Raw genomic sequence first — 288358 nt, forward strand, 5'->3', positions numbered from 1 at the left:
GAATCAAGGTTGCAGGAAAATGTTGCAATGCAACATGGACAAGTGCTTCCAGAAACACCTCAGATTCATTCTGTATTTGATTTTTAATTAATTTTTGATCATTACTCATTCAGAAACCTTTTATTGTTGCCAAATTTTTTGTGACCCCCTATGTGGTCATGACTCACAATTTAAGAAGCACTGGTAGGGATTATAGAGCCATAAGAAATGATGGGCAAGATAGATTCATAGAAATTTGGAAAGAAAATGCATGAAACAGAAAAATGACATAGCCAATAACTACAATAGCCATCCAGAGCTTATCACAGTGCTTAATAAATGTTTAGTGATTGATTTAATTGATTGACTTCAATAATGCAAATGAAAAGAATACTAAAAGGAATGCAGAGTCATTGCAACAGATGAGACATGCCTTCCTTGCTTAAACAGAGAAGCAGGGGATCATAAGGCAAAATATTGACCGTGTTGTCAGACTCAGTCCCTAGATTAGTTGCGTTTGATTAACTGATTTTCTTTGCTACAAGTGAGTGCTAAATTCTGCTGGGTGGGAGCAGGAGGAAGGCTGTATATCCAGAAATGACCGATTTAGAGCCCAAAGGCATTAAATCGTTTGTTATCGTTTGTTTGGGGTTTTTTTTAAGACACATAAACTCCTCCACTACAGGCTCTCTCTGATGCTTTGTGGCAAGATGGTGTGGGCAGAGACCTTGAAGACTAGACCAGCACAGTCCAAGTTCTGCTAGGTCCTACCACGCTGGGAAGGCTTTGATTATGGGTCTAGCAATGTACTCTAAATGTAGTTGACAAGTTATTTATAACAATGCAATGTTCTGGGGTTTTTTTCTGGTCTTCAGAGATGAATGAAAAAATTCAGAGCAACAAATTTCCCTAGAAAAGCAAGTACATTTACTCCACAAAGGCTGACCCAGACAGCGTCACTGCACCAAGCTCCATCTTGATCACTTGTGTACTCCTCCTCCACCCAGGGTCTTTAGAAAATGCCTGAAAAATAAGAATATGGAACAGAGAAAACACTGGGAAAAGAAGACTTTTAGGTGGCTTTGTTTTGCTTCAGAATACTAATAATAGAATTTACATAGGACTTTAAGGTTTTCAAAGTACTTTACAAATCCCTCCCTTAAGCTAACCTCCCTCTAATTCCTCCTTTTTCACTTCTCCTTCCTATTTAGTGAAATGTATTTCTGTACCCAACTCTGCCTCTGTGTGTGTGTGTGTATGTGTGTGTGTGTGTGTGTGTGTGTGTGTGTGTGTGTGTGTTCTTCCTTCCTTTCACCAGTTCAAATGAGAGTAAGGTTCAGGGTACAGTCATTCACCCCAGCCTTTCTTGTTTGTATAAACTTCACGTCTACTTGTGTACCCTGATTATGAGAGACAATTTCCCCTAAACTTCCTTCCCCACCCACCCATCCAATGTATTCCTCATTCCTCTCTCCATTTTTTATTTTAAGACCAATTCCCAACAGAGTCACTCCTAGGCCTTCTGTCTAATGAAACTCCCTCTGTGATACCTGATGATGATAGGGTTCAAAGGGGACACATGTATCATCTCCCCATATATGAACGCAAACTATTATCATCTTTACTACTGTTACTGTTACATAGGGAAGGAGAGAGGAATGACAATCTGAATTTTAAAGTTAATTTCTAAGAAACAAATTCATTCTTCTACTTAACAAGAAAGGTCACTCCTATTCAATTAACAGCTTTGTTATTCATACTTCAAATAGCTCCCAGGCTTTCTTCTCAGATTAATACATTCCTTCCTTTCCTAAACTATCTTAACCATAACTCTGCTCCCTTTCATATCTGGAGATTCTCTGGGTTTGGATCTCTGGCAAGTTAAATATTTGGGTCATTTTGATAAATGGCAGTTTGGAGCTGTCAGGCAAATTGGAGCATCGATGACCTCCTTTAAAAGCCACAGGGCTCCCATTTTGTGTACTCCAGTACCATCAAATAGTTCTTTCAATTCAGCTCAATGCTTTACATTTACTTTCAGGTAACCTTCTTCTCCCTGGGAAGATCTGGAGACCACTGAGTACAATCATACCCTGAAATAAAGAAAAATAATACAATTACACATTTCTTCTGATGAGACAGGATTTAAAAAACCACATAATATTCATATTTCAAAGTGATCTATAATTTTCAGAGGCCCTGGTCTATATTTAAAAGAGGAATGGATAGGTTTCAATTTGAACTTCCCAACAATAGGGAATGACTTTAATTAAAAGGGTCATTTTCAAGTCACAGTTTTCAAGTTATTATTGATAGAACTTTAAAGAAGGCATAAAGACAGTCAGAATTTGTAAATGCTACAGTGACATGTCTACAACCCCCCAGTAGCAACTGACTCCCTGAAAGGAAGACCATTTCTCAGTTAGTAACAGGGAAGATAATAAACAACTTATAATAAGCACCTACTATGTGCTAAGCACTAAAGCACTGTGCTAAGTACTTTACAAATATGATCTCACTTGATCTGCACAACAACACTGCAAGGTAGATGTCATTATTCTGGCTTTATAGTTGAGGAAACTGAGGCAAATAGAGCTTAAATGACTTACCCACAACTAGTAAGTAGCCGAGGCTGGATTTGAACTCAGTTCTTTCTGACTCCACACTCAGCTGCTCTGTCCACTATACCACCAAGCACCACCAAGCGCCACCTACGTTAACTGCAAAGTAAAGAAGAAATCAGGCAACACCTTTTGTTCAGTTGTTTTTCAGTTGTGTGACTGTTCTTGATCTCATTTGGGGTTTTCTTGGCAGAGATATGGGAGAAGTTTGCCATTTTCCTCTGCAACTCATTTTACAGATGAGGAAACTAAGGCAACAGGGTTAAGTGTCTTGCCTGGGTTTATACAACTCGTAAGTGTCTGAAGCCAGATTTGAACTCAGGAATATGAATGTTCTTGACTTCAGGCCTGGCTAGGCAGTCTATTCACTTCATCACCTATGGTTGCCCTAGGCAACCATACATACAACTAAGCAAAGAGGAAAGGAAATGTCCAAGCCATTATAGAGACTAAACAGAGAGTTCAAGGCTGTCAGAAACAGCCAGACCACGTCCTGATGTAGCCAGGCAAACACTTTACCAAAGGACCAAGAACACTGCTCATAGTCTTTTAAATAGCCAGTGCAAATAGTAACTCAATTGGGGTAGCCATGGCAATACTGGTGATGGTAGCTGACATGTTTATTGCTACTGGGAGGGTCACCAACTACTTCCCCTATAAGAAAAATACTGCTATGAATAATAGCTCACATTTATGAACCTCTTTATGGTTCAACTCAAAAAGGCATTCATTAGGTACTTACTATGTGCAGCATCTTATGTTAGGGATGGAGGAAATACAAAGTCTAGCTAAGACTGTATAATTCTGTATCATTTACAACCTTTCCAAATCCCTTTCCTAAACTCCAACACTTCAATGGTTCTCATCAACGTAGGCATTTCCTTCAGCAATGCAAACTGAGACCTATCATGTCTGCCTGTCCTGCACTACTTTTGCCCATGTCTTCCCCTGCATTCACTTCAAGGGATCCATCAACCTGATGGGGTCTTTCTCCATTCTGTTGATATTGGGAAGATACCAAAAGAGCACACTGGTTGGCGAGCTTCAGTTTTAACGACATGACCAGCCTATCTTTTTCCATCAAACATTTTTTTATAGTATGCTGGTACTTTTTTTTTCTTGAGAATGGGTCTCCCTATCTCACCCAGGCTGAAAATGCAGTTGCCCCTCTTGATGTCATCCCCAAACTGATCAGCATGGAAGCTTTAACATGCTCCATTTTTTGGACCTGAGTTGGATTTGCCTCTCCTTGGGTAGTACTAGTGACCCTCAGCTCCTGGAAACTCACAATATTGGTGCCAGATTTATTGTGAACACCTGATTGACTTTTACCCTAATGTAGCTCCAAATTCCCAAACTCAAGCAATCATCAGCCTCCTCAGTAGCAGAGACTAAAGTTATGTACAACCATGCCTGACCTTTAATAACATCCTTTGTGTTGATACACAATTGTTTATATGATCCACATAACAATCCTATAAGGAAGGTGGTGAAATTAACACCTCTTGAACCCCCATTTTATGGAGAAGGAAACCAGAACTTCAGCAGGTAAGTGATCAAGTGTAATGAAATGGAAAGAACATTTCATTTGGACGTAGATTTCAAGGTTCAAATACCAACTCCGGTATTTACTAACAGTGTGACAATAGGGTGAGTCACTTAACTTCTCAACTTCAGTTTCATCTGTGAAATGGGAAGGTAGGCATGACCTACCTCAAAAGGATGTTGTGAGGAGAAGACTTAAAAATCACAAAATGCTATATCAGCATCTGAGTCAAATTGTTACCTAAGATTGTAACCATGATTCCAGAGGACTGAGGATGATAATGCATGCTACCCAACTCCTGATGGAGATGTCATCTAGAATGAGGCAGACATTTTTGGACATGAGTGATGTGGGAATTTGTTTTGCTTGACTTTGCATATCTATTGCAAAGGGTTTGTTGTCCAAGTTCACACACCCAATGGATGGCAGCTCTGGGCCTCAAACCATGGTTTTCTGATTCCAAATTGAGTATAGTATTCCTTTTACATTGGAAAGGAAATCAGGGTGTCTCCTTGCTGGCAACTGTAGGAATTTATCATTTTTTGCTTTTGTACTGGTTTACACAATAAACTGATCTTTAGACTTAAATCTCTACAAAACACTGCCACAGCTGTAATAGGTATCTAATTTACTTGGTTTCGAGAGGAACCTTAAAGATAAAAGTGAATAACCCTCAGTGGAAGGCATAGTATAGGTTATAGGGCTGAAAATTGAGGAGGTAATGAAATGTGTACTTTGGTCATTAACTCCAACAAAACAGCAACATGGGCAAAAGCTGAACCAGGACGTAGAAGACCACACAGACACACTGGAGCATCAAAGAAGATGCCTATTAAAGTAAGGGCAGAAACGTTTAACTTCCCTGTCAGATTCCTGGGAAGTGACAGAAATGTGCCCGAGATAACAGATAGTACCATAAGGTTCTGCAAAGGGTACATCTGTCACTGACTTTGGGCTGCAGCTTCATTACCAGATCTTTCCATTTCCTCTGTCCTTAAGACCTCCAGCATCACTCTTTACAGATGACATAACTTATTTATAAAACTCTGAAGAGTCAACCAAAAAAATTAAATCCAGCTGTTTCAGGATAGAAAACAAATCCATATAAATCATCAGAATTCCTTTACATCATGAACAAAACCCAGAAGTAGGATCTAAAAAGAGACATTCCATTCAAAACAGCTATAGATGCTATAAAATACTTGTAAGCATACCTGCCAATACACACACAGGAACTACAGTTATCCCTTCCACATTGCAGGGGATTTAAAGGTATGGTGTCCCTGTCATCCGAAAATTCATGTAAAATGTTTTAGCTCTCCCTTTGTGCCAGAGAAGAAGTCTGAATTATTATAGTATTAAAAGAGAAAATATGTTGATATTATACAATACTATACATACATTTATGCATTTCTGAGTTTCTCAACTTCTGTGTTGTCTGCTGGCCTTCGCATGTTGTCCTACAGCTTTTGCAAAACTCTCCCAAAATTCCCATTTAATTTCTTATGCCAACCTGTGATAGAGCAGAAGAGTGATGGGGAAAGTCACAATGTGGAAGATAGCTGTATATTAATCCAATTACAAAATATTCTTTATAGAAATTAAAATAGTTCTAAATAATTTGAGAAATATTAATTACCCGTAAGCATCCTGAGCCAATGTAATAGAAATGATAATGTGACTGAAATTAATTTACTTATTCAGTGCCATGCCAATCAAACTACCAAAGGATTATTTTATAGAGCTAGAAAAATAATGAAATTAATCTGGAAAAACAAAAGGTCAAGGGAAAGGAATTTTTTTCAAAAATAGGAAGGGAATCTAGCAACAACCAATCTCAAACTATTCCCCAAAGGAGTAATCATGAAAATAATTTGCTAATGGTTAAGAAAAAGAGAGTTTGATCAATAAGACAGATAAAATATACAACATATAGAAGTAAATAAACACAGTAGTGTAGGGTTTGATATACCCAAAGACTCCATTTACTAGGGAAAGGACATGCTATTTGAGAAAAATGGCTGGGGAAACTGGACAACAGACTGACAGAAATTAGACATAGACCAATACCTAACACTGAATACCAAGAGAAGCTCCCAATGGATATGTGACCTAGATATAACTGGTTACATAATGAACAAACAAGCAAAAAAGAAATTATCTTTCTGATGTATGGATAAAGAGTTCACAAATGAGCAAGCTGGACATTATCACAAATGATGATAAATGATTTTGATTATATAATATTTAAAAAGTTTTTTAAAAAACAACCCAATTGTAATTAAAATGAGAAGGGAAGTAGGTAATAGGGGGAAATCTTTGCATTGAGTTTTTCTAATAAAAATCTTATATATAAGGAACAGATTCAAATTTATAAAATTATGACTCATCTTCTAATAGATAGTGAAAGGACATGAAGAGGCAATTTCCAGGAGGGAAGGGGACTATCTATACTCCGACAGAGTATAAAATGCTCTAAATCACTAATAATAAGAGAAATGCAAATAAAAGTTACTCTGAGATTCCACCTCACCTCCAGCAGAACTGCAGCTGGCAAAAAAGGAAAGTGACAAATGTTGGAGGGGCTTTGAGAAAACAGGCACACTGATACACTTGGGGAATTGGTCCAGTCAATTGAAAAATGCATGATATTGTGAAGAGTGCATGTGATATCATTTCAAGCATTTACAGGCAGCTATCATTACTTCAGCTAGGTAAAAGAGTGGATAGAGTTCCAGGTCAAGAGTCAGAAAGACTCATTTTCCTGAGTTCATATCTAGCTTCAGAAACTAGATTTGTGACCCTGAGCAAATCATTTAGCTTTATTAGTCTCAGTTTCCTCATCTGTAAAATGAACTGAAGTATCTTTGCCAAGAAAATCCCAAATGGGGTCACAAAGAGTCAGACGTGATGGGTATAACTGAACAACATATCAACATGTCACCCGTTCTCTTTTCCTATCCAGATGAAGCATCCTCAGTGCTTTTAACTAATCCTCATATGGCACATTCATCATTCTCCTACCATCCTGGTTCCCTTCAAGGGATACTCTTTGCCATGTCAATATCATTTCTAAAATATGATGCCCAGACATGATAATACTGCAAGTGTGATCTGAGTATAATGGAATTAGAGCATAAAGGGATTTAGAGTATAGTGGAATTCTTATTCTCTCATTCTGAACACTACCGAAATTGTGGCTGATTAACACTCTCCTCTGCTCACAAGTGGTTAATGCTTACTTACTCTCTCCTTGAATTATGACATATGTACTTGCTCACTTACCTGGTGTATCTCTCTCCCAAGTAATCTTTCATATGCATTCATCACTCACTTCTCAAGTCCTCTCAATGTATAGGACATTCTAACCAAACCTGAGTATTGCTTTGTCCCCATCCATGCTCAGTACATACTTCTCTACCCCTGTGCCTTATTCATTGTGTTTTTAATGCCCAAAGTGTCTCTTCTACCTATTGAATTTCTGTTTATCTTTTAAAATATAATTCAAATGTCAATGCCCCTCTGATTCCCCCAAGTCATTAAGGGCCTTTCTCACTTAGAACATATATTCCTGGCACCTTGCAGGTACTTAATAAACACTTTCTGGAAAGTTGTATGCCCCTACTCTTTTACTCCCCAATTCAACCTAGAAAAACATTAATTTCATTGGATTACTATGTTCTGTTTTTTGTTTTGGGGCTTACTGAATATGTATGTGACCTTGGGCATTGTCACTTAATCTCTGAGATCAATTCCCTTATCTTCAAGTAGGGATAATGGAGATATTTTGCCAAATAAGATCTTGTCTATATTCTTAAATTTCTATATAAACATGAAATATAGGAATGATAACTCACATTTCTATATCATTAGGAGACACACAAAACACTTGCCCCCACAATAACCCTATGAAGCAAGTAGTAGAAATATTCATATACCCATTTTCTAATTTAGGAAACTGAGGTTTAGGGAAGTTACCCTGCTGAATACAGTAACTAAGCATTAAAATCAGAAATAACAACAATCAATATGTATTTAACATTTTAAGATTTGCAAAGCACTCTTTACAAGTAACACATTTTACCTTCGTAACAATCCTGTGGAGTAGGTATTATTATCCCCATTTACAGATTAGAAAACTGAGTCAAGCAGAAGTTAAGCAACATGTACAGGATCATACTGCTGTTGAGTGTCTGAGGCAGGATTTGAACTCAGGTCTTCTTGACTCTGTGTTCATAATCCCTGAGACAACTAGGTACTCAGACCAGATTCCTTCTACTTAACCATGCTGCCATTCAATAACAACCACTTACATCTGTGAGAAAAGACTGTAGGAAAACATTCATTTTTCTCTTCCTCTCCGTTTTGACAGAATCAGCAACTTTTCAGGAAATCACAATGCCAAACATAATCAAGCAGTTCATTAAGATATAGACTGAATGTTATGATGAAATATTCTTTTTAAACAATATTTACCCAGACATTGATAACAGCATTCTGTAGCAATATGGCATGAAGAATCAATGTGCTAGAGTATCCATCCATCAGTATCTGCCTCAAGTCTCTAAATCTCTGTGAGTCACAGACTAAGCAGGAATATAAATAGACCTGCAGTGTAATTCATCTGGATGGCTGGTGCTGCTATCTCAGCAAGGGCCTGAAGTAAATCATTATACTCATCCTAAGAGTGACTGTTTACATTTCAAATCTAATGTCTGATGGCCTTATTAAAGTTAGTGTAGTTCACAGTTTCATGATTTAGGGAAAGATCATTTAAAAAAAAAACAAAACTAACACTTCTGTTCAAATGCCCAAATGGAATCTAGTTTGTCATGAGGAAAACATAATAAAAAATTTATTTTCTTTTTTTAAAAATTAATTTATTTGCTTTTAGTTTACAACATTCAGGTCCACAAGCTTTTGAATTTTACATTTTCTCTCCCTCCCCAAGGGGTGTGCAATCTGATATAGGCTCTACATATACATTCTCAGTAAACATAAAAATATATTTGAAAAACTAAATCCACATAGCCACATGTGACCCCCCTCCATGTGCAGAGTACACTGATTTGGGAAGAACCTGCTGAGCTATATGCATTTCAATGTTTGAATTCTTGACTTTGTTCTTATCTGGAATCATGTTGACACAGGCATGAATGCTCTGAATTTTTGAGGGACTTTGTCTCTCTCTGTGTTATTGTTGTATTTGCTAGCAAGCATTTCTTTTACCCAATTACCATTTTACTGATTTTCCTTAGCACATAAAATACTTTATAAGTAGAGTATGCTTCCTTCTGGAAAAGTCATGGACAAGCTGGTGACTCAAAACACTCGATACTGACATGTCATAGATTGAGTAAATCTACTATGAGAGAAATCTACTATGTGTGTTTCAGTCAATTTACATAAAGATTAGGAAATCCTGAAACAATAATTATTTATATCATTTGTTGTGGATACTGTTCCAGATATGAATCAATAATCCGGTATGATATTTGTTCTGGAGGAAAAGCTATCAAGGTCTGCATTCTACCATACTTTCATATGGAACCTTGCATGCTGGTCATCACATATTCTGGCTACCTGACTCCTTCTTCATACTCCTTTGGTACCTAGCACAGTACCTGTCACATAGTGATGAAATACTTGGTGGATAACAGTTCTACTGGTTAAAGGCTAGGACTGAGAAAATTAATGTTGATGTCTAGGCTTAAAAAGAGGCTCAGGAAAGTCCCCCAAATTAAAAACAAAAGACTCCCTGCCATTCTCCTGAATTACTGCTTTCAATTCATACCTAATTTCCAGCAATGTCTAAAATACCTCCTATGAAGATCTTTCAGAATCTTTTACCTTTCTCATCTTCCCTTTCAGTGGCAACCATAAACTCAACAGATCTTGATTAAGTGTGTGTTGTATACAGAACTCTGTGCTAAGTGCTAGGGGAGACTCTGAGCTTAGATAAGACATAGGTCCCTGCCCTCATGGAACTTAGTTTAGTATGGGCGGCATGACACATATACAAGTGATTATAGGGCAAAACAATACATGATAACAGCATCAAAGAGGCTGTGAGCATAGAGGAATATGTGGTCTAACTGGGGAGTCATTAATAATTTGAGGAAATAAGGGGAAGTTTCTTGGAGGAGTTGGCATTTGAGTTGGATTTTAAAAGATAAAAAGGAATTCAATAGGAGAAGAGGGACTTTGGGTATAAAAAAGAGCACAAATAAAGGCAGAGAGAAGTACATACAAGGCATGTACAAAAAAATACTCAGGTTTAGAGTGTCCTTTACATTGAGAGGAGGAATCTGACATCAGGCTGGAGAGGCAGGGTCAGATCTAACCGTGGAGAGATTTAAATCTAGACAAATCTAGATTAGGTAATAGGGAGTCATGGATAGGTTTTCAGTTGAGGAGGAAATAATCTATGCATAGAGATCATTTTTGTCAGTGGTGTGAATGACACACTTAAAAGAAGAGATGGAGAAGAGAGAAGACAAGTTAGGACACTACTCAGGTGGTCATGGGAAGGCAGCCATAAGAGCTTATTATACTATTATTGCTGCTGCTACAAAATGAGCTTGAAGTTCTGGTGGAACATGTAGGTAGAGAGGTGGGCCTAACAGTAGAGAGAGAATTCAGAGCTAAAGATGATTCTCTGGGAATTATGAACACCACTGAAGCTTTTGGCATTTCCTCCTTTGAATAACAAGAGAAACTGAGTCGTGCTGGGGATTAGCTAGGGATTAAGATGGGGAAAAAGTCAACCAGCCTTAGGAAAATGGTGTGTGGCATGAGCAAGTGGCTTACTTAGATATTTACACACAACCAACCAGTTCAGAAGTCAAAAGCCAGAAATCCACAATGGAACCTGACCCTTCTACCCTAACCCAACCTTCCTTCCCCATGCCTAACCCTGAGCACCTCAACTATTTTGCTCAAGATGAAAAATAGATCTCATTGTCTTCTACAAATATTATCTGATTTGATCATCACAACAGCTTTGGGAGGTAGGTGCTCCAAATATTATCCAAATTTTATGGTTGAGTAAGTGAGGTAAGCAGAGGTCAAGTGACTTGCCCAAGGTCACCCAGCTAGTAAGGGTCAGAGGCTGAATTTGAACTTGGACCTTCATGACTTTATCCACTCTGCCACCTGGCTGCAGGAGAATGTGGTGTCTCAGAAACCATTCAAGGGCTGGAGTATTCAAAAGGGTGGGGTGGTAAATAGTGCCAAATATGCCAGAAAGGTAAAGGAAAAAGAAAATTGTAGGGGGTAGGGGAAGAGTCCATCTGACTTGGTGATTAAGAGGTTATTGGTGACCTTTGAGGCAGAAGTCTCAGAACTAGCGTAAGCTTCAGAGAACTATAGAACTTGCTTTTGGTATTTATTTTGTGAACCAATTATTCTTATGCTTTGGTAAACTACAATATCATAGAATTTAGAGCTGGAAGGGACTTGAGAGTTTATCTAGTCTAACATCCATTTTAAAGACAAGAAGACTGAAACACAAAAACATAAAAGGACTTGCCCAAAGTCACACAATTAGTAAAGCCAGGATATGAACCTGATTCTAAAGACAGCATCCCTTCCACTGCACCATTCCATGTCTAGGATTGCTTCTTCCTGTGCTTGTACCCCACATCTAGGTCATATATGTAGCCCCATTCCTAGAAAGGAGACATTTAGAAAACTACAAATCCCATGGCCCAAGAATCTTGGGATCCATATGTCTGATGTTCCAAGCATTCCTGCATTGTGCCCTTTACCTAAATAAACACCTTGGTTTGACCTCCCAATGGAAGAGAACAGGAGAAGAACAGCGAGCAGTCTATTCTCAACAGACCCAACAGATCCTAGACTATCTATAGGGAATTAGTATGAGATAAGGTTGAAAAGACAGTTTGGAGATATATTGTGGAGGGCCTTGCCTGTAAAGAGGAGTAATTATTTTATCTGGTGTTCAATCAGGAGTCACTGAAGGTTTTTGAATGATGCATAGTATAATCAGAATGGTATATTAGGAAGCTTATTTTGGCAGCGATATGACGGATAGATTACAGGGGTGAGAGATTGAAGACAGAAAGATCAGTTAAGAGGCTCTGGAAATATTCCAGGTGTGAGGTGATGAGGTCTTGAATTCAGATGATTGCCACAGGAATGGAAAGGAGGAGATAGAATCCACAGGACTTGGCAATTGACTGGATGTAGAAAGTGAAGGAAAGAAAACAGTACTGGATAGATCTGAATTTAGTGCCTGTTCATGGAGTCTCTAATACCCTATAAAGATTTTGGTGGTGGTGATTATGGTGTTTTACAATGGGTATACTTGTAGTATTTAGCTTTGGGGAAGGAAAGGACTTTCCATTTAAAGTACAACTAACCAAATTAATCATCTCTTTTACTTTGCTTTTAATATTATAGAAACTACCACAAGTGAAGCTTTCCAGTGTGAAGTGAAGCCAGATGTGAGGAACCACAAAAGCTAAGAACAGTGAAAGACCAGCAGGAAAGAAAGACTTGGGCAGACTTTGGTTCAGGTCTAACAATGGGTCCTTCATGGTATTTAGAAATAACCTTGCTACCATCTTATCTTTAGGGATAATTATGGTCCACAAGTATTTATCTCAAGGAAAATAAGAAGAGACAAGACAAGACTTAGAAGTGGCAGCTCAGTAGGATTTGTTGGACACCAAAAGGAAAAGAAAATTTCAAACTGCACAAGTCAGAGGTGGGGACAACCAGAGGGTGACTTGAGTCACCAACAGGAAAGCACCAGAAGCCTTAATTATGATAACTGGGGAAGGGGCAGGGGAGGGAGAGAAGAGTCAAGATGGTGGAGTAAAAGCAGGGATTTGCTAGCAATGGGCAAATCATTCCCAGTTGATCATTATACAATATCACAGTTACAATATACAATGATCTTCTGGTTCTGCTCCCATCACTTTGCATCAATTCATCTAAGTCTTCCCAGGTTTTTCTGAAAACATCCTGCTTATCATTTCTCCTAGCACAATAGTATGCCATCACAATCACATACCACACTTGTTCAATCATTCCCCAGTTGATGGGCATGTCCTCAATTTTCAATTCTTTGCCACTACAAAAAGAGCTATTACAAATATTTTTGTACATATAAAATCTTTTCCTTTTATCTCTTTGGAACTCAGACCTAGTAGTGGTGTTGCTATGTCAAAAGGTATGCACAGTTTTATAAGCCCTTTCTGCATAATTCCAAATTGCTCTCCAAAATGGTTGGATCAATTCACAACTCCACCGACAGTGCAATAGTGCCCCAATTTTTCCCTATCCTCTTCAACATTTGTTGTTTTCTCTTTTCTATCATTGTTATCTGTTAGGAAAATAGGAGAAAACTAATAATATCCTAGCCCTAAGCTGTAATTAGTGAAATTTTTCTAGTTGAGGTAAGATCTCTTGGGACTATAATAAGATGCTGTTCTAAGTTTTTATTTCAGGTATCATGATTAAGCCACTAGTCCTCTGTCCAAGGGGAGTGACACATGAAGCCCAAAGGGAGCATGGTCTGAGAACTAGTACAGGTAGATGTCTGTCCCTGGGAAAAATTAAGGGGATGACCTTGTCCAGGCCAAGCTAAGACCCTCTTGGTCCAGTTTCCCATTTCCTGTTTCCTTTCTGAACAGGAAATTTTCCCACCTGGTTACTACTGAGTCCTACTATTATACCCTGTGAATAATATGGAACTTGGGTACACAATTGCCTGTTAAATATCACTCATACCTAGTATCAAACAGAGCTAAGAGAGTTTTTCCCCTATTATGGCTGTCAGATCAGTCTGTGCCCTTGCTACTGTCATAACCATGTCCCTCCTTTTTCCTTTCATAGCAAATTTATATAATCAGGGCAAGTGAACAGGGGAAGTTTTTCATTACAATACTAAATCTATTAATAAATAGATTGATAACAAAAAAATTTGAGTTACTATAATAGGATTCAAGTAGGAAAGCTCTTACTATTGTTAATTTGTATTTGTGGTCAACTCCATATCCTATGTAACTAGGTAAATGAGTTCTTAGGTTTGCCATCTAATAGTTATATAGTCATGTATATGTATATGTATGTGTATGTGTATGTGTATATGTATATAAACCCAAGACTCGTTTGATGAAAATTCAGAAGATGCTAAATAAAAAATGAGAACTCCACAGGATTTACCAGCAGGATAGTTCATCCACCTCTAAGAAGGTAGCATTTAATTCCATCAAAAGCAAAGTATAAGCAAAGCTTAGAGAGGTGCAGGACTCGTGGCTCAGTGAAAAGGCAGATGAAATTCAATTTTATGCAGATAGTAACAATCCAAAGCACTTTTATGATTCCCTGAAAGCTATTTATGGACCAAAAACCTATGGTGCATCACAACTACTCAGTGCTGATGGAGCCACATTGATTAATGACAAGGACATGATCCTAGACAGATGGGTTGAACACTTCCATTGTGTTTTCAACAGACCATCATCTATCACTGACCATTTACCTCAAGTTGAAGTCAATCCCTCCGAAGCTGAACTTCCAACTGAAGAAGTGGTTTTGAGGGCCATTAGGCTCCTTTTATGTGGCAAAGCACCTGGTGCTGATTCTACTCCAGCTGAGATTTACAAGGTAGGGGGACCATTGCTCATACAAAAGCTGACTGAAATTTTCCAGGTTATATGGCAAGAGGAGGTTATCCCCCAGGAGTTCAAGGATGCTTCCATTGTCCATCTCTATAAAGGTAAAGGAAATAGATTGTCCTGAGGCAATCACAGTGGGGGTCTCTCTCTTAGTCATTCCTGACAAAATTCTTTCTAGAGTCCTCCTTAATAGGCTGATCCTTCACCTGGAAGATGCTCGTATACCTGAAAGCCAGTGTGGCTTCAGAAAAGGTCAAAAAACAGTTGATATGGTGTTTGCTGCCCAACAACTCCAGGAGAAATGCCAGGAGCAGAGACAGAGGTCTGTACACAATGTTTGTAGATCTAAGGCCTTTGACACTGTTAGTCATGAGGGTTTATGGAAAATTATGTCAAAATTTGGTTGCCCAGAGTTCATCAATATTGTAAGTCAATTTCATGATGACATGTTTGCCCAGGTTTTGAAGTATCTGTGTGATAATTTAATTAAGAGACAGGAGATTTCATTTTCCAAGTTAGGACCTCATGGATCCTTTGAAGATTCTTCCTTCATCTTATTGATGGCACTGTCCATATACAAAGTTTGGGTGAAGGTAGAAAATCCAAGTGCTATGTAAAAAGTGAAATTCTCTGAATTTTCAAGTGAATTATGGGTCCTAATTTGGTGCTCTTATAGTTCTGTCATTAATAGGGCTAGATCCATATGGTTTTAGCACATGAATGAATTACTGAAAAGCCAATCTGATTAGATTTGGTCACAGTTTACTAAATTATGCAAAGTCTTATCACTAACAGGACTTAACAGCATTATCTGCAGAAACTCTTCAAGTGGCCTTGACTCTGGAGATAATCAAGGAAATGCTTCCATACACCTGTCTTGATCCATACATATCTGAGAGAGGCAGGGGAAGTGCTTGCCAGGCCTCTGAAGATCATGAACATTGCAGAAGGACTTGATAACCCTACAGTTATTGTTATTTTGGGTTTCTTTGTTCACTTATAGTAAATTAGCTTGTCACTCTAGTTGTATACATATTATGGACCCGTGACCTATTTTGTAAGCTGTTTACAATTTCTATTTGGACTGATGCCACCGTAAGAACCAAGATCCTTGCAGTACACATTTGTCAATCATGATATATCCATGGTGTTTTATGCAGAAGCTCTTCATGCAGTTCCTAGCCTCCTTTTCTATCAAGAGTCTAATTCTTGTGAAAGGAAACTGTGATAACGGGGGTGGAGAGGGTGAAATTGGAAGAGTGTATGTGTCTATGTGTGTATGTGTGTCTGTGTGTGTGTGTGTGTGTGTGTGTGTGAAAGTGGGCACCCTACCATTTGAACACCCACAGAGCAACAATATTGAATTACCCATCTGTGGGCTACAGATATGTTTTGGGGTACAGAACTTTTTATTGGTTAAATTATCATTTTGTGGTTTTTATCTTGTATGTCCTCATGCAGATTATGTGCTTTTATGTTTGCAGTGCTTCCCATGGTGCAAAGAACTGATTTCCAGGGCAATTTCCTCATTTATGGGCAACAGAGATTGGGATGTTGCCGCTAAGAAAAGAGGATCAATTTAGGTCTGATTGTGGTGCTGGACCATGTGTGCGATTAGCTCCACAGGAGGAAATTATTGAAATTTGTGTAAGTGACCCCACTGTTTCCAGGCTTGCTTGTTTTCTAGATACTCAGTCTGTTGGGAGAAGCATCAGCCAGTCTTTGCTAAGTACTTTGATCCCATGCTCTTGTTGCTTTCACTTGAGAATCATCATGTAGTCAGTCACATGGACTCTCATTCCATCCCCCTTACCTCTTTTAAAATTTTATTTATTTATTTTATTTTTAATTTGTGGGATAAGACAAGCATTTCCATAACATAGTACAATTTAAAAAAAAAAGATGATTGCATGTGAAACTGCAAATCTGTTATGTACAACTCACTATTCCCTTTAAATATATAATAAAGTTACTGTGTAATTTTTTTTCTTCCCTTCCCCCCACCCCCACCCTAGAGATGGCTACCATTAGACACAAATATGTATGTGCATATTACATATATATATGCAAAATCATTTTATACATCCTATTTATCAGTTCTATCTCTAGATGCAAATAGCATCTTCCTTTATATGTTCTTTGCAGTTAATTTGGTATTTATAATAGTCAAAATGACTTATTCGCTTGAAGTTGTTCTTAAAACAATATTGCTGTTGCTGTATACAATGTTCTCTCGGTTCTGTTCACTTCATTCCTTATCCCCTTTACCTCTAACCTCATTTCCCTACGATGGGGCAACGGTGGAGGGGGGGAGCTGAGACACAACGGCCCATCCCCATTTGGAAACATGTACCTATCAGGATTATATTGTTCTTATTATAAAAAGTTGTCTGTAAGAGAACTGGGCAGTTTGAATTTCATCACCTGGACACATTCAATGCACCTTTGCCTTAGATATTACAACAGACTCCTTCAAATTTTCTTTCACTGAATTTGCTTCATTACTAAGGGCAAGGCTTGAACAAAAATTTTCTTTTAAATTTCTCATTTATATAGCACTTTAAGCTTTATGAAGTCATTTCTTCACAACAACCTTGTAATGCGGATAAGTAGCATGAATATTATTATACTTATTTTACACACAAACTGAGGTCCAAAGAGATGCAGCATTGGAATCTAGGTCTCTTAACTCCAACTCCCCTTTTCTTTCCATTCCACCATGGTCTCATCTTTTTTTAAAATTTGACTTAATAGGTGAGCTTCCTGTATAGATGTCTCCTTAAAAAGTTCCTCTTTCTTCCATAATCATGGTCATTTGTGTTGCCATGATTCCATTCTAAAAGCATCCCACCTCTTTTGAGTTGACTTGTAATAGAATTTAAAACCATGGGATCATCCCCTATCTTTTCTCCATTTGGTTCAGTCATTTTTCAGTCATGTCCTATTCTCTATGACCCCATTTGGGGTATTCTTGGCAAAGATACTGAAGTGGTTTGCCATTTCTTTTTCCAGATTATTTTACAGATGAGGAAATTGAGGCAAACAGGGTTAAATGACTTGCCAAGTGTCACACAACTAATAAGTATCTGAGGCCAGATTTGAACTCAGAAAGATGAGTCTCCAGGCCAGGCACTATATATCCACTCTGCCATCTAGCTGCCCCATCTCTTTTTCCTAACTCTCTCAAATCCTTTCTCCCCAAATCTAGAGTATTTTTCAGACTATAACTCTGATCTCTTAGCCAGATATAGAGGCCGTTAGGTGGTACAATGGATAAAGCATAAGATTTAGTGTCAGGAAGACTCTAGTTTTAATCCAAGCCCGGGTACTTACTAGCTCTTTGAACTAGAACAAGTCACTTAACCTCTATCTGCCCCAGTTTTCTCACCTGTAAAATAAGGATGGTAATAACTACCTACCTCACAGGATCAAATGAGTCAAAATAGGCAAAGCATTTCCCAAATTTTAAAGTGCTAGCTTCAATTATCATAATAATAAATGTTACGTATCATAATCATTATATATACAACTCTCCTGAATTTGTTTGTGTCATGGACCCCTTTGGTAGTCTGATGAAGGCTTTGGACCTCTTCTCAGAATATAGTTTTTAAACGCACAAAATAGAATACTTGGGATTACCAAGGAAACTGATTATTTTGAAATGCAATGATCAATTTTTAAAAACCCATAGAGCACCAGTTAAAAAAACTTGCTCTAGACAAACAGATCTTTTCAGCTCTTTTTAAATGTATTGCCGTCCCTGGCCACGGAGCACATCATTTTTGAATTAAAAACCTTGGTTTAGAAGCCAATTTCCCTTCTCTCTAATACCAACTTCTAAGCAGTTTGCATAACCTCCTTTCTCCTCTACAAACATTGCAGTCAATCAGCAATGACAAAGCATCACATATGTTCCTAAGGTCTTCAACTTCTTGCCAAGAATTTCTTCATCCCTAGACAAGTGCTCTAGTTTTTTTTTTTTTTATATCACCTATCCTCTGATAAATCCCTGGAAGTGGTTCCTGGTCATCCAAGGTCATAGGTATCAGGAGGCTCTCTATCATATCACAGAATTCATGCAGCACATCATAGGTATATTCCAGGACACGCTGGAAGACAGTAAACTCCCCACTTGATAATTTCAAGTTGCCATTTGGGTTTCTTAATATTGCTTACTAGGGAGTCACCAACAACCTCAAATCTCCTTTTTACTGGTGCTGGAGGTCTTTTCTGCTGTTAGTAGCAGTTAATCATTTCATCATTCTTAAGAGTGGAGCATGGGAAGCACTTTTCTCCAAATAAGGTTCAGTTTCATCCTGTATGCCAGAGGTTTCCAAACTTTATGTAGTGATTCCTGCTCCCTCTTTCTACCAAAGGAAAAAAAAATTGTCACATATATCTACTTTTTTGGGGGGGAGGGGGGAAGGCAATCAGGGTTAAGTGATTTACCCAGCGTCACACAGTTAGTGTCTGAAGCTGGATTTGAATGCAGGTCCTCCTGACTTCAAGGACAGTGCTCTACCCAATATAGCACCTAGTTGCTCCTATATCCGCTTTTTAGAAAATTATCTATGCAAATAATTCAGTAAGCTTGTACTTTATTCAAATAAATTTAAGGATTAGGATTAAACCTATGATTTCATTGATCTAGGAAACTGGATCACTGCAAGTTGACTCCCCTATATTCTCTTTGAGAGTTGCATAGGGTATTGAGAAGTTAAATGACTTAGCCAGTGTGTGTCAACAATAGTGATCACTGAACCCATGTCTTCCTGACTACAAAACCAGCTTTCTATCTATCATGCTACTATGCTACCATTCAAATAAAATTTAAAATTTATTATAATTTTATAACACAGAAACAAAGCTTAAATACCATTAAAAGAAAGTAACATACGTAGATATTTAGTAGCAAAATCCCTCATAACTTTTGTAATTTACAATTCATGATAATGGTAATATAATCGGTTGACTTTCTTTTCAGAACAAAGATTCTCAAATTTAATTGTTGAAAAATTCTTGTGTTTTTCCATTTTTAACTTTTTTTTAAAAGTTTAAAGGTTCTTTTGGAAACCAGTTTATTATATTGTTCTTACCAAAATAAATGACATTGAGAAATGTAATAGATATTATGGCACTAACTTCCACAAAGAAATTGCTTAATTTCAGGATAATTCAATGCAACAATTAGCATGAGGCCAGCATTCATGTGCGTCATGAGTCTACGCTAAATGACAGTGGTGACAACTAGTCCTACATCTGGAGGGGGTCTTGTATCTTGAGACTTAAAAGGATCTATGTCCTATATGGAATTTGGATTTGACCATATAAAATAAGTACTATTTTCACCATCAATTAGAGTGGATTTTGGACGAGCATTTACTGAGGTTGGTTGGGACTTTTTCTTTACTGGAAAAAAAGTGCATGGATTTATGTGGGAGTTGTAGTCATAAATACCCAACAATGTGAACCATTGCTTCATCACCCCTCTCTACCCTCTAAATCCCCAGGGGCCTCATTTGTTTGGAAATTCAAGGAAGAGCCTCAGACTTTTTCACATAACTCCAGTAATTAGTCCTTTCCCTTCCTTCCTGGGTCTCATTCTCCCACCCTGCAACCCCTGGGCACAACCTTGAATACCATTCTCACCCTTCCAATTCCTTTTCCTCTGGCTTCTCCTTGTGAAGCCTATCTCCCATTCCTGAAGTAACACAACTTATTTATGAGTTATAGACGTCAGCAGTGAAAGCAGCAGAGAATTCAACATTAGCAAGAGACCTAAGTTTGCTTGAATCCATAGCAGCGTTAGAACAACTTTTTACCAGAAAGATAAACTGTGGCAAAAGGCAAATATTTATCAGTAATACTGGATAGTTTCACCACAAACAAGCAGCTTAAATATGTAAAGGAACATGTTTGAAGGGAGAGAAAGCCTTCCTTGTTCATGCTTTACAGAGTAAAAATGTGAGAAGGAAATACTCTTCAGGAAAGAGACCAAATGTCTAGGGAAGCCTTATCCTCACTTCCCAAGGGAGACCAAAAGTTTGACCAGGTTCAACTGAGTAAGCTGATAGGACTCACTTGCCAAAGCAGGGAAAAGGCAGTCATTGAGGGTTTTTTTAATTACTGATTTCTTTTGTTTCTGCATCACTTTCATTTCCGAATATATCCACACCTCCCACTCCTACTCAGAGAATCATTCCTTATAGCAAAGAATGAAAAAGAAAAGGGTGTGTAGTAGGTGGGGAAAGCAGTTTGGCAAAATAAATCATCAACCTAGTCTGACAAGATATTCAGTTTTCCACTCCTGTAGTATCCCATCTCTGCAAAGAATTAGAGGTATTTTCTCCTGTCGTCTTCAAGGTCAAGCTTAGTCACTATAATTATAAAGCATTCAGTTTCAGGACTGTTTGTTGATCTTTCCATCTACACTGTTTTAGTCATCGTGTATCTTGTTTTCTTGGGTCTATTTACTTCACTTTGCACCATATAAGTCTTCAGGTACTTCTCTGTATTCCTTCCATTCATTGCTTCTTGTGGCCCAGTGACACACAATTATATTTGTATACATGATTGCATTAACTATTCTCCAATCAATGAGCATCTGCTTTGTGTCCAATTCTTTGCTATTATAGCTTTACTATGAATATTTTTATACACCTGGAATTTTTCTTTTTATCTTTGACTTCCTTGGAGAACAGGCTTTTCACTGAGATCTCTGGATCAAAGGGAGATGATAGTTAAATGAAAAAATGAAAAAACCAGCTGTAATGTAAAGCTCAGAGTGAAGGGTGGCACAGAGTTACTAAGACATGGAATGGATAGCTGGTCATATAATTGCAAAGTGAAGTTATCCTTAGGAAGGTGCCCCAGAGTAGGTTTGGCATTGTGATAGAGAAAACCAAGGCCAAACTCTTCACTAAAGTAGTCAAGTCAAATTAGTGGTAGGAGAAGCAGGTTGAAATACAATCAATTAATCAAATCAGGATCAGGGAAAACCAAAAAAATGGTGAGATGAGTCCAGATGAGATTGGGAATAAGACCTGTTATCTCAGTTGGGAAAGAAAGATGTACCCATACAAGGGATGTTTGGACAACCTTCAAGGCCTTTTGTGCAGTTCCATACCTGGAGTTTTTTTGTTCTGGGACTTAAATGAACTTCTTTTTGCCTCCCTCCCTTTCCTCTTTTTTGTATCCTTAGCACAGAGCCTCCCACATAGTAGATTGATCATTTGATTGAACCTGTCTCCTATAATGGATTTAAATTCAAGTCAGGTTCAGGAGCTCCCTATAGGGCTTTCAGGTGAAATATTCTTCCAACAGGGTCTTCTTGATCTATTGGAACATCTTCAAAGATGTGTAAGCCTTTGGCTCTAACATGAACATCCTGATAGGAGAGATAGGGATAGATAGATATGGGAGACAGCGTGGGTCTAGCAGAAAGAGACCTACTAACGTCAGGAGAGATCTGGATTTGGATGCCACACTGATGATATTTGCTGTGTGACCATAGACAAGGCACTTGAACTTTTTGATTCTTGGTTTCCTCATGGATAAAATTAGGGTATTTTATTATACCACCTACTTGTGACAATGCAAGGAGATAATCTATGTTTAGCACTTCACAGATCTTAAGAGGCTGGATAATCTTAGCTGCCATTGTGAATCATAGAATCTCAAAGTAGAAAGGACCTCAGAAGTCATCTAGACCTACCCAGAAACAAACAAGAAGCCCTTCTATGGTACACCCAACAAGAGGTTATCTAGCCTTTGCCAAAGTTGCTTTGGAATAACTCTAATAAATAGGACTTTTTCCCCAACATCAAGGTAAAATCCAATTTTATACCTTTTCTCTTTTGTTCCTATTGCTTTTTGGAATCAAGTAAAACACATCTAATCTCTATTACTCATAACAGCCCTTTGAATATTTGAACACTGTTACCATGTCCCCCTGCTCATCTCCTGATGAAACATCCCTAGTTTCTTCAGCTGATCCTTGTATGCCATGAACTCTCCTCCTCTGGGACTTTCCCCATCCTCACTGCCCTCGTCTGGATGCTCTACAATCATCAATGTTCTTCCTCCACAGAGCAGAACCCAGAACTGAAAATGTTACTCCAGTTACTCCAGAAAGGGTCTGACCTAAGCTCTCCAAGAGTGAAAACTGTCTTATTTTATTTCTTTTTATCCCTAGCATTTAGCACGGTGCCTGGCATATAGCAAATGCTTAACAGATGCTGTATCTTTTATCTATCTATCCACCCATCTATCTTTCTATCTATCTACAGCAGGGCTCTCACTTCATTATTCCAAGATATTCTGTCTTTTTGCTCCCCTTGTAACAAATATGTATAACCAAGCAAAACAAATTCCCTCACTGGCCATGTTCAAAAAATATATATGTTTTATTCTGTGCCCTGAATCCATCACCTCTCAAATCAATCAATCAACTTTATTAAACACCTGCTATGTGCTAGACACTGCTCTTATGGCTTTCAAAATCTGCTCATCTTTATAGGGCTGTTGTTATTGTATAAATTGTTCACCTGCTTCAACTCCTTTCATTTGCAAAAGTCCTCAAATTTGCTCATTTTTGACATCTTTATGTTAATAGAGTCTAAGATCGCATTAGATTTCTTGGCTGTCATATTACTCTGATGACTCATACTGAACTTGGAGTTCAGTGAATCTGCCAGATTTTTCTCAGACTAATTGCTGTCTAACCTAGGTTCCCAGTTTTGCACTTATAAGGATGATTATTTGAATTTGACTGTGAGACTTTTTATTCAACCCTATTAAATTTCAACAATAGATGCCACTCTATTTTTTGACTTGTCAAGAGATTTGTGAATCCTGACTCTGTCCTGCCCTGTTAGAGATGCCTCCAGGATGTCTGTACTTTTATCCAAGTCACTGATGGGGCCCTCTGCTGGTGACCTTCTTCCAAACTGAGATTGAAACATTGATGATATATACTTTGGACCCAACCATTCAACCAGCTCTGAGTCTTCCTCAGCTACATTACTGGCTAGTCCATACCTCTCCATCTTATCGATAGAGAAAAGTATGAGAAACTTTGTCAACAACCTTGCTAAAACCTAGATATACCTACACCTATAGAATTATCTTCATGCCCCAGTCTAGTAACTGTCAGAAATCTATTCTGGCTTTCCATGAGCTGTTCTTATGGAGGTCACATTGGGTCTTTGGGATCACATCTTCCTTTTCTAGTAGTTCATTAATCATTCTTTTATTAACACAACCTAGAATGTTGCCAGGACTAAGATCAAGTTCTCTGAACTCCAGTTTTCAGACAATAGATTTCCTCTTTTGGACACCAGATCATTTGATCTTCTTTCATCCTGAAGTAGTTCTCCAATTCTCCACAATCTTTCAAAGATCTCTGATTGTAGCTTGGCAATTATTTTTGCCAGTTCTTTCAATATTGGAGAATTCATCTGGATCAGATCACTTGATTTCAGAACGGACAGCTAGGCATTCTCCTGCTCTCTCCTTACTCTTTCTTCCCTTCAGTTCACTCTCTGATTTGTCTCCTAGTTGCCTTGCCCCCCCACCACTCCCACTCCCAGGACAGCTCCACTCAGAGGCCTACTAGATGATTGATGGGGCCCAGCCCTACCCAATGTACCATCAGAAGTTTCAGATAAGCTGCTCATTTCCTTCCAGTTCATTTTCTGATCTGCCCCACTTACACAATGGCTGTCTTCCCTCCACACAGGTAGTCTCCCTTCCATTCCCCATCTCTTTCCACCTCCATTTTACATGTTATCTTCCCCATTAGAATATAAACTCTCTGAGAGTAAAAGCTGTCTTGTTTTATTTTTTTTTTTTTATCCCTAGCATTTAGCACAGTTCCTGGCACATAGTAAATGCTTAACAGATGCTCTTTTATCTGTCTATCCATCTAGTCATCTATCTATCCATCTATCTATCTATCTATCTATCTATCTATCCATTCACCTATCTATCTATCTTTCTATCTATCTCAGTTCCTGATTAATCATTTTGTTTCGGTCTTTCTAGTCCAAAGATTATTCCCCTTTGGCGGGAAAAAAAAATGCAAAACTAATGCAACTCTATACAAATTAAGTAAAATATAAATTAAACAGATTTGCCTTTTCTCCTTCACTGACTATCATTGCTTGATATATCCCAAACACAGTTCTATCCCCTTCTTTGCAGATCTTCTTCTCCCCAATATAACCAAAGCAAACTCGTTTTATCATCCTCAGCCACCCTTGCTACCTTCAATGACATTATTCTTATATAATTGTATCATGTTTTTTATTCACCTTCTGTCACCTGCCCTTGCTTCCCATCTTATATACACCTTTTAAAAAGCCAAGTGGATTGGTGAGTTTCCTGTGCATCCACATCAGTTTATTTTCTTCCCTTTTCTCCTCCTTTTCAATCAGTTCCTACTATGTGCTAGGCTACAAAGACAAAAGTAAAATATTTCCTCCCCTTAAGGCATTTACATTCTATCAGGGAAGATAACACAAAGATAGCTGAGTTTCACGAGGTCAAAGAAAGTCTGGTCCTTTGGAACATGTTTATTAATGTAGGGCACTAATAGCTGGGGTTTGGGGAATTGGGAAAGACTATATCAGTGCTGGAGCACAGACTTTAAAGAAAGGAAGGATTCTAAGAAAGGTTGGGATGATGCATTCCAGGTGTAGGGCACATCTGATACAAAGGCACAGAGATAAGAGATGAATATCACTCCCATGTGTGAAAAATAGCAAGACTAGTTTCACTGGTGTGCAGAAGGAGGAGTAAGATGTAAAAAAATTGGAAAGGCAGGTTGGGGCTGAGATATAAAGAATTTTTAAAAGCAGGAGAAGTTATATTTGATTCTAGAAGCAATTGAATTTATTGAGTAGGATAGTAACATGGTCAGTTCTCAAGTTTAGAAAAAATCATTTTTGCAGCTCTTCAAAGAATAGATTAGAATGGGGAAAGACTTCAGACAGCAAAACTGAGGCTATTATAACAGACTAGGCAAGAGGTGATGAGATGCCAAACCTGGGTTTTGGGTGGGCAAGGAAGGACTGATTTGAGAGATGCTATGGAGGAAGAAATGCCATGATTTGGCAACAACCTACTGGAGCAGCCAGGTGGAAAAGAGTGAGGAGCCAAGGGGTCTCTGAGACCACCTCCATGAAAATCGGAGTTGTTTTTTCTCTTGTCCAGAGTTTCATTTTTCAGAGAGTATGGGGCTGACTTTCCTTGTACAATTTTAGGTCATGGGATCCTACCTCCTTTCTCTGAAGCCTCTGAAATCTGATCTCCCCAAATCTGAAGTGTCTGTCAACTATGCCTGACTTTGATTTCCTTCTCTATTGTAAATTCTAAGATATAACTTCTCAAAGTTCCTATTATTTCTACCCAGCAAGGTACTCCCCCCTTGTTGGAGAGAGGCCCAGAAATAGAAATTCCCCTCAATGGTTATTCATCAATCGGAGGATATAACTATTTATTATTGACAGAGGCAAGGGTGTCCATAAAAATTCTTTTGACAAGGTTGACTGCTTGTCAAGGTAACCTTCTTGTTAACATGGCTAACAAGGTTTTTGTTATGACATTGATGGTATCTCCTTAATGAGGTGTGAACTTGCTCTAGCTAAGCATTCTTTGGCTGATTGATACCAAGTTAAGAAAAGCTTACAGAGTTGCATCTAGTCACATCCCTGAGCTATGCCCTTGGCTTTGACCTTTAAAAGGAATACTGGAAGGCAGAGCTGGAAGACTTGGAGAAAACTAAGGTTATTGCTGTCAGAGAAAGGTCTTTTGGACGATTTTTTCTGGGGTGGGGTGCTGGAAAGCAAGGCAATTGGGGCTAAGTGACTTGCCCAAGGTCACACAATAATTGTCAAGTGTTTGAGACCAAATTTGAATTCAGGTCCTTCTGACTCCAGGGACAGTGCTTGGACACTCTTCTGGACACACAGAGATTCGAATTTACCAGAGGAAACCATCCACAATGCAGAAAGTCTATGATCTCACTAGAGAATCATGTGGCACCATGGAGGACAACATAGTCCCAGACATGGTAACCCCATGAGGTTGGGATAGGGCAGTGAAAAGCCCCTGCTCCAAGTCAAAAGCAGGAGAAATGTGAGATAACATTATTGCAGAACCTTGGAGAAGTTCTTGGACCAAGCAGAAGCTAGAACTCAGTAGAAGCAAGGTACAACGCCACAAAGTAGAGGAGCGAACAGGACTATATCTTCTTGCCCCCTCACTCCCTCGGTAATACTGTAAACAGTAACACTGTCAACTATGTGAACTGTACATAGGATGGGGTGGTGGGGGTGGGAGAAAAGAGGTGAAAAAGAGTCTCTGCTGCTATCTTTCCACTTTTATATCTCAACTGTATCTCTCTTGTTGAATATGCAGTGGTAGTTTCCTCAGTCTCCTTTCTTTTTCCACATAAAGCCCTCTCCCCCTTTTTTATTAGATCTATAAGACTCCAGAAAAATACATTCTTACAACCCCAGAGAGGAGCTTGTCATTACTATATTTTCAGCCCTGGTCCTCAGACATCATCTTCTTCATAAGCTGCTTACTACACAAATCTGCCTTTCTCTTCTTGAAGCCTTACCTTCAATCACCTGTCCTCCTAGAATCTTCTGTTTCCTCCCCAAGACTCCATAATCTTTAAACGATGCTTTCGAGATTCTTTTTGACAGTATCATTTGTGCCCACATGCATCATCAGAAGCTTTTCCATAATTATATCTGATGGGCACCTTTTGTGTAGTAGACAGTTACCTAATGGATATAATATTACATATGGGGACTGGAAAATATATTCGTTTGTAAAGAACCTGGAGTTCAGCTTCTTTTGGTGAATGACAGGAAATGAAACTGTGAGGACACCAACATTTTGTTGCCAAGATAGAGGTATTATAAGGAAGGAAGAAAATAACTGACCAAGAAACTGTGAAAAATAATATTAAATGAAATAGGAAAGCTGAAAGAGCTGTTTACAAATTTGATTTTTAGATAAGGGAACCTAAAAGAAATATAATAGTGGTTCAAAAGGTCCTGGGTTGTTGCTGTGGGTATGTTCTGGGTTGAAAGTGTCATGTGAATATGAAGAGTATGTCCTTCTAAGACCTAACTAGTAATTGAAGAAAAAAAAAGTCCTCCATCTTCCCAGTTAAATGAAGAAAAGTGACTTCAACTGTATCCTTTCAGTCTCTGGGACACCAAAAACACACTTCGTGGGGTCAGTAAATCATTTATTTGTTTTTCAGACTGCCAATACTCCTTCCAATTTTCCAAATATTCAATTTGTCATTACATCTATAAAGTACTCTGACTCCACTAGTCTATATAAAACAAAAACAAATCCTTCATTAAAGCAAGAAGTGATATGTTAGAGAGCATTAAAATCCTGAAAAGGCCCAGAACTGGTTTGGGTACAAGTGATATAAATCACATTTTTAAATTTTTATTAAAATTCTTCCCTGAACACTTTTCCTGTCCCTTCTGTGCAGAGATGAGAGTTCATGGGTGTGATCACTACACATAACATCAGATTTTCCTGATATGTTGATTAATTTTCCTGAATTTTTTTTATTATTTCTTATAAGGAATGGCACTCTGGGAGAAGATGGGAGAAGGATCCAATGAATAATGTAGGTGATATAAAAAAGATATCAATAAAATATATTTTTAAAAAGTCTTCCCTACCCATAGATTCATTTGTGAGCTGTACTAACGTATCTTTATTGTAAACACAAAAAAACCCCTACGGGTCTAAAGAGTCTGGAAAGGCTAAGATACTGACCTCCCTACTTTGTTTAAATCCAACTAAAATCCCACCTTAGTCTTTCCCAACTCCTCTTCATTCTAATGCCTTTCCTCTTTGAATTATTTCCTGTTTATCCTGAATGTAGCTTGCTTTGTATATATTTGCTTCCACATGTTGTTCCCCCTATCAGATTGTAAGTCCCTAAGGGCAAGGGCTATCTTTTTCCTCTTTTCTAATCTCCAGAATTTAGCACTGTGTCTGGCACTTAGCTCAATACATGCTGATGGACTAATTGAGACTAATTGATCGATAATGGTCAGTAATGTTATGCTGTTTTTCTCAAATAAGCCATTATTTGAATGTAACCTGAATGGAAATGCTTTCAGACTGAAAGATGAAAGAGTTGTAAACTTTTTAATCTATTCTCTCCCCCTATCTACTCCATTAGAGTTATTCCTATAGTTTGGGAGCTGGAATTAAGTATGGATCAATTAGTTTTTTGAGTTTGGGTTTGTTTGGTTGGGTTTGTTTTCTGTTTCATTGATTGAAATCTCTAAAAATATTTCTAGTTGAAATGGGTCACCTGGAATAGAATGACCAGAGTTTGCAGACCTTCATTTAGTCATTGCTTAGAAAGCAGATTTTTTCCCCTTCTTCTGCTGGCTAAGTGTTAATTTGTGGTATTTGTCCCAGTTGCAGGGGATTTAGAAAGAAGGCTCTGTCAGTCTTATTGGATACAAGACTGGTCTTTAAGCTTTAGGAAAGCTCCATAGCTTGGGTGTGTAATCCCCACATATCTCCGGGGTGGTTCTCACTTCATTCCTCTCTATTGCTAATATCTAATGATAATATAAGGGTGCTTGGTGTATAGATTACTGTCCTCTGTAGTCATTTATTGTCGGAGAAAATCCTTCTCATGTAACCAAATGTGAAACTCTCCTCCTTGGAGGAAATCTCGAACCCCCAACTTCACATCACCAAATGAACACATAGTAGGGCCTCATAGACTTTTACTAAAATAATGTCACCTTTTACTTTGTTTGAATTAAGCCATAATTTCTGATGGAAAAAGACATTTCCTGGAACAGTAATTAATGTCTTGCTGGAGTTGCTAAGGGCCTGAAGGAAAGCCAAAGGCACTTAACCCAGTCAGTCATTAACTGCCAGGAAATATTGGACCCAGAGGGTAGTAATGGTTATTATAAACTCTGGAAGTGAAGTGGTGAGGGGAGAAAGAAAGAATATCTAATGTAATTAATTTGTATGCAATGCAAAGTTTAAAAATAGAAGCTTCTGTTGCCATGGTCACCCAGCACTCTGACTAAAGTCTTTTAGGCCCACTATAATAACTGCCCATGTCCAGCACTCACGGACGACAGAATGAGCTGACCTGGCTTTCAAGAGAGGCAGAGCATAGGACGTATAGCCAATAACCGCACAACCCAAATACCTCCATCCCTGTAACGCATTTATGTTGTTTATTACCTCACAAGGAAAATCTGAGCTTTCAACTGTCACTACCATTTCTTTGAGAAATGTTTCTAAGGACCCTCACCAGCCCCTCCAGGCTGAGGCTTCTGTACATGTAGATCCTAGAGTGAGAGCTAGAAGGGACCTCAGACCATCTAGTTCAAGTATCTCATTTTACAGTTGAGGAAACCATTTGGGAGGTTAAGTGACTTGCTCAGTGTCATACCAGGTAGTAAAGAATCTGAGGTAGGATATGAACCCAGGTCCTTTGGCTCCTGAGACACTTCTCTTTCCATTGTAATGGATGCATGATGTAGATATCAAGCGAAACTACAAAAGAACAACAAGGCTCAGAGGTGGTACTACTTGAGGTCTCCTGCTTTACCCACCTGGATGCTGACAACGGAGTAGCACTTACATAAGCAGAAGTAAAGGAGTACAGGCAGTGTGAGTACAGTGGGGGAAGGTCCTGGCTCTGGTGCTGGAGGACCTGCGTCCAAATACCATCTCTGATGCTTTTATCTTATGTCACCATGGGCAAGCCACTGAGTTCCCCTAGGGTTCAAATTCCTCATATCTAAAATAATGGAGTTGACTAGATTAAAAACAGTAGCAATAGCTAACATCTATATAGCACTTTAAGGTTTCCAGACATATGTGCACATATATACATATATATATACATATATACACACACATATAAAAATGCATGTGTGTGTGCATGAGTATGTATGCATATGTGTATATATATACATATACACACACACATATATATGCATATATATTTGATCTGCACAACAACTTTGTGAAGTAAGTGCTATTATCCTTATCTTACACATGGGAAAGCTAAGACTGATAGAAATTAAGGAACCCTCCTAGGGTCACACAGCTACTGTCTAAGGAGATATTCAAACTGATGTCTTCTTGAATCTAAGGCTAATGCTCTAGCTGCAAAATATGGGGTTGCAAAGACTGAAAAACAAGAAGTTGCAAAATAATGTTTGTGCTCTTGTCTACTCTAGGTCTAGGATCAATTAATCAATCAATAAGTATTTAATAAATACTACGTACAAGCACTCAGGCCTTGGAGATACACGAATGAAATGGTTCTTATCATGGAGGTTACAATCTTGTCAGAGAACACATGTCCATTCAGGTATGCCCAAAGTTATTTTTGCTTGTTGTCACATTATGTCCAACTCTTCATGACTCCATTTTGGGTTTTCTTTGCAAAGATACTGGAGTGGTTTGCCATTTCCTTCTCCAGTTCATTTTACAGATGAGGAAACTGAGGCAAACAGAGGGTAAATGACTTGCCTGGGGCCACACAGCTAATAAGTCTGAGGCCAGATTTGAACTCAGGTCTTCCTGACTCTAAGCCTGGTGCTCTATCCACTGTGCCACCTAACTTCCCTATATAGGAAATAGTTAGAAGATAATCTGGGTGGGATGCATGAGAAGCAGAGGAGATCAAGAATGTCACTTGAGCTGAGCCCTGAAAGATACTAAAGAGGGAGGTGAGAAAAAAGTGCATTCTATCATGGCAGATAGCCAAAGCAAAGATTGTTAGTTCGACTAGGCTGTGCTTTTCATGAAGGGAAATGAAAAGGCGGCTTTAGAGGGGCTAGATTCTGAAGGGTTTCAAACAGAAGAGGTTATATTTGATCCTAGAGGAAATCACAAGCCATTGAAGTAGTTTATGTAAGGGATTGACAGGGTCAGACCTGGGCTTTAGGAATTCACTTTGGCAGTTCTATAGAGCTTGGATTGGAGATGGGGGAATCATGAGGGAGAAAGGGAAATAATCAAAGTTACATGATAACTTTATTACATATTTGAAAAGGATAGTAATTTTTACATAATAGATTTGCAGTTTCATGTGCAATCATCTCTTTTTTTCTATTCTACTATGTTATGGCAATACTTATTTTATTTCTTAAGTTCAGAATAAAATAAAATTTTAAAAATTTTTTGAAAATGCTATTTAATTAAAAAATAAAAATTTCCAAAAAGAGGTGATGAAGGATGGTGGTACCTGTGTGAATAGAGAAAGGGGGACATATAGGAGAGGTATTGTGAAGGCAGAGACAAGATCTGGCTACTTGAAGTGAGTAAGAGAGATGAGTCCAGGATAAGGGAAACTGGGTGAGTGGAAAGATGCTGGTACCCTCAACAGAAAAAGAGGAATCAGAAGAGGGGTAGATTTTATGTTGAAAAAGATAATGAGTTCAATTTTGGATATGCTGAGTTTGAGATGCCAATGGGATGTCTAGTTTGTAATGTCTAATAGGGAGTTGGTGATGTGGGACTGGAGCTCAGAAGGAAGACTGAGGCCAGATATATAAATCTGGTGGTCTTCACAGAGGGATGATCATTGAATCCATGGGATCCAATGGCATCACCAAGTGAGAGAGAAAACAAAAGAGGGCTCAGGATAGAGCCTTGGATTATATCCAATATGAATGAAAAGGAATAGGGGCTGGGATTTCATGGGCATTGGAAACTCCCAGCTGAGGAAACTCTACCAATGTATACTGGCTCCTAGACTAGCTCTCTCCTCACTGCTCAGTGCTTCCTCTCTTAAAAATCTTTGTTTTCTAGTCAGTTCAGATTTGTTGATAACTCTAAAATGAGATAAAAGCATGAAAGATTTAGAGCTGGAAAGGACGTTGGAGGTCATCTCGTCAGTCAGTCATTAAGCATTTATTAAATGAAAATGTTTTGCATGACTGCACATGTATAACCTTTATCAAGTTGCTTGCCTTCTCAATGAGAGGAGAGGGGAGGGAGGATGGGAGAGAACTGGAAACTCGAAATTGTAAAAAATGAAGATTAAAAATTGTTTTTACATGTAATTGGGAAAAAAAACTTAAAAAACATTTTTAAGCACTTACTAGGGGCAACTAAGTGGTACAGTGGATAGAGTACCAGGCCTGGAGTGAGAAAGACTTGAGTTCAAATCTGGCTTCAGACGCTTACTAAGCTGTATGACTCTGGGCAAGTCGCTTAACCCTGTTTGCCTCAGTTTCCTCATCTGTAGAATGAGTTGGAGAAGGAAATGGTAAACCACTCCATTATCTTTACCAAGAAAACCCCAAATGGGGTCAGACACAACTGAACAACAAAAATGTGCCATATAGTGCTCTAAGTGCTGGAAAAACCAAGAAAGAAATAACCAAACAAACAAAAAACCAGTCCCTGCTCTAGAGGTGCTCACCATCAAATAAGGGAAACAACATGAAAACAACTCTGTACAAACAAAACGCAGACAGTGTACATTGGAGATAAGCAATGGAGGGAAAGCAGTGGCTTTGAGGGGAATCAGGAAAGATGAGAGATTAGCTGAAATTAAACATAGAGATGAGCAGGGAGAGAACGATAAGCATGAGACAGCCAGAAAAAAATGTAGAGTCAAGTCAAATCTTTTCAATTACATCTGTGGAGACTGAAGGACACAGAAGTTAAATGACTTGCTCAAGGTCACATAGCTAGGAAGTAAGAGGGTTGGGATTAAAACCTGGCATCTCTGACTCTAGATCTAGCAGTCTCTCCATGGAAATATCCTGCCTTTTTTTATTTATATGTGTTTATAGTATAAATAAAGTCTTGAAAAATACAAAATTTTAATTTTAATAAACTGAACAATTATTTGCCAAATAGATTTACATTCTGGTTTTAGAAATATTTAAGTGTTTATTTCTGATTTGTCTTTATTTAACAGAGAATCAATCCTAATAGCTTAACTTTAAATTTCTCTAACTCTTCTTCCTTGCCTGTCTTCTCTTTCAAGAATGGATGGATCATGGAATTTAGAATTAGAAGGAACCTTGGAAATCATTCCAGTTTAAGCTTCTCATTAAGGATGAGGAGTCTTTAGAAAGGAAAAAGAAAAGTAATAATATGCTGAAAAATAACGAAAGTTACCATGTAAAATATTTAGAGTGAATTTTTAGGATTTTTCCATGCCAATAAAGTTCCAGGAACACAGCAGGTGCTTAATAAGTTCTTGTTGATTTTATGTATTCATTTTTATCATCAATGTTCTCTGTCTTCATAGTTTTCTTTGTTCTTTTACTTGAGGTCTTCCCACAATTTGTTTAATTATAGGCAGCCTCAGGTTTTATGTAAGTTGGGGGGAACTTTTATGTAAGTTCTTTTTATATAGTTATATAGTTTCTTTTATATGTGTCCTTTATTAGGACCAATATACATCTAGAGCTCACAGTGTGTCTGAGTTTGGGCTAGTGGTGGAAATTGTCCTGCTCTTTTGATTCCTCCCCCCTTGCCCCACTTTTCAGCAGGTACATGCTCCTTTGGAATAGCATTCCTGTCTTCCCAATTCCTTGTATCTTTCCTTCTGTATTTCCCCCTCAAGTGCAAAAGAGCAGGTGAAGGGAATATGACCAAATTTGGGGGTAAAAACCAACCTAGTTCCTTTTCTCCCCCATTTTTAAGTCCAGAGTTCTTCCAAATTTAAATATAACAAAAATGATGTAATACCCAATTGCTGCCACAAAGTCAGATAGCTAACTCTACTAACTAGTCACTTACCTGCCTGCTCACAGACAATAACAATTCTTCTCTCTCTCTCCCTCCCTCTCTCTCGCTCTCTCTCTCTCTCTCTCTCCTCTCTCTCTCTCTCTCTCACACACACACACACACACACACACACACACACACACACATATTCTGAACTAGTAAATTTGTTGTTTAAATGTGTCCAATTCTGAATATATTTATTTGGTTTTTTGTTGTTTGTTGGTTTTTTTTTTATTTTGCAAAGATACCGGAGTGGTTTGCCATTACCTTCTCCAGCTCATTTTACCAATGAAGAAACTGAGGTAACGGGTTAAGTGACTTGCCCAGGATCACACAGCTAGTAAGTGTCTGAGACCAGCTTTGAACTCAGGTCTTTCTGACTCCAGGCCCAGTGTGCTATCCATTGCGCTACCTAGCTGCTCAGACCGGTAAGTTATTTAGTCCTACACTATCAAGTTCAGAACAGAATACTAGGTTTTCCTTTCCAAGGAAAAGGAGGAAAGAGAAGTAGTTTGTATATGCATCAACATACTCATCTCATTTAGAGACAGTTGTCCCCATTTCTTCACTAGTCTTTAATCTTTCCTTGCCTGTTTCCCTGCTATCTACAAACATTCTCATCCTGTCTCCTCCACTCTCCAAAGACCCTCATCTGACCTGTCAATCCCTACTAGCTATTGTCCTAGTATTTTACTTCTTTGTTCTCCCTTTTTTCTTAACTCTCTATGACCTGGCTTTGGACCTCCTCATTCAACTGAAATGGCTCTCTACAAACTGACAAATGATTTCTTATGTATATTGCAAAATGTAATGGTTTCAAGTCTCTAGCCTCCTCAGTAGACCATCCTCCTCTCAGACGTCAAAAAGTGCAGGTTTAACCACGTCAGTCCCTACTCCCATGCCCATCCCCAACCTTTCTCCCATATGGTAAACTCTGGTGGCTTTTTACCTTCAAGATCAAATACAAAATCCTCTGCTTGGTTTTTAAAGCCCTTCATAACCTAGCCCATCCTACCTTTCCAGTTTTCCTTCATCTTCTGTATTCTACAATCAGGTGACACTGGGCTCCTTGGACACACAACACTCCATCTGTCCACTCAGGGCATTTTCACTGACTGTCCCCCATTCCTAGAAGGCTCTGCCTCCTCATTTCCACCACTGGCTTCCCTGACTTCCTTCAGATCCCAACTAAAATCTCACCTTTTATAGGAAGCCTTTTCCAGTCCTCAATGTCAAAGCCTTCCTCTCAATTTATCTCCCATTCTCCTGTCTATATTTCGTTTGTACATAGTTGCTTGCATGCTGTCTCTCCAATCAGCTCCTTGAAAGCAGGACATTAGACAGTCTTTTTGCGTTTCTTTGTATTCTGAGTACTTCTCAGAGTGCCTGCCACCTAATCCTGTAAAAATGCTAGCTCACTCAATTCAGAGTCAATATACATTTATTAAGGTCCTACTATGTACAAAGCATTGTAGATTTGAAAAAAAAATGACAGCTCCTGCCCTCAAGTAGCTCACAATCTAATGGGGAAGACTATAAATAGAAAAAACTGAAAGGGGCATCGGGAACAATACAAATCTGGGGCATGATGAAATCCCGCAGCCAGGGAGGGAGATGATGTGAGGAGGTATGTTTCAGAGTCAATTTCATCTTGCAGAATGATAAAGTTTCTGGAGATCATAAAGTCCAGGAAAGCATCCAGGTGGTAAATGACAAGGTGAGGTGAATTCTCAGACAGTCCTCCTTGTGGATTGACTTGTTAATCTGCTCCTTCTTTGGCAACTCTGACCTACCTATCAGTGGAAGCACACATTAGAGCGAGTATACCAGTCGAGGAGGTAAATATATAGTGTTATAGTGTAGGGATCAACACCAGAGACATGCCACATATCTCTTACATAAGCAAAGATTTCCTAACACTTAAGCCGTCCAAAAACTAAATGAGCTACCTTGAGAGATAATGAGTTACTTATCAATGGCTGGCATTGTTTAGAGAGAAGATGGATGCATACTTCCTGGGAATGCTGTAGCTTTTTCTTCAGGTTAAGTGGTTAAGTTAGGTCATCTTCGAAGTCCTTTCCAAATCCAGGATTGTATAATTCCACTTTCTATTTCTAACACCATCAGAAGTCCTTTTAGTTTTGTGGGTATCATGTAATTTATACGCTTTGTTTTCTCTAAGCACCATTAACATTTTATTCAGATATGCCATTGTAACCTGGAAGTTTATCTGGGTTTTCAAAGGTCAGGTCAGTGAAGTCCAAGTGCTGGGAGCTTTGTGATCACAGATTTAGAGGTGGAAACATCCTTAGAGGTCATGTAAGCCAAGACTTGAATCAGTGACCCAGGGATGATGGACTGTGTTTATGACCTGAAGACTAGCCCAGGTACATTTTGAAGAGGTTCATCACTATAAGGTTGGCCACCAAGTAATGGTTTGTTTTTCTGCCACAGCAGCAATTCACATACACGCAAAAAGACATCACATAATAAGGCTCAGACTGATTGTGATCTGTGTTGATGAAGATGGTATCCAAACCTAGGAAACTGCAGATTACCAGACAGTGAGGAGACAACCAAGGCATATGCTAGCCAGAATGATACAAAAAGGATCCATCCTCTTGTTGCTGGAATATAGGTATATGAAGAGTAGGAATATATGGACCCACCACCACCACCATTATGACCTAACTTCACTTGCATGCCAAAGTACAATGATTTGGGGAATGAGGTTCACTTTAAAATCCTTCAGGGTCCCACCAGCCTTGGCATTCCATCTCATCACCAACCTCTATCCCTCAGATTGAAGTGGAACCATGAGTTCCCCAACCTCCATTTTAGGAGGGAGCTCAGCTCAGGACATCCCCTTATTTCTCCTAAGGCTGCACTTCTCTGAAACATTTCTCACCTCCTCCACCATGCTGCTGCGTTGGGTATCTTTGATTCACGCCCTCACCCCAAACTTCCTCCTTTGGTGTGTTCTCTGCCCCCATTAGATTATAAGTTTTTTAAGTGTAGGGATCATCCTTCTTTTTCCTTATTTATGTATCTAATGTTTAGCACACTGGCTGGCACACAGTAGACACTTAATAAATGTTTATTTAGAATTGATTAACCTCTGTAAGGGTTTTGTGGAAACAGTACATGAAATGAGTTTTGTGGGTCAAGGATTGAACAGTGATCACAAATAATTTTCTAATCCAAATTTAGGTAGTTATCTAGGTCGGTGTACCCCCCAAATCAGTGCAATCAATTGAACAGCCTAAATCCTAGCCTGAAATACTGTCTTTTTTAAAAAGTTTCTTGCATGGTTATGGTCACACCTAGCTAAGTCTTGTGGGTATGCACTGAAAGTTTTCATATGCCTTTGATGGGGAGAGGTCTTCTAGTCATCCTACCTTAGTAGAGCACAGGTAGATAGAAAATGCAATAGGTAGGTAGATAGATAATGCTCTCTGTTCTCAGCAGATGGCCCTGAAATAGGTGAAACCCAGCCAATAATAACATAGTGTGACTGAGAGAAAAGATGCTATGTCTAGCAGAGGGCAGTGGGATGAGACCACCAGAACACCCTGACAACTCTGCACCAGCTGTCCTTCACAGATGTCATCTGGTCACACAGGTTACTAATGTGCACCCTACACATGCATGCGTGCCTTTTCCCTCTGGATTCTTGTTACGTCTCTTCACAAATGGTTCCTTCATGTGTTTCCAACATGCATGTTCTCATATCAATGTGTTCTCTGGCTGGGACAAATAATCATCTTGGTCAGAGCTCTTGAGCCATTGTTTAAGCCAGGTACTGACTCAGAGAGTGCTTCAAAGCTGGGGGAGCTTTTCTAAGCTTTTGAAAAGGAGGGAGCATTCAAGGTGCTATATGACCCAAAGTCAGTTTTCTAGCCAGTTTCCGGTAATAATATCACTTGTTAGTGTTCTTGGAAGGATCAAAATGAAATAATATATGCAATACAGAAAATAATTAATATATATTATACATGTAATTATATATTATAATTACTTATATATAATATGTACAATACATATTATAAACTTCATGTTAATTATCATTATCATTTACATTTTTCCATATGACTAACGTAGAAAACATGGTCCTATTACTTTACTACCCAGGGCAACATATGGAAGTTAGTGAGGTATATTTTAAAGCATTTTTCAGGCAAAAGACAGTTGGATGTGATAAAACAAGTAGAAGGAGACAGTTAGGTGGTACTGGTGCCAGGAACTCCCAAGTTCAAATTCAGCCAAAGACAGTTACTAGCTGGGTGACCCTGGGCAAATCATTTCACCTCTGTTTGCCTAAGTTTCCTCACCTGTAAAATGGGGATAATAATAGCACTCAGCTCCCTGAGTTGCTTTGAGGATTCAGATGAGATAATATTGTGAGGCTCAAATGAGATAGTACTTGTAAAATAATGTCTATATATGAAGTTTTACACATGTATAGTAATTTGTAAAGCAATCTCTACGTATGCTAGGCTATTATTGTTAAATGGTTTTAAGATCAGCCCAAACTCTTTCCTATTGTCTTCAGTTCTAAGGTTTATGAGAAGACTTGATTATCTGGGCTCTTACGGATGTGGCTACCCTGGACCCATACAGTTCTCATTATCCCTACACCTCTGGAGGTAGTCTCAATAAGTTGCTGTGGCTAAAAAAGAAAAGTATCGCCTCATGGCTAGTTTGTTAAACCATAGACATAGGGTAAACATTCAACCTTTATGAAGTTTTTTGCTTGTATTACCATATAAAACTCCCCATAAACCTGCCCCACTGCTCTCTCTGGGTCATTAAAATCAGTGAACCTTAAGGCCCAGAAGTTATAGGCCACCAAAAAGGGAGGGATTCTATGAAAAGTTGTGTGTGTGCAACTGTAGCCATCACTAACCAGATTTCCCCATTCCTAAATTGAGAATCTCATCTGCCACACAGATTTAATACAAGGTTGTTGGGGGTTTTTTAAACTTTAACTCAACTGCAAGATGTGCTTTTACATTTTTTTTAAAGTTTTATTATTTGACATGACTCAAAAGATCAGGAAACATGATTTTAAAATGCATGAGGGGTTTAGTCAACTTTTCATAAGGCTTCCTTTGGCTTCACTTGGCTCTTAATGGTACAAATGTGCTCCATAAAATCTGTTTTTATGTGAATGTGTTGTGATGGTTGCCCTCCCATATCCTCTCTGGCCAGAGCTGCTGACAAAGAGGCCAAGCATTCCTCCGGTGAGAATGTTGTCATTCTGGGGGCCCCTCTCATTCTTCTCCCCGCTGAATCTTGACGTTAGCACCGCCACCAGAGGGCACACAAGGGCCAAAAGAGCAGATGAAACCACTTAAAAATCATCTCTGGACAGCGCCCAGGGTTCAACCTGTCCAACTTCTTCATTTCACAGATTAGGAAACACCAAGTGACTATTCCAGCACACACAGCTAATAAGTGGCCTATTCAGGACTCAGACCTAGATCTCCTGACCATCATTACACCTTTTCCCTGGCTTTTCATCAGTTCATGCTGCACTCCTATGCAGTTATCGTATATTGTTCCCAAATGGTTAAATAGATATGAAATATTATTTAGAGGAAAACATTTAGGAAGGGGGAAATATGATATGGTGTAAAGAGGGCTGGATTAAGACAGAACTTGGTCTCTGACTTCCCACCACCTTGACTTTGAGCAAATTAACTTCTTGGGGTCTCAGTTTTCTCATTTGTAAAAAAAAAAAAAATAAAAGGGGGGTGGGAGGGTGGGCTAGATGACTTCTACTGAAGACCCTTCTAGGTCAAAAGCTATGGCCCTGTGACACTTAACAGATTCCCTCTCAAAATTCTCTTTTCATGAAATAAATGAATTCTGAACATTTCTTTGAAGGCAAACATTTTTCTGGAGGTCATTAAAATTTAAGTTAAATATACCATGACAAATAAATTCATTTCATTTTTCTCTAAAATTTCAGTTTGCTTAAAAATTCAACAGATGGACTCCAGGTGGATCTGGGGAAGCATAGCTAGGTGGTGTGACGGATAGAGCACTGGCCCCTAGAATGAGGAGGACTTGAGTTCAAGTTCAGCCTCAGACACCAGACACCTAAGAGCTGTGTGATCCTGGGCAAGTCACTTAACCCTGTTTGCCTCCGTTTCCTCATCTGTAAAAATGAGCTGGAGAAGGAAACGGCAAACCACTCTCGTATCTTTGCCAGGAAAACTCCAAATGGGGTCACACAGAGTTGGACACAACTGAAATGATTAAACAACCACACAAAGGAACTGCTGATACTTCATGGAAGGCTTTGAAATAGATTAAGTACAAGTCTGACATAACAGTTCTTCCCTGGGTATTTAATATCATAAGTGGTGAAAGAGGACACTTGTCCTTCCTGAGTTCCTCTGGAGCGTCTTGGTTCTTTAGGACTTAAACAAATAATGGCCAGACTGTAACACTCTCCCCACTTTCTCATACCAGGTATCCAAAAGATAATGTGAGCCCGAAGTCATCATCATTCACTTGCATTGTTTCCTCTGGCAATCTACTCTGCTCAGAATGAAAGCCCAGGGGGAAGCAGACATTTAAACCCACCCCCCACCCCCCACTGGTAAACAAAACTAGTACAGTTATCCCTTCCACATCATGATTTTTCCCATCTCAGTTTTGATATATTGCAGGTCAGCATAAGAAATTAAATGGGAATCTGGGGGGAGTTTTGTGGAAGCCACAGATGACACAGAAAAAGTTTAAGAAACTCAGAAACACATAAAATATATGTATAGTATTGTATAATATCCACACAGTTTATCTTTTAACACCATAATAATTTAGACTTCTCTGGTACGAAGGGATGGCCAAAAAATTTTATGTCCAGATGCCCCTAACCTCCAAGATGTGGAAGGGATAGCTGTATCAGGTATCTCCTTATTTATTTAGCTTGAAGCATTTTAAGATTGGACAGCTAACTTCCTCTTTCATTTTGTGATAATCAACCAAAGTACTGCTTAGTCATCAAAATGTGTTCTCTTGTTTTCTTTTCTCAATCAAACTTAGAAACCTGAAGGAATTAGGTCTACTTAAATGAGGTGAGTGATGGGAGACAGTATATATGAACTAGAAAGCAGATTGAGTGGAAATCTGGAGGGGTAGTCTCTAATTCTGGTTTTTCCTACTCATCAGCCCAGTGACTTCATATCAACACACAGGACCTTGTCATCCGTAAACTGAGGGGATTGACCAGATGCCTTCCAGTTTTACCATTCCATGACTAGGTTGATCTAGGCTAACCTTTCCACTCCCTACTTTTTTGAACTGATATAAACACTTCTGACCTACCAACAGCAACCAAAGAACCAGTTTAATGTAACCCAACTTAAAATTATCTGCTAATTTGGACCAACACTGACAGTTCATATTCTTAGTGCCTCTAAAATAAGCCTTTCCCAATCTTCCTCAATGCTAGAGCTTGCTTTCTGCGGATTACCTCCAATTTAGCCTATCTCTCCTAGAGAAGAAAATGGCAAATCACTCCAATATCTTTGCTGAGAAAACCTAAATGGGGTCATGAAGAGTTGGACGCTATTGCAATGAACAAAATATCTTATATGCATGAAGTTCTCTGCATACTGTTTTCCCCATTAGAATGTGAGTTCTTTGAGATCTTTTGCCTTCTTTTGCCTTTCTTTCTACACCCAGTGATTAACACAGTCCCTGGCATATTAGTAAGCATTATTAATATTTATTGTTGTCTTAAGTTTAAGTTTTTCTTACTCTTCATGACCTCTTTTGGGGTTTTCTTGGCAAAGATATTGGAGTGGTTTGCCATTTCCTTCTCCAGCTCATTTTACAGATGAGGAAACTGAGTAAACTAGATTAAGTGACTTGCCTAAGGTCACACAGCTAGTAAGTGTCTATGGCTGGATTCCCGACTCCAGGACACTCTATCTACTGTGCCATGACTGACTAGTTGTCGTTCATCTAAAGTATAATTTTTGTGCATTTTAGGGTTGGCTTTTTTTTTTTAAAGCTGCCTTTGAATGGGTGTTAGCCTCTTGCCTCCAAAAGTTTCCTTAGGCTTTCTGAACTTGATTTTTCTTGACTATCTGGTCTTCAAGTCAGTTATTAGTCAAAAAAGAAAGCCAATCAGTTCTGTACTCCCCTTCTTCCCCCTCCCCCATTTTGCCAGTCAAGTGAGTCAAAATCATCAAAATGTTTTCTTTGGATGGACACAAGGCATGACACAGTACAGAAAACAAGTTTGTTTAAAAAAAAAAAAAGCAGCCCAAAAGGTTTATAGAAGTTATATTCAAGTTACATTTCTCCCTGCAAATGACCCACCAGGACTATGCTGTTCCACCATGCTAAAATGTCTTTTCCTGTCCTTTGAACCAGAAGCTCTTGACCTGGAGTCTGCCAACCTGTTTTCTAAAATATTTTGATAACTTTATTTAATTTAAAATGTAACTAATTTCCTTTATAATCCTCCATATTTTATGCATTTCAGAATATTATTTTGAGGTATCCATAGACTTCATCAGACTACCTAAGGGATCCATGACCCCCCAAAAGAGGTTAAGAGCCCTTGATCTATATATATTCAAATCCCAATTATCCTTCTGAACACAAGCCCCACTATACCTTCCTACTGCCTTTTCCTACCCAAAGTTTCTCTTTTCTGAACTCCTCATACTTATCATCTATATCAATCATTTGAGCACCTAATCAGATATTGTTTAAGCTTCCAGGGTCTACCCTCTTATACATTTAAAAAATGACCCTATAGCCTGGGACAATGATATGGCACATTTACTATATGTCATATAATAGATACTTATTACTTGTTGACTGAATCAATATGAAACCAAACTGAGATTTTAAATAAGTCAAACTGAGATACAAATGAAGAATTTAACTTAGGACAAATACAGTGGTGTATTTAATATTTTCCCCAACTATATTTTTTTAACTAAAAGAACTTTTTCCCTGCTGTCCTGTTACCCCCCAGGAACATCCTTCAGCATCTACCAGTGTAGACAAATGAGATAGATGTTCAAATAAAAATGGAAATTGGCAAGCTGGAGAGTTAAACTCATTCACTTAGTAACTTTGTGACCTTGCATTTGATGACCAGTGGTCATGTAAATTACGTTAGCTGTAATAAGCACCTAGAAATTTTCAAGGTAGTTCCTTAAGCAGAGTAATTGAATTCCTAACTAAACCGCACAGATCATGGTCACCAGTGCATGGGATCAGGCTGCTAAATCAGTCAATTTAAGGGAAAAAAACTCCACTTTCCATATTTTGGGTATTTTTTAAAAAAAACATTAAAAGTTGGCAAAATTTGTCAAGAAAAAAAAAGCATTGTCTTTTATTTCTCTGCAACCTGTGACCCTGAATGTGCCATGTGGAATGTACTGTTTGTCTTTGGCAAATGTAATGTGAAGCCACACTCCTTGGCTGCCAGTTTCAGGACTGGTGGTGTGTTCCTTCTTCATTACTCAGTTTACTTTCCTGAACCTGAAATGGAGTGGAATTTCAATGTAAAGTGACCGATTAGCTGCAGGGCTCAATTTAAGCCTTTCATTAAATTTAATCCTTGAACTCAAAACACTTTATTTCTAAGAAGATAGTATAGTGAGGTTTCTTGGATGTCACAAAGTTCAACCCAGTGAGCCTGAGCAGCCTGTCAGCTGACAGTCTTTTTTTGTAAGTCATCCACATCATACCAAAGTATGACTATATATCTTCAGGTGACTAACTTCTGAATGATGTTCCTGGCAGGTGGAGTTTGTTAGCTTTAGACAGAGCACTCAAGACTCATCAAGAAAACTCCAAGAGGCCATGAACTGGATTCTATGCTACTTGTATTCCTCCACTGTGTTTATCACTAGCAAAGGACTTTACAATCAGGAAATACAAAATAATGAACTGAATGGATGAATGAATTTCAGGGGCAAAAAGTAGCCTTATTGCCTCCACCTCTGATACCAGGACTGTGACCCTGATCCACTCCATCTTTAAATCAGTTTCTTCTTCTGTAAACTGGAGATTATAATATTTAAGCTACCTATCTATCTCAGAATTCTATGAGAAGAGCAACTATGTAAAAGAAAGGGAAAAAGAAACAGCATGATTTGGTGGTGAGGGAATCTAGATTTGGTGCTATGAGACACCAACTCAAGCCCCAGCTCCAGTACATATTTCCATAACCACAGTCATTTAACTTGAGGCAGGTGACAGTTTCCAGAAAGGATGGGAGAGTATTTTACGTCAATCCTTAAAGAAGGGAGAAAAGTACATTAGCAGGCTGTAAAAAGCCCCCAAGGAGTATTCTGTCCTAAGGCCTTGGCTCCAAAGATATGAAAAAATACTAATTTTTCATTCAGTGGGAATTTGCAAATGAATTCAGCCTTTGGTTTGAGTATTATGCATCTCTAAGATATGCACTTATCTAATAGCTCCATCCACCAAGGTCTTGATGAATCTATTATCCAACCTTCCATAAACAGGGAAAACATCACAAGATAAAAAAGGAGGTGGGGGTGGGGTGGGGGGGAGTGTGATTCCATTGTCTAAAATGGGGTCTGCCAGGGGTAGTTGCCACATGGAAATTACTGACTCACAATTTTTAGAGGTGGAAGAGATTTTAGGGACCAAGCCCTTAATTTTATAGATGAAGAAGACTAAGGACTTAAGGAAATGACTTTCCCAAGGCCACACAGATACATCCAACAGCACAGGCAGGATTTGGACTCTGACTCCAAATGCAGTGCTCTTTCTACCATTATCTGTCAAAGTTGAGAGACTGAACTGCTAAAAACGTTTATGTTTTTCCCCCTTGGAGAACTGTAGCAAAGTGGAGCATAAATGAATCTTTGACAGTTAATTCTATCAGTTAACAATTCTCTTAACCTAATAACTATCCTCTCCTACCACCGAGAGCGATTCTTACTTCTGTGCACACTTTCTCATGCTCCCCATCACTCTAATGAAGATATATGCTTAGTCAAACCCACCTGGATCACCTTGAGCAGCGACCTCATGCTCTTTCTCACCTAGGGGAGAGGGATACAGGGAGAAGAGAGGAAGAGGGAGATAGATAGGGGGGGATAAAAGAGAGAGAGAGACAGAGAGAGAGAAAGAGAGACAGAGACAGAGAGACAGACAGAGAGACAGAGAGACAGACAGAGAGACAGAGACAGAGACAGAGAGAGGGACAGCTAGCCGAGGGAGGAGAGAGGAGCCTGTCCAAACTTCCCGCCCCCTGCTCAGACCAGCCGCCCCGTCCCTCCTCCTCCTCTTCCTCCTCCTTCCCGTACCCCCCCCCCCCCCAGCCGGCCGCTGGCTGCAGCTTTGTTTCCTTCCCAGGTTTCATTTCCCACACGTGATACTGTGTTATTGCGAAGAGCGCTTCGTAGCGTTAGCGCAGGGCGAGTGCACCTATAAATACTAATAACATCGGCCAAGGAGACGAGAGCAGCGGGGCGAGGCGAGGCGGCAGCGGGAGGACCGAGGCAGAGGACGAGGAGGGCTGGGGCAGACGGAACGAGCGCCCCGCCAGCGGCCCGGAGGAGGGCCCCCCACCCGCCCCTCGGTGCACCCAGGGCCAGCGCGGGGCAGAGGGAGGCTCGCATGCCATGCCACGCGGGGGGCCGGAGCGCGGTAGCTGCGGCCGCGCACGCTGCTGCTGCCGCCACCGCTGCCACCGCCGCCGCGGCTGCCGCCGGCCCCGCTCGTCCTGCCCTCGCTTAGCCCTCCCGCGCCTCCTCGTTATATCGGGGCATCGCTGAAAACGGAGACAATGGCGGCGGCGGCGGCGGCGGCCACCACCGCCACCCCCACCGCCGGCAGCGGCAGCGGCAGCGGCAGCAGGAGCACCGGCGGCGGCGGCGGAGGAGGAGGCGCTCCCGCCGACGCCAGCCCCCGGGGCAGCGGCGCGGACGCGGGGCAGCCGCAGCGGCAGCCCGAGCCCCCCAGGAAGCAGCGCATGGACCCGAGGCGCCGGCAGGCTGCCCTCTCCTTCCTCACCAACATCTCTCTGGACGGGCGGCCCCCGCTGCAGAGCGAGGACTGGGGCAGCGGCGAGGACGGCGGGGCGGCCAGGTCCGGGACGGGCGGCGTCCGGGCTCGGCTCAGCCTGCTCCCGGCGGCCGACAAGGGCGGCTCGCACCCGCCCGCGGCCGGAGGGACCGGCTGCGCGCCGCAGCAGCAGCAGCTGCTGGGCTGCCATCCCGCTGCGGCGGCGCCCCACTGCGGGGGTGCGGACCGGGCATCGGGGGAGCAGCCGCCGCCCCCCGCGCTCCCGCAGCCCCCGCTGCAGCCGCAGCGTGACGGGCCGGGGCAGGGCGGGGAGGAGGAGCTGGAGGAGGACGACGCCTTTGCCCCGGTGCAGGTGCCGGCGGCCACTTTCTTGGGCTCCGGGACACCGGGGGGCGGGAGCGGCAGCCGGAGCCGCCTCAACTCCTTCACTCAGGGAATCCTGCCCATCTCCTTCTCCAGACAGACCTCGCAGAACTACTGCTGCCTTGAGCAGTCGGGGCAGGTGGGCGCCTTCGAGCAGCTGCAGAGGTCCCGGTGAGTACCGGGGGCGTCGCTCACTCCGCGCCTTCCTCCATCCCCTGCCCACTCTCCGGGCCGGAGTCCTGGGTCTCCTCCCCATTCCCTGTGGGAGCACTGCACACTTTTACATCCTCCTGTGTCCCGCACCCAGGGCACAGAGTCCATGCCGACCCTGGGATGGAGACCTCGGTCTCCTCCCGGTTCCCTGTGGGAGCCTTACTTTTTTTGTTTCGTTTGGTCGAGGTGCTAAAACTGCACGTGGAAAAACAAGGGGGGGGAGGGAGTGTGCATAAAACATGCATATAACAGGAGAACCAAATACATAGAACATGAGCACTCATGCAACATGGATGGAATGGTGGGATGATCTCATTTTAAAAAAAAGTTTACACCAAAATCTTCCATCACAAGAGGGAGATCACTAACTTCCTGAAATCCCATCCAGAATGTGAGAGGCACCCTCCCCGCTTTCTCAGACTTGGCAGGGCTGGAAGTGGAACAGACAAAAGTTGGCTTCCTAAAACCTCCCTGCCTTCACCCCCGCCCTCCTGGCTTTGTGCATGTGTATGAGGAAATTTAAAACTTGTTGCAGAAATACTTTGAAATTCTCCCAAGAGTTCCCTGCTTATGAAGCTTTCGCATGTCACGTTCAAACTCTTTAGTCTCTCCCATCTATTTGCCCATCTTTGTTTTTGCTTTTTCTCAGTTGTCTTTAATAAGTCCCTGGGTAAGTGGGAAAACCCTTCAGGGCTTTACCTAGAAATTTCGCTGTAGAAGTAGTTGGGCAAGTATAGGTTCAGGTGGAAACGTATTCCTAGAAGCCCATTAGGATTTACAGTGAAAACATAAAGTGGTGGGCATGGCAATGCCTTTGTTTATTACTTAGGTAACAACTGAAGCATGTCAGAGGCATGTAGAGCCTTGCGCATCTTCTTTTTTGGCACGTGGTGGTGGAAGTGAGGAGATGAGATGGGAAGGGAATACTGGTAGAAGACAAGCATCTGGAAGGAGCTGCCACCTTTTATGATCAAGGAGTTGGCTGGGCTGCCAATCATATCTGAATACTCTTCTAACCTGTCTCTGTAGAGTAATGGGTCTTCTGTACCAACCATTGCCACTTATAGAATCCCAAGCCACGGGAAGAAGAGGTGTTACTTTGCCAAAACTCTGCTTGAGTTGAATGGACACAGACACAGCCTTTTGTCCCAGCTACCCAACTTGAAAGCCACTTCTTTTACAGTACCATTCTGACCCAGGTAGGATGGCAGCCTACCAAAAAATTAACCCAGGAGTCCCAGCCTGCAAAATGGGAAAATAACAAAAATGGACTTGCACAGAATTATTTTTCGTATTATAGTTTATTTTCAGATGGATGGAATCAGTTAGTTAAGAAAAATCATTCTAATACTACAAGGCTCAGCATTTGACCTCAGAGAGAACTCAGCGTGTAATTGAAGTATCTATTTTACCTGAAAACTAAAGAGTAAAAGCAGGCAGCCTTGCCAATGCAGTCATGAGTTAGTAAGGGAGAGATTCCTCTTAGAAATCCCTTCTGCAAGCACGAATCTCCCCATTAGCTGGATGAGTGCAAACTAAGTTGAACATGTTCATTTATGGGAGAGAAGTGCACACTCAGCGGTTTCTTGGCAGCTCAGACGTCACCACTTGACCTGATAATGACTACAAACTATGTGAGGCGATAGGGTTATGACAGGCATTCTAAAGACCCAGCTGTCCCAAACTACTGTGTCAGGCTAGAGAAGTTATCTTGTTTCTCCTGATAAAAGCGGGTCAATTTCAAGTGCTTAAAGCTACAGGGAGAAGAAAGAAGTCACATGTCTTTAAAAGAAACTATTTGCCTCATGGTTTTTACTCTTGCAAATTTTAGTCTGGAAGTAATAATGATCTTTCTGCATATTTATCCTTGTAACCCAAAGTAAGTTTTCCTTAGCACCAAGTGACTGGTCTTATATGTTTTATATGTGTATGTATGGATATGTATGTGTATGTCCACATGTATGGATATGGATATGTATGCATATGTAGATATGAATGTGTGTGTGTGTATATATGTATGTGTGTGTTTGTATATGCTCTTTTATTGGGTTTTTCTCCGGAATTTTTCAAGTTAAGATGAGCAAGTGAACAGAGGTGACTTTTTTATCTCAGAAGTCACATAAAGCTGCCTTCTTATGCTCTTACACAATCCATATCTAGCATGTTGTTCTAAAATCTCATTCTAATAACTAAAAGGCATCAGGATTGGACCCAGGTAGAGACAGGACCGGTAGTTTCTCTTGGTGTGAGAAATTCATTGGTGATAAACTTCCTTGGACATTACACCAGAGCATTTCCTCTGCGTAATCTTAGAAAGAGATGCCTAGTGTACTAAGAAGTTAATTGACTTTGCTGGAGTGAGTGTCAATATAGTTCCTATCCACCCAGTTAGTCTGTCTGGCTGTCTTTGGCAGAATTCAATGGAATTGAATGGGGCAAAGGACTTTGATTGGATAAAATCCTATGATTCTAGGTTGTTGTGGGGTTTTGTTTTGTTTTGTTTTGTTTTTTCAGAACTAGATTAGCAGAGTTCCTTGACCTCAAGTTGTAGAACCTAATAAACTTGAATTGCCCCGAGAGGTTTACATGGGTCTCTTTTGGGTGGAGTATGGGGAGACTGTGCCAATAGAGAAACACCCTAACATAGAACTTTGTTAGACTTTTGTCTCTTATGAACAGCCTATTGATTACACTTGTCATCAACTTGGATAAAGAAAGGAAGGGCAGGTAAATCCACTTGCCCCAGATTCCAAGACTGGTAATCTGTCAGATTTTTAAAATATTGATCCCCTCCCCCCACATTTTAAGAAAAACATACGCTTTGTTCTTCTTAATAGTTATAATTTTGAAAAGTTGTGTATAAAATTTTTAAAAAGAACTGTAGTATTTTTAAAGAGTAAGAGAAATTCCTGTTAAGCAGGGGAGGAAGCATTTACTAAGTGCTTGCTATGCACTGGGGATACAAATACAACCAAAAAAGAAAGACAGTCCCTGTCCTCAAGGAGTTTAGTCTAATAGGGGAAGATGACATGCCAGAGACTGCTGAAGGGGGTGGGAAGGAGAGGTTCCCTTATAGGGACAAGGTATTGAAGTCCAGAAAGTCAGAAGCAGAGCCATCAGGGGAAGGAAGCTTGGCTAGCCTGGCTCCCTCCCCCACATGAAGGCCTGTGTTGAAACTAGACAATAGGAGAAGGAGGCCAGCAGGGTGGGTGGATGAGGAGGGGGCAGATGAATGTTCCAGGTTATCTATCTATACTTTTGCTGACTGGCGTTTCTTGATCTTCTAACACTCATCATAATCATTGTCAGGCTTACTACACTGGGATATATTATGGGAAGATGGAATAGATAGCAGAAGGCCCATGCTAGAGATGGTACATTAGCATCACTCCCACTGTTTTTCAGGGTGAACCTTTAGAGCAGCAAGGCCAAGAAGACCAGTTGGGAAAAATATTATTTTCTTCCTACTGGCCTTGCAAGAATCTTTTCAATTTTTTTTACCCACATACAAAATGAAATCAGGAATTTGGGCAATTATAGTCATTTTTGATGCTCCTAGTACACATTTTACTCTTATTTTTGATATGATTAGGAAATCTAAAATGAAAGCATTCCCTGCCCTCCTTTTTGGGATAATGTTTTCACCCTTCTATTTATGAAGATTTATTGTCTCAATGGGGAGCAGGGGGATAGGCAGCCAGACTTTGTGCAAGCCTTATTTTTTTTCCCTCTCAACTCAAGTGATTCTGTTCGATTTAGATTTTCTATATCAGTACTGTCAGAAAATAGAAATAGGGCCACTAAATCTTACACAAGAATTCTTACAGCCTCATAATGACTTAGAAAACCACATATTAGCATTATCTGTATTCTGTTATATTTTTATTTATTTGGTTAAGTGCCTCCCAATTATATTTTTATCCCGTTGCCAGTCATGTATTTGACACCTCTGAAGGTACCACTGCACATTTGCTATTAGCACTGGGCCATTCTCAGAGCTGGTGGTATCCCAAGCACCATTTTGTACACATCCTTTATCTTCCCTTGGCAAGGCCATGGACCTAGACATGCTCTTGGACACCAGACATGCTCAATAAATATTTTTTGATGGTTGGCAAATGCTTCTTCATCATTCTGTCTGTGTTAAGGTCAGCTGTCTACCATGTGATACAGTTACTATTCTTCTGTCTTCCTTTGCTGTGTTCTGTTTTTTAAACCTCTGTTTTCAAAGGCTCTTTTGGAAAAAACTTGGTTTTTTAATTCCTGTAGAATTTTTTGCATTCATGTGTGGTGGAGGAGAGGGGCCTGGGAGGGAGAGGGACAGGGCATTTAGCAAATTTCTCCAACATCACTCCCTTTGCCTGTCTCCACTTTGTTCTAGCTTATTTGCAAGTCTCCATGGTATCCAGAGTTAGAATTTTGGTGGTCTGGAAGCCTGGCACTGGCTAGGTTTTAAGGACCAGGAAGGCTTAGATTTTGTGATTCGCTTTATAGACTAGAACACTGGAGGTGTTCTTTGGACATGTAATGACTAGGATGTGCATAGGTGCCTATCATATTTGGAGGATTGTTAGGAGACAGTGAGAGAGTAAATTGGTCAGGTGATTTTCAGAGGTGTTAGGAGAGTATATGTGTGTTTGTGTTTTAAATATGATTACTAGCAATAGCTGGTGGGAAGTTTCAGTGGCTCAGTGGATAGGGCATCAGGCCTGGAGTCAGGAAGACCTGACTTCAGATATGATCTCAGATACAGCTAGTAAAGCTGTGTGACCCAGGGCAAGTCTTTAACCCTGTTTGCTTCATTTTCCTCATTTGTAAAATGAGCTGGAGAAGGAAATGGCAAACCATTCTGGTGTCTTTGCCAGGAATGCCCTGAAAGGGGCCATGAAGAGTAGGACATGACTGAAATGACTGAACGACAAAGCATGGGCTGCTCCCCTACCTACAGCTTGCATGGGACCCACTGCCTCTGTTCAAGCCAGTGCAGTTTAGTACAGGTCACTGTCTGGCCAGATCAGGGCAGAGTCTGCATTCAGTTCTAGCCGACTCCTTCCATGCCAGGAAAGACAGTGCAAAGACACTGTTTTGGAAATGTTCCCAGTGTTTTAAATATAAAAATACTGCCTTCTAGTTTGCCTTTACTGTTTCAGCTAATTTTGCTCCAGTTGAGGATCTGCCCATTAGGTGGGTTGCCAGCCAGTTATAATGAAAGGACATTGAATTAGGAATCAGAAGACTCAGATTCTCATCCTGGCTTTGCTGTGTGACCTTGGGCAAGAAAACTAAACCAGGGGTGGGGAACCTGCAGTCTTGAGGCCACATGTGGCCCTCTAGGTCCTCAAGTGTGGCTCTTTGACTGAATCCAGACTTCACAGAACAAATCCCCTTAATAAAAGGATTTGTTCTGTTAAACTTGAAGTCAGTCAAAAGGCCGAACCCAAGGACCTAGAACAGCAGGTTCCTCACCCTTGGTTTACTAAACTCTGAGTGTTAATTTACTCATCTAATAATGAGGGGGTTGTGCCATACACTTCTATCTCTAGAATTTGATATTTTTCATTTTGGATTCTCTGGATGGAAATGCTGGGGACATCTTACAGGTGGATTTTGTTGTGTCTTTACGGTATATTAAATTATGGGTTGTGGGTGGGGCAGAATTTATGAAAGAAAATGAGTTGTAAGAATTGGCCTTCTTTTCTAACTATGCTGTTTCCTTAATGTTTGACAATGACTAAGAAGCCAAATCTCTCTGAGTATCTGTTATAAATATAAACAGTTGACTGTAGAGTAGCACTTAATCTACAGGGACAGTGGAAAGAGGGCTGTCTCTGGAGTCAGAGGGTGTGAGTTCAGTTGCTGCTTATGATGTGATACTGGTTGAGTCAACACCTCTCTGGTTCACAGGTTCCTTAGCCGTAAAATGAGGACCTTGGACTGTATGAGATCTCAGGCCCCGTCTGACTTTAGACCAATGATTCTCAAAACAAACCTGTCAGGTTGGTAGTACCGGTGTTATCCCCATTTTACAGATGAGGAAACTGAGACTTGGAGAAGATAAAATTTTTTAGGCCAGGATTTAGACCCAAGGTTTCTTCTGAGTTCCCCCTCTCATTCTACCTACCCTTAAGGGCCCTTAAGGGACTTTGAGCTCCTCAGACCTCAAGTAAACATCATCTCTTGCTTAGCCACTTAAGTCACTTTGAACTAGAGGAGCCAGAGTAGTAATTCTGCTTTCAAAGAGTGGAGTAAAACAAAAGAAAACCTTTTCAGGGTATTCGATAACTAGTTTTCCTCCCTCTTCCCCATAAATACTCATATTTACCATTTTACCCTTTCATTCACAGAGCCCCCCCACCCCCAGGCCCTAATCTCATAAGAGCACCCAAGGGGAAATCCATCAGAAGCTTAGATATTACTGGCTAATGCCCAGTACCTGCCAGTTCAGGTGTGACCTTTTGCCCTCATCTTCCTAGGGAAGAGAGGGCCAGCTGTGCTGATTTCTTATTGCTCCTGTTCCATCTGAAGGTACCAACACAATTCCTGAAGGAGAGATATTTATGTCCTACCCCCTCAGAAAACTGTTATGTCTAGAGAGGGCTTCAGAATAGGAGACCATCAGAGCAGATTGGCGGGTCAGATCATTTCATGTGCCTTTTGAGTTAACTTTGGTGGGAGAACCCTAAACTGGGAATTGTGGCATCTAAGATGCAGGGCTGGCTCCATCACTACCTACCCTGCTGAGTGACGCTGAGCAATCCGCTTGAATCTCAGTGGCCCCCCCAGTTTCCAGGGCTGTATAAATGGGAATCATTCTTCACGCTGTTGTGTCTCTTCTTTACACGTAGCTGTTAGACTGGATGAAGTTACCCATTCCATAAGGAAGCTACTTGGCTCCTTGGGGGCTTGTGGCCAAGTAGGGGGCCAGATTTGTGAGGGAGGAGATGGTACAGTTACAGAGATGACAGAGAAGTATTTTGTGACTACCCTGGCCTGCCTTTGTATATGTGACCCTTAGCATGCACTCCTCTGTTATAAGTGTAGGTCTTGTCTTCCTAGTTATGTAAATTCTTTAAGGATTATTTTATTCAGCTTCTTATACCCTGCATTTCCTACCACAATATACATACTAGGTGCCCAATAAGTATTTATTACTTTTAAGTCTGATTTATTGTACTCAAATGAGAATAGATATATTTAGGTCCCATGACCTGGAGTCAGGAAAACCTGAGTTTGGATCCAGCTTAATGCATACACTAGCTGTGTGACCCTGGGCAAGTCACTTAAGCACTGCTCAACTTAGTTTCCTCATCTGTAAAATGGGGATAATAATTCACAGGGGTGCTGCAAGGATCAAAGGAGAGAGCATTTGTAAAGCATATTGGAAACCTTAAAATGCTATGCAAATGCTAGCTGTTAGTACATTTTATGTGTAAGCTGAGCCTCAAATATAGCACTGAATAATGACTGTCCCCCAAGGAGAATCCTATGTAAAAAATCAGACTTGAGCCCTGGCTTACATTTATAAAGTGATTTGCAAACCTTAAAGCAGTATATAATAACAATGGGGGTAGAGTGTCTTCCTGATTGATCTCCTTGTAATGGGGAGGATGTTTCCCAAGTGTCTCCCCTGTGACCCTCACACCTAGCTCACAACAAGCAGCTCACCCTCTCTTAGACACACACACACACACACACACACACACACACACACACACACACACACACATATATTATTCCAGGACTTCCCTAGCTCACGGCCTGTTGCCAGCTCCACGCTTCTCCCTCGGGACCCTACTCTGTGCTTCATGACAGTAGGTAATTATGGGTTCATCAGATAAAATCCGCCCTCTGCAGCAGGTTGCTTAGCCAGCTCCTCCATTTGTTCTCCCGGGCTGCTTGAAGGACCTCACCTTCCCTTCTTCACAGTTGTTGGGAGTAAACCTAATTCCAAGAATGTCAGTCCCTGGGATCTGCCTAGCAGTATCAGCATAGCTGGCTCTGGAAGCTGTACAAAGAGCAGACGGGCGCACTTTGGCCACAGGAGGCAGCTTGGATAGGGCTGGTCCAGGCTTACAAAGGATATTGTAGCTCAAGGGATTTGGAGAATAGAAATTGGCCCTCTGCTAGTCTGGACTCAGGCCTGCCCCTTTCCAGTTTTACAAATAAGGAAACTGAGGCTCAGAAGATGGGACATAACTTGAATAAGTCCATGCAGGTAGTAAGGAGCAGATTCTCTGACTCATTTCCTCTAGACCAGTCTGCACTGTCTGGGAATCTCACTGGATTGAATGTTTATTGTTGTTGAGCAATTCTTTGTGACCCCTTTTTGGGGTTTTCTTGGCAAAGATACTGAAGTGGTTTGCCATTTCCTTCTCCAGCTCATTTTACAAATGAGGAAACTGAGGTGAACCGGGTTAAGTGACTTGCCTGGGGTCACACAGCTAGTAGGTGTCTGAGCCTGGTCTTCCTGAGTCTGGGCCTGGCACTTTATCGGGTGCACCACCCAGCTGCCCCTGGCCTACAGGTTTGCTTTGATGCATATTTTATTGTGATTTGTTTAAAATATAAACTCCTTGAGGGCATGGACCTGTTTTCATTTTGCTTTTCTATACTCAGCCCTTGGCACTATACCTTGCACATATTAAGTTCCTAGTGGATTAGGGCTACCATGTGGGTCTGGGATCCATATAGAATCATAAATTTAGAGCTGGAAGGGACATTTAGAGGTAGCACATAGTAGAGCCTGGATTCTAATGCTCCCTTTCCCTCTTTCCTATCCAGGGTTCTTTCTGTTGCCTCTCACTTTGCCTCCAAATCCGGAGTTCTTTCCACTGCATCAGGGACAGGCAATTTGCACAGTAAGGCTGCAGCAGGAGAGGTGGGAAGCCAGCAGAGGTTCCTCTCAGTATAGCATCCTTTGCTAGGCAATCTTGGGAGCCAGAGGGACTTCTCTCAAACTCTGGCAGCCATGTAAAATCAGACATAACCAGAAGATTTAATTTAAACTTGTTGTTTGCCTTCCAGATGTCCAAGTGAGACCTGGGACTGCTGGCTTATCAATCAGAGGACTTTAGGGCTAGAAGGTACCATCTGGGGTCCTCTTTCTGAGCTGTGGAGACTTGAGGCTAACCAGATCTTTTGGTTGCCTCCTAACTTATCACAGGCATGGTGACACTTATGTGACAGTGGATTTAACCTTGGACCTGGAGTCAGGAAGACCTGACTTTACCTGCCTCAAACTTTATTGAATAGTTGGGCAAGTTCCTTAACTTATTTCAGCATCAGTTTCCTCATCTGTAAAACAGCCATAATCACCTGTTTCATAGGGTTGTTGTGAGATAACACATGCAGAGTACTGTGTGAATTGTAAAAATACATGCTGCCTGTCATTATTACCTGTTGGCATAGATCTGAACAGAGTTTGGAATTTAGAAAGGGAACTTCTTAAGATCTTCCTTCCCCTTTTTCTCCCTGTTAGCTCCTTATTTATCATAGGGATACCCCATTCATTTTACCACTGACCCCTCTTGTTTATTTCAAACCTGGGGTTCAGAAATCATCAGCTTAATACTGTGCCTGGCACACAATAGGTGTTTAATAAATTGGTTCTGTATGCAGTAGGGCTCTTAACATAAAATCCTTTCTAAAATCTGTCGCCTCCCTGCCCGCCTCCCCCAACTCTGCATAGAATTCTATTTCTGTTTTGTTGGTTTTTTTAAAGCCTCCTCAAACTTGGGGGTTTCCTAGTTTTCCGTGTTTGCAACTAGAGTAATTGCATGCTAGTTTATATTTAACAAGGTTGTTATTAGTGTGGCTTGGGGTTGACTGCTGCTCATTTAGGCACCAAGAGACAAGAACATGCAAAGCCCCATGTGCAAAAGGCAGCAGTTTAGGATTTAAGACATAATTATGTGAGCACATGGAAAGGCTCAGCTCTACCCCTCATTTAAAGGCTAGGGGATACTTAGAACAAAGTTCAGTTTTACATTACATCAACAGAAAAGGTTTAATAAAATTCACCAGGACACAGAGGAGCTCAAGAACTGGACAAGGCAATGAAGTGCCCATTATTTATTCAGCATAATGAGCATCTTGGTAGAGGAAAGGAAAAGTGGTGGGGAGAAAGAAAAGATTCTAGTAAATGCTTGTTTTTAATATGGGTTTTAAGTGGAATTTTTAAAGCATTACAAAAGGCAAAGTCTCAAAAAGCCACTTTTCTTAGAAACAAAGATATTCATGTTTCAGGCCAAGAGATTGATTTGTAATTGAAGTATAATTCTCCTAATTTTCCTGGCCTCCTCGCCTTAGGAGCCTTTTGAGTAAGGTAGGCAGGATGAAGAAATGGGCAACATCAGCTGCCCATGGATGTCAGACAGCTCTTCTAACTCTCTGGCTTCCTCAGCCTTCTGCCATCTGAAGTGAAGCTGCCCTCTCCCCCCAAAAAAGAAGTGGGGAGGGGAGAGACAAGGTTCAGCAAAATAAAGCGGTGGGCACCATTTCTCCTCATAACCTCAGTCAGCCACACCTGGATAGAAGATCACAGAATATTAGATCCAGAAAAGAGCTTAGGAATCTTTCCCTCCACCACCACCCCCAGACTTGTTCTCCCCCTCCCCCTGCTCTCTCTCTCTCTCTCTCTCTCTCTCTCTCTCTCTCTCTCTCTCTCTCTCTCACTCACACTCTCTCTCTCTCACACACACACTCACACACACAGACATGCACACACACATACTGAGTTAAAGTGAGACAAATGCAAAAGAAGCCAAGAAGAGTTTGAATGGGGGCCCCCAATGCCTTCTGTCTGCATTCTCCGTTACATCCTTGTTGGAAACTGTGTGTCTGTGATTGTTGAAATGTATGCTCGTCTTGGCGGTGGGTCATCAACCTGTTTGTGCCTGTACATCTTTGTGTACGTCCTGATCCTTGTAAGCCATGGATCCCCTGCAGTGTTTGCCATGCTATGAATTCATACTGTTTCCATTGGGCTGGAACCAATTACCCTATTTTACATATAATTATAACTTCAAATGGTACAAATTGGAATATGCCAGACCACTTCAGGGGATTAATTATTCTCATTCATTGTTCTCGTTAATGAGGACACAGCTGTAGCCTTAGTTAAATGTATGTGAACAGAGAAGTGACCACCTCTAAGTGATGACTGGTGGGTCTCCACTATCTAATGCGCCAATTGAAACTTTATTTATATATTAGGGGGCCTGCCCTCTCACCCCTCCTCAGGTTTTGACGATTGCCATCTTTTATGGCCTTCGCAAAAATTCGTGGATGTGAAGCCAGACCACCAAGTGCATTTCTTTGATTAGTGATTCAGAGCACTTTTTTTCAGAGTTGTGTTGATAGCTTACAATTCATTTGAAAACTTTTCATGGCCTTTGATGATAACCTATGTCAAATGTTTTACAAACCTTAAAGCAAGTTCTGTATGTTTGGCTATTACTATTTATTAGGTAATAGACTTTGATCTTGTGTATCAATTCCATATGTATACTTATATATCTGAGAAAAAGAGAGAGATTGAGATATATATCCTCTACATCGATACAGCTTATATATCAGATTTCTATCAGAGATATTTGGTGCAAAGGTTTTTTTTCCGTTTTCAGTCATTTATCAAGCACTTATTAAGTACCACTTGTGTGGCAGGTATCATGCTTGCCTGCTAGGTTTTGAGAACAGACTCAAACCTCCATTGAGGTACAATTTTAAAATGTTCCCAATCAGTACAAATGCTTTATCCTGGTTTTGCTCAAACTTGGGTCCTCTGACTCGCCATTCAGTATACTGTCTACTCCACTCCAGGCAGACATGAGTATTCTGTGAATGGAGAACGAGATGATCAAATGTGAAAAAGGCAAGAAAACTTTGGACATGTGAGGGTGATATATGTCCAGGGGACAGGTGTCATAGACTTTCTGGAGGGGAGTCATGTGAAATAAGGTTGAAAAAGTAGAGTGTTATGAGATTGTGAGAGACCTTGAATACTACGCTAAAAAATTTAGATTTTATTGGCTAAGAAGTTAAAAGTTTTTTGAGCAGAGAATAATATTTACATTTTTTTTAAAAAATTAAGGATTGCATTTATTCAAAAAAACACTCAGAGGCAATATTAGTTGGCTTTATAGTTTTCCATCTTTAGGAGAAGTAGTCTAATGAGGGAGGCAGCTAGATGCCTCAGTGGATAGAACACTGGGCCTGGAGGCAGAAAGACCTGAGTTTAAATCCAGCTTCAGATACTTAATGTCCATATGACCTTGAGCAAGTAACTTAACCTCTGTTCAGTGGATAGAGCATTGGGTCTGGAGTCAGAAAGATCTGATTTTAGGTCCAGCCTCAGGCAGTTACTAGCTGTGAGACCTTGGGCAAGTCACTTAACCTATTTACCTTTATCCACCAAAAAAGGAAATGGCAAATCATTACAGTATCTTTGCCAAGAAAATCCCATGCATGGATAGCATTGGTGTGCTAGGATTGGCAAGAGTCGGACATGACTGACTAGGAAGTCTAATGAGAAGATTTGTGGTAATTATATTATTTTAAATGCCTCATTCTCAGAAACAATTGAATTCAAGAAGCATTTACAGAATCTGAGAATCTCAGAGTTGGACTTACTGTTTGCAAGACATGAAGCATAAAACAGTCCTTGTCCTCAAGGAACTTAAGTTCTTCTGGCACAAGGGAGTCGTGGAAGGAGATACAACATTTATCCAGATAAGTAAAGACAGTAAGTGGAGGAGGGAGGATTGAGCGTTAGCAGTGGAGGGGAGCTATGAATGAAGTTCCCTGGGAAGAATTAGCTAACGGTGGATGATATTTTTATATACTCTTGTCATCTCTGTAAATAAAAAACTGTTTTGTGTCAGTTTTACAAAGTTGGTTGGGCTATGCCTTCCCTTTCTTATAACCCTTGTTCTCTGCGGTCCATCCGGAAACTTGGAAGGCTGGCTGAGCCAGACCCTCCACCCTAAATCATGCCATGCCCTACTGCTATAGAATAAAGAAACATCTGTGAGACCTGGATGTTTGGATGTGTTGTAATCACAGCAAATAGAACTATTTACTTTAGTGCAGTGGCTGCTAGGGAACACAGAATAGATAATACTGTCACACTTTCATTTTCCTAAATGGTAATAAAATAAAACTTTTGCAGCAGAGAAATTATCATATGCCCTATCAGGAGGGCTCCATTCTCACTCTTTGGTGTTTTATGGCACTTGGTAAATTTCTGTTTCAAATGACAAAATTCAAGAATAGAAATATCTAGAAAGATCCATTCTTGGTCAATAAATCATTAAGAGAAAAGTCACATTTTTGTTATTTTATATTTTAACTGGATGGCATATAGTAAGTACCAAGAGCAAAGTAGAGTAGTCTACCTGGGGAGGTGATGAATACCCCTCCCCTGGAGGTCTTTGAGCTGAATCAGGGTGGTCAGGAATATTGTAGAGGGATTCTAGCCTAGGTATGGAAGACCTCTGTTGTTGTTCAGTTGTGTCTCTTTGTGACCCCATTTGGGGTTTTCTTGGCAAAGATACTGCCCTGGTTTACCTTTTCCTTCTGTAGCTCATTTTACAGATGAGGAAACTGAGGCAAAAAGGGTTAAGTGACTTGTGCAGGATCACCCAGCTAGTAAGTATCTGAAGCTAGATTTGAACTCAGAAAGATGAATCTTCCTGACTCTAGGCCCAGCACTTAATCCACTGTGGCACCTAGCTTCCTCTGATGGTGTCTGAGCCTTCTCCAACTCTAAGCATCTAAGATGGTTCAGTGACTGGAGCAATGGATCTATAGTTCAAATCCAGCTTTAGATACTTCCTGGCCACACGACCATAGGCAAGCCATTTAATCGTTGTCTGTATCATTTTCCTTATTGTAAAATGGGGATAATAATGGCACCTGCCTCCTAGAATTGTTGTGAGGATCAAATGAGATGACATTGATAAAGGGCTCTATATAAATATTAGCTATTTTAGGTAAGCCAGTGATGGTTAACTCTTCAAGGATAACCCTTTGACTGTAGACCCTAATTAATTTAACCCTTTCATCACCCAGAGCTTTTTAGAAAAGAAAGAAAGGACAAAGATCTCTAAGAATCATTCCTCTGAATTCACAACCTTTCTCCATTTTTTCGTCATGTGCCCTAATATACATTGATTAGCGCCTCAGTTAGGTTAAATAGACAATATAACTCATCTTTATAATAGTTGATAGGAATTTTGTGAAGTAGTGCAAAGAGAAGGATGGTACAGGGGAAAGGACATGGCTTTTTTGGAATCAGAGAACATAGTTTTAAAACCTACCTCTGCAGTTTATTACCTGTGTGACTTTGGGCAAGTGGCCTAACTTCTTTAGGCCTCAGTTTCCCCATCTTGTACAATGAGAGAGGTGAGAACCTCCAAGATCCCTTCTCTCTGTTGGAACTCTCTGGTTCTAGTTCTGACTGCCGATTCTTAGCTTATATGATCTCAAATAAGCAGCTTAACCTGTGTGGCCCTCATCTATAAAATGGGGGAAAGGAAAAGAAATAAACATTTCTACTGTAACCACAGTATGTGCCCAGCACCTTTACAAATATTATTTCATTTAATCCTTAGAACGGTCTTGGGAGACTGGTGCTGTTTTTCATCTCTGAAGAAAGTGAGGCAAATAGAAGTTAAGTGACTTGCTCAGGGTCACATAGCTAGCAGTACAAGAACTAGAATGGTGGGAGGGAAAGGATGGTGGAGGGTACTCAGCAGAGCAGCTATTGAGAGATTAGAGAGTGAAGTGAATCAAAAATAGGGTCCCTTGATATAGCAGGTCAAATGAAGCCCCTACTAATACTAAGCCCCAGTGGTGGGAGTTCTGAAGCTGAAAGGGCAGGATCCCTGATCTGAGGGTCTGCTCAGTGACTGGTCAAATCACCAGGATACAAGCTAAGAGTATGGGTCAAGTGATTTCTAAGCCCTGACCTTTGGGGTCGTTCATCTTCCTTGCAATCTCATTTACTCTCCTCCCTCCTTCTTAGCTCTATTTTTCACTCCCCTAATGTGAATGGGCAGCTAGGTGGCTCAGTGGGTAGAGTGCCAGGCCTGAAGTCCGGAGGACCTGAATTCAAATGCAGTCTCAGATACTTACTAGCTGTGTGACCCTGGGCAAGTCACTTAACCTTGTTTGCTTCAGTTTCCTCATCTGTAAAATTAATTCCCCCTCTTTTTTCTCATTTACTAGAACACCATTAGTTAGAGAAGGACTGAAAAGGAACTCAAGTGTCCAATGGAAGAGTATGTTTGGGTACCCAGGTGCGATGCACACAGAGAAGTTTTTGCAAAGCGAATAATACTCTGCCATAATAAAAAAGTCAAACTTGAGCTAGCATAAAGAGTGACTTGTAGAGGGGATAGCTTGGAGGTTGGAAAGACTAACCAAGACACTTTTGTGGTTGCCTGGACAAAAGGGGAGGACGGCCTAAACTAGGGAAGTGGCAGTAAAACTAGAAGAAAATTAATTTTAATAGAATTCATTAATTTGATAGAATTAATAAATTCACCTAATTTATCAGTAAAGCTACACTTCAGGGCTATTTAATTTTCACTTATCTCCAACTGAAATTTAGCATTTCCTTCCTTTAGGAATGGAGGTAATAAACATTATTCTGTGAACGGGTCCATAGGTTTCCCCAGAAAATCAAAGGAGTCTATGACACACAAAAATAGCTCCAGGATATGACAAGTACGATAATGTTACATACTACAACACAAGGTTCAATGTATAGGTATTTTAAGGAAAGGTTTTTAAAAATACTATTGAGGTAAAGTATTGGGCCATAGGGAGTTCAGAGGAGGGGAGGTGTGGGCAGATTAGAGATGGCACTGGAGTGGGGCCTTAATGGATAAATGGGAATCTGAGAGCTGCAAATGAGAAAAGGACTTAGCAGGTAAGAGTGAACAACATGGGGCTTAGACATTTAAATGGGGAGTTGTGTAACTTCACTTTTCTTTTTTCTCCTTCCTTATCTCCCCTCTCCGTTCTTCCTCTCCCGTGTCTTGGGAATATTAATGGCTAAATCTTTCTCCCTAATTGCTTAATGGAAATTTTGTGGTAATTACAAAGAAAACATCTAGAAAACGCTCTTCTTTTGTTTGAAAAAAAGAAGGTCATATTATTAACTTATAAAAAAGCTCATAAGTCATACCTTATGAGCTATAGCTTAGAGCATGCTGATAACCCAAGACTTCTTTTCTCTGTTGTCTTTTTTTAGTTCCACTTGAGGGCAAAATTCCTTTTAGATCTCGACAGTATAGGGTAGTTCTAAGAGTACCTGGACTTCAAGTCAGAATATAGATTCTTGTCTTGCCTTCCCCACTCACTGGTTTTCTGTCTGTCAAAAAGTCAGTTAACCTTACCAAGACTCAGTTTCCTTATGTGTAAAATGGAACTGTTTACTGCTCATCTCATTAGGGTGTTGCATGGAGAGTACTTTGTAAACAGTAAATCCCTGTGGACATCTGAGCTGTCATCATTTTAGGTCCTCCATCTCAAGAGATGCCCATAATCTTAGTGGCAGAGATGCGTTATTTCTCTTCTTTTTGAATTATGATGTTTGTCATTTGGGATCTTGGATGGACTGATCATTAAACATATCAGCACAAACTGCCTTACCTGCCTTCGTAACAGAAAGTTCCTTCTTCCAAAGACAGTGAAATTCCAATGCTATGCTCTAGAAAAGGCTATGTATAAGGAAGTTAGGGGCAGCTAGGTGGTGCAGTGCATAGAGAACGAGTGCAGGAGACAGGAGGACCTGAGTTCAAATTTCACCTCAGATGCTTGACACTCACTAGCTGTGTGACCTTGGGCAAGTCACTTAACCCCAATTGCCTCATCCTGGATCATCTCCAGTCATCCTAATGAATATCTGGTCACTGGATCCAGATGGCTCTGGAAGAGGAGTGAGGCTGGTGACCTGCACAGCCCTCCCTCACTCAAAACAAAGTCAAGTGCAAGTTATGTCATTATTTCTCTGATGGCATGGTCTTTTTCAGCAACGAAGGATGAACACACACATCTATAAGGAAGTGGTTTCACTGAGTAATACCATGTATTAGTTTAGTTTTGGAATAACTCAGCCTTACCTTGTTCTCTTCATGGCATGGAGGATGACCCAATGGTCTTGAAGGCTCCAGGACATCCTTCTGTTGTAATAGCATCCCTGTTGTTCAAGTTGTATCATGCCACCTTCCTAGACTGCACCATGAAAGCAAGAACTGTGTTTTATCTAAACTTTGGATATATTCCAGTGCAAAGTACCTTGCACAAGGAAGGCATCTAATAAATACTCATCATTTCTGTATAGATAGCCTATGACTTGCTCCTTAGAGAAACTGAGAAAAGAGTTTGAGGGGTTGGGTTCATTGTGCAGTTCCAAGGCCATGAGAGACAAACATCCTTCCCGGGAAATTCACAGTGAGTATAAGCAGACACCATCGTGAAGATAAATGACAATTTAGGCAGCAATCTCACTGCAGAAATTTAAGCAACAGAGAAACTCTGTGAAGAACTCGACAAGGTTCCAAAAATGAAGGCAGGGTGCAGCTTGAAACTCGTTGACTTCAGTGCTAAGTTGGGGCTAGCAAAGGACAATGAAATTTATGTTGGAAAATATGGTGGAAGGTCACGAAATGACTTGTGGCTAACATTTACATAGCACCATAAGGTGTGCAGAGTGTTTTGCAAACATCGCCTCTTATTTTGCCTCCACAGCCCATTTTATAGAAACTGAAGTAGGCTGAGGTTAATGACTTGCCCATCCTGTTTTACAGATGAGGAAATGGAGGCCCAGAGCAATGTAATGACTTGCCCAGAGTCACACAGAGAGTAGGTTTCTGAGGCTGGATTTGAACTTGGGTCTTCTGGATTCCCAAATCTAGCTCTTCCATCCTTTGTGCTTGCGAAATGAAAGAAGTCCAAGATTTATAGGTCCTCTGAGCTTTGTGACTGAATATCTTAAATACTCTGTTCTAACACTAGGATCTCACTAAATATCACCAAAAACTCAAAATATTAACTATATTTTAAAAAGAGAAACCACTAGTTACCAATCAGCTAGTTGGCATAATGGATAGAGAGTGATGCACCTCGAGTCAGGAAAACCTGGGCTTCAAATCTAGCTTTAGGTACGTAGTAGTTGTGTGACCCTAGACAAGTGACTTAATCCCTGTCTCCCTCAGTTCCTCATCTGTAAAATGGGGAAAATAATGTTATCTACCTCCCAGGCTTGTTATGGGGATAAAGTGTGATAGTATTTATAAAGAACATTTTGCAAACCTTAAAGCATGAGAAAAAATGCTAGCTATTATTTCAGAATCACATGTCTGTGCAGCTAAATCATGAGCTTGTTAGAATGAAAGTCAAAATTGCAATTAAATTAGAAGAAAGGATAAAGATGAGATGATACCCTGTGCAGTTAGGGCAGCTCCTTTTTCATATAAGCCTCTGGCTTTTTAAAAAAGGGAGGGGGGAAATGGGTAAAAGCAAAATTATTGACTCTGACTATCAAATTTGATCACTGCAAAACATTTGCCACCACAAGAAACTGGAGAAATTCCACAAACCACCTTAGCAGGAGAACACTTAACCTCCTTGCCAAGTAGAGAAGCATGGTAGCAGCCAAGACAATGCCATTTTAGAGACCAAGCTCATTTTCAAAATGTAGGAGGTTCCTAATGGAGATCCTTCACAAAATAGGAAGAAAAGTAGTTGAAGAAAAAACTCTGCTGCAGAGAACTTGGGTTTGAAACCCAATGAAGCCAAAGGTTAGTGTTGATGAATACCAATTGTAATGGCTAGCGTTTATATGGTGCTTCAACGTTAGCAAAGTGTTTTGTATGTTACTGTCGTCTGATTCTCACAAGAATGCTTTGAGATAGGTGCTGTTACTGTCCTCATCTCACAGATAAGGAAAATGAAGCTGAAAAATTAGGTTACTTGACCAGAGACGCATAGATGGTAGACATCTGAGGAAGGTGTTGAAGTTTTGTCTTCCTCACTCCAGGTGCAACATTCCATTCACTGCACCACCTGTCTGTCTCAAGGAGATGAGAATAGCAAACAGATAGAATATAGATTCAATTTATCATCATTTCTATGGAGATAAAGTCTCCTTAGCATCAGTGATGGAGTCACTCCAGTTGTACGCTATCACCTTAGTGTCTGTCATGTGAGGAAACAGCAATGTTACCTAAGGAGATAAAGTTAGAAAAAAGAGCTGTCCATCCAAATATCTCCTTCCATCTAGAGAGACAATATAGTTTTTTGTGTTGTTTTTGGAGGGGGGAGGCAAGGCAATCGGGGTTAAGAAGTGACTTGCCCAAGGTCACACAAGTGTCTGAAGCCAGATTTGAACTCAGGTCCTCCTGACTCCAGGGCTTGTGCTCTATTTACTGCACCACCTAGCTGCCCCAGGCAATGTAGCTTTTAAAGCTGTCAAGGATCGATTTTCATGATAGCTCAAAGTAGAGAAGATTTATATCCTGCCTCTTGACTATATTTAGGTAGGATGATGGTATTGGCGAGAGTTCCCCAAATCTAGGCACTCCAGGATCCACCATGATGGACTGTTGCTGTCATCGTGCAGTTTGGGCTTGGGCAATCCCTGACTCTTTGCTGTTTTGCTTTGGGAATAAGAATCAGATTAACAATGCATTCATAGAAAGGGCTTGTTCATTGTTCTGTCACTCCACTAACCATCTCTGTGTCTTTCCAGGCCATAAGACCCCTCTTTGGCCACTGAATTTCTGTTAGAATGTAAGTTTCTTGAGGACAGAGACTTTTAATTTTTGTATTTGTGTCTCCAAGGCTTACTTAGCACAGTGTATGGCACTTAGTAAGCAATTTGTTAAATGCCTACAACTTTCGTAATACTTTGATTTTTTTTCAGTTTTACAGAGTACTTTTTCTGCTATACGTGTATGTATGTTGTTAGGCAGCTCAGTGGATAGAGCACTGGGCCTGGAGTCAGGAAGGACCTGAATTTAAACCTAGCCTCAAACATTCACTAGCTGTGTGAGCCTGGGCAAGTCACTTAACCTCTGTTTGCTTTAATCCACTGGAGAAGAAAATGGCAAACTACCCCAGTATCTCTGCCAAAACAAAAAAAAAAAACATCCCAGGAGGACTTTATAAAGCATTATGATGTTTGTTACAGAAAAGTTTAGCTTTATTTCTCCATATATTGATAGAAGGAGAAAAAACACTTTTCTATTTGACTCTTGGATTATATTTTACAAATTTCTTTATAAGGGAAAGTAGGGCGTGTTAAACACTTGAAAAACATAACTTTTATAAATAGCAATTAAAAGAAGGTACCCAACAGAGGAAATCTCCTGTTTCTTTTTATAGCCCTGGCAAAGGTAATGGAGATGCTATTTTATTAGCATTGGCATCTTCGATTTTCACTGCAAGTATGTGTAGCCTTTTATACCCAAGTTAGGAGCAAGTGGCTTGGTTTCCATTTCCTTTTTAAACTTCAAGTCTGAACAGACCTACAAGGTGTGTTTGTGTGTGGTGGCTGTACATGACATAGGCTACAGGTGGCTGAAACAGTCATGATATTAGTTTACGTAAGTTGTTATGTGGACTTCAGCAAATAGGTCTTCTAGTCTTGAGCCTTAGGTTTGGTCCCTTGGTGATGCCCAGTTATGCCCCTACCACAAAGTCTTTTTTTTCACATTGACCCTTTTGTGGCTCAAAATGAGATCCTGTAGATTCACAGCTATTGAGAATTCCTTCCAAAATGATGTTGCTACAGGAAAAAATGTATTCAGTTTCAGGAAGCTGTTTTCTTACAATGTCACCTGGACGGTATAGTACACTCTGAATTTCACCTTAAGTGTACTGGGGGTGTGAAGTTCTATCATAGAATGCTGATGGTGATGATGAGGCCTAATCAATGCTTAGAAAAAGTTGTAGATTCTGAGCATCTAAATAGAGTAGCTTGTAAAATTGAACTCAGATGCTTCCTAATAATGTTTAGAATGTTTTCCGTGGCCTCAGTCCATGTGTGGTTATATCTACATAGCACTGAGCTAAGTAAAGGCATGACAGTTGTGTGATGTATTTCATCACCATAGACTCCATAAGTGGTTATCAAACTTTTGAGTCTCAGGAATTTTTTACATTCTTAAATATTATTGAGCACCTCAAAGAACTTTTGTTTATGTGTAGAGCGGTTTACTGTATTAGGAATTCAAATGCCTTAGCATATTACAAAAATAATTTTGACCTTGAAGACTTCCTCCCCCTCCAAAAGGGTTTGGGGACCACTAGGTATCCTCCTATAATATTTTGAGAATCACTGGACTAGATAATTCATGTTCCTGCCTCCCCAATTCACGTTAAGGCCTAAATTATTCATTCAGCTGTTTTGAGTTTACCAGATTAAACAAATGCCACCTCATTTTTCATTTTTACCAAATTTACTTTTTTGCTGTTGTGGAGCAGATCCCATTATTCTATCATATCAAGAAATAGTTATTGATTATATGCAGAACACCATGGTAGGCACCAAGGGAGGGGACAGAGAAAGTTAGGACATAAAATCCCTGCGCTTCAGAGAGTTGGGGTTCAGGTTGGGGGCAGGCAAAAAAGAATGATAAGTAACCCAGAATGAGAATATCCCATAATGCAGAGTGTGATCAATCTGTCATCCTCCTCCATAGGTGAGTGACTTTCTTTTTACCCCAGGGGAGAAAGCCTTCTTTACTAAGACTGCCCAAAATTTGATTAAGTGGTTGGAGTTTCTCACCTCTTCCTACTTATTCCTGATCATTATCTGTGAAAAGTTTGAAAAAAAAATGTATGTATATGTTAGTAAGCAGCTATTAATATACTATATTGGCTACTGTGTTTCATAAAAGTAAGCAGCCTATTTATTCCATTGATTATTTAAATGTCATCAGCAGAAAATAATAACTGGCATTTGTTGAGGTCTTTGATATTTGCCAAGTACTTCTACTTTCATTTCAGTCATACAACAACCCTTTGAAGTAATATCTTCAAGTATTCTTATTTCCATTTTATGGATGAGAAAACTGAACCTCAGAAAGCTTAAGGTCACATAGCTCTTAATAGTCAAATGCAGAATTTGAACTCAGTTCATCCTGACTCCATGTCTAACATTCTGTCTGCTACGATCAGCTGCTTCTTTTGTTTAAAAAAACAAATTAGGAAGTATTTTTAGATAACTTTCTAAACTGTGAAGTATCAGCCAATTTTGGAACGGATGTAAAGTTATTGGTTCACAGTATTCTTTCCCCATGTTTTTTACTCTCCTATCACTTATCTCTACCATCACTGAGTAGCACAGAGTTTATTTTACTAGGATGCTCAGGCTCCTTAAAGGAAGGAAAAGGTTGGTTTGGGTGCAAGTCCGTAGTACCATTGACTCTAAAAGCAGTAGAAGAGCTGTATACGTAGTCTGCATATGTTTTTGCTATGCATGTATTTAATTGCTTTTTTGATGTCCTACTTCTACATCATTAGTCTTTAGTAAGACTTTTTTGAACTATATGGAACCATCCATTATTTGTTTACACCAAATGGTATTAATTGGTGCTTGGGTAAAACCCAAATTTATATTTGCTTTAGTGACCCAGTATTAAACACTGCTATCCTTGAACTGTCTGAATTCATCAGATAATCCTGTTAAGCTCTTTTACTTCCTTAAGAAGAAAGCTCTCCTGTCTGTGTTGAATGCTCTTGTGTCTGTGGGGAAGTGTTTTGTGACACATTTTAAATAGACCTTTGGCCCCTATACAGTTTTTTTTAATCATGCATTAAAGTTCACCAGTGAACAAGTGTCTCTTTCTTCTGGGTCTGTGTTTATTCAGCTTGTGACTGGGGTGCCCCATACACTGCTAAATAGATTCATGTCCTGGCTGCATGATGTTATAAAAGACATCTGATGAAGTTTAAACAGAAATAATTAAAATACACACAGACATACACTCCTTTCCCCCAAGAATTGTTGATTATGTGGGGCATGAGGACATTAGCATACATTAAAAATTCTTCAGGCTGTTCCAAAAAAATCAAATAATTAAGATCTGGCATAATTTGCCTTATTTGACCAGTTAGCAGCTCACTACTTCAATTACCTTTATAATATTTTCGTTGTTCATTTGTTTTTAGTCCTGTCTTGACTCTTCATGAGCCCATTTGGTGTTTTCTTGGCAAAGATACTGGAGTGGTTTGCCGTTTCCTTCTCCAGCTCATTTTACAGATGAGGAAACTGAGGCAAACAAGATGGATTGACTTGCCCAGGGTCACACAGCTAGTAAGCGTCTGAAGCCAGATTTGAGTTTAGGAAGATGAGTCTTCCTGACTCCAGACTATCTATCTACAGCACCACCTACAAAGTGTTCTCATAAAGAAGCCTTTAAACCAGGGGGTCTAGACTTGGGATCTGTGAAATTGGTTTTCTTTTGAAAAATTTTTTTGCCTCTTTATAGTATTTCAATATTGTCAGTTTCCTTCGTAATCCTATTCATTTTATTTTGCACATTTTAAAAGCATTCTGAGAAGGGGTCCAAAGACTTCACTGGGCTGCCAGAGGGGTCCATGACACCAAAAATTTCAAGAATCTTTGAACAGTGACAGTAAGAATTATCTTTTTGGCTACTTGTAAATCATTTAAGTTAAGTCAAAGTCTTCTACATAAGAGTCTATAAAACAATATATTTAGGCTAAGATATAAATCAACAAGCAGCAAGCTAAATTAAAAGTTACCAGATAAGTAAGGTTATTTGTTTTAGATAAGAACGAAGAAGAAACAATCAACCATAACAGCTGTCTTGACTGACTTTTACATTCCGTAGACACCTAGAATAGGACCCTACATCCCATAGACCAGAAGTGACAAACGGAGCCTACGTTACTCCCAAGTTCATCACATGAAAATGTAATGGGGAAATATTTAATGAAATAAAGTAAAAAATACAATAAAACAAAGGTGACATTACATTTTAAAACTAAGTCAATATTGCTTGCCATTTCTGTTTGAATTTGACGCTACTGCTATGGACTATTTAAAGCTTTTTTCCTTCATTGAATTGGCATTTCAGTTACTTTCAAAAGACAGGTGCATATTTTCATGATGGCTTTCTTGGAATATTGTTTTTCTATTTGTGCCTAAATGTTAGGGTTGAGAAAGATGTTAGCTGTAACATAGTCTAACTCTAGGGCAACTAGGTGGTGCAGCGGATAAAGCACTGAGCCTGGAGTTAGGAAGACCTGAGTTCACATTTGCCCTCAGACACTTAACCGTGGCAAGTCACTTAACCCTGATTGCCTCAGTTTCCTCATGTAAAAATAAGCTGGACAAGGAAATGGAAAACCACTTCAATATCTTTACTAAGAAAACCCCCAAATAGGGTCATATTGAGTCGGACAAGACTGAAATGACTCAACAACAGTCCAACCTTGTTAGCAACTAGAATCTTTTCTCTTTGACTTATAACCCAGTGGTTTTTTCCATTACACAAGACTTTGATGTCTTCCTCTAAGAGTGTACTTCACTGCCACGGCTTTTTAAAGTCAGCGCTTACACATAACTGCTATAGAATACCTTTGAAGTAGGAAAAGATTTTGTAATAGCAATTCAGAGAGATTATCACCTAAATAATAAGACTATTCTAGTCTGTTCATCCTTTAATGGATTCCTTCTTAGGAGAAAACCCCTTTCAAATCAAGACGCCACTGAAAACCATGGTGACTCTTACATAATGCATTTGGAAACGCTTGCATAATGCATTCTACCTTGGATAGATGTGGAGATTGGATTTAGTGATATTTCAAGTCTTCCTATTTGAAAAATTTGACCCTGCCTCATTTTCATGCCTTATTTTTATACTTTTCCGTGCCACCTCCCTCCAACCCCAATTCAGAAGTCTTAATGTTTCCCTGTTTCCTGTAGGATAAAACACTTAATCTGGAAAATTAAGGTGCTATGTAATCTGTCCCCTACCTATCTTATTTCATATTTCTTCCCCTTCACATATACTCTGTCCCATTTAAGCTGACCTTCTGGCTGTTCCCCAGATACAGCCTTCCATTTCCCATCTCAATGTCTTTGCACAGGTGGTTGCCCTACATCTTTATTGTACTCCCTCCTCACCTCTGTTTTATAGAATCCCTAGCTTCCTTCAAAGCCTAGCTACTACCTCTTATAGATGGCCTTTTCCAAACCCCCACTCCACAGGTTATTCAAGCTTTTTTCCCCTTGCAATTACTTTATATTATTTTGTAAATTCTTTGTATTTTGTTACCTGCAAACATGTATATCTTCTCCAATAGAATGGAAGCTTATGACTTCACACCATGTGGGTGAGTAGAAAGTCACCCATGTAATATCCTTGAGAACAGGGATTATTTCATTTTTTTCCCACCACTTTCAGCTATAACTTGAATTTTTTAATTCAATCGAATTTCATGCCATAGGCTTGTTTCTGAAAAGTTATATGTAAAATAGATTCCTACAAAAATGAATTCTTGTCCCAGTTAGCTGTCAGACCAATTTATATTCTATTTTAAATGTTCTGAGAGCTAAATAAAGGAGTACAGCTTTAGTAAAAGGAAGATTCCTCGGAAAGTTTAGCCAATTCTTCAAGTTGCAGCATTTTATATGGAGGATTATCTTAAGAGAAAGTAAAAACAGTCCCACTGTTTTAGAGAGTTAGACGCATTCTTCTCTAGGAAACAGTCAACCAAAGATCCAAAGAACCAAATCTAAATTGGCTTAGCTGGTCAGTTGGCCTCAGATCATGCCTTCAAGTAAGATGGAGTTATAAGGAATTCAGGTGATTCGAGAAACATTTGGGGCTCCAGCCAGAGAAGTCTTGGGCTTGAAATATGAATTAGGAGGATTTTGGGGCTGGAATTACTTGGGTAAATTACCCATCATTTCACATTCAGACCCTCTTCAGTACTCTATTTGCCAAAAAAAAAAAGGCTACTAATGCTGCCACACGGTTTGGTTAACCCTTGTGCAAGGAGTCTTCCTTCATGATGACAACAGTTCTACACCCACTGATGATCGTTAAAGGCCAGCATAACAAACTTTCCATAAGGATGGACCCCTGTTAGCCTTTCACTGCTCATTCTGGATGAGTCAGGAAAGCAGCAAAGAAAGAATCTGGCAAATGGAACCCACTGATTTTCCAAAAAAGCTTCTGAAACAATTTGACTACAGGTAGAGTATATGGAGCTTTCTAAGGGGAGTCCACAGGGAAATTGAAACGTTCCAGAAAGAGACATTTCTGCTTGTCTTCCTGGGCAAAACCAAGGAAGGATTCTTGTTTTTTAGTACTTTTGCTCCTTTACTTTGGTCTCACCAAAACATCCATTGTACAAATGTTTTGAACTGCCCTTGATGAATTACCAATAATGCCCACAAGTAGAACATAAATGTTGTGACATAACACAAACCAACTTAAATTTTTCTGGTCTTATTTTTTTTTTCAAATGTATCAGCCCATATGGACAATTTTAGGCATAGGGGATAAAATTGCCCTTTCTGGTGCCAGTATCAACCAAAGGTCTGGCTCGTGCAAAATGAGAGTCATGGCGTGAGGAAAATGAAAATCTCTGTGTTGCCAGAAATTGTTTGTGCCGAGAGAGTTAGCAAATCAAATTGAGCACATGATGCCTGCCAACCCACGTCAGGCCAAATAATTCACTCCTTTTGGACTGCTTCTTTTGAAGCCCTCTCTAATAAAAGGCTAGGAGGAAGGTGAGAAAGGGAGGATTTTACAATGGAAAAGGAAAAACTGGCTTGAATGGATCAACTCTTTCATCCAGTTTTAGTGCCTGAAAATTCACATAAATTCAAGGGAAATGAGTGATTTCCTGTCTGTTAGAAAGAAGCAACTGAGGATTTGGGGGGGGGGATGGAGAAGGGGAAGCACGTAGTCACCTAGATAACAAGTTATCTGACCCCCAAAAGAGGTATTATTTGTAGTTTACTCTATTTCTTTTTTTTCCATTCATGCTCAGACTGTCAGATCCTTAAATTATAACCCAGATAGGATGAGTCCATCCTTTTTTATTTATCTGAGTATCCCCATAGGTCCTGTACTATCTGTGTATTTCCAGACTGCATAGGATAAGGCCACATTAGCTCCAGTTTTTGAGAGAAACAGGCCTGAAGCCAAAATGGGTGGAGTTAGAAATAGAAATGAGATCTCTTTCTATATCTATCTATCTATCTATATATATGTATACATCTAATATACTTTCAGGGGATTCAGTTCATTTGACAAGAACAATCTCAAGATCATAAACTTTGGAACTCTATCCCCTAATCTCCTCCCTGTGTGTTCTAATATTTTCATGCCCACTTTTGATCATCATAATTTTTTTTCTTATTTTTAATGGTCCATATATCATGAAGAATCCTTCCTTGGTTTTGCCTAGGAAGACAAACAAAAATGTCCCTTTCTGGAAGGTTTCAATTCCCCTGTGCACTCTCATTAGAAAGCTTCATATACTCTACCTGTAGTCAAATTGTTTCAGAAGCTTTTTTGGAAAATCAGTGGGTTCCATTTGCCAGATTCTTTCTTTGCTGCTTTCCTGACTCATCCAGAATGAGCAGTGAAAGGCTAATAGGAGCCCATCCTTATGGAAAGTTGTGTTGGTTAGATTTCCAACCACAAATGTTTCTTGTTGATTGTGGTGAATGAACCTTCTTAATTATAGGGGTTGGTTATTTCATTTCACTCAGTCTGTGGTGAAGAGCCACAGTCAAAGATAGGGTCAAAGATACAAGTGAATACTTTTTGAAACCGGCTTCACCTCTTTCATGTAAATGGCAGGTAAGTACGTGTCTTGGCACCTCAAAAGCTAAGTCACTCCTAAGCTCCTTGGGCCTCTTAATTCAAGAAATATTTATTAAGCATCTACTGTTTTCAAGGGCATTATGTTAGATACTCTGGGAGAAATCAATTTAAATATGATTCCGTCCCTGCCTACATGGAGCTTATAGTCTAATACACTCTTTGGAAGGCTTGTTTTCTGCACAAAAGGAAGGGATTGGGACCAAAGAAAGCCAATGTGTGTTCCCAGTCTGTGGGATACTGATCTTCATGCACTGGCAGCCTCTGAATCACAAACCATGGAGTGATGCAAGACCTTAGAACTTGGACCTTCAGTCCTATACTTAATTTTATCTCCAGATTCAATTAAGTGATTTTGCTCTGGCCACAAGTGCTGAAGGTTAGAATGATCTCCCTCCTGGTGGATACTATAACTATGGAACAGTCTGGTCCAAACAGAGGTGCTTTTTATGATAAGAATGTTTGAAGAGCTGTATATAGTTGAAGACTTTTTTTTTCCCTGACAGGTGTTTTTCCAGGAGTGGGGGGTGAACGAGGGGTGGATGAAGGGACATCCTCAATACTATTATGCCTATTAGGATCCAAATACAAACAAAAACATTCCAAAGAAACCTGGGTTTTTGATTAAACTGATGTTGTTTGTGAACTCAATCTTCAGGCACTATGTAAAAGAACTCTGATCTGGCAAAAAACAAAGATGACACAATTAGATATTACTTGCTGGTCTGTACTAGCTGGAAAATGGACTCATGACAAAAACCTAAGTTGTTTCAGTTATAGACAGCCTTTAGAGTCCCAGTGGACTTTAAATTTGCTTAAAGATAGAAGCGTTTTCTTTGAGGTGTTGTAGAGACATCAAGGAGGGGAGGACTACTATCCTAAAACAAGGTTTTGGAGAGTTCTTCATAATTTGGAAGCCCTGTGATTGGAGGGACAAGACATAGAGCTTGATCAGCTTCTCTGAAATTAACAAGGGCTCTCATTAGAGCGAGATTTCTTGACTTTCTTTATGTCATGGATCCCTTTAATAGTATTAATCCTAATGGTAGCTAGCATTTATGTAGAGCTTACTATGTGCCAGACATTATGCTAAGCACTTTACAAACATTATCTCATTTTATCATAACAACCCTGGATGTAGGTGCTATATTATTTCCATTTTATAGATGAGGAAGCTGAGGCAAACAGTTGATAAATGACTTGCCCAGGGTCACCCGGCTATTAAGTGTGAGGCCAGATTTGAACTCAGGAAAACAAGTCTTTCTGACTCTTGGTCCCACTGCACTACCTATCTGCCGTTAGACATTCTTTATCCACTTGGTTTTTCCCTGTTGTCACTAGTTAGGTCAGGATCTTTGGAGTGATGATATCCTTTCTTTAGGATGCTCTGCAAATTGATGCAAAATGCCATCCACAAATAAGAGTATTTGGAGGATCTCATCCGCAATAAAGGAATTTCCTTTTTTTCTGGACCATATCCATGAATGTAACAAATATCATTAGTGAGCTTATTTTTTCCTAATCTCTTTCACATTAAGTAGTAGTAATGAGACGATCATCAATGTTGCCTGTTAAATCTTTCAAGGAATCTTGAAAGGAAATAGATCTTAAGAGTTTAAATATAGGTATTTTGAAATCATTGATGATAAAAAACTCAAACTTTAGTTGTATCTCTGGGCAAAGCTTTCTTTTATTCTATTTTTTCTTCCACTACTCATCGTTTTGTGAGTTATTACTCATATCATCATAATCATACTCATAACAGCATAATCATTTATCATCTTTCTTTGTCAGATCGTAAAATCAGTTTACATACTAAATCAATATTGACTCTTGTCTGCCTGGCAAGAAAAACAAGTGGTTTGCTTGCTGAAGCAGTTTCTGGGCTTCTGTGGTATCTGTGGTAGCTACTGATTTATATTGAGATTTCCTTAGGATGTGGCCATTGTCTATATCAAAATCTGTTGTTTTATCCTTTTCCCTCTTTTGGTACCAGCAGATTATCTAAATAGGTCGGGTTGAAGTTTCCACATTTACATGGAATGTATCTTCTCATTTTTGTTTTTTCTAGTTTGAGATTGATTTCAGTCTTTGCTCTAACAAGTTACTACTTTGACTTCATACACACTGCCAACAGAAATGTTTCACATTTTTAACTCCAAAGAATGGGGCTTATAATACTACTAATGTAATGGTCAATAAAGAGCCAGAATGAATCATATATGCATGTGTGTATGTGTATGTGTATGTGTATATATGCATACATAAATATATACACACATATTTTAATAGCTTCTGCTTCATGAAAAGACCAGAACCTCAGAGAGATTGTAATTAATTACTATTAGCATATAGGAAGAGTACCTTAAATAATCTTTGGATTGAGCCAGGAACTGAGATTCATTGACTTAGGGATAAGAAGCCAATATCATCTTTTCCCAAACTCACTGCTTTGTCATAGCTGTTAAGGGATGAATTACCAAAACATTGTGGTATGGTGGAAAGCATTAAGGAGCATCGATTCAAATTTCTCCTCTGATGCTTGCTACCCAAGGAACTATGGACAAGGCACAAGTAACTTCGACCTCAGTCTGCTCATCTGAAAAAGGAGGAGATTAGACTAGATCGGAATGGGGAACCTGCAGCCTCAAGGCCATCTGCTAGGTCTTTGGGTGCATCCTTTGAGTTCATGTTTTACAGAGCAAATCCTTTTAGTAAGGGGATTTGTTCTATGAAGTTTGGATTCAGTCAAAGGGCTGCACTTGAGGACCTAGAGGGCCCCATGTTTTCAGGCCACAGGTTCCCCTCCCCTGAACTAGATGATCTCTAAGAACATTTTTAACACTTATCTAGGAATTTGTAAACTCTTTAAAGGAAGGTGAAAAACTAGCACTTCTCCTTTCTGAAAGTGTAGCAGAATGTTGGTGGTGGTGCTAATGTGTGACCTAACCACTCTAGGCCCAGTTCTTTTACTTCTTAAGAAAGGAGTTAGATGATTTTAAACGTGCCTTACTCTTCTAAAATCCTGTATCTCTCTGACATGCTAGAGCATTATCCCAAGAAGAATGCCTCTTTAGCCTTCCTTAATACACATAGATCTAGTTAAATCAACCAGTTTCAACACTGCTACTTCTTTGGACTAAAAACCTTCATGGCCCAGGTTCCTGAAGGATGTTCTTTGATATAGTTGTTGTTCTTTGAATAGTTGTTGTCACGTGGTTCTTATGTAACTTAGGTTATTTTTTAAAATTTTTGGCTTTTTTTCCCTCTCATAAATCAGAACAACTCAGACTTTATTTTCTTTGTATTTCGTAAATTTTCTCCCTCCTCACCTTCACCTCTCAGAATCCCTAGCTCAGATGTCACTTCCTAGAGAGTATCTAGAACCATTAGAGTATTGGACTTAGTCAGGAAAACTTGAGTTCAAATCCTGTCCCAGAGACTATGGGAGAACATGATATGTGCAACAATAAAGATGATGCCAAGTAGAGTGTCCTAGAAGCTAGATAAAGTACTCTTGGAAAAATTGGGAAAGAATTACTTTTAGCTTGATGGGCTCAAAGAGACTTCCTGGAAAAGATGGTACCCTCTTTCTAATAGAGAGGTGATGGATTCAGAGTACAAATTAAAACCTTTTAAAAAATTTTTTGAACCTGGACAATGCAATGCTTGACTATGCATGTTTATAACAGGTTTTTCTTTTCTTGCTTTTCCAGAAGGGGGGACCAAGGGTAGAGGAAAGATGGGGGAGACAGAGAGAAAGATGGATATTTGTTTGAAAATAAAGTAAAATTTAATTCTGAAATGTTTTTAAGAAAAACAAAAAAAGAGAAGATTAAAAAAAATGCCAATCTCAGGAATTTGTCTTTTATCCTTCAGGGAGTTAGGGAGGCAACGTGCTTTAGGAATGATTATTTTGGCAGCTGTCTTGGAGTTTGAGTTGTAGAGGAAAGAAATGGGAGAAGCGGGAGAATCAATTAAGAGGTTATTGTAATAGTCCAGGCCAAAAGGTCATAAAGGCCTCCTATTTGAGTAGAAAGAAGGGGGACAGAGTGGGGAGACATTACAGGGCTAGAATCTCCAAACTGGCTACTGATTGGATGTCGTAGAGTAAAGACTTGAGGGTGTAGACCTAGGTGTTGTTGTCGTCATTGTTGTGTTCGTCCTTCATTGCCATCAGAGACATGATGACATGACTTGCACTTGACTTTGTTTTTGAGTGAGGGAAGGCTGTGTAGGTCACCAGTACCATCTGAATCCAGTGACCAGATATTCATCAGGATGCACTGGGAGACCTTGGCCTAAAGGGGCCAAGGTCTATTCAGATACTCACTTAGGATGAGGTAAGGCCCATGTGACCAGAATTAGAATAGATGATGGAATAGAATTAGATAGATGATGGAAGGGGGTGTTTAGGGAGGAAGATAATGAGAATGAACATTCTGAGAGGCATTAGTGGCTAATCACTGACGGGTATTCCAACTGCCTGAGTCCCCTAACGTAGAGCACATGATTAAGCTGCAGCCTCCCCTAAACCCAAACCAGAAAGCATTGAGAAGCAAGAGAGTTTGACCAGATATTTAAAATGTGCACTTTTAAAGCTACCTTAGCATGTTTGAGACAAATTGAAGTTGCTTAGAGGACGGGAATGGGGATTGTTGCTTGAGTCTGGAAAGAGGTCGTTTCACTCTTTTCTCATATGTGCTATGTTTCAGGCCCCATCATCGTCTTAAGAGGAAAATGGTTTGCTAGGTACAACAAGCACTGATGCTAATGTAAATGTCTGAGAAAATTGTAGTGGTTTATTTTTTCTAAAATCAAGCCAAAATTTGGCAGCAAATAATCGTAGGCTGTGTCTGAGCTATCAAAATGTATTTCAATTACGGTCCTTCAAAATAAGGAAAGGTCAAAACAAATGGAGGGAGACTCTCTGGGGAACATTTGTGCTGGTGCCATTACTAGAAAAGCAGCCTCCTAAAGTCACAGTTAAATAAGGACTTTGAAGTTAACTAACCTCACCTGACTCCCTGCTGCTCCTAATTAAATTAGCTTTCATTGGCATCCCAATTCTTCAGGAGTCCCCCTAGAGCCAGCCTTTAGCCTTGTTCTTCCGACATGGATTGGCCTTCTCCAGTTTATTATCCTGCAAGTCCCTCACTCCACACTAATAACCCTTTTCCTTTTAACCAGACCTTGTGTATTTGGCCTTTTTTGTTGTGGTTGTCACTGTTGTTCAGGTCACCAACTTTTTGTGATCCTTTTTGGGGTTTCCTCGTTAAAGATTCTGGAGTGGTTTGCCATTTCCTTTCCAGCTTATTTTACAGATGAGGAAATTGAGGCAAACAGAGTAAAGTGACTTGCCCAGGGTCATACAGCTAGTAAGTGTCTGAAGCCCCCTTTGAATTTAGCTGCTTCTGACTCCAGGTCTGGCATTCTGTCCACTGGGCCTACCCACAGCTTCCTGACACATAGTAAACGCTTACTATAAATGCTAGTTGGCAGACTTAAAAGTTTTAAGGGTGAAAACAGGGATGGAGATTTAAGGGGTTAATCTAAGTGGATTCTGTTCTGGGTGGGGACAGGTTTAGTAATAAAGGACACAGGTAGGGCAATGAATTAGTCTTGTAGTTCTTCAGTTTGAGTCATGACTGACTCTTTGTGGACCCTATTTGGGTTTTTTTTGGCAAAGGTAATGGAGTGGTTTGCCATTTCCTTCTCCAGCTCATTTTGTAGATAAGGAAATTGAGGCAAACAGGGTTAAGTGATTTGCCCAGGGTCTCACAGCTATCTGAGGCCAAATTTGAACTCAGGGAGAGGAGTTTTCCTTATTCCAAACCCAGTGCTCTCTCCACTATACCACCTCGTTGCCCCACATTCTTCTCCCAGACCTACTGCTACTGGGGATACAGTACCTGTGACTGAAGCAGATATGCATCCAATTAGCTTCACACGGAGGAAGAAACACCTGTTCTGTGGATGCAGACTGTACACACACCTAATTCTAGGCTGTTCATTCAATAAAAACTGTGAGCAGCCTTGACAGGCAAGGTAATGTCCCAGTGATCTGAGGAGCTAAACTATATATGCAGATAAGCAGAGTCCAAGGAAAAAATGTGAAAAGTGTCTCAGGCAAGTACACAAATACTCATTTCACTATTTGCAAGGAAGACTAAATCAGAGAATTTGGATAGTTAATGCAAGTCAACAGCACTGTAAGAAGGGAGGGGAAGGGGCTGAGACTTTAAGGTTAAGGGAATCGCTACTGTCTTCTCTGGGTACAAAGGGAAACATGAATAATTTAGGAGAAAAAAACATTATGGATGCTTTGGAACAAGAGAGGAAAGACAGTGTGCTGTCTGCCCACAAGGAGCTTAAAGTCTTTTGGTGAAAACAATATTCACAAATATCAAAGTACATAGTAGGATATGATAAAATAGCAAGGCATAGGGAGAAATGACCATGATGGAATAGGAAGTATTAAGAAATAGAATACCAGAAATGAATGGAACCTTAGAGATCATCTATTTCAACACTTTCATGAAATTAGAAGATTGAAACCTAGAGAAATATATAGAAAAAAATAGTGAGAAATTAGGTCGAATGGGTGAAGCCGGGCCAAAATAAGGAAAACCCTGAATACTAGATAGAAGGGAAAGAACTCTTTCCAGCCAGGAGCCCATTAAATATTTTTGAAAAGAGTAGTAGCTTTGTGTTCTAGGAACATTATTTCAGAAATACCGTTTATGATGAATTAAAGGCTGTGAGGTGATCAGACTGTAGAGTACTTAAGCCCCGATAACAGACCTGTTTGTTCTAACTAACCTGGCCTTAAGGTAACCTTTGAAAGGATGCTTATACCATTAGTTAGAATTTCTGAAATTAATAGAAACAAAAAGCACAACAAACTCCTTATGTGACTATAAAGATTTAGAAGGCCACTTAACAAGTATATGAGAATGTAGAAACAGACTCTCTGTGCAAATTGGTAGAAATATCTCACCATATTGATGAGCTACTTTGATCTCATTCATTGACTGAGGCCTTTTATGAGTGTAAAATGGAACCTTAAATTTATAGTATTTCATTCCTCTCTTGTTCCAAAGCATCCATAGTGGTTTTTTCTCACATAGTTTTTATTGAATGAACAGCCTGGAATTAAGTGTGTGTACAGTCTGCATCCATAGAACAGGGCTTTTTCCTCCCTGTGAAGCTAATTGGATGCACATCTGCTTCAGTCCCAAGTACTCTCTGCCCCTTTGGAGCCTCAAGGCTTTCTCTTAAGCTCCCTGTCCCTCAGCTTCCTGTATGTTAAAGATAAGGATGCTTGCGCTACCTGTCACAGATGTTTGTGAGGAAAGCACACTGCAAAGCTTAAGGGTGTTGGAGAGCAGTGAGCTAAATCAGATGCTGTTTAAATTTCCCCAGCCTGGCAGTCTTGTCTGGCCCATACATCTGATGTCATACAGTAGTCTACAGCCTTCCTCTGAAGTCCCTCCCAGCCTTTAACAAGGAGTTTTTGTGTAGGTAAACAAATAAATGAAATTTCACCACTTCTCTCCCTGTCCGACGAAAACCCTTAGCTAAGGAGATCTCAGGCTAAAGAAAAACTGTTTTATTTGTATTTTGATTTTTTAAGAATAGATCTTTTTGTTTATACAAAGCTGTTATTAACAGGGGCATAGCATATTGGAAAGAATGCTGGCTTTGGAGTAATAGGATCTGGATTTGAATTCTGGCCTGTCTGTTAGTGGAATGTGACTGTGGGTGAGTCACTTAAACTATCTGGACCTCATCTTTAAAAAGAGAGGGTTGAACCAGAGAAGAGGTAAGGTCTCTTCTAGCTCTTTATCTGTGACCCTTTGAATTATGTCTTGTTATGTAAACAAATTTTACTGTTTGCACTGTACAAGGTGATATGGTTTAGCTCTCCATTTGAAATTTATACACATAGGAAGCTGACTGGCTCACTGAGAGATCTAATGATTTGCCCTCTGGCATTCAGTTTGTGTCTTGTCAGAGGCAAGAATTAAACTTAGAAATGATAGGTGGGGTACTGGGTTTGCAGTCAGAAAACTGATATTCAGAGAATTCAGATATTCCTTGTGACTCTTACAAGCTGTATGACCCTTGGCAAATCACTTAACCTTGGTTTCCTCATCTATAAAATGGGGCGAGTGGTAGCACCTACTTCCCAGGGTTGTTACAAGGATCTCACATAAAATTTTATATTACATATACATATATATGAACTCATATGTGTGTGTAAATTTGTTTAAGAATTCCTGCTATAGATGATTAACTTGGTGAATGGACCATTGACTAGTTTAGACTGGTGCCCAGTCCAAAGTTGCACCCAGAAGCAAGAAAAAAAAGAAAATAACAATTATATAGTGCTTACTGTGTGCCAGGCACTATACTAAGCGCTAAATAATAATAATATTAATACCATATTATTTATATAATAATTATAAAAAAGTAATAATAAAGAACATTTATACAGTATATACTATGTGCCAGGCACTGTCTTAAGTGATTATATTTACAATGCTATCACTACAGCCATTATCTCATTTGATTCTCACAACAATACTAAGAGATAGAGGCTATTATGATCTTCATTTTACATTTGAGGAAACTGAGGCAATCAGAGATTAAGTGACTTACCCAGGGTCACACAGCAAAGTGTCTGAAGCCATATTTGAACTCAGGTCTTGCTGACTCCAGTCCCCAAGATCTATCCACCATACTACTTAGTTACTCCTACAACAAAATGGTACTTCTTTTGTTCACCCCTCAACTTTGATTTTTTTTTTTAAAAAAGTTGTTTGCATGTTATTTTCCCCATTATCCGATTATGACCTCCATGGTATCAGGGGCTGAGTTTTGTTTGTTTTGTTTTGGTTTGGGTTTTGTTTCTGTCCCCAGCACCTAGGTTTTAAATAAATTCTAGTTGACTTGATCTGACTTCAGTGAACACAACCTCATTTGGCCTACACTAATGGATTATGCTATGGCATTGGGTTTAGAATTTAGCAGATTAATATCAATGGTGTTATTCATAGTTGACATTTATTAAGTTTCTACAGTGTATAAAGTGCTTTTTATGGTTTTATGGTTTGCTCAAGCTAGCAATTGCATAGGGATTGATTTGACTACAACTAGAAGGTCAAAATGTGATAATTCAATAGAGCTGTGATGTCACTGGTGTGAATGCCCTCTCCAGTGGGACAGATGAGTCCGACCCATGCTGCTTATCCTGTGCCAGTGAAGGATCTCTCCAGCACATCAGAGGGCTTCCTTCATCTGTTTCTTTTCATATTTTGTGGATTCCAGTGCAGCCCTGGGGCTATCCATGCAACCATGTACCCTCCATCTTACCACATGCCTGGTCCATCTCTCTTTACAACAATTTTTGGTCACAAGTTTTCATTGGCACTATGAGATATATGCATATACATGTTTATGCATGTATACACATACATGTACACACACATTTATACACATACATATATGTATACATACACACATGCATGTATAGCTTGTTCATAATGTGTTTTCCCATCATGCTTTGAGTCACCTACAGTGCTGGCCTCATAAATCATGCCCGTCACAGACATAACATTGGTACCAAAATCATGAGCATTTAGAAATTCTGGAAAGCATTGTGCAGTTTCCTAAATGTGATTCTACAAGGGCTGTTCCTCCAGATTTAGACCTGGAACATACTTTAGAAGCCACCAAGTTTAACTCTCAGCCCTTAGAAATTGAGGTTGATTAGTGCCAGGCCTAGAGGCCTGTATTGGGCTACCCGAGTCTTTCTTACCTCACCTCCGAGGTCTTCGGCTGGCCAAAACCGGATGCACATATGAGAGAAAGGATGTTCCAGAGTCGAACAAGGGTTGAGCTTTATTTCAGGGTCTAGTTACAAGTGCAGGGGGGTCTTCCTTAGGAGGAAGAGGGGGAGATTTCCTAAGGAGGCTAGGATCTTAAGGGCTTGGAAATAGAAGTACAAGCGGGGAGAGAGGGGGAGGGGAGAGAGGAAAGAAAAGAAGCGGAGCCTACTGTCCTCTTGGCTCCTCACGTGCTAAGAGAGCTTTCAGGCTTCCTCAATCCTACTTAACCTTCAGCCACACAGTTTGCATCTCAATACCGTGCTGTTAGGTAACTAGGTGTGCTCCAATCCGGGACCATCTCGAGGGCGGGGAGATCTCTCTCCCATCACGTTTCTCACGGGAAGAGGCGGAATTACTCTAGATAGCTCGGTTCACCTCGATTCCCTGCCGTTCCTGGGAGGGTCTCGTGAGAGCTCTAAGATTTAGAAGCTCCCACCTTTACCCGCCCGAGACTGTCCACACGGAATTGAGCTTCCAATCCCAACAGATTAGCTTGCCCAAGACCTCAGAAGTAGTGGTAGGAGAACTGGGATTTGACCATGAGACCTGACGCCAACTCCAGAATTCTTTCTATTGTACTCCAGTTCAAACAAAAGAAAAGAGATATTAGAACCTGGGTTATGTCCCAGCCTTGCCACTTCTTGGTTTAATGACCTGGAACAAATTCACCTACAGATTTTGTGCTTCAAGCCCTCATTTGTATAAAATGGAGATAATCCATCTACTTCTCCCAGTCACATTGTAAGAATCAGCTGATATAATGTATGGAAATTACTTTGTAAACTAAAAATCCCATTTAAAACTGTCAGCTCTGATTTATGCATGTTGACCTTTAGGGCTGGGCACTGTACTTGCCATCAGTTATGCACTGCTCTCACCTGGTAGCTAGCCGATTGTGATTTCATACCAGTCGACTGTAGTGGGATTAACTTTGGATAATAACTGGACACCAGAATGCATTCTTCCCCTGCCTCATCCAGGAATGAAAAAGGGATGGGGCAGCCAATCTACTAAATAGAAACAATTTTCAGTGGTGCCAACTTCATAGAACAAGCACCCTGAACATCTTGTTATCATACTTAATGGCTGTTCTGAGTGCCCTCTGTCACTTAGCTCTACTTTTCTTTCTGGCAAAAAGATAGCTTTCTTTCTCAGACATGGGCTCTGTGTGCCAGCCCAAGCAAGAGCAGATTGGGCACCTCCCCAGGAGAGCTCAGGGGAGATGCTTGGCACTGTCCCAGATACCTCTGGTTAACTGATCGCAGCTGCTGCCCCCTGGTCTCTTCAGATACAGTAGCTTTCATCTTCTTAGAATGGAGAGTACCAATCCTCTGGTGGGGAAAGAGGGCCTTTAAGGCAATTCTTCCACCTATCTACCTTTACTTACCAGGTAAGGTGACTTGGCAAACTGTGGGCTACATTTTCTTCTCCCAAATTCTGGAAAATTGTTTTTCACACACACAAAAAATAAGCATTTACTATGCGCCAGACATTTTACACATAATCTCATTTGGTCCTCACAACAACCACATGAAGTAGGTACTGTTAGGATCCTCATTTTAGATTTGGAGAAACTGAGGTAAATGAAAGTTAAGTGACTTGCCTGTGGTCACACAGCTAGTAGGTGTCTCAGGATTTGAACTGGATTTGAACTCAGACCCAACAATCTATCCACTGCACCACCTGGCTGCCTCATTTTTGTGTGTATAAAGAGATATTCAGAAAGGCTGACTCTAAATGTTATCTCTCCATTCTTTATCATCCCAGTACAGTTTTATCTCTCTCCTTGATTTTCCCTTTCCCTTCCCCTAACTCCTTTATATGATGATAGCACCTACCTACAACGATTGGAAAGCTTGTCTGATGAAACATGCGTGTCATTGATGAGAATGGAGAGGGCCCGAATACTAAAAGAATATTTGCTGTTGTCCCACATCTTTCCACTTACCTTGGGTCCACTTCCACCTACTTCACAGGGTCATCGTGAGGACTAGAGAAGATAATATATGTAATGTGATTTACAAACCTTAAAGGATTGTAGAAGAATGTCAGCTGTTATTATCATCATCACTTTTTTGCTTGAATGGGATTATATTCTAAATCATTGTAATTAGGTTTGGATTCCAGGAGCGTTAAATGATTTGTCACTTCAAGTAGAGGACTGGATCCTAACAGTAACTCTCATAGAGTGCTTGACAAAGTGCTTTGCTCACATAGACCTGGTGAGAGTCTGTAGTTCAAATAACCCTATTTTATAGCTGGGGAAACTGCTGCTCAGTGAGGTTGTGAGTTGCCCTTGCAAGTCTCACACTGCCTCTGAAACTTGGGTCCACTTACACGTAGATATGCTGTCCATCAGTCTTAAAACCAAAAGTTTTTAGTGGAATGATTTAGTCTAAAAATCCTTGGTATCTCAAGGACAAGGAGACCAGAGAGACCAAAAATGATCCTGCTCTCTGTTTCACCAGCTTTCTTTAGGAAGAAACTGGGCAACAGAATCCTCCTTCAGAAATGTGTACATTTTCACATACTGACTGACTACAATGACGCTGTAGGTCCCAGACATGCTGGCTCATTTGGGATTTGATTGTGAGACATGCTTCACTCTTCACAGTCTGTGGATCCTTTGTGGGAAAGCCCAGAATGTAGCAGCCACATGACTCAGGGAATGCTGGGAGTACATCCAGTTGAGGAATTGGCACAGTAAGGACTCCTATTCCTTCATGTCAGCACAGAATGGATCTGCTGACCTTTGCTGAAGGTCAGCTTGGTGAAAAAGTCAATAAGCTGATTAGGCCAAAGATTTCCATTTTTTTTTAGGTTAGACATAGAGAAGTTCCTGGAATAAGGCAGCATCTTGTTAATTTGCAAACTATCTGTTTGCTTGAGTAGCAAGACATGGAGATTATTGGGCAAGATGCAGGATAACACAAGTGTCCTTTTAGGATTTGAGGCTTCTCCATTCTCATCAGTGAATTACATGTTTCACCAGAGAAGCTTTCCCTCCCTTGCAGACTTTCTGAATATGGAGAGAGATGGGAGTAAGGGATACAGACCATCTGTGAATAGTGACTAACATTTCTAAAATGCATTAGAATTTGTAAAACACTTTTCATGTTATGTCATTTGATCCTCAGAACAACCTGATGAGGTACGTGCTGTTTTTATCCCCATTTTTACAGATGAGGAAACTGAGGCTGACACAGGTTAATTGATTTGCCTGGGGTCACAAAGATGCCACATGTAATTGTAACAATAGCTGTAAAATTGTTTGAGATGGGCTTTGAATTCATGACTCCCAAGGCCAACACTGTCCACTATGCCACCCACTTCACACATCTCAAATGAGATCTGGCAAGACAGTGAGGATGAATTAGAATCCATTTCTTATTGCTGGGGGAAATAGTCAAAAGGACATACCTGGTATATTTGAGCCAGGAATATAATTTTCCTTTGGGAAGCAGCAACAAGGGGCACACTTTTATTTTAATGGGACCTATTGATTTGATGACACTCTGGGGCTTTCTCCTGTGCTTTGCACTTGTTAGTCTCTTAATAAATATTTGTTGAATTGAATTGAATTAGACTAGATGATCTCTAAGGTTTCATTCAACTCTGGCTCCTAGGATCTTATGAATGTTGTTCAGTTGTTTGGACAATCCATAAAGCTGGTCCAGAGCTCAGAATTCACTAGGGAAGAGATCAGTCTGGATTGCATTGGATTGGACAAACCATTTAATGACCTCCAAGCTTTTCCCTGAAGCAGAGACCCATCTTTTGAACTCCAATTTGATTTCATTAGTACTATAGGTTTGCAAATCTCATCATATCAGAGACTCTGAAGAAACTAGTTTGTGGGTTGAGATGTATTTAGGTATAAATGTTGTTTTTCAGTCATATGCAAGTCATTATCACCCCATTTGGGATTTTCTTGGCAAAGATACTGGAGTGACTTGCCATTTCCTTCTCCAGTTCATTTTACTGATGAGTAAACTGAGACAAACAGGTGAAGTGACTTGCCTAGGGTCACAAGTTAGTATCGTAGGCCGAATTTGAACTCATCTTCCTGACTCCAGGTCTAGTTCTCTATGCACTGTGCCACCTAGCTGCCCTAGGTATAGTCTATGGTAGATTACCAAGAACTGTGTACCCTAAGTCATGTCAAAGTTATGAGAAAGACATTTGAATGGAAAAGGAACAACTCGTCATGTAGTGAGAACCAAGGAGATGATGGAGTCAGTGTGTTCTGCAGGTATCTGCAGAATGCCAGACTATCCAGAGGAAGGCTCCCTGCATGGTATGTGGACCTCCCCACTTCATCCCCATGGAGGACTCATGGGTGGACATGAGTGTGAGTTACATTGTTTAAGAAGGCATGGACAAGAAGGCACAGTTTTAGAGGGAGTGTTACAGATCCGGCGAGGCTGAGAGCTGTCATCTAGTCCTTTGTCTTTAACTCAGAAAGGAAAGTACTCCCAGATTACCTTCGTGAAAGAAAGTATGAGCATCTCTTTCCTGGACAAGGAACATTGTCTTTAAAAAAAAAAAAAAAGGATCTTGACTTTAGGCTCTAGGTTTATGACATCCCCTGCCCCCCCACTCACCAGGTTTTGGTCCTGACCTGTGAATACATCAGTGTGAGGAATTCCTGTTGTGGAAATGCCTTCCACTGATAGGCATCTTTTCTGTAACTTAGATACTTACTAGGAGGTTAAGTGATTTGCTCATGGCCACAAAGCTAGTGTGTGTCAGAGGTGGGATATGAACTTAGGTCTTCCTGACTGCGTGGCCAGCCTGTACCACCCACTGCCTCTCATGATTTCCTCTTGATCCTATGTAAAATCAACATCTTGTTTGCCAGTTTCATAAAACGTTACTTTTCCAGCACAGAAACAAATGAATACCATTTGAGGATGGGAGGATTGTCAAATTTGGGGCTACTGCTTATTTTTGTAAACTTATTTTTCTAAGCTGAGCTTCCTGAGCAGTGGCAGCAATGGCGTCTGCCAGACTCCTCACTACCCATCAGGACCTGCTGACTTCATCCTGGGATTCTTCTGACCTTTTAAGTTAGTGTGCTCTAAAAGTCGCTCTTCTTTCTAGTTTGGGAAGGCTGTCCAAAACATCTGAATTCACTGAAAAGACTTCTGGGTTATTTGTGGAACTCCAGTCTTCTTCCCATGTTTTGTCCTTTCGCACTAAGCAGAACACAGGAGGTGTTGAGACCTGCTGGCCTTGGACAGGTCGACTCAGATGTTGGGTTTCTGCTGTGACTTTGGAGAGGCTACTGGGAATAACAATAGGACCTGTGGTTTCACTGATGTAGGGAACCTCCTAGGTGAGGAAATTCCCTGTACCAATGCAAGTCAGCACTTTCTCTGCAATTTGTGTTACATTATATTATGTTATGTTCTAAATGTAATGTAATATACTGTTACATTAAATTATGTCACCTTACTATAGTATATTATGTTATATTCGAATTTATTATTAATTAACACAACATGATTTAGTCTTAATTAACATATGTCCTAATATTACGTTATACATAATATAATATAAAATATGATGTATATCGTATTGTATCATATCATATTACGTATCATATCATATTATAATCAGGGGCAGCTAGGTGTCACAGTGGATAGAGTCTGGACCTAGAGTCACAAAGACTCATATTCCTGAGTTCAAATCTGGCCTCAGATACTTACTAGCTCTGTGACCCTGGACAAGTCGCTGAACCCTGTTTGCCTCAGTTTCTTCATCGGAGAAATGAGCTGCAGAAGGAAATGGCAAACCATTCTACTATCTTTGCCAAGAAAACCCCAAATGGGGTTACAAAGTCAGACACAACTGAATAATTACTGATACTATATCATAGTATTTCCTAGAACATGGGTGGGGAACCTGCAGCCTTGAGGCCATGTGTGACCCTCTAGATTCCCAAGTAGGGCCCTTTGAATCCAAACTTCCCAGAAAAAAATCCCCTTAATAAAAGAATTTGTTCTGTAAAACTTGGACTCGGTCAAAAGGCCGCACCCAACAACCTAGAAGGCCACATGTAGCCTTCCTTCTAGGTCCCTCGATGCAGCCTTTTTTTGTTTGTTTTTCTCCAGATTTATTGATTTGTTTTCAGTTTTCAACAATCACTTCCATAAATTCTCAATTTTCTCCCCTTCCCTCCCTCCGATGGCATACAATCTTATATGGGTTCTACACATGCATTCCTATTAAATATATTTTCACATTAGTCATGTTGCATAGAAGAATTAAAACAAATGGGAGAAATCATGAGAAAAGCAGAACAAAACTTAACAAAAGAGAAAAGAGTCTGTTTCATTCTGTGTTCTGACTCCATACTTCTTTCTCTGGATGTGGATGGCATTTTACATCTTGAGTCCTTTGGAAATGTTTTAGGTCCTTGCATTGCTGAGAAGGGCTAAGTCTGTCAAAAACAGTCCTCGAACAATGTTGCTATTACTGTGTACAATGCTCTCCTGGTTGTGCTCCCTTCACTCAGCATCAGTTCATAGATGTCTTTCCAGGTTTTTCTGAAACCCACCTGCTCACCATTTCTTATGGAATAGTAGTATTCCATTCCATGAATATACCCCACCTTGTTCAGGCATTCCCCAGTTGATGGGCATCCCCTTGATTTTCAGTTCTTGGCCACCACAAAAAGAGCTGCTTGGGTAGACCCTTTTGACTGAGTCTAAGTTTTACAGAACAAATCCTTTTATTAAGAGGATTTGTTCTGTGAAGTTTGGATTCAGTCAAAGGGCCACAATTGAGGACATAGAGGGGCTGCGTATGGCCTCAGGGCCACAGCTTCCCCACCCCTGTCTTAAAACGTGGAAAGGTTAAGGCAATTGCCCAGGGCCCCACATTCAGCAAGTATCTGAGGCAAGACTTGATCTCACATTTTTTTAGCTTCAGGGATGATTCTCTGTATTCACTATGCCATAATGTCTCTCATAGACAAGGGGGAAATGTTTATAAAACTTTGCCACCCAACTAGGTTACCATTAAACTTTGAAGAGACTGTACCATTAAAAGAAGGTGGCACTTATCTCTCCATATTAGTAATTTAGGGAGACTAGTTATAGTTTTGTGGACAAGTACACATCAATTTTTTCTTCAGCCTAAAAAGTCTCAATTAGACAGGCAGGCTCAGAGTTTGAAGAAACTTGTTGAAATTCCTGGGATCTAAAACCCACAAATTTTTGTAATCAGTGTTCTCTGATTATAGGTTAAGTGTATATGCTCTCAGTTTGGTTATTTTACTTTAAACATGAAGTTTATAAAGCACTTAGAATTTCTTAGCAATGACCCTATAACACAAAGTAAGCAGCATTCTAAACAGATCCTTCTAGCTGTGTGGTATTCCACTCTCACCTTTGCAAAACACACACATGTATGTGTGTGTGTATGTGTGTGTGTGTGTGTGAGTCATTATAGTTGTGCAAGGAATTGCAATCACTATCTCTACATGAGAAAAAATGAGTATATTTACCCTTTTACCTTTTGAAGTAAAAAACAAGCCGCCGGGTCCAAGAATACAAAGCATAAAGACTTTTCCCATACTTAGAAGAATTAATTTAAGAGCAGAGATTCACTTTTTTTTTTTTTTTGGTCATGGAACCTTTTTGTAGTCTGGTGGAACTTATAGATTGTGTCTGAGAATAAGGTTTTCAAATACACAAAATAAAATACATAGAATTACAAAGGAAACCAATTATATTGAAATGCAATTATAAAAATATTTTTAAAACCAGGTTCATGGACCCAGCATTAAGAATTCCTGATTTACATGCAAATCGGAAAAGGACCTGTATGTACCAAAATATTTGTAGCAGCTCTTTTTGTGGTGGCCAAGAACTGGAAATCAAGGGGATGCCCATCAGCTGGGGAATGGCTGAACAAGTTGTGATATATATGAATGTAATGGAATACTATTGTGCTATAAAAAATGATGAGCTGTTGGACTTCAGAAAAACCTGGGAAGACTGATATGAACTGATGCTAAGTGAGGGGAGCAGAACCAGGAGAATATTGTACACAGTTACAGCCACATTGTGTGATAACTAACTTTGATAGACTTGGCTTTTCTCAGCAATGCAAGGTTCTAATTCAAGTCCAAAAGGCTCATTATGGAAAATGCTATCCACATTCAGAGAAAGAACTGCAGAGTCTGAATGCAGATTGAAGCATTACTGTTTGCTCTCTTTTTTGTTTTGTTCTTTCTTGTGGTTTATTCCATTTGCATTATATTCCAATTATAATTCTTCCTTTACAAGATGACTAATGTGAAGATATGTTTAATATGAATATATGTGTAGAGCCCATATCAGATTGCATGCTGTCTTGGGGAAGGGGGGTAGATAGGGAGGGGGAGAAAATCTAGAACTCATGGAACTGAACGTTGTAAACTAAAAATAAATAAATAAAAAATAATTCCCAATCTAGAGTTAGAACAGACCTCAGAGGCTACCCTCTCATTTTACAGATGAGGAAATTTGAGGCTCAGGGAGGTTACATGATTTACCGAAAGCCATATAGGTAGGAATATGAATGAATGAATGAATGATCATATATTAAATGCTTACGTGCCAAATACTGCACTGAGCAGTGAAGATAAAAATGCAAAACAACATATTTAGGGGAGTGGTATCCAAGAAAGTGTGTTTCGGTCTGGGAAGTCATTGGCACAGTCAGCGGAAGTCTAGAGCAGTTTAGTGAAATACCCTTTCCAGAGGCAACTCAGTTTTTATCAGGACTAGACTTGGACAGTGGGGTGGAGGCTGAGAGGAGAAGTGTAAATACCTGTCCTCTGGTGGGACAGCAGAAAATGACCAGGCTGAAGATGAAGATGCATGTGCCCAGAGAATGTCCTACTGAGTAGTTTAACTTTTGCCAAGTGATGTCTGGGTCTGGAAAAGCACAGGGATGATGATTAGAACAAGAAGGCAGCAGATGGAAATATCCTTTCCAGAGTCAGGGGTAGTGTTGATTTGATGTAGGTTCTCAAGGCAAGATGTAGAGAGGAGTAAAGATGAGAAAATTCAGAGCCCAAGTTCAGGGTGCTGGAGTAGAACTCGAATCCTTTGACTCCCAAACCAGAGCGCTGTCCACTGTACCATGCTGTTGCCTCCTAGTCATGTGTGATTACAATCTATCTATGCCCCTGCAATCTGGGCAAGTTTTGTTCATGTCAGTTTTTGTTCACTTACGTTCATTCCCACAGAGAATTTATCCAGTACACACATTGGAAACTTTCCTTGCATTCTTTAATATTTCAGAGAAATTGCGCTTGGAAGGAACCTAGAGATTCTACAAGGTATAGATAAGGAGGAGATTTTTCTAGACATAGTAGAGCATTGTGCTGAGGAATGGGGAGGAGGGGAGAGATGAATTATTATATATGAGGAAGAGCTAGCATCCTAGTGTTACGGGAGTGGAGAAAATATGAAGGAGAGAAATATGCAAGGAAACTTTGGAGAAAGCAGATGGAAGACAGACTGTGGAGGTCTTTAAATGCCAGGAAAATAATATACGCAGTGACTACAGCAATGTAAATACAAAAAACAAAAAACTGAAACTGAACATTGAGTCAATGCATTGTGCAGTCATGCCTGACTCTTCATGACCCCATTTGGGGTTTCCTTGGCAAGGGTACTGGAGTGGTGTCAGCCATGTCCTTCTCTAGATGAGGAAACTGAGGGAGAAACAGGGGTAAGTGACTTACCTAGGGTCACATAGCTATGAAGTGTCTGAGGCAAGATTTGAACTCAGGAACATGATGCACTATGGCACCACCTAGCTGCCCACTCAATAAATTCAGTCACCAAAAAAGCTGGTCCCAGTAAAGAATTAATAAAATATGCCTCCCTCCTTTCTTTGCAGAGGAGGGAATGTGTGGGTGTGAAATATCATACCAATTGACAGAATCAATTAATGTGTTGGGTTTTTCTTAACTAGTTTTTTTCCTTCTTTTTATTCTTTGTTACAAGATTGGCATGCTGAGGAGGGGATATTCAGAAATGAGAGTGGTGTTAAAAAAAAAAGATATCAGTATAAATAAGGTATGAATTTAAACATTTCACAGAGATCCATTTATCCCTCAGTCATGTCCTTCTTTTCTCTTTTGCTTGCTGCATTCCCGGTCCTCCATTTTGATAGACAGTATCTTTTACGCACGTTATAGATTTCCATTGCCCTTTGGTTCAGCTACAGTTTTGATTCTTCTGGGCTTATGATACTATGTAGGTATATCTAATTATAAAGTATTGAAATTTTTCACTTCTTTTCTCCCTATGCTCAAATAAAACCAAGCTGTTGAACTATGTATGAGCTCTGAAGTCCATCCCAGGTTTAAACCCTGCGTTTCTGTTTCGTAAGAACAGAAGGGGTTTATGTCAGAGAAGAGATCTAGGCAAAATGGCAGGGAGGCAGAGTTGGCCTACAGCTGCCTTCTTCACCTAATCAATCAGCAAGCATTATTTATTTGGTGCTTGTTTTGTGCCATGCACTGAGGATTCAGAGACAAAAATGAACCAGTTCCTGCCCTCAAGGAACTTGTATTCCATAAGGAGACATAGCAATACAACATGTACATAAGATGTACACACACACTCACATGCATATACATATATATGTGAATATACAAGGTAATTGAGGAGGATGTAGGACTAGAAGCTGGAGGTTCAGCAAATGCCTCATGTAAAATATGGCATTTTAAGTGGCCCTTGAAGGAAACTAAGGAATCCAAAAGGCACAGGTGAGGGAAGAGTCCATTCCAGGCATGTAAGTGACCTTGTACAAAGGCAGAGAATCAGAGATGAGGTATTTCATTGGAGGAACATGAAGAGGTCCAGTTTGGCTTGTCCATAGAATGCATAAAGCTGGGTAGTATATTATATGATATAGCTGGAAAGTTAAGTTGGAGCCAAATGGTGGAGGGCTTTAAATGCCAAACAGAGGAGCTTTTAAAACTGTTGTGACGGAGGCAGAGATTTCACACAGAGAAAAGAGGGCTCAGGACAGGGCCTTGTGTTCCACCCACAGTTAGGGACTGAGATTTGGAAAATGAACAGAGGCCAGACAAGTAGGAGGAGGACCAAGAGAAATCTGAGTCATGAAAACCCAGAGGGGAGAGATCATCCAGGAAGAAAGCGGTGGTTAACATCATCAGATGCATCAAGAAAGATAAAGGCTGATTAAAAGGCCATTGACGTTTGCAATTAAGAGCTAATTGGGAACTTTGGAGAGAGCTTTTCAGTTCAGTGATGAGATTGGAAACCAGATTGCAAGGGACTGGAAAATGAGTGGAGAGACTGTGGAGGCAACCGATGTTGTTAACTTTCTCTAGATTTGGCTATAAAAGGGGAGAGAGATATTAAGGAAGAGCCTGAGGGAGTAGTAGGGTCAAATGAAGGATTTTTTAAGGAGGAGAGATAGACCTGGGCGTGTTTAGAGGCAGCCAATTAGAAAGATTAGAAATGGGATGTTGGTTGTGGAGGCAGTCTACAAAACTAAACAAAGGGGATAGGATCCAGTGGGGCTAGAGGCCTTGTCAAAGAAGACATCTTTTCATTAGTAAATGGAGTAAAGGAGAAGTGGTAGACCATGTCAAGGTTTTGAGATGCAGAATAGGGGAGAAGAGGGATCTTGCAGTAAGTGACCTCTTTTCTTAACCAAGTTTGAGATAAGATCTGCGAGCATTTGGGGTAGAGTGGTATAGGAGATTTGAAACAACTACTATGTAGAATATGATAGAGAATCAGTTATGGAGGAATAAAGGTGCAATAAGGGTCCAGTTGAGATCTGATAAGCAGAAATTTGTAATGGACTCAGTCAGCAAGGTTGCACAATTCCTTTGGCTTTGCTCAGTAGCATGGAAGGAATGGAAATGGTGCATAGTGAGGAACAGGAATCAGAAGGAATGGAAAAGGTGCATAGTGAGTACTCTAGGTTGAGGTTTGGCAAGATAGTTAGCTAAGAGTAGAAGACAGTGTAACATCAAGATTGTTAACTGTGAAGTCAAGATTTGGGAGGCGAGAAAGTGAAGCCAGAATGGTAGAGGTCATGGTGAGGTAGAAGAATAGGTAGAAAAATAGAAAAAAAGGAAAGGAAAAAACATTTATTAAGGACATACTCTGTGCCTGGCAGAGGCAGCTAGGTGGCTCAGTGGATAGAGTGCTGGGCTTGGAGTCAGGAAGACCTGAGTGCAGATCTGGACTCAGACATTTGAGATGCTGGACAAGTCACTTCTCCTCTGTTTGCCTAAATCCCCTGGAGAAGGAAATGGCAAGCCATTTTAGTATCTTTACCAAAAAAAACTCCATGGACAGCAATGGTCCATGGGGTCACAAAGAGTTAGATATGACTGAACAGCATGTGCCAGGCACTGTACTAAATGCTTTTAAAATATTTCATTTGATTCTTACAGCAACCCTGGGAAGTAGGTACTATAATCATCCCATTTTACAGATGAGGAAACTGGGACACAGAGATTGTGACTCACCCAGAGTCATACAGCCAGTAAGTGTCTGAAGTAAGATTTGAACTCAGGTCTTCTGAACTGCTGTCCCAGTATGCTATCCAGCGCACCTGCTAGTTGCCTCTAAGTAGTAGTAGTAAGAAATAGGGAGAGATGTAAAGAAAGGACCTAACCATCAGTAACTGTCTCTTTGTGTGCGGTGGATGGAGTGAAACAGTGGTCATGGGAACTGAAGAGACTGAATAATTGAGAGATCCAACTATTTGAGAAAACATGACCATGGTTATTAAAGAAGTGCCGTTAAAGGAGAGCAAGACTTAGGAGGAAGAGAAAGACTAGGGAGCAGGTGCTGAATTCTCTAAGAAGTCAGGAGAATGACTCCAGGACAGTCCTTCCTCTCTCCTTCCCCATCCCTGTTTTAAGGCCTAAGTTCCTATCCGCTTTGTTCTCAACATTATCTGGTATCTGTGGCCTAGCATCCGCCATAGTTTGTGGGCCAGGATCCTTGTTCCTCTTCTTAGTCTCCCCATGCGTTCTCCATTAGCTTCTTTTCTCTTCCCTGCCTCCCATCTTACAGATTATAAGGAAGCTCAGCTCTCACAGGTGGGTGCTAATACGTTTCAAGTCTCTTAGGCACACAGAGTTGGGTAGCTGAGGAAGTCGGAAAGACCCCAGCAACCTGAGGAATTTCTTCCTTTTGTTGTTCATACCACAAGGATCTGGACCCTAAGAATCTTGCTTAAACTTGCTCAGTTGTCAGGGACTCATACTCAGGAAATTCAGTTCAATTTAATAGATGGTAAGTTTATGTGCAAAGACAAAGAACCAAGCTGAGTCTTGGTATGGATAACAAAAATGACTAAGGTATAGTCCCTGCCTTCATGGAGGTTTCCAGTCTAGTGGGGGAGGTGGGAATGCAACACATACACCCAACCCCCAAGTTACTATAAAAACAAAATAGCATATAAGTGTATACGGGGTCGAATTAACGTAATTGCAAAATCCAAAGAGGAAAAAAATGATGCCTGAGGGGAAACAGGGAAGGCCAGAGGTGACCATTAAAGTCTGTCTTGAAATCTGAGTAGGATTTCAACTGATAGTTATGAAGGATGGTATTCCAGGTGTGCAGAACAATGGTGGGCAAAGGTACAGAGATGGGAAAGCATGGGATGTGTATGGGAGCCCTGAGTGGTCTTATTGATTTATGGAGTAGTACAGAATGGGGGAGGGGAGGGGAGCTAAGGCTGGTAACATGAGGTAATACTAACTGTTTGTCAGCAGCCACACTTCATAACTTGATGAGCACATATCATGTTATAGGAACCACAGTTTTATTTCTGTGTTTTAATTAGTTTATATACACATAGAGACAGCATCTCATATATACATGTATATGTATGTGTATACATGCATGCATGCATATGCATGTATGTACTTACGGAAATATATTGTTATATACGTACATATATCTATATGTGTATAAACTTTTGTTTTGGTATGCATATATGTTATATATGTGTATATGTACATATGTATGTGTGTGTGTATATATATAGTTTAGTCATTTTAAGTCATGTCTGACTTTTCATGACTCCATTTGGCGTTTTCTTGGCAAGGATACAGGAGTGGTTTGCCATTTCCTTCTCCAGCTTATTTTACAGATGAGGAAACTGAGGCAAATAGGGTTAAGTGACTTGCCCAGGGTCACACAGCTAGTAAGTGGCTGAGGCCAGATTTGAACTCTAGGGCTGGCATTCTATCCACCACTCCCTATAGCTGCCCAGTGTGAGTATATACAAATACATATACATGTGTGTGTATCTGTAATCTACATATATGTTGATCATATTTGTTTTATATAATTCCCATGCAGGAAGAAGCTGAGTCCCCCTAGTCCTGTGCTTCTCAGCCTTCATACCCCCTCTACCCCATTTCCCTCTCCCCCAGGAGGCATCCTACTTGCCCAGCTTAGTGATGTTCTAAAGAAGATTCTTGTTCCAATGTAATTTGGACTGGTGACCTCTGAGGTTCCTTCCCGCATGGAGATTCTATGGCTCTTTAGTGGCAGGGCATTGTCAGCAGACAGAGCAAGCTGTCTGTCAACCTCAGATACACTTCCATTCACATCTTGGGAGAGGAGGCAGTACCGAGAGAGCAGTGGATACATGCCCTGTGGCAGTGGATGCCTGGGAGCCTGCTGCCATCCTCATGGCTCTAATGTCTATTTTAGTCAAAGCTGCTGCTGAGCCCTGGGAGATGCTCCAGTTTCAGGAGTGAGCAGAGCTTCCCAGCCCAGGCCTGACTGGGGCATCAGCACCTGGGACATCAGTAGGAACAGCAGCACTGAGGCTCCTGTCTGTCACTTTGTCCTTCAGCCCCTGCTTTGTCCTGATATTTTTGCAGGTACAACCCCAGAGATTCTGTAAAGGGGAAAAAAGTGGGAGTAGAAGAGTAGCTACCCTCACTTTCTCCTTTTCCATCTGTTCATGCCTTTTATTAAATTATGAAAGGAAAGTCGGAGACACAGTCAGGAGCACACTGACATTGGAGCAACTTTAATAATAAAAATAAGTTATTATTATAGTTAGCATTTATGTAATTCCTACTGTGTACAAGGCACTGTGCTAAGTGCTTTACAGATATCCCATTTGAGTCTCACAACAACCTAAAAGGTAGGTGTTATTATTATCCTAATTGGGTAGCTGAGGAAACTGAGTCAAATACAAGTTAAGTGATTTGCCCAGGGTTACCCAGCTGGTAAGTGTCTGCGGCCACATTTGCACTTAGGTCTTCTTGACTCCAGACCCAGTACTCTCTCCACTGCATCCCCTAGCTGTACAAGCATCCCAAGCGCATTGAAATAAGAGGGGTTGTATGGCTCATCCTTATTCAAGGTCCTTGGACCCTTTTAAGAAAACTAGGAAGAGAATTATGAAAGAAAAGAATCTTCTTAGATTAGTTGACAGCTGTACTATTTTTGGTTGTTAGTCTCTCCGGTGGACACCTGGGCAAACAGGAAGCTTTGGTGTTTCTTCCTCACAATTGTACAGTAACTTAGAGTATACGTAGCCTCATTTCTCCTCTTCCTCTGGTCCCACCAAACAGAGAGTCTAATTGTTGAGATCTGACTCAGAAAATACCTTTTGTATGTGCTACTCAGTGAGTTTGAATATTTAAATCAGAATTCAGAAAAGGTAAAAGAAGCTCTTTTTTTTTTTGTACAGGTCAAAGGAGCTGTAGTATTCAGTAGTTCTATCTTTTAAAAGAATTATTCCATACCTGGAAAGACTTACATGAACTGATGCAAAGTGAAATAAGCAGAACCAGGAGAATATTGTACACAGTAGCAGCAGTATTGTACAGTGATCAACTGTGAATGACTTAGCTGTTCTTAGCAATACAATGATCTAAGACAATTCCAAAGGGCACATGTTGAAAAATGCTATCCATCTCCAGAGAAAGAACTGATAGCGTCTGAATGCATATGTATATCAAAGCATACTTTTTTTAACTTTATTATTCTCGGGGGATTTTTTTGGTCTATGTTTCCTTTTGCAACATGGCTAATGTGGAAATATATTTTTCATGACTGCACATGTATAATCTATATCAATTGCATGGTTTTTCAAGGATGGGGAGGGGAAGGAGGAAAGAAGAGAATTTGGAACTTAAAAATGTTAAAGGTTGTTTTTACATGTAATTAGGAAAAATGAAATAAAAAATGAAACATAAAATGTGTTATTTCATAACATTATTACTAGGTATTTAAAAAGAATTGAAAATTTTTTTTCAAGGGTTTCACCTAAGTTTTCCTTGAAGTTTTAAGTTCTGCTGCTGGGAATTTAGAATACTTTGGGACTTTAATTAAGTCTTTCAAGGCACTTAATTGGAAATGTCTTCATTAGAAAAGGGCTTAGAGATCGTGTTGACCATCTCCATTATTTTAAACTTGAAGATCATAAGATCTCAGATTTGACATAAAAAGACATCTTTAATGGTCAGCTAATCCAAGTCCTACATTTTCCATATGAAGAAAGAGAGTTGTCTTCCCAGGGTCAGACAGATAGTAAGTCAGGGCTGAGATTTAAACCCAGGTCCTCTGATTCCAAATTTGGTGCTCTTTCCATTACAACATGCTGATAATGTGGGTCCTTTGATATGATCTATGATCCTAGGATCATAACGTAAGAGCAAGAAGAAACAGATGCCCTTTGGAGATTAGTAAATATTTGATAGAATAAATTTTTTATTTATTTGTTTGTAAATATTAATCTCTACTTGTGTAGACCAAAACTTATTATAACCTTTTTCAACTAAAAAAATCTTTCAACTTTCTCTTAGTCAAACAATGACATGTGGTCAACCTTGTCTTTTCACTTGAAAACTGCTATTGATCCTAATACAACCAAAGGAAACTAGACTTTGTGAGATATGAGCTGTAGGAGCCAGTGTTCTGATGACCCAAAAGAGTTATTGTAGCTTTTTGCTTTAGAATCACTTGTTGGTACTCCCCAGTCATGGGAACTCTGATTCAAGAAACAAGGGAACTGGGGAGCTATGTGGTCCAGTGGATAGAGAACTGGTCCTAAAATCAAGAGGACCTGAGGTCAAATCTGGCCTCAGACTCTTGACATGTACTGTCTGTGTGACCCTGGCCAAGTCACTTAACCCTGATTGCCTCCCAAAATAAAGAAAGAAGAGGAAAGAGAATTGATGACTGAATTAGTGCCTACCCCCAGTTTTTATCCAACCTAAAAGGAAAAGCTCTTAAATATATTCCCTATGTGATCAACAGAGAGCTAGGACTCATGTGCAAGCAAGGTAGCATCTAGCTCTGTGAATAGGTTTCCATTTGTTTCTTCTTCCTCCAGACTAGTGAAGGAGATTAGAAGAAGGATGAAGATGCATTGATTACAAAAAATTACCAGAATTTTAATTGAATTCCCCTGGTTCTTGTTGTACTTATAGAAGGTTTCTTGTCCCTACCATTCTGTTGCTGGTAAAATTGAGACAAAGGGTCTCCGTGACTTGCCAGTTATCGTTAAAATTATTGTTCAGTCATATATAATCATGTCTGACTCTTCATGATCCCATTTTGGGTTTTCTTGGCAAAGATACTGGAGTGGTTTGCCATTTCCTTCTCCAGCTCCTTTTACAGATGAGGAAACTGAGTGCAGATGAGGTTAAGTGATTTGCCCCAGGGTCACAAGCTAGTAAGTGTCTGAGGCTGCACAGTGAATCTTCCTGATTCCAGGTCTAACATACTATCCACCACTCCGTCTGGATGCCCTATCATAAAAATAAATATCATAGGGGAAAAAAGATATCAAATCATCCGATAAAATACTCAAGATATGATCAAACAAGATATCAGTGCAGTATCAGAACCTCAGGATCATTTGTCTAATGCAAAATATTTTCAAGTAACTCCTCTCAGATCTGTTTTTAGTAGAAATTTTAACATTATATCATTTTTCTCTATATAGGCGTCGTCTGATCTCCCAGAGATCTTCCTTGGAGACCTTGGAGGATATCGAAGAGAATGCTCCATTACGGAGGTAACTTGTCCTTTGCTCCATTCATTGCTAATTTGCATGACAATTTTGTGGTGCTAGATAGAAGTTGAAGTCCTCTTTCTTTTAAAAACTTGAAGTGGAAGAATATCAGTGCAAGTTAGGAAACTGAAAAAACGTAGCCTGCCAACTCAGGAGCCTATTAAAAATGGAAAATAATTAAATTCTAATTATTTATGATACACCTGCATTTTGTTCAATTTGTGGTTTCTTTCTTGTTTCCTCTTTTTTGAAAGCAACTACTTAAGGAAATGAAAGCGTAGGATTCTCCAGTGTCCTGCCCTCTCAGCTAGCTCAGCACACTAGCTTTCCTGGGCTCATTTTGAGCAGTCATCACGGCTGCAGCTACAGCTCCTACTAAGACAATTGAAATGTCACTCGCTTGGTGACTAGTCCTGGAACCCTCAGTAAGAATGAGTGTCTGAGAGGAATTCCAGTTTTCTCACTTCAAGATCAGGGGGTACTAATTTGGACCATAGAGAGCTACAATAAAAAGAGTAGTAGAGCTGTGGTAGTGATAGTGGCAGTAGTAGTAGTAGTAGTAGTAGTAGTAGTAGTAGTAGTAGTAGTAGTAGTAGTAGTAGTAGTAGTAGTAGTAACAACAACTAGCCTCTCTATTATGGGTAAAATAAAAATGAACCAAATAAAATCACAGTTTTCAGGAGATCCAGCTGCATGAATAATAAGGTATATTCGGTATACTGACCAGGACAAACTGCTTCTCACTTTTCTGACCCTAAAGTCATTAAGGTCTGCAGAACACTTTAAAAATATTATCTCATTTTATTTTCACTGTAACCCTAGGAGGTATTATTTTTACCCCTATTTTACAGTTGAGGAAACTGAGGCAAGTTACTAACTTTTTTGGACTCATTTGTATGTGATGCCAGATCTGAACTCAGGTCTTCCTGGCTCCAGGTCCAGGATTCTCCCTTCCCCAGTCTGCTAGCCATCAATGTGGATAGAGAGACAAATACTTAGAGCACTGCCAGAGTGGTATTATGGAGTGCCCCCATATGAAGTACAGCTGTTTTCCAGGCAGTGTCTCTGGGAGGGGAGAGACAAGCAAAGCAGGAGAAAGGAGAGAGAGGGAGGAGAGGAGAGGAGAGGATGGGAGGGGAAGAGAGAGAAAGGGAAAGAAAAGGAGGGGAGAGGAATGGCTTGCCCAAGGTCACATAGCCAGCTATGAACGGTGCCAAGTCTAGCTCTGACTCTTAGCCAGTCAGATCTCTTTCCACCATGCCAGCTTGGAGCTACCCTCCAAAATTAGGAGGCTGTTTGAGAAACCAATTCACCCAAGCCAACAGGTACAGTGGACTGAAAAGATGACTTTGTTCATAAAATCTTATGCCCTGCATCGATTCTAATACAGCCTAATTGCCAAAAGATTCAGCTTCCGCTTAGGAAGTCTAAATACTTCATAAATCATCAAGTTGGTTTTCTTGTATCCTTTGGGACCATCTGAAGGTGAACTTGGTGGTTTTAAATGGCATTGAAGATGCATGATCATATTTGGCTTTGCTACAGTTATTCCTGTATCATTCCTCATTCAGTGTAGGAACAGGGGGCTTTTTCTCTGCTTTTACAGAGCTCACACAAAAAGCTACATTCAGAATAAAACTAGGGAGCCAGCATCAGTCCAAATGAGTCAGTTGGCATATCGGCTGTGGCTGCCTTCTGGGCTTACCCTGTTTTGCCCAATTTGAGAGCACTTAGGAGAACCCAATGGGAACGGACCATTAAAATCTGCCTCCCCATTCCCATCTGACCAAGGAGGAAATAGGTCCAGAGAAGTGGAGTGACATGCGTGATCACACAAGTAATAAGTAGCACAATTCAGCTTTAAACCCAGTTCCTCTAAGATCAACGTCAGGCTAATTTTGCCTCGCTACTATGGTAAAATAAAAGTGAACCAAATAAAGTCACAGTTTTCAGGGGATCCAACAGCATGAATAATAAGGTATATTCGGTATACTGACCAGGACAAACTACTTCCCACTTCCCTGACCCTGAAGTATTTCTTTCATTGGTTTTTAAGGAGAGTCTTCCACCAAATCCACATCAAGAGTAGACAGAGTGAAAGAGGGGTGTGGGGTTAACCATGCATGTCTGATGGACATGTTCAGTGCCAGAGTTGAGCCCCCACTTTTGTTCCTAGCCCTAACCATGCAGAAAGAGCCAGTCCTTCATAGACCTGGATCATAGTACCCATTTCTCAGCTTCTTGCTATCAGTCCTTGAGTGATGCCTTTCTCGAAGGTACTCTTCACATCCAGCTTCTCTGGTCGGTATCCAGGTGTGAGATGTGTATGTGTCTATGACTAGGTCTGACTTTGAGGTAACTTTGCCTTAAATCCTGTGGAATCTGATCATTTACTCATCAGTTCCTGGGGGGAACTCTGACTAGAGAGGGCAGACTGCCCTGTGGCTCTAGTGTTCCTACCTAGTGATCTTTTCCAGCATCTTTGTATGCATTCAGACCTGTCTTCTCTATTTTGAGACCTATGAGAGTGTGGTTAGATGGAATAAAAATGAAGCATTTACTTTCAGAGATACAGGTAGTAAATAAAACACGTGCTGTCTATTTGGATACTGATTATGTTACTAAATGTTATTTAATATGTAATATTTTATAATGTATGATGGACAATATTGGTTGTATATAATTTTATGTTATACATTAAATATAATTTTATACTATATGATGTACACATCACAATTATGTAATATTTTATTATATTGTGTGATGTATATTAAATGTAATTTATATGTGATATAGCATTAAATATATTTTATATGATAATACTTAATGTAATATCTTATAAATTTATTATATATGGTATTTAATATATTTTATAATCTTGACTATATCTAATGTTTTATGATATATTATGATATGCTATTTAATATATTTAAATATCTCTCATATAAGATGCATAATGTTATATATCTGTATAATATATTTTAAATTTTACATCTATTTTTAGTTAGATATAAAGACTGGTCTTATAATATCACTGGTGAGGAAACTTCTTCACCTCCCAGATGAGGAAACTCTGTCTACCCATGTAGATTGGCACCTTCTTTGAAACTTAGTCTTAGAGTTGCCTAGGGAACTGAGAGGTTCAGATACTTGCCCAGTGTCACTGGTCTTCCTTGGCTTCAAGGACTGCTTGATGTCCTCTATGCATTTTTACTTGTCCAATTCAAAATATGAAACAAAAACAAAAATGGCAGAAAAACATTAGAATGTTAGAAAGGGTAAGAAACTTATCCTTTGCCAAAATGTCCTTTTTTTTCTCCTCCAACACTCCTTCAGGAAATGGTACGCACTAATAACTCAAACACTTCAGGCCCCAAGCTGCTTTGGGAACTGTGGGGGTGTAGGAATATTGGCCAAACCATATATTTTTTTTAACTTAGTACGTTTCTTTAATGACTCAAAGGGAGCTATTAAAAACCTTTTGTATAATTAAGTGCATCATATAATCAGTGCTAACAAGGAATAGCTGATCTGTCATTAAATTAGTTTTAATTTAATTTATTCCTAATTTAATTGTAGATTGCTTGCAGTGTTTATTTTTAAGAGAGAAGCTTCCACCGTAAAGCCAGTAGCTTTAAAATTTGCTCATCCATCACTTAACCTGCCATAACCTGGGCTAACCAGAATTCCAGTTTCCTTGGTGATGGTTGCTAACACCATAATTCCCTTGAAGCATTTCTCCAAATCCCTAGCGATCTCCTTTGAATTTTTTTTTTTTAACAAACAAATGGTATACTTATTTGAAAGCTGGGTCTGTATCTTATGGATTTAGATATTAGCAAAGAAATAATGACCTCTCCCTGGACATCCACAAGTAAAAGGTCTTCTTTCATCCTTTTCATTTCTTGCATTCCTCTTGGATACCGTTTTTTCCCTGTGCGTCACTCAGAGCTGCTACAAGAAGGGAACTTCTCCATCAGTAATTCTCCACAGTTTGGGTACTGATCAGAATGGAAGTGAGAGTATCCAGGAAATATCCAGGGAGCTAGCCCAGGAAGCCTGAGAACACAGCAGCCCCAGCTTTCTGAGGTTTCTGAGTGTGTCTGGGTGTTTCCAGCAGCAGCTGTTAAACGGATTGCCACCTCCATGTTCTGCTCCTGCTGGCCTCATAGCCATCTGGTTTTACCAGAAGGTAGAAAAAAACTGGTGTTTGTTGCCAGAGGGTCAGGGAGAGGAGGGGAGGTGTGTGGAGGAGGAACGGCCCAAGGGGCTTAATGATCCATCCCCTCCATCTCCATTAAGTAGGTATTCATTCTAAGTGTTTGCCAAGGGTGGCAACCTGTTCCAGCTTCATGTGAAGGGATAGCATCTGTGGAAATATGCAAGTTAAGAGCCTGAGAACAGGGACCAGATACCCTGTACATTTTGATTTCATCAGTATTCTTCTGGAAATGTCACCCTATATGTTTGGGGATCTTGACCACTTAGTTTCTCTTGAATTGCTAGAGCCTCCTGGCCTATGACAGTTAATCCTAAGTAGACTGAGCTTGTAGAAACTGTGGTCACCCAACTTACTGCATTCCATTGACTCACAACTGTAAACTCCAGAGGCATTTTTTTATATAGAGGTAGGCCTGTGGAGCTAAACTGATTTAGGTAGAACTGCAAAGAATTAAGAGTGGGAAGGAGCTGATGAAACTCCTCCTTAGAACTGCCTCATCTATCATGAACAGACACATGTCTGTAGTAGAACCTGAACTGTCATAAACGCAGCACTGCGTTCTTCATCATAGGGTCGTAGATCAGAGGCCTGGGGAATAACCTTAGAGGTCACTGACTCCAACTCCTTCCTCTTACAAATTGAGGAAGCTAAAGCCTAGATTGGTTAAGTAGTTTGCCCAAGGACATATAACTAGCAAATATCCAAGTCCAAATTTGAACTCCAGACTGATTGATTCCAAATCCAATATTCTATGTGCTGTATCACAGTGCCATAGGGACTTTCAATTTTTCTTTGAACATCATAAAAGTTTTAGGAAAAAATTTTAAGAATTCTGGAACTTTGACCATGTAGTAAAGGTTTAAATAGTGTTTGTCTTTTATTATATATAATTATAATATATTAATCATATCATTATATGTCATATTATGTTTTATAATATGATATTGTATTGTTTTAGCATATTATATCATATTATATTACATAACATATAATTCAGTTCATTAAATACTTAAGTGCCTACTATGTGCCAGGCTGTATGCTAAGAGCTAGGATACAAATTAAAATAAAGGTAGTTCCTGCCTTCGAAGCATTTGTTCAGTAGAGTTGAAATTAGGGAAAGGTGCAGATGCAAAGTGGAGTGCACTTGAAGTCCAATTTCTGCCCTCTATAAAGGAAGGCATTGGGAGGAGTTTGGTGCTCCACCCTCCAATCAAAGGAGACTGGAAGCTGAGGAAGGTGGTGTCAGTCAGGGCTTGAGTTAACAGCATGGTGATGAGATTAAAAGTGATGAGCTTATCCTGGAAGGGGCATATTATGATATATTGAGATGTTGTAATATGTAGGGATATATTATAATCCCATTTGTTATAACTGTGCATGAGAGCCATCATGGCATAATATGTCCCTAGGACAAGAATTTTATCTCTAAACACTCATATGTTAGCTTGATTTACTTGGTACAGTTTAAGAAATCAAATTACCAAAGCTTTGGTGAACACTATAGTGTTTTCAGTGCTTTTCCAGATGTTATTTCTGTCTCTTTTAATGCTAATAGCCTGTCAACTGGGAAATGAGAAAGCATAATATAGAATCCCGGACTGAAAATCAAGAGGCTTGAGTTTTATTTCTGGCCCTCCTGGAAAAGTTACTTCTGATCCTAAATGTTCTTTGTCTCTGTTTTTACAACTATATTTTGAAAAAGTCGGAAGGAAACAGTATGGTATATGTGAAAGATCCCTGGATTTGGCATCCCAGGACCTCGGTACGAGTCTTAGATCTGCTGCTTGTTAATTTTGTGACCTTGGGTATATCGTTAGCCTCAGTGTCCTTAGGGAGTGAAGTAGATCAGAGGTGTCAGACATGTAACAAGCAAGGTGCAGCAGAACAGCTGAGTGAGACCCAAACCAGATTCAAATGTAATTGGGAAATATTTACCATAATAAATAAAACTACAGTACAACATTTGTTGTTCAAAGTCATTTTTAGATTTACAAATGCCTTTTCAGCATTTTTTATGCCCACACCTCTCTTAGTGCCCCAAGCAACTCTCTAAGACATGTCCCATTGAGTCATTTCAGTCACGTCCTACTCTTTGTGACCCCTTTAGGGGTTTCTTGGCAAAGACATTGGAGTGGTTTGCCATTTCCTTCCCCAGCTCATTTTACAGATGAGGAAATTCAGGCTAACAGGGTTAAGTGACTTTCCCAGGGTCACACAATTAGTGTCTGAGGCCAAGTTTGAACTCAGGGAGATGAATCTTCCTGCTCTCTATTCACAGTACCACCCAGCTGCCCATACAGTACAACACAGATAATGTTAATTTGTGGTTTTCTAAGGCAATATGCACCAACAGGGATCCCTTTTTATTTGAGTTTGACACTACTGGACTAGACGAGGACCTCTAAGGTCCTTTCCAGCCCTGTCTTTATGGTCCTGGAGTCTTCATATTGCTACAGTCCATTTCTAGCTCTATCTCTATGTAGCTTGCTTTGATCCCAGAACCTCAGGGCCAGGCCATCTACAACTGGCCCTCATGGCTCCAGTGAATAATTTTAAGGTGTTTTACTGATAACCCTGAACTGGCTGTTACCCTCCTTGTTAGGGGTTGGTGACTAGCACACCAGTTCACTTCACATCTGATTAACTTTTACAAAGAGATATTTACTTAGAAAATGTAGCAAGAAGAAATTTGTCAGTATTACCTTCAATATTTCTGGTATAGTAGATTCAAACCTTAGCTCGGTTCTTGCATAGCCCTGGTCTTGCCAGACTCCCTTAGAAAGGCAGCAGCCCTGCCAGATAAATCCGCTTTGTTTCAGCTGCTATTAGGCTGAGTTCCCAAAGGTTGCCCCTTACTCCTTGGTATATCAGAGTTGGATATGGCACTGGCTAGAAAGCCAGGCCTGGATTCCAACTCCCAGATTCCTGTTATTCACTCTCCCAGCCAAGGTCAGAAACCCCCACTCCCTTCACTTAGAAGGGGAAAGACCAAATGAAAGAGCCAAGTCCAAGGCTTGTTTCTCAGGGGCCATATGGCATCAAAAAAGTCCCAAAGGACTTTCCCCTTACTCTTGTAGTCTCTTATTGGACACAGTGAACAAAGGAGAAGAGTCAGAAGCCAGCCACAGTCTTTTAAATGCCACTGTAGCCAACCCCAGAGAGGCAGCCAGGTGGTACAGTGGATGCAGTGTTCAGCTTGGAGTGAAGAAGATGTGAATTCAGATCCGGCCTTGGACCCTTACCAGCTTTGTGGCCCTGGGCAAGTCACTTCACACTCTTTGCCTCAGTTTCCTCATCTATAAAATGAGCTGGAAAAGGAAATGGCAAACCACTCCAGTATCTTTGCCAAAAAAAAAAAACAAAACCAAATAGGGAGACAGAGTCAGACACAACTGAAACAACTGAACATCAAACCAATTCAGACCAGTCGCAGAATGTCTATGCGCGCTCCACAGTTTCTTTAGGACACTCCTTTTAATATATCATCACAAGTCCTCCTGAAGGCAACCCCCTAGCAGCCTCCATGTAGAGAGGTTACCTTAGCCCAGCTGATGGGGGCTGGGCATGTATCAGAACCCCATTGCAATGATATCCTGTTCCTTGTCTCTCTGTCTTTCTCCTCGTTTCCCTCCATATATGTAGTCAGAGAGAAAAGTATATAAATATATACTCAATGATAATGTCATATATACATATATATCTATATATATACATATACATATACACATACACATACATACACACACATATATATGTGTGTGTGTATATATAACAAATGGTAATAAAATGACACTTGTCCTTGTGTATGACTGATGACCTGCAATTTCTGTCCCCTATTTAGGGAGGCATGAGAAAGAGAGAAAGGTGTCACTGAAATGTTCAGCAAGCATTTACTAAGTGCTTATTGTATACCAGGTATTGTGCTGACAGCCAGAGGTGCAGAGAAAGGCAGAATCAAAGGCCAGGAGTTCACATTCTAGCGGAGGAGACAATATGCAAACAATGAGGCACATCAGACAGTTGTACAGTATGAACAGGAGAGCATAAATATACAGTACAAATATAAATGTATGTTTATATACAGCATAAATTTCAGGGGACTGGAACTACCCATCAGGTGGACTGAGACCATTTGCAGAAGGTGGGATTTGAACTGAGTGTTGAAGGAAGCTGGGGATGCTTCAGTATTTTAAGAATTAATGAGTTCCAAAAAAATTTTTATTAAAAAAAAAGAATGAATGATTTCCCTCTACTGTTGCAGATACCTCCACATCCTAGTAAATGGTTTCAAGCTTTGGTCAAAACTGTGGATCACTTGGTGATTAGTAAGCTTTCTGCCAAACAGCATCACTCTGTACCTTAGTAGTTAGGTGGTGGACTGTGGCTGACGAATTCATCACTTGGCAGGTGACCTGGTAATAAACCTTTCCAAACATGACTACTATGGTCATCTGATAGCAATTCAAAATCCATCACTAGGACCTCTTCTAGAAGCTTTTTTCCAATTTGGAAGGATCTGCTTCCTTCACTGAGTTGGGTTCCCAGAGATAGGCTGCCTATATCTCCTCATTAGGATAGTAGGAGAACCTTTGAAAGGTGGGGGTGATTCTCTAATGCCATAGGCTGAAGATTCTCCAGTATGCTTTCTCTTTCTTTCCACCCCCAACAAGTTGGTCAGTTTAAAATAAATGTAGTCATCCAGCTTCCCCGCTTTAAAAAATCTGTGATATACTCTCCTATAAATGTACAGGAATCCCACAAATGTACTGGGCTCAAGTTTAGAAGGCTCATGTTGCAAAGCATAAAGCACCCTTCCTAATTACTAGAAGCACTTAGCTCCTTTTTATAATATACTCGATTGTCATCCCGTTCATAATACACTCAGTTTCCTTTAAGCATGGTGGATCTGTGTCTAGTTTGTACTTGGTTCCTTATGTAGGCAGGCTTGCCAGTTAGCTCTTGGAACACTATTCCCTGATGGGAAGATGAAAAGTCCAGCATCCTCCCAGCCTCTTTCTAACCAACAAGGTCAACATTTTTCACACTTGAGTCCAAGATCCTTTGATTGGTTGAGTTGTATTCTTACCTAACTGAAACAGCAGAGCTAAAGTGGGAAAAAGTAGTTTAGATCATATGTGTGTATGCATATAAAATGTGCATGTGTATATAATATATATATACTCTGCCATATACACATATATTACCTATTATATGCATATATTATAGAGGTATTATGTATATAAACATGTATACACACAGTCAAGTCATATGACCATATACGCACACACCATTTGTGGTCATATAACATTCATACAATCGTTTAGGTAGTGGAATCTGTGATCTTTGTTCCCATCCAAGAAAAATGGCAAGGGGGTAGGGAGAGTCTCCTAGAACAATATTAAAATATGATAATAACAGCAGTCAGTGCTGCAAAATCATAAAGATCAAAGAAGGCTTGAAAGAAGAGATACAAGAGGACACCCCCCACACCTTAGAAGAGGTGAGAGGTCCGCAGGTGTGGCATATTGCACACCTTTTCGGGTGTTTTCAGAGCATGGCTGGCTGCCCTGATCTTTTTCCTCTTGCTTTTCTTTTGTCTTAAAAAGTACTATTTGTTAAATGGGATGGCTCTCTGGAGAAAGGAGGGGGAGAGATATGGAGGAAAACTGCGATGATGGGAAAACAAATTATATAAGTAAAAACTTAATTTAAAAATGATAATAATTGCAGGGTCACAGGACACAAAATAGCTCCACACACAACCCCCTCTCCACATCCAGATGATGATATAGGGCTGGGGGAGGGAGGTGCAGAAAGGAAGCACAAAAGTTTGACTTCATTGCCTTCAACTTTCATTTTCCTCCCAGTTGTACTTCCTCACCCCTTGCACAAGAGGCAGGAGCCAGGGAGGAGCTGGACGCATGAAGTTCTGAGGTGTGAAGGGCAGGCCTGGGAGGCAGAGCGGGAGCGGTCATGGGATGGGCACTTCGTGCCTGGGATGTGGTGGACAGGGCCAAAGGGCCATGGACAAGAGCTGACTATCACATTATAGAGACTGGTTCTCAGTCACATTCTTCCTTTTTTAATTTTTAATTGTATTTTAAATTTATAGAATAAAACAAGCATTTTCATCATACAATATTATTTTTAAAAATATGATTGCAAATGAAACTGCAAATCTATTATGTCCAATTTTCTATACCTTTAAAATATATACTAAAGTTAAAGTTATCATGTACATTTCTTTTTTCTTCTTCCTTCCCCTTCCCCCCTTACTGTTTCATAGTCTGACCACATATAAGGTCAATCTTCAGAGTTCCTTATCCAGGAATCATAATTTTTTTTTTTTACTCACAGCTTGAAAAAATTTGAGTATTTTACCCCTTTTCCTGGAATTCTCCACTGAGATCAGATAGATCAGAGGCACCAAACTCAGAACCTGAAAATTTCTCAAATGCAGCCCAAACCATATTAAAACGCATTTAGGGAATGTTAACCAAATAAAAATACAGTACAACCTAGGTGATGTTAATTTGAGGTTTTCCAAGTCAATAGGCAGCCCACAAGGATCCTTTCTATTTGAGTTTGGCATCACTGAGGCAGATTACTGTAAAAGGGTGAGAGGGCAGGGAACAGCACTTTCACCATCTCTTCCAGGATCCTCAGTGATATTTAGGAATGAATGCATCATCACAAGGAGAAGATGAATATAATTTGGAGACAGGAAAAGAGAGAGGCCTGGATTTAAAAATATTATCTTCATGCAAACTTAGTTCATGATAATTCAATAATTTCACAGAAACTCCCAAACCTAATTCTACTTGGGAACATACCTCCAAACCCTTCTATGACTCCCTGTTGCCTTCTTGAATTAAGTTCAAGTTCTTTATGCTAGCATTCAAAGCCTTCCAAAATCCATACACTGTCATTTTCAATACTATTCCAGGCCACGTATCTGGTGTTTATTTCTGTGGTCTATGCCCCACAATATGTCCCAGTTCTGTCCCTTATACATAGCTACAGTTCTTTTCCTTCTCTCCTGTCCCCTTTCCCAGACTCAGAATACTGAATTCCCACCTGCACTTTAAAGTTTAATGCAAATACCACCCCCTCCAGAAAGCCTTCCCTGATTCCTCCCACAGTCAACATGACCTTTCCTATGTCAGCCCCCATAGGCCATTTTCTTCACACTGCTCTTTGGCATCGATGCATAGTTTTTCACTATATTTCCTTTTGTGTGAGGGAGACATGAATGATGTAGCTGAAAAAGCTCCAGATTTGGAATCAGAAGAGCAGGGTTTGAGTTCCAACCCTACTACTAAGTAACTTGAACAGTGAATTTTTCTTTTCTGTCCCTCAAGTTTCTTCTAATATAATTAGAAATACTGTAATTGAATTAGATGAGCTCTTAAGATTTCTTCTGATTTCAACTCCTGGGATTTTTTTATCCCCTTAAAACTCAGTGAAGACTGTGTCTTTAATAAATTTTTTATTTCCCTTAGCACAGTGCTGTGTAGCATTAGGTACTTAATAACTGTCTGTTGAATCGAATTGCAGCTCTAGCATGTTTTTGTAGGTTTCATGGAATAGTTCGACCTTGCTCCCTGAGGTGTTTCAAAGCCTCCCTTCATTTGGAGTATGGTGTTCACTTGCACTTGGTGCGAGTGATACTGTATTTTAGTGTTCCGTGTAGTTAAGGTTTAGGGTTAGGAGGAAAGAAGAAAGGAAGAAAAAAAAGAAGGAAAAGAAAGAAAAAAGGAAAATGAAGGAAAGAAAAGAGATAAAGGAAAAAAGAAAAGAGGAAAGAAGGAAAAGGGAAGGAAGGTAGAAGGAATAAAAAAAGGAAAAGAAAGAAAGAAAGGGAAGGAAGGAAAGGAAGGCAGGAAACAAGCCTTTATTCAGTGCCTGCTGTATGCTCGGTACTGTGCTATGATAAGCACTTTACAAATGTTATCTTATTTGATTCTCACAACAACCCTGGGAGGGTAGGTGCTATTATTTTTTTTCCCCTTCTTTCTTGCCAACCCCCCTCCCCAAGATGACGAGCAATTCTGATATAGGCTATACCTGTATAATCGTATTAAACACATTAGTCATGTTGTGAAAGAAGAATCAGAACAAAAGGGAGAATCCATGAGAAAGAAAAAGCAACAAGAACAAAGAGTGAAAATAGTAGGTTTCCATCTGCGTTCAGGCTGCAGGCTACTATCCACATCTCTGTGGATAGTACAAAATAATAATTCTGATAAAAATTATGAGTTGGGCTCACTGCTGTCACATTTCCTAGGATCACATTTAGGACTGAAGGGGGGACTTTAGGACTCATCAAGCCCAGCCCCCCTCTCCTTTTCTGCATGAGGAAAGTGAGACCAAGATAGGGTACTTGCCATTGTAAGTGTGGCCTGGGTCACACCTAATGAGGTAGGATTTATTAGAATCCTATCTTTCTGAATTCTTTCTGAATCCAGATCCTATTCAGATCTATCCAAAACTATTCACTTGGCCGTGGAGCTATCTTAATGAATTCACCTGTTTTTCAAGGCATATTTATATTATTAGAGGCCCCCTTCCCTCCCCCCCCAAAAAACAACCATCACATACCTCTCAATCCTGAAGACAGGACTGACCCTTTAAGACATATGTTCAGAAATGTCCAGTACCCTTCTAAATAAAATGCTCCAGCAACATAAACCAAAATTGGAAACACAGCACCATTCCACAAGAGAAGGGCAGACACCTCATTCTCTTTGAGGAGTTGTTAGCTTTGGGGGATAATTTTGTCATGTCAGGCTTACCAGATGGCATTAGAAGAAATCTGAGCACAGGATCATAGAAATAAGCTGCTCTTAGGACTGAGATCTGACATGCTAGATGAAAGGGAATGATAGATATTTCAGAAAAGCAAGATTTATTCCTTGGAAGCATGTCTGCTATGTCTCTGATTTTTATTCATAAAATGATACATCCAGTCCATCTTTCTTAACTTTCAGATGAAGTGTAGGGAGGAAAAAGGGTTTCTCCCAAGATCACATAGGCAGTAGGTATCAGAGTCGGGACTTAAACCTCGGTCCTTGAATCCAAGAAGTCTAGGTCAATTCTGTTTTGGTCAAAGGAGCCTTCCTCTAGCATGACAAGCACCTACCCTCTGCTCAAGGATCTGCAGTTGCCTTGAGCTGGAGAATTAATTACTTCCTGAGTCGGGAGCCCATTTCAGGTGTATATTAATTTAATTCTTAGTTTTTCCTCCTATTCATGCCAAAATCTACCACTCTAGACAAGTAGTTGCCATTCCTCTGCTTCTAAATTCTTCCTTCTGGAGCCAAACAAAACAAGTTTAATCTTTCTTCCACATGGACAGCCTTTCACTTGTTTGATCACAGTGATGCTGTCTGGTGTGCCCTGTAATGGGCAGAGTTTGGAGAGTTATAGAGCTAACTATTATGTGAGAAAACAGCATTAGGCGATTTGGATCTCATCTGAATTATCCAGTTTGTGCACTACAAATACACTGAATGAATAATTCAACCAACAAGTATTTATTAAGGTCCTGTGGTGTGTTAGGCACTGTGCAAAGGATAAAAATACAGAGTGAACAGCCCTCCCCTCAAAGATCTTACATTTTAAGAGAGAGGTGATATATGAATATGCAAAATGCAAATACAAAACCCAGGGAGGAAAAGTTTTAGCAGTTGAAGCAGGTCAGGAAAGAAGGTGGTCCTTAAACTGCGTCTTGAAGCAAGAGAGGGATTGCGTGGACACAGCCAGTTCAGAGGCGCAGAAATGAGAGGCCGAGTATTCTTTCTAAGGAACAGAGAAAAGGCTTTTCTGTTTGGCTAGCTGTCAGATTGCTGTAGAGGAAAAAGGGCTAGCAGCAGCTTGTCAGGGGCTTTAAAAGCTATAAAAGGGAGTTTGTTTCTTGTCCTAGAGGCAGTGCATAGAGTGCTAGGCCTGGAGTGAGGAAGACTTGAGTTCAAATGTGACCTCTGACATTTACCAACTGTATGATCCCTGGGCAAGTCACTTAACCCTGTTTGCCTCGGTTTCCTCATCTGCAAAATGAGCTGGAGAAGGAAATGGAAAAGCCATTCTGGTATCTTTGCCAAGAAGACCTCAAATCGGGTCACAAAGAGTCAGACACAACTGAAAATAACTGAACAGAGACGAGTTTATTGAGTACTTCAGCTCTGTACTTCCTCCTGACTCTGCTGGCCCTTTATTTCTTCCACTAAAGCTGTTTTCCATTGCCTTGCAGCCTGCAGAGTTTTTGAAAGCTCTGCCTGACATGTTAGTCTGACAGGTCTTAGGCCTGCCCCAGCTGGAAAGGTTTTGAGGAAAGCAGCCTCAAGATGGACTCTGCCTGTCATCCCAGAAGTAGCCTAGCTGAATTGAAAGAGGCTCATCGTAGACCGTTATCCACCAGATGATTTTCTTTTTGGCCTCCACAATTCACAAAGGCCATCTGCTGAGAGAAATGGAGGGCATTCCATCTGTATGGGTGGTAGGACTATCCGTACCATTGAAATCACTGATCTTTTGAAGGATTCTGTCCCATAGTTTTTAACTCGCACATATTGCTAGAATTGAGTAATTAGAAAGCACAGGATGCGTGTGTCAGAGGTTCCCAGGCACATCTCAAGGGTGTCTCCCGCCAAAATTGTTATTCTGTGTCTTACTTTTTAAACTCTTTCTAAAGTTTAGTTGCCCTTTTTACAGTTAATTTTTTATTATTTTCAGTTTGCCTTTAAAAAAATTAAAATTTCATTCTAATTCTTCTGTTCAACATGATACGACTAATGTGAAAATATGTTTAATAAGTTTGTCTATGCAGAGCCTATGTCAGATTGCATACCGTCTTGGGGAGGGGAAAGGAGAGGGAGGTGGAGAAAATTTAAAACTTATGGAAGTGAATGTTGGAAACTAAAAATAAATTAATTTTTAAAAAAATAAAATAAAATTCCCTGGGCATACACCTGAATGAAGTGTGCTGCCCATACCTCTCCTAGAGACCTTAGAATTGTTTTTTAACTTTTAAAGAAAGCCTTCTTGCCCCTGAACTCATTGTCTTCATTATTCCTGCTCTGATTCCTGCTTTAGGGTAACTCAGATCATTTGTCTGGTCTTTCCTTCCTGTCTTTTGTGTAATGACTGCCCGGTTGTTGAGCAAGGAACTAACTGTCTTTTTTTTATAATTGCTTTATTTTTCAGATGTCGGACCCTGTCGGGTTCACCCAGACCAAAGAACTTTAAGAAGGTTCATTTTATCAAGAATATGAGGCAGCACGATACCAGGAATGGCAGGTACTACACAAACAAAAGCCTCCAGGTTCACTTTCCTGTTTGGACAAGATGGGGTGGTGTGGTCTGGCCTGACCTGGGGAGGTTGTGAAGGAGGGCAACATTTCAGTTGCCAGGACTTACCAAAGTGAAACCCTCCCCTTTTAGAAAAACGAGAGCCTGCCCAGCCTATCCAAGCAAAACAAAAAAGCCCCTACGAGGCCAGAAATTCTAAAAACCCATTCCTCTTAAACAAAGGGCCCTATCTGTATCAGAAACTTGGCAGGCATTTGGATCAATAACCTGCATTTTTACTAAGACTCAGCTATTTTTGTTTTGTTTTGTTTTGTTTAGAAATCCTTTTCTGAATAAAAAAAAACCAGTAATTAAAAATTTTTTTCCACCTTTGAAGCCCCCACCAAGCAAATAGCCCCTAGACAGATTTCTGACCTGTATGTTGGCTTTAGTGCCTGGACCTTCAGAGGATAACCAGCCTTTGCTATAAGATTCCTTATCCTGCCCTGGTTTTAGTTCCTGTGTATGCTGAAGTTTTGGACCATGTCACCTTCTACAAAGCTTGTTGAGAAAATGTGAGATGAAATTACTGTTATAACACAGTTATGATAAGTTGCTTGGAAGACGTGTAAATCTGAGCCCTCACTGTAGTTTTCAGCAATGAATAGACTTGCTGCTCTCTTTTAATCCTAGGAGAGGGCAGGGAATTGGAAGATCTGACCTTTTAAGGTCATCTTGGATCACTAGGATCCTCCGATTCCTAATTCTCCAGAGCAGCTTCTCTCAAGCTAATCTGCAGTCTAGATCTGAGTCTCTCTTTTAAGTGTCCCACCTAAAAGGGGACAAGTTTGACTTCAGTCTAGAAAGCAGTTCTAGGGAGTCAGACTGTTGCAAATAACTATTTTGTTTGATCTCTCTTTGATTTACAATAGACCATATGGTCTCCACTAACACTCTTCCTTTCAGCATTAAAAAATATATAAATAGCCAAAAAGTCTTTTAGTCAGACTCGTAGAATGACTAAACCCTAGAAATGCTGTCGTTTGGTGTTATAAAATACAGCATATAATAAAAAGTTGGGTTCTGGCTTCGTAGCATTAAAGATTACAGTTCTTTTAAGACTTATTTTCTCAGAATTCACACTTGAACCTATTCATAGAAAAATAGTATGATTTTGTAGGTACCACTGTGGTTTTACATTAGCAAAATAAAACCTTCCCTTCAATTATTTTTATGGTCTGTTCAGTCATATTTATTTATTTATATAAATTCATATGACAAGGATAACAGTTTTAATTTTTTTAAGTATTGTGTAACTGATATCTGTGGTTCAGATTTCTTTGGGTTTTGTTGAGTTGATTTTTGTTTTACCCAAGAAGATTGGGAGTCAGGATTTTTTTAGCTAGAAGTCCATCATAAGCCATTGTCCTCATTTGGAGAGATGAGAAACTGAGACTCACAAAGGTCAAGTGACTAGCTGAAGGTCACATAAGCAGGTAAAGGAAGAGTTAGGACTATTATGCAGGCCTCCCAATTACCCATCTAATAACACTTTTTCCACTTACCCCCACTGCTTGATTCTAATATATTCATTCTCTATTTTTTTATAGTTAGTTTTTTTGTTTGTTTATGTTCCTTTCTTCTGTAGAGAATCTGAGTTATTGAATCAAAATCTTCCATATGTAGTTTGAAAAACTGTTGCCCAAAATTTGTTGAAATTTACATGCCTGTCAAGTAAAACCTGTTAAACTATAAAACATACATATGAGCTACAAAAATACTGAAACTTTTTTTAGAAAATAAATTTCATCACGAAGATGATTCTGTGAAGCAACTCTCCAGACTGCCAGTGTTTCTTAGACACAGTTTGGCAGCAGGAACATACAGTGCAGTCTCCATCTTGCTGTCCAGTAGGATATTCTGATGGATGGCACATTATCAGAGCAGGTGTATGAGCTGCCAACCCAGGAGCAAGCACTTGTAGCCTAGGAGCCACAGGAACATGGTGGCAGTTTCCCTGGCAACTTCCAAGAAAAGCTGAAATGAACTGGTCATTTATCCAGAGATTTAAGTAAGTAGTTTATCTAGAGAGCTGTGTAAGCGTTCCTTGTTATTGAAATTTGGCCTTCCCACCTCTTCTTGAAGGCTTCCAATGAGGGCAGAATGTCATCGTACCTCTGCTGGCAGCCCATGCCAGTTTGGAGAAGGGCAGACATCATTAACCATTCTAATGGTCAAGAAGTGTCTCTATTATTGAATACAATGAAGTGTTCTTAGGATAAAAAAACCATGAAATAAACTGGAAAGAAGATTCTCAGGGAGTAGAGGGAACTTACGGTGCCTGACACATAGTAGGTGCTTAATAAATCTTGGTTAATTGAAAAGGGTAAAGATGTGGAAGCACTGGCATGGTAGTGAAATAAGTAAAGAAAATATAAGTTACACAAGGGAAGGGACCTCCTCTGACCTAAATATCATAACTTAGACAATGCCAAGTCCTGGCTTATGGAGGCAGAGGACCTGGGTTCATAGCCTGCCTACCTGTGTGACATCAAAAGAGAGAGTTGGACAAGGTGACCTCTGAGGTCCCTTTCAGCTCAATGCCTGAGCATGCTCTCCACATAGTAGATACTTAATAAATGTTGGTTGGATCCAATTGAATTGAATTCCCTGCCACAATCCACGTAGTTCTGGTGAGTCTCAGTCCCAGGCATTTCTGGTCCAGCTTATCCTGCCTTGGCTCAACCAAGCCCTGCTTCTGACAGAATCTCAATACTTTAATGAGTTTAGATATCTAGACCCAGCTGAATCCTATCCCAGGGTGTATGAAAAACAAACAAACCTGACAGATCGGATCTGAAGGCCATTATAAATAATCTTAAAGAAATCATAGAGAATAGAAGCTGTGGCAGAAAAAAAATAGAGATCAGCCAGTCCTGCTCCAATTTTCAAGAAGTTGGAATAAACATACAGACTGGTAAACCTTATGTTGATACCTTGGAGAATCCTAGAGTAGGTTGCTAAGTGGACTTTGCATGGATCTTGAAAAGAATACAGTGGTCACTTAGAGCCAATAGAGTTCTATTAACAATAAAACATGTAAAAGTAACCTTGTAAAATAATATCAGCTAACACTTGGATAGCTCTTCAAGGTTTATGAGGCTCTTCACGACAACGGTGTGTGAGGTAGGTGCCGTAATGATAATCACAGCGATCATGATAATTGCCTTTATAAAGCCCTTTCAAGTTCAGAAAGTCCTTCATATGCATTTACTCATTCGATACAACAGTGTTGAGAGAGATTTGCTATTATTATCCTCATTTTATCGATGGAGGAAAAATGTTAAGAAGTGTGAGGAAAATGAGATTGAGAAAGGTATGCAGTGTCCCCAGAGTCACACAGCTGTTGATGACCCTGAATTTGCCCTATCTAGGTATGTTGTATTTTTCATGCTTTCTCTCCCATTAGACTGTGAACTTCTAGAGTTTGGAACTGACTTTTTTTCTTTTTTTTGCCTTTCTTCGTATCCTCAGGGCCTGGCACATAGTAGGTATTTAATATATGCTTGTTGACTAGTGTCCAGCGAGGCTCAAACTTAGGTCTCTCTGACTCCAAGGCCAGCACTCCATCCTCTATGCAGCATGGTCTGTTTAAGAGAAAGTCATTCAAAATGAGGCTTGAAAAGTAGATGAGAACAAGAATGTAGTGACTTTGAGTACCAAGTTAAAGAGTTTATATTTTATCCTATGAACAATAGAGGGTTAAGTTGTTGAGTAGGAGTTGTTCCATTGACCAACCCCAGGAAGAAGGTAGAAAATGGGATAGGCTGTGGTGAAAGGTGGACCCGAAAGAGAGAGGCAGGATCTTTAAGGTGCCATGACACCATCATAGAGACAGAGAACGTAGCACTGGATCAGAGGGGAATGGGGACCCTTTGAGAAGAAGGTAGATGTCATATAGAAGAGGGGTGAATGGTTCCCTAGTCATATAGAAGAGGGGTGGGATGGTTCCCATGGTTGTATAGAAGAGGGGTGGGATGGTTCCCATGGTCGTATAGAAGTGGGGTGGCATGGTTCCTATGGTTGTATACACAAAGAGAACTGGGAACTGCTGGGATGGGGAAAGGAAACTGTGTCCCTATGGTACTCCCCCCAGGTTGGCACTCTGGGGAAAAGCTCTGGACAGCCTCCCCTATTAATCTACTCTAAAGTGAAAAAAATATTGCTTGTACTAACTACCACACAGAGCTCTTGGAGGGAAAATATTTTGTATTTTGTAAACTACTGACCTATCTTTTATGTTGATTAGAACTGCTGCTATTAGAATAGCAGGTCTTACCAGAAAGATCTGAGGATTTAGGTTGACCATATGCTTAATATGAGTCACTAGTTTAAGGAATCTGTTTCAAAGGCTGACGTATATTCTTAGGCTGCATTACTAGAAACAGAGTGTCCCAATCATGAGAAGTAATTGTTCTCTTACACTACGGGGTGTAAGTCAGACCACATCTGGAGAATTATGTTAGATTGAGACACTACCTTTTTTAGAGATACCAGTAAACTAGAGTAGATCCAAAGGAAGGCAAACAGTAAATCAGTCAAGTATGTATTAAATACACAATGCCGGTGCCTGGTGTTTACAAAGACAATAGTGGAATTCCTTGCCTTCAAAGGCATAAGTACGTATAGAATTAAACACAGGGCGGTTTAGGAAGGGAAGACACAAGTAGTTGGGGTGCTCAGGAGAGACTTCATATTTAAGTGATGCTGGAGCTGAGTCTGAAAAGAAGTAAGGGATTCTTTGAGGCAGAGCTGAAGAGGGAGGGTGTCCCAGGCAATAAGGTGCAGCCAGTGCAAAGGCATGGAGATGGAAGATCGAATTTTATGTGTGAGCATGAGCAAGAAAGCCAGTCTGGCAACTATGTAATGTAAGAAAATAAGAAATTATTGAAGGAACTGAAGAAGTTTAACTTGGAAAAGAGAAAACTTAGGGAAGATAAAGTAGCTGTCCCCCATAGAGTGCAGGGATGGTTTTGTTTTTGTCTAGGTACCTGGTCCTCATACTATTCCAGACAGAGAAAAGGCATTTAATAAATGCATCTTGAGTTGAGTATTTCAAGAGCCTGTGTATGGATGACTAGGTTCATTTTTATGTTACTTGAAAAGGCAGAACCAGGATTGAAGGTTGGAAGTTACAAGGATAAGGAAGTTCTTTCCAGTAATTAGAACTCTCCAAAAAAGAACAAGTTGTCTCCTGAAGAAATGAGATCCCTTTTACTAGAAGAGTCCAGACAAAGACTGGATGACTATTTGACTTGAAACATGGTGCTGAGACTTTTGGGACACCATGTCTTTCTTTATTTCTCTATCTTTACCTCTACCTCTGTCTCTGTCAATCACTATCTACATTCGTCTCTGACTCTCTGTGACTCCATTTGGGGTTTTCTTGGCAAAGATACTGGAGCAGTTTGCCATTTCCTTCTTCAGCTCATTTTACAGATGAGAAAAGGGAGGCAGACAGGGTTGAATGACTCGCTGAGGGTTATGCAGCCAGTAAGTGTCTGAGGCCAGATTTGAAGTCAGAAAGATGTCTTCCTGATTCCAAGCGCAGTGCTCTATCTGCTGCACCACCTGCCTGCCCTTGCGAACATAGGAGGCACTTATGAATAAATATTTTGTTCCATGATGTTTTAGAGATGATTTATACACTGGAAAGGCTTTGTGATTTTTTAGGTCATTTCCAGATCTGTGATTATGTAATTCTACAGTTATGTATGCTAGGCATGGATTTACTAGTTTTCATAGAATTAGGCAAAGATAAAGTATGCTTAAAACAAAAGTAATACAAAAGGCATAAATTTTTTATGGTTAACATACTTGTCTGGACTTTTTTCACATTGCTAATCAATTTGAAAATCAGGAGAGATGGAAGGGAGAGAAATCAGTTTAATTCGTAAAAAATATAAATTTCAAAGATACCTATGAAAGTCTCTTCGATTAAAACAAATTTATGTTGACTAATCCTGTTGGAATTAAGTATTTCTTTAAAAAAAAACCTATCCAATACATATAAGCCAATATTGCAAGAATTATTTAAATTTCCTATTTGAGGTTGTACATGTATTCTTTAAAAATCCAGTCTTTCCTTCATTTTTGACTCAGAAAAGCAGTCCCTACTTCCTAGCTCTGGAAAGGGGGGAGGAGAAGATGGGATTTCATTCTGAAGCCCAGAACAGTGGCTCTCATTTTCCCTTAACATTTCCACAAATAGAGCCAAAACATGCTTTATAGAACGTTGAAAATGAGCAAGTGTTATTTCCTTTCCTCCATCATCATCTCATCCTTTATCCTTTACTTTTTTTCCAGTTGAGTTCAGCCTTTCTTACTTTTGCAGCTCAACACTTAGATTGGACATTTTTATAAAGCAAAAAATGAGGTCTCTTTGCCTTCTTTCGCAGCCATGATATGTGCATACAGGTCTACAATATCTGTTGAGAGACTCCTCTGTAACAGAGAATTTACTCCATGATGGTTGTCCTCTAGCAGCTTGTAAAGTTAGACTCCTAGTCTCATCCCTGACGCCTAGCCCTATCATGTTATTTCTACCTATACAAGATATTTAGAATTTTTTGCCAGTTAAGCCATGGCAATAATTTTTTTTTAATTTGCCATGCCAAAAAAGACTTTTTGTTGTTTTTTCTTTTTTTTTAAACAAGATCATTGTTGTAACAAAAAGAAAAATGAACTAGGAGTCCTAAGATATCTATTCTAGTTCAAACACAATTTACTGGATGAGTGACGTTAGGCCAGTCACTGAGCTTCACTTTCCTTATTTGTAAAATGAAGGACGTGGATTCAGAAATCTCTAAGGATCTTCCCAGTGGATTCTTAGGAAATGACATATCATCCTGAGACATAAATTATCATCTGTCATGCTGTGAGATTTAATTTAATGCCACATGGTATAGAATGAAGAGATTGGAATTTGTGGTCAGGAGACCTGATACTTAATAGGGGGGGTGACCCTAGGAAAGTCACTTAACTTTACTGAGCTTTCTCACACGCAAAAAATGAATATAGTAACACATTACTTAACTCCCAAAATTGTCAGAAAAATGCTATATAAATATGAACCAGCAGTATTATCATCAGTATCGTATGCTTTGCTTTCATAAAACCAAACATATGATAATTTAATTTATTAATCAAATAAGGTAAGGTGTCATTGTTTGCATTATAGGAGATTTAACTAGTATTCTTCCATTTACAAAGAGGATTGTCCTGGATAAATAAAAATTTGAAACAGTCATATCATAGTTACTGTCAATTGAAGGTCAATCAGAAATAGAGATAATGAGTTATGTGCATGGTGTCTATAGACACAGTAAGCATTTAATAAATGCTTTCTCTAGTCTGTCATACATTTCTGAAGTCCTTATGTAATTCATTGGAAAAAATATAATAAGATTTATGAAAATGTATTAGTTTTTCAGTTGCTTTTATAAGGAAAATATTTTGTGAACATTGTCATGGACTCGATTTTTATGGTTGCAGCAGATTCATCTATGACTTAAAAAAAAAACCTTTGGGGCCTAATTTCCATAAAGATTGTCCTCTCCACAGGAAATCCAGGGTTTTTCCAAGTCTCTGCAGCTTGTGGGAGGTGATAAATGAACCAGGTTGAATTAGAGCAGACACATCTCTCCAGCATGTTCCAAGCCAAACATACATGCAGAGACATAGCCAATAATATCAACCAACAGGTGTTTACTAAGCAAATACTATGTGCCAGGCACTCTGCTAGGCACTGAGGGTACAGCGACAGAAAGAGCTTAGCACAGTATCTGTACACAATAGGCTCTTAATAATAAATGCTTATTGATGTACCTTACCTCTTCTTAGGAGAAACCATGTAAATTACACTTACAAATACATAAAGTCCAGGTTCCTTAGCCTAATATTCAAGTCCCTCTGCAGTTGGTGCCAGGTCTACCTTTGCAGTGTTATCCCATACTAGACCCATCCACAAACTCTGCTGTTGCTAAAATGGTCTCCTGTTAACCCAGTGATTGTGTCTGGGATTTATGGTCAGGAGACCTGAGTTCAAATCTCAGTTCTGATACTTAATAGGGGGGATGACCCTAGGAAAGTCACTTAACTTCACTGAGTTTTCTCACACACAAAAATAAATATAGTAATACATTAGTTAACTCACAAAATTGTCAGAAAGGTACTATATAAATATTAATCAGCAGTATTGTCATCAGTATCATGTACCTTGCTTTCGGAAAACCAAAAATATAATTTACACGCGAGGGGTCTCGTACTCTCCCACCTCTTTGCCTTGCTCACGCTATTCTCTGTACCTTTCTCTCTGCCTGTTGGATTCCTTCTTGTCCTATGCAAACTACTCTGAATGATCCTCTTCTGATCCCCAGTCAGCAAAGACCATCCATGTTGGACTGAACATCATGCCGTTTGGTGCCTCTCTACCATAGTTACCCTGTGCTATGTTAGTGTGTTATCTGTGTTGGTACTTCAGTATTCCTTTACTTTAAGTCCAACAAAGTCATGGACTACATCTTATTTAAACTTTTTAAGAAGTTCATTTTATTGTCAATTCACAGAACAAAACGAGCATTTCCATAGTACAGTACAGTAAAAAAGGTGATTGCACATGAATCTGCAAACATGTACGACTTGCTATTTCCTCCAAAGATACAACAGTTATCAAGCAAATATGTTTTTCCTTTTTTTTCTTCCCCTCCTCCTCCAGCCCTAGAGATGGCTACCATTAGGCACAGATAGATATAGGTGTGCGCATGCACGCACACACACACACACACACACACACACACACACACACTTATTTATACACACACACACACCTATATATACACACGCACATATATGTGTACAGTTGTTCTGTACATACTTCTATTTATCAGTTCTTTCTCTGGATACAAATAGTGTCTTCATATGTCCTTTATTTTAAATTTGCATATTTCTAATAGTCAAAAAAATTCAGTTACTCAAAGTCATTCTTAAAACAATTGCTGTAACTGTTTACAATGTTCTCTTGGTTCTTCTTACTTAGCTCCTCATCATTATTTGAACTTTGTATTTCAGAGATGCCTCAGTAGCTCAAAAATTCTTTGCACACATTAGGTGCTGAATAAATTCTTATTAATTAAATAACAAATGAATAGTTAAGTTCTGAGCTTGACTTTATACAGAAAACCACCATTGTCATTTTGAAGTATATATTTCCAGTGCTTTTATGGTCCTGTTAGCAGCAGACTTTTCCTCTCGGTCTTTTCAGCTCCTCTAGATTCATGAATCATTTGCCTTTCAGTGTTGGAATTGGAGAGCCCTCATTCCATACGCATGGCACACTCTCACAGCTATTTCAGTTAATATTATTTTCACATAGTGTGCCTGAGAGAGAAGCCATCTGCTTCATGTTTGCTCTGCTTAGTGTATAAAGAGGTGAAGTCACCTGCCCGGAGCTGTTCTAGGTGCCCCTCTGAGGTGTGGCCTTTTAGGACAGTCACTCCATTCAAATCAGACAGAAAAGGATACCTTAAAAGTGAACACACTTGTCTGTAGTCCATTACAGTTCCCCTTGGGCCCACCTTCTCGAAGCATTGTAAAAGATTTTGAGATAGCCCTGGTTGGACAGATGGAGAGAGAGGACAGGGCTTTCCTATGAAGTGTGATCTCAGTGGGAAAATAAAACCTAGGAAAAGGAAGAGGAGGCAATCCTTTCATCTGCGTTTTCAGATTAGATGCTGTATATCTGCTGCTGCTGTTCATGCCCCTGCATACAGCTGCATTAAGTTTTGTCCCCATTGATCTTTTCCTTTCCTTTCTATACAGATTTTTTAAAATTTAATTTTTTATTTCATTTTATTATTTGTTATATACCAGATATAATATATACCATATTATATTTATATATTTATGATATAAAATGTTTATAATATATTATGTAGGTGCAACTAGGTAGTGCAATGGATAGAGCACCAGTTCAGGAGTCAGAAGGGCCTGAGTTCAATTCTCACCTCAGACACTTGCCACTCACTAGCTGTGTGACCTTGGGCAAGTCATTTAACCCCAAATGCCTCATCCTGGGTCATCTCCAGTCATCCTGATGAATATCTGGTCACTGAATTCAGATGGCTCTGGAGGAGAGGTGAGGCTGGTGACCTGCACAGCCCTCCCTCACTCAAAACAAAGTCAAGTGCAAGTCATGTCATCATTTCTCTGATGGCGTGGTCTTCTTCGGCAACAAAGGATAAATACACATACAATATATTATGTATAGCATATTCATCATTTAAAATTTTTTTAAATTATATAATGTATTTGTTTGTTTATTTGAGACTAGGTCTTCCTGTCTTACCCAGGCTGGCACTACAGCAGTCACTCAGGAGCCCTGTCCCACTACTAATTTATATAGGAGCTTTGACTTGCTTCACTTCTGACCTGGACCAGCTTGCCTCTTTTTTGGCAGCCTAAGTAGCTCCCCAATGTGGGGACTCACCATAGTGGTGCCAGACTTAGTGCAGATACCAGCACCACCCCACCCCCATAACCCTATTGCCTCTGAGAACTCCCCAGCCCACACAATCTACCAGCCTCAGCCTCCCCAGTCATAGGGATTTATAGGGATGTGCCATCATGCCTGGCTTCTAGCAGGCTGTTTAAAAAGAAAGCTTTGATTAAATTAAGACCTTGCTCCTGATTTTATCACTAACAATCTGTCAGCCTAACTTAGTTTTTAAAAATGTGTTGGAGAACATGGTACATTTCAAAGAAAAATGTAGCAGCTAGAAAGTGGTACCCATCTTACTCAGAAGATGACACTGAACATTTTTACTGATGGGGGTAGAATTGCTTATTGACATGGTTTTCAGCTCTTTCTCCTGCCGTGAGGCATTTCTGTATTTTGCTAAGAAAAAGAACTCATTCTTCATCCTACAGATGAGCCTCTGGCTCATCAGTAAAGCATTTTCTTCAGGGTTATTTATAGGTTTATAGCCTATTCTCTGCAAAGCCTTAGTACCAAGGGACAGTAATAGAAGAGATAAATGAAATCCATGGATAATTCTGAAATTTCATTTAAGCTCCCAGGTACGACCTCATCTCTCAGGATACTTTAAGCAGTTGCTAAGGAGTTCTGTGGATTCCTGAGAACTGTCTCTGCTTTCCTTTCTGCTCTAGTGGGGTTGAAGCAAAGAGAGGTGGGGAAGAAAGGCACAGGGAGTGCTAAGGAAAAGGATAAGCCACAAAGTCAAAAAGCAACACTTGGATAATGAAGAGTGAAATATGCTTTCTCTATTTGAGTTCATTAAGAAGGCATCTAGGTGGCAGAGTTCTGGGCCTAGGGTCAGGGAGACCCAAGTTCAAATATGACCTCAGGCACATAATAGCTGTGAGACCCTGGGCAAGTCACTTAACCCTATATGCCTCAGTTTCCTCATCTGTTAAATGAACTGGATCAGTAAATGACAAACCACTCCAATATCTTTGCCAAGAAAACCCCAAATGGGGTCTCTAAGAGTTGGATACAGATGAAACTACTCAGCAACAATAAAGAAGGCATCCCAGAAAAGAAAATGTTAAAAATCAGATGTTAAAAAAATTTTTAACAAAAAAATGAAATAATAAAAAAAATAAGCTCATAGGTACAGATCCTCCATCCTCCACTGCAAATAAAACCATTTATGCCTTCTCATCCTGTGTGATTTTCATCTATGTTCCTCAAATCATTATTAATAGATCCCCCTACCTAAAAAAAAGATGATGTCATGGTACGGTGGATAAAGTACTGGCCTTCAAATCAGCCAAGATGTGCTGTAGAGACTGGGAGAGCTCAGAAAAGTGTGGACAAAGAAACCGGGCCAAAATGTTGAATTTCTCTTGACCTCTGTACAGTTCGAGGGTTGGGCTCGATTGACTCTGAGATCCTTTCTAACCCTAAATTGTATGCACCACTGGGAACATGGACAACAGTGTTTCCCAGTTAACTCTTTTTCTTATGGAAGAGCTCTGAAGTTATTTATTGGTTCAGCAAAACAGCTGAAAGAGTTTTAGGAGCCAATATGATGAATTATCATGGAAAACTGGAACCCTATTAGACCTAAAAGAAAACTTATAGGTCATCAGGTCCAGCCTTCTTGTTCTACAGATGAGAAAATGGAGGCTCACAGAGATTAAGTCACTTGCGTAAAGGTTATTAACTCAGATTTAAATGGGTGTTTTTCAGCGATAGGCTGAAAAATGAGGGAAAAAAGAGGAATAGCCAACTGTTATTTAAGAAAAGTATCCATTTCTGTCTGGTTAAATATTTTAAAAGCGGGAGGTGAAGTCAGTGTCTGAACCATGCTAACCATATGTGCCTCAGTTTCTCTCATTAGACTTCATCTTCCCCTTCCCTTTTTTCTAGATCATCTTGGCATTTTTTTCTGGTTTAGTCCTAAATAATACCTTTCCCTTCTTTTCCCTTTTCTCAGCCACAAGTAATCAGTTTATCCTTTTTAGCTGGATCATAAGATCAAGAACCAGATGAGAATTTAGAAGTCATCTGCTCCTACCCCCTCATTTCACATGTGAGGAAACTGAGGCACATATGAGTGAAGTATCTTGCTCAAACTCAGCTTAGTTCAGTTCCATTCACATGTAATAAAGAGCAGTAGCCAAGTTCAAGTTGTTTTCTGTCTGCCTGCATGTTTGTTTTTGTCAGGTAGACACTATCTGCATAATCGCGTAGCACAACTAGTTTTCTTAAAATAATCCTGCCTGCCAGACACGCACAACCAGAAAATCGCACCAGCCCAAGTGAGTTGCCCCATGAGAACTCTCACAAGCATAAATACGTGTTTCTCCCTGGTATTTGGTGTCACACATGTACCTCAGTGATCATTCACTGGCCATAGAAATAACAGGAATAGCCGACTTTATAGAGCACTTTTAGGTTTCCCAAGCACTTTATATAATTTATCATCTTTTACAGGCAACAAATATTTATTAAGCTCTTGCTGTGCTAAGCTACAGGGATACAAATATGAGCAGAAAGATGGTCCCTACCCTCAAGGAGCTTATATTCTAAAGGAGAAAGAAAATGATGGGTGAAAGGAAAGAAGGAACCCCCCAGGGGAGTATAATAGCCAAGTCCAGAGAATCAGAAGTACTGATGGGAAGGAAGGAAGAGAGGCCAACCTGGAACTGTCCCCAAAATGGAGGGCCCTGGAAGGAATTCAGCGGTGGGACAGATAGTCCTGTAGGACAGAGGGATGACCTAGGAGGAGAAGGCAGCATCACTGTGAGATAGGTGCTAGTATTATCCCCATTTCGCAGGTGAAGAAATGGAGGATCAAAGAGTTTCAAGTTGCCTGAAAGGGAGGGAATAAGCATTTATCTATCACCAGGCACCTAAGTACCAGGCACAGGGCTATCTGCTTTACAAATATCTCATTTGATCCTCACAACAACCTTGTGAGATAGGTGCTAGTATTATCCCCATTTTGCAGTTTAGGAAACTGAGGCAAACAGGTTAAGTGACTTGTGTAGGATTGCACTGCTAAGAAAGAATCTGAGGATGGATTTGAACTTGAGTTTCCCTTACTCCAGATCCGGCATTCTATCACCTGCACCATCTGGCCGACTTGTATATGGTTGTTGGACTAGTATGTGTCTGAAGCAGGATTCAAACTCAAGTCGGACTTGGAGTCAGGACAATAAGGGCTCATGTCCTTTCTCTGATACATACTGTGTGCAAGTCACTTAACCTCTCAGCAAATAAGCATTTATTAAGCACTTGCTATGTGCCAGGTACTATAAATAAGCATTTATTAAGCACTTATCATGTGCAAAGTAATGAAGATGCAAAGGCAAGAGACAGTTCTTATTCTTAAGGACTTCACATTTGACTAAGGGAAGAGAACATGCTGGTACCTACATGTAGAAGGTATATATGGTACAAATGGTGCGTAATGTCAGATAGAAGGCAGGAGCAGTAGGGCACACTGGGAAATAAGAGAAGGTGGGATTTGAGCTGTGTCTTAAAGGAAGCCGGGAGGCAGAAGTGAGGAGAAAGGGTCAGCCGGTGAAAAGGCCCTAAGTCAGGAGATGGAGAACTATGTTTGAAGAACAGGAAGGCTGCAGTTGATGGGCTGTAGAGTACTTAAGAGTAGAGGAAAGTGTAAGAACACTAATTGCAAAAATAGAAAGGGGCCGGGCTGTGAAAGGGGTTAAATGCTCTGCTGTGGCTTTTATACAGAGTAGCCTACAAGTTTTAGTATCATTTGAAGTTTTGTAGCTTAACACCACACTAAGACTTTTGGAACACCCTGTATATTATTCTGAGAGTACTAGGAAGCCCATGGTATTTATTAAGTGGGGATAGAGAGGGGGCGATGGGGTCAGACCTGTGCTTTAGGAAAATCACTTCGGTATCTGAGTGGAGGTCCATGATATAGAACAAGGAAGACTTGTCTGTCCTCGTAGTCCAGGTGTGAGGTGAGGAAACCCTCCACTCCCCATGTGATCCTGTGTGAGAGATGTGAAAGCAGAGAAGATGAGATGTGGAAACAGATTGGATATGTAGGATGAATGCAAGAGGAAATCAAGGATGACACCAGAGTTGAAGGCCGGGATTTGGAAGATATGGTCAGCAATAGGACCAGGGGTCAAAGATGTGTGAGATTCACCAGGAGAAGAAAGGGAAAGGCAGCCTTAGTTACACATGAGATACCCATCTGAATTGGTGAAAGAAGTTTCCACACAGGGAGCTCTCTACAGCAATTGAATTTTTGATCAGTGAGAAAGACAGAGACTGACAAAAGGAGGGGGAGAGAGACAAAAGGAGAGAGGAGAGAAAAGAGAGAGAGAAGACAAGAGGAGAGCAATTGAGAGGGAAAGACAGAAAGGAGAGAGAGATGAAGAAGAGAAGAGGAGAGAAGAGAGACTAAGAGAGACAGAAGGAGGAACAAGAAAGGGGAGAGATAGAATAAAGAGACAGGGAGAAGAGGAGAGAGTGGAAAGGAGAAAGATTGAGAGACAGAAGAAGGAAGGGGAGAGAGACAAAAGGAGAGAGAAAGATTGAGAGGGGGAGAGGCAGAGGAAGGGGAGAGAGAGAGGAGAGAGAGATCTGCCTTCCATGAAACCTGAATGTGGCTTAGTACAAACAGGGTCTCTGTGTTGTCTTTTCCTCACAAAAAAGAGTGTTTCTTAATAAGAAGTGAGGGAGGGCACCCGCTTGTGTAGAATGCCAGAGGTGACGTAGCTGGTGCCAGACCAGAGGCTCCCACAGCTGCTAGGTGTTCTTTCACTCTCAGCTTCCGGGACACCAGAAGCTTCAGAATATATTTCAAGTCCTGCTGCCCTGCCAGCCTCCCTGTCCACCCATTTCGACCACCTTCCTGAGCTCTCCATGTTCCTGTCCTCTTCTCTCTCAGTGCATTTCCTTCTTCCTACCGTCGGGCAACAACGTTGGCTTTTTCTGCCCAGGGGGAGAGGTTTTTAAGTTGAAGAACCATGAGCACTGATGAGTTTCTCTGTCTTTTCCTGCTGTGCATATACCAGGTGCATCTTAGTCCTAGAGGGTGATTGGCGGTGGCTGGCGGGGGGTGGGGGGAGCCCACTGCATCCAACAGATTTATAAATATAGACCCAGAGAACATTTTGTTTTTCTTAATAAAATTTTTTATTGTGCTATTGCCAACATTTCAGAAGGACACAAAAGATAACTACCCCCTACCCTTTTCACTGCACATTTTTCAGGGGTGGGGAGGATAAAAGCGGGGTTGAGGGTAATCGTGAAAAACCTTTTAAGCAGCCATTGGAGAGGAGCTAGAAGGGGAATGATTCTGGCAGGTACTGGAAATTACAGATTCCAAATAAGCACCCTGATGTCAGCCTTCGCAGCATTTTTGTTTTTAAGTTCTGTGTCTGGCCACCAGCAAATATAACTTGCAATGGCAGGTCTTCTGAATGAGGAAACTGTGCAACTGAGCAGCATTGAAAAGAAAATTGACCGGCTGCCAGCCCTTTCTGGTTGTTCTGGTTTTTTCATTTCCTGGAAATCTAGGACTTGTACTAGAGCATTAAGAAAACATCTTTATTTTTGATTAACCTGCTGTTATAGACACCCAGACCCTCAAAAAAGAAAACACTGGAGACCACTTCCCAGTCATGTTTTTGGAGTGCCATCCATTGCTACTCTGCCCTGGCCTGTTGTTACGGTGGATTTTGATATTCCCTTCTCCTTTTAGAAGAGTTAGCTTGGAGGTCTCAGTCACTATTTTTCAGAGAACTTTTCTGTGATGAAGTGTTCTACCAGGAGGAAACCAAACCCTCCTGGCCTGTAGAGATTCCTCAGGGCTCTGGTAGTACAATCAGAAACCATTTGTGGCAAAAGGAGTCATTTAGAATCCTGGAGTGGCGGTTCTTATTGTCTTGTACATTATGGACCCTTCTGATAGTTGGGGAAGACTGTATACCCCTTCTCAGAATAATGTTTTTAAATGCATAAAGCTTTGTAGTTCCATAGAACTACAAGGAAATCAGCTAGGTGGCAGAGTGCCAGGTTTGGAGGCAGGAAGACTCATATTTCTGAGTTCAAACCTGGCTTCAGACACATTTACTAATTGCGTGACCGTGGGCAAGTCACTTAACTCTCTGTTTCCATTTCCTCAACTGTAAAATGAGCTAGAGAAGGAAATGGCAAACCACTCCAGTATCTTTGCCAAGAAAACTCAAAAAGAGACATTACTGAAAGTAACTAAACAACAATTATCAAAATATTTTTAAAAGACAAGTTCAAACCCACCCACCCCCAGATTTATGAAACCCTGACCTAGCAGATTCTAGACATGAGCTAGTTAGCAATTAGTGCTGGTTACAGCAGAGAAACTAGTCAGTAGGTTTGAAATCCCACTGAGTAAAAATGGCCCCTGGTGCTCCATCATCTCATCCATTTGTCATTTGTATTATGCTTGGTTTTTAGAGATGGGCCCCCATGCATCCTTTTGATTTGAATACAGACCCTACTCTTGTGCTCTGGCTATGATGTGGAAGGGGCTTCAAACCTCAGGGCCCTCCATGCCACAAATGGACACCATCTCCAGTCATCCTGATCTACATCTTGCCCCTGGACCCAGATGGCTCTGGAGGAGAAAGTGAGGCTGGTGACTTTGCATAACCCTGCCTCCCTTAAATCCAATTCACTCATAAGTCATGACATCACCTTCCTGATGTCATGGTCCTCTTGAGAATGAAGGACAAACACAACAACACGAAGTACTTTGTGTGGAATAGACATGTTAGCCTCATGATGACAAAATCTCAAAACTTCCATCAGCAGGAGGCTAGTGAAAAAAAATTCTCTCTGCCCATATTTAGAAACTACTGCCCATGCTGCCACCAGCACCGTATTTTTTTCCCTTTTACTTTTTCCAGTGGGCAAGTTTTGCCCAGAAACTTGATCTTCGAATTCTTTAAAGGCCCTCCTCTGTGAAGTAATTACCTCTTTGATTGGGATAATCCTTTGTTTAAAGCTGTCTGGTCACCGTGCCCTCAAACAAGATGTTATGTCACAGATGGAATATTATGTATTTTTTTTATTCTTCTGGGTAATGGGGACGAGATGACAACAGTTGTTAGTTGGTAAGATAGGTAGATAGCCTGTGCCTGAAGTCTGTTGCTACAGGAATTAGATTTGGTAATCTCATGTATTTCTTGACAGACAGCATCTGGTTTGATTTTCTTTTTTAAATATGGAAGCATTTTGAGGAGGCAAACAATTCTGTTTTTATTTTTAATCAACTCAGTAAGCACAGAAATTCTTCTTGATGCTTGTAAGAAGGGAAACAGTAAATCTGCATCAACAGTTTGGGCTCTGGGCATGGCAGTTGATAAGCCAGGATAACATTTTCAGATTACTTTTGCACGTTTGCTAATGTAGGGGTGGAAGAGGATCCATTCTGTCAAAACTGACTTCTTCTCTTTGATTTGCCTATGGAGGCCAGAGTCCAAGGTCTCCTTCCTGTCCTCCGACCTCCAAAGGAGTCGGGGATATGTTAGGAGTGGCAACATTTGCTGTCATCAGGTCCCCATAGTTTGATCAGCAAAGTCTGCTGAAGTCTCAGCTTCTGGGGCTCTAGTACTGTCTTCTAGGGCCACCTCAAGCCCTGCTACTTAAATTCATGTAGAACAAATGCTGAAATTTTGAGTGTCAGGGTCGGAGCACAGGGCAAAGAGAATGTCCACTTTCTATTCCTGCACACTTATCCCACCTTCCCTTGACCTTCACCATTGGGTGGTGTGATAAAAAGATCACTAGGTTTGATAAAGGAAGGGAATAAGCATTTATTAAACACCTACTATGTGCCAGTGCTATGTTGAGTACTTTACAAATATAATCTAATTTAGTCCTATAGGAATAATGGTATAGAAAATACAAGTTTTGGTTCTGACTTGAGCATTTTCTCACTGGGTAACTCTGGGCAAGTCACTTCTCTTGGAACCTTAGTTTTCTTTTATGTAAAATAAAAGGATTGGGCTCAATTCTCTCCAAGGTTTCTTATAATTCCAACATTCTGTAAAAGTGGCCAACCAGACAGGTGGTAATTCTCATCCTGTGGCTGAGAAACATTCCCATAAGTTTTGCATATGCATTAAATTCTGTACTCTTCTATTTTTAAAGCCCAGGCAAGCGAATTTATTTATTTAATTTTTTTTTTGCTAAATGTGGATCTCATCAGCTTCTTTTAACCACAGTCATACAGAAAGCAGTCTTACCTTATAGTAATGGTACATTTCAGTTAAAAACTCCTGAAGACTGCTTGTCTTCTCTAGTCTTTGCTTACATCAAAAATAGGCAAACACAATTGGAGTTTATTTGTAGTGACACAAGCTTTGGGTAATAATTAGTTCCTTGAACTCTGTGCTCAGGGAAACCCTAGAATTCATACCCTCCTCTTGGGATCCTTCACATCCTTCAAGGCTCAGTCCAAATGCCTCCTACAGGAAACCTGTCTTAATCCCTGGTCTCTGAGGTACTTTTTTATTTACTTTGTAGACAGTTCCCATTGACTTTTCTCTATGCATGTTTCATCCTACCACTCTAGCCCCCAGGAAAATGTTAATTCCTCCAAAAATGGGGGATTTTTCATTTTTCCTTTGTTTCACCAGCACCTAACCTAGTGCCTTATATGTAAGCATTTAATAAGTGTTGATTGTTGAAATGAATAATGAGCATTCCATAAATAATCAGTTGCTTTGTTCACACTTCCTCACTGAGTTTACTTGAACATAGGGTGAAGTCCGTTGCCTCTTGCCTCTTCTGCGTAAGGGGCCGTACACTCACAACAGCTAACTTTTATAAAGAATTTTTACATATAGTATCTCATTTGCTCCTCACAGCAACCTAGGAAGTAGGTTTTATTATTATCCCCATTTCGTAGATAATCGGTCAATAAACATTAAATACCTACTGTGTGCCAGGCACTGTGCTAAGTGCTAGAAGAGAAAAGTGAAGTGATTTTCTCAGGGTTCCACAGCTAGCAAATATCTGAGACAAGATTTGAACTTAGGTATGCTGGACTCAAAGTCCAGCTCTCTTTGTACTAAGACTGTGGTGGTGTCAAAAACTCAAATAGGAGAGGATTCCTGCAGGCCCCTATTGATTTAGAAAGCCACAAACTAACATTACTTACATCGTATTATATTTTTATTTATTTTGTTAAACATTTCCCAGTTACATTTTGATCTCGTTCTGGCCTCCCTGGGGAATTTGGGGAGCCTTTGGCTCAGAGAGTATATCAGACTGACCATCTAAATTATTCTACCCAGGAAAAGCCTGTGAGGGGAAAGTGAAGCTACCAGACATTTAAACTGGAGCAATTTTTGCAGCCAGGACTTACCCGGCCTTCTCTTCCTGTTTCTTGAGCGGTGGGGAGAGGGTGAGGCCCTCTAGGCCTGCAAAGGTAGAGAATGATTCTATTAGAGCTGATTTTGCTGTTAGTACCATCAACATTAGTATCCATCCGATGGAGCAAATTAGTGTGTTACGGTTCCAGTAAGGTTGCCACCTATTTCCTATTAGTCCAGACAGATGAGGAGCCCTGGCTATCTGCTGGGTAATAGTGTACTACTGGGGAAGGGTATACAGTGTAATTGTGCCTAGAGCACTGATATAATGAGTTATTTTGATCTTTGGCCCGCTTTTTTTTGGCTTGATGATTAGGTTCAAGCAAATTACTGACCTCAGTATTTCTGTCATCGTATCTATAACGAGAAAATTTGGGTCGTCTCGTCTAATATGGAATCTGTCTCTATCACCTTCTTGTAAGTTTGCCCTTCTATCTCTCCTTATCTTTCCCCAGGTCTATTACTACTCTATAATTCTCTGCTTATGGATTTGTCTTCCCTTCATTCTAACTAGTTCTATCTTTTCTCTCCCTCTCCTTTTCTCTTTTCCTTCTCCCTTCTCTCTCCCCACCTTCACTTTCTCCCCTGACTCCCTTCTACTGCCTCTCCATCTGTCTCTCACACACCTAGTATTCATGTAGCCTATGGCTCCCTGTATCCATTTCTAACCCCCTCCTTTCCTGTCAGTACAGAAATCAGTTACTAAATTTCATTTCCTTTTTTTCTTTATATACTGTATCACTCTACCACACACTTTGACTGTCTCTTTCTCCCCACTTCCATTCCTTACTTAGAGCCACCAGGTTTGTCAATTTCAAGGCCAGCATCCCTATATTGTACTTGCTACCTACCGTGTATCAGAAGGGGTATTCTGCCTGGGCAGCCCTGTGAAAGAAACAAAATACATCTTTAGGACCATAGAATTATAGTATGTACAGCTGAAAGATATTATAGAGAATCTTCATCTAATCTATCCCCTTCGTTATAAATATGAAGAAATGGGCCCTTAGACATTGAATGACTAGCCTAAGATCTCCCAGGTAAGGAGCTTCATATATCTCCTTTCAACACCTTCTTTGCTGTTCCAAGATCCTCTGCCTCTTCTCCAAGACTCCCAGTGCCTTCACACTGCCTTCTATTCCCCATAAAGCCCACCCAGACCTATGCTTTTTAGACAGTGACCCACATCCCCTACTTTCCCCTCCCTTTCCTTTAAACTGATCTAAACTAGTTATTAGATGGAAATTAATAAGTTATCATTTAGACTAATGTGTCACTGGCTGATATGCCCCTTTAATGTGCTACTCCTTCCAGGGTAGCATTTTAAGAGAATTAGTTAATCCAAAGGAAATACAATCTGCTGGTGGAATATTGGGCATGATGACAAGTCAGTAGCAGGTGTTTTAAATCTGGGTGCATTCCAAGAATCACCATCTATGCTGCTTACACATAAGGTCAAATGAGAATTGAGTGAGGCCTTGCTTATAAAGTATTTTGAACTGTTAATTAGTCAGCACTTCGTAATCCCCTACTATGTGCCAGGTACTACACTAAATGCGATAAAAAAGAATGGTTTTTAATAAATATGAATAATGACTAATGCTTACTCTAGCCTTAAGTCAATGTATAAATTTCACCAGTACATTTCGTTTCATAAGGTTTTTCCCTCACAATATTTCATTGATGAAATAGTTTCATTGTGTTTTTTTGCATCACTTGATCCTGGAAGTAATAGGGAGCTACTTGAGTTTATTGAGGTGGGATGGAGGGAGACTGACATAATCATGAGCTTTAGGAAAGTCACTTTGGGAGCTGTGTGGTGGATGGATTGGAGCTGGAAGACACTGTATTTCCAAACCCTAAACTTGTTGAGGGGAAAGATCATGTCTTCTCTAAATTTTGTTTGTCCCCCTCCCCCAGGGCTTAGCAGTATTCTGTCCACAATTAAGTACTTAATGAATATCTACTTAATTGAATCCACATCGAATCCCTGTTTCCCAGGTGAGGAACTAAGTCTCACAGTAGTTATGATCGGCCAAGTAAAAGAGGCAGTTTATCAACCCAGGGCCTCTAATTCCAAGTCCAGTATTCTTGCCACCATGCCATACCCAAGTCTTGTGCCATGTGGGGCATTGGGAGAATACCCTGCCTTAAAGTGCCCCTTCCACCTGCCCACCATCATATCTAAAACATCTCTGTAAAAGTTACATTCTCTGGAATTAAGTTTGAGTTTAAGCAAACCCCAGTGGGAAGAGTGTATTGTTCAGTCATGTCCAACTCTTCATGGCCCCATTTGGGGTTTTCTTGGCAAAGATACTGGAGTGGTTTGCCATTTCCTTCTCCAGCTCATTTTACAGATGAGGAAACTGAGGCAGACAGGGTTAAGTGACTTGCCCAGAGTCATACAGAGGTTGGATTTGAACTTAGAAAGATGAGTCATCCTGACTCCAGGCCCAGACTCACCAAACCCACCTAGCTGCCCACTCACTATCGGTTTATCAGAACGATCTCCTTGACAAGTGGAAGGGGGAAGTCTGAGAAACTCTGTGTGTATGTGTATGTGTGTGTGTGTGTGTGTGTGTGTGTGTGTGTGTGTGTTGGGGGAGGGGGAGTTGTGAGAGGGAGGCACAAGGGCCTAAAGGAAGAGAAAGTTTAGAGGAGGAAGACATTACAGACAAATTTAGGCTGCTTCAGTTTTCCTGAAGATGGAGATTCAGTGGAAATGATGATAGGGCTGTGCCAACATAGTATTGCAGATCTAGGAAAAGGAATTTAAATATCATCCAGTCTCATTTTACAAATGAGTTTCAGTGATTTTAAAATCAGTGAATTTAAATCTCATCCAATCTCATTTTACAAATGAGGTTCAGTGATACAAAAAGAAAAGCTTTTTAAAGTCATCTCAAATGACATTTATGGTAGAAATAGAGGCAAAGAGAAACTTAACATACTTTTCGAATGTTAAGCTCATTGTATTTACATGTGTCCCCAGTGCTTGGCACACAGAAGGTGCTTAATAAATGCTTGTTAACTGAGTGCCTGATGTCATGGCTAGTAAGAAGCAGAGAAGGATTTGAACCTAGGTCTTCACTTTAAGTCCAAGATTCTATCCATTTTATCATACTGCGTGATCGATCCTTTAACCATTCCCACTCATTTCATCATGGTAGCCCAAGAGAATCATGCCCAAGTCCTGAATCCTAAAATTAGATCACAACTGTTTTCTTAGTCTGAAGAGGTAGTTGCTAGAAAGGTGTAATGTGTGTTTGCCCCTATCATTCACTGCCTCACAAACCCTGCTCTCTGGGATACAACCTTTTCTGACTTTATGACCAAGTCTTTATGACTAAGTCATGACCATGACCATTACTCAAGGTTCTAGATGATTCTGCTCTTCTCTTTGGTGACTCCAGAGGGAAGAGAACATACAAGGAAACTATTGGTTTCTCCTGATGTCACAATGGTTATGTTGGTTTTCGGGTTTGGGGTTTTTTAAACACTTTGTCTTTAGGTTGTAGCCACTGATCTGCTCAGCTTTTTTCTCCAGCAATTTCCCATTACCCCTCCAATTTTTTTTCAGATGAATAGCAGTTGTTGGGCTTCTTCTCCTTCTCCTTGTTCTTCTTGTTCTCCTCCTCCTTCTTCTCTTTCTTCCTCTTCTCCTCTTTCTTCTCCTCTTTCTTCTTCTTCTTCTTCTTCTTCTTCTTCTTCTTCTTCTTCTCCTTCACCTTCTCCTCCTTCTCCTTCTCCTTCTCCTTCTTCTTATTCATTGTCCTCCTCCTTCTCCTGCCTTCTTTTTTAGCCAGGGCAAATATGCAGAAGTTTGGATGGCAAAATGGATGGAGTGACTTCGCATCAAAATAGTTAGAAGTTTGAATATTGCCTTACATACTTAGCAGCTGTGTGCTGTTAGCCAAGTCACTTAACATGAGTGAGCCTCATTTTTTTATCTGTAAACTCGGGATAATAATACTACCTACTTCATAGAGTTATTGTGAGGATATAAGACACTAAATAAATATGAATTATTGTTGTACATAGAGAAAAACTTTGAAAAATTCATCTCAAATTAGATAAACTGAATATATAAAATATGGCGATAGTATTTATGGCTAATACAGAATCTGTTAACATGCTTTGAGCATATAATATGGAGTCTGAGTGGAACATAGGAAAGAACACTGATGCAAGAGTTAGAGGACATGAGTTCAAATCCTATCTCTGATACTACCTGTGTTATCTTGAATACATCACTTACTTTCCACGAACCTTCGTACCTTTATCTGTAAAATGAAAGCACTGGACCAGATAGGCTCTGAGATCCTTTCTAGCTCTAGAGCTATGATCCTGTGGGAGATAACTATATCCTAATAAAACAATCCTTTTATTAAAGTCCTACTCTGGAGCCTCATCTTTGACTTCAAGGTAATTCCGGTCATAATGCCGGCAGAGCACAAGCTCAAACAGTTCTAATACAATAGGAAAGACTTCACAAGCAGGGATCTGGTAATGAATTGTCATGGGGTGGGATGGAGCAGTCTGGCTAAGCTGAGAGGCTCATCCTCAGGTCTATCAGTGGTAGAGGGATGAATTTCACCATTATTACAAGTCTCCAGGACTGTCTGCTAAGGCTCTCAAGGAGTTGAGGCCCAGGGTTTGCCTCAGAGAAGGGGGAATACCCATCCTGATAAAATCTCAGGTCCTTGTGCAGGTGGACAGCCGCCAGTCCCACTTAGCAGAGAAGTTATTGCATAGTGCTCATTAGAGGCCCTTGTGGGCCTCATCTGTTTACTGTTTGGTCAGTGGGAGACAGCAGACTTCTTTCTTGTAAGCAGTTGCCTTGCATTTTTATCCTGAGGAATCCCAAGGAGAGGGTGAAATCTGACTACTTCTGTGACCTTGCTGAATGCTCAAGTCTCGATTTTGATGTGGGATTCTTTTTCTTTTTCCTTTTTTCCTTTTTTTCATTTTAGCCTTTGCATTTAGTTTGTGTGTTTGTTTGTTTTTTCTTGTTTGTTTGTGTTTTTTTTTAGAATAGTCCTTATCAGCGGCAGGAGGTCCTTCTGTAGCATCTTTTCAGTGCTGCCTTATCGGGACTGCGCCCAGGCTGGGTACGTATGTGCATGCACATTCAGTGGCTTCTTGGGGGTGTCTTGAAAGGGCCTTGCAGATGCCAGCACTCTAGCCAGTGCTGGCATTTCAAAATACTTGTCTTCCCACTTGACTGGAAAGCCAATATTTAGAGATTTGGGGAGGGAGAGGGAGGGAAGGAGGCTTTCACTGCTTGTTCCACATTCTTTTCAGCCAGAAAGCTTTTCTGTTCAGGCTGTTTCATGTTTTTCCACCATTGCTTCTGCTATTCTAATGCATATTTATTTTTTCAACCATGCCAAGGCAATAAAGCAAAAGCAATTCAGGGAAACCTATAAATTCTGCTGGTTGGCATTTAAATATAGGGGAACGTCTTTCACAAAAGCGGATAAAGGGAACATGGGTCATGGGACAGTTTATCCAGCCTTCCTTTAACCGTCCAACTTTGGAATCATCAACTCCCTGACTGTCAGGAAAACGCAGTGGTCCTATCAAATAGACAGGCGAAGTGGGTCTTCACTCTCTGCCTCCACCCCCAATTTGACTTTGAAAGCGCCAAGGGAAGCAGGGTTGCATTTACAGAGTAACTTGGCTTCCTTATCCTCCACTGAATGTGCTGTGACATTCCCACCTCCTACAGTGTTGCTCATGTCTTTGTTCTTGCCTGGAATGACTTCTCCCCTCCTTCCTAAAGAGCTAATTCTTCCTGTCCTTTAAGACTGAGCTAAAGTTCTGCCTCTTCCATGAAGACCCTGACTCCTTAGACCAAGGGTTCTCAACCTTCTGGGCTCCCTGTTCCTTATGGTTTTTCAGTAACCTTTCAAATACCCTCTTTTTTATATGAAAGGAAGTACATTCCCCACTTTAATATGTCTATAATATCCATAAGAAATAAAATCAAGACATTAAATTTTTTTCTTAGTGTGTACAAGAATTTTGTAACTTCATTGATCAGAAAATAATTTGGATTTCTAGACTATTTCAGCAGGATGGTAAAGTTATTTATCCAGTATTCCCCATCCTTCCAGACAGACTTCTTATACTCCAAGGACAGGTATATCCAAGATTGGGAACTTCCCCTCCCTTACACTTTCATAGTATTTTGGATCTAATGTACGCATTTTAGTGTTTCTTCATGTACTTGACTGCTCAAGAGCAGGAGATAATGACTTACTCATCTTTATGCATGGAGTCAGGCATAACTAAGTTCAAGTCCAGCCTCAGACACTTACTAGCTGCGTGACCCTGGGTAAATCACTCAATCTCTTTTTGCCTCAGTTTCTTCAGCTGTAAAATGGAGATAACAGTGCCATCTACCTAGCAGGGTTGTTGTGAAGGTCAAATCAGATGATATTTATAAAGCCTTTGGCACGGTGCCTGGTCTACAGAAGCCACCATGTAAATGTTTGTTTCCCTTTAATTCCCTTCCCTTTTATGTCCCTAACAACTGCTTAATACAAGATGCTAAATAATTAACAAGAATACATAGTTCACATTAATGTGGAATGAAAAGCCACAAAATTATATGCCAAAACTAAAAAATATATATATAAACCAAAAGAAAAACTGTCAAGTGAATTAATTTGGGGGCCACAGAAACTGGTACAGATCATTGTGCAGACATTCAGCAAAATTTGTCAAGGAGAAGCCATGTGTTATAATGGATAGAGTAGTGTGGGACTTGGGGTGATTAGGTGGCCTAGTGGATAGAGCTCTGGACTTGGAATCAGGAAGACTTCATCTTCATGAGTTCAAATCTGGCCTCAGACACTTCCTAGCAAATCACTTGACCCTGTTTGCCTCAGTTTCTCATCTGTAAATTGAGCTGAAGAAAGAAAGGGCAAACCACTCCAATATCTCTGCCAAGAAAACCCAAATGTCACAAGGAGTCTGAAATGACTGAACCACAACAACAGTGCTGAACTTCAAATCAGAAAGACCTAGTTCACATCATATCTCATCTGTTTGCTTAGCTGTGTGATCTGGGGCAAGCCTTGGACTCAGTTAAAATGAAGTTGAACTAGATGACCTCTAAGTTTCCTTCTGGGTTTAAGTGGAATTCTGTGATCCTATTGTCCAGTTATGAGTCTAGAGAGACAGAGGAAGAAGGTACTGGTGCCAGAGAGGGCCTAAGAGGGACAGTAGGAGCTTAGGACTAGATGTGGCAAATGAGATGGAAGCGTGAGTCAGTTGTTAATTACTCTGTGAAACTTTCCCCAGTCTCTTCAATCAGGAGTAATCCTGCATTCCATGAATTTCTCAGATGCATTCTATATTGCATTATATTTAATTACATTTGTGTTTTATTTTTCATGTCATTCAGTTGTTCAGTCACGTCCAGCTCTTCGTGACCTCATAGACTTGACCATGAGGTTTTTTCTTGACAAAGGCACTGGGGTGGTTTGCCATTTCCTTCTCCAGTGTGTTTCCATTTTACGGGTGAAGAACTAAGGAAATAGGAGTTAAGTGACTTGCTCAGGTAATAAGTATCGAAGGCCAAATTTGAACTCAGATCTTCCGATTCTAAGACCAGTGTTCTACCCACTGCGCCACATTTGTTTTTCGTTCTGGATTATAAACTGAGGTCAAGAAGCATGCATTGCTCACCTTGTATCCCTAGCACCCAGCCTAACCCATGGCCTTGAATATTGTGGGTATTTAATTGACGTTAACTGACTCACAAGTCATCAGAGACCAGCTTTGGAATCCTGCCTCCAGTGCTACTGTCTTGTGATCACTCATTGATAAGTGAATTAACTGTTCAGAGCCCTGGACCATAAAATATATCCTTCATCTACAAAATGGCAATAATAATTACTGTAGTGTCCACTCTACAGGTTTGTTGTGAGCATCCAATGAGATCATGCCTTTTATAAATCATAAAACATTACTACCAGATGATATGGCGGATAGAGGGCTAGACTTGGAGTCAGGGAGACCTGAGTTCCAATCCAGCCTCAGGAACACACTAGCTATATGATCCTGGGAAAGTCACTTTCCCCTCTCTCTCAGTTCCTTTATCAAAATAACAAGCCAAGTCAGCAAGTATTTTTAAATTCTTACTCTATGCCAGGCACCTTACTAAGCTCTGGGAACACTAGTACAGAAAGGCACCCTGCCCTCAGTCTAATGCAGCATAAATTTTAGCACATAAACAGAATCTAAAAAGTGAAGGGCAGGGAGGAGAGAAGACATGACTGTATCAGTGCTGTAGCATGATAGAGAGAGTCCGGGGGGCAGGACAGGAATAAAGACATGGCTGGCCTGGGGGACCTCCTTAAAGTGGTGGGTCAGTGATGAACCAAAGAGGAATATGAAGTCCAGGGGTAGAGGGAAATTCCAGGGCAAGGAGGTTTCTATGTTGTATTAGACAAAGTACAGCTGAGAGAAGGATGAAAACCATCTGTAAAATGGGCATAATCAGAGCACTCACCTCCTAGGATTGGGGGGACGTTCAAAAGGGATAGCAGTTCCAAAGTGCTTAGCTCAGAGTTTGGTACATAAAAGTGCTATGTGAAATGTTAGCTTTTGTTATAAAAATGGTATCTATTTATTTATTTACTTACTGATTGATTTTTTTGCTGCTGCGCATGCTACCCATACCCCACCCATGAACCAGAAGGCGTGTTAGGCCTGTCAGTCAATCAGCAACTCCTTCAGGTAGTCTGCCTTCAGGTATTCCGAGGCAGAGCTTAAGTGACTGGCTGAGGGTAGCAGAGTTAGTAAGTCTCTGAGGCCACATTTGAATTTAGGTCTTCCTGACTCCAGGTCCACAGCTAGCTCCTCAACTAGAGGGTGCAAAGAGGGTGCCTGCCAGTACGAGGCAAGTAATGAGTGTAGAGGGGAGCACTCAGCAGGAAAGATTTCATGACAGAGTTGGGTCTCAAGCTAGGGCCTTAAGACTAGATGGGATTGGGATAGTTCACCTTCCTCGGCACTTTTGGGCTTCCAGAGCACTTCCTGTTCAGCAGCCCTAGGAGGTGGAGGTACTACCTGTCATGGTATCCTCATTTTACAGATGAAGAAATGTGAAGTGACCTACTCATAAGTCACATAGTTGAGAAGTATCAGAGCCAGGAATTCCAAGCAAAGGGGATCACTTGGAATGAAAATACCAAGACAAAAGGGAAGGAGTGTTATGTTTTAGTGAGGCTAGCAGACTTATGGATCTAACTACAGTGGAGGGGACCTACAGGACAGAAGTAGGAATTCAGGGTGAAGTTGGACAGCTTCCTCAGCTACAAAGAAGAGTTTCTAGGCTGCTGCATTATATTCAGGACTCTAAGTCCTAATGTATTAATACTGGGTGAATAAAAAGTAAGAGACCAGATTAGCCAAGAATAGACAGTATGAGCAATAGATGATCCAAAGCAGTTAAGTAAACTTACCGGACATCCAAGTGTAACATGAATGCAGATGTAGGTACATTTATAACTCAAGTTACACATAACTGTCAAGAAAATCCTAATAATAATAGAGAACATTTATATAGTGCTTATTATATGCTAAGCATAGTGCTAAGCTCTTTACAATTATTAGATCCTCACAACAATCCCGGAAGATAGGTCAGTGCTATATTTTCTCATTTTGCAGATGAGGAAAGTGAGGCAGATAGGTTAAGTGACTTGCCCAGGGCCACACAACAAATCAGTACATGAATGAAGTCAGATCTGAATTCGGGTCTTTATGCCCAGCTCTTTGTCCACTGCACCAACTAGTGGGTGGGCCATAACTAGGAACTCTAGTGCCCAGGGCAAATATAGTTGAGTGGGGAGAGCTCCCCTGGGAAACAAGAATAGAATAGCTAAGGAGAGTGTTAGACAATATCGCCTTACTGCTGGGAAGTTCTGTGTTCCTTTAAAGCTCAAATTCTTTTTGTAGTGGGAACATAGGACTAACCCTTCCTTTTCCAGGGGTAACCAAGACCTGGAGAGTTTAGATGAGGTTCCTGCAGTCATACACCTTAAGATTCTGCCCCAGCATCACTGCTAGTTAGCGCAGATCTCCTTGTAAAGATCCCCAGACCCAGCAGGTTGAGAATATAGCTCTGATTAGACTTAGTCATGTCAGGAGAATGGGAAATCCACTTTTCAGAGAATACTTCTCTTGTAAGGGACAGACTTTAACTTCCCTCCCCCCTGTTACCAGATCAGGAGATAATAGAGTGTGAGAGGAGTAGTGCCAGAAAGAGATAACAAAAGGAGAATAGGTACTATGAAAGAGGAGTATGATGACGGAGGACCCCAAGAGGAGTCACATGGTGTAAGGGAGCAGGGGAAGCCACCTCACACAAGATCTTGAGGTACAGAACAACTTTCACCCCTCCCATATCAGCATCCTGGGCCAAAGCTGTGGTCAACATGCCCCAGTTTCAGGCATGTAGCTGGGTTTTAAAACTGGTGAGTATTCATCCACAGTTCTAGAGGTTTATAGAATTCATGAATGGTCATTTCTTGAATTCACATATTCTACACATCGGAATTGTGTTAGGGAAGGAAAACTTAGTACTTAGAATTGTAGTATATGGAATGTTGGTCAGAAGGGACCTTCAGATCATTTAGTCCAGTGATCTGAATGAGACTGAATGAGAAAACTGAGACTTAGAGGTGTTCAGTGACTTGCCCATCAAGAGTCGTTTGGTGCCACTGTCCTCCATTCTTCCTTGTGAAAAATATGAAATAATCATTTTTCTGCAATGTATTTTGTCATAAGTATTTTCGTTGATTGTCCAAGAAAATCAAGAATGTAATTCATCAGGGGACTCTAGCATGGCAAAAGGATTAAGACATGTTATGGAGAAGCCTAGTCTTTGAAAAAAAACAGATATTTCTGATTACTGATAATGACTGTGTCATTGAACATAGCTGGGCCTTTCTATTAAATATAAAGAAATAAACATTCTCGCAATAATTCAAATAGTCACGGTAATAAAAATAGAATAGCTAAGGAGAATGTTAGACAATATTGCCTTACTGCTGGGAAGTTCTGTGTTCCTTTAAAGCTCAAATTCTTTTTGTAATGGGAACCTAGGACTAACCCTTCCTTTTCCAGGGGTAACCAAGACCTGGAGAGTTTAGATGAGGTTCCTGCAGTCACACAGCTAGTCCGTGGCAAAGCTAGGACTAGAAAACTGAAGTGTCCAAACTCCCAGTTCAGTGCTCAGGTGTTTTTGCAGCTGATTACACATAAGCTCCCCTAAGTAATTATAAGCAAGTTGCATTGTTCACGTATTCAGTTGTGTCTGACCCTCCATGACCCTGTGGACCACATTGTCCACAGGGTTTTCTTGGTTAAGATACTGGAGTGGTTTGCCATTTCCTTCTTCAGTGGATTAAGGCAAACAGAGGATGAGTGATACGAAGCATAGCAGAATTCAAATCCAAGTCTTTCACCTCCAAATCCAGTGTTTTTTTCTTTACCACCCAGCCAGCACTCAGTAAATTACCATGTTAAGGAATGAATGCCCAGCATTCAAATAGCCCTAGGCTGTGAATGAGATCTGGATTCTAGCCCCGATTCTACTGTCACTATCTATGTGACCTCAAGAAAGTCATTTCACAGAATTCTGGAGTTGGAAGGAATATCAGGAGTTATCAGTCCATACCTGAAAAAGGGGTTGTAATGTATCTGATAAATGATTGTCCAGCTTCGTGTGGGAGCCCTCCAGTGATGGGGAAGTTACTAGCCCATGAAGCAGTCCATTCCTTTTGGACAACTAATTTAGTTCTTAGCAAGTTTTATCTTACATGGAGCTAAAATCTTCCCCTTAGCAACTTCTGTCCATTACTACTAAGCTCTTAGGTTAAGCAGAACATATATAGTTACTCTTATTGTTGTTTAGTAGTGTCCACCTCTTTGTGACTGCATTTGGAGTTTTCTTGGCAAAAATATTGGAGTGGTTTACTATTTCCTTCTCTAGCTCATTTTGCAGATAAGGAAGCTGAGACAAATAGGGTTAAGTGACTTGCCCAGGATCACACAGATAAGAAGTATGTGAGGCCCTATTTGGACTGAGGAAGATGAGTCTTTCTGACTTCAGGCTCAGTATTCTGAGCCAGCTGACCCTCTTAGCCCCTAAGAAACTTGAAGACAGCTATCTTGGCCCCTCCTAAGTATTTTTCTATACTCAAAGGACATCACCCTTGTAAGACGTGATCTCTAGTTTCCTCACCACCCTGATCACCCTTCCCAGATTGCACTGAAGTTTGCCAATGCTCTTCCTAAAATGTGGTGCCAAGAAGTAAATATAATGTCCATGATATGCTCTGACCAGGGCATAACTGGCTCCTTCCCCCAAGCCATGACATACATTGGTATGAATAAGTCAGAAAGAAGGTTACATCAGTGACCTCGTCAACATATTATCAGTGGCCCAGGACAAGGAATGCTTACAATTGTCCTTGAAAGACTAAAGCCTTAATCACCCAACAGCCTCCATCTTTCCTCCTGACCCAATACTGATCTCCTGGCCTGAATCTTTATTCTTACAACAAATTTTCTTCTTCTGCCTTGAGCCTCTTGAGTGTTAACCCTCCAAAGAAACACTTCCATTTACTCAGCCTCAGTCTTCCGTTTTCTGCTTCCTTGGATTCTAATTAAGACTCTTTCCCCAGAAGGGTTGCTCCTGCTTAGCCTGTATGTACTGACCTACCCCTGGCAGTCACTTGACATTAACCATATTAATGCATTCTAAGTTTGATTCATTGATTGATAATGCTAACATCTTTGGCTACCATGTCTCACTGTTGACTTGTACTGACCCCAAAATCCACTAAAGCCTCCAGGGCTTTTGCAGACAAATTCTAGCCAAATTATAGCCAAAATCTAGCCCTACCTCCTCATTCATGCTGTGCTTATACCATGGATTTTTATGAAGCTCTTACATTTATTCTTCTTGCATATAATTTGATTCAAGCAAATTGTTGAAGCTTGTTGACATCCTTTTGAAATGAATCAATTTGAGCTAGGTGGATTTAGAAGTGGTTGAATAAATGGTCACTCCTAAAGAGTGGTGACCAACCAATGGATTGACCCTAGTCCTTGAGCAGAGGTGTCGGGAGCCTGCAGCCTTGAGGCCACATGTGGCCTTCTAGGTCCTTGGGTGTGGTCTTTTAACTGAGTTCAAGTTTTACAGAACAAATCCTTTTCTTAAGGGGGTTTGTTCTGTGAAGTTTGGATTCATCCAAGGGCTACATTTGGGGATCTAGAGGGCCACATGTGACCTCAAGTTCACAGGTTCCTCACCCCTATCCTAGACAGACACATATAACACAAAGCCTCTGCAATTTGTCCTTGACCACACTTTGTGCCAAACTTGATAAACTTATCATTCATGACTTCATCCAGGTCATTGATGAAAAATGCTGAAAAAAACAAGCCCACCATCACCACCCTGCTAAATTTACAAATGAAAAAACCAAGGCCCAGAAATGTTGAATGACCACAAGCACATATGAAGCATACTTCCCCTTAGGAGAAGTGCTAATGGTAGTGCTTGGTATGCTAGCAGCTCTGGCCCAGTCACTGTGCATGACTACATATGGGATCAGACTTGTAGCAGGTAACAGCTGGAATTCAAATTGATGTCTTCTGAATGAAAATGAAGGGTTTTTACACTGCAGTATTCTTTTCTTTAGCCCCATCTACCTCTCCATTGGGTCCACAAGAATACCACAAGAGATTTGTCAGATACTTTGCTAGAACCCAATGCAATGTATCTACTACTAGCACTTATTTTTAAAATTTATTTATTTTTAGTTTACAACATGCACTTTTATAAGATTTTGAGTTCTAAATTTTCTCCCCTTCCCAAGATGGTGTGCAGTCTAATATAGGTTATACATGTACAATCAGATTAAATATTTCTACATTAGTCATGTTATAAAGAAGAATTAGAACCAAAGGGGAAAACCACAAGAAAGAAAAAAAGAGAGAAAATGTTATGCTTCAGTCTACTTTCAGATGTTGTTCTTTCTCTGAATGGGGATAGCATTTTCTGTCATGAGTTTTTTGGAATTGTCTTAGATCGTTGCATTGCTGAGAAGAGCTAGGTCTCTCAAAGTTGGTCATCACAGTGTTGGTATTACTATGTATAGTGTTCTCCTGGTTCTGCTCCCCTCACTCAACATCAGTTCATACAAGTCTTTCCAGGTTTTTCTGAAGTCCACCTGCTCATCATTTCTTATAGCACAAAACTATTCCATTACATTCATATGCCACAACTTGTTCAGCCATCCCCCAATTGACGGGCATCCCCTCAATTTCTAATTCTTTTCCATCACAAAAAGAGCTACTATAAATATTTTTGTACATGTGAGTCTTTTTCCCATTTTTATGATCTCTTTGGGATACAGACCTAGAAGTGGTATCAGCATTATTTTTCTGATGTGACATTGGGGACCAGAGAGGTTAACCAATTTGCCTCATAGAAAGTTAGAATCAAAGTTAACCAAGTAGTTGTGTCTTCTGTTTCTTGACCTAGTTACAGGTATAACTCATTAAAATGATGTGCCTGTTACAAGCCATTTTTGTGAATTAAAATTATATTGTATTTACCAGGGTAGGAGGGAATACAAGCTATTTAAATGAATACTATTGTGAATTCTTCTATAAAATGAAGATGATGTTGTAAAGTGTTGAACATCCCTAATCCATTTTATGTGTGCACAAGAATCTGCATTCTGTTCTTTCATATCCTGAATCTCTGTCACTGTGGATGAGATTTACCAACAGGACACTCTTTTGTCCTCTGAGTTCTGAGCATCATGTACCTACCACATAGGTGGCACTGTTGGCATCCCTGGAGGTTTATGCTGGCAGCTTGTTTCTTTGCCGGTGAATAGAGGGTTTCATCATACCAATTCTTAAGTTACTTTTTAAGAACCACATTAGAAAATTATTTATTAGGAAATTAAGTGGCAGTAGTCTCAAAGCCAGGAATTTAAGAATACCGAGAATGACCAAATTGCATCAGTTGACATAGTGAATTTCTTATCTATAAGACAAAGAAAATAGAGATAATAGGATGAACATTTATTTTAAAGTAAAAGTATGATTTCCACTTGTAATTATTGTTCATTTACATAGATGGGAGAAAGTAAAAATTCTGCATCAAAGGATGCTCTTGATTCTTATGGTGTTTAAGGTTTAATTCTCTGATACCTACCTCTTTTCTCAATATAATCAGTGATTATCTGCCCTAAGAATTTAGCTCAGTGGTAGGAACAAAGCAGCAAATACTGATCTTAACTTTGTATGTCTTTCTGAAATTAAATTTGAGTGCCCAAGACCCTGGTTGGGCTCTACCCTTTGTCCCATCATTTCCCTGTTCTTTTCAGGAGGTGGGACACAGCTCAGAAGCATGTGATATCTCCTCTTGTATGTGATTCAGAATCATTTAATTTAAAATTCAGTGGCACCTGGCTTTGCAGATGCAATGTGATCTTAGTTTGTTTACCTTGCCTTATATCTCCTACTCAGTCTGTTACAACTTTTCCAAGTGTGTTTCTCAGATCCAAAATTAAATTAATCATAATATAATATTACATAATAATATAAATTAAATATAATATAGTTTCAGCCATATACGTATAGCCCTCTCTTTTCTGCTCCCTTTACCACCTCTCTCCCCTGTAACATTCCTCCAAGTTCTGAAACCAACAACCAGAAAATTCTCTTTACCAACCACTCCCCCCCTTCTAAATTTATATATATTGAGAGTGTTGATGATGGTAGAATTTAAATTCCTCCTAAAAACATCACTCAGGTTTGGGGCATGCTTTGGGTCAACATCCTTTCAAAACCACAGCTAAAAACCTCAATCTAATCCAGTGTTTTGCCAAACCAGAGAATACATTAACTCAAAGTAAAGGCATTTAATTAAATAGAATAACAACATAAATAACAAGGAAAAATCCTCCCCATATACAGAGGGGAAATTCTCCCACAGATTCCCATGCCTCTTGTAGTAAAGAGAACTACACATAAGGGACACGCATCATCCAAACAACTCACATTCCTGGGTCTTCATCCCAGCTGGAATACTTTCTGCCTCTGAACCTTCCCCACAGAACTCCTGTCCTTGTGATGTCTAGTGTGGTAAAGTGGGAAGGCTATTGCATTTGAAGTCAGAGAACCTGGGTTCAAGTTCTGCCTTTGTTACTTTGATCTTTGACAATTTGACCTCTCTAAGTCTAAGTTTACTCAGCTTTAAAGTGAGGGGGTTAAGCTAAATAGTCTCTGATGTCTCCTTCATCCCCAAATCTATGATACTGTGATTTCCTGGGCTGGTTGTTCTACTCAACTTTGAGCTGTTGGCCTCATATCCTGGCCTGCTCTCTCCAATGTCCTAATACCTGCTGAGATTTGTTTACTGGAACCTTTTCTTAAGGAATGATCACACTCTTTTGTGAGATAGCATCAGCTCTTTTGTGAATCAGTCCCACAGCTACCCCTAGCCAGTGTCGTGACAGGCTGTCAAATGAAACCTCTCTTTAGTCTTTACTGCTTTCTCAGCAGCAACTTCCCTAAGTCTACCTCATGCTTGATTTGGAGTGAGTAAATTCCTTTCAGCTACCATCATTCCTCTTGTCCGCTAATGTCAAGGCCTTGAAGATTACCTTGTAGCTTCATTTAGCCAGACTGGAAGTGATAGGGTGAAATTGCTGACCTTTGTCCGCAATTCTTGTAGCTGCTTTCAAGTCATTGTACTCTCTACACATAGCAATTGTAAATTGAAGGTGGAACTGGAATAAAGCAGAAAATCCCAGTCCATAAAACTCCAGTGGGGTTAGAACCAGAAATGTTTAACAAAATAAATAAATACAATACAAAATAGATGTTAATTTGTATTTTTCTATGTCAATATGCCACCAACTGAAATCCATTTCTATTTAATTTTGGCACCACTAGTGTAAAGCAAACTTTCTTAGACCATCTCAATCCTTTGGGAATGGGGTAGAGAGCTCTATAGCCTAGCTATGATCACCTTTCCTATATATGTCCCTATATGTCCTTAATTCAGGTCATAACGTTTTGGTTCCTTTCTACTTTGGATTAGTATGTTTATAAGGCAGGATACGTAACTTACATGTTATTGAGATGCTCAGACGGAATGCTACCTCTAAGGGATATCACTCATTTATTCTCAGTCACTTAGCTCAGACCCCTCCTAGTCATCACCATAAGATGGACTGTATTTCGTGGAAGCATCAGTATGAGTTGAATGAGAGAGCAAAAATACCTACAGAGGAAATGCCAACCCTTTCTGGAAAGGAGGAAGTCCCTTCTAGGCTCATGGACAAATAATCACCAAAAAAGGAAATAGTGAAAAAACTTTATAGGAAGTAGTGTAAAATCAAAGGAATTCAATCTGGGAAAGAAGAATCCTCAGAATTATAAAATTAGAATATTTTAGACTAGGAAAGCACTTTAGGAGTCTTATGTCTGAGCCCCTCATTTTCCATGGGATTCAGAGAGGGAAAGGAATTTGCTCAGTATCACACAGTGAGTTATTCCTTCCAGATCTGTACCAAAATAGCAAACTTCTGCCCAATTCAGAAGGGTCTTCAGAGGGGTCCTAATTGTTGAGAAGGTTTCCTGTCTTAAACTTTCCTTCTCTCCACTAAACTTGTGATGGCTGTGCTGAATGATTTCCCAATGTGCTATGTAGGGTCATTGTCCCCTCTTTGGTTCAGACTACAAGTCCTCTTCCAGAATGTTCCCCAGGGATAGAATGTGTTCCCTCAGCAAATGCTCTTCTTACAGAATGCCCCACTTGTTTCAAGGCTCAGCCCAGGTGTCCCATCCTACAGGAGGCTTTTCCTAATCCTCTTATTTGTTTATGGCCTCCCCATCCTAAAAGTTCTGTATATCTATGTACCTGTTAACATGTTGTATCCCCTCAGTAGAATATCAGCCCACTAAGGACAGGAATTATTCCCATTTTTGCCTTGCACTTTTTTTTCTTTTTGAGTTTGAACGTATGATTTCATTAAACCCAACAAAGAAACCCCTTCCACCAGGGCAGACTGCCTGGTAGCCTACCCCTAAGGAGCTCTGTGAGGCACCAGGAGGCTAAATGATTTGTCCACTTACAAAGCCAGTATGTTTCGGAGGCAGAACCAGGAACTTGGGTCATCACGCTGCTTTTCATTTAATCATGAGAAGTGCCTTCATTTAATAAGCATGTGCTGAATTACATTAAATTGAGTAGTTTCATGAGTGATGAAAACCTCTCTGAGTTTACAGAAACGACCAGCGTGACATCCAAGAGCCTTATGGAAGGGAAGGTGAAAGGATGCCAAGGACAGACCTCACCTATATTAATATTTTGCATCAGTCAGAAAAATGAGAGGAAATTTTTCTGCTTCCTCCCCCTTTTTTATATTTCATGTGTAGCCAGCCAGAAGTCAAGCTAGTTCTGTCTGTCAGTTGCTAAAAAAGACTCTTAAAGGCTAGCCTGGGGATCCAGACTTGGATAGATTACAATAACATTGTCTCTGTGGGGAAAATGTCAACAACTGACTTACAAATTATGGTTTGGAAAATAAACAGAGTAAATTGAAAATTGCCTACGTGGCAGGCTGGGAGGAGTGGCCGGGTTGTGCCCACACACCTTTGTAGACATGGCTACCCTCCCTGCCTTCCATAGGAAATGAAAGATTCCCTAATGCTCGCTCTCAATTATTTTGCCTGGAGCACATCTGTTTTAAGACAGATGAGACCAGAGCGTGAAGTAAGGTCATGGAACTCTCCCTAAATTTAGGAATTATAGAGAAAACCTTTCTGGATGATTCTGTAAGGAGGGAGGGAGAGTAGAAACTGAAGGGTTTTTTGGAAATGGGACAGATGAGGCAGGACAAGGAATAGGGGAGGAGCATTGTGAGAGCCATCCAGATGAATCGTTTACACAGTCACTTGTTCATTGGTTCATAGCAACTGGCTGAACTATTATTAATGGTCATCAGTAGCAATGAACATAACAGACCCAGTTATAACCAGTAAACATGTATGAAGTGCTTGTTATATGCTAGGTGCCGAGGAAACAGACAAATAGTCCCTTTCCTCAAGGAATTTACATTTTTTTAAACATATACATCCTTACATATATACACATATACATGTGTGTATATGTAGATGGACACACATAGTAAGAGAAAATAGGTACACATATGTTTTTTTAAAAAATGACCCAAGATGGTTCACCATTGGAACAAGGTGTGCCTTGGAATTGTTAAGAACTTCCATATGTTTACATCCTGAGTATTTGGTACCCAAATGTCAAGTTGGGTCCATTTCCTGAGTGTTTATCACTTTGTGACATAGGGAACAGTGACGACTTCTATTCTTAGAGAGAATCATCAAGCATGAATACTCCCTGCCTGGCCTGCAGCAGGCCCAGACAACCCCACCCACTTCCCCCAGAAAAATCTTTCATCGTGGTGGAAAATTACACATTCACAAATTGTGTTTCTTTTCTCACACCAAGTTCATTCCCACACAGAGGCAAATTCTCGGAGTGACCTCATGTATGAATCATGCAGCTATCGGGCTGTTTATGGGAGCTTGCCTTTAGAACAGAGATTTTGATGTAAGCTACATTAAGACGGTCTCATTGTTTCCAAGTTGCTTTTGGGTTAGGTACGGCTTTAAGATGAAATGCTGACTGTGAGAGAAGAAAGATTGCCTGGCTAAAAGGGGCTTTTATTCCACATACTTCCTAATAGAATAAATGTCAGCCTTAGGCTGTGGTCCATTTAACTCTGAATTGTGGCTGGAGCATGGAACAGGCCTTGCTCCCGTGGAGGAGAGTAAGACTAGGCCAAGACCAAGCCAAGATGTCAGACACCACCTGCTAGGGTAATAATTGCCCCTGACATTTCCTGAAGAGGCAATATTAGATGTACAAAATGAGAACAAGTAGGAGGTTACCTGAGTCCCTGTGAATGGAGGACCTCTTAATTAAAATTAGTCCCAAAGCCGGATTTCATCTTCTAATCCAGTTTCCTAGCTTTGGTTGCTGTGCAGCAAATCTCTTTTTCTTTTGAAGGCTTCAGAAAATCTAGTTAATATTTAACTGACTTTTAAATTATTCACAAGTCACAGTGTTTTGGCCATTGTCATTTAAAGAGCAATTGTCCAGCAGAGCCCCGTTTGGAGACCCGAAGTTCTTGTTTGTGTCTGGAGACAATCGCCACCCGTGTCATCTCACTCCCATCTGACCAAAGGGAAGTTCCCAATTTCAAATTATTAGATAATAAATGTGTTTTGAATTGGGCTGTTTTTCTCATATAATATTCCCAGGTCTTTGAGGGGACATAGAAAGGTCTTAAAAGGTCTGGGCAGAATTTCATGTCATCTTCAGAATCTTTGGGTTGTAGTATAGGCTAATTCCACAAATTTGCAGAGTCTGCTTTTGTTGGTGTATCTCTAATGTTTGGCATGGTATCTGGCACGTAGAAAGTACTTAACAAATGCTTGTTGCTAAACTGAATTGGTGATCAAACTTTCCAACAGGACACTTAGCAGGTGATTTGTGGCTAATGTTGGGTGGAGAGGGAAAACACAAACATCTCAATTACATTTATAAATTCAGATAGACCAAGCCTATATAGAATAATGTGGGGCAGTTCGGTGGTACAGCAGATAGAACAGGCCTGGAGTCAGGAAGACATGAGTTCAAATTTGGCCGCAGACCCTTACTAGCTGTGTGACCCTAGACAAGTCATTTAACCTCTGTTTGCCTCAGTTTCTCATCTGTAAAATGGGGACACACTGGAGAAGGAAATGGCAAACCACTCCAGTATTCTTGCCAAGAAGAAAGTCACATTGACTTGGATACAATTGTACAACAACAGCATAAAAGAAAGTAAAGGGAGGGGAGAGCAGAGTGCGCAGGTGTGGAGTTAATGTCACCTGAAATAATCCACTTTGGAAAACAGGAGAATGTCATCGATGTATCTTATTTGACTCAATTCTCACCCTCAAATCACTCCCAACCAACCCATTCTCCTCCAGGTTTCCCCATCACTATTGAAGGCACCGCCATCTTTCTGTTCAAGCAGGTTTATAATCTCCTAGTCATCCATGACACCTCACTTGCCTCCCATATTCATTCTGTAGCAGTAAGGACCTCCGAGGCTTCCCCAGCCTGCTAAGAGTTTTAAATCCCTTGAGTTATCCATTGAAATAAGACCTGTGGGTAACCACCAAAATCTGTTTCCTCTTGGTAGGTAGTTTGAATATCAACTAGCCACCAGTTTACCTTCTCTGAAAGTACCTGCACATAACAGTGGAGCTTCCAATGTACACAGAATGAGAATTGTCTTGCATTTGCAGGGACATTTCAGAGACCTTGAAGAAAAGTCCAGTTTCAGAGAGATTGTCTAAAGTCTTCTAAATTAATCCCAGATACAGATCCCCATTAACTTTGATTGAAAGTCTTTCTCCCCTCCCTTAAGCTTGACCTCACCAGCACTGGGGAATTCGCACTGTTCTTCTGGCCAAGTGGCTTGTTTTATTTTTATATACCATTTTAGTGAGAGATCAGAACAATGGCCTTAGACATAAAAATGCAAAGATTTTATCACTGCACCCCTGGGAATTCCACTTAAATCTGTCTTGCTGGAGCTTTCTAAAAGTCTCTTTGAGCTAAGTGCATGACACAGAGTTCTCTTGAGAAAGTGGCCCAGGACAGACCACCTGACCCCCAGCAGGTTGAAGTCTCTGACTGGTTCTGCTGCCCAGTGGTTGTGTGACCCTAGGCAGATGGCTTATCTCCCAGTTACCTCTTAAGTAATATGAGAAGAGTACGCACAAACATTTATCAAAGCACTGGGGCATCACAGTGAAAGGTTACATTGATTCACACCTAGAGAAGTAAATTAAGTTTTAGTTTTACAAGGCAGGCAAGATTTGTTTTTCTTTTAAAAAAAAAAAAATCTTAGGGCTTCAGAAAAATCTCTACTCCAATTCCCCCCATTACTAAGTACTTTGTCCTTCTACAAATGAGGATATATTTTATCATCTGTATACAGGTTGCACACCACTACCAGCCCCAACAGAACATAAATTCCTTGAAACCAAGAATTATTTTTTTTTATCTTTGTATTTCCTAAGATCTAGCACAGTGCCTTGCCAAGAATAAGCAGTTAATAAGCTTTTGAGCTAAGAAACCCTTGTTCTTTGATATTCTGTTTATTATATTTCAAGTTTGGCATCTTAGAGAGCCCCAGATATTATGCTATTCCCCACTTTATTCATGATAGCTCAATTTTACATAATGCTTTAAGGTTTGCAAAGGCTTTGGCCCCATAACAACCTTATGATGTACCTAGTACAAATGTGGGGCAGCTAGGTGGTGCCCAGAGGGCTGGAAGACTCATCTTCCTGAGTTGAGTCTGGCCTCAGACACTTACTAGCTGTGTGACCCTGGGCAAGTCACTTACCCCTGTTTGCCTCCGTTGATGTGGAGAAGTTGATGACAAACCACTTCAGTATCTTTGCCAAGAAAATAACAGCAGCACAAGGGTTATCCTCATTTTTCAGAAGAAACCAGATCTCAGAGACTTTCATTATCTTACTCAGAGTCATTCAGCTGCCTAGGAATTCTCAGACCCAGATTCCAATTCATTGGAAGTCATTGTGAGAGTCTAATGTTGCCAATACATTCCTTGGAGTCATTTTGGTGTATTGGAGAAAACCTCTGGACTCAGAATCCGAAAGAAGAGAGTTCAAATTCTGCCCTTGATAGTAGTTTTGTGATAACTGAGAAGGTCAAAATCTCTCTCAACCTGTTTTCTCATCTTTTAAAATGGGGTCCATAACACCACCTCCTTCTTGGGTTATTGTTAGGGATAAGTGGAGTTACTGTGAGAGCCAAATGAGAAAATATGATCAAGTGCTTTGCAAACCTTAAAAGACTACATAAATGCTAGCTATTATTTTAAGTATTTAAGAGATGGGAAAGGCCCTTCTTTAAATTCACCAGCCAAAAATTGCTAGTTAGGTTTTCTTTAAACAACTTACGAATGGCCACCCCTTAACTATCTGACTCTTTGTAGCTGAAGTTGCTACCCCTAAAACTCAGTCAGACCTAGAGAATTGAATGCCTTTCTGTTATAGTAATGTGAAATTTTACAGCTTATTCAGATCTGAGCAAGTATTAGTTAGCTTGCAGGGGAAGATGTTGATATTTTTAACATGAACCTTGTATTCCAATAGATTTTTCATTTTTTTCCCTTTATGTTTTCAAATAATAGAGAGGTGGGGGAAAAAATGTTTCATGCCTTGTCACAGCCAAAGAATTGGCCCGCAGTGATGAGCCTTGTATCACCAAGGACCCTGATATACTCAGGAAGGCTTGCTATCACAGGTTCTTAGATCTGCATTTCTAAAAGGAAAGCAACTTTTGAGGGGTCAACATTCACTTTATATCATTCGCTTAGTTCAGGGGTAAAAGTCGGCACCTTGAACTTAAGAGAAAATACAGAGAAATAAAGTTCAACAGACAGCGCTTCCAGCTGCCTGACCATAAGCAATACATACATCACAGATCAACAGACCGATCCAACTGTGTGACCATATATATATATACATGGTTACCAGAGAGAGAAGAGCCAACATCTGAGTTTTCAAGGGGGGAGGGAGGGACGGTGCTTAGAGTCTCATCTGGCAAGTAGACCTTCTTCCAAAAACTAAGCCCCAAAGAAAAACCTCACCTCTGAGTATTTATATATTTTTCAGAGCTGGAGGGCAGGACCCTCTGACCCAGAGCTTCAATAGAAATTAACAAAAGATACTTGAGATCTATTAATGGGTGGGAAAGATCTAATTAACTTTACAAGCCTCTCTGTTCTTAGGTAGATTGGTCCTTGTAAAACAGGCAGTCACTAACTACTGAATGCCTTTCCTGCATTGTAGAAGCTACCAGCACTATGGCTCAGCTGGCATAACTCAGAGAACTCTGTGTCACCTCTAAAAGGAAAGACTTTGATCCACCCCCTTCTTTTTACAAAAGGTGAAAGAAAGGCTTTTAGAGCCAGTGACTTGCCTCAGGAGAAGCGGAAGCCAAATTTTAAACCTAGTCCTTCCAACTCCAAGTCTAACGTGCCTGTTCCATGACAGCAGATGAATTTTTTTGTTTTGTTTTGTTTTCACTTTAAATTCATTTCTTTATTCTAATATCTCTGAAAAGGAAAATCAGCAGATTGTAAGCATCATGAGGGCAAAGACTGCCCAGCACCTTGCATGGAATATTTTTTTTAATGTGAATATTAAAATATTTAGTAAATCTTTTTCAACGAATGGAACAGTTTAAATTTTTTATTTTATTGCTGAAGCATTATATTGCCTGAGACAAAATATTGTGATTTCACGGTTAGAATAAATTTAGATGAAGCTGAATTTTCCAGTTCATGGATTGGGCATCTTCTGGTTCCAATCCAGCCTTTGATATTTTCACACTGTATGACCATGGACAAATTGCTTCACCACTCTGATCCTCAACCCTATAAGGTTCTTGTCAAACTCCAGTGAGACAATGTACGTGAAAATCTTTGCAAACTTTTTTGTTGGTATTTGTCAGTTACCATTCTGTGCTGTTTCCAATTCTACCACTAGCTGTGTGACTCTAGGCAAGTTGCCTAAACTTTCTGAGCCTTGGTCTTTACCATCTGTAAAACAAGGAGGTTCAGTTAAATGTTTTCTGTGGCCTCTTCCAGCTCTAGGAAAGAATAATTCATTTTCCTAGGGAGATGTGTCCATGGTTTTAGTGCAAAAGCACTTGAACAGCCTTTAGCAAGCTTATTTCCAAATGGATTTGGTAAAAAGGGGACAAGGAGCATTAAGCCCATTCTCACCATGAAACATTTACAGCTCTTAACAGGCCGCTGAAAGCCCACAGCTCGAACGTAGCATCCTTAAAACTTTCTGTGCCAATAAAGTTTTTAAAGTAGGAAGTTACAGAGACATGGTGTTTAAAGAACAAAGTACAGGCACTGAGACAGTTGTGTGAGAGAAGTTCTCAGTTGTTCCATTACTGATAGACCACAATAGAGACTAGCATTGTGATTTCATCGGGATGAGATGCCCTCTCATAAGGTACTCAGCAACTTCTTTACAACCTATAGTCTTCAAGAGAGTTGCCTAGAGCAGGGAGTAGTTAAGTGACTTGCCCAGGGTCAAACTGATATGTAACAGGCGCCCAACTTTAACTCACGTCTTTTGGGTTGCAAGGCCAGCTCTCTGTCCACCATGCTGATGCTGTTAATTGGATAGTGTTGATAAATTACTATTTGATTTTTGCGCCCTGTCCAGTCTTTATTATTTTTATGATGTCATGCAGAGGTTTGGAAGTTTAGAGACTTGAATCTAAGCTTTAGCTGTAAAAGATACGAATTGTTTTACCTGTTGGTGTTTGTCCTTCATTCTCAAAGAGCACCTTGACATCGGGAAGGTGATGTCTTGACTTGCAAGTGAATGGGATTTAAGTGAGGGAGGGCTGTACAGAATGACCAGCCTTACTCTCTCCTCCAGAGACATCTGGGTCTGGTGACAAGATATAGGTCAGGACAACTGGACATGGCCTGGATGCAAGTGGGAGGCCTTGGCCTTTTTTTTTGCTAAGGTCTTTAAGAAGTCTCAGTTTGTCTGTGCAAAAAACCATTCATTAATTAAAGCTAGGTAAGAAATGAGGCAAAAATGGCCTCTTTTTTAATCTACTGAAAAACAGTCAGTCTGGGAGAGGCAGACCCTCAGGATTTCTGGCCAGAACAGAAACAATGGCTCTTTACCTAGTTGTTTTACCTAGAAAGTCATTAACTCTGTGAACCTCAGTTTTCTCCTCGGTAAAATAAGGATGGTAATGATAATAATAGGTCATCATTGAAATGACCCTGGAAAGCTTACAAAGTACTTTATAAACAGCTTGTTTGGGCCTCACAAATACCCCATGCGAAAGATTCTTAAAATAAATTTTAAAATCATGTAACATTTTAAAAATAAAGTGAAATTAATGAAAAATTGTAAAATAGCTAAAATCATATATTTTACAAATAATGAAAATTATAATAAAGTAAATAGTAAGATGGTAAAAATTATGAATAATAAAATAAAAAAATGATTTTTAAATGAGGAAACTAAATTTTAGAAAAGTTACATGACCTGCTAAGGTTGCACAGATAGCAATTGTCAGAGGTAGGATTTGAAAATTTTTCTGCCTCTGAGTCCAGTGCTCTACCCATTGTACCAAGCTATCTCCATATAAGAGGATAGAGTAGATCTGTGCTTTCACTGGCATAGAGAACTCCATGGTGAGGAAATTCTCTCCACCAAGGCAGATCAACAGATTACAGACACTTATAGTGTCTTGGGCGCTGAAAGGTTGAGTGTGTTTACTGAGGACATACAACTTCCGTGTATGTCAAAGGTGAACCCAAGTCTTCCCCAACTCCCAGGCAAGATCTCTGTCTGTTACACCATGCCATATCTCTCTCTAACGATAACGATGGTGGTAATAGCTGATATGTGTATGGTCCTTTGAAGTCTGAGAAGTTGTTTATGCACGTGGTCTCATTTAAGCTTAAAACAAACTTTTGAGATACGTACCAGAAATACATTCCCTATTTTACAGATGAGGAAACTGAATGACACGATATTTGCACTAAGCCCCTTCCCAGAGTTACAGTGGATGTGAGATTCAGTGCCATGAGAGTAAAAATATCTAAATAAAAAATAAGTGAGAAATGCCAGCTTTGGTATGTCATCCATAGTATGAAATATGGAAGAATTGGATTCTTGCAAACAAACATCACAATTTATTTCTCCTTCACATTTACATGTAGCAGAAAACACCAGTAGGGAATTTGCAAAACTGGTTAGAACTGAGAGTTCATCTTTCATCCAATGAGTTTGCTCCCTTGACCACAAGCCATGGGAGTTCTCTACATGGTGTTCTTTCTTTGTGCATGATTTCACTGGATTTTATATAAAAGGAAAACATTGAGGATAGTTTTTGATTATTGCCAATTTCGTTTATTTTGTGGGGGAGGAAGGGAGAAAGGAAAAGGAGAAAAGAGCTCCAGTTTAGGCTTTGTCAGTGATTATATATCTATTCTGAGTGGTGAGGTGACCAGAAGACTACATGCTCAAGGCTGTTCCAGAGGAGACCACCAAGTTAGCTGGAAATTAAAGACAGATGAAAACAAGTGAGTTGGAAAATGCCCATACTCCTTTCTTGCAGTTGACATAAAATGCCTCAGATATGAGACAACATTGATCTAAGCTAGTGATCCATTTCACTTCTGCTTATTTGTGTGATGGATAGAGAGCAAGCCTTGAAACCAAAAGACCTGAGTTCAAATCCAACCTTTGGCACATATCAGGGTGTGTGCTGGCCTATATAAGTAAGCTGTTTCTCACCAGGGATGTTCCTTATGCAAGTGAAATCGTAGGTCCAGTTCCTATCTCCTTCCCCTACCCTCCATTCTTTATTCTTTATTTTCCCAACCCCCTTGACTATATGTCCTATGCCCCTATTCCCTCCACAACCAAAGCCATATATACCTTAAATGGAGAAGCAAGAAATATAATTTCAAAGATGAGAAGAGGAATTAGGGTTTAGAATTTAAGTGAGGGTGGAGGTATTTGCAAATCAAGTATTTTGAATTTTACATGGAACAGCCAGATATCTATAGAAACATGCTTTGAAATGGTATGTATTACTAAAGCTATTACTATTGCTAGTTAAGAAATAGTTTCTTCATTTGCCTTGTTCATTCCACTGTTTTTCAGCTGTCATCTAGCATTGTGTCTTAATCATCCTCTCGTTCTTTTGCGTTGTTCATGGGTGACTGGATGCTTCCATCCCTTCTCCTCTGGTGTATTACCTGTGATGTCAAGGGAAAGTGGGAAAGGTCCCCAGGTCCTAACTCTCCCTGTCTTTGCATACTCATCTCTTTTCCCCTCACTCATTCTGTGACCTCCTTTTTGTTCCATAAACAACACACTACATCTCTCAGCAACAGGAATTTTCTTTGTCTCTCCAATCTGGAATGTCCTCCTTCCTCAACTCTATCTACTGGCTTCCTTTAAGTCCCAAAGAAAATCTCATCTTTTATAGGAAGCCTTCCCAGCCCTTCTTCCTTCTAGTATCTTCCCTCTGCTACTTATTTCGTATTTATCCTATTTATAGTTTCTTTATAAATATTTCTTTCTTGTCTCCCTGATTGGATTGCAAGCTTTTTGAGAGCAGAGACTTCCTTTTGCCTCTTTTTTGTATCTCTAGCATTTAGCACAATGTCTGGCACCTGCATGGTTATTCACTAACTATTCTGTTCAGCAAATATTGATTAAGTAACAAACTATTCAGAATAATTCTCTTCTAGTTCCACTTTCCCCAAGAAACAAGAGCCCATAACAAGGGAACATCTTTCCAAAAGGCCATGTTAAGAAGCACCCTCCCTACTCCTAGATGTAAGGCAGTTATAATACCAATCTCTAGCACCTGAAAATTCAGGGTAAAGCATGGAGACGTTAAGTGGCAAAGGCTTCCTCCCCGATGGACTTGTAGGGGGCAGTGGAGTTGTCTTGAACATTAGTCGGGCCAGGGTCATGCAAGGCCATTATGTGTCAAGACTTGAACCCAAATCTTTCTGCTACAAGGCTAGTTCTTTATCGACTGAGCCATAGTTTCTCAGATTAAAATAATATATTGTAATAAGTATATTAAAAAATTTTTAATCCAATGTTTCAGCTATCTTGTTAATATGGATGCCCCTAGAGGACAGAATTGTATATTTGCAGTTGTGAATACGTAAATAGTAGACATCACCGGAGCATGTAGGTGTTAAATCATTCCAACAATAGGCCCTGCATTTTTGTTTGGGTTACCGTCTCTAGTTACACACTCCCTACCTACCTACTAGATTTATTATCTAGTGGTAGTCAGGTCCTGTTAACAGTATATGACATTAAGGAGACAAATTCCTGTATGGTAAAAAAGATTTTGAGCCTCAGCGAATGGACTATTTGTTTCATGCAGCATTTGATACAAAGAAATGCCAGTATTATGTATTTAGGTGAGTTAGGGAGGCTGCTCTGCCCCTCCAGCCAGGGCCTCAGAGGACATTTCTGTAGCTTGGATGAGTTGCCACAAGTCCATTAAACATCGATTAAACACTTTTTATGTGCCAGGCTGTGTTAGAGGTACAAAGAAATTCCCCCTCCAAAAAAAAATCATCCAGCCTTCAGCTTTGCAGATTTAGAAATTTAGTTTCCCAAGGGCCGATCAGATTTTGGGGGACCAGTTAAACAAGAAACTCATAGATTCTTCATTTTGTGGTTGTTCAGTTATTTTCAGTCATGTCTAACTCTTCATGACCCTATTTCGGATTTTTTTGGCAAATACTGGAATGATTTGCTGTTTCCTTTTCTAACTCATCTTTCAAATGAGAAAATTGAGACAGATAGGGTCAAATGACTTGCCCAGGTCACACAGCCGCTAAGTGTCTGAGCCCAGATTTGAACTCAGGTCTTCCTGACCTCAGGCCACTGTGCAGCCTAATAGCACTTACTTTCAAGGTGAGCATTTTCTGCATTTATAGATGAGGAAATAGAAGCCCAGAGAGGGTAAGAGATTTGTATAGAATTGCTGAGCTGTGAAGTTTATGGGCTGAGATTCAACCCCAGGTCTCTAGAACACCATTTTGTGACTTGCCCAAAGACACAGGGATGAGATTGGAACCTCCATTTTGGCTCTGCTAGTTTCTTACCTGCATGACTTTGGGCAGATCACTTCTTAGGCAAGTTCACCCTTCATTCATAAAATGAAGGGGCAGGGTAAGATGAGCTCCAAATTCCCTTTCAGCTCAAAATCCCCTGGTGATTTTTTTTTAAATCAACTGCCAAGAACGGAAATTCATGGTTTCATGTACAGTCGTTTTTTAAATTCTTGTTTATGCATTTGAATGTTTGTTTTCATTAATAATTACTAAGTTTAGAATAATTTTTAAGTAAATCCTTGAACAGACCCTCCATTCTGCTATTTTGCATTATACCACCCAGTTCCTCTATTGAAGATACAGAAGAGAAACAGAGAATAATTGAAAGAGTTAGATGCCAGTGGAGACAAGAAGGGACAAGGTTAAGAGGCCAGACTTAGAAGCAGCGGTACATATATATATTTTAATTCAGACATTAGCAAGCATCAACTGAAATGAGTGCTTTCATGTAGAGCAGAATAAGAGGATTGTACAAGGAATTGTGAATCTGTTTTGCATAGCTCTTTTTTTAAGTATATAATAACTTTTTCAAGTGTATAATAAATTCACTTTTAAAGTTATCCTGCTTGTCTGTGATGCCTTCTGGCCTTTCTTCAGTCCTCTTAAAAACAAATAACAAAAAAAAAAAAAAACAAACTCTGCTTCAGCGACCCTGTTTTCTTTCTTTACTTTTTCTTTCAACAACTCTTTCCCTAGTTCCTGTCTCCCATCTTCAACTGTCCTCACTAGAGAGGAAAAAAACCTTTGTAACAAATTTATTCAATCAAGCAAAATAAATTCCCATGTTGGTCATGTTCAGATTTGTATTTTTCCTTCTGTACTTTTCTCAGTCCACCTATTAACATTATCTATGTTCTGTTGGATTTTATTGTATTTGTCTTGTTAAATATTTCCCAAATGCATTTTAACCTCATTCATACTAGGCCAAATGTTTTGACACCTCTGTCTTAAAATCTCATAGCTTTAGATCTGTAAGGAACCTTAGAACCCACTAGACTAGTCTAGTCCCCTCCTTTTTACAGAGTGGGAAATTGTAACCCATAGCACTTAAATAATTACCCAAGGTTATATAGGTAGTGACAGGCAGAATTGGAACCTAAGTTCTTAGGCTCCAGAAACAGTATTTTTTTCTACTGTGCTTTTTTCAATCTCTCTCCCTCTCCCCCCCGCCTCATCTTTCCCTCTCTCTCTCTGTTTCCCTCTCTCTTTTCTCCATCTCTCTTTCTGTCCCTCCCCATCAGTCTTCCTCCTTTCTTCTTCCTCCTTCACCTCTCCTCTCTCTCCACCATTCATCTGACCCTGGTATCCTATTGGCTACAAACATGGTACATGACCTTCTTATGTCATAGAAGCCTCCCTGTGCTTCTCAAAAAGAAAAATGCCAACTTGGATTATTTTTCAATAACAGGTATTTTGGATGTAATGTTTTTTTATGTAGAGGCTCCAAAGAGACCTTGAGCTGATCATTTCAATAACCCTTTGTGAAAAAAGCCAACCCCAGGTGACAAATACAGAAACGAAAGTGTCTTGTACAGCGTCTGAACAAAACAGTCCTAATGTCTGAATGAGGGCACTCATTTTAGAAATTGGTCTACTAAGATGTTTCAGGACAGGAATAATTTTTTCTTCCCAGTGAATAGCAGTAAAAAGGATAGTAAGTGGTTCATCTACAAAGTAGAAAGATTGAACAAAATGGCCTCCAGGGTCCCTTCTAGTTCTGTCACTACCATCCTATCTCTGGTGCCAAAGAACAGGAAGACAGCTTCCCTTGCTTTAGAGACCGGGTCCCAGAGAGGTACTTTTGCAGAGGCAGTTTTTTTTATTCCTTATTTGATCAGTTTGTTCCTAGAGGTTAGTTAATAAATCAGCATTTATTAAGCACCTACAGTGTGTCACTGTATTAACCTCTGGAGATACAAAGAAAAGCCAAGAACGGTCCCTGGAAACCTTGTTGAAGTGATAAGGGACACTTAGATTCTCAGTATGACTTCCTCTAGTAGGCTTTTTGGTCCAGCTGGTTTTCATTAATTTTGGATTGTGGACATACTGAACCCATATGTAGACAGCTAGGTGGCACGGTGGATAGAGTGCCAGGCCTGGAGTCAGAAGACTCATCTTTCTGAGTTCAAATCTGGGCTCAGATACTTCCTAGCTGTATGACCCTGGGCAAGTCACTTAATCCTATTTGCCTCAGTTTCCTCATCTAGAGAAGAAGATGGCAAACCACTCCAGTATCTCTGCCAAGAAAACCTCAAATGGGCTCACAAAGAGTCTGACACAATGGGAACAATTGAATGGCAACAGCAAACAGAACCCAGAAAGTCTTGTGTTACAAGAGAGAGGAAAAAAAAATGACATCTTGTTCTCTGGGGTGCATGTCATTGTTTTTGGTGTTGGGTAACAAGCCGCACGGCAGCTATGTTGGGGTTGGACGAAAGCGTCTTCTTTGGCTTGTCCTCTCCAGGGATATGAAATTGGACGGAGGACGTCAGTCCGCTGGAGCTGTGAGCTTGAAGGAGATCATTGGCCTTGAAGGTGTAGAGCTAGGAGCGGACGGCAAGGTGAGAAAGCTTGGCTTTTAAGTGATGAGTTAACACAAGCTCAGCCTGAAACGGACACTGGCATTTCAGGATAGGGTCTGAGATGCCTTGATAGTAGCGAGGTGGCTCAAGGAGGGAAAGGAAGAGAGAAGGGACAGATTCCTGAGGTTTCCATCCTAGGATCTCCCAGCTCCACCAGCAGTTTTACGGTACACCAATAATTTCATAGCAGTATGGTTTGAGTTCCCAGAGTAAATTATATCTCTTCCCCCTACTGTTTACAACAGTGTTCAACACATCGCAGGAGCTCCCCTCCCCCTTAACATGCCACACTTGAGAATGTAGTGATTAGTGGTATGAAGACATTCATTAAGTGTTAATGCACACAAGTGGCATTCCAGCTGCCTTCTTAATGTCAGCTCAGGAAATGTGATCCTCAGGCTCTTTTTTGGCATCCCAAACCATGTCCCTGAGAGGCTTAGCAGTACCTCTGACTTCACGTGGTAACAAGCACCAAGCTGAAGGGTAGCTGAATTCTTCCCTCACCCTTGTGTCAGTTGGGACTGCCAGATGGAAAACTAGAAAGGGGGGTGGGGGGTGGGAGAGAGAGAGAGAGAGACTTTGGAACATATTTAATTCTCCTGTGCTGGATCCTGTCCAGTAGCTATGAATTCTTCACAAAACCACCATCTGAGGTTGAGACAGGTGTTTCTTCAGGGGGGAACATTTTACCATGATATGGTAACTTCCAGGTGTGCCCATTATAGGGAATTAGAAGCCTGGGAAACAAACTCTTCAGGTAGCTGATCAAAAACATTCTTGGTATCCCATTGTATTTAGTACCAAACTCATACTGTATATACAGGACTTTCCCTGCCTGATTCCTTTAAAAAGGAATACAATTAATTACTTAAACTCATGAATGCTGGACTTCCATATTTGGAAGGACAAGATGGAGGGGTGATATTACGTAACATAAAAGAGGCATCATGGCATGGTTAATGCAGTGATTTGAATCCAAATCCTGCCCCTGATACTTATTAGCTATAGAGACAGATCACTCAACTTGTGTGTGTCTAAGGCAACTTCCTTCAACTTAACCAATAAGTCATAGGTGGTTTGAAATCTGTGTGGGTGGAAGGATTTCCCACACTAGGAGTTCCCTGTACTGAAGAAATCTCAGTTCCTTCAAGTGTTGGAGTTATGCATTAAGCTTTATGTGGCAGACACCACTTCATGGTGATTGAACTTTAAAAAAAATTCTACTGTCTCCTTCTTGGGAGTTATTTTTTGCCTGCTCTGTCTTCATCTCCTTAGACTGTTTCTTACACCCAGTTTCTGTTACCCACCAATGCCTTTGGAGCACGGAGAAACACCATAGAGTCTACTTCTTCCTTCTCCTCCCAGTTTCGTAACGCCAGCCATCGTAGCCTTTCCATAGGAAGGGCAAGCAGCAGCACCCAGGGGAGCATCGACGCAGGTAACTCGGGAGCTCTGGCTGGTGCCCTCAGCTGGTAACTTTCAGCCCTTTTTGCAGTGTGACTTCCCCCCAGGTCACTGGAACAGAAGAAAGCACAAACCAGGTCAAGTGTGAGTGGCTCCTCCTTTGGGTTGTCCCCAGTGTGGAAACTAGATTGACTTCCTGAAGGAAATCTTGATTACTTTTAGCTTAGTCAGTACCAGCCATGGTGGGGAAATTGATTTATGAGGATAGCACTCATTGAAAAGAGTCCTGTCCATGGAAGGATTTCAAGAAAATGGAATTATCCCTTTACATACAGATCAGAAATGCAGTTCCATGTTTTTTTTTTTTTACTGTTGTCATGGGCAGCTACCCCCTTAAAATGAAAGGGGTTATTTTGATGTTAATAAGGAGCATGTTGATAGGACCAACTTTGATGGACCAATAGTCAATCCATAGGAACCACAGGCAATTGTAAATTATCAGATTGGATAGAAGGTTGATTCATTCAGTATTCAGGTACAGAAAATGAACTTTGTCTACTTGGCAGGTTCATGATGCCTGGGAGGATTTACACACAACTTTCCTAAATTGAGGGGTTCAGTAATCTCCTCTCAGAGATGACAATAGGATGTTTTAAATGGAGAAATAATAGTGTCAAGAATGGTCATCCATTTTCAGAAGGGATAAGTTTTATTGCCATGCGAGGGGCTATCAAAATGTGAAGCAGGTGAACCCAAAATTTGGTCAGGTTTTACTCTAAACTCTCTGATTTTCTATAAGAGACTTTCCAAGGCCATTAATGACTCCTCTGTGTATATGTTTCTGTGTATGACCCTTAGGTAGTGACCTGGGAGATTTCATTGATTATGACCCAAATCTTTTGGACGATCCCCAGTGGCCCTGTGGCAAACACAAACGAGTTTTAATCTTTCCTTCATACATGGTAAGTAACATCTGTTGAAGTGCCAGATTAAACCATTTCTGTGACTCTGTGATGCTTAACCCCCTGCAATAGGACTTGCTAGAACTTACTGTTGAGGGTGGGGACAGGGGTCCGTGGTAGAACCATCACTTGGCTGTCCACATCCCCAGGGAATTCAGCAGAGATTAGTGCTTCTGTACCATACAGTTTTGTGATAAATTAAGAAAGCAGCACCATCAGAGATAGTGGAAGCTTCCAGCTTGAGACCCATAAATTTTATCAGCCTCTCAAGGAGAAAGTCTAAGGAGAGAATTCAGTTCAATTCAACACAGCTTATATTAAGCATTGAACTATTAGAAACCAGTTCCTGACCTCAAAGAGTTTACATTTTACTTGGGGAGAGGGGAAGGAGATACAATATGTAAACAGATAAAACTGTCAGGAGGTAGGACCCTCACCTGGTAGAAGAGGAGAGTGAAGAGGAATCGGGAAGGACTTCTTATACAAAGTGGAGGCCAAGCTGAGCCTTGAAGGACACTAGAAAAATAAAGAGAAGTTGTTCTTCCTTTATCCTTTGAACATGATGCTTGTGTATTTACGGGAACGGAGCTGAATTTTCAGTGTTTTGATAGCAATCTTACTGTACCACTCCATACTTTTGCCTAAGATCTGCCTCAGGGGGCCTATCGTCATTATTTTCTATAATGGGTAATAATAGAAATTTCTCCTTCCGAAAAAGATCTCATTTTAGGGGTAGACTATACTCTGCCTGTTTCAGGTTTTTAAAATTTATTCCAGGATTCTGTGTTCACTAATAAGTCAGAACCTATTCAGAACCTCATAGCTCCAAGCAAAAGAAATGTCTCTTGAGCAAATGAAAGTGACCATAACAGGAATGAAATTTAAAAAAAAAAAAAACAGAAACAAAAACCTTTTCATTGATGTTTGCATTCCTTGGGCAACCACCCAATGTTTTACCCCTTTGCCCTTATGTGTAACTTCCGTTTATTCTTGGGGGTTATAGTGTTATTTTTCACGCTTTCTGTTTTCTCCTACATCAGACTGCATGAGGCTAATGGGATCTGTCAGTTGTCCAATCTCAGGTGTGACCCTGAAAGGTTCCTCACATTTCCTCAGCCAGAATTGACCTGGAAGTAGCATGAGCCAAGAAACTGCCTCTCTTAGTTTATCTTGAGGATGGGGAGAGGGCTAGGGTAATAGGAGAAGCACAAGTAGCCCTTTCTCTTTACAGGGCAGTGAACTATTCACAACTCTGCACAAGGCTGACAAAGCAGTCATTCCTCCCCAAATTAGGGAATTAGGACCGGTTATAGGTACTGAGCCTTAGCTCTGAATGACAGAACTGTGTGATCCTGAGCAAGTCACTTAACTCTGTTTGCCTCAGTTTCCTCATCTGCCAGAGAAGGAAATGGCAAACCACTCCAGTATCTTTACCAAGAAAACCCCAGGTGGGATCACAAAGAGTCAGATATGAGTAAACAACAATAAAAGAAGTTTCTCGTCTACCAGTAGGCAGTTCATCTGAAACAGATGGTCAGCGAGTTGTCTGGGGCACTATCCTTAGGATCATACTGATTACTGGTAGTATATGTCCCCAACAGAACTTGAACTCAGTTCTCAGATACCAAACAGCCTCTTTAACCAAATATAGATCCCCAGCTATACTTTAACCAAATGTTTATTTCCAGTTGTATTTGTTCTTCTAAATGGGAAGTAAAAAAAAAAAGTTCTCTTCCATGCCTCTGCTCTCTCCACACTGTCACACTTTGGACAAGTTTTAAACTGGAGGCCCGAGAAGTAAGTGTAATTTCCTGAAGATGTGTGGCTCCCCCACATTTGGACTTTTGTTTGAAATGTTTTACTTGGACTCATGTGAATGCTACCTCCCCAGACATCTGGTGAATGAGCAAAAGGGAGATTTTTGAATGGACAGAACCGCTGGGGTGGCTTCCAGTGACCCTGTGCTTTGGACCCTTAAAGCCCCAGGAGGCTGACCATGAAAATAAAGGATTCAGGCACCCAAGCACCCATTCTTTCAGGAAGGGTATGCAGCATTAATTACCGTGTTTCCCAAGTGCCCCAGGGGAAGGGGACTGAGTGCAAACTAGTGTCTGTCCTGGACGTTCTGTTCTTTGTGCACAGCTCTGGTTTATAATTAAAGTTTCATTAACAAATCAGTGTACATCATTAGAGCCTGCCAGCTGCAGATCCTTAGACATTTTTTCCCCCTCTTTATGGGTGTGGAGAGCAGTTAAGAGGAGAAAGTGAGCAGGAGAGGTGAGATAATGCAAACAGACTTAAAACTCATTCATTCACAAAGATTTCTGGGTCCTTTACATTTCTGGGCAGAAATCCCAGTTGTGTTGTTTTGACATCAGGGACAGAACAGCCTAATTTAATTTAAAGTGTCTATAGGGATCACTGATTTTGGAGTGATGGGTTTTGGGGGCTTTTTTTGAGTGTGTTCTTTTTTTAACCTGAAATCTCAAAGACTTCTGTAGGTCCCCTCCATAATATATTGCCTGTAGATTTACTTACCTGATCCCAGACTCTTAAGTGTCTTCCTGTCTCCTTACTCCACCACCAACACATATATGCACAGTGATGTGAGAAGAGACATGAACTCAGGAGAATACAGTAGAAGTGGATTTTTTCTAACGGGAAACACATAGCTTTAGTTGTATTGAAGTATATGGCTCATAAAAGAGAGATCTACAACCAGATTTCCCTGTCATGGGAGGATGAGAACTCTCCTCTCTAGAGAGCTTTTAAAATAAGACTGATGACTTACGCATTCCACCTAAATGGTAAATTTAGGTGGCTGAACTGAATGATTTCTTGAGGGCCTCTCACTTTTTGATTCTGTACCAAAATGACTGCTATACTTTTATGGATTGTTTTCTGTCGTTTAAAAAATATATACAATTCTTCTATAAAAGGAATGAAGTAATTTAAAAATTAATCTTAAAAGACCTCCTAACCTATGTAATCTCTCTCTGCATATTTGTCACAGATATTTCTGAAACTCATTTTATGATTCGTATAACATTGTGACTTTCTAAATGACATTCCAACCGTAGCTTGTGGCATAAATACTTTAGCCAGCATGCATTTTAAGTGTGTGCAGATGTTGTGAATGTAAGGCGTCTCTCTTGACTCCACATTCATTCCAGGAAATTAAGTGAATGGAGACACCGCAGCAGAACTGTAGCTGTGGATGGTCTTTCTGTGACATAAATCAGAGAATCCAATTGCCCCATGTGCAAAACTGCCATCAGAGACGGCATTACTAGGACTAAGCGGGCAAAGCCTCCTCTTCCTCGGCTTATGTTCCTCAGGCTGAAAATTACTTCAGTGATGGAAAACTGCATATTCACTGTCTTGGGTAAAAGGAGATGAGAGAAGAAGGGCCACTCTGTTTCCATAGTAAATCCAAGATTATGTATTAAGCTTCTGTTGCTCACAAATGGAATACTAGTGCAGTCAAGAAAAAAATAGATGAGTCATCCTTTCACTTTGTCTAGTGATTTACCCAGCTCTCAGGGAAATTGATTAAATGCTTAGAACCACTGAACTATCCATCTGTTTACTGCTAACTAGATTTAGTAAAGGGTCACTGCTCTCCTTAATTATCCTCGCTAGCATGGAGCATCTGCTTTCTCAGCGCCTATGGGAGCCCGCCATTTAGATGGAAATCAGACAGTTGCAAGTAAAGCAAAGTGCTTTTAGCTACTCCCTGAATTTTAGAGATAGAAGAGACAACCCCCTCTTTTTATACATGAGGAAACCGAGGCTTCAACAATTTAAGTGATTTGCCCAGGATTGGGTGGCTGAGTGATGAATTGGGTAGAGCACTGGACCTGGAGTCAGGAAGACCTGAATTCAAATTTGACCTCAGATACTTGGTAGCTGTGTGACCCTGAGAAAGTCACTTAACCCTGTTTGCCTCAGTTTCCTCATCTGTAAAATTAGCAGGAGAAGGAAATAGCAGACCACTCCAGTATTTTTGCCAAGAAAACTCCAAATAGGGTCATGAAGAATCAGACATGACTGACAGCAACTGCACACATACACACAACTAGTGGCATGAGCTGAACCGTCACCCAAGGCTTCTGACTCCCGGTCCACAGTCTGTCAACACACATCCTTGGAATATCCATCAGGATAGGCTGGCCCTGATTATGAAGGGGATGATGTTTAATGATAATAACCAGGGGTATGCAAGTTAATGTTTAACAACCAGCTTTCAGGGGAATGGGGAGAATTACATACAACACACTTTTTAAAGTTTAATCTGTTACTGATGTTTTCTCCAAAACCCTCTTCATTCTGGACAATCAGCATACGAATAAGCCAGACCCTGATTTGTAGCATTTGCCAGTTGTGGGGGTGTAAATGCATACAGTCAGAATTTAACAATTGGGTCTCCTGACAGTTTTAACGATCTTGAGCACACCCCTAATAACGGCTCACATTCACATTGATTTTTGGCTATCCTGCCTTGGAACTCTATGCTGACCTTCGGTCATCCCCTGCTGCCTCTCCTCCCTGTTTGACTGATGAGAAGAACTAAAGCTTACAGAGTAAAAAGACTAACGATAACTCGTAAGGAGTAGTAATATCCCTCCGCTGAGACCTGCTGAATCCAGAGCTGGTGGCAAGAAAACCAAACATTTGTTATTGTTGAGTCATGTCTGACTCTTCATGACCCCATCTGAGATTTTCTTGGCAAAGATGCTAGAGTGGTTTGTCATTTCCTTCTACAGCTCATTTTATAGATGAGGAAACTGAGGCAAACTGGGTGAAGTGACAGGCCCAGGGTCACACAGCTAGTAAGTGTCTGAGGCTGGATTTGACTCAGGTCTTCCTGACTCCAGGCTTAGCATTCTATCCATTGCACCACTTAGCTGCCCCTAACTAAACAGCCTCAGCAATTCAGAGAGGATGATTTTTGAAGAGTACAGGGCGGGTAAATGAGAAGAGTCTTTTTACTGAAACACTTACTGGAGCAACCCTAAGGGTCTTCATTATTCTTCATGCCATTATTATGGTGTCAGAGCTGGAACTTGGGCCACCAACTGCTGGGATTTTCTGACTCACCAAATATTATGTTCGTAGCACCTACTAGTCATGGAAGAGGAGGTAACTCTTGGCAATCTTCTATCCTATTTCTATACCTCCTGTCCAGGGCTCAACTATGACTATATATACCACCCCCTAAACACACACACACACCCCATTACATCTCTTGGTATGAGTTATAATAGGTTTCTTGTCCTTATAGTCATAGTGTCATAGTAAAAGCTAGAAGAGGTTTCAGAGGTCATCAGTGGCATTGAAGGCACTGAGTCCAGTTGGTTAAGTATCTTGTCCAGCATCCCACAGCTGTTCAAATGCAAGATCTGAATGAGGGGCTTCCAGATTCTAAGTCCAGTCTACCCACCACGCTGCCTCTCAAGTTAAGGAGTGGGGCATGCCTTTGGGGTTTAGGAAGGAGGAAACAGTTTTGTAGAGCTGTGTTGAGCAGTATAACTTTAGTAGGGGATAGTTTCTTTGGATATGATGAAGACTTTTGTTTGGATTTTTTTTTAAATAAATCTTTGGTGCTTTAGTGTCTCATAATAGGTGTGGTATAATCTCCCAGTTAAATAAACAGGTTGTGGTAACAGAATCATATCTTTTATCCAAGAAGATTGATATACACACCAAATACACATACACACACACACACATACGCACACAGAGCACAAGAAAGTTCTCCTTTTTTAAATTGTGTATATCTACTCACTTTATGTTTTGGAAGGTCTCCTCCCAACTGACCTTCCTCCTCTTTCCCTTACCGCAGCTGTGTACACACAGCTTCCTTGCAGCCAGCCAGCTGCTGGAGAGTGCTTTTACATGACCTCTCACCCTTAAGAGCGGAATGCCATCTCTGCAGAAACGCAAGCTCGCCTTGGCCAGAACCAGCCCCATTCATCACACCGTCCAGCTGGCTGCTGCTGATGCAGGAAAAAGAGAGCTCTTTCTTCAGGGATTTCTATTCATTTTAAGGTCTGCCTGTCAGAAGGGCATTATATACAGCTGAAAACTGGTTATTCAGGAGGTCAAAAAGCAAACTTATTTAATTAACTATCTGACTTTGGGCAAAACCTGAGAGCTGTAAAAGTATGTAAACAGTAGGAGAAAACTGGTAAGATGAAATTGGCCTGATTCTTTCTTCCTCTTCAGACATGTAGCTCTCCCTTGGTTAATCCATCAATCAATAAACATTTATTAAGCACCTACTATGTTCCAGGCAAAAGACAGTCCCTGCCCTCAAGGAACTTTTAATCCAATGGAGGAGACAAAACAATATACAAAGGAGGAGACAAAAATATATACAAACCAAGCTAGATGTAGGATAAATGGGAAATAACAGGGGAGACACTAGAATTTAGAGGGATTGGAGCCAATTTCCAGTAAAACTGGAATTTTGGTTGGGAATTAAAGGAAGGTTAGACTTTTGGAGGCTAGTTTTAATCAGAGCTGCTGTGTGAACCAGTTTTGCCCTTTTAAATACCCTTCCTGATATCCTATTCCTGGTTTCTAAAAGAGGGTCAGTCGTCATGAGCTACAGTTTTCATCAGTTTCAGTAGATTTGGAAAACACTTTGTGTCTCACCTCTTTTTCTCTCTTGATTCTCACAACATTATGAGATAGTTGCTGTCATTTTCCCCATTTTACAGAAGAGGAAACTGAGACTGAGAGGTTAAGTTACTGGCCCACAGTCACACAACGAATAAGTCTTCTGAGATAGAACTTTACCAGATATGACTGCCTCTTCTGGGGATGCAGATCTAGGAGGGGCCCAGTCCATCCCCTCCTACTTTGGATCACTGTGTGCTGAGACCTGCTTTCTCCCTAAAACGCTGACTCTTGTTAAATAGGGAAGGGGTTTGCTCTCCCTTGCATCCACAGGAGACCAACAACAGCCAGACCTCAGCACTGGGGCAGGCTGCTAATGTTTGCCAACTTAAAACAAGTTAAAACGCAGTGCTTTCTGCTTAGGTAGGAGACTGGGATTTCTGGTGGAAATAAACTGCTGAGTCCTACCCTTGAGCCTCGAGAGCAAGCAGAGGCTGGAGGCTTACACAGAACTCAGTTGCACCGTACTCAAGAAATTAAGGATCCTACTATGGCAAAAAGAAATCAAGTTATGGGGGACACACATGGCATTTTTTAGACAATCCAGTGTCTGAAGGCTAATGCCACAGAGAGAAACAAATGGAAAAGCAAACTGGTACTAGTCTGACAACGGACTATTTGGGATCTTTGATGTATAGATCCCTATACATGGGGCTGAAGACAATTTAATTGTTCAATAAGCATTTATTAAGCATCTCTTATGTGCCAGACTCTGTGCTAGACACTGGGGAAACAGATGCCAAAAGAATCAGAAGATAGAGTCTGTGTAACTGGACATTTCAAGAGATGTAGGAATACTTTTAAGAGGAAAAAGACAGCTTTTTAAGTATTGACATTAATTTAAAATTGAATTAATATTTATTCAATGCATACTATGGGTGAGTATTGGGAAAGATACCTTCTGTGAAGGAGATAAGAGTTTGAGATAGGATTTTAAAACTGGATAGAATGTTAATAGGAAGAGATTTGGGAAACCTAGTATATGTTTTTCAAGTAGACTGTTATCCAGTTTGGTTGACAGTACAACACTTAAACTGGAGCGGTAAAGGAACATTACCTGTGACTAGCACTGTGGGCCAGGATTTTTTAAAAATAAGGACAGGTCAAATGCATTTTAAGGATCTCCAAGGGACCATCCATATTATTTTGTTGTGCCAAAATAGATCCAGAATTCCCAAGCTTATAATTTACATATCTGCTTATAATTTACATACCTGGGGGAAGGAGAGGGTCGAGCAATTGGATTTTTCAAATAGATACACAACCAAAACAAATCACATTTAATGTTTTTATTGGAAAGCAGCCTGAATTGGAGTCAGTTCTGCTCCATTGTTACCATATGACCTTAGGTAAGTCACCTTCTCCAGAACTCTGTGCCTCAGTTTCTTTACCTGTAAAACAAAGGTACTGAATTAAGTGATCTTTAAGATCCCAGTAGCTCTGAATCATCTAATCTTGTGACTTTTTATTTATTTCCTTTCTTCACTATGCCAGGTGATAAGGTCTGGAATATATAGTTGGGTTTTTGTCATCCCTGGGAATGACTGATTTTCACCAGTTTTGCAGTCAGAGAAATCAGAATGAGTGCCACGCCCACCTCAGAGCTAGAAGGAAGTCTGTAGTGTGATGCAGAGCCAGGGCTACCACCACCTGCCCTGCAGTGTATCTACAAGGTACACAACCAACACCTGGGCCCTTCCGTGCATTGCATCCTGAAAATCATGAGCTGGACTGCACCTCTAGCATTTTGCTGGATCCATCTCATTGCTGAGATTCATCTGTAAAATGATTTGCAGTAGCTCTGGAAATGGTCACTGGGCAGGGGTGTGACCTTGGGAGGGTTCTAAAATTGTGCCTAAACCCCAGACTCCCACAGGCAGTCCCCAGTAAATACTACTGGCCTGTGCTTGACCCAAGGACAAGTGGAAGCCCTTGTCTGTGATAGTGCTTTCCCAGGGGCCCTCAGAAACTGCTTAGGCTGCTATTTTAAATATGGTACCTCTTCTAGGACCCTTCTCCCAACCCCACAATTCATCATAAAAGAAAAGTATTAAGATGGCTTTTCTTTGCCAATTGCTGCCCTCAAAAATTAGGTCACTTAGGAGTGGGTAGTGGTTGGAAATAGGGGAGGCAGTTTTAGGGAGAATTGTTTTGTTAGCTAATAGGAGTTTCCCCAGGATCTTCTCTCATCATATCCCTGAATATTTCTGCTTTGGTAATCTTTTTCCGGGATGGGGGAGGGCACATAGTTACTGTTTGCTAACTGGTCTTGATCAAACGGGAGACAGGAGCTTGTCACCTTTGAGTTCTTCTTGATGGCCTTGGAATGTTTGATTAGAAAGTAGAGGGGCACTCCTTACCCTCTACCAACAGTCACCTTTGGGCTTTTATCACTAAATTTTATCTGCTTTCATTTAGCTGACGAACCCTTCTTACCTTTGATTTTCTAACTTCAGCTGCTTTCTCCAGGTCTAAATAATAATTATACTACCACAACTTCTGCTGCCCTTGATATCATTTAAGAAAGGCAGGCATAGGGTAGTGAATAGAACTGGCCTTGGAATCAGAAAGGCCTAGGTTCAATTGGGCAAGTCAATTATTATCCCTCAGTGCCCCTCAAGCACTTTCTAAGACTGGGAACTGATGGTAATCTCACGTCTTTGGAATTTCTTCACTGGGAGTTCCCTTTGCCAATGAAACCATTGGTGCAAACTGTCTGTCTATCTATCTGTCTATGTGTCTGTCTGTCTATCTATCTATCTTCCTATCTTCCTGTCCTGTCCTGCCTTATCTATTTATATTATCTATCTATCCTTTCTATATTTATCATCTATCTCTATCTCTAACATTTATCTTTTATCATCTGTCTATATCCATCATTCCATGTATGTATATATATACACTTATATACAATATAGTTACATATGTATGTGTGTATACATAAACATATATTAATATTAGGACAATAAAATGACTTACTAGATACAGCACGAGGGCCCGGAGTTAGGAAGACCTGAATTCAAATTCAACTCCACATACTTAGTGGAACACTGGACAAATCACTTAGCCCTATTTTCTCAGTTTCCTCATCTGTAAAATGAGCTGGAGAAGAAAATGGCAGACCACCACAGTATCTTTGCCAGGAAAAACCAAATGGGGTCATGACCAAAAAACAACTAAACAGCAAATATATACATTATACATACTTGGGTGGGTGGGTATGTGTGTGTGTGTGTGTGTGTGTGTGTGTGTGTGTGTGTGTAAATTCAGTGTGTTTAAATATTGGATTCTGATATGTGTATGGGACACATGGTATTATCTCCATTAGTTCATGACAAAACCAAGACTAGTACCCAAGTCTTTAGATTTAGAACTGAGAGAAATCTTAATGACCATCCAGTTCCATCCCCTCATTTTACTAGTGAGGAAACTGAGATCTAGAGAGGTTACTTCGATTTGCCAGGGATCACACAGCTCCTAAGGCAGGATTTGAATCCCAAGCAAACTGACTCCTTACCCACTGTTCATTGCCTGACACTGTATTACTTCCCCTTGTCCCCTCTTAATAGATAGATCAGCTAATTCTTAGCAGTCTAGACTTTTTTTTGTTCCTATAACAGCTAATGGCACAGTGAATAGGGCTCTGGGCATGGAATCAGGAAAACCTGAGTTTAAATCCAGCCCTTGACACTTCCTAGCTGTGTGACCTTGGGTTAATCACTTAACATAATTGCCTCAGTTGTGTCTGACTCTCCACGACCCCATTTTGGAGTTTTCTGGGCAAAGATACTAGAGAGGTTTGCCATTTCCTTCTCCAGTACATTTTACAGATTAAGAACTGAGACATCTCCCATGTCAGGTGTTCGTGTGGATGATTTATGCCCATCCTGTGGTAGAGCATTCCAAGCTCATATTGATCTGATCAGCCATAATAGGGACACACTGTACCTCCCTTCCAACATATTGATGTCATCTTGGTCCTGTTCAAGAACGAAGGACAACCAACCAACCATTTGCCTCAGTTTCCTCAACTCTAAAACAAAGAATAATAGCACCTACCTTGCAGGGTTGATGTGAGGATCAAATGAGGTCATATTTGTAAAAGCCCTTAGCACAATGCCTAGTACATACTAGGCACTATATAAATCCTTTTTTCCTTACCTTCCCCTCCCTAAAAGAATGCTCTGCTTATGTAACTGCCTATTTTTGTCCAATGCTAAAAAACAGAAGAGAAAAGAAAAGATGAACTTTGCTGGGAAGGACATTTGGAGCTAGCATGTATCCCCGACCTAGGAAATGGCATGTCATTATTTGCTTCTTGCCACAGGATTTTCAAACCTGACTTCTGGGCTGCAGGGTAAAAATGCCAGGGATGTTCCTGGCCCCCAAGAAAGGTACCCTGCATTCACTTCACTATTCACAGGAAGAGAATTCTTTAATTTAGGAAACAGAATACTTAGCTTCTCAGTGAATCAGTAGCAAGATGGCTTTGTGGCTTTCATCCAAGCTGAGCCATCACTACCAGGAACAACTTGTGGGTAGTCAGATTTGGGCCTTGTTTTACTGCCTGTTTCCTAAATGAAAATCTCATATCCTGTCTAATGCACAACCTATTTGTCAAGGATAAAATAAAGCACTTTTAGAAGGCAGAAGGAAAGAAACCACCCTGAGTATCCATTGCTTTCTGCCCAAAAGGGAAGTGCACACTTTTTAAGTACAGAATTTACCTAAGAATGACACAGATCTTATTTAGAAATCATTTTGCTTTTCTCTCCTAAGGGCAAAGATCTGTGCACCAGTAGTAGCCCATGTGGACATTGTTCTCCCTTGTCTCAGGCCCCTAGAGGGGCAGAGCTTTTGGTGTATTTCTTATCTGTCTTTTCTGCTGTTTACCAATTCAGGAAGTTTTAAAATTTGATTTTCATAATTGACTAATTTTAAACTAATTTCCCTCATTAACTAAGTTTTAAAATTTGGTTTTCCTAAGCTACATGTAAATTTGCATAATTGTTACGATATCTCCCATGGATGAAAAGTAAACCAGAGGTCAGGATTGCACACGGTAGGTGTTTAATGATTACGTATTGATTAAGTGATCACACAAATGGCTGCATTTTGAGTGACCCTTGTTCTCTGCTCTGTTACAGACCACAGTCATTGACTATGTAAAGCCTTCAGATCTTAAGAAAGACATGAATGAGACTTTCAAGGAGAAGTTTCCTCATATCAAATTGACTCTGAGCAAAATCCGCAGGTATCGTGCACGCTGACCTCCATACGGCATTTCTGGGACAAAGCCCCAACATAGCACTACAATCAAATCTTGGGTGGGCTGCTGACTTTCCCTAGTGCACAGGTGGGGTTGTAGGAAAATGTCATTTAAGTGAATGAGTGGTTCTGTGATAGCTCTGATCTCAGAGGCATTATGCAAATTAATTTCCAGCAAAGAAAAAAATGAGGTGTTTTGCTTTCATCAGTACAACCTGAGCAGTCTCGACACAACCAAATGGAGTTGGCATGTAAAGGACTGGCAGTAATCGTTGCCATTTAGAAAATTGTTGACAGTTCAAGAAAGGATGGGCAAAAAGACTTACGATGTCCTTGATAATTCTGGTCCACACTTAGAGTCTTAAGCAGGTGCCCAAAAACACAAAGAATAAAATAATCTGCCCAGGGGTATATGGCCAGTATGTATCAAGTAGGATAGTCCAGAAGTGAAACCAAATAGGTAAAAAATGGAAGCATGCTGCCACCAAGTCAGCCATCATTTGGTCATTTCTTATATTTGGCCGTGCTTTAGAGCCTAATTTTCATGAGATCATTTGGGTCCATAGGGGTAGTCATCAAAATCAGCTGAAATACCTAGGCCCAAATCTTAGCAGCACCAATATTTTAATTAATTTTGTTTGATTTGGTTTTGGTTTTACAATTTACGGAGTTGCTTGTTCACACGCACACACACACACACACACACACACACACACACACACACACAAACACATTCCTATGATGTGTATACTCATCCGGATTTCTGATGGATCCATATTTTGCTAGAAAGTTCCCCTGCGTTATGCTGAAGTCATGTACTCTCTGTGTTCTTCTCTGAGAATTAGTCCAGCACAGGTGTGACTCTGGCATATTTACCCAAACCACAGAGCTAAGCCAAAACAAACATTCATACCTTCTACCTTGGGCCACAATACAAAAGGTTCATTTTTAGAATAATAACTTAGCTCCAGCTAATAACCCAGATAGCCATTGGGTGAAACTTCCACTTAGTACTAAGGTTTATTTTCTGGCTTGGTTTAGTTGCAATGTTTCTGGTTTCTCTAATGTTTTCTTGTCCTCATTCACTTTGATCTCGTTCATCCTTTGTTTACAAAATGTCTTGTTAGGTTAGATTTGAGTTGTTAGGTTAGAATTAATTACCTCAGAAGTTTACTCACTATCTGGCTCAGTGTCTCTGTCCTGCCTCCTGCCCCAGTCTGTTTTCATCTTCATAGATGAAGCTACGATGGCATTGGGCTGTTGTGTCTAGGAAAAGTTTCAAAGTCACATTATCTCTCATTTCTGTATTTTAAGTATAAGGAGGAGACATGTCTCTTTTCACCCTTTCTCTGTAGTATTTCCTCCTTTGGTGCTTCACACATTACATAGAGATGACTGGAGGTGTCTGAAGCCTGTGCCCATTGAGTCTAAGCCCTGCCGCCTTGGAAGGAAGCCTCACTGAGTTCAGAGAAGCTTCTCATGAGGCTGGCCACAGAGAATATGTTTTTTTGGTCATGGAAACTCTCAGGCTACCTAGGGTATCATACTGCATAACAACCATACATGGCAGCTCGATGGTACAGTGGATAGAGCACTGGAGCTAGGAAGACTCACCTTCCTGAGTTCACATCTGGTCTTAGACACGTACTGGCTGTGTGACCCTGGGCAAGTCACTTAACCCTGTTAGCCTCAGTTTCCTCATCTGGAAAATGAGCAGGAGAAGGAAATGGCAGACCACTCCAGGATCTTCGCCCAGAAAACCCCCAGTGGGGTCACAATGACTGAACAAAAATTGTTCTGCTAAAGGAAGTATTCATGCCTAGGAAATCTTCAGTTCTGGAAGTATCAAAGTAGTAAGTACCGTCTGTAATATTCAAAGGAAACTTCCTGTACCTCGATAGCTAACAGCTACATTGGACCTAATGTCTAAGTGTTAGAGAGTGGCCTGAGGTTGAGTGACTTACTCAGAATTATGTAACCAGTAAACATCAGAGGTAGAATTCCAGTCCATTCTTTTTAGGAAAGAACTCAATCCTCTGTTACTGTATTAAACTACCTCTCTTAATGTCAGTGATAGGAAAAAAGTGCATTAATATCGGCCCCATAAATCACACTGCTAACAGTAATCACACTAATGCTACCGTAATAAAGTAGTCATCATAACAGAAATAAATACTACTGACAATAGCTGGTGGTGATCCAGTGCTTTGAGGTGAGTAGAGCAGCTTAGGTAGTGGGGAGGAGCCCCAGCTTTGGAATCAGTGGGCCTGGCTTCCAGCCCCACCTCTAGCAGCCACCACTACTTATGTGACTTCCTGATAACCTCCAGGGTCTTAATTTTCTCCCATGTAAAAAAAAAAAAAAAAGGTCCCCTGAAGTCCCTTCCAGCTTTAGACCAGTGATGCTCATGATACCCCTTAAGGGGTCTGGTACAAGAATGGTTATATCCATTTCATGAATGCATTCTTCACTTACCAGGGCAAAGAATTCCCAAAGATATCTTCCATTGCAATATCTTTGGAGGGCAGCCATGAAGAGCTTTCAGAAATCAAGACTCTTTCCTCTTCACCAAATGCTTGGGTTCCAGGCTGCTGACAAGTCATGTTCCCTATTTCCTTTCTTTGTCCAGTCTGAAGCGAGAGATGAGGAAACTTGCGCTGGAGGAGTGTGGCTTCGAGGAGCCAACCGTGGCCATGGCCTTTGTCTACTTTGAGAAGCTGGCCCTCAAGGGGAAGCTAAACAAACAGAACCGGAAACTTTGTGCCGGGGCCTGTGTGCTGCTAGCCGCCAAAATTGGAAGCGACCTCAAAAAACACGAAGTCAAGCACTTAATTGATGTAAGTGGCCTTGGGACCTAGTAGCAAGTGTAGGGCCTATTTGTAGTTTGGTGAGCATCCACCTCAAGGATTCTTTAGGTATTCTGTTAGCTATGTGTAGAAGTCAGGTGGGTTGCCTCACCTATGAATTAATAAATATGGGCTAGGAACCTTTTTTTCCCTCTCAGTCATGACAAGCATTTATTAAGCACCTACTGTGTTTCCAGGTAAATGAGAACAGTCTCTGCTCTTAAGGAGTTTCTAACTCTGTCATATAGAAATGAGGAAGAACAATTGCGGGGGAAAGGGGTAGGCAGAATTTACTTTGGCAGTAGTAAAGGAAGAAGCCCAGCTTTTATTTTTGCCATAAACCCCCCCCAGAACAGGGAACCTGGCAGCCTCACAGGGGTCTACAAGGTCAGAATGTGATCCAAATAAGTGGTTGACAGAACTATCACTGGGGAAGGATTTAGGGTTCAGGGCTATGGCCGCCCTCATAAAGGAAAAGAATCATTAGAAGTAAAAGAAATAGAGAGTTTTTCTAGGCCTGCTTGGGTGGTTACCATCTGTACTCCTGTTCAGGGGCAGTGTGATACAGTGCAAATTGGGAAATAGAGGACCTCTGTTCCTTGCTGTATGCCCTTGAGCAAGTTGGGATTGGACCAAATGATCACTGATAGCTTTCAATTTATGATCCTCTCCTGATGAAATGTAAATAGTATGGTTGAAATGATTAAAGTATTATTTCTAATATACCTCTGTCTTATCCATCATGTGGAAAGATTCTGAGAGGGTCACCTGCTCCCACGCAACTGCAAGTACTCCAGGGTCACAAGATGATGCTTATATACATGTAGTGAACTTATCACTAAGAGACTTCCATAGATCTTCCTTGAATACTACTGTGTGAGAAGGAATAAAGATTGAAAAATGCAAAGTGGCAATAGACATGCTTAGAAATAACATGATAATATACCACCCAGCATAAAGCTAATGTAATCAGTGTAAAAGTGGCTTGCTTCAGCAATTTGCCTAAGGAATTCCAATCCAGTAATAAACTGACTCAGGCAGCCAACCTCTCTGAGGACTAAGCTTTCTTACACAAAATATGCCAAAACAGAGTGCAGCCTCATCAGAATTTTTAAATATCTTTGCCAAAAAATCCAGGGATGTGCTGGTAAATGTTTAACAATCAACTCTCCAAAAAGCAAGACACTGTTTAAAAATCTTAATCTGCATTATTTTTTTTTTACATTTTCTCATCCCTTTAAGTCTAGACAATCAACAAAACAGTAAATGAAGCCCTGTTTTTGGTTGCATTGGCCAGTTTCCAAGGTATAAAGGCTCACATTGAAAGTTTAACAACCTGCTTTATAAAGATGTAACAGTAAGCACCCCAGCATATACAGAAGGGCCTGCTAACACAGGTTCTTTGATCTGCTTTTCTGAAAGGAAAGGCAGCTTTTGAGGGGTCAATAATCACTTTAATCCAGCACATGTATCATTCCCTTAGTTCAGAGGAAAAAGTCAACACCTTGAACTTCAGAGAAAATACAGAGAAATAAATACCAGCAGACAGGGCTTCCAAATGTCTGATCATAAGCAATACATACATCACAGATCAACAGACAGATGCAACTGCCTGACCGTACATATATAGTTACCAGAGAGGGAAGCACCAACATCTGGGTGTTCAAAGCCAGGGGGCTCCTTAGAGGCTTCACAGAGTCTCATCTGGCACACAAAGCTTCTTCCAAAAGCTAAGCCCCAAAGTAAAACCTCACCCTCAGAGTATTTATACATTTTTTAGAGCCAGAGGGCATCCCAACCCTTGAGAACCAGTGCCTCATTAACAAAAGGTATGAGCCTTCCTATACAGGCCCATTAATAGGTGGGAAGATATTCTTTCATCACATTATTCAATCAGAGGCACTTGATTATACTAAAACAAAAACAGCCAAAGATCCTACTTTGTTTTACCATCGTAGAAGCCTGAAGCAGCACATCCTTGAAACAGTCTTTCATTGCTTTCCCCCATTGTAGACTATTACACTCTATACCACAAAACTCATAGAACCTCAACATTGGAGCAGACCTCAGTGACTATTCAGTTCCACCTATACTTAAACAAGAATCCACACTACAACCTACTTGATCAGTGGTCATCCAGCCTTGGCTTGAAGACCTCCTGAGAGAAAGAACCCACCCCTTCATGAGGCAGCCCACTGCTTTTGGTTTTTATGAAATCTGTGCTCAGTTCCAGTTTGTTTTCCTTACAACTTCCACCTGTTTGTTTCTAGGACTACTCTCTGGGCCAGATATAACAAATCTAATCCATCCTCTGAGAACTGATATCCTGTCCCCATCCCCTCCCCTTCAGATCTAAACATTTGGAGAAGGGGGAACCATATTCCCAGCTTCACCAGCATAGGAAGGAAATCTTTTCTGATAACCCATGTTAGCTGCTCTGCCTCTTATCCTAATTGCCTGGAAAATTAAGTGATATGCACCACATCGGCCAGAATGGTCAAAGACACAATTTGAATTTGAGCTGACATTGAAGTCTCCTCTAAGTCAGGTGTTACTAACCTCTGTCTGCCACTGATCCTTTTGGCAGTCTAATGACCCTTTCTTGGAATAATGTTTTTAAATGCATAAAATAAAATACGTAGGATTATGAGAGACATCCATTATGTTGAATTACAGTTCAGACAACTAGACAGTACAGTGGATAGTCAGGAAAAGCTGAGTTCAGATTGGTCCTCAGATACTTACTGTTTATGTGAGCCTGGATAAGTCACTGGACTTCTTCCTGTCTCAGTTTTCCTCATCTATAAAATGGGGATAATAACCACACCTACCCTCCCAAGAGTGGTTGTGAGGATAAAATGAAATAATACTTATAAAACATAGTGAAAACATTAAAGTGCTAGGTATATTATACAGTTATTAAAATATTTTTTCCAAATGTATTTATTTGTTTTTAACATTCACTTTCATAAGTTCTAAATTTTTTCCTCTTCCCTCACTCCTACTCCCTAAGACGGCATGCAATCTTATATGGGCTCTATATATACATTCCCATTAAACACATTTTCACATTAGTCATATTGCATAAAAGAGTTATAGCAAATGGGAGAAACCATGAGAAAAACAAAACATAACAAAAGCGACAATATTCTGCTTCATTCTGCATTCCAACTCCATAGATCTTTCTCTGGACGTGGATGTCATTTTGCATCATGAGTCCTTTGGAAATGTTTTAGGTCCTTGCATTGCTGAGAAGGGCTAAGTCTATCAAAATCAGTCCTCGCACATGGTAGCTGTCACTGGGTACAACGTAGTTCTCCTGGTTCTGTTTGCTTCACTCAGCATTTATTAAAACATTTTTAAAACAAGTTTACAGACACCTTGAAATCTATCCATCGACCCCAGTTTAAAAGTCTCTCTTCCTTAAATTTTAAGCTCAGAGTTTTAAAAACAAATGTTTAAAAATGTTTTTATGTGTAACTTGGGAAAAATAAAAATAAAATATTTTTTAAAAGAGAGTCTCTACTCTAGAAACTTTCCCGCAGATTAAATGCCCTTCCTAAAGCAGAAGCCCAGGATTGAACCCAGATTTCCTAGTGTGGTTTAACCAGGCAGAGGACAAAGGGACCATCACCTCCACAGGTCTAAGCATGCCTCTCATCAGGCAACCAAAGATCTCAGGTCTCCTGGTCTGCTGACTCATCCAGAGCTTGATCTGAATGTGTCCAGAATTCCATCATATCCCATTACGCATGCTTTGTTACTGTCCTTTTGCCTCTTTCTGCATACCCAGCATTTAGCATAGTTATTATTTAGTCACTTTTCAGTTGTATCCAATTCCTCGTGACCCCATCAGAGGTTTTCCTGACAAAGACACTACAGGAGTTTGCCATTTCCTTCTCCAGCTCATTTTACAGATAAGGAAACTGAGGCAAACAGAGTTGGTTAAGTAACTTGCCCTGGGTCACACAGCTAGTAAATATCTGAGGCCAGATTTGAACCCAGGAAAATGAGTCTTCCTGACTTCAGATCCTGCATTCTATTCATTACACCACCTAGCACAGAGCCTGGCACATAATAGGCATTTAATAAATGTTTATTTATTGATTACTGATTGATTGTGTCTTATGTTAGCCTCAGCTTTCCTCCTGAATTGTAAGCTCCCTAAAGCCAGGAACAGCACCCTAAACTCCCATCATATCCCTTCTTTGACCAACACAGTGCCTTGCACAAAGATGATGCTCAGTACATACTCCCTGAGTGATTTAAATGTTATATGTAGCAAAACCTGGGCAGCTGAGTGGGGCAGTGGATAGAGTACCGGACCTAGAGTCAGGAAGACCCATCTTCCTGAGTTCAAATCTGGCTTCAGACTCTGGCTGTGTGACCGTCGGTAAGTCACTGAATCCTGTTTGCCTCAGTTTCCTCATCTAGAAAATGAGCTAGAGAAGGAAATGTCAAACTGCTCCAGGATTTCTGCCAAGAAAACCCCAAATTGGGTCACAGAGAGTCAGACACAACTAAAACGACTGAACAGCAACGGAGAAATCTAGGATATTAATAACCGTGGCTTAGATGCTTATTATTTTCTTTCCTCCTGTTTCAGAAACTGGAAGAGAAGTTCCGGCTGAACCGACGAGAGCTGATTGCCTTTGAATTCCCAGTCTTAGTGGCCTTGGAATTTGCTCTCCATCTGCCTGAGCATGAAGTCATGCCCCACTACAGACGACTGATCCAAAATTCCTAGCACAGGCCACCCTCCTGGGACAGGGGGAACAACCGCTTCCTTTGAGGTCTGTGGAGCAGCAGTTACGACTGGAAACGCAAAGACAGAACTCAGAATATACCGACATTTTCTTTTCATTCAGCATCATTTTCTTCTGTAGTAGAGGCTGTACTAGAAACATTTCAGGGACTCTTTGGTCTTGTTCAGCCTAGATAGACTCATGGGAGTTCTTATCTACCCAGAGCAAAGGGAGGTGGAGGAAAGCAACAGAGACCATGGAGGCCCAGCACCGCCCCTGAAGGAATGGGCTTTGGGGGACCAAGTGAGGGATATTCTGTTGCCCATCTCAGTTTATTGAAATACAAGAGTCTTTCACAGTCTCCATTCCAGTCTTTCTTCTGGTCATCTGTCCACTTTGCCAACCTAGGCCAGGACCTTCTCTCCTTTACTGTTTCTCTATTGGCCTGTTCCAACCTGGGGTAGGGGCAGTTGAAGGGAAAGGGGGAGAGGACTTTGAGAAGTGGGGGAAAGCTTTTAAAAGATACCTTCACTGTGTCAAAAAAAAAGAGTGTGCCAATCTATTTTTGTATTTGATATTGGAAGTGCACTTTTCCTGGGATAGGGGAGGGGGGAGGTAGTGAATGTGTATGTCTGTGTGGATGTTGATATGCACATGTATGTTTGTATGTATGGGACACTACATTCCTAGTCTCCAAACAGTGTAATAGTTTCCTTGAAAATGTAACTTTTGGGAAAAGTAAGCAGTGAGATCATCCTTAATGTTTCAGTTTCCAGCCCTGGATCATTTATCCTTTTTTATGCCTTTTTCAAGATGGCAGTTTTACCTGCTTCAACCGAGAGAGACAAGTCAGCAGCAGAACACCCACTTCAGTATTGTATTGTGGTTGTTTGGTCATTTTTCAGTCATATCTGACTCTTTATAACCCCATTTGGGGTTTTCTTGGCAAAGGTACTGGAGTGGTTTGCCATTTCCTTCTCTAGCTCATTTTCCAGATGAAGAAACTGAGGTAAACAGGGTTAGATGACTTGTCACGTAGCTAGTGAGTGTCTAAGGTCAGATTTGAACTCAGGAAGATGAGTCTTCCTGCCTCCAGGCCTGACGTGCTATCCACTGCACCACCTAGCCGCCCTCAGTATTGCTTGCATTAAAGCTAAAATGACTGGCCATTGGGGAATTCCTATTCTCTTTCTAAAGTCCTTTGCTGCCCCCACCTATGCCTATGCGTATTCCATCCTGCACTTTCCCACCTGGGAGATGGTCACAATTGCACTCTGTCGCGTTGTATTTCTGTACTCTATGTTAGAGTATTCCTGAGCACACTGGTTGTGCTACCTGTGAAACTGTTTTACACAGATTCAGAGAGCGGACGAGTAAGGTTGTAGAACTGGTGACTTGGAGTTTTGAAAACTGAGACAGATAATATAGTAAGCTTAAAATTGAGTTGGTGGAAGTAGGCATTTGCCTTTTTTTAAAATTTATTACCATGTAATCCAGGAGCCAGTTTCAGGCTGAATTTTCACAGTTCAATTCCAGCCACTTAAGCAACTTTTACTGAAGAGCTTGGGGCAATGAACCAGAAGCCCAAGGCTACTCCATCCTGTGTCACACAAAGACAATGTGTCAGCCCATGGATGCCAGAGGATTGAAGGACCCTTTCTGTGATCATGTAAAGAAAGGATTTAAAAATATTTATTATGTATAAAATATATATGTGTGTGTGTATGTGTGTATATGTATGTATACATATATATATACACGCACATATGTCTAACCAACATCCGTTCCTAGTGCATTGCAAATTCATCTGTCATTTCGACCCAAGACCTGTAGAACTTGAATTCCAGTTAATAAAGAGAGACTCCAAACTTCCCATCAGCCTGGGATGAGGGTGAGGAATATGAGGAGAAATATGATCAACAAGCTTTGACCCCCTGAGAGACTGCAGTCATTGAGTCAAAGGGACCTGAAAACCACAGCAGATGTGGGGAGGAGGCATCTTCTTGGGACTTGGAGGCCTACCTACAGTTGTTTATTGGGAAGCAGGGTGGACTGGCTTTGGACTGTAGTGCACGGACACACATTTGAGCTCACATGGGTCAGACCAGCACTTCCGTTGACCCAGAAAGGGGATCAACAGATGGCTGTGGAGCTGCACCAATCCTGTGCAGGTGAGGGCTCCAGAATGGTTCCTGGAATGCTCTGACTTTCTAACTCAATCATTCTCTCCCAAATAGAAGGCATCAAGGGGTGTCTATCAGCAAAAAGAACCTCACCTCAAGATTTCTTGTGTTAAACTTAGAAGACAACCCCTCAGCCTCTTTCCTGGGGGTCTTGCTCGTAGAGATGGCCCAGGGCAGGGCAAGCTGCATCATTTGTAAGCGACAAGGGTCCAGGCACCCAGAAATGTCTCCCCATTGGGTCTCCCCATTGTCATTCTGCATTCAGTCTTTTCCCAGCTCCTGAACTTTGAAAGCAGACAGTAGGATAGGCACATAACAACAACCCAAGCACAACTGGGAAATCCAGTCCAACTCCTTGTTATCCTAGACCTCCACTCTTTCTCTTTTAACAACATACTAATATTTTTTACCTTTGTATGATTTGTTTTTTGATATTTGAAGGGTGAGAAAAAAATCTGATCTCCTTTAAAGAACCATTTGATATTAGAATTCTTTATTTACTTTATGCCTCTATGCCTTGGTTTCGTTTCAGTTGGTTCAGGAGGGACTGTTTGTTTTTTAAAGGGATGGAGAGGAGTTGGACTGGGAAAGAAGAAATTTTTAGTAAGAGACCTTCAATTTAATGAAAGCCTATCCCTACTTTTTTATATATAACCTTGGAGATGAGTCCCAGTGGGGGAGGAGATAAAGGGAATAGAAATTTCCCTGAAGCAAATAGCTGGGATTTAGGGGAGCTGTGCTGCAGGTGATTGGTCAGTGACTCGGGAAGGCAGGCTTCTGGGTGGGAGGGGAAGAATTGGGTCTTCTAGCAGGTACTGAAAAAGACTTATACACAAGTGAACAGTCAACCTAGCAACACCACAAGTTACATTAGTAAGAGAAAGCTCTCACCCCATCCCCAAGTTCTACCAAGTATTCATTTTAGTATGGGTTGATCTGTCTAAAACTATTTATGCTGAGAGACTTAGGATGTAACTGGTCACAGCCCCTGCCTTATCCTCCAGGCATGGATCTGGGCTCCATACTTCTACAGGATTGGCTCTTGTCTGTTGTAGCCCATCTCCAAGTGACCAAGATGATCCAGCATAGAACTCTCAGCCAAGAATTAAGAAGCAACTTTATTCATGGCCCAAATAGCAAACTGACTGTTGGCTTATGGGAAAAGTCGTACTGCTCACATAGGAAGCTTAAGCCATACAGGTGGGTGAGTGAACTTCCATTTTTAGGCCTTGAATTGCAATGGATGTTGATCAGGAAGGTCCTGCCTTTGAAATTCACTTGCCTTATGCTTTGATGTTTTTATCTCCATCCTCTGGTCATTGTGCTTCTAGGGGGGGCCCAGAACAGTAAGCCCCGCCTGAGGAATTTCATTCCCTGATTCATTGGCCTCTTCAGATAGAGGCTCCTCTGTCAAAGCACAAGGCTTGGCCAGGTCAGGGATTCTGGAGCCAGAAGGCTATACTCCTCCCTCCTCTCACTATCCTGTGATATCCTATGCTAAAAGCAACAGGAAATGAATTACCAAATGGAAAAGATTAATGTTTTCCTTGGCACTTTATGGTCAAAGGGAGTTAATAACATACCATGGTTTTTATTTCATTACACACAAGACAGTCTAGGGATGGCCACCTACTTGGTGTTGCTATGTACCATAAGCTGTACCTTACCAGGTTTGGGCTTAATTTTAGGGGGGGGGGGGAGGGGGAGGGGGTGAAACGGCTTTCCCTCTTGTAACAGTAAATAAAAATGTTCAATACTAAACTCCTGTGGTTGCTGAGTTTTTTATCTTTCACTGAAATGTTTGCATTTTGATGTGCCAAAAGCTCCTTAGCAACACCAACCTTCTCCACCTGAAGGGCAATTTTCTTTTTCTTCTGCAGTTTAGCCAGAGGGGCAGGAGACATGTAAGGAAAGTTAAGCCATCTGTCTACCTCAAACACCAGCTGCAGGACCCTGGGCAAGTCACTTAACCTCTGTTTGTCTCAGTTTCCTCATCTGTAAAATGGGGATAATAATAGCATCGATCTTCTAGGGTTGTGGGGAAGTTAAAATGAGATAATATTTATAAAATGGTTTGCAAATCTTAAAGTATTGTATAAATGCTAATGCTTTGTTTATAGTATGCAAAGCACGTCATTTGAGCTTCCCAACAACCTTTTGAAGTGTTATCACCATTTACTTATCGAGAAACTGAGACATTCACTCAGGGTCACACAAGCAGCTGAAGCAGGACTTGAATTCAGGCCCTCCTGGCTCCAAGGCCAGTAGTCTCTTTCAGGGGTGGCCATGGGAATACTTCCCAAAAAAAAAGACATCTGTAAGGAGAAAATGTCAGGGGAAGTACCAGAAAACTCATCTCTCTTGGGAATGTCAAGGAAATGCTCATTAGGAAAGGAATTGGCCACAGTATTGCAAGGTCAGTAACCAGTAATAGCTCATGTCTACACAGCAGCTGGTAGGTTTGAAAAACCCCTTCTTAATAATGTGTGTGACGCACATAGTGCATATTTTATTACTATTCCCATTTTACTTAAGAGGGATCTGGAAATGAAAAGGAAATGTGGACAAAAGATTTGGAGCAAATAGCAGGAATAACATGGCATTCTTGCAGCTCCTTTATGTTTCCAAAGCATAATCTAATAAAGCAGAGCACATTTACTCCCTTTTTACACATGGCGAAACTGAGGCTTAACCAAGTAAAATGACTTGCCTAGGGTCATACATGTAATAAGTATCAAAGATGAAATTCAAGTCTAGGTCCCTTCTAATCTGACATGTAGTACTCTTGACACTACACCATATTGCCTGTCTAGGAATGCAATCCTGGCACCATGCCTACGGGTAATGCTGACTTTTAGAGGTAAAAGAAATGTTTCAGTGGGTATTCCTGTAACTGAAAGACAGAACTCAGGAAGAAAGAATTAGAAATGGTTAGGAATGCGGTTCTTTCATCAATGGTTCTTGTTCCATAGGGCAGGCCTGAAAGAACAAAACCAGAATGGATGTGGGTTCAATTCAGTAAACTTATTAAGCACCTACTATGTGCTAGGAACTTTGCTAAGCACTGGAGATACAAAACCTTCAAGGAGCTTACAATCTATTGGTGGGGTAGAGGGGGAACTACATGCGGACGAATATATTCAAAACCAGCTATAGACAGGATAAATAGGAAATAACAGCAGGAAGGCCCTGGAATTAAGAGGGGTAAGGGAAATCTGCAGGAGGTAGGATTTGAGTTGAGAATTAAAGGAAGTCTGAGAAATCAGGAGCCTAAATGGAGGAGGGAGGATATGTTCCAGCATGAGGAACAACCTGAGAGAATGCTCAGAGCCAAGAGTTAGAGTGGCTTGTTCATAGAACAGCCAGGAAGCCACTATCACTGGATGAAAGAGTACATGTTGGGGAGTAAGGGATAAGAAGACTGGAAAAGTATTAGGGGACTAGATTATGAAAGACTTTGTTTCTGGAAGCAGTAGGGAGCCATTGGAGTTTATTGAGTAGGGGAGCATCATGGCTGGACCTGTATTTTAGGAAAATCACTTTAGTGGCTGAATGAAGGATGAATTGGAGTGGGGAGAGACATGGGGCAGGTAGACCCAACAGTGGACTATTGCAATAATCGAGGTGTGAGGTGATGAGGACCTGCACCAAGAGGGTGGCAGTGTCAGGAGAAAAGGGGGAATATTCAGGAGATGTGGCAAAGGTAAACTCAACAACTTGGCACCAGATTGAATATGGTACGTGAGATATAGTGAGGAAGTCATAAAGACTTCAAGGTTTCAGGTCTGAGGGACTGGAAAGGATGGTGTTGCCCTCTACAGTAAAAGGAGTAGGTAGGAGGAAGGGAGGTTTTAGGGGGAAAGATAATGGTTTCTACTGCGGATACGTTGAGTTTAAGATGGCTATTGGACATCCAGTTCAAGATGTCTGGAAGGCAGCTGATGATGCAAGATTAGAGGCCAGCAGAGACATTAGGGCAGAAAAGGAAAATTTGAGAAACATTAGCGTAAAGATGTTCTATATTGGACCCACCTGCAAAAAGAGTGGTCAGACTTTGGGTGATTTCCTGTAAATGTTCCAGTTGTTTTGTGGCCTTATAGCTGTTTAATCTATAAAAAACTTTGCTTCTGGTGGGTCCTATTCTGTCTACACAATCTTCCTATTTGCTGCGTAAGTATAATGGGTCAATGAATTATTTAAAAGTGTCATTCATCATTCTTCTATAAAATTGTCTAACATATAGGTGGGTAGTACATGGAAGAAGACTGACTTCCAAGATGTAGGTGATTATGTTCTTATATATGTGAGACACTGTTCTGGTTTATCTAAGGCAGCTTAGTGGTATCATGGATAAAGTACTAAGTCTGAAGTCAGGCATACCTGAGTTCAAATCTGGCCTCAAACATTTACTGACTGATTCTGGGTAAGTCACTTAGCCGTCTTTCTGCCTCAGTTTCCTTAACTATAAAATGGAGCGAATAACAGCTCCTACCTGGCAGGGTTGTTGTGCAGGTAAGATGAGATATTTATAAAGTGTTTAGCACTTTATCCTGGCACATAGTAAATGCCATCTAAATTCTTATTTGCCTTCCCCTTCAATGCAGGCTGGTACCTTCTCTGAAAATGAGTCTTAAAGTTAACTAGAACTCTAAGTGATTTGCTGCACAGCTAATATGTGTCAGAAGCAAGACGCAATCTTCCAGCTCTCTACCTCTAACACCATACTGCCTCCCCACAAGAAATTAAAAAGCTTTCATTCATTAATTAGCTCAAGGCCCTCATTTCAGTTTGTAAAAACTAAAGAAACTTTTGTCCCATCAAGTTTTCTTCCAAACCCCAAACTCATATGCTTGAATAAACATCAACCATCACTAGTCATATAATTTATTAACAGTAACCAATAATACAGAAACATAAAAGAATATTTCAACCGTGTATCGGCTCTGAGAGAGGTCACCCAGTCCACATTGGCTCTTCAAGAACACTGGAACCATAGTCCAGTAATTCAATACTCTCAGGATGCAAGGTAAAGCCTCTTAGGAATTTTTCTCAAAAGATCCCCATAGACTGAGTATAGCTCAGATCTCTCATGTCTTCTCATACTCTTTCAAAGACAGCACCTAACTCTCCACGTCTCAATCTCTTTCTCCATGACAGTTAACTCTCTGAGTGCCTCTCCACAATCTTCCTCATCTGTGAGCATTTAGTTAAAATTGCCTCCTGACTACTCCTACCTCCCACTTCTAGAGAATGTAATAAGTAGGTTTATGAGGAGACAACATCAAGAAAAATAGCAAGGAATAAGATTGCAAAGGGGAACCTGGAAGTCACATACAAACTATCCCAAAGATCATCATTTACAAATTATATCATATATTAACCAAAATTAACCAAAATTCACATCCTAGTAATATGTGTCAGGGCCTTCTGGCCCTGTGCTATGTCAGTCCCAGACAAGTTCCAGACATCCTCAATAAGACCAGCAGGATACCAAATGGTGCTGATAATTTTCAGGTGATATGGATGAGGTAACTTTAAAGTTTTACAAATAACTTTGAGATTATTTGGATATGTTAGTGAACTAACCCCAAGGTGGCACAGATAAGACTTGGTCTCTTTGCCCCCAAAATTCCTATAAACATGATACCTCAAACTTGTGTCCCTCAGCACTCTCCCATCTCCATCTGGGTCCACGCTGCTGAGTGCTCCCCACTCTAATCCATGGTCACAGGAGTGATTCTCTGTGCCTCCCCCTCCCTATCCTTTTCCTCGAATTGCCTCACTTCATCATCCCACCCCCTGTCCTGATGCCATCTGCCTCGATACCCCTTTCACTACTTATCTCTGTCCTATGCCTTATTAAAGTATAGTAGCAGTCCCCTTTGCTACTGCCCTTGTGGGCTTTCTGGCAAATACTCAAAGAATTAGGAATGCCTGCTCCTGCATCATAATTTCATACTTTTATAAATTATCAATTTTCAACAGTTAACTGTCCAAGTCTCTCACAGATTTTCTCAATGACATTTAAATCAGAAAATCTCAGGAAAATACTCAAAATTCCCTCTCAGTTCTGCATAGATAGACAAACATCAATATTACTAGTCATATAATTTATAAACAATAACCAATATTATAGAAACATAAAAGAATATTTCAACCATGTATAATAATTTCCCTTCCTTTCTAGGATAATAGTTAACTGTCACCCTCTAAGACTTTATGCTTTCTCTTAAAAATACATTAACAGTAAACAGAGTTTCTGTGAGAGGATCTACTTAAACTGGGGTTACATGTAAAATGAGGGGGTTCCTCATTTACAAAATGGAAATAACAGTATCACCTACCTTGCAGGGTTTTGTTGGGAAGATCCAATGAGATATTTTAAGTATTTAAGCAGCTGTAACCTACCATATGAATATGAGCTATTTTATCATTAATAATAAACATTTATGGATTAATTAATGTCCCCTTTGCATTTACCAGGAATTTTTCCCCCCATAATAGTACCAGTGTAGCAGGAAATAGAAATAGAAATAGAAGAAGAAAAAGCAATAGAACTTTCTCTTCCAGCTCTAATTACTTTAATTATATTTAAGGCTTAAGTCCAAAGCTGATTCCATGCCAGTCATCTACAACTAATGATGTTTAAGGTAGATACATGCCTGGAGGTGTGATTCTACTCTAGATGTCAAAATATAGAGAAGTAGAATTGGCAGAGAAGTGTAACAAGTGGTGATAATGGGTTTTCCAGCCACAATGAATCCTCCCAGAACAACTCTGTTTGAACAACATTCCAGTAGCTGGAGAGCTCCACAAATTTGGACATGTTCTCTCTCCTTCAGAACCCCCACTCTAGATTCCACTTGTTTTCTCACGTATAACACTCCATTTCTCATCTCCATGCCCTTGCATCAAGTGCTCTTGATGCATGAAACACTCTCCCTTCTTCACCTCCATGTCTTAAAATGCCTGGATTCGTTCAAGACCTGATTGGACTATCACTTTCTACAGGAGACCTTTCCCATTTTTCCCAGCTGCTAGCTAGATCCTTCCTCTTCTTGGTTACCTTCCATCTACTCTGTTTGCATCTTGCATGCATTCCTAATTATTTAAATGTCTCTCCCACTAAAGGAAGCTCCCTGCAGGTAGTCACCTCTTGCCTTTCTTTTTTTTATCCCCAGCACTTAGCACGTGTTGTTCAGTCATTTCAGTTGTATCTGACTTTGTGACCCTGTTTGGGTTTTCATGGCAGGGATACTGAGTGGTCTGCCATTTCCTTCTCCAACTTATTTTACAGATGAGGAAACTGAGGCAAACAAGGTGAAGTGACTTGCCCAGGCTCACACAGTGTCTGAGGTCACATTTGAATTCAGGTCTTTCAGACTCCAGGCCTAACACTAGATCCACTGTGCCACGTCACTACCATGCCTGGTGTATGTTTATTGTCGTTTGTTGTTTGTCCTTCCTTCTCAAAAAGAACCAGTCACATTAAGAGGGTAATGTCTTGACTTACAAGTGAATTGAATTTAAGTGAGGCAGAGCTGTGCAAAGTCATCATCCTCACTCTCTCCTCTAGACTCTTTGGAGGCCAGTGACAAAACATAGACCCCAGATGCAGTGAGAGACCTTAACCTTTTCTAGCTAGGTTCTTACCCAGGTTTCAGCTTGTCTGAGGCAACACCCATTCAAAAATTTAAAGGCTAGGTAAGAATTGAGGCAAAAAGATGACCTAGCTTGCCTTTACAAAAGAATCAATCTGTTTCTGGCCAGAACAGAAACAGTTCCTATTTACACTCACTGACACGTTAAAATCCAAACAATGAGCCAGAGAGGCTTGGGCTGGGACCTATTATTGGCCAATCAGTAAGAGCCAGAGGCATATTGTATCCCTTAATAAAATAAAAAGCTTGTTCACTGATTGATGAACGGATAGATGGATGGATGGGTAGATTGATCAAAACAAACATTTATTTAGTACATTTGGCACTAAGTGTTTTCAAGGATGTAAAACATTTTTTAATGTGGGTTCGGCTTAGCCTAGATCGCTCCATTTGTCAGACTCCCTCTCCCTTTAATCTCCACATATAAAGCAATGTTAGCCAGAATCACTGCAGGCTACTCAGAATCAGTGTATAGGTTTGGACAGACCAACCAGTTGCCCAGGACTGTATCAGGTGCTGCTCCATCTCTCAGGACCAGAATTGATACATAGATCTGAATCACAGGGATGAAGTGTCTCCTTGTCTGTGTCCTTTTTGTGTATGCTTACTCCACTGATGGTATCTATCCTATCAATAAATCCTATAATAACAAAAACTGGGCGTGAAGTTACTTTCTATTCTTTGAATTCCCAGCAGAAAAATCAAATACCAGTTTTTAAACAGATAGCTTCCCCATACCTATATGTAGATTGGTCCTATGTATGTTATGACAAAATCCCATGTTCGCTTAGCCCAGAATGTTTCTAGACCATTTGTGTACTCAGCTAACTATTCATTTGAGCAAATATAATTAAATTGCCAAGTTGGCCACAAAATTTTATATTTTAGTTTAAATTTAATTTTAAAATTAATGTAAATTTAATTGTATCCAATACTTATTATCTAACTTATTATCTTATTATTATTTATCTTAAAATTCATCTATATTCCCCAAACCCCAAATAAATGATTTAAAGATTATTTCCTATTTGGGAGCATCCCTTCCCCACTTATAATGTTCCTCCTAACTCTAAGAGAATGTGCCAAGAATTTAAGGTTGGCTATCTTTCCCAAGAATTAAGTAGGAGAAATACTAAATAGGAGAAACAGTCTCGTAAAAGTATGAAGAAAAATAAAGAGCGGGGTAAGAGGGTTCAATGTTTCAATAAAAGCTGTTTGGCTGAAATGGACAATGAAGTAAAAGACCCAAGGGCAGCCCACTTTACCCCTGGTCACACCTAACCCTCTGAGTACAGCTGGGAAAGCAATGGTTCCTACTGAGTAATCAAATGAATTGCCATGGCATCTACCCTCTACTGAATAAAATGAAAACTTTTTCCCCCAATCTTCAAAGCCCTGCATAACCTGGTGCCACTCACTTGTCCATGTTAACTTATGTTAGTCCCCTCCAATATACTTTATAGGAGATAGGAACAGGGACCCAATCTGGGATTCCACTGGGATAAAGGCCTCCCAGAAAAGGAATCTCTACTAATTCATGTTAGTATCTTTTATGTACTTTAGAGTTTTAAAAAGTTTCCTAGAGCACTGAGAGGTTAAGTGATTTGTCCAGGACCACACAGCCAGTATACATGAGGCAGAATTTGAACCCAGCATCCTATCTACCGTGATGTTCTGGCCCTCAAACCAGCCCTGCATTCTTCTGCCTCAGGGCCTTCGCTCATGCTGCTTCCTATGCCTCCTTTCCCCTTTCACTTGAATTCTTACCATCCATCCTATAGAATCTAAATCAAATGCCAGCTACTCTGCAAAGTCTTTCTTGATCCCCCTAGTTAGTTCTATCTTCCCACTTGGGGAAGCTTTGAACTTCCTAATGTACTTATCATGTGATGTTATGAATTATTGTTCAACGTATTTGTACCATTCCTTCCCCATCCCCACTCCCTGCCCCAAGCCTATAAGGTCAATGAGGACAGGGACTCTGTTTGATCTGAACCCTGTGCTTCCCCCAGGGCCTGGGATGGTACTCTGAACACAGTAGATTCTTAATAAATCAAGACAGTATGGAATGGGATACAGTGTGAAGCCTTAAGTCAGGAATATCCAGGTAGGAATCTTATCTGAGGTCCTAAAAGCTCTGGGACCCTGCACAAAGTCACGTAACCTCTCTAAGCCTCAATTTCCTCATTTATAAAGTGGCAGTTATAACACTACCTACCTCACAGGGTTTTGTCATGAAGATCCAATGAGATATTTTAAGTAAAGTGTTTTGGATGCCTTAGCATACTCTATATATATGAGTGATTTTATCATTAATAATAAATATCTTAGGATTGATTACTGTCCCTTTTGCATTTACCTGGGATTTTTTTTCTGCAGTGGTGCCTGCACAGCAGGAGTTAGAAATAGAAGCATGACCAAGGTGAAAAACTACCTTGTCCAGTGGAAGAGTGGGATGCCATTTTCTCCCAAAAGCCTTTGGTTCCCATTCGGTTTTAAATCATTTCAAAAAAGAAAAGAAAATTCCTCTTGGGGTAGACCTGAAGGGATCTAAATACTACTTTAACTAAGCCTGGTTCATTCCCCACCCCACCCCCACTCCCAAGGTAGCAGGTCTTTCTCATGAAAATGATCCCCATTTTTGTCTACCAAGTCAAAGGCAAATTTCAATTGGTCCAAGTTCCTTTCCACTCTCCTTTTCTGCCCATCCAGGATGAAATACCAGAGCTGTTTTTCAAAGGCAGGGAGCAGCTCAGAGCAGCCTTCTCTGCAAAAAGTGCATAGCCAGAATTGTGAGGGTTGTGGTGGGGAGGAGTAGGACTAGGGAATAAGCTTTAGGGGACCTTCTAGGACTCTAATATTCAGGAACTTTACCACTGGTTCTTTGGCTGCTCTGATACCACTGATAAGCTAAACCCCATGAGGAAGGTTCGTAGAATTAACAATTGTCCTTTATAAATGAAGGAAGGAAGGAAAGAAGGAAGGAGGGAAGAAAGGAAAAAGAAAGGAGGAAGGGGGAAGGATGGAGGAAAGAAGGAAAAGGAAGGAAAGAAGAAAGGAAGGGAGGGAGGGCAGGAAGGGAGGAGTAAGGAAATAAGGGAAGGAGAGAAGAAAGAAGGAAGGAATAAAAGAAGGGAGCGAGAGAGGGAATGAGGGAGGGAGGAAGGAAGGAAGAAATTAAGACACAGCATCCTTCATCATGGAAAAGGGAGAATTTAAATGGGGAGACAAAAGACTCTCGCTTCACTGTCCAGTGGGCTCTCCCCATAGCCATGCTGTTCTCATTGGTTCTCTGTGTGTGTGTGTGAGTGTTCGTGTGCATTCATGTTGTGTTTCTGTATGTTGATCAATGGTGGGAGTGGGGGCCCAAAATAAATAGGGACATCTACCATCCTAGATAGGACACAAAGATGAATATATCTACTATATCTACTGGTCTGTGAATTGTTCCCTTTTCTTCTTCACCCTTCCATCTAGTCAACAGAGCAATCCTACTAGGACTACAGAGAACAATTTTAACTTCTGGAACTACCTGTAAGATTGTGAAGTTGTCTTTATTCAGTTACACAAGAAGGGCTTCCGGCTACCTCGGAATCCAAAAGGAAATGGGCAAGATGCATCAGTACGGCAGAAACGAAATAGTCACAACCCTCAGTTTGAGATCTAAGATTCTATGATCTTTACCAAGATTAAAAGAGCCAATGTAAGAACAGAATTGAATTAGAATCATAGATTTAAAGTTAGAAGGTACCTTAGAGGCCATTTAATATAACCACCTCATTTTACAGATGAAGAAACTGAAGCCCAGAAAGATCTGGGTTGTGACTTGTCCAGGATCACACATACAAATGGTGCTAAAGCTGAAATTTTAATTCAGGCCCTCTTCTCTCCCTCTCCCTCTCTCCCTCTGTCTCTCCATTCAAGGTTAAGTGACTTGCCCAGGGTCACCAAGCTAGAGGCCAGATTTGAACTCAGGACTTCCTGACTCCAGGGTCAGTACTCTAACCACTGTGCCATGTCTTGTTCTCTTGATGGCATACTGTGAGCTTTATCCCAATCTTCCTAACATTCATTCAGATTTTCGTCTATTGGGTGCTACTTTCAATGTTAAGAACTAAGATGTGGTCAAAAAGGTCTCTTCTTCAGGTAATACTTTTTATTTCCAAATCATTGTCCTACCTAGTCTCTTGCTTTATCCTGATGAGGTAGGTGTGGACATCTCCATTGTACAGATTGGTAAGTGACCATATAGAGGAGTTTAATCACTGACTTAGTATAAGGTGTGTCAGTCCATAGCAGAAGTGAGCTAGGCTCAGTTGAATGTCATGCCAGGACACTTCCTGATGGATCACATGGACCCAGTGACTGAATTTCTGTATAATTGTTTTTCAAGGAGCAGAGTTGCCTTTTTTCACCAAGTCCCCCACACAGAGCTTGAGGTTTATATAAGGAGTCTGGCTTCTTGGAGCCTCTGAGTTTGAAGCTGCAAAGCCAGCCTCCTTTTAGCATTGTCTAATTCCCTCCAGAAGCACTCTGCAGATGATAATGGAAAATTGGACACCATTCAGGCCACCATGGTTTCCACCATGGACAGGAAGTTGGAAGGATTTTGATGAAACTGCAGGAGACCAAGAAGAGGCCTGTGCATTAATGAGAACAAATATCTTTGTCTCTGAGCAGCAGTTTACTCCTACTGAGCCAACAGGAGTGGGGAGACAAGGTGGTGCAGTGCATAGAGCTCAAGGGCTGGAGTCAAGAAGACCTGAGTTCAAAGGGTCAGCTGCGTGACCCTGGGCAAGTCATTGTTTGCCTCAGTCTCTTCATCTGCAAAATGAGCTAGAGAAGGAAATGGCAAACCACTCCAGTATCTTTGCCAAGAAAACCCCAAATGGGATCACAAAGAGTTGGACAAGACTGGAACACTGAACAACAACAGAGCCCACAGCCTCCCTGAGCCCAAGACAGCTGAAGGAGCAAGGAGGAGTACATGAATTCCTAGATGTAGGAGGGATAGAGATAACAATAATAACATTAACAATAATAAGTAGCATTTCTGTATCATTTTATGGTTTACCAAACTTTTTATATATATTATCAAATTTGATCCACCCCACTCTGAGGTAGGTGCTATTATTATCCGCATTTTATAGATTTGAAAACTGAGGCTAAAAGAGGTTAAATGATTTATCCAAGGTCACACAACTAATAGGGAGAAGTCTAATCAAAGCTGTTGGGTGTGGGCCTAGCAATCTTCTTCATTCCCCACTCCAGCTTCATAAAGCATTTTGTTTTGCCCTTCTGTGGTGAATGTTTTCACACATTTCTACTTTTCGGGACTTTAAAAAAAATTGTTTCTACTTACAAGGAATTCTCAATGCAGAATCTCCTTCCACTAATGTGGATGGGCAGCTTGTCCATATTTTAGACCAGGGGTGGGGAACCTGCAGCCTAGAGAACACATGTGACCTTCTAGGTCCTCAAGTGCAGCCCTTTGACTGAATCCAAACTTCACTGAACAAATCCCCTTAATAAAAGGATTTGTTCTGTAAAACTTAGACTTGGTCAAAAGGGCACATCTGAACTTTAGAATTTTAGAGAATGCTCAGACAATGAGAGATCAGCTGAATTAACCCCAGTCACACAATTGTATATGTCAGAGTTAGAACTTGAAGCCAAGGCTTCTTGACTCCAAGGTCAGGATGCTACCAAGCCTCGCTGCTTCTCATAAGTAATGAATTTATCATTTATTGTTATGCATTCTAGTGATACGAGGCATATCTCACTATGTTCTGGCCAGGAATTAACTCGTCAATCCCATGATCATTTATTTTCAATATCAGAACGAACTGAAATATTTATTTATTCCATTTGATAGTTAATAAAAGGAAATTTACTTAGCCATATGGAGAAAAGAATGGATATGCATCAAGTGTGCCTCTAGCAGATTCAGCTAATGAAGCTTACTTACCTGCCTCTGAGCATTCTGATCACCACTGCTTATATGCTAAGAACCTGGAGCTCCAACTGGCTGTTTTGGGATTGGAATTTGAACCACTCTCCTGGCTGCTGTCTCTTAAAGGAGAAAGGATAGCCCAAGCTTCCACCCACTGACTTGACTTCTTTTTGCCAAATGCTAGTTACACAAAGACCATCATAAATAATGAATAGTGAGTAAACTCATTTATCCAAGCAAACAGCAGATAGAAATCAGAGAAGTTCTATAGATGAGAATATGCTGGACAATACACAAGAATGAATGATTGGATTTGGAAACCAGCAAGTGATGTTAATAGTTTGAGCCTGAGAAAATCACGTCTTAGGGATGTTTATTTAGCTTTCAATTCTTTTTTAAGGAAAAATTAGCCTAGCTTACATAAGTGTAGACCAGATTAGGCTACTGATCCAATTACACCCTATTATCAATCAATCAATAGATCGATATGTGTATATATGTTTGTATGTATATGTATATGTGTATACATGTGTATATACACATATACATATATATATAACCTACTATGTGCCAGGCATTATACTATTGATGCAAAGGCAAAAGAGAAAAGAAATAATTTCTGCTCTCAAGGAAGCTTGCTTATATTGTTATATCAGCTTGTAAGACTACAAGGGTCATAAGGACAGAACATACCCTGAGACCCAGTTCTCATCTAAATATTATATTTTCCCCAGCCTAGAACAATGTTCTTCACAGAACAGCATTTAATCATCTCTGTTTAATTGAACTGAATTCTTGTATGGTGCTCAGAGCTAGTTTTGGAGAAAGCTACATGAATTGTTTTGATCTCCCACTGTTCCCATTCCTCTTCCCCATTTTCTGCAAAAGTGAGACTGAGGAAGAGATTATAGAAACATATTGCCCTATTTCATTTGATATCCATGGCATGGCATGTACCCACTTTTCTTCATGTGTCATAGTCCTAATGACATCTGGTCTTGAACAGTGAGATGATTCTTCTGACTTTGAGTCAGGATTCTTTGGCAATTTCCTTTGAGTGGGTCTGAATCTATGGATCCCCAGTTGCTCTCAGTCACCCATTTATCTTTATTTTGTTAGCCTTATCTTCATGTTCACAGATCTCCCAGAATCAGTGAGAAGCAGGAGTGTGCTGCCCTTTAACAATGTTGCTGACCAACATTGGTTGCTGATCAGTTGGGTAGACTCTGTTCAAAGTCCTTGAGTGAGGGGCCCCCACTTCTTTTTTTAATGTTTATTTATTTTTAGTTTTCAACATTCATTTCCACAAAATTTTGAGTTCCAAATTTTCTCCCCATCTCTCCCCTCCCCCCACCCCAAAACACCATGCATTCTGATGACCCCTTCTCCTAATCTGTCCTCCCTTCTATCACACCCCTTCCTTCCCTTATCCCCATCTTCTCTATTTTCTTGTAGGGCAAGATAGATTTCTATACCCCATTACCTGTATTTCCTATTTCCCAGTTACATGCAAGAACAATTCTCAACATTCATTCCTAAAACTTTGAGTTCCAACTTTTCTCCCTTCCTCCCTCCCCACCCATCCCCACTGTGAAGGCAAGCAATTCAATATAGGCTATATATGTGTAGCTTTGCAAAAGACTTCCATAATAGTCATTTTGTATATGACTAACTATATTTCCCTCCATCCTATCCTGCCCCCCATTAATTCTATTCTCTCTTTTGACCTTGTCCCTCCCCAAAAGTGTTTACTTCTAATTATTCCTTCCTCCCATTTTCCCTCCTTTCTATCACCCCCCCCACCTCACTTGTCCCCTTCTCTTCTACTTTCCTGTAGTGTAAGATAGATTTTTATACCACATTGAGTGTGCATGCTACTTCTTTCTTAAGCCAAATGTGATGAGAGTACGCTTTACTTTTTCCCTCTCACCTCCCCCTTTTCCCCTCCACTGAAAAAGCTTTTGCTTGCCTCTTTTATGAGTGATAGTTCGCCTCATTCAATTTCTCCCTTTCTTCTCCCAATATAGTCCTCTCTCACCCTTTAATTATATTTTTAGGTATCATTCCTTCATATTCAACTCATCCTGTGTGCGCTCTCTTGCTCTCTCTCTCTCTCTCTCTCTCTCTCTCTCTCTCTCTCTCTCTCTCTCTCTCTCTCTGTCTCTCTCTGTCTCTCTCAGAATTACAAATATAATCTTTCCATGTAGGAATGTAAACAGTTCAACTTTAGTAAGTCCCTTAGGATTTCTCTTTGCTGTTTACCTTTTCATGATTCTCTTGACTTGGGTTTGAAAGTCAAATTTTCTATTCAGCTTTGATCTTTTCATCAAGAATGCTTGAAAGACCTCTATTTCATTGAATGACCATTTTTTCCCTGAAGTATTATATTCAGTTTTGCTGGGTAGGTGATGCTTGGTTTTAATCCTAATTCATTTGACTTCTGGAATATCATATTCTAAGTCTTTCAATCCCTTAATGTAGAAGCTTCTAGATCTTGTATTATTGTGATTGTATTTCCACAATACTTGAATTCTTTCTTTCTAGCTGCTTGCAATACCTTCTCCTTGACCTGGGAACTCTGGAATTTGGCTACAATATTCCTAGGAGTTTCTCTTTTGGGATTTCTTTCAGGAGGTGATTGGTGGATTCGTTCAATATTTATTTTGCCTTCTGGTTCTAGAACATCAGGGCAATTTTCCTTGATAATTTCATGAAAGATGATGTCTAGGCTATTTTTGTGATCATGGCTTTCAGGTAGTCCCATAATTTTTTAATTGTTTCTCCTGGATCTATTTTCCAGGTCAGTTGTTTTTCCAATGAGATATTTCACACTGTCTTCAATTTTTTCATTCTTTTGGCTTTATTTTGTAATTTCTTGATTTCTCATAAAGTCATTAGCTTCCATCTGCTCCATTCTAATTTTTAAAGAACTATTTTCTTCAGAGCTTTTGAACCTCCTTTTCCATTTGGCTAATTCTACTTTTTAAAGTATTCTTCTCCCCACTGGCTTTTTGGACGTCTTTTGCCATTTGAATTAGTCTATTTTTAAGGGTGTTATTTTCCTCAGCATTTTTTGGGGTCTCCTTTAGCAGGCTATTGACTTGCTTTTCATGATTATCTACCCTTGCTCTCATTTCTCTTCCCAATTGTTCCTCCACCTGTCTTACTTGATTTTCAAAATTCTTTTTGAGCTCTTCCATGGCCTGAGACCATTGCATATTTATTTTGGAGGTTTTGGATGCAGAAGTCTTGACTTTTATGTCTTCCTCTAATGGTATGCATTGTTCTTCCTCATCAAAAGGATGGAAGAAAATAAAATACCTGTTCACCAAGAAAGTAACCTTCTATAGTCTTATTTTTTTCCCCTTTTTTGGACATTTTTCCAGTCAGTTATTTGACTTTTGAGTCCCTTGTCAAGAGGAGGGTATACTCTAGGGACCTGTAAGTTCTCAATTCCTCCAAGATGGCATAATCATGGGAGAGGAGTTTACTCCTCTACTGGCCTGCACTCTGGTCTGGGAGCTACCAGAGCTTCTCTGTCCAGGATCTGCGAGTAGAATTCCCTGCCCAGAGCTTCCACCAGCTCCACCACATCAGCACTCTTCCTCACCCCAGGACCATCACTCAGGGCTGAGATCCAAATCAGTGGCTCAATTCCCCCAGGGTCTTTAGGCCTAGGGCTCCAAAAATGGATGCTACCACTGCAGTGGCTGCTGCTGGTGGAGCTAGACCGCATTCCTGTATCACCCAAGTGAAAGAGCTTTCTCACTGGCCTTTGAAGCTGTCTTTGGCATTTGTGGGTTGAGCAAAATGGGAACCATAAGGGATTTCATCCCCTGAGGCATGCTCCAGTCCTGTCTGTGCTGTGCAGCCACAGCTGGGCTGCACTCCATTCCATGCCCAGTGCAACAGACCTTTCCCGTTGACCTTCCAGGCTGTCTTGGGCTGGAAATCTCTTTCACTCTGTCATTTTATGGCTTCTGCTATTCTAGAATTTGTTTAGAGTCATTTTTTTACAGGTATTTTATGGGCTATGAGGGAGAGCTTTTACAGGTCCATCATTCTATTCCACCATCTTGACTCTGCCCCCCAGGGCCCCCACTTCTTATTGAAGTAGCCCATTTCATCTTTGTTCAATTCCAAATGTTAGGAAGTGCCTTTTTTACATCAATCCCAAACCTGTCTCTCCTCAACATCCACCCAACACTACCAGTTATAAAATAAGGACAATAGTATCTACCTCACAAGGTTACTGGGAGTATCAAATGGTCTAAAATATATACAAAGCATTTTGCAAACCTTAAAATGCCATATAAATGCAAATATAACCTGAATTTCAAGAATGGGGAAACCCATTTTGAATAAGACTCTTCTAAATGATAGAAAGAATGATGATTTACCACTCATGCCAACCCAAGGGTTGGAATTAGTTCAAGAGCTTTGGAGAAAAGAAACATTCTCCATTCCTTCTTTGAGAGAAATAAACACAGCTCCAGAGAGTCTCCTTGGAGAAGAAACTTTAGAAATGGCAAGCATGTAGCAGAGGCCAGTATTTCAGCATGTTCATTATTTCCAGTTTCCTTCCCTAAAGACTCAGACCTCAGATGATATGGAGGCCTCCCTCTGTTGAGTGATATCTCAGCTTGCTCCCATTTAAGAGCTCATTCACCCTTGTGTATTGTCCAGCATATTCTCATCTAAAGACTTTCTCTGACTTTTATCTGCTGTTTGCTTGGATAAATGAGTTTACTCACTATTCATTATTTGTGATGATCTTTTGTGTAACTAGCATTTGACAGAAAGAAGTCAAATCTGTGGGTGGAAGCTTGAGTTACCCTTTCTCCCTTAAGAAATAGCAGCCAGGGGAGTGGTTTAAGAATCTAGAAATTGTGCCCCAGATCATAAACATGGGAGAAGAAAGTACAGAATATAAATGTAATTCTATTCTGGTATCCCCTCTCAGAGATTGGAAAGGTCACCTTCACAGTTCCTCCTGTTCCTTTCCAGTCAGGAACTGAAGTCTCTTTTGGATAGGGATGGATTTTCTTTGTCCATGCTTCTCAATCTAATCACATTTAGACAACATATAAATATTGACATTTTAAATGGATAGTATACACTTTATGCTGTTATCATTTAGTCATGTCCTAAATTTTTTTATGGGGTTTTCTTGGCAAAGATATTGGAGTAATTTGCCATTTCCTTTTCCAGAATCCCCATTTGAGGAAACTGAGGCAAACAAGGTTTAAATAACTTGCCCAGGGTTACATAGCTGGTAAGTATCTGAGACTGGATTTGAACTCAGGTCTTCCTGACTCCAGACCCAGAGCTCTCTCCACTGTGCTACTTAGCTGCCTGTGGGTAAGGCCTTCTAGCCTTGTGGGTTTCCCCCTGGTACAACCTCCTATGGCCCATGAATTTCAATTATACCTTGTATCTTTGATGCACATATTCTCTTCTCATTGTTTATATACATGCATGCTATTTGTACACATCAATGATCTCTGATAGTAGGGACAGTCTCTTACTCATCTATCTCCCTCACTGCCTCGAACAAGCCTTTGTGCATGGTAAGTAATTAAATCATGTTTGGTTGTTGTCATTGTGGTTGTGTTCATCCTTTTTTGCCGAAGAAGACCATGCCATCAGAGAAATGATGACAGGACTTGCATTTGACTTTGTTTTGAGTGAGGGAGGACTGTGCAGGTCACCAGCCTCACTTCTCCTTCTGAGCTATCTGGGTCCAGTGACCAGATATTCATCAGGACAAAAACTGAATGAATGGGTGGATTCTCACGACTTTGTGGAATACTCTCTGCTGGCCCCAATCACGACACCTTGCACACACTTGAATGATTTAAGGACTTACTTAGGATTTCTTCCATAAGGGTATCTATTGGGAAAGGAATTTATAATTTTCATATTAATCGATATTATATGTGTAACGAATATACTAATTAATTTAGTTTTGTCAAGAGTTGCCTCTCTGGCTGGGGAGTTCTGACTCACAATGCAGCAGATTAGTCAAAATTCTGACAATGCTCACAATCACTGGATTTTCACTGAAGCAAATCCAAGATTGCAGAACCTGTTCCTGTCACAGAACTCTGATTCTGTACTTTAGGGGAGGTGGTCACAACCTCCAAAGACTTGACTCCAGAATTGTTGTTTTGTGGGAAAACACTAAATGATTGTTTGTAATTCACCTTCCTCACTCCTTCTCCAGTTGTGATTTAAATATATAACCTGAGCTTTTACTTCAGTTAAGAGAACATTCCTCACTCTGAAAGCGATTCAACTACCTAATTACTGGTACTCCCATCTCTAGGCCAACTTTGCATGACTCCAAGCATTCTCAGGTTAGAAACTGGCACAGTAAAAATCATCCTAACGATACGTGGAAAGAGTGGTGACTCTGCTGCCAAAGACCCTGTGCTCAACTCCTGCTCTGACTTTTGGACCTATGCCTTAAATTTAACCTCCCTGGGCCTCCGTTTCCTCTTCTGTATAAGAGGGTCAGATGAGATGATCTCTAAGTTCCCTTACATATCTAAATCTATAATTTGATGATCCTATGTTCCCACCCTTAGTACTGCCTACACATCTTCAGTAAGCTGGGCAGATAGTTTTCAAGAGTTGTGTTGATGAATTTCATCACCCTGAAGCCTGAAAGGCTATACTGACTTTGAAGTCAGAGGACCTGGGTTCAAATTACCCCTCTGTTGCTAACTATGTGTGTGACTATGTGGATAAGTCATTTAACCCAAATTAACTCTCCATTTTCTATCAGCAGCTCTGCTTGGTTTCGACTTCATGGAATATCATGCCTCCTCTAGAATAAGTTGATCACCTGAAATCGCATCCCCCTGCAGAGGGACACAGTGTTTGACACTTAAAACTTCCCTCTGTTGCCTCTTCCCTCTGACTGGAGGGTTGGAGGGTGGAACAGTAAACCTGTCTCAAAACCTTCCTTTACTGAGGGCTCTGAACTTTCAGAACTTGCCAGGTAACTCCCCTTTATGGAACATGGTTTCTCCCATTCATTTTAATTCTTCTATGCAACATGACTAATGTGAAAATGTGGTTCATAAGAATGTATGTGTAGAACCCACATAAAATTGCATGGGGAGGAAGGGGGAGAAAAAAATCTAAGACTTATAGAAGTGATTGTAGAAAACTGAAAACAAATAAGATAATTTAAAAAAAACTGCACAGAACATCATGTTCCTAGGATGGCGCCCATGGCGGGCTCCCTCCCTGTGTTATCTTCACCCATTAGATTATAAGCTCCTCCATGGTAGGAACTATATTTCTTTCTTTTTTGTATTCCTATCACTTTGCCCAGTGCCAAGCTCATAGTAGGCACTTAATAAATGTTGATTGAATTGAACTGACTGGATCCTTTTGAGGCCTATTTCCTTATTTCTAAAATGAAGGGAGTGGACTAGACCACCTCTACTGTCCTTTGCAAATCCATGATGCTATGATTCCTATTATCTGTAAAATTTAAGGTAACTTAAGCAACTGGGGCCTTAGTTTCCTCATCTGTAAAATGAGGGGACTGGATTATATATTATATGGCTTCTAAGGTCACCTATGTCAGTTCTACATCTGTGAACCTATGATCCAATGGGCTGACCTTAGCTAGGTTAGCCCTTGGTTGGGCAGTCAAACAGGGTTATCATCGAGGACACTCCCATTTGGTAAGTCCTGCAAGAGTTGGTGCCTTACTGGTCCTGCCTCCCAGAAGCTCAGATCAGCCTCATGCCCTGAAGAACGGGTAGGGGATGACTCTGGAAGAGACTTTGCACATAGTAGGTGTCTAATGTTTGTTGAATTGAATAAAGAGAGCTAAGTTGCTGTTAGGCCCATCACCATTAAAGAGATTTCACATCTAGAGACTTGGGAAATGATTTCTGGATAAGAGATAAAGTGTGAGGCCAAGCAACTGACAAATCTACTTACCTTTCTTCTGCCAATGAGAGAAAAGCTGATCATCCCTCACCCCAATCTGAGGCTAGTTTGTTTTGACAAACAGCCTCAGAAAGAGGGAGTTGCTGCTGACACACCACCTCTAAACCTTATCTGAAGAATGCCTGACACTAGCCTCTGAAGGAAGTTATAAAAATGTGCTTATGCTGCTGGTCTGTCTTGATAAGATTTCCAAATTGGAGCCCAAGTTAGAAAAAAAAAATACACAACAACAGCTTTGATTCCTCTGCTTTTGGCCCCAGATGAACCCAGACCCATTTCTAGGCGGCTGCGATAAAATGGGGGGTGTCAGCTTCTCTTGTTCACTGGTAGGTGTCAGGCCTACCCTTTGTGGTCACCAACAAAGGGTAAAAGGGGAGAAGAGGAATCCATATGCTCTTGTAGTGACTTTTAAAGCTCCCATGTTGGGGAACATGCTAACTTCATCAAGCCCCTTGCCTGGAAGACCTCTCTGTACATGATGCTACCATTAATTTTTTTTCCAAGATAAACGATTATCAGGAAGTAAGTCCCAGACAGAAGCATAGATCACAGAATGACTCCCAATTGCTAAACATTGAGGAAGGAAGACAGAGACAGAATCCACAGAGATAGAGACAGAAACTGAGGAAGTAGAGGAGGAAAGGAATATGCATTTATTTAAACAGCTTTTTAAGTATTAAAACAAGCCCTCTCTGAATTCCTGTTAAGACAAGATCTCGGTTTGGGAATGATAAGTAGGGCTATTGTCTTTGCTTATTTCTGATGTCTGAGCCACAGGACTGTGCTGATAATTGTTTAACAACCAGCTCTCTGGGGAAAACTGTGCTTGTGACATACTTTTAAGTTTAATCTGGATAGAACATTTCCACCATCACTTTCTTAAGCCTAGTAATCAACAAAACAATAAATCAAGTCCTGACTTGGATCATTTGCTAATTTCTGAGGTGCAACAGTGCACACTTAAAATTTAACAATTGGCTTCCATGAGCTGGCGCAAGCTGGCTCCAGCACATCCCTACAGAACCTCTCAATAACTCAAAACTAGAAATGGTCACAGAATTCTGAAAGACTAACCAGAGAGAGGGAAGCTAAGTGGCACAGTGGACAGTCGAGAAGACTCCTCTTCATGTGTCCAAATTTGGCCTCAGACACTTATTATCTGTGTGATCTCAGGCAAATCATGTAACCCTGTTTGCCTCAGTTTCCACATCTGTAAAATGAGCTGGAGAAGGAAATGGCAAACTACTCCAGTATCCAGTATCCAGAAAACCCCAAAAGGGGTCACGAAGAGTTAGAGACGATTGAAAAAACTCAACAACAGCTAGGTACAAGGATTTATATCAAGGAGCAGGTGGAATGTCAGAGCTGGAGAAGATCACAGAGATCATTAAGTTCAGTCTCCTCATTCAGTAGACTGAGACCCGTAGATGGGAAGTGATTTAACTAAAGTCATGTATCCCTTCAGTATCACATCTGGGACTAAAACCTAAAATCTCTGACTCCCAGGGCTGGGTACCTCCCACTGTACACTCTGAATCTCGAAGTCAGAAGGATACTAAGAGGTCATTTAGCTGTTCTCCCACCTAATTCCAGAATGCTGTCTACAGATGAGAAAACTGAGGCAAGCAGAGGTTAAGTGACTCACCCAAGGTCACTTAGTGAGGAAGTGTCTGAGGCCAGATTTGAATTCAGGTCTTCTAGGCCAAGAGTACCTGGCTTAATAAATGTTTATTGAATTGAATTAAACTGAATCTGATGGGTCACCTAGCTGTCCCCTGAGTAAATTCTTAATAAATGTGTGTGATTAACAAGTCATTGCATTTATGGTGTGATGATACAGGAGAAATAGTACTGCTCTTGAAGACAATAGACCTGAGTTCAAGTCCCAGTTCTAACACTTTCCAGACAACCATGGACAGATGACTTAACCTCTCTGAATTTCATTTGTAAAATCAGATTAATAATAATGGTACTACTTCCTCACCAAGTAATGAGGAAAATTCTTTGTCAACCTTCCATATTCCATAAATATGATTTATCATCATGGATGGCTCAAATTGTTAAAAATATATCCTACGGAGCCAAAAATCTTTCTCCCTGGAAACTTTACCCTCTTGGGCCTCGTTCTGCACTATGCAGCTACATGTAACAAACAACCTTTCAAATCTCTGAAGGCATTTTTCAAGTTTCCTTTTCATATTCTCCCCAAATTTTCTCCACCTTCTAGCTTCCTTATTTATGTTCATAAAAACCATCTGGCCAGTCACCCACGTTCAAAACTTCACACTGTCATCTTCGATAGTTCCCCCTCCATTGTATCTTACACCCAAAAGTCCTCACGTACCATTGGTTTCTACCACTGGAAGAGCTTGCGTTTGTCCTTCATTTTCAAAGAGGACCATGACATCAGGTAACAATGACATGACTTGCCATTGTCTTTGATTTGAGTGAGGGAGGGCTGTGCAAAGTCACCATCCTCACTTTCTCCTCCACAGCCATCTGGGTTCAGTGGCCAGATATTCATCAGAATGACTGGAGATGGCCCAGGATGCAATGGGAGACCCTGGCCCTTTTAGGCTAAGCCCTTTTCAGGTTCTTGCTTTGAGCTATGTACGCTACATCACCATCCCAACACATACACAATAGAAAGTAAGTTCCTTGAGATAAGGGGCTCTTTCATTTATGTCTTTGTATCCTCACTGCCTGAGTGCCTAGCATATCCATCTCCACCTGTTGAAATTATATGTGTCCTTTGAGGTTCATCTTAGATGTAACCATAATATATTTTCCTCATTTCCATCCATCAGAAATACTCTATTCTCTCTCAGAGAAATCATGGTACTTCCCTTGTATATCTCTTCTCCTGTTATTACAACTCTACTTTGGCTATAGTTATAGTTACTTGAATGGTCTCGCCTCCCCTGTTAGTTGTAAATTCCTCAAGGTCAGGGATCCTATCTTGTCTCAACCAGTCAATACTGTACGCAGTAAGCCCTTAATGCATATTTGGTGGATCAGGAATGACAGGTTTCCAGACTTGCCTTTGGGGATTGCCTTCAGGACCAGTTTATGAGCCACACACAACAATTAGTTTCAGAATCACATAGTTATAGTCATTTTTGACTAAACATGGCAGTACTCAGCTGAATTAACTAACCAATTTAACTTGACTTAGTCCCAATGGATTTTTGGCCATTTCTAAAAATCACACCCATCTTCAAGGACTGAAATTTCCACCAGTAAAAAGACTGTTCAGGATATGCACGGGAGGTATTTATTGAAGCAATGGCAATATTATTGGATTATACATGTACCCTTGCAAGGTGACTTGAAATGGATAACACTCATTTAGGTACATGAGTTGTAGTACTTTTTTTTGGACTTGTGATTTCATTGGCAAAGGGAATTCCTTCTACTAATGCAGGTCTACATCTTCTCCGTGACTTAAAGTCTTCAAGAGTTCCCTGAGGCCTCAAAAGGTTAAATGACTTGTCTACAGTCCCATAGCTAGTATATATTAGGTTCAGGATTTGAACCCAGGTCTTCCTGACACTATAAGCCAAGCTATTTGCTTTTTTGTTTTCAGTTCACATGAATTTACATTCATGGTTCACATTTCTGGTGAACCCAAGCCTCATTCCCACTTCTACTTAAATGGTATAATGCCTGGCCCTTAATAAGTACTTAATAAATGTTTGATCAAATAAAAAGAATGATTGGTGGCCCATGATCTTCTGGTCAATAGAAAGGACCCTGACTTAAAAGACAGTTATCTTTAAAAGTCTCAATAAACCATTTGAAAAGCAGCCTGAATGGAATGTTGGTCTTAGGGATTCTGTAACCTCTTGGGAGGGGCTTAACAAATCACCACTAAGTCTTAGCCTTCTGATTATTGACTCCTTAGGTTCCTCATTTCCATCCTGGAAAGATCACTCAGGATGATATTGTGATGTTGTCCTTGAGAAAATAAAAATTTGGAGAGACTCATTTAATAGCATTTAATTCAGCAAATCAATTAAGTCCCTTCCTTATGCCAACGACTATTACTTGGTACCAGGACACAATCAGTCTATATATCAGTCTCTATCTTCGTGGCACTTACAGTCTAGGTTTAAGGAAAAGGCTACATATTAAAGACATGTGCATGGAGGACAAATTTCCTTGTGAGAAGGAGATAATGTAACCCTAGTCCTGTTTTCGCATAGAGTTATTTCAGCTTTCTCCTAGGCAAAGGCAATCAGCCCTCACCACAGAGAGTAAAGATGCATTCTAGGCATTAGAATTGTGTAAAACTCTACCAACTGAAGAAAACAAATCTTCTCTCCCTCAACTGGTGCAAATAAAGGCAGTCAATAAAGCAACACCTGCTTCATGCCTAATATTGGGCTAGGTGCTATTAGGAATAGAGAAAGGGGATTATATGTGGTTTCTGCCCTCCAAAAGCTTACAACCTTATTAAGGCTACACAGTTATCCCTTTTACATCTTGACTGTACCCATCATGATTTTAATATATCACAGGTTGGCATAAGAAATTAAATGGGAATTTGGGGTAAGTTTTGCAGAAGTTGCAGATGACACAGAAGTTTAGAAACTCAGAAATGTATAAAATATATGTATGGTATTATATAATATCAACATATTTTATCTTTTAGTACTGTAAACACCTTTAAAAGAAAAAGAAAAAAATCAAACTTTTTCTCTGGTAGGAGGGCCAAAAATTGTACGCAGATTTTCCAGATCTAGGGGGAAGGGCACCACATCCTCAACACCCCCAAATGTGGAAGGGATAACTATACACATGAAATAAGATATAATAGAATATTTGCCTGCAACTTTCTGCAGATGTTAGCACCAGTGCTCTTTGAGAGACTAACCTGCAGTATCAGGAAAGGATAAGAAAGTCGAAAGCAAACAGTTGTGCTGTGGCTAATGGCTGCCTGGTGTGTCCTCCCCATGAAAGACTAGGAAGGACAAATGAAGTTCAGCCCATGCCCTACCAGGGTGAGTCAAAGATAGTGCAACTGAGCTCTGTCCCCAGATGGGTTGTGTGTGTGTGTGCGCGCACGCGCACGTGTTTTCAGATTTTTAAAAGATGAAATGTTCACTAGTGTGGAGGATTGAAGAGGGATGAACAGAGCAGAAGCAATGGGGTGAGGGGGTGGGGGGCTGGGGAGTGGTCCGGAGAGAGAGAGGAGAAGGGAACGCTTGAGGCGAGGGATTCCAAAGTCCCAGTGTATTACATCTCTATTTCATAGCTCCCTGTGTCTGCTATTAATAGCTATGTCCCACATGTGTTCACTTGAAGTTATTTGGAATATAGAACTTAATTGTTCCCCTGCTGGCAAACACAGCTAAGCCAACCACAGCGCTGGCCAAAATTTTTTTCTATCTGAATGCACAGGCCTCGTTTGCCTCTTGTCTGCTCCCTAGTGACTGTTGGCCAGAAGCAGAAGGTCAGAGAGTCTGGGCTTTGGTCTCCAGGTACTCCAGAAAGGAGTGACAGGACAAAGGTTCTGCCTCTCTAATTCGACCAGGGATAGAATTTCAAAGGCAATTGAAAAGAGTGGAAAAAAAGGGAAAAGAGGCTGAGCCCTGGAAGAAGTTCATCAGAAGAGAAGGTGAGAGAATCAGTCTGGGTTCTTCCAGTTCCTGCTCTGACACCAAGTATATGGTCTGGAGTAGTCTCTTTGCTTCTTTTTGCCTCAGTTTCTTTCTCTGAAAAAATAAGAGGGCTTAACTAGGTATCCTCTAAGATCCCTGCTGGCTCTGACATTCCATGATTCTATATTCAACTACCCAAGCCACTGTTATTCTGAGGTCAAAGGCAGGAATTTCTTTTTAAATGCCCTTATATTTGTCTCTAGGTTTTTTTTTTTTACCTCAGTTTTTCTCAGTTTTGTTGTCAGGGCCCTAGGCCAATACTTTATTATTAATTCCCCTAGTCCTAAACTGAGAAAGTGGACCACAAATGACCCTCATAACTCAATTTATTATAAGTTAGATACTTTTAAATACAGTTTTAAAGTATTTAAAGCCTCCACTGGGGTACCATATCCTTTCTGAAAAGTTCTGACCTTGCCTCTGACCTTGAGCCAGCCTCTTTTTCACCAATCTCTTGATTCCTCTGGGCCTAGCCCTGGACACACCCTCCTGCTCATCCTATCCCTCAGTCATGATAGACTTCCCCTCTTCACCCAGCTTGAATGAATGATTGAATAGCATTTACTTATTATCTGCTAAGCACTGGGGATACAAACAGAAAATCGGAGACAGTCAAAAGCTCATATTCTAATAGGAAGGCACAATACTTCTAAGAGGTTCCAGCTGTAAATCAGATGGACAGGCCCCATGCTCCTTTGGATAAAGAAGATGATGATGCATCTTTTTCAGCGTCACTTCCACTGACAAAATCACATCCCTTTTTGACGTTGAAGCATTTGGCAGTGTCAAGGACTTCGGTGTTGAAAACTTTCTTTCCTGGATCTTCAGTGGCCTGGGCTGCTGAAAAGGCAGGGGAGAGGAGGAAAAGCTGCGGTACCTGCAGAAGTTGCCACATCTAATTTAGATTCCATTGGGGCTGCTCCCCTGCATCATGGCTGGAGGTGCCAGGCTGGACTGCAGGGGGAGAAGTCTTCCCAGAGTCCTTGGGCTTACTATCTGGAAGTGGCAATCAATCAGCAATTGATATACTGGGTGCCTGCCAGGCAAAGAAAGACATAAATGTGGTATTCTCTCAAGAAGCTCACATTCAGGCGGGGCAGAAAATATACAAAGAACTATGTATATACAAGATATACACAGAGTTGTTGAGTCATTTCAGTCACATCTGACTCTTTGTGACTCCTTTTGAGGTTTTCTTGGTAAAGACACTGGAGCTGTTTGACATCTCCAGCTCAATTTACAGATGAGCAAACTGAGGCAAACAGGGCTAAGTGACTTGCGCAGAAAACTCATCTTCTTGAGTTCAAAACTAGCCTCAGACACTACGTGTGTGATTCCGAGCCTGTCACTTAATCCACTGAACCACCTAGCTGCCTCACATACAGAGCAGATGGAAGGTAATGTCAAAGGAAGGAGCCGGGCATCGCTGAAAGGAAAGGGGACCAGGAAATGCCTCTAGTAGCAGGTGGGACTTGAGCTGATTCTTGAAGAAAGCCAGAGAAGACAGGCAGGAGACAGAAGTGATGTTCCATTGAGGGGTTCTAGAATGCGATTAAGAGGAAACTGTAGACTATTAGAGTTAGACAGGACCTGAGAAGTTATCTAGTCCACATCTCTGCACACACACACACACACACACACACACACACACAGAGCAAACTGAGGCGTTCCAAGGCAGGGTTTTTAAAAAATTATTATTTGTTTTTAGCTTTTCAAAAAACTTTTTTTATAATTTTGAGTTCTAAATCCTCTCCTTCTAGGACAGGAGTTCTTAATCTCTTCTATGTCACAGACCTCTGACTGGTGAAACCTATGGATCCCTTCCCAGAATAGTGTTTATAAATGCATAAAATAAAATAGAGGATTGCAAAGGAAACCACTTGTATTGAAATAGTTATCAAAATAGTTTTAAAAATAAGTTCATGGACCACCAAGTTGAAAACCCCTAGTTTAGAGGCTCAGGCACTAGAATGGGGGGATGGAGTCCAGGGATCTGTGACTGCTGTTCTCTAGCAGTCTCCCCACTTCTCCCTGCCTCAGGGTCCCTCCTTGAGGAAATACATTTGATTATATCAGCCTTCTCCCTATTTCAGAGTGGGCGAGTGAGGATTAATGGTCCCCTTTGGGCCTTTACTGCAGTCCCATTGGCCTGTGCCAGTGGAGAGAGGCACATAGATGACTCAACTTTACCTTTAGGCCTTAATGATTATTTTAATGAGTTTTTTTGAGTCTGAAACTGGGGAAGCTAGGAGAAGTGGCAGAGGACTCCTGAGGGCACTCCCGAGATGATCCTCAGATGAAACTGGACTAAAGGTTTATTGTTAGTGTTTGTTTTACTGAGGACAGGATCGACATGGGCCAGGCCTTGGAAAATCAGCTCACAGCAGGAGTAAAGGTTCTCTCATTTCAGCTGGGAGGAGAGGACAGCTTCAGCATTTCAGGCTTCCTAAAGCAAGCAAGGCCGGTGCCAAGGTCCAGGCTGGGATTAGCATTTCACCCTGGGCTGCTGCCCGGGGCCAGCAGGGAGCTGGTTGAGCCCCTGGCCAGGGCAGATCTTACTATGGTTACTCATCTTCTGAGTAGGGCCCTGGGGAATTTGGTTCCAGGCCACTCCAAGGCCCCAGAGGGGGAGAGTGCCAGAGGTCAGTTGGTCAGTTAACAAGTATTTATTAAGCCCTTACTATGTGCCAGGCACCATGCTAAGTAAAAACAAGGGATACAAAGAAAGGCAAAAATCCTGGTCCCTGCATTCAAGGAGCCCAGGGTCATGAAAGTCCCAGCTTATACAAACTCAAAGCCTTCTACCACCTGCCTTTCTAGCCTTATCTTTTCAAAATAATAACAAATAAACGAAACCTGCCTTTAAAAAGTCAGGTAAAGAGAACAAAGCACTGGATTTGGCATCAGAAAACTTCATGTTCAAACCTCACCTCTATTCTTGTCTATATTTGTAACCCTAGGTAAATCACTTCACTTCCCCATCCTCAGTTTCCTCTGCTGTAAAAGGAGGGCGTTAAGCCCAATGGCCCCAGAGCTACATTACAACTCAAGACCAATGATCCAATAATAACTCATGTTTCTATAATGCTCTGAAGTTTACAAGACACTTTCCTCACAATATCCCTAGAGCTAACATCCTATGATCCCCTCGGAGTCTTTTATAATCTGAGTCTTTTACAGAAGAGGAAAACAAAACATGTACCCTGAGTCATACAAGTAGTTAGAGACAAAGGCAGAAGTGCAGGTAGCTGCTGGGCACTTCAGGCTCCTACCCCTTCAGGATCCTACACATATACAAATCTTCTACAGGCACTGTGTACCTGACAAGGACTTGGGGGTAGAGGGGTGTAAGGAGTGAAAGAGACGAGGGTCACAGTGAAGGTCTGCTTAGGTCACTACTTCTCCGGACCCAGACAAGACATTCTCTCTTGTATTTGCCCAGACCCTATCAACTAGAACAGAACTCTAGGGTCCTGAACCAACACACCTGACTCTATGTCTTTCAGAGAGAAGAAACAGAGGAGTCCCCTTGCAGGGCCCAAGTTCTGCTGATAAAGGTCAGGAATGACCTTATTAAATAGGCCTGTTCCAAGTAACTGGGTAGGCTAAGCAGCCTCACCTTTTATTCTAGCTTTCCCTGGAATGAATGGGTGTTGTCTCAGTCAAACTGAGACACCTTAAACACCTTAGCTTAAAAAGGCCAAGGCCTCCCACTGCATCCATGGCTACCTCCAGTCATCCAGATCTTTATGTTGCCACTGGACCCAGATGGCTTCAGAAGAGAAAGTGAGGTTGGTGATCTTGCACAGCCCTGACTCACTTAAACCCAATTCACGTGCAAGCCATGGCATCACCTCCCTGATGGCATGGTCCTCTTCGAGAAGGAAGGACACACAACAACAACCCTGGAATGAAAAGAAGAGATCACAATAATTAATTTATTAATATCATTACCATTTATTAAAATTAATCAGTAATTTTGTAATTAATCATTAATAATAGCATTTATATAGCACCTACTACATGTCAGGCACTGTGCTAAGTGCTTTTCACAAATATCATCTCATTTAATCCTCATCACAAACTTGGGAGGTGGGTACTATCATTATTATTATCCCTATTTTACAACAGAGGAAACTGAGGCAAACAAGGTCACACAGCTAGAAAGTATCTGGGGACAGATTTGAATTCAGGTCTTCCTGATTCAAGACCCAGTGTTCTATCCACTTCACTGTGTAGCTGCCTCTAAGTGACGTCAAAAAAGTATTCAATGCAACAATCATTTCTTAAGCTCTATATATGTATATATATGGAGAGACACACACATATATGCACACATATGCATACACACATACATGTATACACACATACACACACCTATACATATATGCACACATACACACATGTGTATGCACAATATATTTATATGTATTCACACATGCATGTATGTGTGCACACATGTACATGTGCACATGTATACTTGCATATATATGTACATGCATGTACATATATGTATGCGGATATGTGCACATATACGTACATACATATACACACAACACCATAACAGGCTACAGAGGATTACAAAGATGAAAAATAGGTCAGCAGATAACAGATCTAGAGCAAGAAGGGACTTCCAAGGCCATCTATCATAAAACCACCTTATTTTCTAGATGAGCAAACCAAGGTCTATCAAAGTGATTTGCACAAAGACATGTCTGCATGGGGCATATCTGAACCTCTCTCTACAGAGTAGTGGTCCTATTACTGTACCATGTTACCTGCTATCAAGTCACAGCTTCTCCAAATTCAATGAGAAAAGGATGAATGGTTGATAAGTGTACCCCCCCCCAAAGTGTGCTACAACGTAGCTGTGAGCCATAGGGTGACTAAAGAAAACTTGAGGAAATTTCTCTAAGCCAGAGGAATTAAGGAGAGCTTTCTACAGAGGAAGTTGCAGGTGAGCAGGGCCTTGAAGAAAGGGGGTTTTGACAGGGGGCTAGGAGGAGGCATGCATTCCGGGTATAGGGCACAGCCTGACAGTGGAAAAGGACAAAAAACCAGTAAGAAGTTCAGCTTGGCCAGAACATAGCATGCATGAAGTGAAGTAAGGTAAAATACGGCTGGACACGTAAGTTGAAATCAGATTGAAGACAGCATTAAATGCCAGGCTGAGGAATTTTTTATTTTATCCTATATGTAATAACGAGTCACTGAGGTTTTTTGAGCAGGAAGGTGATGTAGTCAGACCTGAACATTAGAATAACAAATTTGTCCATTCTGTGAAGGACAGGTGGAAGAGAAGAAAGGAGACAGAGCATTTAGGAATTTAATTTACTTTAATATTTTAATTTATCTAAATTTTTATTTTAAAATTATTAAATCAAATTATTTATTATTTTTGTTAAATTATTAGTAATTTATATTAATTATTAATGCAATATTAATAGCTAATTAAATAATTACTTTGATTTAATTTAAAAATCAAAATACTAAAATTTACTTTAATAAAGTAAGAGGTGACCAAGTCAAAATGAAGGTGACAAGAGCCTAATCACATGAGTGAAAAGGAGACAGATTTGAGAAATACTGTGGAGGTAGGACCAACAAATCTTGGCAGTCAACTAGAGGTGGGGAGTTCAAGTCAAGAGAGTGTCAAGCGCAGGAGACTGAAGGGATGGTAGTGCCATCAAGGAAAATAGGGAGGAACGGACGGGAGGTGTGGATTGATGGTTTCATTTTAAGACATGTTGAATTTGAGGTGCCAAAGAAACATCCAAGTGATATCCAAGGGAAGGACTGAAAACCAGAGTAAAGTCTGAGGATGGAATAATTGGGGAGTTTTCTGTATAGAAGTAATAACTAAAGACATGCATGAGTTTTTGTTTTTAAGGAGAGAAAAGGTAAGTGTAGAAAAAGAAGATGGCCAAGGGAATGTCCTTGGGCATCTACTTGTTTGTTTTCTGTTTCTGAAGAGTTGGACAATGACATCATGGGGTGATGTCTTGACTTGTGCATGAATTGTTAAGTAAGGTAGAGTCGCACAAATCGTCAGCTTCACTCTCTCTTCCAAAATCATTAAAGTCTAATAGCAAGACAAGAGTCAAGATGACTAGTAATGGCCCAGAATGCAGTGGATGTCCTTAGCATCTCTGCTATCTAACCAAGATCTAAATGCTCCACAGCACTTGCTGCAGTCACGTTCATGGCTATTGGAACAAATTGTTTTCATTTGCCCATTCTGCTATAGGAAGTCTTCGCATCCCCCTAGTTCATCAATAGGTTTGAGGCCTGTTGGTTACTCTCAACCTGGTTTGGCCTATCTGCCAAGATGGGATTACTGAGGGTGTAGCCACTGCACAGATTCTTGAAGCCATAGGTGAGAGTTGGGTGACAGGTGGACACCAAAGGTTGATGAACAGCCTAGAAAAGGGCATCCATAAGGAGGAAGATGTACCCAGGAGACACTGAAAAGGAGTGACCAGGCAAGAAGGAGAATCAGAAGAGAGCAGTGTTTCAGAAGACAAGGGGGCAAACAGGGGTGGGTCAACAATGGCAAATGCTACTGAAATGTCAAGAGATTGAGGACTGAGAAAAAGATCTTGGATGTGTCAAAATAAAAAGGCAGTGGTTACTTTGGAATAAGTTTCAGTTGAGTGGTGGGTACAAAAACCAGACTAAAGGGGTTGAGGACTGAGGGAGTAGGGTGTGAATATAGGTGATTCTTTTGAAGAGTTACGTCAGGAAGGATGATACCTTGAAGAAATAGCAGGATCAACAGGAAAGTTTGTTTGTTCATTTTGGGAAGGGGAGATATGTTTGGATAGGACCTACTATCCAAGGAGGGGAGTAAAGGCCAATAGAGATGAAGATGAAGTAAATGAAGGCAAAAAAGGGAGAGGAAGAGGAGGAGGAGGAAGGAAAGAGAATAAAAATGACTAAGGATATGAGAGTTTGAGAGCTGATCATGTTTGTGCCCAATTTTAGGCTTTATTCAACGTTAGCAGAGGACTGGTGCTGAATAAATAAAATCTTACTATGAAATATTACAAAAAATTCCTTTCCATAAATGATATATTTCTATAATTAATATGTATTTCTATAAATGACGTACACAATAAATATCATTTATATAGCCCTCTATGGTTTACGAAGCACAAATATTGCTACTGCCATCTTACAGTTGAGGAAACTGGCGCTCAGAGTTGGCTTTCCTCTCTGGCCTGTTTATAGACACAGGCCTGGTAAGTGCTAGAAATGGGACTTGAAATCAAGTCTTCTGACTCAGCGTCCAGTGCTTGTTCCACCACATGCTGTTGCCAGAGAGTGTGCATTTTTTAAAAACTCTCTGTTCACGTCTCTGTAGAGAAAGATCAATATTCATGCTTTCTTATGTTAGCCAGAAGATCAAATAAAGGGAGAACCTTCACTTACCTGGTGCAGTAATTAATGGACCAGTGTGCTGCTCTTTTCCTTGCATGTTCCTTTGCTTTCTGAATGTCCTGGGTCCTTACAAATGAAGATGGACAGATGAAGAAACCATGGCTAGTGTTTTACATCACTTTGTTTTGTTATTTTTAGAGGTGATAGCAGTAAGTCCTTCCCACGATGATCCCAGGTGCCCCAGCCTGATTTGAGGACAAAGGAAATTAAGTGGCAGCAGCTATGATGCCTGAGAGGGAAGCCAGAAATTATGGAAAATGATTGGGAAATCTGGCCATGTTGGATAACTGAGTTTAGTTGGGGGAAAAGAGGGAGGCATGAATGTCATTTTGGTCTTTAAGAACCCAGACCATTCCCTCTTAAACAGAACGTATCCTTTTGTGAGCAGTGGAGGCACTATTCCCCCATTACCTATACTCCCATTCCTGAATTTTCTCTTCGTGTCAGCCATTTTTGTGGCCATTTAACCATAGCTCTCTTTTGTCATTTCCATTAATATGATCCTAGAAGATTATGGTTGGAAGAGTCCTATAAGCCTCCTCCTCTTCTAGCCTCCATTCTGACCTCACTCCCAAGGATTTCAGGTAAAACAGCCAAGTTGAGACTTGCACGGTTCTGTTTGTTTTGAGTGTTTTTACATATGTATTTATATTTATGTGTGTGTGGAGAGATGCCTTTGGATAAATGTAAAGTACAACCACATTCTCTCTTCTCCATCTTCCAACTTACGTAGACTCAATACCATGGAGGACTATGCATGCCCTCCTACATGGAGAGGGCAGGAAGGATGAGGATAATCAGACTGAAAAAAAAATGTGATTTGTGTCTTTATAACTATAATGGAAGAATAATACCCCCAAATCATATATTTTTTTCTCTATTGACAAAAAGAATTTTCTTTATTTGGATCAATAAAATGAAAACTAGATTGGACATAGTGCCAAGAGGTATAACTATAACTGAAATATCAACAACAAAAAGATTCACCTCAATGAATCAGTCCAAAGCCAAGAATGAACAATGGAAATTAACAGAGCACACGCCTTGGGCACTTGGCTCCCCTCTGCATTCTGACCCAGCCCTTGAACTCAAGATATCAGTTAAAGATTGAAGACTGTCCAGAGAAATGATTAAAGCTGAAATAAAGGAGCAGCGGCTCCTTTCAGCCATCCATCTCAGAATTCACCTTCGATTTTAGGATCATAGACTTAGAACTGGAACAAACCTTAAGTCATCTAGTCTAATCTCCTCATTCTACAGATGAAGAAACTGAGAGCAAAGGTCACATAAGTAGTAAGTACAGAGTTAGAATTTCAACCCTGGGCCTTTGGCTCTAAAGCCAACCCCATGAGACCCTGGAACATCATTAACAAGAGTGGCTCACAGTCTCTTTTTCCTGGGGATTTTTAAGAAAAGTTTAAATACATCACTGGGATCCTTTGAGATCAGTACTGATTGGAGACAACTGGGATGGACTAAGGGACATTTTATGGTACTACCCAGCCCTCTGAATATCTGAATACTTAAACAACACTCGAAGATGCAGGAAATACGACACCATGTTAGCAAGCCACATTTTCTGCAAGAGAAAAAGAACAGGCCCAGCTGAACAGTCTGAGTTGAGTGAGGTCCATCGATGCATCCCAGCTTGGGGGAGAGGTAACAGACAACACAAAGCTGAAGACACCAAGTGAAACATAACAGCAGGATAAATCTAAATATTCTGGAAAAATTTTAAATTATTTAATAGGGACAAGGAAAATACATGAAGATAGATTGTAGGTACAAGCTTGGATCAGCACTCCTTAAAAAGAATCTTTTAAAGATTCAAACATCTTAATCATCACTGTTTGCAGCAGAACTCATCTGAAAATTTTAGAGCATAAACTTGCAGCTGGACTGGATCTCCCTGCCTCTTTTTTTTCTTTCTTTAAATAAATGAGTTAAAAGACATTTTCAAAAAACATCTGATGGTGCCAAGCACTGTCCTAGGCAAAAGGGACAAATATAAATATAAAAGTGAGACATCACTTACTCTCAAAGAGCCAACATCTTATTAGGGGGAGTGGAGGGCCTAAGATGGGGACAGGTAACACATACAGACCAGTAGCCAAGGAAGGGGTAAGGGTTAAGTGTGTAGAGAGTCAAGGGACTGCAACTGGGGACCTTCAGCAGTCACATGTTGGATAAGGAGTTAGGTGACCTTGCATCTACTCTCTGATCAGAACAGACAGGCCCCACAGCAGTTCCAAAGCTACGTGAATTGACTTCCCTGGGGAGGTCACCATGAGTCCCAAGGTTCTGCTGCTCCAGGTAAGAAGGTGGTGGTAGAATGGACAGTGGATAGGATGCTTATTTAGAAACAAGGAAATACTATTCAGCCAGTATCTTCCGTGAAAGTGCAGGGCTTCTTTAGAACAGGATGGTACATGGCTAAGCTGAGCTTCCAGCCCCCAACAATGGCCTCTGTGACTTGGTAACATCCTTCAAGGATCCAGTTTCTCTTCCGTGCTATAAAAGGCCAAAGCTCTGTAAATTAGGGGGATGTAGTATGACCTTCACAAAAGCAATTGTAAACAGAAATTTTTTTTTTGGAGCCAAATCTTGATGATTTCTTCAACACCTTCCTTGCGGATCCGAATCCCATGTAAATCTTATTTTCTATAATTCTGGTTTTATTTCTGTAAGAGCCTCTTATATAGGGTTATAACATTTCCAATCTAATCCTTAATCTAGCATGGAAAAACCAAAACCTGTTTTCTTGTTAAGTGATTCAAAACCTCCTCTGGGATGCCACTGAATTAACTAATTTGAAGGCTTTGGGGAATGCAAGTTGTTTGGGTTTTTGATGTTTTGGGCAGGAAAGGGAAGTATCTTTTATTGTCCAGGACATCCATCAGTGATTATAAAACTAGCTCCCTTTGGTGATAATTTAGTGTTAGCTTAAGTTTTCAATTTGCAGGAGATGGAACTGTGTGCAGAATTAAGAAGACAAATAAATGCAACACACACTTGATGAGAGTTCAGATTGATCTGGGAGAGGGAAAGAAAAGCAAAGACTATGACAAGAAACGAAGCCTTTGAGTCCACAACAGAAGACTTGGGCTGCCTTGCTGATTTCTAGCATGGTTCAGCATGGCCATTCAATTTCTCACAAATCAACTCCTTCCCAAGAAATTCTCTCCAGATGCTGCATACAGGTGTGAATTCTGTAATTCTTTGTCAGGCTGGACAGGAGAATCTAGGACAGGGAATTCCCAGAAGAGACCATGAACATACAAAATAAACCCAGGGCCCTCTGCCATACATTGTGAGGTAGTGTCGGAGGATGGGAAAGGTAAGACTCAAGAAAGGGCATTTAGCATAAAATTAGTTGGTTTAGTATAAAAATGAACCCTATACTTTCAAAAAGGTCTGGGAAAATCCCAGGGAAGATTCTATTTCTCCTCTCTGCACAAAGGAGCTGAGGGAAATATGGGTACCAAATGACTGTGGGTGTCTCTAGTAGGATGGTGTGAGAGACACTAAAGATAGCCATGGGCAGCCACGCATAGCCCTAACACAGCATTCTTCCAGATGGTCCTAATGATAACAACATTAAGAGGGTTACCCCTCTACCATCCTTAGGAACAGATTTTGTTTGCCCTGAGGCCTGCCCTTCTTGTGAGGAAGAAGTAGCTTCCCTGCTATGGCTCCCAATCTTCTGGCTGTTTTGTGCTATCTTTTCCATCCATACAGATGTCTTGCCTTCTCCTTCAGCTGGCATGTGCAGCTTGCAGGTTTCATGTTCTTTCTCTTCTCTATGTGTTCATCCTCTCTGAGTAAACCAGCAAGGCTTCTCCAAGTCCGCCCAGTAGAAGGCTGCAAACAATGGTCAAAAGGTTAAATTTCAATCTGCTCCAAGTGACCTGTCCACAAGAGATCCCTGGCCTCTGTCCACCTAAGGCCAGTAATCACTGCCTTTTTCACAGTCATGGTTCTGGTTACCCAACTGGCCTCAGTCCATGATGCTCTGGGACCTTCAAGATTTCTTACCACCACTGAATGGACATAATGAGAATGAAAAGAGTAGGGACAGTCTTTATGTATACGCTATTTAAACATATTCCTTATATAAGAACAACCAGATGGTCTCAGGGATCACAGAAATTCCTTTGTCTTCCCCACCACTGTTACTTGGCATTTTACCCCCTTCTTCCTTATCCTGCTTCAGGTGCTGCTACTTAGGATCATATTCTCTGTCCCTGTCCTTCCCCCAGCCCACTTTCACCCTACTCTCATATACCAAGCAACTGACCCTTCTGAGAGAGAAGGGAGAGGTAAATGTGTCCTGGTCTTCATAACCAACATCCTAGCCCTGGCTGATCTCATCCATCCATCCCTTTATCCTTCCTTCCCTTCTCCAGACTCCCCCTACTACAACTCCAGTTCCAGTGACAAAAAACAAACAAAACCATTCCTGTGTTGGCTTTTCCCTGAAAATAAAAGACTCTTATATTACCTAGGTAGGCCGGTAGCACTGAGGATAGAGAGCTGGATCTGGAGTCAGAAAGACATTAGTTCAAATACAGACTCAGACACTTACTCGTTGTAGTACCCTGAGCAAGTCAATTAACCTCTCAGCGTTAGTTTCCTCCTCTGTAAAGTGGGGGTGTAAAGCACCCATCTCAAGGTCAAGGATCAAATGAAATAAGACATGTAAAGAACTTTGCAAATCTTAAAGCACTATACAAATGTTAATTATTAATATTGTTGCTTTAGTCCTTTGGGGGGGTATGGGGAAGGTAAAGGAATTGGGTTGTACTGGTTGTACCAGAGTTAAGAAGTCCAAGGGACTCACTGCCTTCCTATTGCCAGTCCCTGATGACAATGGAACATGACAAACTTAGAAGTCTGTCTACACAGGAGTAAGTGGTTTGGTATAAATACCATTTTCTTCATTTTTACATGAAAATGGCTGGGCGTGATGGCACATGTTGACAATCTCTGCTACTTTGGGGAGTCACTTGAGCTTGGGAATTGTGAACTACAGTGGGTTAAGGCGATCCAGTGTCCTACTGAAGTCTGGCACCAACAGAGCACGTCTCCAGGGATGGAGACATCAGACTGCAGCAGCAAATTGGCCCAGGTCAGAAACAGAGCATGTCAAGGCTCCCAAGTCAATAAGTAACGGCCATGAGTGGCCCCTGGACAAGATATGGAGACACAGTCTCAAAAAAAAAAATCCATGAAAATGCAATAATTTAATGGTACCTTCTATATTAATGGCTTAAACTCCACTTTTAGGAGGGCAAGGAGAATGATATGGTAGTTAAAAGTGAAAAACGTTGGCCAGAAAAGTAAACATAATATTAAAAGATATTAAGAGAGGCAAAATTCCAGAATAAGGGAGGTAATATTTCCTCTGTACTCTGCCTAAGTCCCAAATATATATATTATTCATAATTTTTACAATTTTCAGCATAAGAATGAATAAAGCTACTGAGTTAATATCACATCTTCTTCTGCTCCCCCTAACCATATCCCCTTCCTTTCTAGTCAATATGGTAAGTTTATAGGTAGCCAGTATATGGGGCAATAGGAAGAAGGAAGATGTAAAGGAGAACCTGCAAGTTACATACAACCCATCCCAAAGATCAAGAGTGTCATTTATAAATTGTACTACATATTCCCCTAAATCTACATCCTGGTAACAGGCCCTGAATCAGGGGAAGTCATCAAGGCTTTGATGTCAGGGCCCTCTGGCCCTGTGTTATGTCAATCTTCGTCAAGTTCCAGACATCCTCAATAAGACCAGCAGGATACCAAATGGTGCTGATAATTTTCAGGTGATGCGGATGTGGTAACTTTAAAGTTTTACAAATAACTTTGAGGTGATTTGGATATGTTAGTGAACTAACCCCAAGATGGCATGGATAAGACTTGGTCTCTTTCCCCCGCAAAAATCCTATAAACATGATACCTCAAACTTGTGTCCCTCAGCACTCTCCCATCTCCATCTGGGTCCATGCTGCTGAGTGCTCTCTACTCTAACCCATGGTCACAGGAGTGATTCTCTGTGCCTCTCCCTCCCCATCCTCTTTCTTGAGCTATCTCCCCTTTATCATCCTCTGGTTTTTCCAGTAGCAATGCATGGCTGTCAGAGTCGGACTACAAGGAAAGCTGAGTGCCACAGAATCAACACTTTCAAACTGTGGTGCTGGAGAAGACTTTTGAGATTTCCTTGGACAGCAGGGAGATCAGATCAGCCAATATTTAAAGAAATTAATTCAGACTATTCATTGGAATGTCAAATACTAAAGTTTAATACTTTGGTCATTTAATGGGAAGATGGGATTCATTGGAAAAGACTCTGAGATTGGGAAAGATGGCAGACAAAAGGAAAAGGGGATGCCAGAGGATGAGATGGATAGATTGTGTCACAGAAACAACAAACATGAGCCTGGATGTCAAAAGATGGTGGAGGATAGAAGGGCCTGGTGTGTTGTGGTCCATGGGGTTATGAAAAGTTGGAAACCACTAAGTGACTGAACAACAACATTTCTTATTGATATCTAGGAGATCCCATGTAGTGAACGTTTTAGAGGACACTGTCAAGAGTCCTATCAAATGGTCAGGCATGGATGGGTTAAGATCTGCTTTACTGGAAGGAACTTCCAAATCAATAAGCTCACAGATACATTTGAGGGTCGAGGACCTCACTCAATTGCAACACTTCTAAAGCTATGTGACCTCAATGGCAATGTACACGAGTATGGAGGGTCACAGTGCCTTGAGGCCAAGGGAGGAGAATGACTTTTACTCTTAAAAACCTTAAAATGTTCTGTTTCTGCAAATTTTAACTAAGAACGCTAAGCCTCCAAAATTGTTAGAGAAAAACACAAGGCAAAAGACTAGCCCTCTGACCTTTGTAGTAACAGAACAAAAGTGTGACAATCTTGCATTTCTCCCCATTGGCTTATGAAAAGCCAGAACGAAGTTGGTGAATGCTAAAACACAAACAAATCTGTGGAGGGGTTGGGGGTGGGAGTGGGGAGGAGGTCATTTGTAATACCATTATGACTTTTAAGCCTGAGATTTCCCAAATTGTTTGTGAATCATACAATCCCCACTATTCCTGAAATGAACAAATGTCAATAACTAAGAAATAAATTTTTACTGCTGAGCTCACTGGCTGCATTTATAGTGTGAGACCACAATACAAACAAGCTTCTCCTTTTAAGCAAGTCTATAAACAGGGTCAATTAGGCAGGCTGTGAAACAGGTGAAGGGTCTCCCTCCTTCCACCTCCCCCATCTACTTCTTTAGTCTTTCAGCACTTCTTTGTCTCTTCCATCAGGTACTCAGTACCATCCAATACTCCCAGATGTGGGTGGCCCCTCACTGTGATGCACCAGGCTCTTTGTCCAATGCCTGTGCTCTAGACTTGAGACTCAGTGGTTCTTAAAGTGTGGTCCAAGGACCCCTGGGAAGGTCCTCAGACCCTTTAAGGGGAAAGATCTAAACTGTTCTCATAATAATGCTAAGATATTTCAACTTCTAATACAGTAGATATTGATAAATATATAACCCATATTTTGGGGGTCCTTGATAATTTTTAAGATTATAAAGAGCATCTCAGACCAAAAATTTTGGAAATCAATGCTCTAGACCAGTGGTCTCAAACTCAATTAGAAATGTTGTTGCTGAGTCATGTCCAATTTTTCACGACCCCACTTGTGGTCTTCTTGGCAAAGATACTGGAATGGTTTGCCACTTCCTTCTCCCACTCATTTTACAGATGAGGAAACTGAGGCAAACAGTCACACAGCTATGAAGTGTCTGAAGCTGGATTTGAACTCAGGTCTTCCTCACTGCAAGCCTAGTGTTTTATCCACTGCGCCACCTTGTTGCTTTCAAAGAGAAATAGGGGCCACTAAATCATACATAAGGATCCCTATGGGTCACACACTGATTTAGTTTTTAAAATGTATTATCATCTGTTTTACTTATTTTGTTAAATATTTCCCAATTACATTTTAATTTGCTTTGGGCTGTAAGCTGTGTGTTTGACACCTCTCCTCTAGATTTCTCCTGTTTCCTCTCTCCACATACTCCCATCACACCATAACTTCCATGCCCCATTTTCTTTTTTTTTTATTTTTATTTTTTAATGTTTAACAATCACTGCCATACAATTGCGATTTTATCCCCCCCCACCTACTCCCCATTACCCCCCTCCCTCCCCACGACTGCATACAATTCTGTATAGATTCTACATATACTTTCCTATTGAGTATATTTTCACTATAGTCATGCTATGCAGTCAGACTAAGATAAATGAAAGAAATCGTATAACAAATCAGAACATGATACACAAACACATACACATACACAAACATGATCTGCTACATTATGTGAGTGACTTCCATATTTCTCTCTCTGAGTGTGGAAGGCATTTTGCCTTGAGAACCACCATTGGGATTTTTTTTTTTTGTAAGAAGTTCTTGTGTTCGTTGCTGTGCATAAAGTTCTCCTGGTTCTGCTCCTTTCACTCAGCATCAGGTCATATAACTCCTTCCAGGCCTCTCTGAAGTCTTCTTGTTCATCATTTCTTATGGCACAATAGTACTCCATTACATTCATATACCATAATTTATTCAGCCATTCCCCAATTGATGGACATCCCCTTGACTTCCAGTTTTTGGCAACTACATAGAGTGCTGCTATAAATATTTTTGTACATGTGGGACCCTTTCCCATTTTTATGATCTCTTGGGGATATAGTCCTAGTAGCGATATTGCTGGGTCAAAGGGTATGCACATTTTTGTAGCCCTTTGGGCATAGTTCCAAATTGCTCTCCAGAATGGTTGGATGCGCTCGCAGCTCCACCAACAATGAATTAGTGTTCCAACTCTCCCACATCCTCTCCAGCATTTATCATTTTCTTGTTCTGTCATGTTTGCCAATCTTATAGGTGTGATGTGGTACCTCAGAGTTGTTTTGATTTGCATCTCTCTAACCAATAGTGATTTAGAGCATTTTTTCATATGATTATAGATAGCTTTAATTTCTTCCTCTGAAAATTGCCTGTTCATATCCTTTGACCATTTATCAACTGGGGAATGACTTGTATGATTATACATTTGGGTCAGTTCTCTATATATTCTAGAAATGAGGCCTTTATCCCTGAGCTTAGCTGTAAAAATTCTTTCTCAATTTACTACATCCCTCCGGATTTTGGTTGCATTGGGTTTGGTTGTGCAAAAACTTCTCAGTTTAATGTAATCAAAGTTATCCATTTTGCATTTCATAATGCTTTCTATCTCTCCTTTAGTAAAGAATTCTCCCCTTCTCCATAGATCTGATAAATACACTATTCCTTGCTTCTCCAGTTTATTCATGGTATCAATCTTTATACCTAAATCGTGTACCCAGTTGGACTTTATTCTTGTGTACAGTGTCAGGTATGGGTCTATGCCTAATTTCTGTCACACTGTTATCCAGTTTTCCCAGCAATTTTTGTCAAACAATGAGTTCTTATCCCAGAAGCTGGGGTCCTTGGGTTTATCAAACAGAAGGTTGCTATATTCCTTGCCTACTGCATCTTGAGTGCCAAGTCTATTCCACTTGTCTACCTCTCTGTTTCTTAGCCAATACCAAGTGGTTTTGATAATTGCTGCTTTATAGTACAGTTTGAGGTCTGGTAGCGCTAGGCCACCTTCCCAAGCATTTCTTTTCATTAGTCCCTTTGATATTCTGGACCTTTTGTTTTTCCAAATGAATTTTGATATTATTTTATCCAGCTCTAGAAAGTAATTGTCTGATAGTTTAATTGGTATGGCACTAAATAAGTATATTAATTTGGGTAGAATTGTCATTTTTATTATATTAGCACACATGCCCCATTTTCTTAAGGCCTTACTAGCTAGCTGATGTAATGGACAGAGCACTAGACCTGGAGTCAGGAAGACCTGAATTCAAATCCAGTTTCAGACATTTGCTAGCTGTATGACCCTGGACAAGTCACTTAGCCTCTCTAGCCTCAGTTCCTCATCTGTAAAATGGGGATACACTGGAGAAGAAAATGGTGAACCATTCTGGCATCTTTGCCAAGAAAAGTCCATGGGGTCATGTAGAGTAAGACACAACAGGCTAAGTGATAAAAGTTAATCTAATTAATCAGTTTGAACAGAGAACCACACTGGGCTAGTTGAGAGAACCACCCCATTGGGGAGCCCAAGACCTTAGACAGCAGCCTGTCATATATGAAGCTACAGGCAGTTAGGGAGTAGAGTGCTGGACTTGGAGTCAGGAAGACCTGAGCTCTAATTTTGACTCATACATACTTACTAACTGTGTGATGTTGGGCAACCAATCAACAACTACCTCTTCAGTGCCCACTGTGTGCGAGGCTGTGTGCCAGGTGCTAGGGATAGAAGTACAAAGAATGAAACAGTGTAATGGGGGGGAAAATATGCATAAAATATATATACATAGCTAAAATATAAAGTGAATAAACACATACAAAGTAGTTAAATCTAAGGTATTTGGGGAAGGAGGGCACTAGTAGTTGAGGGACTCAGGAAAAGCTTCATGAAGAAAGAAGTTAGCATGTGAGCATCATCTTAAAGGAAGAGAAGAATTCTCTAGGGCCAGAGGTAAGGAGGGAGCAATTTTGAGATATTCAGGACAGCCAATGCAAAGATGGAAAGTACTCCCTCCTCACTTCTGCCTTAGAGAATTCCTCTCTTCCTTTAAAACAATGCTCAAACACCAACTTCTGGAGAGTGGGGATGGCTTCATTCTTTGTACGTACACCCCCTGTCATATATACAGGTACAGGGAGTTGGTGGGCAGAGTGCTGGACAGGAGATGGACTGTTGCTTGTGAACAACAGAGAGAAAGCCTGTTTGTCTGGACTGAAGAATGAGGGGGAGCAGAATGGACAGGGGAGTAGGTAGTCATGCAAACTGAAGCTAGAAAGACAGGCTGGTATTCTAGAGAGCAATGTGGAACAATGCCCGGAGGCTTATAAAACTGTGCATAATACCCTTTGATGCAACAATACCACTACTAGGCCTGTATCTCAAAGAGATCATGAAAAAGGGAAAAGGATCCACATGTACAAAAATATTTATAGCAGCTCTTTTTTGCAGATGGATGCATACTAGTTTCTCTCTTATTTTTTCTTTCTCATGGTTTTTTCATTATGTTCTGATTTTTCTTTCACAACATAACTAATGCGAAAATATGTTTAATATGATTACACATGTATAACTTATCAGATTTCATGCCATCTTGGGGAGCAGGGAGAAAAGGGAGAGAGAATAAAAATTTGGAACTCAAAATCTTATAAAAGTGAATGTTGAAAATAAAGAAAAAAAGAAAGAAGGAAGGAAAGGAAGGAAGGAGAGAAGGAAGGAAGGAAAAAGGAAAGAAAAGAAAGAAGAAAAAAATGAAGAAAATAAAGACAGAAACAGGCAAAAAGAGGGAGAAAGGTTGGGGTCAAGTTTTGTAAGGCTTTAAAAGCTAAAATGAGGGTTTTATATTATATTTAATCTCAGAGGCAATAGGGAGCTATTAGAACTGATTGAATAGGAGAGTCACATGGTCAGATCTGTGATTTAGGAAAATTACTTTGGCAGCAATATGTAGAACAGACTGAAATGGGGAGAGTCTTAAGGCACAGAGACTAATTAGGAGTCTACTGAAATAGTCTAAATATGAGGTAATGAGGGCTGAAATAAGGTGGTAGCAGTGTGAAAGGAGCAATTTTCTTTCAGTCTCAGTTTCTTCAGTTCTAAGATATAAATAAAAATAGCAGCTGTCAAGATATTAGGAGACACCCTGTTTTCCAGAGCTAAGGCCCAGCACAAAAGCTGCATCCTGAGCTTGGCATAACAACAATCCTTTGTGCTCACCTTCTGGAACTGATGGTCTTTGAGCTCAGGCAAACACAGGTCCTGCTATGAATGGACTTTTTGTCACTAGACAGCACGTCACTACTGTTGTTAGATTACATCGTTTGCCTCTTTGTCTAGCCACAAGTATATAAATCAAGGTTCAGCCACACTGCAGAGGGTCCCTGACTAGAGGCAGGGCCCCAGTGCGTGTGTCTAATCTGCCTCCTTGCTTGTAAACTATTTCCCTCACTTTAAAATTAAACTTCTATTTAATTCCTGACTCACCTGTCTCTCTTTGTTTGGCTCCAGACCTCCACAGGTTAGAGGCTGGTTCACACACCTAACTCATGGGACTGCTGAAAGGATCAAATGATATAATACATGTAAAAACTTTGTAAACCTACGTTATGTTAATAATTATTAATAAGCTATTGTCATTGTGTGCTTTGAACTAATTTGGGGTCCCATTAATAAAAAATCCCTGCTTTAGTCAGTGAGGGGCAATAGCAGTTCAAGGTATTACCCTTCCTAAATAAAAACTCTGTATTTTAAACAATACAAAGCCCTTATAAAGGGCATGTAGCATCTCAGTGGAAAAGACTGTGATCCAAGAAGACACTCTGGAGTAGGATGGGAGGTCTCTCAGCACCACCTATTCCTGCAAGTTGTATAGTTGAAGATGACTTCTGTTGTTCATTCAGTCGTGTCTGACTCTTCATGACCCTATTGGGGGTTTTCTTAGCACAGATTTTCTTGGAGTGATGTGCCATTTCCTTCTCCAGCTCATTTTACAGATGAGAAAACTGAGGCAAACAGTGATTTGCCTCATGGTTGTACAGCTGGTACGTGTTTGAGACCAGATTTGAACTCAGCAAGATGAAGACTTCCTAACTCCCAGCCCTGTGCTATATCCACTTACCACTTAGCTGCCCCATAGGAAGTCTTTTAAAGAGCCTGAATTCCCTCAGAGTTGTTGCTCGGGGATACTGTACGAATATTTTTCTCTCAGATGTTGAACTAAGAGATTGTTTCCCACCACCCAGCAGAGATTGGCACACAGCAGGAGTTTAATAAATGCTTGCTGAGTGACAAGAGACAAAATGCTGAGCCTGGTATAGAATCCCAAGAACAAAGAAATCACCCTTCCAGCCTGTTCTTCTGTCTATAATGATCCCCTAAAGTATCCTGTTCTGAATGCAAGGGGAATCTACAGTCAGCTACAGAGCAACAGTGTTCATAGTCAAGGTCTTCTGTCTAATTTTTGGATTACAATGAATTAACACACTCCAAACACGAACTTTTTATATAAGCAAATATAAATCTGAAGTGTGTTAATGAATATTCAGGTTGAAATTTGAATTGTCTTTGGATTATTCAATCTTTTCAATCCAAGGGCATGAAGCTAGTCAGCAACAGGAATCATTCTAAATTATTATTGTTATTTTCATTATTTTTATTGTAGAAATTGATCAATATTAACTCTTTGTGTATATTTTTATTATAGTTGGACAATGTATTTTAAAGATGCCTGGTTCAAGTCCTAATTAAGGAATAAACATGTAACTTAAAATCTTGCCACACTTTAAGCAGTATTTTCTTCACTGACATTCTAAACTTCAAGGCGATGTTCTGGACACCACCAGGGAATCTTCACCAATTCCTATCACTTCTGCTGACCTCTACCCCAGAAGATAACTAAGACAGCTGTCTGTGTACAATGAGGAAATGTCTTTGTACAAAAGATAGAAACAAAATCTGAAGCATAGTCTGACACTCTCTTGCTGGTGGGTCTTTCTGTGGTTGGAAAAATTCTTTGACGCTGAAAACATGCCCTCCTTAAACTTTAAGGTTCTCCAAAAAACCAGGAAATTCCAAAGTCAAGGTTCCTTCTGTGGTGATCACACATGTTCTATTGCCTTGTTCTGAGTACACGTACCACACAGCAGGCACTGCTTTCCACTTTGTTGAGTGCATGCAACAAAATACACAGGTTATGAAACCTGACAAAGTTATATGGGACTGTTTCGAGTACTACTCTTACATCCAATCTCAACACTGGGTTGCTAGCCAGTTACCCCCATTCCAACTTCTCATGTTCAGATCAACCTCAAATTGTTATATGTTGAAAAATCATATAGGACCTCACGAAACATATTATACTAATATGACACTGCAACAATTTAGAATCTGTCAAGCTTGCAATGATAGTGATTTGGAGGGAATCTCAAAAACAGATCCAGAAACAAAGTCATTTTCCTTCCTGTAAAATTCTGGAAGCTCAATTTCAACTTGCCCCCAATTCATGACATTCCTTAGATAGGCATCTTCCAGCTGGGTGGGAGAAAGATGTATAGGATGGAATGAAGCTTTTATTTTCTATTTCTAAAGTGTAACTAATACCAATTTTAGACATTCGTCTCACCACTTCCAATACTTTACCTCAGGGCTTTGAACTCTGCAAGGTTATTGACTATCTGATTCCTCAACTCCTTTATTCTCTGTTTATATGAATCCTATGCTTTCTTTAGAGTACAACTGTGCTTGCTGAGATGTGTGTGTGTATGCACACACATATATAGCATACATATGTGTATGTGTATATACATACGTATATACAAACATACATACAAAAACACACACACCAAGCAAAAATGGTGTCTCCATCCTCTACATACCCATAGTACTTCTCTGTACCACTCATCTGACTTAATTATACACTGAATTGTGCAGTCATTTTTTTTACATGCATGGGTCTCTTCTCCCAGACTGCAAGTTCCTTGAGGGAAACAACATTGGCTTTCGTATTTTTTGTAATCCCCACAATGCAATGTCATCCAAAACCGTGGTCTGAATGAGGGATCAACATCCATTCAATTTGGAGTGCTAAGCAACACAGGGAGAGGTTTTTTTATAAAAGTGCTTCCCAATGGAATGGAAAAACCCAACATTCCATCCCTTCTCACCCACCTGATTCAGTCTCAGGGTAAGGAATGGAACCATTTTATTTCTGGAAGCCCCCCCCCCTTTTTTTTAACTGTGAAATCATCCAGATACATCTCACTGATCTGCATACTTGTAGGATGGAGTTTTTGGACCACTCCCCCATGAGCCTCCACTCATCTGATGGCATATTTCAAACCATTATTAAAGAATCACTTTGCTATGCAGTATGAGGAAAATGTTTTGCTTTCCTTTCCTCTTGTTTCTTCCTTTCAGAATAGAGATTGGCCTCTATTCACTGCCTAGGAACTCTTTTTTTCTAGCAGTTTTGAAAAAATGAAGATAGATTCTTATTAGTCTGTGATGGTGTAGGTGTCATCTTACTTAGTGTGTGTGTGGGGGGGGGGGGGGGGGGAAGGCTCCATAGCTCCTAAAACTCCCTTCTTAGCACTACAACCACCAAGAGGAAACCTACAGTGAAATTTCTTCACTTCCTTGTGATAAAAGACAAAAATTGTCCTTTCATTTGGCATTGAAAGCATGATTCTTTCACAGGAACTAACAGCTCACATCGATTTCCTTCTTCAAAAACTCAAATGTGGAAGCTGTCTCCACCCCACCACTTAAGCTAAAACTACAAAGTCTCTTCCTTCTGAGGTTAAAAAAAATCCTAACAGAACCTTGTTTTACTTGTGTAGCCAATATACTACTAAGGAGACTATACAAATATAAGATGTCATATGATTAGGAGGGCTATAATAGACCAAATCAAAAGGCAGGTACATATGATCCACCCCACCCCCCACACCAGCTCTATGAATGTTATGACTTAGCTGAAAAAATCTTACTAATTACCAGAATTAGTCATAAAAGCAAGCACTCAATATTACTGATAATAATATTAGTGGATAATAATGATATGAATGAATTACATTGTTCTCTAAAGTTTGTAAAACACTATTTCAACCTTGTAAATAAATGCAACATGGCACAGTGGATGGAGGACCAAGCTTGGAGATAGTAAGACCAGGGTTCAAGTCCTGACTCTGGCATACACTAGCTGCTTGACCTGAGAAGCTCACTGAATCTTTCAGCTTTTCAGGTGATTCTCTATAAATTGTAGATAGCAATTGTTTCTGTTTTGGCCAGAAACCCTTAGGGTCTTCCCTTTCCAGATTAATTTTTTTTTTTTTACTGAGATGCCATTCTCTGCCTCATTTTTTACCTAGACTTAATCACTGAAGGGGCATTGCATCAGTCAAACTGAGAGCTGCAACTCAGTGACTTTGCACAGTACTCCCTCATTTAAATTCAATTCACTTGCAAGTCATGACATCACCTTCTTGATGTCACGGTCCTCTTCAGGAATGAAGGACAAACAACGAACAAATGAATTCTCTATAACTATATGCTGCAAATAGTTGACAATCTACATTGGTAAAAGGGAGTTTCCTCCCTGGAAGTTCCCTACACCACATGAAATCAGAGTGTGGAACTCCCCCTATTCCCTGCTCCCAGTCTAAAAAACATTAAGTGTGGTCAAAGGATATAACAGGCAGTTTTTAGAAGAAGAAATTAAAGCTATCTATGGTCATGTTAAAAAATGCTCTAAATCACTATTGATTAGAGAAATGCAAATCAAAACAACTCTGACAAACCACATCACACCTATCAGATTGGCTAACATGACAAAACAGGAAGATGATAAATGTTGGAGAACATGTGGGTGAGCTGGAACACTAATTCATTGTTGGTGAAGCTATGAGCTGATCCAACCATTCTGGAGAGCAATTTGGAACTATGCCCAAAGGGCTACAAAAATGTGCATACTCTTTAACCCAGTAACATCACTTCTAGGACTGTATCCCAAAGAGACCATAAAAATGAGAAAAGGTTCCACATATACAAAAATATTTACAGCAGCTCTCTTTGTGATGGCCAAGAACTGGAAATCAAGGGGATATCCATCAATTGGGGGCGGGGTGGGGGGGGGAATGGCTGAACCAGTTGTGGTATATGAATGTAATGAAATACTATTGTGCTATAAGAAGTGATGAACAGGAAGACTTCAGAGAGACCTGGAAAGACTTATATGAACTGATGCTGAGAAAAACGAGCAGAACCAGGAGAACTTTGTACACAGCAACAACCACAGTGCACGAGGACTGTTTCTGACAGATTTAGCCCTTCATAGCAATGCAAGGACCTAAAACATTCCCAAAGGACCCTTGAGGCAAAATGCCATCTGCATCCAGAGAAAGAACTGTAGAATTGGAACGCAGAATGAAGCAAACTATTTTCTTTTGTGTTATGTTTTGTTTTGGTTTTTCTCATGGTTTCTCCCATTTGTTTTATTCTTCTGTGCGACACGACTAATGTGAAAATGTGTTTAATAAGAATATATGTGTAGGACACATGTAAGATTGCATGCCATCTCGGGGAGGGAGGGGGAGAAAATTTAAGACTTCTGAGAGTGATTGTTGAAAACTGAAAACAAATAAATTAATTTAAAAAATTTGGGGGTGCTATGTATCTGGGAGTTGTTTTTGTTCATCATCATCATGATATCTACTTGGTTTTGGATGGGAGGTACACTGCTCATGCTAAAGAAGAATGTCTTACCCTAATCAACGCTATTCTTTTGAAATCCTCCTAAACCTCTCCCCCAACCCTACTCTTTATAATTATTGATGGGCAGCTAGGTGGCAAATTGGATGGAGTGTTGGTTCTAGACTCAGGAAGACTCATCTTTGTAAGCTCAAATCTAGCCTCAGAAACGTACTAGCTGTGTGACCCTGAGCAAGTCATTTAACCCTGTTTGCCTCTGTTTCCTCATCTGTAAAATGAGTCAGAGAAGGAAATGGCAAACCATTTCTCTACCAAGAAAACCCCAAATGGGGTCACGAGGAGTAAGACACTACTGAAACGACTCAACAACAACAACATAATCCTTGATGCTAACTGCTGAAAAAATGAAGAAAAGGTCTAATTTTGAATTGCATTCTTAACTGGAATTTTTTTCTTTCCTTTAATTTTGAAGCATAATTAAAAAGAAAAAAAATGTGTATCTGCCAAATAAAACACTCACACTAAAAGAGAAAAGGGCTCCTAGACATGGAAAGTTTTAAGCCCAAAAGGAGCTCTTCGTGTCTTCTTTGAAGCAATCCCAACAATTCCAATCCAGTTACCATCCTCCTCAGTATACTGCATTCAAAAGTCAGACACAATGGATTAACCTGTGAGTGAATACGCAGGCGGGATGGGTGAAAACGGTATGACTGCTGCTCAGAAAGCTCCTTGGAAGTGGGATAGGGCTTCAGCCTGGAACTCTGCTATCTGTCATGTGGCTAAAGATGATCTTCTTTGGCTGGGGTCACTTGCAACCTCTTAAGGTTATTTTCCTTTATGAGATTAATTTTGGTGGGTAGGACACAACCATATGGATTTGATCAAACAGAGCCAATAAAATATTTGTGGCTAGCAGCACACACCATTGTTTTCATTTCCAAGCTAGCTGCTGAAAGATCATAGGCTCACAGATTTAGAACAAGACCAGAGATGCCATCTAGCTCAAGTCCCCATTTTATTTTTTTTATGCTCTGTTGAATTTATATTTTTAATAAAATCTTTTTTTTAATTAACAAGCACTTAATTTCCTCTCACCTCCCTTTTCTCACTGGAAACAGAGAAAGACAAACAAAATCTTTGGAACAAATAAACATAGTCAAGCAAAAAAAAAAAAACAAAACACCACCTTGGCCATGATCAAAAAACATTTCTCTCATGCTGCATATTTAGTGGATCATCCTTCCGTCAGGAGATGGACAACATCCTTCATCATCAATTTAAGGAATCATGGTTGAACATTGTACTGATTAGAGCTCTTAAGTCTTTCAAAGTTTCTTTTTACAATGTTGTTGTTAAAATATCAATTGTTCTCATACAACACCCATTCCTATTAAAAACACTGGAGAACATAGGAATAAAGGGAACTTTCCATAAATTAGTAAGCAGTATCTATCTAAAACCTTCAGCAAGCATTATATGCAATGGGGATAAGCTAGATGCATTCCCAATAAGATCAGGGGTGAAACAAGGATGTCCATTATCACCACTATTATTCAATATAGTACTAGAAATGTTAGCTGGAGCAATTAGACAAGATAGAGATATTGAAGGAATAAGAATAGCCAAAGAAGAAACTAAGTTATCACTCTTTGCAGATGATATGATGATTTACTTAGAGAACCCAGAGATTCAAGTAAAAAACAACTTGAAATAATAAACAACTTTGGCAAAATTGCAGGTTACAAAATAAACCCACACAAATCTTCCACATTCCTATATATTAGCAACAAAGTCCAACAGCAAGATATAGAAAGAGAAATCCCATTTAAAGCGAGGGTAGACACTATAAAATACTTAGGAGTTTACCTGCCAAAACAAACCCAAGGATTATATAAACACAATTACAAGACACTTTTTGCACAAATAAAGTCAGATTTAAGTAAGTGGAAAAACATCAGTTGCTCATGGGTAGGCCGTGCTAATATAATAAAAATGACAATTCTACCTAAATTAATTTACTTATTTAGTGCCATACCAATTAAACTATCAGATAATTACTTTCTAGAGCTGGATAAAATAATATCAAAATTCATTTGGAAGAACAAAAGGTCCAGAATATCAAAGGGACTAACAAAAAGAAATGCTTGGGAAGGTGGCCTAGCGCTACCAGACCTCAAATTGTACTATAAAGCAGCAATTATCAAAACCACTTGGTATTGGCTAAGAAACAGAGAGGTAGACAAGTGGAAGAAACTTGGCACTCAAGACACAGTAGGCAAGGAATATAGCAACCTCCTGTTTGATAAACCCAAGGACCCCAGCTTCTGGGATAAGAACTCGCTGTTCAACAAAAACTGTTGGGAAAACTGGATAACAGTGTGACAGAAATTAGGCATAGACCCATGCCTGACACCGTACACAAGAATAAAGTCCAACTGGGTACATGATTTAGGTATAAAGATTGATACCATGAATAAACTGGAGGAGCAAGGAATAGTGTATTTATCAGATTTATGGAGAAAGGAAGAACTTTTTTACTAAAGAAGAGATAGAAAGCATTATGAAATGCAAGATGGATAATTTTGATTACATTAAACTGAGAAGTTTTTGCACAACCAAACCCAATGCAACCAAAATCCGGAGGGATGTAGTAAATTGGGAAAGAATTTTTACAGCTAAGCTCAGGGATAAAGGCCTCATTTCTAGAATATATAGAGAACTGACCCAAATGTATAACCATACAAGTCATTCCCCAATTGATAAATGGTCAAAGGATATGAACAAGCAATTTTCAGAGGAAGAAATTAAAGATATCTATAATCATATGAAAAAATGCTCTAAATCACTATTGGTTAGAGAGATGCAAATCAAAACAACTCTGAGGTACCATATCACACCTATAAGATTGGCAAACATGACAGAACAAGAAAATGATAAATGCTGGAGAGGATGTGGGAGAGTTGGAATACTAATTCATTGTTGGTGGAGCTGTGAGCTCATCCAACCATTCTGGAGAGCAATTTGGAACTATGTGCCCAAAGGGCTACAAAAATGTACAAAAATTGACCCAGAAATATCGCTATTAGGACTGTATCCCCAAGAGATCATAAAAATGAGAAAGGGTCCCACATGTACAAAAATATTTACAGCAGCACTCTTTGTAGTTGCCAAAAACTGGAAGTCAAGGGGATGTCCATCAATTGGGGAATGGCTCAATAAATTATGGTATATGAATGTAATGGAGTACTATTGCGCCATAAGAAATGATGAACAAGAAGACTTCAGAGAGGCCTGGAAGGACTTATATGATCTGATGCTGAGTGAAAGGAGCAGAACCAGGAGAACTTTGTGCACAGCAATGACCACAGTGTGCAAGAGTTTTTTCTGGCAGACTTGGAATTTCGTAATAACGCAAGAACTTATTAAAAAAAAATCCCAGTGGTGGTTTTCTAAGGCAAAATGCCTTCCACGCTCAGAGAAAGAAATATGGAAGTCATTTGCAGAATGTAGCAGATCATGTTTGTGTGTGTGTGTGTTTTTGTGTATCATGTTTTGATTTGTTATATGATTTCTTCCATTTATTTTAGTTCAACTACATAGCATGACTATAGTAAAAACGTACTCAATAGGAAAGTATATGTAGAATCTATACAGAATTATATGCTGTCGTGGGGAGGGAGGGAGGGGGGTAGTGGGGGGTAGGTGTGTGGGGCGGTAAAATCTTAATTTTATGGCAGTGATTGTAAAACATTAAAAAATAATAATAATAAAATTAAATTTTAAAATATCAATTGTTCTCCTGGTTCTGCCCTCGTTGTACAAATAAGGTAACTGAGGCCCAGAGAGGTTAAGTAACTGGCCCAAAGTCATTCAGATAGTGTCAGAGGCAAGAGTCTGGATACAGTTGCTTTTTCCACTATACTACACCCCTCCCCGCCAGTGGTAAGTAGGAGAACAATTTCATCTACTTCATTAATCCCTCTGTACCATCTTCGCTAGCCCTCTGAAACAACAAAAATCACAAGACAATAATAACAGTTAGTCGGTGCCAATGGATACAACTGTTCACTATTACAGCCTTTCAAGGGCTATTTTTTCCCTGTAGACATACCAATCAGGAATGAAGGGCTGCTTCTCAAAACTTCCTGTTCCTGGGACTGTTTGAATTCATCCAAATCAATCCACAAATGGAGCTAGGGGGCATAGCCCATAATCAACATGAGAAAAAGCATGAGAAATGTATAATTTAGGCAGTGGGGAATTCCCTAACTCCTTTTACCAAAACAGACTACAAACCCCAAACACTTATCCATGAAGACATGGGGAGTCACTTAAGTGACATAAAGGTTAAGTAACTCAAAGGTTGCCTTCCTTCTCTATATCTCTCTTGTATAGTCTCATTTATAGAGAGATATACAGACACAGAGATATATAGATATTGATGTAGATCCACTCTAACTACTGATCTCCCTGGCTTCCTCTAAAGTTCCAACTAAAATCCCACCTTCTATAGGGACCCTTTCCCAAGCCCTCTTAATTCTACTTCCTTCTCTCTGCTAATTATTTAATTTTATCCAGTATGTAGCTTTGCTTTGTATATATTTGCTTATATCAGATCTGCACAACTTGGCAGTAGGTGGTGGCTAAAATTAAAATGGGCTAAACTTCTTTGGGCCAAAGACAAGTTTTTAGTGGCTCACTTTCCAAGTAAAGGTATAATTAATAATGAAACTATTTTGCAAAAAACCATATTTTTTAAAAAGAGAAATTTCAATTAATATCAATTATTTACACTTATTATTTAAGATTTTTACTACTCATAAAATTGCTCCTCTCAGAGTAGACACAGACTGACGATAGTTGGTTGCCGCAGGTCACATGGCAAATAGGAGAGAGTATGCAGTGGCAACTCATCTGCCAAGTTACATGACAGGCACAATAGTGATTAGCGGAAGGTGGGTCAAGCAGGGCATGGACAAAGCATTCATCACATCTTTACTTTCTTGTACATCCTCTACATTTTTTATGGGCTGCCAAAAGTCCTTTGCCCTGTTACGCAGGCCTGGTGTAGATGTTATCTCTCTCATTAGATTCTTAGATCCTTGAGGGCACAGACTGTCCTTTGACTCTTATTGTATCTCCATCTCTTAACATAGTGCCTGGCACACAGTAGGCACTTAATATATTCCTGATTGATTGATACAGATTAGCTAGATTGTCTCTCTCATTACAACGCAAACTCCTTGTATGGAAGGAACTGTTTTTATCTTTCCTCCTATCCCTAGCACTTAGCATGATGTAACAAGTGTAGAATAAATGCTTAGTCATGCACTTAGTAAGGGTCAGAGGTAGGCTTTGAACCTAGGGCTTCCTAGCTCCAAGCCCAGAACTCTATCTTCAACACTACACTGCTTTTAAATAACATGTAGTTTTTAATTGATTCATTACATATGGAAAATATGCCACATTAACAAGAACTGATTTTAGAAAGCCTGATATCCATTCTAATTTTGCCCTATGGACAATATAATTACTCATTAGTTTTGTTTGCATCTGTCTTTAGAGATATTAAAGCATCATAATGGGATAGACTGAGGGCTAGAAGGGGCTTAAGAAGCTGTCTAATCCAACCCTCTCATTTTACAGATTAGGGAACTAGAACTACAAGAATAGAAATGACTTGTTTGAGGTCACACAGGTAGCAAACAGCATAGGTGGGATTTGAATACAGGACTCTGGAACCAGTGTTCTCCCCTTTCTATCATTTCTGCCTCTCAGAGCAAAAAATGCCAAACAAACCTGGACTGAAGTCCTGACTCTAATTTACTTACAGTATGGCCTTGAGCAAGTCCCTCCATAGCTTGGGGACTTTGTTTTCTCAGCTACAAAATAGGGATAATAAAACTCTGCCTGCCTACCTCACAGGGTTGTTGTGAAGATCATCTGAGATAATGGATATGAAAGTACTTTGTAAACTGTAAAATAATTGGTAGGGTATGTTTGTTATTATACTCCTGACCACAATTAGAAATACATGGCAGTTGCCACAGCTGTTTCCAATAATTCTAAGTAAGGACGGCATCAAAGTCTCCTTGTTCCTCCCCCACCCCATGCTTTTAGGTAGCAGACAAAAGCAGGAAGAGCCTGGGCCTCAGGCCTAGTGCTCAACTTGAGCCATCAGGCTATGCTGGCAGATCTACATGTATAGGGGATCAATCAGGAAACCAAGACAGCATAGAAAGATAGATGTCTCTAGAGCAGAACATCATGGTACTGGGGACACATGTGTGTGTCATGGTCCCTGGAAAAAGTCTCATGCATTGGGCTTTTTTATAAGCTGAGTGATATCTTAGGCATAGAATATGCTGAAGTGATGACAAGGTCAGTAGCAACTGTCTCCTTGACCATACCTTCCAAACTGTCTTTCGGGACTGCATGGCTCTGGCAATCAAGGTTAATGGGACCCTGACAACAATGGCCAACAGACCCTCCAGACTGAATCCAAATTCTCTGGGGATCTGTGTAGGACTTTGTGTCTACAGATGAAGAAAGTGAGGTTCAGAGAAACCCAAGGTCATAGGGTAAGAGATAGCAGAATTCAGTTCAAATACAGGTGGTTTTGTTGTTACTGATTTTACCATAAATCCAGCACTCATTCTGCACCATACTACTCCCTATGAGTTATACCATGAAATTCCAATGCCCAATGGCCATCTGCTATCATGGAATTTACCAAGTCAAGAAGGCCCAGCTTAGGCAAAATACTTACCAAACCACCAGTGGCCATTTTAACCCTAAACAATGATACTCACCAAACCAACAGCCAACTCCCATCCTTCAACAAAATACTTACCAAGCCACCATTGCAATGTCCAGGACTGTGTCAAACAGCAATATTGAGAAACCAGCTGTCATAACCTGCAGAAATAATTTTGACAAAAAGTCTAAGTGACATCTGGCTTGTGCTTTCTCATGGATTCCGTTTAGTTCCATGGGGTATCCTGGCATCTTTCCTTCTCTCCTCATTCCCTGCCCGTCTCCCATATCCACCTCCATCCTGGTTCTTTAGCCCTACTTATGATTCAGGTCACAAGTGTGCACTCAATGTTGCTTCTGAATCACTGTTCTATGCGCAGAATTTTGACATTTACTGATTGCAAGCAGAACACTAGGTACTGAAAATACTCCTCGCTAAGTTGTTCAAGATAAAACAAAGCGCACAAAGGACTTTGAACGGAGATCAGGTTTTCTGCTTCTTGATTGTACCAGTTATTCTGTTGAGGATTCACTTACAATGACTGTCTGTACATAAGATTGGATGTACTTATTTATACCTTCTTTTTTTAATTAAATTTTATTTTATTTTTTTGGAGAGGGGAAGGCAACGCAATCAGGGTTCAGTGACTTGCCCAAGGTCACACAGCTAGTAAGTGTCAAGTGTCTGAAGCCGGATTTGAACTCAGGTCCTCCTGACTCCAGGACCAGTGCTGTATTCACTGCACCACCTTGATGCCCCTTATCTATACCTTCTAAGAAAGACAAACAACACAACAAAGAATTCCTTTTTTCAAAAACAGGAAAAATACTCTCCTAGAAAGCACTCTGGTTGGTCCTTCACCAGTATCTAAATAAAGTAAAGCTACACAATATAATAGAACCACAGCCCTACCCTAGAGCAGAAGAGGGTACTCTGAGTCTCTGACTGGCATTGAGATGTAGGCCCCTGCTTGGCCCTCCTTCCTAAAAGGGGGCATGTGGCCACTGCCCATATCACACATGTCTCTAAGAAGAGACTTTTATTAAAAGTGCCCAATACACTTTATTAAAAGTATATAGAGCTAATCTCCAGGACACAGTCATTTTAAAAGGCCTAACAATGCTTCTTAACATCTAGACCAGGGCTTCTTAAACTTTTTCCACTCACAACACCGTTTTGAGTTTCAGCAGCATTCACCGGGTGCTGTGTGGCCCAAGGGTACGAACAGTGCGCATGCTTTGTGTTCAGAACCAGGGCTTCAGTGAAGCTGCAGGACGCAACACAGACAAGTGCTGCCAGAAACATCTCAGATTCATTACGTTTGATTCTTGATTAATTTTTAGCTATTGCCCACTCAGAAACCTTTTACTGTTGCTAAATTTTTGGCGACCCCATATGGGGTCAAAATGCACAGTTTAAGAAGTGCTGATCTAGACCAACAGCTCTGAACTACATTTTACAAAAATATTTGCTCATTTGCCAATGACCATAGCACATCCTCTCTTCCTCCACTCTGTCTGTTCTAAGGATTTATGGAGTATATTACCTCACCAAGTGACCGAATATGCAAACTTCTAGAAGCCGGGAGAGAAAAAAAAAACAAAGTATTTCTTTACTCTTTAATTGGGTAGTCAAATGGTAAAATGGATAGTGCTCCAGGCCTGCAGTTCAAATCTACCCTCAGGCACTTACTAGCTGTGTGACCCTGGACAAGTCACTTAATCCTATTGTCTCTGTTTCCTCATCTGTCAAACGGGTTGGAGAAGGAAATGGCAAACCACTCCAGGATCTTTGCCAAGAAAACCCCAGTTAGGGTCACAAAGAGTGGGACATGACTGAAATAAGTGAAGAGCTCCTTAATTAGCAAGAAATTATCTTACAGTTGTGGATAAGGAGGCTCCAATCGGATCAATATGTCAACCAGTGGACTCACAATGGAAAGTAAAGGATGAATGTAAGATTTTTCAAAGGGTGAAGGAAAGAATCTGGTGACTGGCTAGGGTGCCCAATTTGGCACTTGATCAATTACTGCTGTATTATGATTGAACAATTTCCCAGTGAGAAGAAAGTTCTTAACCAGTCTGTGCTTGTCCTATACACTTCCCAGCACTAGTCATACAGGGTGTCCCAAAAGACTTAATTCAATTTCAAGCTCTTAAAACCTATTAAAATAACCGTGTACTGGAGATTAATTCTGTACAAATAAGGCAAGATGAAAATGAGCACTTTTAATTATAGTCCCTATCCTGAGACATATGTCTCTATTAAAGCTGGGGCGCTATGTATAATTAACACTTAAATACCTTTAGAATTGAATTAGTGACTGGCTAAGAGAAAGAATCCAATATACTAGAGTAACTACTGTAAAATTAAAACAAACAGCCTGTTTTACATTCAGACCATTAAAATGCTGACTAGATATGTTGGAATTTTAGGCAACAAGAAGTTGTTTATATTAACTTGGGTTTTCTCCCTTCCTTTGTACAGCTCTGAATGAAACAGCTGAATCTGGGCACTGGATTTGGGGTCAAGGAACTCTGGGTTTGAATCCAAGCTCAGCTGCTGATGACCTGTGTAATACTGGGCAAATTATTTAATCTCAATGTCATCTGTAGAATGAGGGGGTTGGACTATACCAGGGGTTCTTAACTTTTTTTTTAAAGCATTTTGATAACTCTATCTCACTAAAATTGGTTTCCTTGGTAATTCTAGTTATATTTATTTTACTTTTATTTATAATTACATTTATTATATTTAAAAACGCTGTTCTCTCCTCAAAGTTAGGAGAAGGTGGGTGGGAGAAAATGCAGAGCTGAAAATAAAACTCAATTTAGTAAACAAACAAATAAATGAACAAACACAATTCTGAGAAGTGACCCAAAGGCATCACTAGACTGCCATGATTTTAAAAAAATAAAGAAGTCTTGGACTACATCATCCTAAGATTCACTCTAGTTCTAAATCATATTACCCATAACTGGGGTGTCCCTTATCAGGCTTTTTACCTTATCATAAAAACAGATATGAAAAATGGACAGGAAGAGAGGGTATTTATCTGCATTTATTTGTATTTATTGTATATAGGGTATATATGTTCCTGTAATCTCCCCAACCCCAAGAATGTAAGCTTCTTGTGAGCAGATTATTTCATTTATTGTGGTTGTATCCCCAAGAGCTTAGCACACAGTAGGTGCTTAATAAATGCAGATAGGTGGTGCAGCAGATAAGAGTGCCAGGCCTGGAGAGGGGAATATTCCTCTTCCTGATTTCAAATACAGCCTTAGCCACTTACTAGCTGTGTGACCCTGGGCAAGTCACTTGATCCTGTTTACCTTGGTTTTCTCATCTACAAAATGAGCCAGAGAAGGAAATGACAAATCAATCCATTGTCTTTGCTAAGAGAACCCCAAATGGGGTCATGAACAGTTGGACATGGCTAAACAACAATAAATATTTGTGGACTGATTGATTGATTGAAGATACAGAGAAAATGAGAAATAGGTACGTCCTCAAGCCTCAGGTCCAAATCATTATGGGCCAGACAGTCAATGACAGGTGAGACCTCAAAGCATGATAACCTAAATTAGGCACAGTCAATGTACTAAGAGGAAAAGGCAAGAGAATGTGTGGAAATGTTACCTAATCCCCAATCTCCCTCCTCCAATATCTTCTTTTTCAGTTTTCTGGATGAAGCTTACCAGGACTCCTACACAAAATGTTCATCACCATGGCATTAGTTTTCAGTCCCTGAAAATAGAATAAACTTCCCTGACTCAATCAGCTATTGAGACTGGTTACTCCGTCAAACAATTTATCTGTGTCTCCATTATCAAATATAAAATCCTGTTTGGCTCTGAAAGCCCTTCACAAACTGGCCTCTTCCCACCTCTCCATGCTTCTTACATTTCCCTCCTGTCTCTACACTCTAAGATCCAGCCACACTGGTCGTCTTGATATTCTTTGAACATAACACTCCATCTTCTGACTCCATGACTTTTCCCTGGCAGTTTCCCATCCCTGAACACTACCTCCTCCTCCTGGTTTCCTTCAAGACTCATCTTAAATCCCACTTTCTATGGGAGGCCTTTTCCTCAACCAACCCCCCACTGCTGGTGCCTTTCCTGTAAGATTGTCTTTCAAAAGACTTCCATAATAATCACGTTGTGTAATACTAACTATATTACCCTCTATCCTACTCTATTCCCCCTTATTTTTTTATTCCCTCATTTGATCTTGTCCCTTCCCAAAAGTGTTTATTTCTAGTTACTCCTTTTTCCCATTTGCCCTCCCTTCTATCATTCCCTTCACCCCACTTGTCACCTCCTCCCCTGCTTTCCTGTAGTGTAAGATAGATTTTCATACGAAATTTAGTGAGCATGTTATTCCCTCCTTAAGCCATATGTGAAGAGAGTAATCTTCACTTTTCCCCTCTCCCCTTTTCTCCTCCATTGAACAAAATTTTTCTTATCTCTTTTATGAGTTATAGTCTGCCCCATTCCATGTCTCCCTTTCTCCTCCCAGTATGTTCTTCCCTCACCCCTTAATTTCTATTTTATTTTTTTGTGGATATCATCTCTTCTGATTCAACTCAACCTGTACTCTCTGTCTATATATGTATGTGTGTGTGTGTGTGTGTGTGTGTGTGTGTGTGTGTGTGTGTGTGTACAATGCCTCCCCCTACCCAAATACTGAGAAAGTCTCAAGAACCACAAATATTATCTTTCCATGTAGGAATGTAAACAATTTAGCTTTAGAAAGTCTTTTATGATTTCTCTTTTCTGTTTACCTTTTCATGCTTCTCTTGATTCTTGTGTTTGAAAGTCAAATTTTCTATTCAGTTCTGGTCTTTTCATCATGAATGCTTGAAAATCCTCTATATCATTGAATGACCATTTATTCCCTTGAAGTATTATACTCAATTTTGCTGGGTAGGTGATTCTTGGTTTTAATCCCAGTTCCTTTGACTTCTGGAATATCCTATTCCAAGCCCTTCGATCCCTTAATGTTGAAGTTGCCAGATCCTGTGTTATTTCCACAATACTCAAATTGCTTCTTTCTAGCTGCTTGCAGTATTTTCTCCTTGACCTGGTAACTCTGAAATTTGGCCACAACATTCCTAGGAGTTTCTCTTTTCGGGTCTCTTTCAGGAGGTGATCGGTGGATTCTTTCAATATTTATTTTGCTCCCTGGTTCTAGAATATCAGGACAGCTTTCCCTGATAATTTCATGGAAAATAATGTCTAGGCTCTTTTTTGGATCATGGCTTTCAGGTAGTCCCATAATTTTTATGGATCTATTTTCCAGGTCAGTTATTTTTCCAATGAGATGCTTCTCATTATCTTCTATTTTTTCAAACTTTTGGTTTTGTTTTTTAACTGCTTAGTTTATCTCATAGTCATTCAGTTCCCTGAACTCAATTCTCTCTTTCAAAGAACTATTTTGTTCAGTGAGCTTTTGAACCTTCTCCTCCATTTGGCTAATTCGGCTTTTTATTTTTTTTATTTTTTTTTATTTTTTATTTTTTAATGTTTAACAATCACTGCCATACAATTGAGATTTTATCCCCCCCCACCTACTCCCCATTACCCCCCTCCCTCCCCACGACTGCATACAATTCTGTATAGATTCTACATATACTTTCCTATTGAGTATATTTTCACTATAGTCATGCTATGTAGTCAGACTAGAATAAATGAAAGAAATCATATAACAAATCAAAACATGATACACAAACACAAACATGATCTTCTACATTTTGTGAGTGACTTCCATATTTCTTTCTCTGAGTGTGGAAGGCATTTTGCCTTGAGAACCACCATTGGGATTTTTTTTTTTTATAAGAAGTTCTTGCGTTATTACAAAATTCCAAGTCTACCAGAAAAAACTCTCACACACTGTGGTCGTTGCTGTGCACAAAGTTCTCCTGGTTCTGCTCCTTTCACTCAGCATCAGGTCATATAAGTCCTTCCAGGCCTCTCTGAAGTCTTCTTGTTCATCATTTCTTATGGCACAATAGTACTCCATTACATTCATATACCATAATTTATTCAGCCATTCCCCAATTGATGGACATCCCCTTGACTTCCAGTTTTTGGCAACTACATAGAGTGCTGCTATAAATATTTTTGTACATGTGGGACCCTTTCCCATTTTTATGATCTCTTGGGGATATAGTCCTAGTAGCGATATTGCTGGGTCAAAGGGTATGCACATTTTTGTAGCCCTTTGGGCATAGTTCCAAATTGCTCTCCAGAATGGTTGGATGTGCTCGCAGCTCCACCAACAATGAATTAGTGTTCCAACTCTCCCACATCCTCTCCAGCATTTATCATTTTCTTGTTCTGTCATGTTTGCCAATCTTATAGATGTGATGTGGTACCTCAGAGTTGTTTTGATTTGCATCTCTCTAATCAATAGTGATTTAGAGCATTTTTTCATGATTATAGATAGCTTTAATTTCTTCCTCTGAAAATTGCCTGTTCATATCCTTTGACCATTTATCAATTAATTCGGCTTTTTAAAGCCTTCTTCTCCTCATTGGCTTTTTGGACCTCTTTTGCCAATTGAGTTAGCCTCTTTTTAAAGGCATTATTTTCCTCAGCATTTTTTTGGTTCTCCTTTAGCAAGCTGCTAACTCGCTTTTCAAGCTCTTCTATTGCCTGAGTCAAGTTTAACTTCACTTTGGAGGCACTGGAGGCAGGGGCTTTGACTTCCTGTGACAGTATGCCTTATTCTTCCTCCTCTGAAAGGATGGGAGGAGACACCCGTTCACCAAGAAAGTAACCTTCTATGGTCTTATTTTTTTTCCCTTTTTCGGGCATTTTCCCAGTCAGTTATTTGACTTCTGAATCCTTTGTCAAGAGGATGGTCCTATTGCCCCTCCTCTCCCTAGTACTGTGTTCAAGGCTGGATTTCCCATGGCTTTGGGTGGGGGCGAGCCGTCACTCAGGGCTGAGGTTTAGATCAGCTGCTCCCTATCGCCAGAGGCTTTAAGCTGAGCTGCCTGGACAATGGACCCAGACTGCTTCCCTGCCACAACAGCTGCCTGCAGTCAGCTGCTGCTGCCCTCATCTGGGGCTATTGCTGGAGGAACCCCTGTACCCCTCTCACCCAGCTGGGAAAGCCCTCCCACACTGACCTTCTTTGTCACTTGTAGGTTGAGGGATCTGGGACCCTCCCTGCTGGGAACTCTGCCCTGGAGGTCTCTTGTTTCTCCCAGTGCCGCATGGCCAGGGCTGGGCTCTAGTTCACTCAGAGTCCCATAAGATAGACCTTTCCTGTCAGCCTTCCAGGTTACCTTTGGCTGGAAACCTCTTTTGCTCTGTTGTTCTGTGGCTTCTGCTGCTCTAGAATCTGTTGAGAGTCATTTTTTACAGGTACTTTGTGGGCTGTGGGGGAAGCACTACAGAATATGCGTCTTTCTACTCCACCATCTTGGCTCCGCCCCCTTGCCCTTTCATTTACATTGCACTCTATGTGTCTTGTATACAAGGTATACCAGAGTTTGCATCTTGTCTCCTCCATTAGAATGTGAATTCTTTGCAGGAAAAAACCAAGTTTTTTACTTTTCTTTGTATTTCCAATATTTAATTAACACAATACCTGATGTATAGTAGGTACCTAATAAATGATTATGGGCTTACATCTGCTGCTTGTAGCTGGCAGGTCATCTAAACACAAGAAGGGCCCATAACAGTAGAGTGTTGCAATGTATGGTTTAATGGAGGAGGGAGAACTGAGGAGAAAGCAAGTCAGGATACTTTTCCAGTCAAAAGTTGAAACTAGACTTGTGTCTTTCAGTCCTGATCAATTTGAAGATCTAGATCTAGATACTGATGAGCTAGAGAGTCATGATTAAATAAAACTCTGTGGCCTAGAGTCAGTAATCTGTTGGTACACATCCAAGTCAAGTAGACTGCATTCTAGGTATTTGGCGGGGAATTTGGTAGAGCTCAGGTGAGTCCCTGCCTTTTCTCTGCCATCTTTGAAAACAAGAAAGGTAGAGAATATTAGCACTGGAAGACACTTCGAGGACAATCCAAGTCAAGTCACTCATTTCACAAATAAGAAACTGAGATATTTGAGAGGTTGAGTCTTTTCCACATGGTCATATCATGGGTAAATTACATTATGGGACAATCAAACATGGAATTACATAATAAACTATGAGGTAAGAATACAAGTGAGCAGCTAGGTGGCAAGTGGATAGAATACAGGGCCTGGAGTCAAGAAGACCTGAATTCAAATCTGGCCTCAGATACTTATTAGCTGAATGAACCTGAGCAAGTCATTTAACTTTGTTAGGCTCAGTTTCCTCATCTGTAAAATGAAATGGGGAAGGAAATGGCAAACCACTCTAGTATCTTTGCCATGAAGACCCCAAATGGAGTCAAGAAGCATCAGACATGACTGAAAAATGACTGAACAAGAAAACAAGCACAGCTAAGAAGACTGAGTTGGTCATGAAAATGAGACTTAAGCCATGAACAATACTAATAGCATCTACATGATGCTTTAAGGTTTGCAAAGTGTCTTATAAATATTATCTCATTTGATCCTCATCATAACTCTGAGAGGTAGGCGCTATTATTATTATAGACATTTTACAGGTGGGGAAACTGAGGCAGAGAGAGACTAAGTGATGTTTCTAGGGTCACACAGCTAGTCAGTGTCTCAGGTTGCATTTTAATTCATATCTTCCTAGCTCTTGGTCCAGTCTATCCACTACATGCATTATGGAGGGGATACATACTTATGGAGAGAAAACTATATCATATCAAGAAACTATATCATATATAACATCAAACTATATCATATCAAGCCCTGAATTCCTGCATGGAACATAGAAATATATCATGAAATCAATTAATCAAGAAACATTTATTAAGTGCTTACTTTGTGCTTGGCAAAAGAGATACAAAGACAAATGCAACAGTCCTTTACATTCCACTGTGGGAGACAATATATATATGTAAATATATATATATATATATATATATATATATATATATATATATATATATATAGAGAGAGAGAGAGAGAGAGAGAGAGAGAGAGAGAGAGAGAGAGAGAGAGAGAGAGAGAGAGAGAGACAGAGAGAGAGAGAGAGAGAGAGAGAGACAGAGAGAGAGACAGACAGAGAGAGAGACACAGAGACAGAGAATGAACACTACAGTGCTTGCCCTCAAAGAACCTATGGTCTAGTTTGTTGATTAAATATTGCAGTTTGTCTTTAATGTTTTCAGATCATTGGGCAATGGGGACTGGAAATGAAATAACAAATGGGAAACTAGTTTAAGCTTAAAACTTCAAGTCTGATTAACACTGGTCAGCCTACCAGAAGCTTTGCCCCCCTCAGACTCATGCTCAAGGCTGCCCTACGAATTCCACAGCACTGAGACCACTGTTTGAAGTGTCTCACAATGGAAAGAGCTCAATTATGCCTGTGTCCCAATGAAGCAGTTTTTGTTATGACTTCGGGTATTTACTTAGGGAAATATGCTTTTGTTTTTGGAATTCTATTTCCTGCTGGTTAAGATTCCATCAGTTCCAACTGGGAGGTTAATGGGGAACCAACAGATGACTGGAGGGAAGCCTGGCATTCTGAGAGTCTGCTCAGTCTCTTTCATGGGAGTTTTTCCCAACCCTGGCAGCAAATATCCCTCTTCTTGTTTCCTAGAGGAAGAAACACAGTCGTGGCAATGTGGACTATGGCCTGGGTAGTAAGTAAGTCCAGAGCTGGAAAGGGGCCTGACCTGGTACCGGGCTGGAGAGAAATCTGAGTTCTTTGTGGCCACACCATTCACTTGCCAATGGGGCAAATTTTCTCATCTAGAAAATTAGAAGTTGGCCAAGATGACCCAAGAGAATCCTTTCAACAGTAACATTTTATGATTCTCTGTCGCTTGATGTTTCCCAATTTCACGTCCAATCATAAAGCCTAGACAAGTCTCCTGATTCCCTGTCTAGTGCCTTCATGTCTAATGTTCCCTGCCCAGTGCCCTAGATGGCCATGAACAGGAATAACTCTCCCACAGCATCTCAACAACACAGGCCTCTCCAGCCACAGGCTGGGAGATGCCAAAAATATCAGAACTCAATACAATGTGTCAGCCATGCTGCTTTGAATTTCCTGCCTTTGTCAACAAATGTCACAACCTCAATGTTATTTGAACAGATTTGGGTGTTTAAAGTAGATCAGATTTTGTTTTTCAAATATTCATTCAGTCCCAAGACAAATTCCATTTTTTAAAGGGAGAGGGAGGGAACAGATCCTGAGTCAGGTGTTTGGGGGAGTTGGATTTGCTTTTATGGGAAATTTGTTTCTGAGACAGAAGTGATTGGTTAGAGCCACTTTGTCATACCCTAAGGACATAGCCTAGGATTTAGAGGTAGAAGGCACCTTGGAGAAGACTCAGTCTGACCCTTTCATTTTACAGTTGAGAAAGGCTTAGAGCCTCTTCCCCATGACCACAAAAGGAGTAAAGGAAATTTCTTTCTCCCTCTCCACAAAAAAAATACAGGGTAGGTTTTATTTATCCTGATAATAAATGCAAAGGACTTGTGTCCAAGTCCATAAACTATCAAAAGAAATACTCTCTCTCTCCTGTAAGCCCCACCTTCCCAGGATCTTGTAACACAGTCCTCTAGATTTAAAGTACTCCCTTGGGTTGAGGGTTCTATTGCTGAGAAAAAGCACTCTTGCTAGAGAGTTGAGCAACTTTCTCCTCCAGTGAGCCTCCATGACTCCAGGGACGTAAATAATCCTTCAAATTTAGATAACTATCCTAAAGTTGAAGACCCCTTGCTATGACAGTACTCAAGAGAGTTAGAGTGAACTTCTTTCTCAGACTTGTACAGTCCACACATCTCACAGCACCACTGAAGGCAAGGTCCAGGTTATACAATCCACATCATGGCTCTAAGGGAAGGTCTTTAGCATCTGTCAAAGAGCCAACTCAAAATTAAATGATGTTGTTGTCATTCAGTCTTGTCCAACTCTGTGACCCCACGGACCACAGTACAACAGGCCCTTCTATCATCCACTGTCTTGAAGTTTGTCCAACCTCACATTTGTTGTTTCCGTGACACTATCTATCCATCTCATCCTCTGCCTTCCCCTTTTCCTTTTGCCTTCAATCTTTCAATTTGCAATTAAATTAAGCGATCCACAATACTTAACACTTAGGGCTAGGGCTGGATATGTGGTTTGTCAATGATTTCCATTTTGGGGCTACCTAAATCACATGACTTTCTTCATCAGTCTTTACCTTCAGCCTCACTCCTCCAGAGAACTGACCTGAAGCAAGATATATACTTTTACATTTTCTGGACTGCTCTTGAATATCTGCCATGGCAGAAGATTTCTATTCTCTAAGGAGTCAACTGTCAAGCAAGGACTCCCTGTTGTTTTTCTTCAGGAGTCAGTAAACTAATGTCAATAGAAGAAAGTCTGGATAATGAAATATATTGGTTGAGAAGCTATTTTGCACCTTTAAAAATGTGTTTCATCAGTTTGTATTTTTTTAAAATTACATTCTGGCAAGTCTGCATTTTGTTATTTCAGTCTCCAAAAATCTGTTCATAAGCAAAAAACAGATGTACATCGAAAGAGCTAAATCAATATTTGGTCACTGATCAACAGTAGTTAAGAAACTGGCTGATCCTATGTGTGAATGTTGCTAAGACACAATTGGATACCTCCATAAGTCCATTATTAGTATCACTCATGATGGCTCAGACCTTTGTGCAAATAGTTCTCAAAACTTATCAAAGTTGAAAAAGCACTGTACCTCAAGTCAGAAGAGGTGGGTTTGAATTCTGCCTCTGATTTTTAATACCTGTGTGGCTGTGGGCAGGTCATTAACCTCTTCCTCTTTGTGTCCTCAACTATAAAAATGGAGATGACTCTTATAGTACCTACCTCACTCAGGTGCAGTAAGCATGATCAAATGAGATACTATCACTGACTATAAATCTTACAGGCTAGACTCAGTTTCCACTACTGCTGCTGCCATCACTGTTATTCAAGGGGGAAAGCAGCAAAAACTGAATTGGAAAAGAAGACAAGGAAAGCTTGGAGCTGGTTGGGCAAACACGGAGAAGTGTTTTTTACAACTGGGGAAAAGAATGATGGCATTTTATGCTGGCAAACAGATTGTATGTGGCCATAATCCTTTTACCTTCTGCCAAATTACAGGGAAGAGAAAAGAGGAAATCTGGGAAAGGACCTAAAAGTTTGTAGGGAGAAAATTCAGTAGAAACTTAGTGGTGAAGAGAGTCATTGTATGAATTTTCTAAATCTCACTTCCTTTATCCAACGTTGCCTATTAGAGCATTTGCTATCAAACTGGCTGGAGCAATGGAGACATGAACACACCCCCCAGAAAATTCTTAAGTGAATCAGGAAACTCCTTTCATTGCAGAGGTGGGGGTCAATGGGTAGGGAACATTGCATATACCATCAGGCACAGTGGACAAACTGGTTAGCTTTACTGAACTGCTTTTCTGTCTCTCCTTTTAATCTTAAAAGGGATGGCTTTATGAGGAGGGTTATATATATGTATATGTATTTTAACAGTATTTTATTTTTTCTAATTACATGTAAAGACAAATTTTAACATTCATTTATAAAAATTATATTCAAAATTTCCTCCTTCACTTCCCCTCTAAGATGGAAGGCAATTTGATATAGGTTATATATGTGCAATCACATAAAATATTTCCATATTAGTCATATTGTGAAAGAAAAACCAGACTAAAAGAAAAACCATAAATAAAATAAAGAAAGTGAAAACAGTCTATACTTCAACATGCATTTAGACTCTCTCAGTTTTTCTCTGGATGTGGAGAGCATTTTTCATCATGAGCCTTTTGTTATTATCTTAGATCATTGTATTGCTAAGAATAGCTGAGACATTCAAGCATACAATGCTTGTTTACCGTGTACAAAGTTCTCCTGCTTCTGCTAACTTTACTTTGTATCAGTTCATGTAAGTCTTTCCTGGCTTTTCTGAAGTCAGCCTGTTCGTTATTTCTTGTAGCACAATAGTATTTTAGCACAATCATATACCACAACTTGTTCAGCCATGCCCCAATTGATGGGCATCCCCTCCATTTCCAGTCCTTTGCCACCACAAAAAGAGCTGCTATAAATATTTTTGTACATATAAGTCCTTTTCCCTTTTTTAATGATCTCTTTGGGACGCAGACCTAGTAGAGGTGTTGCTAGATCCAAGGGTATGCAGTTTGATAGCCCTTTGAGCATAGTTCCAAATTGCTCTCCAGAACGGTTGGATCAGTGCACAACTCCCTCAACAATGCATTAGTGTCCCAATTATTGGAAGCAAATGTGATACAAAAGCAAAAAAAAAAAATTAAAATATATATAAAAGTGAATTAAGGGGATATGGGAAATGTACACTCAAGACTGAGTAGAAGTATTGATGAACCAGGAAATGATATTTATAACGCTTCACATTTATACAGCATTTCATGGTTTAGAAAGTTATCACTTCACCACAGCACTTGGGGGAAGGTAGGTGCAAAATAATAACAAAAGATAACAAACAGTAACAAAATTTTACAAAAAATAAAGTGAAGCTCAGAGAAGTAAACTTATTTGCAGGCACAGAAGGACTGCAACTGGGATTTCAGTTGTGATTTTCCCTAAAACTCACCCATCTTCCCAGCTTCCCTACTACTGTAGAGGGCAATGCCATCCTTCCAGTCACTCAGGTTTTCATAACCTCGGTGTTATCTGCATCTCCTCACATCCACAGAATGAATCCACCATCATAATTTCATGATTCCAACCTTGCTTCTCCCATTTGTTCCATTCTCATTACAAATACGGCCACCACCATAATGCAGGCCCTCATCACCTCTGGACTATTGCAATAGCCTTCTAGTTGCTCTCACTGCCTCAAGTCTCTCCCCACTTTATATTCATCCTCCACACAATGGCCAAAATAATTTCCCTGAAGTGCAGGTCTGACGATGTCACTCCCCTGCTCGATAAACCCTAAGATTAAATATTATTTCATCAGTGTGTATATACATATGCAGATAGAGATACAGCTATACTGTTAATGCATCCTTAAATTTTTTTTGCTAACTGGAATGATCAAAGAAGTTTGGAGATAATTGATCTAGACACATGAATTGCTTATTTCTAAGATTTAGTTGCCCTAGATATGATAAGTCATTCATTTGAGTCCTCCACATCAATTATTGTTAATTCAAGAGAAAAGGTCAATAGAAAAATGTATAAACACCATAGGACCTCTTGATTATATTGCTTTCATTGACTAGGATCTGATAGAATATGACCAATACCAATTCATAGGTCAATGACACACAGTGATAATAGGCTTTTTCACTATAGGTAGCTGTCATAGTTCAAGGAATGTGATTGGACCTGCCTTATATCCAAATCCATATAATAAGGAAATAGGATATAATGCATCTCAACTTTATTTAAATGCTGTTAAGAGAAAACCCAATCTGACACGTTATGTGAATTTAAAGTTATAAGATCTAATTAAATAAGCTGGGAATCAGAAAACAATATAAGCAAATTCCTGTATTGAAAAAGATTTGACAACCTTTTCCCTTGACAACCATCCAAAATATGAAGAATAATTATGCAATGGCTTGTGGCTATAGAAGGAGAGAGAGGGGGAAATCTAAGCAAGTTGAACCATTTCTCAGGCTTCAAACAACTCTACTTCTCTTGTTTTCTACTGGAAATCTTCTGTGCTCTTAGGGTATATTAGGAGAGAAAGTGTTCAGACCTAGGGAGAAGTACTCCACTGAATTCTGGCACAGACAGAACACATCCACAGTATCACATTGAGTTCCACATACACAATTTTAGGGAGGACACTTACAAGCTTGAAAGAGTCCAGAGGAGAGTACCAAGGCCAGTGAAAGACCTCAAAGTCATAGGCTGTAAGATGAACGAATAAGTTACTTTTGACTATTATAAATACCCAAATTAATTATAAAGGATATATGAAGACACTATCTGCATCCAGAGAAAGAACTGATAAATAGAAGTACATATAGAATAATTTTACATATACACATACATATCTATATATGTAGATATATAGATATGTATACACACATACACACACCCATATTTGTGTCTAATGGTAGCCATCTCTGGGGCAGGAAAGAAAAAAAAGATTTACACTATAATTTTGTTGTATATTTGAAAGTAACAGAAAGCTGTGCATAGCAGATTTATAGTTTCATGTGCCATCATCTTTTTTATTATACTATATTATGGAAATGCTTGTTTTATCCCATAAATTAAAAATAAAATACAAAGAATCAGGGATGCCTAGTCTAGAGAAGATTTAAGGTAGACATGATATAGCCAGGTCCACATCCTCTCTGCCATTTCTTACTTTTATTAGCTTTGGAAAACATTTACTCTCTCTTGACCTCAGGCTTACCCTCTATAAAACAAAAGGGCTGGATTCAATGATCTCTAAGTTTCCTTCCTACTCTAAGTCTAAAGCTAATGATCTTAAGCATCTGAAGGGTCATTCCATGGAAGAGACTTGTTCTTGTCCCTAGAGGGAAGTAGGAAAAATGGGCGAAAGTTACAGGAAAAGAGGTTAAGACTCTATGTAAGGAAAAACTTCCTAGGAATTATAGTTATCCAAAAGGGAATCCTTACTTAAGGCTGTAGTGAGCTGCCCCTCACTTGAGGTCTCCAAGTGAAGTTTGGATGACTGCTTGTTGAGGATGGTTTAGAGGTGATTCTAGTGTGGACCAGATGGCCTTGGAAGTACCCGAGATTGAGTGGAGTTGTTCTTCACAGTATTTCTCAACAGTCTTACATGACTTTCTTCATAGAACTCCATGGAAGAGGTAAAGGTCATTGGTCTTATGTCCTCATCAGCTACATATGGTGCGGCTTATTTCTGAGAATATGGAAAGACTACTGTGTGAACAACAGTTCTTTTCATGGGGCTATATACATAAAGATTGTCCTTATGACAGTCTGGTTTATGACAGCAGCTGTCTCTTACACGTGACTCTCGCTCTTGAATTTGTGGCCTACTAAATGCCACTGGCTGAAAAGAGTCTTCCACTAGCTAAATGTGTGACTTTGGACAGGGTATTTCACCTCTCTGATGGCTGTGCACTAGACCATCTGTTACCTTTGTTTTCTAACAGGTCTATCTCTGCTACAGCTTTTGAAGTTGTAGACCAAAGGGTCTTTGAATCACAACCTGATTCTTGCTCTTCTCCTCTTTATTTTTTGTTGTTCTACTTCAATTCACCCAAAAGCAGTTGGTTAGATTTAATGTTCTCTGAAAATGGCCTAAGGAGCTTTTAATTTCTACCTGTACCAGCTCTTCTTCTCTGGGGAACTGGCTATATTCCAAGGCTTAGTCATTTACACTAAGCTGAGCTTGGAGGCGGTGCTGATGAAACTAATGAGAAGCCAGATGCTATGGGACATTCATCACAGATTCAAGTGTCAGGGCCTTAACAGAAGATCCAAATGACATTAGTACAACCTACATGATGAAGAGAGGGAAAAGAAAGGATGAGGCAAGTTTCTAATTTCTTCTACATTAACATTTATGTAATGTTCTTGCAAAGAGACTTCATTGGAAATACCTGATTCCTATTTATGGAAAATTCAATGGCTAGCTTTGCCCAAGAATGTGCTTTAGTAATAGAGCCGGAATCAGTTTTTTCCTTTCATACTCCAATATTCCTTCACCTTTTCAACTTTCCATCTTTGATTTTTTAAAACCTTGTATTTAAATGATTTAAGAATAAAATTAATTAAATAAAAACATATCTATGAAGTACCTAATATGTACAAAGTGCCAGGATGGCAAATATAAAAACCAAAAAGTTCTTAACCTTAGTGGGTTTACCATTATCTATCTGAGGGAACAAAATAGACACATACAAGTTAATACAAAATAGATACACGGTAAATAAGACGTCATTTGGGGTGATGGAGCACTAGAAGCTGGGAAAGTCAGGGAAGGCCTCATGGAGGCTTGAGCTGAGATTTTAATGGTGCTAAGGGTTTTAAGAGAAAGATGTGGGGAATAAGTATATTTCAGGTATGGGGGACGGTAAAGATGTAGGGACAGGAGATGGAATGTTGTGTACAAGGAACAGCAAGAAGGAAAGTCTGGCTGGAACATACATGGTGAAGGAGAATCATGTGTAATAAGCTAGGAAAGGTAGGCTGAAATCAGACTACAAAGGGTTCCATGGGACAAACAGAGCAGTTCCCATTTTATCCCAGACTCAATATGGAGTCAACTCAGCTCTTCGAGCAAGCAAGTGACATAGTCAGACCTATGCTAGAGCATACATAGAAAACTTCTTTGGGTAGTTGTATGGAGAACAGATTGAAGAGGAGACTGGAGGTAGTAATTAGGAAATTACTTCAATAGTCTGTATGCCATGTGCTGACTTAGCACAGTCCCTGGCACACAGTAAATGCATGATTAATGCTACTTAACTAATTCTGTGCTCCTATGATTGTTTCCTTCACTCTCTGAATCTCTTCCCTATACCCAGCCACTGTATTAATCAAATGACATTACACTGATGAGAAAGAACAATTAAAATAAAAATGCAGGATACATCCCGAGCAGATGGGATGAGAGCCTTAACCAGGGTCCCAGTGGCCATGTGAGCTAAGAGAAAGGACGTGATGTGAGAAGTACTGTGAAGATACGTAACAAAGATAAAACACAGCACACTTGAGGGTTGCTAGCACAGGTTCAGTCTTGATTTTGTCAGACAGGAAGGACACTACAAAGGCGTTAATAATCTTACTTTATTCTAGTCTAGTTCTCTCAGAAGATGCTGCTGATAGTGAGAGCACAAACTCCTACAGCATTCCCTAATCACCCTTCTCACAGGGGCCAGTGAGAAAGGGGGGCAACCATCCCTACGTCTTGATGGGGTCAATCGAGACAGGAATAACTTGTGCTTCCCCTAAGTCCCCTCAAGTCTCAATGGGGGCCAGTTGTGGCAAACACAGATTCCCCCCAAGTCTTGATGGGGGCTGATCAAGACATGCACAGCATTCCAGCTTGTGTACTCAATCCTAAAGTTCCCTACCAAGCCTCAATGGGGGCCCGTTGAGGCACACACAGCATTTGTGCATTCAACTCTAAGGGTTTCCCATTCACTGTGTAGTGATCACCTGTTTTATAGACCAACAGACAAAGAAGGCATATCGCCAGCAATAGCCTCACAAGTTTAATATCACCTCATCTCCGTATCTCACTAGGCAGCTACAGTGGATGTTTATGTTATTTGCCATTATATAATTGTGCACAAGTGTGGTGGAGATGTTTTGAACCATAATTGAACTCATATCTAATATTTGAGGGCTGTTGATTGTTATAGCTATGGATGGTGGGAAACTGAATTCTGAGAAATAATAAAAACTCACTTTACACACACTAAAATCACCTTACATAGAAGGCAGAATTGACTAGACTTAAAATCTGATTAGATGTGGGAAGGGAGGCAAAGGGAAGGGCTGAGGATGACTCCAAGGCTTTGTATCTAGCTTGATGGGAAAGATGGCAGTACCACCAAAAGAAGTTAAACTAAGAAGTAGGTTTGAAAGGAAACAACCAGTTCTCTTTTGGATATATTAAGTATGAACTGCCTAGCTAAATGTGGACACAGGAAAAAGTATCCAATAGGCTTGTGGTGATACAGAAATGGAGCTCAGGAGAGCTATAAAGCTCAGATACACAAATCTAGATGTCATCTGCATAGACATGATCATTGAACCCATCAGTGTTGATGAGATCACAAAAAAAGATGGTACAGGGAGAGAAGAGCTAAAGAAGGAAGAGAGAAAAGAGAAAAAGAAAGGATAGGAAGGAGAGGGCAGGAGAGGAGAGGAAGGATCATTTTGATAAATCCAGTTAGGGCGCGAGATGATCTGGCAAATGAATCAGTGAAGGAACACTTGGATAGGTAGACCAGGTGAACCAGGAGAAAAGAGTGTCATGAAAACTTGGAGAGGAAAGAATATGCAGGAGAAAAGGGTCAAGCCACTAGGGCTGGCACTTAAGAAATCACTGGTGATTTTGGAAAGTCCAGTTTCAGTTGAAATGAGGTCAGAAGCAAAATTGAAAAGGGTTGAGAAATGAGTGGGAGGAGAAGTAGACTGCAACCAGTGTAGACAGCTTTTTCTAGCTATGAAAGGGAGGAGGGATACAGGACAATAGTTTGAGGTCATTCTACGGTCAAGAGGAGCTTTTTTTTAAGGAAGGGGAAAGCAGTCCACCCCATGAAACTGCCACCAATCCAGAGTGAGGAGGAACATGGCTGGAGTATTTTCTGTTTTTCTCTTTTTCTTCTACATGAAAGCTGCATAAGTAAAGAGGGGAGAAATTAGGAAGGAAGAAGGCTTCTTCCCAGTCTATCACAAGTTATTTCAGGTTAAAACTTGGTAAACCCCACAGCTGGCTTTCAATCCCATTTTACAAGGCATATTTCACAAGCCAGTTTTATTTAAAACCCAAATTAAGATTTCATAGTCTGAAGGTGAAGGTTAACAGCGGTGAAAAGATCAGCTATCCTGGGAAGACCATACTTTCAGCATCTAAAACAGGAGAATCCTGATTTATTTAAAGAGCATATTTAATAGCTGGAAACTATATTTGGAAATGAGACAAATTCAAGCATCAAAAAATTTCAAATGAATATGCCATAATTATACTTACTCAAGGCCCCTGAGGATTTTTTTTTTTAAAAAACTCCCTTTGAAGGAATAATAATTTCAGCATATCCTATTGTTAGAGTCAGCAATTCTGGGATTGAAAGAGCAGTTTTACAGACAGGTTTTGATAGACCCAGATGCTTCCTTCCTCTATTAAAAGGTAGGAAATTGAGCACCCAGTTGGAAAAAACTAATTGCCCTCTTTGATCTGCCTACTTCCCCCAACCATGGCTATCCCTGAAGGAGCCTAGATTCATCAGGAGCAGGGCTGCATATTGGAGTTATCAGGCCAGTGGATCAGCTTTCATTTTGTTTGGATTGATGAAGGAGGAGAAAAGGGAAGATGCAGAGGAGGAAGATGCCTGTTCCCTTAGAAATTTGCCTTAGCAAAAGCTCCCCCTCCCCCTTCAAGTTTCCACTTGAAAGATTTATACAAGCCACAAAACTCTCGATGCTTCCACCATAGAAATCCCAGTGACCAACACAGTACCAACAAGACTACCCATGAATCCACCCCTTCACATATGTGGGAGATGGACAAATCAGGACTTCAAACCATTCTGGCAGTAACATGCTAGGAAAAGCTTCCACTGTATAAGAAGAGTAAAGGAAGGGTGAAGGAAGCTTGGAACACTTTATAGGGATTAGGACTGCCCACTTCATGATGAGAAAAAAGAAAGTGGCTGTTTCAAATATATCCCCCCCCCCTCAGAAAAAGCTGAAACCAGTTAACCTAATGAACCTTATTCCCACTCATGTGTGGGCAGAGTGGACTGATATTGTTAAAGGAAAATTCCCCTCCTCCTTCCACATCCCAGCACAAGGGGCAGTCATGTTCCTAGCAACTGAAAAGGGGAGAGTCTAATGGCAGAAAGGAAGTAGAATAGGAAGGTCACCAAGTTAGAAGTCAGAAGAGCTGGGTTCTAGATCAGCTAGAACCTATTACTACTGTCTGAAAGCTACTGGACATCTGAAAAATAGTTAAGCAAAACTGAGCAATGAAGCAAACCTACCTAACGGCGTGTGTAACCTTCTTTCCCCATAATCCCCCACTTTTCTACCTGCTGACCTGTGAATACACACAGTTAATGAATCTAGCACCCTTTCTTTGGCACCAAAAAGAAGGTGCTTCTCCCTAGCAAGTCACTTGACTCCTCTAGAACACAGTTTCCTCATCTCTTAAATGAGGGGGTTAAATTAAGTCAATTGTGATTAGAAAATCTGCAAGAATCCTTCCAGCTCCAATGATCTGAGACTCTTCATACACTGGGTCAAGTCTACCAGGAAAAGAGATGCAAGAAAGACAGAACAAACTCGTTCTTCATAGAGAGTATAGTCTTTTTTTGAAGGCATTTGGGACCACCCCAGTATTAGGGTTACATCATATCCGAATTTGTTTAGTTTTACACCAGCATACCAAGCCCACTGGGTTGTAATCTTCCTCCCTTACACATCCAGAGCTAGGAGAAACAGAGCTGATTTGTTAAAGCAGACTGTATTTGTGCATTGTAAAATAGTTTAGAAAACAGATTTTAATTCAGCATCCTCCTCCCCTGCCCCATCCATAAAGAAATGCCAAATCCCATAAGGGTTTAGAAGGCAATTAACAGGTCAGCCTTTACACTGATTTCCCCAAGGGCAGGATCAAAGGAAGAATAGTAAAGAACTAGAGAAAAGCAAAAGGCTAAAGAAACCCTAAACTAAGTTAAAAATCTTACTTTATTAGTAACATAGTTTTGATCTAATGGTCACTCACATGGTCAGCTTAGCCTAGGTCCAGGAGCCAGGCCATAATAGGAAATTGAGTAATTCTAGATATGTCTTTACTGCTGAAGTCAGCATTTCAGGAATTCATTAACCATCTGGGGGACTTAAAAAATGGAGATATTCTCCAAAGATGGTATGGATTATTTCTACTGCTCTCTCCTGACTTCGATCATCTGTCTGGAGACTCTGGTCTGCATATCAGCCTACAGTTTCCCAGGTCCCTGTATGCCTGGTTGCCAGGCGGATGAAACCTCACCCAGACAGACTGATCATCTAATGTCCCGGAATGTGAACACTAGAGCTGCACGGCAGCTGTCGGATGGCACACAGGATCTTGCCCTGAAATTTAGCATGGAGTATTTCTGAATGCATCACAAAGTCAATTACTGCATCTGGCCTGAGAGGCATGGAACTGGAAGAGAGGGCAGAAGCAGCTGCTGAAAAAAAAACTATTGGGCAGTTGGGGTGGGGAGGGAAAAAAAACATCTGCCAAGTTCCAATTACTATTGGGAAACCTACTGCCCTGTGAATCCACACACTTAATGACTTTGGCATACCTTCTATAGGCATTATGATACCCAAAAAACCACTGGACTGGGCAGCTGTTTAATGTCAAAGTTTCACAGATTATATCAAAGGAAGGTGCCACCTGGGGACTGAATGCCTCAGGGATAAGAAGCAGTGGAGTGTAAATAAAATCATCATTTTGTGGCAGCTGAAATCAGATGAATTGAAATGACCTATCTTGGTTCTGGAGAGAGATTTAAAAAAAAAAAAGCCACACTGCACCCTCATCATGGTACAGAGTTGGGGGACTATGGGAAGAGAACATTTAATATGGCATCAGACACAGTTGTTTTGCTAGACACATTCCTTAGCTATTTTTCTTTGTTACCAGGGAAAGTTTGGTGGGGAGAAAAGTATACTGGAAAATAATATGTAAAAAAAGGCAACCAGAAGGCTTCTTTTTTTATTTTTAGAAAGAACACTGACCAAAGTGGCTGTGGTACCATACGTGCTTAATTAAATCATTTAAGTTCTCTGGGCCATAGTATACAGTGGAAGGAACATGGAAGAGCTGTGTGACCATGGGACATTTATCTAGCCTCTCTGGCCCTCAGTTTCCTGTCTGTAAAATAAAGGGACTGGATTAGGTGAACTCTGAAATCTGTTTTGGCTCTACATTCCATGATCCTACAAAAATGAAAGGTTTAGACAAGATGTTCTCTAAAGGTCCCAAAACTCTAAGATTACAGGATTCCTAAGAGTGCGATTGGGCAATATTAAAGTCAAGTTAAATAAGATGTCAACTGAAGGTTTGTTGTTTTTTTTTTCACAATGATGAACACACCCTATAGTTAAACACCAAATGGAAAATTCAAAACCCAACCCAGAAATTCAGATTACCCATGATACTTCCCACTTTTGCCTCTATTCCTTGTCTCATGTCTTGGCTCAACTAAAAATTTAGCTGTTCTGCTTATTTAGTCTTCAGTGTTCCAGAGGCACATCCAGACTAAATGGCTCTCGTCTGCTCATAGAGTAGGCTGAATATCTAGCTCCCATACCAATGTATTTCCCTTGCTTTCATCTGTTTCCCATTAGTTTCCAATGGTCTCAATTTGCTAGGGTATTTTTTTATGTTGTGCTGTTTTCAAGTGGGTAGAGTGCTGGGCCTGTTGTCAGGAAGATTATTCTCACGAGTTCAAATCTGGCCTCAGACAATTTACTACCTGGGTGACCCTGGGCATGTCACTTAGCTCTATTTGCGTCAGTTCCTCAACTGTAAAATGATCTGGAGAAGGAAATGGCAAACCACTCCAGCATCTCTGCCAAGACAATCCCAAATGGGGTCATGGAAAGTCAGATACAACTGAACAAGGATTAACAAGTTAAAAGGATTTAACAAAACAAAAATAATAATAATGTGAGGATCCAATAGCTCAAAAAGCATTATCTAGGAGATAACTGAAATTCCACCAACATTCTGACTACTATAATGTCATACAAGTGACAAAGCAGAACCACCATAACTGAGTAGAGCAGACCCTGGCTGGCTGAGGAATTTTGTTACTCTTCTTTAAGGACATCATTTTCCAGGAAGTCTTGGAACTACCTAATTCTTGAGTCTTGAAGATTTTCCTAGGACGTATGCTAGGCACCTGGATGTTTCTTGGCATGAGACTTTCCAAGTGAAGGGTGGGGGAGAGAATTTCTCTCTCCATGCCCTGGCTTGTCTCTGTGACCAGGGAAGAAACTTCCCATTCCACTAGCAGAGAGATCAGCAAGAGGTCTTGGCAGAGCCAGAGACTCAACTAAACAACTGAGAAGCTGAGTTGGTCCAAGCAAGAACTGTACAGGAGCAGAGGCACCTACTGGAGTTTCTGCTCCCACTATAATGTCAAGTAAGAATTTCGGTACCTCCTAGTGCAGACTATCTCTGGGACTTAAAGCCATCTCCCCTCTGCTTCTATTGAGTCAGAGATGCAAATTATCTAAAATGGAGAAGCTTGCTCAGATTCCTTCACTTTCTGTTTATTTCACCTGAGCAAGTAGGCAGTTGCCTTTTAGTACAGGTATAATTTTTACTAATCAGATTAAACTGTTTACTAAGGAAATGATCCTTTATGAAAAGGCAACTAGTCATAGCTCAAAGGAAGGAAAGAAGCTAGTTAGGTGGGAGAAGGAGCTAAATGATTTGATTGTTGGAAAAAACAGACTTCCAGACCATGGTTGTTTTGGTGTGGTTTTTTTTTATCTTTTGGGGGTCTATGACCTCTCTGGCAGTCTGGTGAAGCCTGGGGACCTCATCTCAGAATCATGTTTTTAAATGCAAAAAATAAATGACACAGGATTAAAAAGGAGAGCAATTACATTGAAATATAGTCATCAAGATATTTTTAAAAATCAAGCCCAAGTTAAGAAGCCCTACTCTAGACGGAAAGCAGGACACCTGCCTCTGTCCTGGCAGAGGTGTGTGTCCAACTAAAATCCCACCTTCTATAGGAAGCCTTTCCCAACTCCTTTTAATTCCAGTGCTTTCCCTCTGTTAATTATTTCTACTTATCCTGTACATAGTTTACTTGTTATCACCTCCATTAGCCTATAAGTTCCTTGAGAACAGGACTGTCTTTTGCCTCTTTGCATATCCTCAGTTCTTAGAATAGTGCCTGGCACACAGTAGGTGATTAATAAATATATGTTGATTGATGGACCTCTGGGGAGGAGTTGGTGAGTGGCTGACAACCAGCTGATCTGAGAGTCTTGATTGAAAGGAAAAGGCAGGAAGGGTCAATGCTTACAGTGCCCCTTATAGACCACCTGAGCTTTCACAGAACCACAAACCTCAGAATTGATAAAGGATACAATTGGCAATGACAGTGCCTACTGTGTAGAGACCTGAAAACTATTAGGATCGGTTTTGCCTCATTCAATGGGAAAGTGAACTAGGTTATCTGGGGAGAAGAAGACACCCAGTCTTCTAGAGGACACTGAAAAGGTGATGGAGAACCACTCAAAGCATATATTGTCAACTGCTGGAGCTTGTAGCCTTGATACTCAGACTAAAAACAATGGTACAGTTTCCATAATCTTTTGCCTTTCTATATAACTGCTACCTGACACCATTCCTTAACCTTTGAAAATATATGTATGACTTACTGTGTTGTAAGGCAGCAAGATGGCCAAGCAGATATAGCCTTGGGCCTGGAGTCAGAAAGACCTGAGTTCAAATCCGGACTCAAAAGCCACACTTAAATTCTGTTTGACTCATCTATAAAATGGAGATAATAATAGCACCTCCTTCCAGGGTTGTTTCGAGGATCAAATGAGATAATGCTTGGAAAATGCTAAGCACAGTACCTGGAACAGAGTAGGTGCTCTATAAATGCGATTAGTATTTGTTGCTATTATTATTATCTGTCAGAAATTATAAAAGTGATACAAAGTGAAGTGTGCAGAACCAAGAGAACAATTCATACTATAACAATGTTAGAAAAAACAATTATGAAAGATCTCAGAACTCTGATTGGTACAATGAAGTGGCCATGACTTCAGAGTACCAAGGATGAAGAAGGTTCCCCACCTTCTGACAGAAAGATGATGGACGAAATACGCAGGAGACACATTTTGGACATGGCCAATAGGAGAATTTGTTCTACTTGACAATACATATTGGTTACCAGAGTTTTTCTTTTTTTTTCTTTTTCCATTGGAAGAATGGGAGGGAGAAGTGGGAAGGAGAAAAAGTAAATGCTTGATTACTGAAAAATAATATAAAATTTAATTTTAAAAAATACATGCATGACCAGCACCAAAACCTTAGTTTCCTTCATACTAATAAACACCAGGAGGAGAGAACAATAATATGGAAACTAAATTTGGATAGCCTGCCAGCCCCTCTATTTTAAGAAAGATTAGTAAACTATGAGAGAAGCAAATCAAGCCAGGAATGATTGTAAAAATGTAAAGCAGAATCCTCCCATCAGAAATGGAGTCACAGAATGCCACTTGTCTCCACAAAATCACCTAGTTTCTCAACATAGGGCAATTTGGGACCCTCAAATGGCACATTTCTCACCTGTACAGCAAGAAACTGGACTGAGCTACTGCAACAGGGGAAGGAAAAACAACTTCCCATTCACTTTCTTTATCTAGGTATCAAACCAAATATTTAGAAAATCTCCCAAGCTATGATATTTGGCAGGTCAAATAGCTACTGTCTCTTGGCTATCAAGGAAGCATTTCATTCCCTCTTCACTTTCCCAAGCAAAAACATCACACAGCCTATAATAACAGAGGAAATGGCAAAAAAATATGTAATATGTTGTAGCTGTCACTGAAGATAACTGCCCAAACTTATATTTCCCTTTCTTTTGCCTGGCCCAAGCTTAGTGCCAGGAGGCTCTGCTCCATCACTGTGTCAGCACTCATATCAGGTTTAATGCTGCTTCTCCCTGAAACTGTACCAGTGCAAGGAAGAACCACTGATTTTTTTTTAACCAACACAACAGAGAAAAGAACCCTCACTCTAATATTCTTCCTTGGAGCATAGTAACCTAGGCTTAGAAAAAAAAAAGGGGGGGGGGGGTCCTTACAGGTCATCTAGTCCAACCCTTTCATTTCACAATTAAGGAAACTGAGGCCCAGGGAGGTTAAATGTTTTGCCCAAGGTCACATAGGTCATATGTGGCAGTCAGAATTTGAACTCAAGTTTTCTGCCTCCAAATCACATTCTTTTCATTGAACGATGCTACCCTGGTGTTACTGTCACCGGAATCAAGAAGGTTCTTATACGGTCGCAACTATGTGAAAATAAAACAAAGTAGATCTGAACTGGCTTTCAGAAAAGTGGAGGCCAGATCCCTAGAAGAGGTCAAGTACAGCTGCAGCCAGGCACAACATTGGCTAAAAAGGGTGGAAAGCCAAAGATGAATTTACCCCTTAGGGCTGACTGACTTCCCTTGGTTTTCTGAGCAGATCACTCTTTCCAGTGTTGAAGCAGCTGCTGGCATGCTACTTTTGAAGAGCAGCCTGAAAAAATTTTAAAGGCACTGGATAAAGTGATTAAGTAAAGCCCTCTGTTTTGCAAAGCTGAAAATGATGTTTTAAACCTCAAGTACCACTTATGCCTGGCAATGTCAAATCCCGGCAGAAACCAGCAGGGTGGGGAAAGTAGGAGGTGGGGAAAAGGAGTGGAAGGGATTTGGACTAAAAGAAAGAAAGTTGTTTAGAATGGAATTTGTCTTTCAATCTCTTCCTACTGAATTTTGTTGGTAATACACAGAAATGCTGATGATTTGTGAGGTTTTAATTTATCACCTACACTTTGCTGATGTTTTTAACTAACTGAAACAATGAACAACTTCCCCAAAATTGCAGGATATTGCATATAAGACCAAAAGCCATTCCCCAACAGTTAAGTGATCAAATAACATAAACAAACAATTCTCCAAAGAACTGAAAACTATTAGCAGTCACATGGAATGGAAGTAGAATGGAAGTAAACAGGAAATCTGGAAGTGGCAATGCTCCAAATTACTACTTTAAAAAAATGCAAATCAAAACAACTCCAAATTTTCATCTTATCTAAAAAACTGACAAAGATGAGAAAAAAATGGATAAGGTTGGAGTGGTTGTAGAAAAAATAGTAATGTATTGTTGATGCAACTGAATTGGTCCAAACATTTTGGAATTATGCAAATATATTGATCATAATGTCTGTACTCTTTGGCCCAGAGATTCCACTGCTGAACATATACCTCCAGGATATCAATGACAAAAAGAAAGACCCAATATAAATCAAAATGTTTATCGAGGAACATTTTGTGATAGCAATGCACTGCACACAAAGTAAATGTCCATCAACTAGAAGATGGCTAAGAAAATTGTGAGGCGTGAATGTAATGGAATATTACTGTGCCCAGAGAAACGACAAATATGATGAATACAAAAAATGACTCATATGATCTGATACAAAGTAACATAAATAAAGTCAGGAAAACAATATGTACAATGTCTACAATGATACAAATGAAAAGAAAACAGCAAAGCAATCACAGTGCGCTTCAAAAGAAAAGGGTTTGCTGAGGGATGGAAGGAAATGGGAAATATGAAAGTGGCAGTGAGGGGCAAGGAGTGCTGAGCATCACAGCTCTGCCTTCTGGACCAGTGTGCCGCAGGTGTGAGAAGGTTCAGATTTCAGGGATGGGGAACCTGGATCGGGAGATTTTCATAGACTATATGCCAGGAGGAGTCGACAGTGTGTTAATGGCAGCCAAAGAATATATATAAGACTCTGGAGATGCTTTAAGAGAGGCATAAATCCATCAATTAGGAGGTCACTGATCCACCATACTCTTCCCTAGTCAGGCCATTTCTGAAGTGTGTTCAGTTCTGGGAAAAACAGTTTAGGAAGGACATCAACGAACTGGAGAATAGCTAGACAGGGGTGGGGAACCCGCGGCCTCAAGGCCATATGTGGCCCTCCAGGTCCTCAAGTGAGGCCCTTAAATTGAATTCAAACTTCACAGAAAAAAAATCCCCTTCATAAAAGGATTTGTTTGGTAAAACATGTCCGACTCTCCCATTTGGGTTTTTCTTGGCAAAGATATTGGAGTGGTTTGCCATTTCCTTCTCCAGTTCAATTTAAAGAGGAACTGAAGCAAACAGTGACTTGTCAAGGGTCATACATCTAGTAAATGTCTAAGGTCAGATTTAAATGCAGGAAAATGAGTTCTCCTAATTTCAGGTATGACACTCTATCCACTGTACCACCCAGCTGCCCTAGATAGTAGTAAGTGGCAGAAAAAGAGTCATTCTGAGACTCCAAGTGGCACAGTAGAGGGTGTAGGACTAGCTGGGCATGACCTACTACTACAGCTATTCCTACTCAGAGGAGGCTGGAGGAGGGTCAGGGTGGTAGTGGTAATGAAAACATCTAGTGATTCCCATGCCCAGGCAGAAGTAATGCAAAAACAAAAGAGAAAAATAATCCCATATTTTTTTTATCTTTACATTTTTTTCTTAAATGTGAAAAATTTCTAAAATGAGGAGAAATGTGGGGCAGGAAGACCAGGCAGACTATTGTAATAGTCCAGGTGTGAGGAGATAAAGGACTGCACCATTCTCATTTGACCATGAGAAAAAAAACATGCTTTGACTGCACGTGTGTAACCTGTATCAAACTGCTTCAATGATGGGAGGAGAGGACGGAGAGTAGGAGAGAATTTGGAACTCAAAATTATAAAAAACAAAGGTTAAAAATTGTTTTTACATATAATTGGGAAAAAATAAAATTGAAAAATTGAAAAAAAATATACTTCTACATTCTGAAGGAAAAACAACAGCCACATCCACTCCTGTGAATATTTCTTTGGATCTGTCATCTCATGGATTTAGATATTCCTTCCAGTGTCAGAGATCACAACTCATCCAGGCCTTCCAATTGTTTTCAACTAGGTCCTATCATAGATCTGATGGGTTACAGGATCTGGAAACTCCCATGAATTTTCCTTGAATATTCTCACTTGCTCTGGCATTCACCTGATGCATCTACCCATCCCAGTCAACTGGCCGTGCATTGTCTGTACCTGGCCCCACCCTAGACCTCTGCTCCTTGGCCAAGCAGTCCAGGTCCCTGGTATTCCCAGCCCTACTCTGTTACCTCACAGTTACTCCAATCTATTGGCCATTCCCATCAAGGTCCTCCCTAGTCCCCTGCTCCAGTCACCCCAGACTACTTGGCCACTCCTAGATTCCTCCCACAGTCTTTTTGTATATAAGATCCATCTTGTTTCCATGAAAGTGTTCAGATTCAGATTCAGCCTGGCTGGCTTATTAATACAAGCCTCACAAATGCACAGATTCCCTAAGAGCCTAGCCAATGCTGAGATTCCTTAAGAATCTGGACAATATGGCAGATCTTTAATAAACCTTTTTTTTTTTTTTGGCTGAAAGAAGGCTTAGGTCAAATTCATTTGGGCAGGACCCACATGTCACTATTTCAGGGTCCCAACACCCTTAAACCCCAACAGATCTACTGGGAGGGGATCTACCCATATGTTAGGTGCCTTTCTCAAACTTCTGTGACGCTGGAAAACCTACTTGGCAAATGAAGCACATGGGTGCTCCACTTGTCATCTCCTGCTCTTACTATGTGGCTGATGCATTTTTTTCTAGTCCTTTATTTCTTTAATGCCATTTTAATGCTGCTTTTCTTGTTTAATTCTTCATATCTGGGAGGGGCACCTCTCTGTTGAAATAATCATCAATTTCAATCCTCCATAGACTGTAGTATATATTCCATGGCCTCTCAGCCATGTGACATCACAGGAATAAACGCTGATTTAAAAAAAAAAAAAGGTCATTTTAAGAAGTGTGCAATCTCCCAAAGGCAATCCAATCATTTTCCATCCAATTTTGGGCCCAGCTCACTGTTCATTTGTGGTGTCTGTGCCAGGTAGAGCTACAGAAGGAACAAATCTATGGTTTATACATCCAACTGCATATCATAGCCTAGACATCAGCTACACCCATCATAGATAGGAATAAGTAAGGCTGGTGGGGCAAATTACCATTTAAAGGCATAGAAACTGAATTCTAATTCCATCTTTTCTTTAGAATTCCAGCTTTATACTGGAAAATTACTTCCTCTACAACGCATTTCATGCACCTGAAAATAAATAAACAAACAAGCCTGATTTGGGTTGCTGAGATTTTTTAATTAAGCTGATTTTTATCTCTTCATTTTCTCCAGTAATGGGGATAAAGGAGAAGCAGTGGGCAAATATGAGTGCATGCTTGGAAGAGAACAGTGCAAGGCATATATACAGTGCCCAGAAGGGTATGGCCTAGGTAGGAGAGGACCACACAGAAGCAGACAAATAAAAGTGGAAAATGAATTCAATAAAATCCACTGCCAAACTCCTCATAAAAACTTGTTCCCTCTATTTTCTCTCCTATCACTCAGGTCTTTCTGGCTTCTGACCTCAACGGTCAAATGAAACCAATCTGTCCAAAGATACTAATGATCTCTTAATTGTCAAATATGATGGCTTTTTTCTCACTTCTGCAGGGAATGGTGAGTATAACATCTGTGCCCTCAGATGTGAGAGAAGGTGACTGGGGATGACAGTTGAAGGAGAAGTCAGATCTCAGGGAAGCTTTATTGATGGATGGAGGATGAGAGAAAGATCCCAGAGGAAAGAAAATTTGTCCATTATGGAAGTGGAAGGGGTGTGTAGGGTGGGGATTGAGGAGGAGGGGGATGAGAGAATAGGAAATAAGGATTGGGGATAGTTCACTCCCACATAGCCCATGATTGATCAATACAGGGATAGGGAAATAGTCCAGATAGTCTCTCCTCCCTCAGTTTTCATGACATTACTCTCTCTCAGTACTTCTCTGACCTCTCATTCTTAGTCACAATTGCCACACTGTCCCATGTTCCAGCTGATAAATGTAAAATTCCCATAAATCTCTGTCCTGGGGCGTTCCCCTCTTGTCTTTAAATACCCTCATTGAGAAAGATCTCATAAATTCCTGTCGGTTTAGTTGCCATCTCAAATGCACATGATTCTCAAATGTAACTAACTAACCCTCCTCTCTTTGCCAGACTCTAGTCTCATATAGCTAACTGCCTGCTGGATAGTTCCAACTGGGTTCCCCACAGGTATCTCAAACTTAACACATCCAAAATAGAGCTCAGTTTCCTTTCTACCAAAAACCTCTGGAAGGTACATGCTTTCAGTCATTTCGATTCACAATCTCAGAATCTTCCTCTACTCTTCACCCCCCAACATACACACCTATAGCCAATCAATTGGGGAGTCTTATCAATTCTACCTCCCCAACATGTATTACATCCAACTTCTCTCTGTTCCCACATAGACTGCCCCAATTCAGGCCCTTGTCACTTCTCCTCTCCACTATTGCAAAGGTCTCATGAGTGTTCTCCTTACTTCCAGTGTCTCCTCTCTCTCATCCAACCTACACAAAGTTGTCTAAGTGATTTTCCTAAAGTCTAATCTAAGGATGATATTACCCTGGCTTAAAAAGTTCTAATATCTCCCTTTTGCCTACAGGATAAAATACAAAATTCTCTAATTGGTATGTTAAGCTGTTCACAACCTGGATTCAACCTACCTTTCCGGCCTTATTATACTTTATTCCCTTTTCCACATCTTACAATCAAGCCAAACTGGCCCTCTTGTCATTCCTCACACATAACGGCCACTGGTAATGTTCTGGACCATTAAGAACATGAGCTTAATTTAGAAAACATCTGTAAAGAATGGTATTACTCATCTCTGTGCCTTTTCAGAGACTGTCTCCCATGCCTGAGACCCTTTTGCCTCTACTTTTAAGATTCCTAGCTCCCATCAGGGCTCAGCTGAAATACCACCTCCACCCTGAGGCCTTTTCTGATTCCCCTTTACGTACTTTATATACACATATGTAGACACACACATATATTTTTTGTGTGCATATATATACATTATATATGTGTACATATCATATATACCCATATATACATTATGCTTCTATGTGTACATGTTGTTTCCCTTAATAGAATATAAGCTCCTTGAGGGCAGATACTATTTAGTTTGTACTATGATACCTGGCACCATAGTATGTGCTCAATAAATGCTTGGTGATCAATGGAAAAAATGGCTGTTGATATGACACAACACAACCAGTCTTACTGATTTTTTCACTTAGTTGAGTAAACTGTCCCAGGTGAGTTATCTGGTGTTCTAAGGAGAAGGCCTACCACTACTTCATTAGGTTTAAAGGGGACCAGAGACATGAAATATCTTGCCAAAGGTACATAGCTCACAAGTAGTAGGGCCTAGATTAGAACCCAGGTTCTCAAGCTCCAAAGCCAACATTCTTTCCACTTTACCTACCAATATATCTTCCTGTTATTTATTTCCCCTTTGGACCTAATAAAGTGTTATTAGGCCTTTATGGCTTTCTCTATAAAATGAGGAGGTTGGATTGGATGACCTTCCAGCTCTAAATCTATGATCCTATGAAAGAATTTCTACATATGAGGAATATTTTTATCAATATAAATTAAACATCCCTAAAACTAAAGAACCACCATGTTGGCAGGGGGAATGGAAGACAGCAAACATTTATATGGTGCCTACTATGTGTCAGAAACTGTGCTAAACATTTTTTACAAATATTATCTTATTTGATTCTCACAACTCTTCAAGGTAGGTGCTATTATTATCCCTATTCCAGAGTAGGATGAATTGATGCAGATAGAGGTTAGGTGACTTGCCTAGGGTCACACAGCTAGTAAGTGTCTGAAAGTGGATTCACCCTTAGATCTTTTTGACTCCATGCCCAGAGTTCTATCCAGTAAGCCACCAACTGCCCAGAATCACAAAATTGGGAAGGACCAGCAACTAGTCCTGAAGTAGTCTTTAGTCCAACCCAAACCTAGGAAAGCATCCCTGGGAAAACACACAAGAAGTGGTCATTCAGGCTGTCCCTGAAGATCTGCAGTGGAGAGGAACTCATCATTTTTCCAGGCTGCCCACTACAGTCTGGGACAGCTCTAATTGGTAGACAGTTATGTCTGCTGACATAAAACTAAAGTTTTCTTTTTCTAACTTGTACCCCTTACTCCACATTCTGCCCTCTGAGGACAAATAGAACATGTCTGATCCCTATTTCACACAATAGAGTTTTAGATAATTGAAGACAACTGGCCCAACCCACCATCAGTTTCCTCGATGGACATTCATATGGGAGGGAGAGTGTACAGTGAAAAGAAAAATGGATTAGAAATAAAAATATTTGAGTTTGAATACCAGTTCTGCCTTTTACGACGTGTGTGACCTAGGGATACAACATAAATTACACACAAATATCCATATTCCTTTGAGGGTAGGGTATTTTTATGAAGTAGTAGAGTTGGAGTTACAAGAATCAAACCTGAATCCTAGATTAAACTGTCAATCCACCATAGTGCCATAAATTACAACCTCTCTGAACCTTGATTTCTTTATCTAGAAAAAATGAGGATAATAAAACTTACACTCATTAACTACCTGTGGGGGGGATGTCTTATAAACCATAAAAAATATATAATAATAAGTTACTATCCTGAAATGTTCTAGAAAATAAGTTCTGTGGCCTTAAACACACATTCATTCACTCCACAGTGAAGGTCTCTAGGGTAACAGAATTCTTTGCAAATTTTTTTTCTAAATTAATCTCATGATTCAAAATGGTCTAAAACATTGCCAGCACCTATTAACCTTGTGATCAGAAACTCTTGGGAAAAAAATCCAAAACAACAAGATGAAGAAGAATTATGAACTTCAAATTTGGGTCATTTCTTCAGTAAATAAGCTGGAACAAATTTACTTGAGTTCAAAAGTTGTGAAACATGGAATAGTTATCGTGCTTTAATGGGATAGTCAAAGACACTAAAAATAGCACCCAAATGAGTGCATAATCCA

General features: G+C 40.3%; 2 protein-coding genes and 1 long non-coding RNA gene across 4 annotated transcripts in view; 1 reads left to right on the forward strand and 2 right to left on the reverse strand.

The window, feature by feature from the left end:
* Positions 1-1629: 1629 nt before the first annotated feature.
* On the reverse strand, positions 1630-5660 carry LOC140498385 (uncharacterized). Its single transcript, XR_011965084.1, has 3 exons — positions 5548-5660; positions 2589-2699; positions 1630-2072 (listed from the first exon to the last, which is right to left on the reverse strand). It is a non-coding gene; the product is annotated as an uncharacterized lncRNA (long non-coding RNA).
* A 40606-nt stretch (positions 5661-46266) lies between these two features.
* CABLES1 (Cdk5 and Abl enzyme substrate 1) lies at positions 46267-194285 on the forward strand. Of its 2 annotated transcripts, XM_072604383.1 has the most exons (10): positions 46273-47162; positions 102967-103038; positions 118463-118555; positions 143515-143592; positions 170816-170912; positions 172209-172371; positions 173196-173299; positions 185131-185237; positions 187881-188088; positions 192704-194285. In XM_072604383.1, the coding sequence occupies exons 1-10, from the start codon at positions 46390-46392 to the stop codon at positions 192842-192844; spliced, it is 1836 nt and encodes a 611-aa protein (XP_072460484.1). In that variant the 5' UTR covers positions 46273-46389; the 3' UTR covers positions 192845-194285. The 2 variants fall into 2 exon arrangements, with proteins under 2 accessions (XP_072460485.1, XP_072460484.1); XM_072604384.1 differs by lacking the exon at positions 143515-143592 and having other exon boundaries at positions 46267-47162.
* Positions 194286-210033: 15748 nt separating this feature from the next.
* Positions 210034-288358, reverse strand: part of TMEM241 (transmembrane protein 241) — a 208670-nt gene continuing 130345 nt past the window's right edge. Inside the window, exons 16-18 of the mRNA XM_072604385.1 lie at positions 253964-254028; positions 229708-229782; positions 210034-226181 (exon numbers count right to left, since the gene is read on the reverse strand). Of these exons, the coding sequence (XP_072460486.1) occupies positions 226127-226181; positions 229708-229782; positions 253964-254028 (195 nt within the window). The 3' untranslated portion in view covers positions 210034-226126. The remainder of the gene's footprint in view (positions 226182-229707; positions 229783-253963; positions 254029-288358) is intronic.

The sequence above is a fragment of the Notamacropus eugenii genome, chromosome 4, assembly GCF_028372415.1.
Source record: "Notamacropus eugenii isolate mMacEug1 chromosome 4, mMacEug1.pri_v2, whole genome shotgun sequence".
NCBI classification, from domain to species: domain Eukaryota; kingdom Metazoa; phylum Chordata; class Mammalia; order Diprotodontia; family Macropodidae; genus Notamacropus; species Notamacropus eugenii.

Bases quoted from the DNA above. Each gene is read 5' to 3' on its own strand.
- CABLES1 (XM_072604383.1), top strand. From the start codon at position 46,390: ATGGCGGCGGCGGCGGCGGCGGCCACCACCGCCACCCCCACCGCCGGC. The intron at 172,372-173,195 runs GTAACTCGGGAG...TATGACCCTTAG, and splicing joins CCAGGGGAGCATCGACGCAG to GTAGTGACCTGGGAGATTTC. The intron at 173,300-185,130 runs GTAAGTAACATC...GCTCTGTTACAG, and splicing joins TAATCTTTCCTTCATACATG to ACCACAGTCATTGACTATGT.